This window comes from Phocoena sinus, chromosome 13 (assembly GCF_008692025.1).
Source record: "Phocoena sinus isolate mPhoSin1 chromosome 13, mPhoSin1.pri, whole genome shotgun sequence".
NCBI lineage: Eukaryota > Metazoa > Chordata > Mammalia > Artiodactyla > Phocoenidae > Phocoena > Phocoena sinus.
The window spans coordinates 81,864,605-82,152,962 of record NC_045775.1 but is presented as its reverse complement, the minus strand read 5'-3'; the positions used below and the strand labels follow the sequence as shown (position 1 = coordinate 82,152,962).

The window sequence follows — 288,358 nt, the reverse complement described above, 5'->3', positions numbered from 1 at the left end:
CGGGCCTGCGGCGGCAGAGGCGGCGTGAAGTTGCGGCAGAGGCCGGCGTGACGTTGCACCAGCCTGAGGCTCACCGTGCGTTCTCCCGGGGAAGTTGTCCCTGGTTCCCGGGACTCTGGCAGTGGCGGGCTGCACAGGCTCCCCGGAAGCGGGGTGTGGAGAGTGACCTGTGCTCGCACACAGGCTTCTTGGTGGCGGCAGCAGCAGCCTTAGCGTCTCATGCCCGTCTCTGTGATCCGTGCTGTTAGCCGCGGCTCACGTCCGTCTCTGGAGCTCCTTTAAGCAGCGCTCTTAATCCCCTCTCCTCGCACACCAGGAAACAAAGAGGCAAGAAAGAGTCTCTTGCCTCTTCGGCAAGTCCAGACATTTCCCCGGATTCCCTCCCGGCCAGCTGTGGCGCACTAACCCCTTCAGGCTGTGTTCACGCCGCCAACCCCGGTCCTCTCCCGGCGCTCCGACCAAAGCCCGAGCCTCAGCTCCCAGCCCCGCCCGCCCTGGCGGATGAACAGACAAGCCTCTCGGGCTGGTGAGTGCCGGTCGGCCCTGATCCTCTGTGCGGGAATCTCTCTGCTTTGCCCTCTGCACCCCTGTGGCTGCGCTCTCCTCCGAGGCTCTGAAGCTTTCCCCCTGCGCCACCCGCCGTCTCCGCCCGCGAAGGGTCTTCCTAGTGTGTGGGAACCTTTCCTCCTTCACAGCTCCCTCCCACTGGTGCACGTCCCGTCCCTAACCTTTTGTCTCTGTTTATTCTTTTTTCTTTTGCCCTACCCAGGTACATGGGGGGTTTCTTGCCTTTTGGGAGTTCTGAGGTCTTCTGCCAGCATTCAGTTGGTGTTCTGTAGGAGTTGTTCCACGTGTAGATGTATTTCTGGTGTATTTGTGGGGAAGAAGGTAATCTCTGTGTCTTACTCTTCCACCATCTTCCCGGAAGCCCCCCCCCACCCCGCCTTTGTCTGGTTTTAGTGTAAGGGTAATACAAGCTTCATAAAACAAATTGGGATATGTTCCCTCCTCTTCCACTTCCCAGCATAAACTGTGTAGAACTGGTGTAAAATCTCTAACCTTTTGGTAGAATTTGGGGGGACTAGTTTTTTCTTTGGAGGGAAAATTTTAAATTATTGATTCAATTTCATAATATTTATAGAGCTGTTCAGTTGAGTTATTTCATAAATGTGAGTTGTGGTAGTTCATGTATTTTGAGGACTTCTCACATTTTATCAAATTTTTGTGGGTAGAGTTGTTTGTAGTATTCTCTTATTATTATTTTAATAGGTAGAGGGTCTGTAATGATATCCACTGTTTCCTTTCTGATAATGGTAGTTTGTGTCTTAGCTCTTTTTTTCCTCTTGTCAGTCTTGCCAGAGGTTTTACATTTTATCGATCTTTTCAAAGAAACAGCTCTATTTCCTTGCTTTTCTCTATTTTTTTCTATTTTATTTTCATTGATTTCTGCTCTGATATTTATTACTTCCTTCCTTCTATTTGCTTCAGGTTTATCTTATTTTTCTAGGTTCTTGAGGTGGGAGCTTAGATTGTTGATTGGAGGCATTTCTTCTTTTCTATTCATATATATATATATTTTTTTTTTTTTTTTTTTTTTTTTTGCGGTACATGGGCCTCTCACTGTTGTGGCCTCTCCCGCTGCGGAGCACAGGCTCCGGACGTGCAGGCTCAGCGGCCGTGGCTCACGGGCCCAGCCGCTCCATGGCATGTGGGATCTTCCTGGACCGGGGCATGAACCCATGTCCCCTGCATTGGCAGGCGGACTCTCAACCACTGCGTCACCAGGGAAGCCCTCATCTTTTCTAATGTTTTCATTTAGTGCTATAAATCTCCCTCTCAGTACTGTTTTAGATGGGTCCCACAATTTTAAGCTGTATTTTCTTTCAATCTAATGTATTTTTTAATTTCCCTTGAGAGTTCCTCTTTTATCTGAGGATTATTTAGAAGTGTGTTGTTTCGTGTTCAAGAGTTTGAAAATTTTCCTGTTATCTTTCTTTTGTCAATTTCTAGCTTGATTCCACTGTTGTTGAAGAACACACTCTATCACTTCAATTCCTTTAAGCTGTGGAGGTGTGTTTTATAGCCAACAATGTGATCTATCTTAGTATATGCATTAAGGGCACTTGAAAAGAATGTGTATTCTGCTGTTGTTGTGTGCAGTTTTTCATAAATATCAATTAGATCTTCTTGGTTGATGGTGTTAAGTACTTCCAAACTTTTGCTGATTTTATGTCTATTTGTTCTATCAATTGTTGACAAAAAGGTATTGAATTTTCCAACTGTAATTATGTACTTGTCTATTTCTCCTTTCAGTTGTATCAGTTTTCCTTCACATCTTTTGCAGCTCTGTTATTTGGTACATACATATTTAGGATTACTATGTCTTCTTAGTGGAGTGACCTTTTATTATATAATGACCCTTTCTGTTTCTAGTAATATTTTTTTCCTCCCAAGTCCCTTGGATTATTGATTTTAGATCTTTCTTCCTTTCTAATATGTGCACTCAATGCTATAAATTTCCCTCTAAACACTGCTTTTGCTACATCTCACAAATTTTGATGAGTTGTATTTAATTTTCATTTAGTTCAAGATATTTTAAAATTTCTCTTGAGACTTCTTTAACCCATGTGTGTTATTTAGGAGTGTATTGTTTAATCTTCAAATATTTGGGGATTTTTCCAGGCATCTCTCTGTTATTGATTTCTCATGTAATTCCATTGTTGTCTGAAACAATACTTTGTATGATTTCTATTCTTTTATATTTTTCAAGACATGTTTTATGGCCTAAAATATGGTCTATCTTCATTCTAGTGAAAGTTCCAAATAAGCTTAAGAAGAATGTGTATTCTGTTGTTGTTGGATGAGGTATTTTATAAATGTCAGTTCGATCCAATTGATTGATGGGTGTTCAGTTTAACTCTATCCTTAATTATTTTCTGACTGCTGGATCTGTCAATTACTGACAGAGAGGTATTGAATCCCCAACTATAATAGTAGATTTGTCTATTCCACTTTGCAGTTCTATCAGTTTTGGTCTCATATATTCATGTTAAAGACTTTTATGTCTTTTTGAAGAATTGATCCTTTTATCATTATCTGTGATAATTTAACTTGCTTTGAAATCTTTATCTGAAATTAATACTTCTCCAGTGTTATGAATTGAATTGTGTCCTCGAAAATAATGTTGAAGTCCTAACCCCCAGTACCTCAGAATGTGACCTTATGTGGAGATAGTGTCACTGCAGATGTAATTATTTAAGATGAGGTCATACCAGAGAAGGGTGAGAGTCTAACCCAATAGAACTGATGTCTTCATAGAAAGAGAAAATTTGGAGACAGATATGTACACAGGGAGAACATCATGTGAAGATTAGAATTATGCTGCCACAAGCCAAGGACCTGTCAGAAGCTAGGAGAGAGTCCTGGAACAGATCCTTTCCTAGCACCTTCAGAGGAAGCATGGTCCTGCTGACACTTTAATCTTAGACTTCAGGCTTCCAGAACTGGAAGACAATAAATTCCTGTTGTTCAGGCCACCTACCTACGGTATTTTGTTACAGCAGCTCTAGCAAACTAATTCATCCAGGTTTCCTTTGATTAGCATGGTATTAGAACAAGTCTTAGGACTTAAGTCTGCCATTTATTTTTTTTCTGTTTTTCATTCCTCTGTTTTCTTTTGCTTCCTTGACTTCCTTTGATTTAGTTGTACATTTTTCAAAATTCTGTGTTGACTTATCTATAATGCTTTTGAGTGTATCTCTTTTTTTTTTTTTTTTTTGCGGTACGCGGGCCTCTCACTGTTGCGGCCTCTCCCGTTGCGGAGCACAGGCTCCGGATGCGCAGGTTCAGCGGCCGTGGCTTACGGGCCCAGCCACTCTGCGGCATGTGGGATCCTCCCGGACCGAACCCGTGTCCCCTGCATCGGCAGGCGGACTCTCAACCACTGCGCCACCAGGGAAGCCCGAGTGTATCTCTTTTTATAGCTTTTTTTAGTAGCCGATTTAGGTGTTATATTATTCATACATAAATTGTCACAGTGTCCTATTCTCACTTTACCAGTTGAGTGAAGCATAGAAATTTATTTCCCTTTATGGCCCTTTGCTCTCTCCCACTAACAATACAACGTTCTCCAGTATTTCCTTTACGTACATTTAGACCACATCAGATAGTGCTCCAATTTTTGTTTCTGCAGTCAAACAGAATTTAGGAAAATCGAGAAGAGAGGGGGAATATATTATAGTTTTTCTGTGCTCTTTCTTCCTGCTTTTCCAAGGTTCTTTTTTTCATTATTCCTTTCTGTTTAGAGAACTTACTTTATTCATTATTTTAAGTTAGCTCTACTGGCAACAAATTTCTTCAGTTTTTCTTCATCTGAAAGTGTCTTGATTTCCTCTTCATTTTTAAAGAAAATTTTCACTGGATATAGGATCCTGGGTTAACAATTCTTTTCTTTCAGTACTTGAAAAATATTGTGCCACTTCCTTCTGGTCACCATATTGTCATTCAGATTGGTTTCCCCCCATAGATAACATGTTTCTTTCTGGGTGCTTTCAAGACTTTTTTTCTTTCTCTTTGATTTTCAGACTTTGACAGTACTGTGTCCTGGATGGATTTCTTCATGTTAATTCTATTTAGGGTTTGCTCAGCTTCCTTAATCTGTAGTTTTACATCTCTCAACAAATTTGAGAGTTTTCAGCCATTATTTCTTCCAGGAATATTTTAGCCTTGCTCTCTTTCTCCTCTCATTCTGGGAATCCAGTGCAATCGCATTAAATTTTAGGTTACAATCCCACAGACTCCAGAGGCTGTGTTGATCGTTTTCAGCTATTTCATCTTTGTTGCTCAGACTAATTTCTGTTGTTCTATCTTCACGTCCACATATTCTTTCCTCCATTTCATCCATCTTGATATTGAGCCTATCTATTACATGTTTGGTTATTGTACTTTTCACTTATAAAACTTCCATTTGACTTTTCCTTATATCTTCTGTTTCTTTGCTGAGAATTTCTACTTTTTCATTTGCTTCAGGCATTTTCATAACTGCTCACTGAGGTATTTTATCACAGCTGCTTTAAAATCTTTATCAGATAACTCTAACATCTCTGTCATCTAGGTGTTAGCATCTATTGTATTTTTTTACTCAGTTTGAGATCTTTCTGGTTCTTGCTACAATGATGAGTGATTTTTTTATTGACTCCTGGACATTTTTAGTATTGTTATGAGACTCTGGGTCTTATTCAAACCTTCTGTTTTAGTTGGCTTCTTTTGACACTACTCCAGCAGAAGTGAGGTTGCCACCTTCTTTCTGCAGGGCAGGGTAGAGTCCAGGTTCACCATTTGGCCTCCTTTGACACTCAAGGGTGATGGGGCTCTTCATTACTACTGCGTGGGGCTGAAAATTCTGGCTCCTCACTAGGCTGTACCTCCCTGGCTGGGAGAAGTCGGAGTTTGTCATTTACTGCTCCCCACTGACACCATCTGGGAGTGGCCTAGTTATTGCCGGGCAATAGCAAATATCCTGATTCTTCACTAGGCTTCTGAAACACTACTTGGGTGATTGGGGCATTTCTTTACACCTGGTAAGGGTGGAGGTCTAGGCTTCCCACTCAGCCTTTGCTGGAATAGGTGGGAGTGGGGCCACAGGCTTTTCTGTAGTATTTAGCTGGAGGAGAGCAGTTATTGTCTAACAGTTTCCTGTCTTGTAGGTGGTCCCTTTCCCGATCCTTTGGCTAAAAGAGCAGGCTCTGTTGAGGCTTTTTTTTTTTTTTTTTTTTCTGCACCATTGGCATTTCCAGGCTTCCATCATCTTCTACTCTAAGTCTGGAATGTAAATGGTCAAAAAAAAAAAAAAAATCTAGGGAACTCACCACCATGTCATTTCTTGGATCCTGAAGCCCAAGCTAGTCTGCCTTCTCCTCTCCACCCTTCAGAGTCTCCTTATGTTTATTTTGTATATAATGTCAATGGCTTTCAGATATACTAAGTGGGAGGAAGAGGTAACTTGCACCTACTCTATCTTCCCAGAAATCCACTGGTGTATCTTTAAGATTTATTTTGGAAGTTTTTCTTATATGGATAAAAGGAATAGAGACTCTCGCTTTCTTTAAGCCCCTGTTGCCTTGCTAAGGCCTTTTCAATGGTCATCCAATTAGAGCAGAGCTGTCCCTGCCTGTCTGACTGTCAGTTCCCAAAAGTAAACCTGAGGCGGGGATTTAGGTGAAAGGGATGTATTAGGAAGTAAATGACCAGTAGGAGAGTGAGGAAGTGGGACTGGGAAATGAAGGAAGCCAACAAGCGTGCATTATCCACAGAGTAACGTTGGCTTGAGCTCTCAGTGAGCAGTGGAGACGGTGCATGAGTCCCCTCTGTGTTTCCCTAATCAGAGGCAAGGGCAGGGGCAGCTTCACAGGAGTCCACGGTCATACAGGGCTCCACACTTGGAAGGGCCCCATACTTAGTTTAATGCTCTGCTCCCATCATTTTGAAATTCTTAATAATTTCTTAACAAGGGGCCCTACATTTTCATTTTGCACTGGGACCTACAACTTATATACTCAGGTGGTGGAATATTTATACCTACTTCCATTGGAGGGACGTAAATTCCTAGACATTCTGGGTTCTTCTTTAGCTCAGGGGTGCTGGGCTGCACAGTATCTCCCCAAAATGCACGTCTACCAGAACCTCACAGTTTTATTTGAAGATAGGATCTTTGCAGATATAATCAGTTAAAATGAGATCATACTGGATTAGGGTGGGCCTTAATCCAATGACTGGTATCCTTATAAGAAGTGAAAACAGATACACACACACATGCCCACACGCACACACACAGGGGAGAATGTCACGTGAAGACAGAAGCAGAAGTAGGAGTGAACACCGAGGGTCACCAGCAGCCCACCAGAAGCTAGGACATGCGTGGAGCAGTTTCTCCTGCAGAGCCTCCAAAAGGAACGAACCCTGCTAACACTTTGATTTTGGACTTTCAAACTCCTTAACTGGGAGAGAATAAATTTCTGTTGTCTTAAGCCATCCAGTTTATTACAGCCCTTGGAAACTAGTACACCAGGCAAGGGAAACTCCAGGTCTTGGCCGTTGGGAGTGAAGGCACACCTGGATCAACCTGCAAAAAACTGACAAAGGATCTGAGGGGCAGGGCAGAGCCTTGCTGGGGCCAGGCGCTCTGGCCTTGTCCTTTCATTTAACCAAAGCAACCTCTCCTCTCTACAATGAGCGTGTGGCCTAATGACCCAGCCAAGGAGGAGCCATTCAGACAATAGGGGTGTGGGGCTCCGGTGAACCAGAGAGGCTGACCCCACTTAATTGCATTTGCATTCACATTTTACAAAACCAGGCAATCGCAACCAAACAAGGCCTGTCAGAGGGCCAAATTCAGCTCCCGTGCCTGGAAATTGCACTTCTGGCCCAGAAAATCGTGTTACAGCTGTTCTCTGGAGTGAAGATTCTTCTATCCCAGAGGCAAGCCAGCTTTATTCACAACGCCGTTGTTCAGTGTTCTCAGCTATTCATAAATATCTCCCCCAATGGCTCTAAGGGTTCTGAAATTCCTAGCTGACTTACTTCTTGGGTTAAGATATTAAAGTTTTTTGCTTTATTGCAAATATCGTTAATGTCTCGGTCTACTAAAGCAATGGAAAAGTAATTCGAATTATCGGTACATTACCACATGATCTCTCTGAAGACCTTGCAGAGCCTTAAGCATGTAGGATGCTAAGCAGGTACATTTTGATGAGAATCAGGAGAGCGGGAACCATAGGCCACTGCCAGGGAGTGTAGTCCAGGCTGAGTGACACTAAACAAGACGGCAGGCAGCAGGGGAAGGAGTGTGCTACGAGTTGGAGGGGAGGTTACATAGATAAATAAAAAGGAGGGCTTCCCTATCTTACTTACATAGATAAATAAAAAGGAGGGCGCAGTGGTTGAGAGTCCGCCTGCCGACGCAGGGGACGCGGGTTCGTGCCCCGGTCCGGGAAGATCCCACATGCCGCGGAGCGGCTGGGCCCGTGAGCCATGGCCGCTGAGCCTGCGCGTCCGGAGCCTGTGCTCTGCAACGGGAGAGGCCACAACAGTGAGAGGCCCATGTACCACCAAAAAAAAAAAGAGAATTAAAAAACACCTTATCAGGTCGAGAGAATATAGAGACCACAAAAGAAAAGAAAAATCCCCTTCCTCCTAGTAAACAAAGGGGTCCACATTTTCATCTTGCACTGGGCCCCACACATGGTGTAGCCAGTCTTGACAGCAATGTCCCAACGTAATTATGTATATGGGCCACTTGCTCAGGCAAGGAGCCCCTGGGCAACTTGCTGGCACACGTAACACAAGCTCCAACACACTTAAGACATATCTGTAATACTAATAGTAGTGTCCCAGGGACAAACAGTCTGTCCACAGCACTCTCAACACCCTCCAGTCTTTGACCCGCTCTGCAGCTCAGAACTATGCAAACCAGCTACAGCCTCTCTTACGTAGAGCCTCAGCTCAGCCTTTCCTGTGAAGGAGCTGTAACACATACTCTTAGATTTGTGATATTCTATATATGAATAAATTATGTTAATTTTGTTCACTGCTAAACTCCTTCAGTAGACTCACTGGGAGGAACATAACAAGTAGTCCTGAGCACATCTCTTAACCCTGGCCTTCTATGGAAACGTGGAGGAGATGCCCAAGTTGTTACCTTCTGCTGGCTTTTGACCCTTGACTTCCACAGATCAAGGCTGCAGTGTTACCCGCCTATGCCTGAGGATGTGCAAGCCTTTTCAGATTAAACACTATTGCTGTCCAAAGTGGGGCTTTTTTTTTTTTCGCTCCAAGTCTACCATGATCTTTCCTGTGGTCTCTCCACTTACTTGCGTTGCTCCGGGGATATTCAGCCCTGCTCTTGTTGCTGCTTCCAGCACCAGCTGACCAGTAGGACAAGCTCCTCCTGGGCCTGCTCCGGGACAGCTGGCAGGAACAGAGGCGATGCACTTGAGCCCTGTAGCCTGGGCACAGAAGGCAAGCAGGTGAGCCGGGCAGGGGCAGCTGGGGTAAGGGGGTTCTGCTGCCCCGTGACCGGCAGACCTCGGGGCACAGAGAGCAGCAGGAGGCACCGGAAGGACAGCCGTAGGCTTCCTTATGCCTGTCCATTTGCAGTCCATGGAGGGGCATAGAGAATATGCTTGTGACTGTGTTCGCAGAAAAAATTAAAGCACAAGTGAAGAGCCTGCCTCTGTGGGGACCCCGAAGTGACCGGAGGCTGCACCCACAGCCAGGCTCGCTATGGCTACAGTCCTCTGGGTCCCTAGCAAATGAGCTCAGACAACTTAAGATACTTGCTTAACCCACTTCCTCAAGTCACAGTAAAGCAAATGCTCCAATGGGACTGGTGCAATGGGTATGAGGGATTTTACTGGGGTGATGCAAATCTTCTAAAATTGAATTGTGGTAATGGTTGCACAACTCTGTACCTTTGCTAAAAGGCATTGAATTGTACACTTAATTAGGTGACTTTTATGATACATAAATTATACCTTGATAAAGCTCTTTAAAGAAAAAAAGAGAAACATATACTTTCTCATTCCCTTGAGAATTCCTGTCCATTCAGATCCCAGCTCCAGATTGCATTTATGTTCTTATTTTTGAATCAATTTTATGGAGGTATAATTTGCATATAAATAAATGTATAGCTTGATGAGTTTTGACAAGTGTATATATCTGTGTAATCAGTGTCACAATCATGATAGAGCACATTTCTGTTCTCCCAAAAAGTTCCCTCTGCCTGACTCACTGCAGTCAGTTCAGCCCCAGCCTCAGGCCAACACTGATCTGTTTTTTTGTCAGTGTAGATTAGTTTCAGGTCTTCTAGAATTTCATATATACGTACTCTTTCGTGCCTGGCTTCTTTTGCTTAACATAATGTTTTTGAGAATCATCCTTTGCCCCTCTTTAAAAACCAAACAAAATAAACTTGTGTTGGTGGTTTCTTTAAAGTGAGACAGCATCTCTTTGATGTCTCTTTGATAAGAACAAGTTTTCTGAACTAAGAAACAACTTTCCTTCGTTAGCCTAAGGCTCCTAGCTGATAATACTTTTCTTAGTACTGAGTTCGGAAGAGGAAATTTCACTTCTAATTTAGAATGAATTTTTATATTATCTCTGTACAATTTTTTAAAAAGTGAAAGAGAAAAAGGGTCAGGTTGGAGGGAAAGAAACACACTAAGACAAAAGTATTTTAAACTAAAACACCTCCCTAAAGATATCACACATTTAAAGCTTTCACGCTAGGTGAGTAATTCCTCAGGAAAGGCAGAATGTTTCACGTTATGGCATGTAGTAGACACTCAAGTCATTATTGAAAGATTGAATGAATTTGAAAAAATTTATAGTACTCACAGGAACAGACAGTGTCTCTCCAAACTCGCGTAAATTGCTGAATGAAGCAGTCCGTGTGAAATCTGCCTTTCATCGTGGGCAAGTTTTGCTCACAAGATAGCAAGCGGTCACTTTGAAGATGCAGAGTGACTTTTAAAAATAGCCAAACCAAATGGAACAAAATGTGGGTGTTGGCTGCCATAGAAGGAGTATGCTGTGTCGAAAGTGAGGCCACGAGCTGTTACTGAAGCCAAAGGGTTGACCTCAAATGGTTTAAGCCACTTGGGGAAGGAGATGAGACCATGAGAATGAGAAGAAGTGGGGTCCAGGCAGAGCGCACAGACCCCCATCTCTGCCTCCCACCAGAGAAGAAAATCGCTCCATTGATACTTTCCAAAGAGGTTAGGTGTTTCTCTGCGCTGTACCCTAACAACACACCCCATCTCCAGAAGTTTCCAAGAATGTGCTCCCCAAAATCTGTTTCCATAACTAGCCCATATACTGGCATCTGAAGCCTCTGCTTGGGCTTCCCTCTCCCTGCCATTCTAACTAGTTGTATCATTTTTTTCAAGTGTTTCAACTTAGAAGAGCACCCGGGAATCTAAACTAGCTGCTTTATTTGCTTTCTTTGTTCCCTGCTGTTCCCAGCTTCCGTTAGGGGTCATCTTCCTTGGACAATCTAACTATTGTCTTTGATTCACTTTGGGTCACCCAGATTCCACAGCCTCCTTATTCCTTTTCCCATGACCACTTGGAACTACCACCTCACTGGCTCATCCCATATCAACTCCAGGCCCAATCCCTGCTGGCAGGAAGGGCGGAAATGTTTTCCACCTACGTGAGTTTACACAGGCACTTTCTACCCAAAGAGCCTTTACCCAATGCAGGACCTGCTCCTGTTTATCCCCGGGTATTGTGGATTGAATCGTGTCCCACCCAAAGAAAATGTGTTGAAGTCTTAACCCCCAGTACTTCAGGGTGTGACTTTATTAGGAACGAGGATCATTGTAGATGTTGGCAGTTAAGATGAGGTCATGCCGGAGTCGGCTTCTAAACCAATGTGACTGGTATTCTTGTAAGAAGACAGCGTGTGAAGACACAGACACACAGAGAGAGTGCCATGTTACGATGAAGGTAGAGATTGGAGCTATGCAGCTGCAAGCCAGGGCACATCAAAGATTGCCAGCAACCCACGAGAAGCTAGGAAGAGGCAAGGAAGGATGACTCCTCTATAGGCTTCAGGGGTGCATGGCCCTGCCCACACCTTGATTTTGGACTTCTAGCTTCTAGAACCATGAGACAATAAATTTCTGTTTTCTTAAGCATCCCAGTTTGTGGTACTTTCTTAGGGAAGCCCTAAGAAACTAATACAATGAGTAACTCTCATTTGCACCTGACTTTCACTGTAATAGGGAAAAAACAAATCTGACTCCATATTGGATCTGTTTCTTTTACTTTAATCTTTGTATTCTATTGCTTTTGCTACAAGTTAAGAATGTTGCCTATGGCCTGAAATATACAGGAGAGCCCATTCTCAAGGCTATAAACTTGAAAGGTATAACACTTTTCCATCCTTACCGAGATAAAAAGTTGAAGAACAGAGAGTAACATATTTCTTGTTGGAAGTTTACAGGAACATCGTGACCTGACCTATGTGGACAGCTGCAAGAAGGAAAGAGCCTGATGCCAAGAAGTTTGCAATAACCAACCCCACCCTCTCCCCTTTTAGTATAAAAGAAGGCTGAATTCTAACTCAGGTAAGATGGTTCTTTGGGATACGAGTCCACCATCTTCTCTGTCTGTTGGCTTTCCAAATAAAGTCACTATTCCTTGCCCCAACAACTCATTTCTCAATTTATTGGCCTGTAGTGAGGTGAGCAGTATGAGCTTGGACTCGGTAACACACCTCCTCCAGGAAGCCAGTCAGGGTTAGGATCCACTCCTCTGAAATTGTATTTTATCCTCTGTTTAACCCCCTAGTAAAATAAGATTTCTTAAATTTTATATATATATATATATATATATATATATATATACACACACACACACACACACACACACACACACACACATATATTATTTTTTTTTCTTTTTTCACTTTCCTGGTAATTCCTTCCAAGTAAATGATCAGCCCTGATATGGTCAAAGGTATGATAGAATAGGGGAAAAAATACTAGCAAGGTTCTTCCCGACTTTTAGATTCTAAAGCCTGGGTCCTCAGGGGAATGTGGAGGACTGAAGCATAGACATCATGTTTGGGAGGAGTGAGGTTTGAGGAATGGTTCGAAAATATTCCCCCTGGTGTGGAGGGAGGAGGATGAAGAGGGGAGGATAGGAGAGCAGAGGGTTGGAGCGTTTCAGGGAGAGAGGCTGCAACTGGCTTCCCTGGAAGAGTCCTGGGTAATGTTTGTCCAGGGTCGGGGAGGGGGAAGCAGCTCAAACCACTTTATAAGCATTTAGTCTCCACAAATTCCTGGGAGGTGTTATTATTTATAAATGAGGGAACGAGGTCTAGACAGATTAGTGACTTGCACAAAGACAAACCCCAGGTAAGTAGGTGTGGTGGCCTCCAGGGTGGCCTCCACTGAGCCCAGCTTCCTGGTATTCATGCCCTGGCCTGGTTTCCATATTGAATCAGGATTAGTCTGTGGGACCAAGACGATATGGCAGAAATGATGGTGTTTCACTTCCAAGGTCATAAAAGAGGGAAACATGAGAGCAAGAGTTTGAAGGCTGGTTTTGAAGACACTTTCCCAAAGACAGAGTGATGACTTGAGGTGTCACAGGAGTCCTTGCCTCCCTGGGGAGTGGTACCTGGTCTGAAAAGATTGTGGAAAATTCAGTCCAAGAGGTAGAAAGCAAGTTCATATCTGGTCGGGGAATCAGGAAAGGCCTGTGGGGCTTTGAAGGATAAGCAGGATTTTTTTATCAGCAGAGTTGATAGGAAGAAAAGAATTCCAAGTGGAGAAATTAGCATGAGTAATGGACAGATATGGGAAAGTGTGAGGCATGCTTGTTGAGCAGCACACACAGTCATATACGGAGGGGGAAGAGGGGGCACAACGCTATCAAATCATAGCAATGTCGACTGAAAAGAAAATGCATAATCTAAAAGTTGAGAATTATGTTTTATTAGGAGAACAAAACTGAGAACTTAAGCCTGGAAGACAGCCTCTCAGATAGCTCTGAGGGACAGCTCCAAAGAGGTAAGGGAGGAGCCAAGATATATAGGAGTTCTGCAGGAAAAACTAGGTAGTCAGAACATCCAAAGATTACTGTTAATTAAAGAAAACCAGGGTCTTCCCTGGTGGCACAGTGGTTAAGAATCCACCAGCCAATGCAGGGGACACGGGTTCGAGCCCTGGTCCGGGAAGATCCCACACGCCGCGGAGCAACTAAGCCTGAGCACCACAACTACTGAGCCTGTGCTCTAGAGCCCGCGAGCCACAACTACTGAGCCCTCATGCCACAACTACTGAAGCCCACGTGCCTAGAGCCCATGCTCTGCAACAAGAGGAGGCACCACAATGAGAAACATGCGCACCGCAATGAAGAGTAGCCCCGCTCGCCGCAACTAGAGAAAGTCCATGCGCAGCAACGAAGACCCAGTGCAGCCAAAAATAAATAAATAAATTAAAAAAAAAAAGAAAACCAGACATCTCAAGTAAATGAATGTAGCACTTTTCTATGTATGGGTAGATGCAAGAGTCTGGGCTCATTGAAATCATTCCTTTTATATGCATCTTAGCTATCTAGGGCCAGTGTCCTGGCTTTTCTCCATCCTCAGGGTGCACAGTGGGGGGCTGCAGTGGCTGATGGCTTGATGGATGCAGCATCCTTTGTTTACTGATATGGCAGGGGACATTCTTTGTCCACAGGATGAAAGAGATTTGACTGGTCATTTAACCCAATTTCTTCAGTTTAGTTTTGTCTTCATGGGGTAAAGGGCTTTGAATGACAGTCTGTGGAATGTAACCATTGTTCTATGGACAGTGAGAAGACAAGGTTTGTTGGACAGCTGGGGGCAGGCTTCATTCTGAGTTAAAGAACTGGTTTCCTATTCAATAGAAAAAGAAGTGCCATGTGCTCTAGAACTCTATTTTCTTTCCCAATTGGACTATGTGCTGTTTGATTCCTAATCCCACGCTAAAATTTCAGCCTTTGCAAAAACTGATGCTGCTCCACAGAAGGAACTCACCTTCCTTACCAGCCAGTTGGATTCTAACCATTCTTCAGGCCCAGTTTAAACGTTATACACCGTTTTTTCCAAATGTGTTACTAGCTTCCAGACAGAGGATTATACTCTGATAGGATTGTCACTGCCTGCACCTATGCAAGTTTAGCCATGTGTGACTTTCTGATGATTTGATCGTCTCTTTGATTGAGTTATTTGCGTTGGTAACACCAGGCAAGATTGAATTTAAACTTGAATCCAGTTCCCTAAGCACCATTTACTACAACTCTGAAAGATCATATGTGATGCAGAACTGAAACTAAAAATAGTGTAGGATGCAAAAGACTCCCTGAGGGTGAGACTTCTGGTTTTAAAATGTGGCATAAAGAGGGCAATTTCCCTCTTTGAGAAATCACCCAAAAGCAAGAAGGAGACTAAGAAACAGGAACAAAACTCTAGATTGAAAGAAATAAAGAGACATCTGTAACCCTGAACCAAAATACATGAAGTGCAGTGAAGGTCAAGTAGGCGCGTGGGAAGATAATGAGAGAGGATAGCCACTGTTGGAAATGTCACTCAAACCCAGGAAAGCCTGGTTCCTCAAAGTAAGTGACACACCCTAAGGGACAAAGCCAATGACCTCTTTTTGGAATAATGGGAACAGTACAGGTTTGTGGCTGGAAGTTCTGTAGAGTGGTTAAATCTAAAGTCTTGACAAATAAGAAAGGTGGAACTGGATGAGGAAGGACACAGATGGGCCATGTTTGCATTCTGATGGTGACGCAGAAGGGTGTGAGCAATGTAATCTGACTGAGGAGAGATAAAGGATATAAGAACTCTCACACACAACCACGTTTAGCCTGGGAGATGGCACCAGCCCTCCTGCCATTTAAACCTCCAGGCAGACTCCATCTCTTTTTTTTTTTTTTTTTTTTTTTTGCAGTACACGGGCCTCTCACTCTTGTGGCCTCTCCCGTTGCGGAGCACAGGCTCCGGACGCACAGTCAGTGGCCATGGCTTACGGGCCCAGCCGCTCCGCGGCATGTGGGATCTTCCCAGACCGGGGCACGAACCCATGGCCCCTGCATTAGCAGGCGGATTCTCAACCACTGCGCCACCAGGGAAGCCCCAGACTCCATCTCTTTATAAAAGAGTATTAATTTTTTTTTAAGCCACAGAATCTAAACAAAGATAGCACATGAAGATAAAGATGAAAGTAACAGTGGGGAAGTGGCTGGTGAAAAACAATTACCAAAAAGGCTGTTGCCACAGAACAGATGAAAAGTTGACTAAACATAGTTCCAGGAATTTTAGAAAGAAATGAGTGAAGTATTTCCTCATGAAAAAAGAGCACATGGGCTTCCCTGGTGGCGCAGTGGTTAAGAATCCATCTGCCAATGCAGGGGACACAGGTTTGAGCCCTGGTCTGGGAAGACCCACATCCCGTGGAACAGCTAAGCCCATGCGCCACAACTACTGAGCCTGTGCTCTAGAGCCTGTGAGCCACAACTACTGAGCCCACGTGCCACAACTACTGAAGCCCGCGTGCCTAGAGCCTATGCTCCACAACAGAAGCCACCACAATGAGAAGCCCACGCACCACAACGAAGAGTAGCCCCCGCTCGCCACAACTAGAGAAAGCCCACGCATAGGAATGAAGACCCAATGCAGCCAAAAAAAAAAAGAAAAAAAGGAAGAGCACAAAGCAAGATTGAAGAGCTTTGCAGACAAGGTAAGGCACAGAGGAAGACGGAATATGAGTCAGCAAAGCATAGGCAACCAGAGGAATAAAAAGCAAAACCACTACAGAAACAAAGACTCAAACAGATGCGGCACACAAGAGAAGAGGGCTTAGCTGGAAAATACAATAAGGTAAAAGGAAGAGAGAATTGAGAAAAGCAAGCTAGTGAAATTAAAATAACCAAATAATTTTAAGTGATTCGGAGATATTGCCAGTATGATGGAGTAGTTTGTATCAGATCACCCTTCCCCACGAGAACAACAGCAGATTACACACAGAAGAGGGAATTAGGAAATTGAAAAATAAGTCAGTTGCAATTCTGAAAGGAAAAACAAAGAATAGGAGAAATAAGTGTAAGACACATACGGGACATGGTAAAAAAAAAAAAAAAAAAAAAGAAGTCTCACAATACATGGAATTCAAGTCCCAGAAAGAGAGAAGAGAGAGGATATGGATGCAGAGAATCTGGTTATTAATTTTCCAAAAGTGATGAAAAGTATCAAGTCATAGATACAAGAATCCAAGTAGGATAAGTACAAAGAAAACCACACCTAGGCCCATCATTAAAAGGCTAAAGGCTCCACATTCTGTCTATGGAATGTGTATCTCTCTAAATAAATCCACTTCTTACCTTAAAAAAGGAAAACGAAAAACCGAAAAAAAAGAAGGCTGAAGGCCAAAGATAAGAAAAAATATAGAAAGAAAGCATAAAAACACCAAAATACTCCAATAAAGACGTTTAAAAAAAAAGAATGGAAAATATAAATAGCCCTTTATTTGTTAAATAAGATTGAACATATAATTAAAACTCATTTCACAAAGGAAATTCCAAGCTCTAATGACTTCAATGGGAAATTTCTGCAAATAACAATAGGTTCAATATTACACAAACTTGTCCAGAGTAAAGACAAAAAGTTGAGGCCAGCATAAACTTGATCACGACCTGACACTTCAATAAAAAAGTTCATCACTAGAACAAAATATAAATGTTCTAATTACCAGAAAACACACACACACAAACACACGAAGTCAGACAACATGGGGAAAGATTTCAAAGGAAGCAATCAAAAGTGTAACGTAAAGTAGGACAGAATTGAGACCAAGGGTGTTAGTTAAATTAATAAATATAAACAGGCTCACCTATAAAAAAGGAAAACAGTATCAGATCACCAAAAAAGCCCACAGTTCTAAGGTATGGAAATACATACAACTCTATGTAAGAAATATACCCAGAACAAATTGATCAGGAAGGTTAAATTTTTTTAAATGTGCAAAGGCCAGGCAGGCCAAGGTAAAGAAAGAAAGAAAGAAAAAATAGCAGGGTCGTAATCTTTATTACAGATAAGTTGAAAATTCAGGACAAAAAGCATTTACAAGCTAAGGAAAAGCACTTCATTATAACAAAATTGTGCAAGCTGTCATGAATTTCTGTGCCTCAAATAATATCATGTAGTCAGTGTTTCCAGTTGACTCACTCAGTACAACCGCAGTCAACCTCTAGCACAAAAACAGCTAGAAAGCGTGGGACTTAAGTTCCTCTCATCAGACGTATGGACAGGAGAATTGGAACACAAGTGAGCAGCGGGAGATGATCGACCACGCACAGGGATTGGCATCAACTGGAAAGCAGCAGTGGAAGCATTTGGTTCTTCTGGGACAGCTAGTGGAGGTGTTCCTGTCTTGTCCCTGGCATTTTGCATAGCAAGTGTCAGATGGCAGCAGCTGTGGAGTTTGGGGCAGTGGTGCAGTGGGCATGCTCTTTGCCTATCCTATGCTTGTTCCCTCACTGTATTTAGGAAGAAGATAACTTATTTTCTCGTCTTCACAGGTCTACAGATAGAGGGATTTTGCCCCAGGATGGACCATTCCCCGGGTCTTACTCATAGATTTAGAGGTTTTAGAAGATGAGATTTGGGATTTTTTGATGAGATTTGAGACTTAAAGTTGATAGGGGAACAGGTCAAGACTTTGGGAATCTTAGGATGGGATGAGTGTGTTTTGCATATGGAACAGACTTGAATTTTTTAGATGCCAGAGGGCAGACTATACGAGGTTGAAGAGTGTCCCTCCAAAATTCACATTCATCTGGAACCTTAGAGTGTGACCTTATTTGGAAATAGTCTTTGCGATGTAATTACTTAAATTAAGATGAAGTCATACTGGATCAGAGGGGCCCTAAGCCAATGACTAGTGTCCTTATATGAGGAAAAAACAGACATACACACATCAGAGAAGGCCACATCAAGATGGAGATAGAGCTTGGTTTGATGCATCTACAAACCAAGGATCACCAAGGATTGCTAATGACCACCAGAAACTGGGGGAGACAAGGAAGGATCCTCCCTAGAGCCTTCAGAGAGAGCATGGCCCTGCTGATACCTCACTTTCAGGCTTCTAGCCTCCAAAACTGTGAAAGAATACATTTCCGATGTTATAAACCACCAAGTTGGAGGTAACTTGTTTTAGCAAATCTAGGAAACCATTAAGTGATCCTCTGGTCTTTTTCCTATACATACATACTTTTCTTGAATGTATGTGTATGTGTGTGTAAAATTAAGGTGTGTACACACTTTTTTAGATATAAAGCATCTTTCTACGTGATCAAGTAAACCCCATAGCTACATACTTAATGGCCATGTGCATGCCATTTCATGAATGCCACAGAATTTAGTTCACCTTTTCCTCATGGCTGGATATTAATATTCTCCTTACTGTCCCATCTAACATCTCTTTAAAGATCACCTGACCCTGGGACTTCCCTGGTGGTCCAGTTGTTAAGACTCCGCACTCCCAGTGCAGGGGGCACTAGTTCCATCCCTGGTCAGGGAACTCAGATCCCGCATGCTGCATGGTGTGGCGAAGAGAAAAAAAAAAAAGGTTCACCTGACCCTGTATGAGAGGTAGCAGAGGGTGGTAGTTAGAGCTCAGAATCTGGAGCCAGACTGAGTTCAAATCACGACTCTACCTCATACCAGCTGGCTAAGAGTGCCTGAGTTATAGAACCCCTCTGTGCTCCCGTTTCTTCCTGTATGAGGTGGGAACAATGTCTGTGCCCTCCTCATAGGTTATCGTGAGGACTGCTGGGTACAGGGAAAGCCCTTAGAACAAATGGTGCTAACAACGTCAGGTGTTCTATCTAACCCTAACCCTAACCCTATCGGTACTCCTGCCCCTTCTCCTCCACGGTAATGACCTCACCTTTCTTCACACAGAACCTTCCACTGTGAGGAGTGAGGAAGCCCTGGAAAGTGTGTGGTACAACTTTAATGCCCTTAAGTTCTGAGAAGACTTTCAAACCTAACTCTCTCCCCTAATTCCTCTGAGATGAGACCAACATCCAAAGGAGCGGGAATGACACCATTCAGTGGAAACACCATCTGGGAGAGACACGCGCAGGTGGCCAAACTCTTCTCCAGCTCCTCAAATGGTTCTGTTCAAAGAATGCAACAGATGACAGTCCAACAAAAATGTGTTGAGGGCCTACTACAAGCTAGGCCCTGAGCTGGATGCTTTCACAGTTATCTTTTTTAAAAATTTTATTTTCCTGAAGTATAGTTCATTTACAATGTCATGTTAGTTTGTACTGTACAGCACAGTGATTGATACATATATATATATATTCCTTTTCATATTCTTTTCCATTATGATTTATTACAGGGTATTGAGTATAATTCCCTGGGCTATACAGTAGGTCCTTGTTGTTTATCCATTCTGTATATAATAGTTTGCATCTGCTAACCCCAAACTCCCAATCCATCCTTCCCCAACCCCTCCTCTCCCTTGGCGACCACAAGTCTGTTCTCTATGTCTCAGTTATTCTCTTGTTCATCCTCACAATAGCCTCATCATCTCACAGCAAACAAATACACAAATCTATACTAAGCTATAGAGGCTAAATATTAAAGCCAGAGGGAGTAAACCAGTGGTTCTCAAATTAAACACGCAACGGAATCACCTGGAGAGTTTGTTAGAACTCAGGTTGACGTCAGAGTTTCTGATCAAGTTGGTCCGGGGGGTGGAGCCTGAGAATTTGCATTTCTAACAAGTTCCCAGGTGATGCTGATACTGGTGGCCCCAGGGAGCACCCTCTGAGAACCCCTGGAGGAGATGCTGCAGTCTCTCAGCGACCATCCTGAACGCCCCTCTTCCCCCCCGGGGATGTTGTGGTGCTCTCAAAGGGCAGGTGCTTTCGATGTCTACATGTCTGCTTATGCACCTGCCTTCTGCTGCTTCCTGCCTCATCTAACCCAGTAGTTCTGACGCTTGGGTGTCGCTGAGGGTTTCTGGATGGGGTTACAGAAATGAAACCCAGCGTGCGTGCTCTATGGCAGATTTAAGAGAATTTCAAGGGCAGCGTTTGCTGTACTTGATTTTGCCTTCTGTGCCAATTACAGAACATAATCTGCTCATAGATTCTGATGCCACTGCATAATAATACCTGGGATAGACTGTGAGAAGAAAGATTTTACACACACACACACACACACACACACACACACACACACACACACAACTGAGGGGGAGGGGTGGGAGAGGAAGGATTTATGCGTGTGAAGGCATGTGTGCTTACACCTGAAGACGTCAGGAGCTCTTGTTAGGGCGGGCATTCCAGGCAGAGAAATAGCAAGTGCAGAAGCACAGAGGCAGAAATGCCTAGGCTTGTTTAGGAATTGATGAGGGGATGCGTCATGTCACCTGTGGTCCTCTCTTTACTGAGGGGCATTAGCTCCTGGGACTAACAGAGGGCTACACTGCTTCCATTTTCTCTTTTGTTCCCAGGGCTAAAATGATTTGGCATAGCTCTGATGGGCTAGGGGTGCAATGGAAAAACACCAAGAGTATCCTGGCACTGGTTACACAATCCTCTTAGGCCAGCATTGTCCAGTAGAACTTTCGGTGATGATGGAAATGTTCTAGAGCTGTGCTGTCCCAGGTTAGTCATAGGTGGCCCATGAAACACTTGAAATGTGGCTAATGGAATGGAAGAACTGAATTTTTAATTTCAGTTAATTTAAATTCAATTTTAATTTTAGATTGAAATAGGTACACCTGGTGACCTGTGATGGCCGCTCCGGAGGCACGCCATTGGAGATCATAACTGCTATGGTCTTCCAGCTACGGCTATGGCGACTGCCTGAAGGCAAGATTCTGAATTCGATGCTGGTGGAAATAAATGATGAAGGAGATATGGTCCCTGTCCTTGAGAGAGACAGAACTAAACATGCGACCGGAAAGTCAAGAGGTGAGTGCAGCAAGACAGGGAGCCCAGGATTCTGTGAGAACACATGGAGAGCCTCGTGGTCCTGTCTGTTGCTCAGAGATGGCGTCTCAGAAGGGCGGCGGCTGGGCTGAGGGTGAGGACGAGCTGGAGTTAGTATGAGAGGCTGGGGAAGGGCCAAGGGGAAGCGGTGGTGCCCTGGGGTTGTCATGGTGACACTGAGGCCCTGGAAATCACAGCGTGCCCTTGGGCTGCTATTTAATTAAGCCACCAAACCATGGCAGGGAATTGCCATTTATTTATTTTTATACTTTATTTCATCCCCAAAAGAGTTAAGGAGGATTGTAAGAACAAACATAGAGCACAGCAGGATAAAAATAGAAAGCCCTTAGAGTGAAGGGAAAGTAAGGGCAACTAGTAAGATGAACCCAGAGGGCTTCTGGGTTGTCTCCATCCTTGATGAGCTGTCAGCTGCTTCGCGCACATGGAGGAGTCCCTGCCCGCGCTGACATCTGGGATCTAAGGCACTTGATATCACAGTAGCTGGGCCCTGGGCAGGCTTCCCCGGGAAGCGCCTGACCAAACAATTGTCCGAAGATGGAGGTGATTTTGAAGAAGGCAGCACCACGGAGCCCTCCCAGTTCCATAAGTGCAAGAAGAACATATAACTCAGATCTGTGACCTAACACGCTGCTATGGATTGGATTGTGTTCCCCCAAAACATAATTCAAGTCCTAACCCCCAGCAGCTCAGAAAGTGACCTTACTGGAAAATAGGGTCTTTGCAGATGTAATCAAGTTAAAATGAGATCATGAAGGTGGGCCCTATTCCAATATGACTGATGTCCTCACGAAAAGGAGAAATTTGGGCTCAGGGACAAACACACACAGAGGAAAGAGGGTCACGTGAAGACAGAGGATTGGAGTCATGCACTCGTAATTTTAATGAGTGCCAAAGATTGTCAGCAAACCACCAGAGCTGGCAAGAGGTTTAGGAAGGGTCCGTCCCCTACAGGTTACAGAGGGAGCATGGCCCTGCCAACACCTTGCTTTTGGACTTCTAGCCTCAAGAACTATGAGATAATAAATTTCTGTTGTTCTAAGCCACCTGGTTTTGTGGTACGCTGTTATGGCAGCCTTGAGAAACTAACACAGACCTTGACTCTGAACATGCTGCTTGAAAGGCAGTTAGAGTCAGAACTAGCTTGGGAACGTGTGAGGTTCCGGGTAGGGTTCTCAGGGGAACTGTGTATGGGAGAGGCCCTGGGTGAGAGGTGAGTGCTTCAGCAACAAGGAACTCCAGGAACACTCACCATTCATTTACTTATTACTGCACCACATGGCACAGGAGCAGACCACGCGCACGCACACACGCACACACACACTTCAGTCCATACGCAATCTTAGAAAGACTTCCCATTTCCTGACTGATGTGCTACTTATTTCTGTTTTGGGTTTTGTCTTGTTGTTTTTTAGTTCCTAATGTCTTTGATTAACCATTTTTCTACATACTCTGTAACATTTTATTTTAAAATATAAACAGCCAATTATAACTACCGTGCATCTTTCATTCCACGTCAGGATTACAGCATCACTTGTCACACCTGACAGAAAGTTTACCTGCCCTTAGGTGACTAAATTCACTGGAAATGATACAAAGGAATAATAAAAAAATGTTTAAAGTGGAAGTAAGGCCAACTAGTCAGTTTGTCTTAGTGTATAACAAAGCTTCAACATTCATTGTGCAATTTCTAAATTTGTTTTGATAACCGCATTCCAATGTAAGTTGGCTTTGATTTTTTGAATACTTTTCTGGGCCTTATTTTCCTTATCTGTAAAGTAGGGATGATAATAATGCTATCTCTGAGGTTGCTGAGGCTTCACAGTTAACTTGGAAACATGCCAGGCACATACCTAGTGCTCCAGGGTGTTAAGTCTGAAAGGTATTTCGGGCCCAGGTCCTGCCCTTAAGGAGTCTATAGTCAACTTTGGGATATCAGCAAGTGAGGCAACACTGGGTTTCTTCCTCTCCCCAGCCGCTCCCCTCAGCCCTTCCTTTACCTGGGAGAAAGTCTTTTCTAGAAGGTTAAAAAGACAGAGACTGTGATAGTAAAAGAGTGTTAAAGATAGATTAGCATTTTTCAGGCTTCTCCTTAGCTCATTCTGACTACAGTTTCCTAAACTTTACTGGAGCTCTCTGTTTCTTCAAGTGGATCCAAGTAACTGTTTAGTGTCCTTTATTTCGTCTGAAGGACTTTCTGTAGGCAGGTTTGCTAGTGATGAATTTTCTCCGTTTTTGTTTATCTAGTTATGTCTTAATTTCACCTTCTTTTTTCAAAACTATCTTTAGAAAGACAGTTTGCTGGACACAGAATTCTTGGTCAACAGTCTTTTTCTTTCAGAACCTTTGACTATCTCATCCCTTCTGGCCCTGTGGTTTCTGATGAGAAATCAATTGATCTTACTGAGGATTTCATGTTTATGATGAATTGCTTCTTTCTTCCTGTTTTCAGGATTCACTTTTTGTCTTTAGCTGTCAATAGTTTGGTTTGATATTTCTAGTTTGATATTTCGAGGTGTGGATGCTTTTAAGTTTATCCTGCTTGAAGTGTGTTGAGTTTCTTGGATGTGTAGATTATTTTTCATCAAATTTGGAAAGTTTTGAGCCATGGTTTCTTAATATATTATTTCTGCCCCTTTCTCTTTCTCCTCTTCTTCTGGGACTCCAGAAGATTCGGGGAGTCTCTGTTCACTTTTATTCACTCTTTTTTCTTTTTATCCTTCAGAATAGATAATTTCATTTGGCCCATTTTCAAGTTCACTGATTCTTCCTTGTGCCTGTTCAAATTTGTTGAGCCCTTCTAGTGAATTTTCATTTCAATTACTACACACTTCTATATTTTTTCATAATTTCTATCTATTAATATTTTGTATTTGCTGAGACATCATTGTCATACTTTCCTTTAGTTCTTTAACAGGTTTCCTTTAGTTCTATGAACATAGTTAAAATAGGTAATTTAAAACCATTATCACCATGATTCTGGGCACTTGGTTTTCAAGGCTGCCACAGAGGTGGGCGGGGAGGAGGGGAAATGGAAATAGAGCAAGTTAAAATGCCAGAAAAACCATTGTTCTTACTCTAATTCAGCCTTTAAAAAAATAAATAAATACACACTACTGGATTGCTAAAAGTCTTTGGTTAATTTCCACAATTCTGAAAAACGTTGATTCTGAAAAGTCTGCATTTTTTGCTTTTATGCAGTTTTGCCTATCCTTACATTGCCATTTTTGCTGACATTACTTAATTTCATTGATTTCTGGTCTTTTATTATTATTTTTTTCTCAGCACTGCTTTAGATGCATCCTGCAAATATCGGTAAGTTGTATTTTATTTTCATTTAGTTACATGGAACTTTTTACATTGAGACTTCCTCTTTAACCCATGGATAATTTAGAATTCTGTTGTTTTATATCCAAGTGTTTATAGATTTTCCTATTGACTTTCTGTTATTGATTCCTACCTTGATTCCATTATCTTCAAAGAACTTACTTTGTATAATTTAAAATCTTTTAAATGTGTTGAGGTTTGGGGATGGAAAAAGATATTCCATGTAAATTGGAAATCAAAAGAAAGCTGGAGTAGCAATACACATATCAGATACAATAGACTTTAAAATAAAGACTTTTACAAGAGACAAGGAAGGATACTACATAATGATCAAGGGATCAATCCAAGAAGAAGATATAACAGTTATAAATATATATGCACCCAACATAGGATCACCTCAATACATAACGCTAATGCTAACAGCCATAAAAGAGGAAATTGACAGTAACACAATAATAGTGGGGGACTTTAACACCCCACTTACACCAATGGACAAATCATCCAGACAGAAAATTAATAAGGAAACACAAGCTTTAAATGACACAATACACCAGATTTAACTGATATTTATAGGATATTCCATCCGAAAACAGCAGATTATACTTTCTTCTCAAGTGCACATGGAACATTCTCCAGGATAGATCACATCTTGGGTCACAAATCAAGCCTGGGAAAATTTAAGAAAACTGAAAACATATCAAGCATCTTTTGCAACCACAACACTGTGAGATTAGAAATTAATTATGGGGAATAAACGTAAAAAACACAAACAAATGGAGGCTAAACAATATGTTACTAAATAATCAAGAGATCACTGAGGAAATCAAAGAGGAAATCAAAAAATACCTAGAGACAAATGACAATGAAAACACAATGATCCAAAACCTATGGGATGCAGCAAAAACAGTTCTAAGTGGGAAGTTTATAGCAATACAATCCTACATCAAGAGACAAGAAAAATCTCAAATAAACAATCTAACCTTACACCTAAAGAAACTAGAGAAAGAAGAACAAACAACACCCACAATTAGTAGAAGGAAAGAAATCATAAAGATCAGAGCAGAAATAAATGAAATAGAAACAAAGAAAACAATAGCAAAGATCAGTAAAACTAAATGCTGCTTCTTTGAGAAGATAAACAAAATTGATAAACCTTTGCCCAGACTCATCAAGAAAAAGAGGGAGAGGACTCAGATCAATAAAAATAGAAATGAAAAAGGAGAAGTTACAATGGACACCACAGAAATACAAAGCATCATAAAAGACTACTACAAGCAACTCTATGCCAATAAAATGGACAACCTGCAGGAAATGGACAAATTCTTAGAAAGGTATAACCTTTCAAGACTGAACCAGGAAGAAATAGAAAACATGAACAGACCAATCACAAGCACTGAGATTGAAACTGTGATTAAAAATCTTCCAACAAACAAAAGTCCAGGACTAGATGGCTTCACAGGCTAATTCTATCAAACATTTAGAGAAGAGCTAACACCCATCCTTCTCAAACTCTTCCAAAAAATTGAGGAGGAAGGAACACTCCGAAACTCATTCTATGAGGCCACCACCACCCTGATACCAAAACCAGACAAAGATACACCAAAAAAAAAGAAAATTATAGACCAATATCATTGATGAATATAGATGCAAATATCCTCAACAAAATGCTAGCAAACACAATCCAACAACACATTAAAAGGATCATACACCATGATCAAGTGGGATTTATCCCAGGAATGCAAGGATTCTTCAGTATGTGCAAATCAATCAATGTGATACACCATATTAACAAACTGAAGAATAAAAACCATATGATCATCTCAATAGATGCAGAAAAACTTTTGACAAAATTCAACACCCATTTGTGATAAAAACTTTCCAGAAAGTGGGCATAGAGGTTACCTACCTCAACATAATAAAGGAGATATATGACAAACCCACAGCAAACATCATTCTCAATGGTGAAAAACTGAAAGCATTTCCACTAAGATCAGGAACAAGACAAGGATGTCCACTATCACCACTCTTATTCAACATAGTTTTGGAATCCTAGCCATGGCAACCAGAGAAGAAAAAGAAATAAAAGGAATACAAATTGGAAAAGAAGAAGTAAAACTGTCACTGTTTGCAGATTACATGATACTATACATAGATAATCCTAAAGATGCCAACAGAAAACTACTAGAGCTAATCAATGAATCTGGTGAAGTTGCAGGATACAAAATTAATGCACAGAAATCTTTTGCATTCCTAAAGACAAACAACGAGAGATCAGAAAGAGAAATTAAGGAAACACTCCCATTCACCACTGCAACAAAATGAATAAAATACCTAGGAATAAACCTACTTAGGGAGGTAAAAGACCTGTACTCAGAAAACTATAAGACACTGATGAAAGAAATCAAACATGACACAAACAGATGGAGAGATATACCATGTTCTTGGATTGGAAGAATCAATATTGTGAAAATGACTACACTACCCAAGCAATCTACAGATTCAATGCAATCCCTATCAAATTACCAGTGACATTTTCTACAGAACTAGAACAAAGAAATCTTAAAATTTTTATGGAGACGCAAAAGACCCCAAATAGCCAAAGCAGCCTTGAGGGGAAAAAATGGAGCTGGAAGAATCAGACTCCCTGACTTCCGACTATACTACAAAGCTACAGTAATCAAGACAATATACTGTACTGTCACAAAAACAGAAATATAGATCAGTGGAACAGGATAGAAAGCCCAGAGATAAACCCATGCACCTATGGTCACCTTATCTTTGATAAAGGAGGCAAGGATACACAATGGAGAAAAGACAGTCTCTTCAATAAGTGGTGCTGGGAAAACTGGACAGCTACATGGAAAAGAATGAAATCAGAACACTCCCTGACACCATACACAACAATAAACTCAAAATGTATTAAAGACCTAAATGTAAGACCAGACACTATAAAACTCTTAGAGAAAGATATAGGAAGAACACTCTTTGACATAAATCACAGCAAGATCTTTTTTGATCCACCTCCTAGAGTCATGGAAATAAAAACAAAAATAAACAAATGGGACCTAATGAAACCTGAAAACTTTTGCACAGCAAACAAAACTATAAACAAGACAAAAAACAACCCTCCGAATGGGAGGAAATATTTGCAACAAACCAACGGACAAAAGATTAATCTCCAAAATATATAAACAACTCATGCAGCTCAATATTTAAAAAAGAAATAACCCAATCAAAAACTGGGCAGAAGACCTGAATAGACATTTCTCCAAAGAAGATATACAGTTGGCCAAGAAGCACATGAAAAGCTGCTCAACATCACTAATTATTAGAGAAATGCAAATCAAAACTACAATGACGTATCACCTCACACCAGTTAGAATGGGCATCATCAGAAAATCTACAAAAAACAAATGCTAGAGAGGGTGTGGAGAAAAGGGAACCCTCTTGCACTGTTGGTGGAAATGTAAACTGATACAGCCAGTATGGAGGACAGGATGGAGGTTCCTTAAAAAACTAAAATTAGAATTACCATATGACCAAGCAATCCCACTACTGGGCATATACCCACAGAAAACCATAATTCATAAAGACACATGCACTCCAATGTTCATTGCAGTACTATTTACAATAGCCAGGTCATGGAAGCAACCTAAATGCCCATTGACAAACAAATGCATAAAGAAGATGTGGTACACATATACAATGGAATATTACTCAGCCATAGAAAGGAACGAAACTGGGTCATTTGTAGAGACGTGGATGGACCTAGAGACTGTGATGCAGAGTGAAGTAAGACAGAAAGAGGAAAACAAATATCGTATATTAATGCATATATGTGGAATCTAGAAAAATGGTACAGATTAACCGGTTTGCAAGACAGAAATAGAGACACAGATGTAGAGAACAAACATAAGGACACCAAGGGGGGAAAACGGTGGGCGTGGTGATGGGATGAATTGGGAGATTGGGATTGACATGTATACACTAATATGTATAAAATAGATAACTAATAAGAACCTGCTGTATAAAAAAATAAAATAAAATTCAAATATAAAAGAAAAATGTGTTGAGGTTTGTTTTATGGCCCTGGACATGTATGGTCTATCTTTCTTTGTGAATGTTTCATGGGCACTTAAAAAAGAATGCATATTTTGCTGTTGTTGGGTAGAGTATTCCATAAATGTTAATTAGATCTTGTTGGTGGATGGTGGTGTTCAGATCTTCTATATCTTTGCTGATTTTCTGTCTAGTAGCTCTATCAATTGCTGAGAGTGGAGTGTTGATATCCCAAGTATATTCATGAATTTGTTTTTAATATTTGTCTACTATATATATGCATAACTTATCACAGTCTATTGTTAAAGATGTTTAATTGCTTTTTTTGTTTGTTTGTTTTCATTTTTGCGGTATGCGGGCCTCTCACTGTTGTGGCCTCTCCCGTTGCGGAGCACAGGCTCCGGACGCGCAGGCTCAGCAGCCATGGCTCACGGGCCCAGCCGCTCCACAGCATGTGGGATCTTCCCAGACTGGGGCGTGAACCCATGTCCCCTGCATCGGCAGGCAGACTCTCAACCACTGCGCCACCAGGGAAGCCCAGCATTGTTTTATTTTTAATTAACTTTTTAGTTATAGTAAGAATACTTAACATGAGAACTATCCTCTTAATAGATTTTTAATGTACAATACTATATTGTTATCTATACGCATGTTGTATAGCAGACCTTTAGAACTGTTACCCATTGATTAGCAACTCCCCACCTCCCTTTCCCCCAGTCCCTGGAAACTACTATTCTATTTTTGGCCTCTGTGAGTTAGACTATTTTAGATACCTCGTATAAGTGGAATCATGCAGTATTTGTCCATCTATGACTGGCTCATTTCACTTATGATAAAGTCCTCAAGGTTCATTCATGTTGTCGTATGTTGCAAGATTTCCTTTTGTATGGTCAGCCTATTCAAGATGACTGTTCTCTGAAATTTTGCCTTTTGCAACAACATGGGATGACTTGGAGGGCATTAGGCTAAGGGAAATAAGTCAGAGAGAGAAAGACAAATACTGTATGATATCATTTATATGTGCAACCTAAAAGGTACAACAAACTAGTGAATATAACAAAAAAGAAGCAAACTCACAGATATATAGAACACACTAGTGGTTTCCAGTGGTCGGGGTGCCAGGGGAATATAGAGGTGAGGAAGTGGGAGAAACAAACTATTGAGCATAAGATAGGTTCAGGGATATATTGTATAGCATGGGCAATATAGCCAATATTTTGTAATAACTGTAAAAGGAAAGTAACCTTTAAAAATTGTGTGGAAAAGTTTTTTTTAAAAGTTGTTCTCCTACTCTCTGTGCATCACCTGCTCAACCAGCCCCTGCTTCACTCACATGACTATCCAGTTCTCTTAATTATAGGGCTTAAACAGCAACTGCCTATGTACTTGCCCACAGCCCCAGCTGCTGGTTTCCCTGGTAAGTGATGAGCCAACCTGATATCAATTCCCCCATAAATGGTAGCTTTCTTCTTCGCTCCCCATCCCCCCCGTCAGTAGTGAAGATTGCTGCCATGTCCTAGCTGCCAACTGCTGTCCTTGGTGGAGTATCACCTCAGGACACTTTGCTTCAGACTGGTAAGCTTCCCTATCCAATAAACCATTGATGTCTCTGTCACTATAACTGGGCTCTTTCTTAGGTCTCAGACTGGGCAACTGCAAGGCTCACAGGCTTGCAGGGTGTAACCCAACACCTTCTTTTTTAAAGCTGAATAATATTCCTGTGTATGTATATACCACATTTTCTTTTGCCATTCAACATCAGTGAAAATTTAGGTTGTTTTCCTATCTTGACTCTTGTAAATAGTGCTGCAATGAACATGAGGGTGCTAATATCTCTTCACGATCTTGATTTCAATTTTATGAAAAAATAAATTCCTAGAAATGGAATTTCTGTATCATATGGTAGTTCTATTTTTAATTTTTTTAGGAACCTCCATACTGTTTTCTATAGCAGCTGCATCATTTTACATTCCTACCAACAGTATACCAGGGTTCCAATTTCTCCACATTCTCATCAGCACTTCTTTTTAATAGTGAAAACACTATTATTTTTTTTATAATAGCCATCCTGACAGGGATGAGGTGACTCTCATTGTGGTTTTGATTTCCATTTCCCTAATGATTAGTCATGTTGGTCATCTTTTCATATACCTGTGGGCCATTGGTCTGTCTTCTTTGTTTTTCCACTTTAAGAGAAGTATAGAAAACTTTCTTCTATCTATCCACTTAAAAATATAATTTTTTGCTATTTCCTCTATATACATGGAGCACTGCATCAGATAATGTTACGATTTTTGCTTCAACCACTGAATATTATTTTAAAAACTCATGAGAAATAAAATAGTCTATATTTATTCCCCTCCCCACTTTGTGTGTTTATGGGTTTTTTTGTTTGTTTTTCGTTTGGGTTTTTTTTTCATTGTTATTTCCTTTCTACAGTTCCTCGCCTTCTTCTGTTACGTTTTCCTTGAAAAGCTTCTTTTGGCCTTTCTTTAAGGCTAGATCTGCTAACAAAAATCTCTCTTCATTACTCTTTGCCTGAGAATGTCTTTATTTCCCCTTCAATCTTGAAGGATAGTCTTGCCAGATGTAGAATTCATGATTGACAGTTTTTTCTCTTAGCACTTAAAAAACATTGTGCCACTTCCTTCTGGCCTTCTTGGTTCCTCAGAAGAAATCTGCTGTCGTTCAAATTGTTTTTCTTATGTAGGTAAAGTGTTTCTTTCTGGATGCTTCAGATTTTTTATTTGTTCTTAGGTGTGACTATGATGTGTCTTGGTGTGAATTTCTTTGGGTTTATTCTGTTTGGGGTTCACTCAGATTTTGGAATGTGTTGTTTTATGTTCTTTGCCTAAACTGGGAAATTTTCAGTCATTATAGCTTCAACTATTTTTTCATCTCCACTTTCTTTCTCTTCTCCTTCTAGGACTCCAATAATATGAATATTAGATTTTTTCATTATAATCCCACAGGTCCCTGAGACTCTGTTCTTTTTCTTTTCAGTGTATTTTCTCTGTGCTGTTCAGATTGAGTAATTTCTATTGTTATATCCTCAGTCTCATTGATTCATTTCTCTGAAATATTTTTTTCTGGCATTGAGTCCATTCAGTGAAGCTTTTTTTTTTTTAATTGGGTTATTGTATCTTTAGTTCTATCATTTAATTTCCCTTTGGTTCTTTTTTCAAACCTCTACTCCTTTTCTGAGATTTTCTATTTTTTCCTTAAAGTTCTTGTCAGAGAATTCCAACACGTGAGTCATCTCAGTGTTGACATGTGTTGATGGTCTCTCTAACTCAAAATTGTGATTTTCTTGGTTGTTGGTATGATGAGTAATTTTCAGTTGTATTCTGGACATTTTGATTATTATATTGTGAGACACTGAATCCTATGTAACTTTTGTGGCAGACAGTCACCCGTTTTAGCATACAGGTCAAGCTGTGGGTGGGTTTTCAGCTCCCTGCTGGACCCTGTTGACAGCATCCTGACACAGGCTGAGGAGTGACTCATACCTCCTGTGAGTACAAAGGAGTAGGGTGGAAGTTCAACAACTCTGTTAGCACTGACTCACACTACCTCATTGTCTCCAAGTGGGGTGTAGCTCAGCTCCCTGCTGAGCTGACACCAGGGTGGGGGATGTGATGGACCGTCTAGTCCCCCCACAAACTGCCTCCTTCCATTTCACTGAGGCCAGGTGGAAGGAGATGTGCAGCTCCCCACTGAGCCCCACTGAAAGCTCCAAAGCAGGAAAATCAGGGCACTGCCTGCTTCTGCTGGGTGCAGACAGAAGATTAGCTCCCTGTTCGGCCCTGCCGACACCACCAGCTGGATAAATCAGTAATGCACTCCTGTTTCCTTGAGGCTGTCAGGGGAATGGAAGACTAGCTCCCTTCTGGGCCTGGCTGAAAACTTGGGTGGGGATATTTATCCACTGGTGTTTGGCTGGAGTAGGGGAGGTGTCACCAAAAAGGTTTTCTGCTCTCTTATGCACCTCTTTTCTTGGTCCTTTGTTCGGGAGGGATAGGCTTTTCTTGGAGCCTTTTTTTTTTCTCTTTCATTGTTCTTGTTGGTGCTTGCATTTTGCAGGCTTCACCAATGCTCCGTTCAGAATAAAGGGGAGGCAGGAAAAAAAACCTATTGTTTTCTCAATTCCTGTTCTTAGGAAGTCTGCCTTCTGCCTTTCAGAGTCTTTTTATGCTTGTTTGTTGTGTTGTGTGCAGGGATTCTTTAGTCGTAAGAGGGAAATCCTGGGAAGAATGTAACTATTCCATCTTGGGTGGAACCAGAGCACTGAAATTACTTTTTGTGAAGATCTGTAATGATGTGGAAAATGTTTCCTGTTAAGTAAAAAAGAAAGATATAATTCATATCTATTACATAACCTTGACCATGAGTGGATGAATGGAATTAACATTTGTTGGGCAGATGGATGAATTAATTCATTAATATCCTCAGTCAATGCTGTACCACCTGATCCCCCAAATTTGATCACTTTCTTACTCCAAGCCTTAACATTTTCTACAAGCCTCTGTATGTACACAGCTATGGTCTCACTGAAGTTTACCTTACAAATCCTGAACACCCTTGGAAATGTTATATTTGTGAGTCCTGATTTTAACCTTTTGTCCACTTTTATAATATATATAGTAGGTAGTGAAATTTTAGGAATAGATTTTTAAAGAAATTGGTTGGTCATTTTCCTGAGACTGACTAATTTGGTCAAATAATTTTTCCTGGCTAGGAAAAAAGGCAATCCTCATTACAACGAGACATTTATTTATCCATCAAGTAGATGTGAAGTGAATGAGAATTAAAGAGACAGCTTTTATTTCTTTTCCTTTTCTTTTTCTTTACAGTAGTTCCTTATTGGTTATGTATTTTAAATATAGCAGTGTGCACATATCAATCCCAAACTCCCAGTCTATCCCTCCCCCCAACCCTTTCCACTGGTAACCATAAGTTCATTCTCTAAGTCTGTGAGTGTTTTTGTTTTGTAAGTAACTTCATTTGTGTCATTTTTTATATTCCGCATATAAGCAATATCATATGATATTTGTCTTTCTCTGTCTGACTTACTTCACTTAGTATGGTAATCTCCAGGTCCATCTGTGTTGCTGCAAATGGCATTAGTTCACTCTTTTTAATGGCTGAATAATATTCCATTGTATATATGTGCCACGTCTTCTTTAACCATTCAACAGTCGATGGACATTTAGGTTGCTTCCATGTCTTAGCTGTTGTAAACAGCACTGCAATGCATGTATCATTTTGAACTATGTTTTTCTCTGGATATATGCCCAGGCGTGGGATTGCTGGATCATATGGTAGCTCTATTTTTAGTTTCTTAAGGCACCTCCATACTGTTCTCCCTAGTGGCTGTACCAATTTACATTCCCACCAATAGTGTAAGAGAATTACCCTTTCCAGAATTTATTGTTTGTAGACTTTTTGATGATGGTCATTTTGACTGGTGTGAGGTGATATCTCATTGTAGTTTTCTATTCTTTTTTTTTTTTTTTTGCGGCACGCGGGCCTCTCACTGTCGTGGCCTCTCCCGTTACGGAGCACAGTCTCCGGACGCGCAGGCTCAGCGGCCATGGCTCACAGGCCCAGCCGCTCCGCGGCATGTGGGATCTTTCCGGACCGGGGCACAAACCCGCGTCCCCTGCATCGGCAGGCGGACTCTCAGCCACTGCGCCACCAGGGAAGCCCGATAGGCAACTGTTTTAAGGCAGTGAACAACAGGCACCACAAGACTGTAATCCCTTAGAAAAAAGGAAACTTACAAAGTGAGCTTCTTGATTGCCCAAACCTCTGCCTTGAGAACGTTTTCCAACAACTAGCAAAGAACTGGAACTTAAGCAGAACACTGTGGTCTATCCTAGCTGAGGACGTAGAAATAGTGTTCTGGGGCAGCTGAGGCAGGCAGAATCTGTGGGGCGGGATACAGCAAAGGAAGGACCTAAGAAAAGAGGGCACCTTAGAAGTCCATATGGAGAGCCCCCATGAATCCGTTGCTGAGGGGTGGGCTGTCCATGTGCAGAGAAACAGTTCTTGAGACTTACAAGACAGTAACTGCTATGATTTTGAGAGCAGAACAGGGAGTAGAGACTGAACAGCACTTGAGGACATCGGAGTCCAGCCCTGCCGGAATGAAGAGATAGTGTTTACACCTCATTAGCATCCCTGGCATCCAGCTGAGACACTGGAAAGCCTGTACCTTAGGAGTAAGGACCAAGCCCTATAGTAACGTCTGCTCTAAATTCACCCTAACAGAGTCTAAAGCCAAGTCCCAACAAAGTTCACATGGGATAAAGAGAGTTTGGAGGCTGAGTCCTGCCATATATACAGTGGAATATTACTCAGCCATAAAAAGAAACGAAATTGAGTTATTTGTAGTGAGGTAGATGGACCTAGAGTCTGTCATACAGAGTGAAGTAAGTCCAAAAGAGAAAGACAAATACCATATGCTAACACATATATATGGAAATATATGGAATCTTAAAAAAAAAAAAAAAGGTTCTGAAGAACCTAGGGGCAGGACAGGAATAAAGATGCAGATGTAGAGAATGGACTTGAGGACACAGGGAGGGGGAAGGGTAAGCTGGGACGAAGTGAGAGAGTGGCATGGACTTATGCACACTGCCAAGTTAAAATGGCTTGGGAGAAATCTCAAACTTTCCACATAACAGCACTAACCAAATATAAGTGTAAGCCTGTATAAGTTCACAGTGATTGTTCATTAATTAATGAGCCTGCTAAAACAAGAATCAACACTCTTCAGAGAAAGAAAACAAAAACCAGAATCTCTAAAATGCACTATCACGATGGCTGAGAATCAAAACTTGTTAGACATACAAACAAACAGGATAATAATCCATAGTAATTTTCTTTTAAAGAAGGCAGTTAATTTAAACCAAATCTAAGATGGGCCTCGATTTTAGAATTCGCAAAAAAGACTTTAAAGTAGCTGTTAAACTTCTCTTAAAGGATTAGAGGAAAATATGATCTTGGAGAGTGAACAGATAAGGAATCTCAACAATGAAAATGAGATTTGAAAAATGAAAACTATGAAAAATGGAAATCCTTATTTAAAATTTTTATTTTATTAAAGTACAGTTGATTTCCAGTGTTGTGTTAATTTCTGCTGTACAGCAAAGTGATTCAGTTACACATATATGTACATTCTTTTTCATATTCTTTTCCATTATGGTTTAATCACAGGATACTGAATCTAGTTCCCTGTGCTCTACAGTAGGGCCTTGTTGTTTATCCATTCTATATATAATAGTTTGCATCTGCTAATCCCAAACTCCCAATCCATCCTTCCCCCACCCCTCCTCTCCCTTGACAACCACAAGTCTGTTCTCTATGTCTGTGAGTCTGTTTCTGTTTTGTAGATAAGTTCATTTGTGTCATATTTTAAATTCCACATATAAGCGATATCATATGGTATTTGTCTTTTTCTTTCTGACTTACTTCACTTAGTATGATAATCTCTAGGACCATCCATATTGCTGCAAATGGCATTATTTCATTCTTTTTTATGGCTGAGTAGTATTCCGAAACATGGAAATTATTGACGTGAAAAGTAAAAATGTTATTTTGCGGTTTAAACAAAAAGGGATTCTGTGGACAGTTAAAAATGGGAAACTTGTTTCAAAAGAGTGTAACAGGTTGGCTTCCTGCAGTACTTCTTAAAGTCTTCAATATGCTTACATGCATTATGAGTATGCAAAAGAGATTCTAGGGTACAGTGGTTTCCACAAATCCTTGACTTCAGAACTCACATCACCCAGGAACAGTGGTCTGCAAAACATATTTAAAGACTATCTCTTCTACCTGTGCTCATTCCCTGCCCTGCCATGCACTCTCAGACCTTCATGCCCTTGAACAGTATTTCCTCTGCTTCAAAACTTTCATACACCCACATTCATCTGATTAACTATTCAACCTTTAAAACTTATTTTAAGATTCTCCTTTTTTTTTTTGGCCATGCTGTACGGCTTGTGGGATATTAGTCCTCCAACCAGGGATCAAACCCACGCCCTCTGCCTTGGAAGCGTGGATTCTTAACCACTGGACCGCCAGGGAAGTCCCTTTAAAACTTATTTTAAATATCCCCTTCTTTCTGAAGTCTTCCCAAACTCCCTCTCATAGAATTAGCCACTCCATCTTCTGAGATTCCCTAGCATTCTGTACAAACATCTGCTGAATCGTCAATTGTCACATTGCATTATAATTGTGTTTGCACGACTCTCTTTCTTGTGACCTCCTTATGGGAACTGTCACCTCCTTGAGGCCGGCGATCAGTCTGACTCATCTTGATGTCCTCAGCATACAATATAGGGCTAGGGATTGGCAGCGTCATGAGTATTTGTTGAATGAGCAATGTCTTACTTCAGAAGGTGACAACCAATGGAAAGCAATGATCAAGATGATACATGCTCCAATCTTTAGTAGCAAGTCACTAGAATCCTCTGAGGCACAGTATTTCCTGGTGATGAGGACCACACACTCTGGGGCCAGACTGCCAGGGCTTTAATCTACACTCTATCACTTGTTACCTGTGTAACCTAGGGCAACTTAATTACATTCCTGTAGCCTGAGATTCCTCATCTGAAAAGCAGGGGTACTAGCACACTCTACCTCACAGGATATGTGAGGATTAAATGAGAAATTCATGTAACATAGCTAGCACAAAGCCCTACACATAGGAAGGATTCAGTGAGCCGTGGCTATTTATATTGTTGGCTTTTCCTGCTTGTCACCTGCCTGCCACAACCTCCCCTCTAAGCATCAGTCTATTATCAGTATTCTCCCTTCCAGCTTCTTTACCTACCCACGCCCCTGCCTGTTCCTACGGCCCCTTACCAAAGCCTATCTTCCCACTTATACCAAAAGGGTAGCATGAGTTGTCAGCATGTTCCAGCATGCGTTTATCACTGCATTCACCTAGACTGCTTTATGCATAGGCCCCACTTACCCCTCAAGGCCAGATCAGATCTGAGTCTGCCCATGAAGCTTTACCAACTCTTAATTTTTCCCCTCCCTTCTGCAGTGTTTGTCTGGTCCATATGATTTGACATTTGACTGCATACTTCCATTATTTCATATATGCAAGTGCTCTTACCTCAAGAAAGAGTATGGTCCTTCTGAGCAGGGACCTCAGCTCATTCTATTTCCTTCTGTAAAGACCTCCTAGACGCAAGACCCAGGAAACGGCCATTGCAGGATCCTTGAAGTGCAATAGGGCATCAGACCATCTCTGTAGATGCCTTTTGGGGTCTCAATGATTGTACAGCAGAGGTTACACCCTCTCAGCTGCCTACAGAGTCCAGGCAGCAGGTTTGTGTGTGAGACTCTCAAGGTTTAGATAACTAAACATTGTAAGTCAGTAGGGTCATGTGTTATCTAAAAAGGTTTGATGGTGTTAGACTACGTGAGTAGAGGATAGGGTCTAGGACAAGGGCAAGAATTTTGTGTCCTCTCAGCTGGTGTGACATATTGTGTTTTATCCTTATACACTGATAGATTCTAGTGGCATTTCCAAGTGTAGGCAAAGGAGGGAAGGAAGGGTGTTTAGTAATCGAGAAATGGTGTCAGAGGATGGACAGCTGGAAGTGTTGAAGGTATTCAGTTAAGAAAACATACGGCTTAATGTGGTGTTCTTTGATAATGATTGTTAGAGTTTTTTCCAACCCTTGAAATCTAGCCTTGGTAGTGACATGGCTATAACAACTTAGCAGGAGGCTCTTTATCAAATTACCTTTATCAAATCACTGTTAACTGAGTGATTTAGAAAGGTTCTTTTGCCTCTGTTCCCCCATTCCAACCTTAATTATAGAAAAAACAGCCCACGGTATTCTCCCCAAATCAGAGCTTTAAAACAACATGAACTAACTCATACAAAATGGACTTCTAGACATCAGTAAAACAATACTCTCAACTGAATGTAGGAAATGTAGTGAATGTTAAGTGTAGGAAGACGGTGAATATTATCCCGCGGTACTGGCATTACGTTATTGCAGACTTGTTAGGTTACTACACACGTCTACTTGAGATCGTAAGGAAGCGACTCAGCAAACACTCCAACAACTAATGATCATGAAACAGTCTGAGAGATTTTAAATGTTCAAAAGGAACGAATGGAACCCACAAGGCGGGAAGAGAACATTAGGGAAAATAAGGATGCAAATAGAAATTTTAGACATGAAATATATAGTCAGAAAAGTTAAGAACTCAGTAGACAAGTTAACCAGTCTGGACGACTAGAGAGAGAACTAGTGGTTTGGAAGATGAGCCTGAGGAAGTTACACTGAAGCACAGAGAGAAGAAGAGAGATTGTGAAAGTGAAATCAATTTAATGTGAAGAATAGAATGACGAAATCCAATATGAAACTAATAGGAGACCCAGAGGAGAGAACAGAGAGAATGAAGGAGAGGCAACACATTGAAGAGGTAATGGCAGAGAATTTACCAGAATTGGAGGACGATGAATGCTCAGATTGAAAAGGCACACTGGGACTTCCCTGGTGGCACAGTGGTTAAGAATCCGCCTGCCAATGCAGGGAACAGGGATTTGAGCCCTGGTCCGGGAAGATCCCACATGGGGATGTACTTTGTATTGCAGGATGTTTAGCAGCATCTGTGGCCTCTACCTAATAGATGCCAGTGGGAACCCCACCCACAGTTGTAACAATGAAAACGGTCTCCAAATCAACCTCCCATTGTTTCTCAGATTCCTTTGACTACGATCCACAGCTGGACATTCTCACATACCCGAAACAAGTTTCAGAAAATATTTCTTATGCTTAATTGTCTGGTCTTTTCCATCCTTTTCTATTTCTTTTCTTTCTTTAATGCTCATGGTGACTTACCTGTCACTTCAGTTTGACTTCTGCCTCAGAACTTCATCAAGACTGTTCTAGGTGAAGACCAGCAATGACCTCCTCATCCAGCAGACCCTTTGCAGTCCTCAGCTTACCTGTGCCCTAGTGGCACTACACAGCATGGCCCACACGCTCCTCCTGAAGTTGTCTCTTTCGTTAGCTACCATGACATCACGGCCCCTCATTTTCCTCTGCCTCCTCTGCTCTATTTGTCTTCATTTCTGGATACTCCTTCTTTGTCTGATCTCTATATTGTGAAGGCTCTTAGAGGTCTGTCTTATCATTTTCTCTCTTGCGCTAGATGATCTTCCACATTCTATGGCTTTCAATACCAACCATATGCCAAAGACTGCCAAATTTATGTTCAGCCCAGACCTCTCTTCTGAGCTTGACACCCACAGATCCAACTTCCTTCTTGACATCTGCCCTGTTGATGTTTCACAGACATCTAAAACAAAAACGCTCGCCTTTTCTCCAAATCTTTTATTCTTCCAACTTTTTAAATTTCAGTAAATGGTACCACCAATCCACACAATTGCATAAGCCAGAAACCTAGATGTCATACTTGACATCTCCCAGGTTGCCAATGGATCAGGGTCTGTCAACCTGCAAAATACATCCTGAGTCTGTCTACTTCCCTCCATCCCCAAGGCCTTCATCTTACTCCAAGTCTCCATTATCTTTCACCGAGAGCACTGCAATGGACTTCTAACAGTCTTCCTGTTTCATTCTAATCCAGTCTCCGGCCAAGAGAAAGCAATACTCTTAAAATATAAATTTGATCATATCTGTTCTCTGCTTAATCTCCTTCAATGACTTCCCTTTGAATTTGGAATCAAGATCAAAGATCTCAGCCTGGTCTATGAAGGTCTCCGTGACTCCACCCCTGCCTGTCTCCCTAGACCCACTTGGCACTGCTTACTTATGTACTACCCACTGCTTAGTAGCTCATCAGCTCTAGCCGCACTGGCCCACCTTCTTTTCCTTCTATGAATTGCTGCCAATGCTCTTTCCCGCCTTGGGTCCTTGACTCTTCTTCCTCTGCCTGGAACACCTTTTCCTCACTCTTTGCAAGCCACTTCCTACTACTGCTTGAGGTGTCAGATTAACTTCCACTTGCTTAAAGAGGCCTTGCTCATCACCTCCCACTCCAATCTAAATCAGGTCCCTATTATACTCTCTCCTGATGCTCTACTTTTCCTTGATTGACCGAGTAAGTAGCTGTGGGATTATTTGTGCTCCCCACCAGAAAGTAAACTCTATAAGGACTGTCTTTTTTTTTAATTTATTTTTTATTGAAGTATAGCTAAACTACAATGTTGTGTTAATTTCTACTGTACAGCAAGGTGGTTCAGTTATACATATACATTCTTTTTCATATTCTTTTCCATTATAGTTTATCACAGGATATTCAATATAGTTCCCTGTGCTATACAGTAGGACCTTGTGGTTTATCCCTTCTATATATAATGATTGGCATCTGCTAACCCCAAACTCCCAATCCATCCCGTTCCACCCCCCTCCCCCTTGGCAACCACAAGTCTGTTCTCTATGTATGTGAGTCTGTTTCTGTTTTGTTGATAAGTTCATTTGTGTCATTATTTGAGATTCCACATATAAGTGACATCATGTGGTATTTGTCGTTCTCTTTCTGACTTTCTTCACTTAGTATGATAACCTCTAGGTCCATCCATGTTGCTGCAAATGGCAGTATTTCATTCTTTTTTATGGCTGAGTAGTATTCCATTATATATATGTACCACATCTTCTTTATCCATTCTAAGGACTGTCTTTTATACTCACCTTGAGCCTAGGTCACTGTCTGGCACAAATTCAGCACTTTATAAATATTAATCAGATGAATGAATGAACAGTGTTATTTTGCAGAAAGAGATGGTGGGATGAGACCCAATGGGATGACTAATAGGTGTTGAGGAAATTAAGATGTTGAATTTGCACTATTCTTTTGAGAAAAGTGACAGGAAAGGGCATGTGAGAAAGTAACTGCTTGGAAAGGGGCAGCAGGGTCAAAGGAAGTTTCCTGTTTTAAACCATCCAAAGAGTGACATCAATGGCATAGATGAGCCTGGTGTTGGCAGGCCTCTTTCTCTAACCGTGTCCTCAAGGAACTCAGCCAGTGTGCCATCGGGATGTGACAAGTGCCTTTCTGAGTCGTGTCCTTTTAGGTTCAAACGTCTATGACAGAGTTGCTGGTCCCCTACTCTCAAGCCTCTTCTAACCATGGTTGTGTCCACTGCTCATCTCTTACCCCTGTTGTCAACTCAGCCCCACCTCCGGTGGGACTGCAAGACGTTTTCTTTCTAGACAACTCTGGCAAAACGTAAGTATGACCTTTGAGAACTGCTAACCCGAATATTGGAGGGTTGGTTCCAATAGAAACTAAGAATTTCTGCATTTTTACTTACAGACTTACAAGGTGATAATGAAAGTTGAGTTTTGTAATGAGTTTTAAATATCATCACCCAGGAAAGCTTTATCTCTGGCCATAGAGTCATAGCCTGTTGGAATATACTTGATGAACTGCCTCTTTCGCATGTGTGAGGTTGGACAAATCACTTTGCTTTTCTGAAGCTTCAGTTTCTTCATCAGTAAAATGAATGAGGGGCTGGATTAGACTCAGCTTGCAGTCAAGGATACATACATGTTCAGACCACATGATCCACCCTCCAAATCAGGGTATTTGAGGGTAGGACCAGGCCTCTGTATTTTAGGAAGGCTCTACAGATGCTTCTGACATACACTGCTGGTTACTGGCTTAGATTCTTTTAATTTCTAACATTTTATATTAATACCCCCCATTTGCTTAAAGTAAAACCTGTCTAATAATAGCACTAAAATTTCCCTCACAAAATTTTGGCTACGATTGCATATAAATTGGGATTTTCTTTTTTTCTCAGGAGATACTTTATTCAGATGAATAATTCGTTTATAATAAAAGAAACCCAAGTACTAATGTCTTATTAATCTATATGGCTATAATACATTCCCATGATTTAAATGAAACTAAGTATTTGATTTAGGAAGAATCCTACCGCAATAAATGAGATATCTTAATTAGGAAACGTTCTATAACATTCATGAGGAACAAAGGCAGTGTAAGAGTCTCCAAGCAAAACTACCTCATTTTACTACCAAACTTTTAGGCCTGAGAATCAGAGGAAAGTTCTCATACGGGGGATGAGAATAAAGAACTGAAACTTGCCATGGAATTGAGAACAGAAATTACAGGCATGGTTAAAAAAGCAGAACGTAGTTGTAGGGAAATCACCTTCTTGTAACAGAGCCCAGTGGGTGAGTCAGAAAGCAGATGAATGAGAAACCCTGGTGGGACAGGCTCAGAACAGTGATGGGCCCCAGTCTCTCCAGTCCGTGCAGACAGGCGGGAGCAGCCATCTGTGGATGAAGTGAACCCTCCACCCCGCCGCAGGGAATGTAGACCTCCCACTACTGGCAAAGGTGCAGCAGGACAGTAATTCTACTGCTGCTAAGTGCCTCCATCATGCCAAAATCAAGCCTCAAAATCAGAACTGGCCTGAGTTATAGAAAGTAAAGTTGTTTTTCTTGCACACCCAGCTTTGTGAACTGCAATCCACCCCTGCCACAGACTTGCTATTGTCATTACCTTCGTTACTGTTTTCTCTGCCTTCATGTTGGGAACCTTTCTCCTCTGCTCTGTGGCTGGAGTGTAGATAACTAACATACCCTGAGTCCTTCCTGTTCAGGTCACCATCTCTCCTCCCATTTCTCTGGGTATAAATTGCCCGCCCCCCTTCCTCCCTTCACTAATAGCAGGAGAATTCATTTATTCTCTCCTTCATTTCATTCAGTCATTCTAAAAATGCCATGTGTTAGAGACCACTTTAGGTTACAGAAATATAGCAGGGAATAGACAAGCTCCTTCTCTCCTGAAGATTGCATTCTGAAGGTGAGGGACAGAGAGTAAACAAATAAATATATAATGTGTCAGGTGGTGACAAGTACTCTGAAGATAAATATAGTAGGGTAAAGGAATGAAGAGAGACAGGAGACAGATGCTATTTTAGAGGTGGTCAGGGAGGCCTCTCTATTGAGCTGACATTTAAGCAGAGAGTTCTGGGAACTTATAAAAATGCTTTATACACATGATAACCACAGATAACCAGCCAACTGGCACACTAGTGGGACTGTTCCCTTGACAGTATGCGCAGAACCCTGTCACAATCTAAGGCTAAATCAAATGACTTCTAAAAGACCGGTAAACGCCACCCGGATGCATAGCTTCACTGATGAAAGAGAAACTGACCCCAAATAAAAACTGTAGCAGCAGAAATGGGCTTCCACTTAGGGAACAATGTTCCCTAAAACACATGCAAAATTACTCAGCAGAAGAATAAGATTGTGACAAAACCTAAACACCTAAAACTATCCAATTGGCATTTCCGAACCGTGTTTTCCCTTATGCAGTATTGATTTGGAAATGTTAAGAGAAGGTGGAGAAGTTCATGGTCCCACATTTTCCAAGCTGCCATAGGGAAATGGATAGTATAGGCTCTCAATTGCAAGTGAGGGAGGTGACTAGCTAAGAGTAACTAGAGAGCCTCGCGGTGATGGAACAGCCCCGTATCTTGATTGAGATGGTGGTTACGTGAATCTACATGTGATAAAGCTGGATGGAACTAAACACACACACAAATAAATACGTGAATGCATTAAAATTGGTGAAATCTGAATAGGCGCTATGGATTGTTCCAATGTTAATTTCTTACTTTTGACAGTATATATTCCTGCAAGATGTTACCATTGGGAGAAGCTGGGTGAAGGCTACACAGAATTTCTCCTGGTTTTATTTCTTGCAACCACATGTGAATACGATTATATCAAAAAGTAAGTCAGAAACAAACAAACAAACAATTCAGGCATTCTGAGCCCTGAGCCTAAGCCTTGACGATGATGTAGGGCCAGTGGTTGCAAATGTTTTATGTGTCAAGGGATTCTTTAATTAAACAATATAATCTTTTTGTGTGTGTGTGGTACGTGGGCCTCTCACTGTCGTGGCCTCTCCCGTTGCGGAGCACAGGCTCCGGACGCGCAGGCTCAGCGGCCATGGCTCACGGCCCAGCCGCTCCGCGGCATGTGGGATCTTCCCGGACCGGGGCACGAACCCGCGTCCCCTGCATCGGCAGGCGGACTCTCAACCCCTGCGCCACCAGGGAAGCCCAACAATATAATCTTTTTAAATTTCTGTTATTCCGAGATGTTCTGTTTATCTCCTTAATGGACAAGAAGAATAAATCTAATTTAAAATAGTTTTACAATACATTTATTATTTTAATTAAGTCCTTACTTTCTCATGACATAATCCACATAAAACATCCCAATTCAATGTAGGGGGGGAAAAAAAACAGACTCTAAAATATTGTATTCCTTCCACAATTTCCCATTAAAATACAAACTTCTATAGCTAGAAAAGTAATCAAGAGGCAAAAAAGCTTTAAAATGATTCTCAGTGTCCGGCAACACAGCTTGAACTCCCCCGCATACTACTTGCACGCACTGTGCACTTGGAAGCTTTAGGAAGAAAGAAGTATCTTTGCTCTGCGTCCCAAGAGCTTCGCTCCAAACCCATAGGAATAATTCCCTTTTGTTTACCTTTGTTGTTTTGATTTATCTGAAATTTACAAAATAGGCACTGGAGGATACTGCATCACAATTAATTTTTTTCACGTTTATTTGTTTTTAATAATCTACACAAAATGTTATGCTTAATTGTGGAAAAACGGATTTTTGAAAATTTGCATTTGAAGAACAGATTGGTTTATCCCAGGATGATGACCTGGCTGCTGTCTGGATAGTGGTGGGCTGGCTCTGCAGGGACCACGGGAGGGGGGTGGGGGTGGTCTGCAAGACTGTGTCTGGAAACCGCAAACCCGGGCCTGAGAAGCTGGAGAGGAAATTCCCCAGGACACGTCAGAGCTCAGAGCCCTGGGGAACTGGAGAGTAGGAAAAGGGCGAACCTGACCTCAGACCTCAGGGCCAGAGCTGAGCGGGGGCAAGAATCCTCTCTGCCACAAAGTGCGGTGACCCAGGGACCATCCCACCCGTGCAAGACCCCAGCCAGCGAGGCTCTGAAAAGCCTGTTTCTCCTTCACCTTCTCTGCCTGACCCTTCCCTCTTTCTATGGTAGGAATGGACTAGTCGAGAAAAAACATAAAGAATATTTTAATTGTAACTTTAAAAAATTATGGATTTCCCAGCCCAAGGTATTTCATTATTATTATTTTTTTAATCAATGAGAAACATTTTCCTCGAGCCTTTGGCTGCTGCATGACCCATCTCCCAGGAGTCAGGTGCCAGGTGACAATGACAATAGCTTTGACGGGTGCAGTGGTGTCTCAGAGCACAGGAAAGGACAAGTTGTGCAAAGATGTGAGGTGCAGCTAAGTTAACTTGCTGCTTTTTAGCGTTCATATTTGATTCTAGATTTTTCTGTTAAGTTATGCAGAACCCAAATCCGGGTGAATGTCACTTGTTTTGTAGCCTCCAGCAATACGTCCAAACACTATCAGATTCCTACTTGTGCAGCCCAGGAAATTAGTACGATATTTAAGGTATCAGCTCACAGTGATCCTCTCACTGCCCCTCTTACCAGGAGTGGAAGAGCCCCTGGTACCCTTGACTATCCCGAAATACTCCCCCACCCTTCCCATCCACCCCTAACACATCTAATGGGTCCTGCTTCTCCTTCCTGAGAATTGACAGTCTGAAATTCTAGTTCTGTCTGTTCTGTGTTTTGAACAGACACTGCAGCCCAACATGTTTTATGCCACGGGGCATAACAGAACACACATCTTCAAGGGTAGGAGTGAAGCACACGAGACGCACATAGAGGGAAAATGTCCTCCGAGGCATTCCTCTTCCATCTCCCTTTCTGAAACCCAGCCATAGCTCCAACTCGGGGGTCTATGAGACGCTCCGTTTTTCTTGTAATAATGTCTGCCTTTCTGGCTAATCTGGCCTGAGTCCATTTATTTTACCTTCAATGGAAGTGTCCTAATGAACCCTGGTAGGGTCTGCAAGGTCAAAGACTGCTGATTGGCTGTCACAGTACCTGGCATGTCATAGGGACTCAATGAACAGATATTGAATTAATGCATGAAGGATACCCTGGGCAAGCATGCCATGCGTGGGAGGAAATGCCAGGAAAGCAGCGTTCCCCTGCTTTGTGGGAATGACGGAGGAATGGTGGAGCTAGTTATACAAGAGAACATACTCAGAGGAGAAGAACTGGCGGGCGGGAGTCTATCCAAAATCCTGTAAACATCCTCTCCATATTTTGGTGATTTCCCAGATTGTGAATTTACCTTCAACCGTAGAAGCCAGATCTTAACTTTTCCAGCCTCCCTTTCCACTGGAGTACAGATGTTTGACTTGTGAGACACCGCTTGGAAGCCAACTCCAAGAGGAAAGGGGCAGGACCTAGGGCACCCACATTGCCTGTGTGCTGGGCAGAGGCAGAGGCAGGTTCTGGGGGTGGACCTTCCCGACCAGGTTGGTTCTGTGAACAGATTGTGGACAATGCCCATAAAAGCTCAGCCCAATATGTCCCTTTAGCTCTACTAAGGACACTGTGATCTTTCTAATACCTCTTAATAAACTGACTAGAGTGGATGCAGGGAATAGAAACTGGAGTCTTCAACATGCAGTCAGAGCTGAGAATCACGTCTGAGAGTCAAGATGAGAATCCAAGATGAAAGCGAGGAAAGTAGGGAGCCAGGAGAATGACTTTTCTTCTTTTTTAAAAATTTTTATTGGGGTCTAGTTGATTTACAATGTTGTGTTACTTTCTGTTGTACAGCAAAGCGAATCAGTTATACATATAGCCACTCTTTCTTAGATTCTTTTCCCATATAGGCCATTACAGAGTATTGAGTAGAGTTCCCTGTGCTATACTGGATGGACCTACAGATTGTCATACTAAGTGAAGTAAGTCAGACAGAGAAGGACAAATATCGTATATCACTGATATGTGGAATCTAAAGAATGATCTTTTCAAACAACCAATTTTGAGATTAATTGATTTTTCTCTATTGTTTGCCTGCTTTCTATTTCATTAATTTTCACTCCTATCTTTATTATTTACTTCTTTCTATTTTTATGAGCTTGATTTTCTGTTTTTATAGCTTCTTAAGGCAGAAGCCTACATCATTGATTTGAAACTTTTCTTCTTTTCTAGTGTAAGCATTTATCCTCCTTCTAAGTGATACATAAACTTCATCCCACAGATTTTGATATGTTGGGTTTTCATTATCCTTTAGTTAGAAGTATATTCTAAGATTTCGAGTTTGACACATGCATTAATTAAAGTGTTTAATTTCCAAACATGTTGGGGTTTTCATATTCCTGATATCTTTCTATTATTGATTTTTATTTTAATTCCATGGCGGTGAAAGAACATACTCTGTATGATTTCGGTCCTGATGGACTTATCGAGGACTGTTTTATGGCCCAGGAGATGGTGTATCTTGATAAACTCATAAGCACTTGGAAAGACTGTGTGTTCTGTTCTTCTTAGGTGGAGTGTTCCAGAAACATTGATTAGGTCAAGTTGGTGGAAAGTGTTGTGTAAATCTCTGTTCTTATGATTTCTGTCTACTTTCTCTATTTAAATACTGATAGAGGAATATGAAAATCAGCTTGGTAATTTTGGATTAGTCTAGTTCTCCTTTCATTTTCATCAGTTTTTAGGATTTTCTTTTTCTTTTTAATATTCACAACCCCTTGTATCAGGTATCTATTGCTGTGTAACAAATTAGCCCCAACTTAGCTGCTCAAAACAACATGCGTTTGTTATCAGGAATCTGGGTATGGCTCATCTGGGTGCTTCTGGCTCAGGTTTCTGACAAGTCTGTCATCGAAGGGTCAGCCTGGCCTGTATTCACAGTCATCTCAAGGCTCCCAGTTATCGTCCAAGCTCACTCATGTGGCTGTTGGCTGCCTCAGGTCTTTTCTGGCTCTGGGCTACAGCCTTGACTAGGGGGCCTATCCACAGAGCTATTCATAACATGGCAGCTTTCGTCCCCCTGAGGAGACAGAGAGAGACTTTTGTAACCTAATCTTTAAGTAAAGTCATATCACTTTTGCCACATTCTGTTTATTGGAAGTGATGTTAGACTCAGCCCATACTCAGGGGTGGGGGGTAGAGAAAGCTGTGAATAACAGAATGTGGAGATCATTGGAGGTCATCCTGGAGGCATCCCACACACTCTTCAAGGCACTCAAAACAGAAAGAGATCTCAATATATATACCAATGGAGACATACGTAAAAAAATACATGTACATACGTATACATATATGTGTAAATATATACATATTTGGTGGTAATGGATTGTCTCATGGCATCTGGAAATGCTAAGCAACCAGTCCTCAGGAGAGTGAGGCTCAAGGCAGCTAGGGGGACTCTGCAACAGGAGTTTGTCAATGGTCCTATGTAAGCTCTGTCATTTACATAACTCAGAATTCATCCTCCATGTCCATATTTCTTTGTCATAAATTTCAAGAGAATCTGATTGGACCAGCCCCTGGGATAGGAGTTCATAGCCAGTCAACTATGGCAGGGAAACAAGATCATGGAGGATAAAACCCAAGACCAGAGGTCCACCCCTGTGGGCAAGGGAGCAGTGCTCATAGAGGAAGGATGGGTTATATGCCAGGTATCACCCTGGTGATGCTCACAAGTAGTGCTTCCGTCAGAATACGTTGGCAGTGGCTGAAATCGAGAGTGGACTGGCTCAGGGGAGAAGATCTGACCTGAAGACCAAGGGTCTTAGGGGGCAGAGGAACATTCATAGTAGCCCTTGTGTCCTACCCTGGGTCTTTGTGTGGCCCAGGCTCAGGCCCCACACCTTTCTGTACACCTCAAAGAGATCACAGGTCTCTGTGTGCCCTGTTAATGACCAAAGGAACTTTGGTGTCCTGCCAGGGTCACAGAGTAACCTAAGAAGAGGAGTTTGGCTCAGGGTTGGACTCAAGTCTTAGGTGTTGGACTGTGCCAGCAACTGTGGCCTCAGGAGGCTCTGAGCACTTGGCCTCCTCAGCAGGCAGGAGGAAGTGGCCCTGTGGTCCCACCAGATGTTTCAAGGCATGGGCATTATCTGCTGCTACCCTGGGCTAAGTTTGGTTGTTTCAGATATTTGGCAAGTGCAAGAATCCTTTGGATGAAATATGACCCAGGGCTTGATGACTTGATCTCTCTGGTCAGGCCCCACTGGCACAAATGATGGTCTAGGATGCCTTCTTAGCCATATGTAGAGAAGCTAGATCTGGGGCTGAAGCAGCTGAAAGCCTATTGTTGCTTTTTTTAAAAAAACAGAAAATTCCAAGCGTACCTAAAAGTAGAGAGACTGGCATAATGAAGCCCTGCACCAATCACCCAGCTGCAACTGATCAATTCGTGACTAATCTTTCCTCTATAACCCTACCCACTGCAGCCATTTACCCTGTAGATTACTTTGAAGCAAATTCCATCATATAATTTCATTCATAAATATTTCAGGATGTATGTCGAAAAGATAAATTCTCATTTTAAAAAATCAATAACCATTATCACATCTAAGATAATTAAAAATTCTTCATCAAAAATCCAGCCAGTATTCCAATAGCCCCTGTTATTGCCTTTTTAATGTACAAACTCTAAAAATTAAAACTAGAATCCCCCCAACTGCTTTTAAAGGCATTCACTGGTGATAATATTCACAATAAAATATATTAAACCGTGAAACAAAACAATAAATGATAAAAAGTTTAAGTTGTTCTTTACAATGTGATAAATCATGAGAAACTGAAACCAGTTTCCATCATCTTTTTTCAGGCTGCTGCTTCTTATTTTCCAAGAAGGAAAGAAAAACTGGTTAAAGCCTGAAGTTGTCATTAGGGCTATTAAATTGTCTCACCCTCTCTCCTTGCAGCCACAGGAGAGATTACAGTTCCTTAGTCCCTTAAAGGGAGGTGTGGCCACATGACTTGTTCTTACCGAAAGTCGTGAGTGGAAGTGATGAAATGTCAGCTCTCATCAGATAATTTAATTTGCATTCCGAGCCCCTCTGAAGCATTCTTTTCACCGTGCTATAGTGAGTGACTCAGGTTACTCCATCACCTGGGGTCCTGGAGGAACAGGTAGCAGATGAGAGAAACAAATTTGTTGTTTGAAGTCACTGAGAGTTTGAGGTTGTATGTTATCGAGGCATAACCTGGCCCACCTTGACTCATGCAAAGTGTTTAGGCTTGAGCAGGTGATTTCAGGGAAGGTCAAGCTATGGCTAATAACCTTTTAGTGAGAGCCCTCTTGAGGGATCATTGGATTCACCTCTTATGATTTTACTGAATTGCTCTGTGCTGTCCTTTAGGTAGAGCAGTGGAATCTTAATTCTTCGGGCTTTGACATTATTATAAGAGGAATACAATAATTAAAAGAGCACCCTGACAAATAAAACACCTTAGATGTATAAAATATTAAATGGACCTGAAGTTGAAACAAAAGATGAAACCCTGGCCTGCAGCGTCATGTCTCTGCCCTTCCGTTACCTTGGACAGCTCCCTTCATTTCTGGGCCTCAGTTTCCTGTTCTGTAATGATAATCATTACAACAAACGTGACACTACTGGGCACCTTACACAGGCTAGATAGTTCCGTGGAACTTAATTAATTTAATCCTTACAACTAGCTTTCAGTAGTTAATTTTTTGTACCATTTTTAAAAACACAAAACTGGAAACATATTTAGAGAGGCTGCATAATTGCCCAACAATAGCTGCACGTGGAGGGGGTACTTCCAAAGCCATCCTCAACTAAAGGTTTAAGGTCCATTTCTTGTTCTAAAATCCTGTGGATTTTTGGTGTAAGGCTATTCACAACTAGTAAAACCACATGGTCAAAAAGAGAATAATATTTTCTCCAACAAAAAGAAGCGTTCTTTTATTTGCAATCATATTTTCCATCGTGTGACAGAGCACATACTTTATGAAGATCAAGGACTCTTCTATTAATATTCCCTGGCCTGTGTCCTATCAAAGGGATTCAAAGCATCAAACCTTTATGATAGAATTCAGACGCTAACCGTAATGTAGACTCTGAAACACAAATATTCCCCCTGAGAGCTTGTGCAGACTTTCTTTCCTTTTTTCTTTCTCTTTCTTTCCTTTCCTTCTTTCCTTCCTTCCTTCTTTCTTTCTTTCTTCCTTCCTTTCTTTTTTTTGTAAATTCTTTTCTTTTTTTATTGAAATATAGTTGATTTACAATGTTGTGTTAGTTTCAGGTGTACAGCAAAGTGATTCAGTTATACGTACATATATATCTACTTTTTCAGATTCTTTTCCCTTATAGGTTATTACAAAATATTGAGTATAGTTCCCTGTGCTATTCAGTAGGTCCTTGTTGGTTATCTATTTTATGTATAGTAGTGTGTATATGTTAATTCCAAACTCCTAATTTATCCCTTCCCCCCTTCTCCTTTGGTAACCATAAGTTTGTTTTATATGTCTGTAAGTCTATTTCTGTTTTGTATATAAGTTCTTTTGTATCATTTTTTTTTTAGATTCCACATATAAGTGATATCATATGGTATTTGTCTTTCTCTGACACAGACTATTTCTTTGCTGACACTTTTCTTTTCAGAATAATTCAAAGACTTGTTAATTCATGGTCATAAAGACATTTTGCCAGCCACGTTGTATGGTTTTACAATACCAGACTTACAACACCACATTTAACTTGTGGTTAAAATATTGGAAATTAAAGTAATGATGTTTAGAGAGGGGAGAATTCACTTTATGGAAAACACTGCTTAGGCGTGTGTGCGTGTGTGTGTGTTACAGCTATGATATCTGCTCTCGGACCGCCATTACCAGCTCCACACATAATGGCCAATTCTTGGTTCCCCATTTAGGGAACTCACACTAGACTTGGCAGAGAGAATTGTGTCTCTCCTGCATCTTCATCTCAGCTAATGTTTTTATTTTACTGTCATACATTAATGTTTTAATTTTGTTTTTCATCATTTCTGGTCTCCATCTGAGCACCTTAAATGTATTGGTCCTCATCTTAACCGAATATTCCTGAAATCTTTACTGTTAGGTTAAATAATAGGGAGAGGTAGGAACACCAGTCTGTCAATACATTGTTCAATGTCATTCCCCCCACCCCCCACCGCCTCCCAGTGGCTTTCCAAGGCTGCTAATTAACATCCAACCATGATATCTTAAGTACAGGTGAATGATTACTGAAATAGGTTTCTTTAATAATGGTGTTAAGGAAAGTTCAGGAAGTCAGGGCAGCCTAAAATTCCATATCAAAGTTCTTATTGAGTATGAGAGAGGACAATGGTACAGGAGGTGAGAGGAACAGGGAAAATACTGGAGGTACCCTCTGTCCTCAAGAATATTATTTTCCTCCTTTGAATGGAAAGACCACCAAACCACATGAAATAGCTCAAAAAGTTATAGGATTAACAATAATTCTAGAAGAGAAACACTTAGGTACTGGAGTCTGTTGAGACTTTGAAACGGCAGGCTGAAATTTTGGTTTATTTCAAACTAGGCTGTTTGCCATGGAAATGTTTTTTGAGAACGCTAGAAAGACTAATATAGGCTTGTAAAATGTGTCAGTCAGCTTGGAAGGAAAATGTTGAACAAAACCATAGTTAATTCTAGCATTTAATGCAAAATGCTTATTAGTAGAGGTGTAAATGTGGTCGCAGTTACAGTCATCGATGATGCCCTGGTTCAAGTAAATTTGGAAATTGCAAAAGCATCTAGTTTTCTTGGAATATCCGAGTAAAACGCTTCCAATAGGATGAAATCCACATAAAGAGTGGGCTCAACCCACCATCTCCCAAGCTACCATCCTCATCCTGCAGCATGAACCCATCTGGGGTTTATTTGCCTTACCCTAGGCTACAGCAATTTACCTAATAATTGAACACACTTAAACCTGGGGCTTCATGAATTGCTTTTTTTTCTTTTTAAGAACAATGCCATGGAAAACCTACCAAGGAATAAGGCACGCAGCAGACAGAATGAGCAGGTTACTCTGTACATTAAAGAAGATTGTCAGTATGCTACATTTCTTCTTATTCCCTTATTGCTGTGGGCTTTATTCATACTCCGAACTAGATGAAAGAGAACTGAAAACAAAGAAAAAACAGTAGAAGTTGCAAAGGCTGGATAAATAAAGACATTGGTGGAACCCAGTTGCCTTCATTTAATTCTCCTCCTCATTTCTCCTTTGGTTCTCTCCCTCCTATGACATTTTGTACCTATCTATCTTATCCACTAAGACTTTAAGTTCCCTTGAGGGAAAGGACTATGTCTTACCGATCTTTATCTTTTGGTATTATTCATTTATTCATCCATACATCAGTCATTCCATAAGTGTTACTGAGAGCCTAATATATTCCAGAAGCTTGGGATACATCAGTGAACAAAACAGATGGAGGTGAAAGACAGATCAAGACAACACATAATGAATAAGTAAATTAAACAGTATTATAGAAAGTGATACATTTTATGGAAAAAGAAAAAATGAGCAGAGGGTCAGGAGGATTGGGACTTGGGGTTGGATATATTATTAAACTGCAGTTATTAACAATGGTGATCAGAGTACGCTTCACTAAGAAGGTGATGACAGAGCTAAGACTGGAAGGAGGTGAGAAAGTGAGCCAAGCAGGGAACTGGGGGAGGAGAAAGCACTTCAGACAGAGGGAAGAGCTGGGACATAGGCCCTGGAGAAGAAGCATCCCTGGTATGTTTGAGGAACACAATGGAGGCGAGTTCAGCTGAAATTAACTGACCCCAGGGGAGTGCAGTAGAAATGGAAGTCAAAGTTCATGGGGGGCCAGGTTGTGTAGAGCCAAGTGGGCCAGCAGAAGAGCTTTGGTTTTTACCCGGAGATGGGAGCCACTGCAGGAGGGACGGAGGTATCTTACGCTTTAAATGGTCATTCTGCTGCTCTGTGGACAATAGACCATAAACATGCAAATTTATGTCAAAAAAGAAAGCAAATACCACCAGAACTTAAAAAAATAAAATCAAAGCTGAGTTTATATACTTGTCAGGCAAGGAAACACATCAGTGAAAAAGTTTACTAATTCATGAATTGGGAAAAGTCAGGGTTTTTTAAGTGCTAGAAAGAGGAAAGGGGGTTCATGGGGGTGATGCTAATCTAAGATTGAAAGCCAGCACCCTCATAGGAAAGAACAGCGCTGGATCAAACAGGGAACTTTGTTCAATGGGCAGAAACAAGTCTTCAGTTAGGTCTAATAAGGGTCTGGCCTAGGGGTCACTCAAAGTTCACAGTCCTTTATCAGTTTCAGTTGGTTTGAACCAGTTGCGGTATAACATAGCATCCCATTTTGATATCTCCTAGGCAAAGGCTGTAAGTGGAAAATTTTCCTTTTACAGTTGGGCACAGAGAAACCTGTTAGGAAGCTCTTGCAGAAATCCAGGTAGAAGATGATGGGGCTCATCCCAGAGCATACCATGGAGGTGATGAGAAGCAGCAACTGATGGTTGGAGTTGCCCTGGAGACAGGAAAAGCTGTGGGTGGAAACGGTTTGGGGAACAGATAAGGAGTTCATGTGAGTTTCAGATGCCAAATAGATGCAGCAACAGGGACAGTGAGGTCTGGCTGGTGACGTAAAGTTCGGACTTGAAAAAGGGTATAGATGGTGTCAAATACCAGGATCCCATGTGCTGTCAACTGGTGAGCCAGTGAGATGGAGCCCTGGGGACTCCAACAGTATTTTCCCCTCCAGGTCCCAAATTTTAATTCATATATATTTTTATTACAATGAAAGTATTCTTGTACGCCTCCTCAAATATTTTGTGGAATGAAGTGGGAGTATAAATCAATGATCATTGGAACTTTCACTGTGCCTCATATAGTGTTTTAATTTCCCCCAATTTATTAGATATCATTTTACAGATAAGGAAACTGAGGCCAGAATAGTTGAGTAGTTTGCCTAGCATCATGTAGCTAATAAAGGCAGGGCTGGGATTTAAGCCCAAGTTCACCTGAGTCCCTTTTAACTCTGCTTCCGATAGTTACTAATCTGGGTAGAGAACAAAGTTGACTAGAAGGTGAGGAGTCCCAACTGTTCGTAGTTCCTGGCATGTTCCAACTTAGTGCAATAGTCTTTAAACTTGAGCATGTATCAGAATCACCCAGTGGCTTGTTAAAAGACAGACTCAGGACCTCAACCCAGAGTTTCTGATTCCACATGTCCGGGATGTGGTCTGCTAATGTGCATGTCTGATAAGTTCCCAGGTGATGCTGGTGCTGCTGGTCTGGGGAGGACACTGTGAGAACCACAGGTTTAGCCGCTTTTCACTGATTCTGCCAGTGAGATAGCCTGCCAAATGCCCAGGTCTCTCTAATTCCCCAAAGGGGATTAGAGGGGTGTCTGCTGCTAATTGGAACTTCAGAAGGGTCCTTGGTGATAATTCCTTCGCCTTTTTTTTTTCTTTTTTTTTGGCCGCACCGTGCAGCACGCGAAATCTTAGTTCCCCGACCAGGGATCGAACCCGGGCCCCAGCAGTGGAAGCTCGGAGTCTTAACCACTGGACTGCCAGGGAATTCCCAGTTCCTCCAGTTTTAACGTAGTTCTCTCCTTCCCAAGGCACACGGCTGTTGGGGGAGAGGGGATGATGGGGTGATGGCGGCTCAACTCCAGGTGCTCTCCAACACGGTTTACCAAGCTGTCCAGTAAGTTCTTCTTTTATTATTATTCTCCCAGCATTCTCGTTGCCCTTTCCTGGGAACAAACTACCATCATCACCCCTGTGACTCCCAACATCCATCAGGCACGGGGGGGGGGGGTTCAGGTATGGTGGGCCCTAAATGCTTACACAGCTATTGGGGATGGGGGGCTTAAAGAACAAGAATCCAAGCTTATAAACACACAATTAGATGCAGGGCCTTGAAAGAAGCTTGTGCAAGAGAGGGGCCCTAAAGCTTCAGCTTCATTAGCTTCATGGGAAATCAGCCTCTGATCAAACAGGTCTGTATATGTCTAGGCTCCAATTATAGCCATATGCTTAGTTCCCATGGGGCTCTTGAGCCTCAGGCTAATCAGAGGATGTGGTCGATTCCTGTGTAAGAGAACCTGAGCGTTTCATGGTTGAAGAGACTTGTCTGCCCTGAACCTGGTAGTTGGTGAAGGGCTGCTGAGTCCTTGTGCCGCACCTTGAAGGTAAGTTTTGACCCAGCTAAGGCACTCAGTTACTTATCCTTGGGCTTGATTTCTTCGGTGAGTTAAAAGCCTTCCGGATACAAACATGGAAAAGCCAACTTAGAGATAATACTAATTATTCCTATTTAATTATATCAAGAATAAAATTCGATTATATTCTGACTCTAATATTCAGAAAAGTAAAAGTGCTTTTCAAAAATCAGGGTAAGGCTATTAAAATGCAAAGTGCTTGCTTGACAAAGAAGACTGCTGCATAGGGTAGCACTTTGAGCTTCTTTTTTAAGTCTTCCTGAAATTTTATTTTCCCACGTAGTTTGTTCCAAGACGTATGAGGGGTGGACTTGGCCTTCATACAAGGATTCACTCAACAAATCCTGCTAAGCATAAGCAAACGGCTCTGTAGTTAGGGCAAGTTACTAAGATAGTTACTAAATTAGGAATTAGGGGAAGTTACTAATTGATTAAAGAGGGAGTTTGTAGCGAACAGCCACGCCCATGAAGAACCTTGACCTAAGCTGAAAAGCGCATGTAAGAGGTATGAGGTGGCTTCCCGAAGGAGACTAAAAGAGACGGCATTTGTGTTGAGCCTTGAAGGAAATATGTGAATAAAATGTCTTAAGAATTATTCCAAGACGGAGAAAGCCAGCATGAACACTGGACGCTGTTCTGAAGAACAGCCTGCCCTCTGCCTCCAGGGACACTGCTGTTTTATACACACACACACACACACACACACACACACACACACACACACATCCCAAAGGGCTTTCTCGCTGCAAAGTGGGCACAATCCAAGGAGTCCATTAAGCGTTCCTGGGTGCTGTGTCTTGAAGGATACAAAGATGAACAGAGCAGGTCCGCGTCCCCAAGGCAGCGCCTCCAGGAACTCAATCAGGCCATGGGTATTCTCGAAGCGGCTGAGAGGCGGAGGTGCGGCCAGGAGGAGTCACTGGAATGCATTTTCCGTGCTGGGCCTCGAGGTCTGGATGCGCACTCAGTCCTCTGGAAGGCTCTCGCATTGCAGTACCAGGGATGCAGGGGTTTGTCCCCTGCTCACAGCAGCGTCCCAGCCTGCCCCAGCGCCCCGCAGCCCCTCCCCGGCCCCGCCCCCGTACCAGGGCGGCTGCGCGGCCAGGCCTCCCGGTCCGCACGTGATCTCCGTCACTGCCTCCGCGAAGCCTGAACCGCCATCATAAGTCCTGGCGGCTGGGCCCTGGCCTGCCTCCCTCCTCCTCCTCCCCTGGGGGCCAGGGGTGACAGGTTGGGGGTGTGCTGCCCTCGTCCCGCCTGGCCACTGAAGCCGTGGGCCTCCGAGGGCGGGAAGACGAGTTCCGACCCACGGACCCCGGGGCGGGCAGACTGCCAGGCGGACCGCCCAGGTGACGACACGGCGGGGGCGGTGCCCAGGGCCGCGCCCCGCCCCTCGCAGGCCAGCGCCCAAAGCCCGCGGCCCGTGCCCGTTTCCAGTATGGCCGACCGCTGTACTTGACCCGCGGCCTCTCCGCTTCGACTCTCCGTAAGCGATGCAGAGGCCGAGGCCGTGACTGACACTCTTGCTCACACGCACGCACGGACCCAGACCCACGCCCGGAGTCCGAGCCCTGGGCCCAGAACCGCTCTCTCCCCCGGCGCCGCGGCCAGAGCCCGGACCACGGCTCCCGCGCCGCCGCCGCCTAGCCGAGAAGGACCGCGCCGGATCTCGAGCGCGGCGGCCCGCGGCCGGCAGGGATGGGGAAGCGGGCCGGAGGAGGAGCACCAGGAGCCGCCGCCGCCTCCACGTCCCCCGGGGCCGGTCTGGAGCCCGCGGCCAGCCGCGGCGGGGGCCCGCGGAGCGCGGCCGCCGGCTTCCTGGGAGCGCTACACCTGGTGATGACCCTCGTCGTCGCCGCGGCGCGGGCCGAGAAAGAAGGTGGGTGTCAGCCGGCCGGCATCTCCCGGGCCCGGCCCCGCGGCTGTCACCGCGCCCTCGCGGAGGCCGCTGCCGGGCTGCGGCCGGGGAGGAAGGGCCGCGGCTCTGGGCTCGGAGGGCGGCCGAGCGCGGGGCTCGGTCCGGCGCGAAGTTGCTTGGTCGAGTCCCGTCCCGAGCCGGGAACTTGCGGTTCGGATGCCAACTCGCGGCGTTGGCCGCACGGAGTTGCTCTTGTTCTCCGTGATTCCTTCCCCTCGTCTTCCCTGTTGTCTCCTGTCACTGCCGTTTCAAAACTTCCTGAGTTCTCATATATTGTTGCCACTTGGCTCACTAGGTAGGAGGGGCATATTTTTAGACTTGATTGCTGTTAATAGGCACATTTGAGGACACTTTTTTTTTTGGTTGCGGTTTTAATAGCGGCGTGCGAACAGAGCTCACTTTAAAATGTAAGAATAGCGAGACTGGTGGAAAGGCTTCAAGACAGCTTACCGAATTTTACTTTGCATTTGTTCAAACATTTTGGGAGGAGGGATCTTGTTTTTTTCAGCTTCCCTTTTCAGTATCGCTTTGCAATATTGATGATCGTTTAGCTAACAATTCTCTCTCTCTATAGTACAATTCTGCTTAGCTCTCTAGTGAGCTATTGAAAGTCTGTTTATATTTTTTACATGTTTTAAGATACTTAATTGGGTGTCATTGTCTTTAATGTGAAAGACTTTAAAAACCAATGTCAAGTTTCTAGTTTGCAAACCTTTATAATTTACAGTTAAGGGCTGACGCCTATTTTTAAAACTCTTGTTAGTATTGTATGACTGTAACACCGGTACTTCTACAGGGTTAAAAAATCATTTTGTAACCTAGAAGACCAGATCTGTAATTTTGTCATTACTACGTGTTTTTTTGAGCCTGGGGAAGTGAGTGACCACAGAGCCTTCATGAAGAAATCACTAAAAGTGAATGGTTTTTAAAAAGCTAAGCAAAACTTGTTAGTTTAGCTTCTGTTTCACACTAAACTGCCACTGCAAAGAAAATAATTTCTTGCCGCAATGACTTTAAGGTTGATGTTCTACTTTACAACTAAAGTCACTTGCTTTTTATTGTCACTGAGGGCAACAGCAGAGCAAACCAAATTAATGTTAAAGTGCAGTGTGTTTCAGTTTACTGTTCATTTTTTTGCTCAGAACAGTACATTCTCTCACTTAACTCTAAGCAACCTTAGTCTGGGTTAACATAGGTGAAAGTTATTCAGAGAATTGCCATCTGTAGAAAGGATTAATGGACAGAGGCAAGATTATTTCCTGAATAAAATATTGCTGCTTTAGGACTAGTCAGGCCTGGGGTTGTCATAGTTCATCTTTGGTTACAGATCTGCAGCTGGTTCTTGTGTGGCCATGGTGCCCAGCACAGCCTGGCATGTAGTTGGTGTCCAGTAAGTCTGAAATAGTACAGTAAGTTAATGTCTCCTTGAGTGTAAGGTAGTCCTTGGCAGGTATTGGGTCCCGCGTTTTCTCTGCCTTTGCTTACCTTGCGCAGTGCCAGGCACACAGTAGGCATTTAACATTTGTTTGAGTGAGTGATTATACTCATGGGTCATTAGCACAGGGAAATAAAATGATTGAGTCAGTAAAACATTAAGTTTGTATTGTCATCCTGCTGCTTATTTTTCCAAGAGCCATTTTATGTGCTAATTCTCAGTGTATACTTAAGTAAACAAATCCCTTGTTTGAGAAATGTCAGCCTAGGTTATATTTGCCAGTTTCCCTTTTGTATGGTTTATAAGTTTTAATACACCTCTTCTAATACCCGTAAATGTAAGGGTTAAGGGAGGAGAATACGTGCCAGGGTGTACAAGGATGAAAAGATGTGGTCGAATCAGCCAGAGGTCCTGGCAGAATCAGACACCTTTTGTGGCCCATGTTTTGTCTGGATGAACAATTTGGATGGAGAAATTAGCTATTCAAGGTATTGATGGTAATTATTACTAATATAGAACACAAGGACTCTGTCCATCATAAATGGATCTGGCTCTAATCAAATATTCCATGAAGGTAGCTCCAAAAATGGCCAGTGCTCTCAGCCTCCTTGCTGACCAGATTCTGGTAGTTTTTGTTTGAGTAGTAGTGAGATTGACTTTCTTCCATGAATGTGATACTGCAAATTTGGCACCATTCACCCCGCAAAGGATGCTGTTGGGTTTTTTTTTTCCAGAAAATCTGGGCAGATTTCTGAAGGTGGCTGAGTTCACTTTGTCCATTTGCATCCTGAGGACTTTTTGTGTTTATTTTGGCAGTATAAACCAGCATAATTTTTCGAAGTTAAGGCTCACCTGCAAGTTTAACGATGTTTCTCTGGGCACTTTGTGTTTTAGTGTATTTCTGTTGCAGCAGAATCTCACTGAAGAATCCTCAAAACAAAATAAAACTCACTGTGTTCGGAAGGAAAGCAGCAGAAATAGCTAGATTACCTAATGCAGTTTTTCATGTTTGGACTAGGTGTTGTTAATTTTAAGTCAGAAGCGTGAACCATTCTTTGTCTTAACATCCTGTATGTCTTAACACTCCTATATCTTAACATTTGTCTTCACTGATCTATGGGGGTGTGTTTCACTAGTCCAGAGAAAAGGGACCTTTGAAGATGTTTTGACTCTGCTCTACAGTTTGTAAGGACCTCTGAAAGAGTTGCCAGAGGTGGAAGTTACTGTAATTACTACAACTAACTTGCTTATTCTGGATTGGTGTCAAGATTTTTCTTGAAGCTAAGATCTAGATATTAAGAAGAATGAAAATAGGGGTGTGTGTGTGTAATGAAAATATATTAAAATATATATAGTGAAGATACGTGTGTACATCTTAAACGTATAACTTTTAGTGGTATTTTTATTTGTAAATCAGCCCATTCATTATTACAAGCAAATAAGAGCTTTTGAAAAAAAGCATCATATATCATGTATAATATAGTTTCGTTGTGAAATGTGTTTTTGGAGGGCATGGTTGTCTTTTAACTTATTATGAATGAAGAGCTACATTTTATGCATCTAGTAAATATAAAGGATAAATTTTCAGGAATGTGATTGTTTTAGTCTGTGACAACTTATATTTGTGTCACATGTTTTATCATTAATTGGCGATTTATGGCAGGGCAAAGTTTGACAGTCTTTCTTAGGACTTTTAAATTTGTCTACCAGATACTTCAGTTTCGTGCACAAATTAAAGCTGTATTTGTGACAGAAGTGCAGAAGGAGGGTACAAAAGTGTTCTCTCTCCAAAGCATATGGACAAAGTGCTTAGGAATAAAGGCCAGAAGAAAAGAGATAAAAAACCTAATTTGATTAGGTTTTTTGTCTTAGGATGGTAGAATTGATCAGGAGCGGTATTTGCTTTCTTCTAATCAAATTATTACTTCATAATGTAAAAATGTTTTTTAAGAGTGATTTTCTTAAGAGTGAAATGTTTTAATCCTTGCATGGGGGTAGCGTGATTACTTTTTAATTTAGGGCCTAGTAAGTAGAATATTCATTCATAGTGCTTCACTAAAGAACTTGCGTTGCTTGCTTTTACAAAAAGCTGTTTGCTACTGCCTGGATCCTTGGAATCCTCTAGTTGGAAAAAGTGTGTTGTCTTTCTCTCGCTAAGGACAGTTTTGCTCCTCTTTGCAATGCTTGCAGCCATCCCCATAGACACCTGCCCAAAAAATCAGCTTTTGGGAGTAGGTGTGAAATCATCTAATTTGTTATCATCCAGAGTAGTAATAAGCAAAGCTACTCTTGGGGGAAAATGAAATCATTGTTGGTGCTTTTGATCTTTTAGAAATTCTCCTTCATCTGCATGGAGCTTGAGCTTTCTGATTGTCCTTGTCACACTGAGAGGCCTTTTTTCTCTGGCTGAAGTTTTCCTTATCTGCTGTAAGCAGCGTCAGGCACTGTTGATAGCTGCTTCTTGGAACTTTTCTTCCTTCGTCTCTGTGACTTCGTACTTCTTGGTTATCATCCTGCCCTGTTGTCAGTCGCTGCTCTGCAGCTGCCCGTTGGCTGTCTTCCTTCTCATGCACATCTGGCCACCAGCACACGCTGCACATGTCCAGAGCAGAATTCTCTGGCGCTACCTCTGGTTTCCCGGTTTTTATTAATGCCATGATTATTCTCTCTGCCACGTTGGTCTCGATTTTGACCGTTTACCGAGTAGCATCAGTGTCTGTTAACTTTCTTGGGCAGCTCTCCTACCGCCTCCGGCCTCCTGCCTGGGGCACTGCCCTACGCCCTCTCACTTCCCAACTCTCTCCACTTCTCTAAAGTCCTGCAGTCCCCTCTCTCAATTTGCATCGTCTTTGTTACTCAGCTGTTATTCATTTTGACACTTAATCATATACTGCCTTGTTTAGCTCCTTAAATTGTTTTATGGGTGTCATTCTTCACCCAGTCTGGAATTTCTATGGGGCAGAACCTCTATCAACATCTGCAGTATGTATTAATACATAACAGGCATTCAGTTTTAAACAGAGGGCTGCCGAGAATGACCTTATCCTCCCCTTCTCATATCTGAAACCTGGATTGGGAGTCCACAGTACAGGTAAAACTCTGAACTTGGATGCAGGTGTTAGCAATTCTGCTACAGTAAGACATAGGGCAACAATACTTTTTTCTTCCCTACATGTTGCTTTCTATTGTAACTAAAGTGAGTAACATATACTTATCTAAACCATCACTTTCGTTACTTTTAGATTTTAATATTTCACATCCTCATAAAGCCCCAATTTATAGATCATGAAGCAAGCGCAGAGAAATTAAGTAATATTCCCAAGGTGACAGAGCTGGTAGGTAGTTGAGCTAGGGTTCCCTTGCAAGCCATCTCTCCCGAGTCGAGCGGCTTAATCCTGAATGAGTACTTAAGGTAGTAGATTCTCTTGTATACCAGCTGGATAAAGAACAGTCCTGCCAGTTCATGCAAAACCAATGTGTTAAGTATTCAAGTGAGGTGAATTTTTTTTTTTAACAACTGTAAACATCTATATCACTTTCTATTAACTTCTTAACCATTAAAATGATCACAGGCCATCTGGATCATGCACATTCTTAAAAGGAAACCAAGGCAATTCATGAATGGATGATCCATGGAGCAGGTATTTGGTATTAGAAGCCCCGACTCGACTCTTAGCTCTCGATGATTTAGGTACCTGGTATATTGCTTAGGTTGAAATTACGCTGCATTCTGTGAATTCATGTACTTCTTAGTTCTAGATTGGTGCGACAAGTTAGTGTAGACATGTGGAATAGTCTCAGAAACTGGCCCTGTCTTCAGAGGAAATGGAGATAATCCAAAGGCTTGTAGTGGCATCAGCTTTTGACAGTGGTGAAATCTCTTTCAGACTTCTGTGAGAAGTCTAGGAGCTCCAGAAGTTCATCTCTGGTGCTTTTGTTCATTCTTATGAAGGTGTTTTTGGATTAGGCGGTCATTATCATCCGTAGTAGATCAGTTTTTCTTTCATTCCTTTGTGATTGCTTTAGAAAGATTTTTAGAAAACTATAACTCTTGATTCATTTTGTTGAATATAGCACTTAGGGCAAAGGTCTGAAAAATGTCTAAGGTCTAAGAAGATCCTTGACATGGTCTGTCATGATAGAGCATCAGACTCATTTTATTTATTTCTATATATAATTGTGGTAAAAAATAAAACACATAAAATTTACCATCTTAACCTTTTTTTTTTTGGCTGCGTGGCATGTGGGTTCCTAGTTCCCCAACCGGGGATCGAACCCGTGCCCCGTGCATTGGGAACGTGGAGGCTTAACTACTGATCAGCCAGGAATTCCCTGCATCTTAACCATTTTTAAGTGTATAGTTCAGTAATATCAAGTATATTCACATTGTTGGGCAATGGGTCTCCAGAACTTCTTCATCTTGCAAAACTGATACTCTCTACCCGTTAAACAGCAACTCCCCATTTTTCTCTTGCACCCAGCCCCTGGAAGCCACTATTCGACTTTCTGTTTTTTTGTGAATTTGATTCCTTTAGATACGTTATATCGTGGAATCATGCAGGATTTAACTTTTTGTGACTGGCTTAGTTCACTTAGCATATCGTCCTCAAGGTTCATCATGTCGTAGCATGTGATGGAACGTCTTTCCTTTTTAAGGCTGAATAATCTGTTGTGTATATATATATATAATTATATATATGATATATATATTTACAAAATATATATAATATATATTTATATAAAGATATATATTTATAAAATGTATATATTTATATAATTATATATATATATACACGCACACATATATATATCATTTTTCCATTTTGTTTATCCATTTGTTTATCCATTGCCAATGGACATTTGGGTTGCTTCCACTTCTTGGCTATTGGGAATAGTACTGCTGTGAACGTGGGTGGGCAAATGTGTCTTTGAGATCTTGCTTTTACTTCTTTTAGGTATATACCCAGAAGTGGGATTGCTAGATCATATAGTACTTCTATTTTTAATTTGTTGAGCAACTGCCATACTGTTTTCCATTACAGCTGCACCATTTTACAGTTCCACCAACAGTACACAAAGATTTAGTTTCTTCACATCCTCACCAACACTTCTTTCTTTTTCTTTTTAATAGTGGCCATCCTAATAGATGTGAGGTGATATCTCATTGTGGTTTTGATTTGCATTTCAGTAATAATTAGTGATATTGAGCATCTTTTCTTTTTTTTTTAAGGCTTATTTTATTTAATTATTTTTGGCTGTGTTGGGTCTTCATTGCTGCGCGAGGGCTTTTTCTAGTTGCGGCGAGCAGGGGCTACTCTTCCTTGCAGCGCGTGGCCTTCTCGTTTCAGTGGCTTCTCTTGTTGCAGAGCATGGGCTCTAGGCACGTGGGCTTCAGTAGTTGTGGCACGCGGACTCAGTAGTTGTGGCTCATGTGCCCTAGAGCACAGGCTCAGTAGTTGCAGCTCATGGGTTTAGTTGCTCCACAGCATGTGGGATCCTCCTGGACCAGGGCTTGAACCCATGTCCCCTGCATTGGCAGGCAGACTCCCAGCCACTGTGCCACCAGGGAAGTCCCAAGCATCTTTTCATATGCTTGTTGGCCATTTGTATATCCTTTTTGGAGAAATATTTATTCAAGTCCTTTGCCCATTTTTTAATTGGGTTATTTTTGTTGTTGAGTTGTAGTAGTTCTTTATATATTCTGGATATTATCCCCTTATCAGATAGATGATTTGCAAATGTTTTCTCCTATTTTGTAGGTTGCCTTTTAGGGTTGTATTCTTTGATGCACAGAAGTTTTTAAGTCTGATGTAGTCTATTTGTCTATTTTTGTTTTTGTTGCCTGTGCTCTTAATGTCATATCCAAGAAAACATTGCCAAATCCAATGTCATGAAGCTTTTCCCTGTAGTATTTTCTTCTAGGAGTTTTACAGTTTGGGGTCTTAATTTTGATATTCATTATGAGTTACTTTTTGTATATGATGTAAGATAAGGTTCCAAATTCATTCTTTTGCATGTGGATGTCCAGTTTTCCCAGCACCATATGTTGAAGAGACCATCCTTTCCCCATTCAGTTGTCTTGGAACCCTTGTATAAAGATCATGTGACCATGTACATGGGAGTTTATTTCTGGGCTCTCTATTCTATTCCATTGGTCTATTAATCTCTCTTTATACTAGTACCACACTGTTTTGATTACTCTAGCTTTGTTATTTGTTTTGAAATCAGTGTGAGACCTCAACTTTTGTTCTTTTCTTTCAGGATTGGCTATTGGGTTCCCTTGATATTCCATATGGATTTTTTTTTTTAACCTCTTTATTGGAGTATAATTGCTTTACAATGGTGTGTTAGTTTCTGCTTTATAACAAAGTGAATCAGCTATACATATACCTGTATTGCCATATCTCCTCCCTCTTGCATCTCCCTCCCACCCTCCCTATCCCACCCCTCTAGGTGGTCACAGAGCACTGAGCTGATCTCCCTGTGCTATGTGGCTGCTTCCCACTAGCTATCTGTTTTACATTTGGTAGTGTATATATGTCCATGCCACTCTCTCACTTCGTCCCAGCTTACCCCTCCCCCTCCCTGTGTCCTCAAGTCCATTCTCTACATCTGCATCTTTATTCCTGTCCTGCCCCTAGGTTCTTCAGAACCTTTTTTTTTTTTTTTTTTGATTCCATATATATGTGTTAGCATACAATATTTGTTTTCCTCTTTCTGACTTACTTCACTCTGTATGACAGACTCTAGGTCCATCTACCTCACTACAAATAACTCAATTTCGTTTCTTTTTATGGCTGAGTAATATCCATTGTGTATATGTGCCACATCTTCTTTATCCATTCATCTGTTGATGGAGACTTAAGTTACTTCCATGTCCTGGCTATTGTAAATAGAGCTGAAGTGAACATAGTGGTACATGACTCTTTTTCAATTATGGTTTTCTCAGGGTCCATATGGATTTTAGGATGGATTTTTCTATATATGCAAAAAATGCTATTGTGGTTTTGATAGGTTTTGCATTGAACCTGTAGATTGTTTTGGGTAATATTGATATCTTAATATTACGTCTTGCAATCCATGAACATGGGATGTCTTTCCACTTATGTGTGTCCTATTTTATTTCAGCAGTGTCTTGTAGCTTTCAGCGTACAAGTCTTTCACCTCCTTGGTTATTAGATTTATTCCTAGATGTTTTATTTTTTTTTGATGCTATTGTAAATCACACCTGCATTGTATGACTAAGGGTTGTGAACTAGTTTTTGATAAAAGAAACATGGTCTGCTTTTGAAACAAAAAATTCTGCAAGCTTAAGGTAGTTCCTTAGATTATTTGCCTATAAAATGAAATGTATTTTAAGCCTCTTAAGTTCTAACAATTTGTGACTATTTTCTTAATCAGTTTTGATTATAAAATGATGTGACAGTCTAACTTTGGTTCTTAAGAACTACTTTTTTTCCTGTGTAGTTACAGTATACATTTGAATCAAAACATGTGCTAATAAAAACCTATCTCAGCAGTAAATTTGAGATGTAGCCTAAGCCAACTCTCTTGGTACAAAGTAATTAGGGTTTGCATTCATGGTGTGGCCCAGGCGCTACTTAGATTTTATTTGGAGGGGAATGAGTAAATTGGAAGCAGAAGATTTTCCTAGGAAATTGTTTCTGGTACAAAGATGCTTTCTAAGACTTTACTTATAAAGAGCTTTGAAATAAGGTTCAAATTTGTCATTCTAGATTTTTACTTGGTGTCTAAGCAGTGTCTAAGAGAGGGTGGTGTGCTTTTCTAACTGGGTCACTTTTAAAAAGTGCTTCCATGAATTTGTGACATGGGCTTGTGTGAAGTATTGCTTCTTGATTTGAAAATGGATAATGGAGTAGTGGTTAGCACTATCAAGAGGTAATGTCTCTTTTTGGGGCTAGTTCAGCAGTAGTTATGTTTCACGGGTAAGGGAGTTATTTCATATTTAGAAGTTTACCTCATTGTACTGGGGGCTTCTCTTGGGTTATGGCTGGACTCGAAAATAGGTTACTGAGAATAGTGTTGACAAGAGAGGAAAGTAAGAAGGGAGCAGGCTGGCAATTAGATCTGATTTTATTGGAATCCTAGAGATTCTTGTAAATAGAAAATAATTTCTGAATATTGTCAGTTTCTTCCCAGCTGCATCTGGGTTAATTTATACTTGTATAGGATCTTGAGCTTCTGAAAGTTAAGGACTAGGTCATATTCTTCCTGGACCTAGCATTTTAAGGAGTTCAACACATTGAGTTCTGTCTTGGTAGGAGAAGCAGTAAACCATAAAGATGGTCATAAAGATGAACCAGAATGAAGAAAAAGTATTTATGAAATGATAATATTTATACAAGTTTGATATTGTACCATTTCAGGAATGTATTATGTAAGCAGTTATTGCCTATAATTGGTAATGTCTAGAATTACTTGATGATGATTGCTAATGTTTATCAAGTTCTTTCTTTGTGTCAGGCACTGTGCTGATTGCTTTGCATGCCTTACCTCTTTTAATCCTCACATTAATGTTGTGCGGGGCCACAGTCCTTCTTCCTTCTTCTCCTAAATCTCTTTGTTCTTGGCTACAATTCCTCTGTGGCTGTCAGTACTGCTGGGGGTTGCTTGTTTGTGAGAGTATAATAAAGGATTTTAATTTCCGATAAAATGAGACAGTGTAGTATATAATAGTTTTTCTTGTGCATACGACTTAGAGGTCAGTTTGAGAAAACTTCTTAATTTCACACAAAAAATTCATGTTGGTTGTAAAAATGAAACATAAAATATGGATGAGTAAATTGAGAAAAATTTCTGTAATCTGTCAGGTAGAAAGAACCAACATCAGTCATCATCTCCCTTTCTTCTCCCCCGTTTTTCTCCCCTCTACTCCCCATTTAAAAAATAGATGTTGCCAACATTGCCTTTGAAGAAAACTATCAATTCATATATTTCAACAATACTGTGTGAGCGTGCCCACTTTCCCACGTTGGCTGTTATCCTTCTTTTAAGTCCTTGCCCACTTGGCAATAAAAGACATCCCTTTGTTTAATTGATTTTAAAAAATTGCTAGTGTTTCTTAGGCATGGTTTCATACCAGGTTGAGTGATGCACTTAGGTGTAAGATGTATCTCAAGTTCAGAGAGAGGAGGGTTAGAGCTCCAGCTGGGGTACTAAGATCACATAACCTTGAGAAATTCTGGGTGACGCAAGGCAGTGTTCTATTTATGGACCTAAGTCAAAGTGTGCATCAACAAGGAAGGATTTCTGGGAACCACCATTCCACTGTGCATGGCAAGGAGATGGGGTAGGAAGAACATACCAAACTCACCCCGTGAGTTATCTAAGTTAATGAGAGAGAAGTCCACAAGAGGTAGGAAGTTGAGAAGTAGAAATAGTGGTTCAGAGTGTGGGTCTGGGCTCTGGCCATCTCCTGCTTTCTGGCGATGTGACTGTAGGTAATTAGCATTAACCACTGTCTATCTCAGGTTCACTATCCATAGAGTAGGGGTAATAATAGCACCTCTCTCATGGAGTTATTGCAGAGATTTACCAAGGTCATGGGTGTCAAGCCCTTAGCACAGTGCCTGGCACATTAAAAAAAAAAAATTGCTGGTAAGACTGAACTCCTTTACACTTCTGCTGGCTGTTTGTATTTCTTTTGTGTTGTTTGGTCACATCTTTGTCAATCTTTCTGTTGGTGTTTGAATTTTTCTTTTTGACTTAAATGAACAATTAAGGGTTTCATATTTTTCCAAGTTTCCATTTGCATTTTTATTTTTTACTTTTCTATTTATTATTATTATTTAAAAATGTATTGGCCAAATCTGTCACTGTTTTCTTTATAATAGAATTTTTATAACTGTAGTCATGAGAGATAGTATTCTGTTTTCTTGTAATGTCTACTTTTGGTAATAGAGAAATACTGGCCTCATAGAAATAGTTGAGAGGTATTTTTTCCTTTTTAGTTTTTTGAAAGAGTCAGCGTGGAATTGGTGTTATTTTCCCCATAATATGTGGTTACCAATCAAAGACAATTGAAACCATCTGGGCCGGGAATTTTTTTTTTGTGGGTTTTTTTTTTTTTTTTAGTTATAATCTCAGCGTTTAAGATACAGGGCTGTTTAGGTTATCTGTCTTTTTCTGAGTGAGCTTTGGTAATTAAAATCTTTCAAAGAATTTGTCTACTTCATTTAAGTCATTAGATTTATTGAAAAAGTGGTACATAGTGTTCTCCTATTTCTTGAATATTTGTAGAATCTGTAGTAGTGACACTTCTCTCATTCCTGATATTTATAACTTGTGTCTTTTCTAATTTTTCTTGATCTGGCTAAAGGTTTATTAATTTTAATATTCTTCTGGCAAACAGATTTCAGGGTTTTTTTGCTCCCTATTAATCTCTCTCTGTCTATTTCTGCTAAGATTTTTATTATTGCCTTTCTTCTGCTTACTTCATTACTTCTAGTTTTTTTTTTTTTTTGCGGTACGCCAGCCTCTCACTGTTGTGGCCTCTCCCGTTGCGGAGGACAGGCTCCGGACGCGCAGGCTCAGCGGCCATGGCTCACGGGCCCAGCCGCTCCGCGGCATGTGGGATCCACCGGGACCGGGGCATAAACCCCTGTCCCCTGCATCGGCAGGCGGACTCTCAACCACTGCGCCACCAGGGAAGCCCTTACTTCTAGTTTTTAAGGTGGAAACTGAGATCTTTGATTTTGAGGCCTTTGGGGATTTACCAGGGATCTTTTTGTTATTGAGCTCTAACAATACGTTGTTATGATTTTTGTTTAAACTGTCAATGATATTTTAAAAATTTCCTCTGTGTGTGAATATACATGTATATACATTTATTTGTATATGTTTATATATATTTACATTTAGTTTATATAATTACTTATAGTTACCATTTCTAGTGATTTTCATTCTTTTGTATATTTCCACCTGGTATCATTTTCTTCTTGAAAGGTTTCCTTTAACATTTCTTTTTTTTTTTTGCGGTATGCGGGCCTCTCAGTGTTGTGGCCTCTCCCGTTGTGGAGCACAGGCTCCGGACGCGCAGGCTAAGCGGCCATGGCTCACGGGCCCACCCGCTCCGCGCAAGTGGGATCTTCCCGGACCGGGGCATGAACTCGCGTCCCCTGCATCGGCAGGCGGACTCTCAACCACTGCGCCACCAGGGAAGCCCTCCTTTAACATTTCTTGAAGTGTGTATCTGCTAATAATGATTTCTTTCATCTTTTATATGTCTGAAAATGTCTTTATTTTGCTTTTATTTTCAAAAATATTTTTGCTATGTATAGAATTATAGGTTGATATGTTTATTTCATATGTGAAGTGTCTACCTTCACTTTCTTCTTCCTTTCACTGTTTCCCACGAGACATTTGATGTCATCTTTATCTTTGTTCCTCTGTATGTAATATATCTCTTTTGATAAATTTAAGATTTCATTTTTGTCACTTTTTTGAGCAATTTGATTTGATGTCTGTTGGTATAGTTTTTTTTCATGTTTCATGTTTGTTGAACTTCTTGATCTATGGATTTATAGTTTTCATTAAGTTTGGGAAATTTTCAGCTATTATTTCTTTGACTCTTTTTCCTGTCCTCCTCTCCTCAAACCCAATTTGGGTACTCTAGGTATTCGTGTATTAGGCAGCTTGAAGTTGTTCCCACAGCTCACTGTACTACTTAGTTTTTGCATTTTTCATTGTGTTTCATTTTGGTTGTTATTGCTATGCCTTGATTCAAGTTCATCAGTCTTTTCTTTTGCAGTGTCTAATCTGCCATTAATCCCATCCAGTGTATCTTTCATCTCATACATTATATCAGTAGTTTTCATCTGTAAAAGTGTGATTTCAGTCTTTTTTATATCTTTTATTTCTCTGCTTATTAACTTAGCATATGGAACACATTTATAATACTTTTTAAATTGCTCTGTCAGCTGACTCTAACCTCTGTGCCGGTTCTAGGTAGGTTTCAGTTGATTGTTCTCCTGGTAGTTGATGTTTTCTTACCTCTTTGTGTGCTTGGTGATTCTTAATTGGATGCCAGACATTTCAGATTTTACTTTGTTGGGTGCTGTTGTTTTGGCTTCAGAAAAATACTCTTGAGCTTTGTTCTCAGATGCAGTTAAGTTAATTGGAAACCAGTTTGATCTTTTTTGCGTCTTGCTTCTAAGATTTGTTAGGTGGGTCAGGGGCAGGGCTCAGGCTCGGATCAGTTATTTTCCACAGCTGAGGCAAGACCTCCCTGAGTCCTCTATCCAAAAGCCTGGTGGGAACAGGCACTGTAACTGGTTCTGTGAGTGCCCAGCACTGTTCGCTCTAATCCTTTTGGGTAGTTATTTCCCAGTTTAGGTACTGATCAGTACTTTGCTGAGTACGGTGACCCTCTGTAGTTCTCTGTGTGGCTCTCTCTTTTATGATATTCTGTCCTATGAACTCTCACTGCCTTGGTTTCCTTGGACTCTCAGCTCTGTCTCATCAAGTCACAGAGTCCACCAGACTCTATCACAGCTTCCCCTCCCTGTGGCCTAGTAAATCAAGGCAGTGAGCCGATTATAGGGCTTGCCTTGTTTGTTTCCCATCTCTTAGAGATTGTTTTCTTCATTGACTGATATTTAGGGTCTGAAAACTTATCATTTCATGTATTTTGTCTGAGTCTTTGGTTGTTTCAGGTGGGAGGGTATGGTCCCTGTTACTCCTTCATGCCCAGACGTAGAAGTCTAGACATCTGTATCAGTTATTATTCTCCAGTATAGCCAACGTTGTTATTTTTAGGTGTTATTCCCAAACCTGTTGCTACAGAAAAAGTTTTGGTGATTTCAGATCAGATAGCGTATTAGTATCCTATTGCTGCTGTAAGAAATAACCACAAGCTTGGTGGCTTAAAAGAACACTAATTAATTATCCTACAGTTCTGGAGATCAGAAGTCTGAAATGGATGCCACAGGCTAAAATTAGGGTGTTGGTAGGGCCACGTCCTTTATGGAGGCTCAAGGGGAGAAACTGTTTGCTTGACTTTTCAAGCTTCTTGAGAGGCTGCCACATGCCTTGGCTTCAGCCAGGTCCTTCTTATGCTGCCATCTCTCTGGTCCTCCCTTTTCTGCTTCCCTCTTACACTTTTACAGATATTGGGCCAACCCAGATAATCCAGAATAACCTTATTATCTTAAAGTCAGCTGATTGCAATCTTAATTCCATCTGCAACCTTAATTCGCTTTTGCTTTGTGACCTAACATATTCACAGGTTCCTGAGATTAGGACATTGACGTCTAGTGGAGGGGGAGCATCATTCTGCCTGCCAGAGATAGATGGCTTTCAGCCATCCTTCTCATCTGCTGCACACGTTTTTCTTTCTTTTTATGGTGAAGAAAAATGATCTACTAAGGATTTTCTTCTTAACCTACACACATTAAAAAAAATTATTAGAAACAGTGAAACTCTGTAAACCTACATTTTAAAAAATGTGTTGTATATAGCTTGTCTACCATACATAATATTTAGAGGTAGTTTATTTTAATTTAAGATACAATTCATATATTTTTGTGGTTTACTTGCTCAACTTGTGAATTGAGAACTTTTCAGCTTGTCGTATCTGGCAATCTGTAAAAACTTCTGAAGTGTGTGAAGTATTGCCACAAATGTAATTTTAGGCAGGTGTCAACCTACCTTATATTTCAATATTTTTTTTCTCTTAAAATCGTATAATAGTACCTCTGTTCCCACCTCCTACCCCCACACACTCTTATCACAGTTCACTTCTTGTGTTGTTGCTTTTTATCATGTATAACAGCCTCAACTGGCTGAACATCTGTTCTTCCACCTGGCTGGGTTCTGCCTAGGGTCTCGTGCCTGGTAAATAGACAAGGTGAAGGCTTTGCAGATGGATGACTTTTCTTCACAAATTAGTTTATCATTTACTAGCTGTTTGTGTCTTGGGGACAAATTATTTAATTGTGGACTTTTCTCATCTATAAAATTGGAGCACACATGTTTAATAGAGTTGTTAGGCACTTTACGTAGGTACTCAAATGTTAGTTTTTGATATCTTTACAGAGAAGACTTCCTACCTTAAATTTTTTCTTCTTTTTCTAGGCTGTTTCCTCTGGCCTGCATCTCTTATTTTCATCTTTCCACCACTCCCCCCCAGGTAAAGAAACTGTGCCTGGAGCTTTTGTCTCTTGGATCAGTTCTCAATTCCCTCTTGCCCCTTACTGAGCAGGGAAAGCCCAAGGACAAGGGAAGCCCAAGGACACACCCCAGACAGGTAGCCATTTCTTTAAGGTGTCGTGTTTTATTTGAATGATATATGCAAATTTTACATTCCATTCCATGCTGAAAACAATTTTTCCTAAGTGAATATTCCTGGAAGATATTTCATGTTTCCTACTTCTTGTTCACAGCTGTCCATTCCTGGAAGTACTTTTTTTTTTTTTTTTTTTGCGGTACGCAGGCCTCTCACTGTTGTGGCCTCTCCCGTTGCGGAGCACAGGCTCTGGACGCGCAGGCTCAGCGGCCATGGCTCACGGGCCCAGCTGCTCTGTGGCATGTGGGATCTTCCCGGACCGGGGCACGAACCCGTGTCCCCGGCATCGGCAGGAGGACTCTCAACCACTGCGCCACCAAGGAAGCCCCTGGAAGTACTTTTTAACTGGCTACAGCAGCGCTATTAAGGTAGTTCTCAGTCAACAAGGAGAAAGGAATGGAATGTTGCCAGGGTCTTGGTTTGCAGCGGTGGACTAACCTGGACCCTCGCGTTCCTGCACAACTTAGCATTGGACAAGTTATGAAAGGCGCTGAGTAAAATTTAGAGAAGTGGACGATTCTCCATCCCTTACGGTAACACCAGGCAGTCCACTGTTGCAAGACAGACTGCTTTGGAAGTGAAGGCACGTGATGGCCACCAGCTCCTTGTGGGAGAAAGGGTTTGGCTTTCAGTTTCATAGGTCTGTTCCTGTAGATTCTTACTACATCAGTTTCTTTTTTTCCTTTTTTTTTTTTAAAATTTGAGCAGGTTGTATACAGTGATATATGAGTAATTTTCACCAGATGGGTATGTAGATACGTTTCTGAATCATTGCAGAATGAGTACTCCAAGACTTTGGAATATCTATGCAGAAAGATACATTCAGAAATATCAGAGAAGGCCTGAAAGTGTCATTCATTAGATTTTGAAAAGGAGATGTTTTCAAAAATGTAAGCTAGGCATTTGGGTGTCTGCAGACAGAGTTAGGGGAAGAAAGAAGTAACAGGCTAGTGGAGGGAGGTCTGTGGAAAGAGTTGGATGGGTGGCAGAAAGACTAAATAAGGTGAGCTCGGCCTGGGGCCTGGAAGAAACTAGTAATAAAGCAACATTGTCTGTCTAACCTCCCCACCACGCCACCTCCAGGGGGCTGGTCTTAAGATGTACAGGGTTATTTCTCTTCAGAGCCTTTGTACAATTGCAAATAAAAGTCTTAATTTATACATACTCAGTGGTCATAACACATCAACAGATTACACTTGATTGAGTTAAGTCAGCTAATTCACCCGACATAAGTGTTGTCATTTCCTTTTTGTTCTGGTGGGAAGGCTGTGCCTTCGAAACTGGCTTGGGAGGTGAGCTGGGGAAGGGTTCCCTCCCCCTGATGACAGCTCTCTGTCTTCACCACACAAAGGCGAGTGGAAGCCGTTGGGAGTCACTCTTGCTTTGTGCAGGCTTCCCCTACAAGCACACGCCAGCACCGCTTGGCAGGCTTTCTGATTTATGTGTTGGCCTGAACGTCTCCTTTCTGGGGTGGAACTCGTTCTCAGAGGCCTGGTGGCAGGGAGATGGGAGGGCCCACTGTTATCAGCATTGTGCACAAGCACAGCACGTGCTCAGTACATCTCGACTCAGTTGGAAATTGAATCACACACAAGGCTGGTTCATGACCATCTCTGTGTTCACCTCAGAGCTTCATGTTGATTTCTTAAAATGTTAATACTTAAAACGTTAAAACACCACATTGGTTTCTTTTCTTTTTTTAAACATTGCCCCTTACCTAGAAGTCATATCTCAGTTCCTATTTGGCCACCAGACTGGGCTGAACACTGGCAGATTAATTCATTAATTTTGATGCAGTGGGTGCCATGTCCTAGGCTGGGTCTAGAAAGATAAAGACGCAGTTCTGGCCCTGCAGGAGCCTCCAGCGTGGTGAGGTGAGCAGGACTGCAGACAGATACTCACGTTACAGGTCACAAGTGCTTATCAGGATAGCCAGTTACTTCGGGCAGGGCTCTCCAAGTGTACACGTGAGGTGGGGGGACAGAGGACCTCAGCTGGGAGCTGGGAGAAAAGACGTTCACTGTGATCCAGCTTACACGTCTCTTACCGGGACTGTTTCTTCCTTATAAGCAAAATGCTGGGCTTTGAATAAAGCTTTTGGGGTCCATAAATAAACATCTTTTGAACTGACCTTGTGCTTAGAATAAGTAACTCATATTGGGGTCTTAGGCTTGACACGGTAGCTTTGTTACAATGTGTCTCAAAGAGGGAGTTTTATATTTCTTTTTCCTCCTCCCTTCCTCCCAACTTAAAAAAAAGAAAAACCCTAAAAAATGATGTAAGACATCCCAACAGGATGTTTCATGTGGGAAGACAGCATGGTTTGATAAAAAGAAAAGCAGTGAAGCTCTAGTACTTACTAGCCCTATGACTTTGGTCAGGTTACTTACCCTGTTTTCTCTTAGATTAAATGGGAATAAAGGCGCTTTATGGAGAGGTTGAGGAGATTAAACTTTTGGTTTGAGGGTGCTTGATAAATCTGTCTGCCATCACCTTCCCTCCTCCAGTGTGGACCCTCTTGAGAAATTCCCCATTGTAAGCTTTGGAATAGCGAGTATACGATCTTTAACGATAGGTAATTTGTTCATTACCTATTAAAATTCCTTATTTCCGTGTGGTCTTTATACTTTGATTTTTTATTCCCTTTTCCTTTCTGCCAGTTCATTTGTACCAAGGAAAAGTAAATAGGTGGAACCTTTTCAAGCCTTCCTTCCTGTTGTCACACATGTGAACACATTTCCACACTGTCCCATTTTCAGCTATACTTCCCATTGCCTGTCAGCGTGCATCTTTCCTGCAACCAGTGATCAGCGGGCCTGCCGCTGGGCTCTGAGAATATGTTTAGGAGTAAGGCATAATCATTCACTTCCAAGAATTTCTTGTTAGAGAGACAGGCTTAAACAAATAATTATAGCGTATCAAGGTTGTGTTTGCAAGCGGAGGAACTTGGGTGGACTGTATAAGAAAAGCCTGTGTTGTTCAGCCGTATATAATGGAGAGAACATTACCAGTAAGGCTGTTTGGTCTGGTGGGCGTAACCCAGGCTTACAGCGAGTCAGAACACCGCTCTGTAGTTCCATTCAGCTCATCTTGCTACCTGTCTAACAAGTGTGCCCCTTAGTTGTTTCAAGTGGTGGGCAGGTGTGGCTCAGTTCAAACCTGTGAACACTCCTGGGAGAAGTCTGGTCACAACAAGCTCCTGTCTTCCTGGTACGTGGTCAGTCTTGTCATCTTGCCTGAGGAGCCTGGCTGCCTGTCTCGTGTAGAGACTAGACATACAGTTGACTTGGGAGTACCACCGTGACTGTGACCTTGAGAGGGTTTTCCAGCCCTCATGCTTCGGCTTCCTCATCTGCTTTAATGGAGATGGTTGGAGTACCTCCCTTCTAGGGTTGGTGCAAGGACGGCATTGGGTCATCTTGGCAGGCAGTAAGTGCTAGATGAGTGCTGGCTCTTGTTTATGTCACACATTCATATTATGGACCAATCTGTATGGCTCGTGTAATCCCAAGAGAGCCAGATTGCAATTATGTTCAGTTGGACCAGACTGACTCCTTGGTCTGAAGATATTCCATGTATTCAGCTCAGCAAACATTTTTTGAGGGCCAAGAAGTGTGTCAGACGCTGGCTTGGTCATTGAGGCCTCGGAGGTGCGTAAGAGGTGATTCCTATCCTCAGGTAGCTTATACTTTTCCTTTGTAGCGTACTCTTTGCCAAAGTACTTTTAATATCAGGACACTCAAAGAATTAGATTTTAAAAGTGGAAGAAATGAGAAAATTAGAAAAGTGTTTTGTCTTTCAAAGGAAAATATCAAGTAGTTTAAGTAAAATTGGCCCTTCCAGACCTCAGTAACCACCCCAGAAGGACTTCATCTGAGTTGGATGCCAGACACTATGCGGGTTTAACATCTGCTGAATTAGTGTTGCATTGAGGAGAGAGCCAGTCAGCTTCCTCTGAGGTTCACATGTTCAGTATATGTGTCAGCTCTAGTAATCAGATAGTTTGACCTACTAGATACCCATGATAGAATTTTCTTTTAGGACAAGGGAAGAAAAATATACGCCTGTCAACTTAATGATGACAGGTTAAATTAAAAGTTAAAGTTGATAATCTTGCTTGTAAAGTTTTTCTTGAGTTTCTAGTTTCACTTAAAAAATTTCTTTTTCTTTAGGTTCTGCTCTCTCGCCCTTTACAGAATTTTCCTTACATTACTATCTTTCTCTGCCCAATTAGACTTTTAGATCTAGTTGAAAGAGCCACACCAGGAAACTTGGCTAATGCCACCTTTTCTACCTTTATGTGAATTTCAGAATTATATTTAAATCATTTCTCCCTGAGCAGACTAAAGAAGGATAGAAGCGAGCTTTCAGAGGTAGCCAAGTTACAATCTAAATTCATTGGAGAGTTTCTTCAGATTTCCAGAAGCAGTAATTTTCATTACACTAGAGACTAAACAGTCTGTGCTGTTTGTGAGATAAGATGAGCTGGTGCCCAGTCATAGGGCTTGTCACCCCATTCAGATTCATTCTAACTGGTTTCCACTAGGTGCTTAGCTGAATGGCCCTACAAATGGCCCTGATAGTTGGTGCTTAGTAAATGGTGGCTATTATGTGCCAGATACTGTACATAGTAGTGCCTGTTTAAATAGGAAATGTAAATGCATATTTTATAGATGAGGAAACTGGGGTTTCAAGACCATGAGTCAGTGTTTTCCCAAGCTTTCCTGATAGTAGTTAATAGTATTTAATTTTACCATTTTATAATGCCTTCCTATTCTATTTTTTATTTTTTTTTTTTGCGGTACGCGGGACTCTCAGTGCTGTGGCCTCTCCCGCTGCGGAGCACAGGCTCCGGACGCGCAGGCTCAGCGGCCATGGCTCACAGGCCCAGCCGCTCCGCGGCATGTGGGATCCTCCCAGACCGGGGCACTAATCCGCGTCCCCTGCATTGGCAGGCAGACTCTCAACCACTGCGCCACCAGGGAAGCCCCCTCCCTGTTTTAGAGATTAATATCTTCCTTACCAGGATTTGCTGGGATTAAATAAGAATAATGCATGCAGATTGTCTAGCTCAGTGCCCAGTATGTACAAGGCATTCAGTAGATGTTGTTAGACATTTTACTCTGGTTATTATTATTTTTCTTTTTTAAGATGTTGGGGGTAGGAGTTTATTTTTGCTGTGTTGGGTCTTCGTTTCTGTGTGAGGGCTTTCTTTAGTTGTGGCAAGCAGGGGCCACTCTTCATCGCGGTGCGCGGTCCTCTCACTATCGCGGCCTCTCTTGTTGCGGAGCACAGGCTCCAGACACGCAGGCTCAGTAGTTGTGGCTCACGGGCCTAGTTGCTCCGCGGCACGTGGGATCCGCCCAGGCCAGGGCTCAAACCCGTGTCCCCTGCATTAGCAGGCAGATTCTCAATCACTGAGCCACCAGGGAAGCCCCTACTCTGGTTATTTTTATCTTGCAGTGTTTTTCTGTCTGGAAGTGAAGGTGTATAAGGAAAAACAATCTGATTGCAAAAGGATTGATTTAGTCAAGGACATTATTTCTTAAGTATGTATTTAACAAGCTCCATTCTTAGTTACATGTGACTTTTGCTTTCCTTGGCAACATTTATTTGACTGTTTTAAGGAAATGTTGGTAAATATTGACTTCTTCCTTAACTGTATTCCCCTGTGCTTTATATGCAGTGGAACTGAATTTATTCTAAAAGGGGAGGTATGTGACTTGCATACCAATTTCAGTAATAGGAAGTGACATGAACAAAATTGCAAGGAAATAGAGAGTCAAAGATCAGTCGTGAAAAAAACCCAGTGTAAAAACAGAGTGCCGTAACAATTCTCCCAATTTCCTAAATTTAACAGCAGTACTTTTGAACTTGTAGATGGTAGTCTCCTTTATTTTCTTTTGCCTGAGGACAGAGGAGTTCTGACTGAGAAAGAAAAGGAGACCTTTGACTGCAGTTACATGTGGTAATGGGTGTGTAGGGATTGCTACCATCCTTTGGCTGAACGGTCAGGAATGTGAGCGCTTTGTTTGTCAGTTTTCTCAGAAGTAGTTGGAGTATTGTAGAACATTACTACCCTGTGTCACTTCTGTGTAAGTCTGTGGGTCAGAAAACTGGATTGACTGAAGTGTTTATATTTGAAAAGATAACTTATTCTTTTAAATATTAATTCTGTATCCAAATATCTTGCACTTTTTTTGGGGTCTTTTTTTCACCTTAATTTTTTAATTCCTGGATGTAAAATACTTTTTTTTTTAATTTAATTTTTTTTTTAATTTAATTTTTTTATACAGCAGGTTCTTATTAGTTATCCCTTTTATACATATTAGTGTATATATGTCAGTCCCAATCTCCCAATTCATCCCACCACCATCCCTCCCCTGCCACCTCTTTCCCCGCCTTGGTGTCCATACATTTGTTCTCTACATCTGTGTCTCTATTTCTGCCCTGCAAACAGGTTCATCTGTACCATTTTTCAGGTTCCACATATATGAGTTAATATACGATATTTGTTTTTCTCTTTCTGACTTACTTCACTCTGTATGACAGTCTCTAGATCCATCCACGTCTCTACAAATGAACCAATTTCTTTCCTTTTTATGGCTGAGTAATATTCCATTATATATATATGTACCACATCTTCTTTATCCATTTGTCTGTCGATTGGCATTTAGGTTGCTTCCATGACCTGGCTATTATAAATAGTGCTGCAGTGAAGCATTGAGGGGCATGAGTCTTTTTGAATTATGGTTTTCTCTGGGTATATACCCAGTAGTGGGATTGCTAGTAATTCTATTTTTAGTTTTTTAAGGAACCTCCATACTGTTCTCCATAGTGGCTGTATCAATTTATGTTCCCACCAACAGTGCAGGAGGGTTCCCTTTTCTCCACACCCTCTCCAGCATTTGTTGTTTATAGATTTTCTGATGATGCCCATTCTGACTGGTGTGAGGTGATACCTCATTGTAGTTTTCATTTGCATTTCTCTGATAATTAGAGAGCAGCTTTTTGTAGTTGAGCAGCTTTTCCTGTGCTTCTTGGCCATCTGTATATCTTCTTCGGAGAAATGTCTATTTAGGTCTTCTGCCCATTTTTTGATTGGGTTGTTTGTTTTTTTAGTATTGAGCTCTTTATATATTTTGGAGTTTAATCCTTTGTCCATTGATTCATTTGCAGATATTTTCTCCCATTCTGAGGGTTGTCTTTTCATCTTGTTTGTAGTTTCCTCTGCGTTAATATCTTGCACTTTTAATAGAAATTTACCACAGTACATTTGCTTAGAAGAAAAGCTTTGTAATACATCACGTAGTACAAACAGTTTTCGAAGTGAAAATCATATTGTTCTAGCAATCTTGAAACTTTTTAAAGCTGACTACTTCCTAGGACCTTAAAAAAAAAAAAAAGCCATTGAGAAGCCTCACAACTCCTTTTCTCTCCCCTTAACACAGAGGAGATTAAGAAAAGACAGCTACTAGGTGAAGCTGCATGCCCTAGGGGTATTTATTAAGAGCATATATAGCTGTAGTAATATGTACCTAAAACAGCCCTGTAAGGTGAGTGAACTTTATTGAACTTGTGCCAGCTTTCCTTTTTTTATGTTTAACGAGCTGTACTGAAGTATAATTTGCATACAATAAAGTTCACCAGTTATAAAAGTGTACACTTAATTAGTTTCACAGACATACACAGTCATAATATAGGACATTTTCGTCATCTCAGAAAGTTCCCTTGTGCCTCTCTGCAGTCAGTGCCATCTTCATATCCTGGCTCCAGGCAACCACAGATCTGCTTTCTGTCACTATAGTTCTGCCTTTTCTAGACTTTAAAATAACTGGACTCGTACTGTGTGCAGTCTTTTGTGCTTGACTTGTTTCCGTTTGCGTAATGCCTTTGAGATTCAGTCATGTGGCCTCTACGGCAGTTTGTTTATTGCTGAGTAGTGATCCATTACATGGGTATAGTACCATTTTTTCACCTGTTGGACATTTCAGGTTTTGGTTTATTGTAATTAAAGCTTTTGTGAACGTTCAAGTAAAAGTCTTTTTTATGAACAAATATTTTCATTTCTTGTAAGTAAAAACCTAGGAGTGGGATTGATGAGTATATGGTACGATTATGTTTGCCTTTGTAAGAAACTGCCACACCATCACCCGCCAAACGTGAGTTCCAGTTGTTCTTGCTGTACATCCTTGCCTACTTGGTGTCCTCAGTCACTTTAGTGGATGTGTGGTGGTATTTCATTATGGTTTTAATTTTCTTTTGCCTAATGGCTAATGATGTGGGACACCTTTTCCTGTGGTTCTAGGCTATTTATATATCTCTTTTGTAATGTTTCTAGTCGAATCTTTTTGAGTTGTTTGTCTTATTAACTTTTGCAAGTTCTGTAATATTCGGGGTGTGTGTGTGTGTGTGTGTAGAGAGAGAGAATAAAAGTGGCAAGGATGGACATCCTTGCCTTGTTCTCTATTTTAGGGGGAAAGCATTTAGTCTTTCACCATTAAGTATGATAGTAGTTGTAGGTTTTTCACAGATGTTCATGGTCAGGTTGAAGATGTTCCTTTCTATTCTTGGTTCACTCAGTTTTCATCATGAATTGGTGAACTTTGCCAAATGCTTTTTCCTTATGTGTTGAGATGGTTATATAGTTTTTCCTTTTCTTTCTTTTTTTTTCTTATTATGTTAGTACAGTGTAATACATTTTTTTAAAATGTTAAACCAACCTTGCATTCTTGGTATTAACCTCGTTTGGTCATTATATGTTATTCATTTTTTTATATATTGCTGGACTCAATTTAGTAAAACATTGTTAGGGGATATGGATTTTAGTTTTCTTACAGTATTTTTTGTCTGTTTCTGGTGCCAGGATAATGTTGGCCTCATAAAATTAATTGGGAGGTATTTTCTTCTATATGTTGAAATATTTGTATAGAACTGGTCTTAAATCTTTCATGCTCTTTTGGGAAACCATCCAGAGCTCAGACAGGAAAACTACAAGGCGATCCTGCTGAAACATTTTACTGTGACATAGAGCAAAGAACTACTCAAGGATTAATGGGAACATATCAGAAGGACACAAGAGCTGACTTGAAGGGACACTAATTGGCCAAATTTGGAACATTTTGAGCATTAAAAAAGGAATAGTAACAGTATTCAATTATTGGGGGAAAAAATCCATGAACCCATAGTGATATTCAAAAATGAAAAGGGTGGAAGGAATTGAAAATGGCATTACCAAAGAATGCCATGTAGTAAAGTTATAAGGAATGGTTGAATTAGCAAAGCATCATTTTACAACCACCAGTGTAATAATTGATTCAGGCAAGAATCATCAGTGGATGCTAAAATCATTGGTGAAAGGTTGTTGGGTACATGCACACTATCTCAGTGTTCTCCCTATGGATTACTTATTAATTACCAAGGGAGAAAGACATCTTTATTACGGGAAGAGCTGGTGGATTCTACCTTAACTAAGTGATCCAATTTAGCATCACCAGTAATGTCAGACAGACTGGCATATCTGCCTGATGATGGGACATACAATGTCATCTATGCATTATTCTTGCCAAAAACGTTTTATATGAATCTAATTATAAGGAAACAGTAAAGTAAATCAAGATTGTGGGACATTCTGTAGGACTATTCTTTATTCTTCAGAAATATGTCATGAAAGACAAAAAAATTTGAGGAGACTTCTAATTTAAAGGAGACTAAAGAAACATTACAGCCAATTGTAATGCGTGATCCTTGACTGGATTCTGGACTGCAAAAAGATAGGACACTTTTGGGTGGACAATTGAGGAAACATAAATGCGGACTACATATTTTAAAATATTATGTATCAATATCAAACTACTTGTGTGTGATAATAGAATTGTGCTTACGTTGAAGAATGTCCTTATTCTTTTTTTTTTTTTTTTTTTTTGCGGTACGCGGGCGTCTCACTGTTGTGCCCTCTCCCGTTGCGGGGCACAGGCTCCGGACGTGCAGGCTCAGCGGCCATAGCTCACGGGCCCAGCTGCTCCGCGGCATGTGGGATCTTCCCGGACCGGGGCACGAACCCGTGTCCCCTGCATCGGCAGGCGGACTCTCAACCACTGCACCACCAGGGAAGCCCTGTCCTTATTCTTAGAGGATACGTGCTGAAGTATTTACTGGGAAATGTTGTGATATCTGTAGCCTACTTTTAAATGGTTTTGGGGGAAGAAAAGTCAATGTGTACAGAGATGGAGAAGAGGAGGGAGAATGTGCTAAAACAAATCTGACAAAATATTATTCTTTCAGTTTTTCTGGAGGTTAAAGTTTTCTACAGTAAAAAAAAAAAATATGGTAAAACATGTTTTCCTGTTTGAGAATGAAGGCCTCAGCCTTCACCAGGAGCCTAGAGCAGTTGGCTCTGCAGCCCACCTGCACGTTGACCTTGAGTCTTAGCTCATTGCAGACAGACCCTCCAGTATCAGCTCCTCCTGTTACCTCTCCCTTCTCCTAACCTCCCTTTGTGTCTCTTTACCTACATGTTTCTTCAAGGCTAGCCCTTCCACTCTTCTCTTGACCCTCTGAGGCAGCCACTTTATGGCCTGGCTTTTGCTCTGCCACTGAGAAACCTGTCTCAGGACTTAGCAGTGGCTTCCAGTTGGCCAAATCTGGTGGCTTGAAGTCTGCCTCCTCTTTCCCCCATGCTCTCTATGTGACAGCCTTTGACACTGTTGAATCCTCCTCTCTCGGGGCTTCCACGATACATGCTGTGCTCTTCTGTTCCTCTTCTCAGACACTGTTACTGTCAGTAGTGCCTCTGCTGCCTGAGGGACGTTCTGCTGTATATTAAACTGTAGGCTTCAGTTCATTTCTTCCTTGGTGGCTTTTTACATCTTACAGCCTCAGTTTTCTTATCATTGTGGGTGTCTCTGCTTGTGACCTCTTTCTGCAAGTTCAAATACTGTTTTCAGACTGCTTGCAGCAGCATTTTCATGTGCATATTCCATTGTTATCTCAAGTCCTTTATGTCTGAAGTTGGAACTGAGCCTTTTCCTTTCTTCATACTCTGCTCAAAGCTGGTCATCACCTGGCTCATTTGAACAGACATTTCAGTCACCATCCTGCAAAGCATCTGTGTGTTACTATAAAATGCAAAATCCCAGAGAATGTGCTTCTTTAGAAGTAGGCCCAGAATCTCCATTTTACTGAGTATTGAGACGACTTGGTGCAGAGATCCAAAGATGCCACGTTGAGAATTGGTGTTTCAGTCATTAGTTTAAAGGTTAGTTATTGTACTAGTTCACTGTGGAAGAAGCCGGTCTTATTGAGAGATTTCCTCTAAGTATGGAAGATTGTTGAGAGGCAGCCTGGACTTGAACTTTGCACACAGGAAGACCTGAGCTCTCATCTTGACCTTGCCATTTACTTGCTGTGTGACCTTAGGCAATTACTAGACAAATGGGAAGAACAGCACACAACTTCTAGGGCTTCGCACGGGGGTATGGCTCAGCCTCGGCTTCCCTTTCCAGGCTCTTCTCTGTTTCCTTCCAATGTTCCCTAAATTCCAGGCCTATGAAAATGACTGCTATTTTCTGAGAGTACCATAATTTCTTACACCTCCAGTGCCTTTGCCCTGTGGTGCTCTCCGGTAGGAAGGCCCTACCTTAACCTCCTTGCTCACCTGTCTGACTCTCACTTGTTCTTCACATGAAACCGCTATTTGGAGACATCTGCAAACCCTTGTGGCTGAATTTGGTGCCCCTAGTTCTTGGTTTACTTGTGTACCCTCTTAGTCTATGAGCTCCTTGAGGACAGGGCAGTATCTAGCCCTATCCCTAGCACGGTGCCTGTGTGTAGTAGCTTCCTTTTAAAAGTTCTCTCTCTCTTTTTTTAATAAATTGTCAGAGTACCTACTGTGGGATTAGCTAACTGTATTTTGGAGGCCCAGTTTTGAAATTTTCTTCATCATTTGTTTGTCAACATACTTGGTGGCCTTGCGAACAGGGAGGAAACTTTCCAGTACATTTTCAAAACAGAAAATGTATGTTCTTCTGGAATACAAGTTTTAACAACTTCAACACATTTTTCCCCTAATTTTGAAGGTTAACTTGTTTCTCTTTTTTAAGTTTAGGTCTGTAATTGACTCACCCCACAATGAGATCATAAAGTAACCTTGCCCCTCCCCATCCTCTGAGTTAGTCTTCTGTTTATAGCCAGTAGTTAACACCAAAAATGGTATCCCTAGAGCTTTGAAGCAAACCAGGGCAGAGTAGAAGTAAATTAAGATTTGTGCTTGGTTTCTAGAGAGGAAAAGATATGTATAATGACATTTTTATATTCATGTAATCAAAAGTAAAACATATGGATAAATATAAAAATAAGAAATAAAAAATCATAGTAATGCTAAAATTTAAGTAAAACATTTAATACTTGGGTACAATAGGATTTTTTTTTTTTTTTTTTGGTTTGGAACCTGCCAAATCGGTGTCTTTTAATTTTTACTCCTTGTAAAAAGTTTCACATTTACTTACATATCCAATTTCATGTTAAAATTAATGCTGTTGGCCAATTTTTTAAACTTAAAATTTAAATCAGAGGTGGGAAATAAGCTATTAAAGACGAATAGTGAATAAAATTATTGAACCATACATTTACAAAAGTCATGTTTAATAGTAAAAAAGAAATCTAGTTTTTACTACTTACTGAAAAAGGAGAGAAATACTCTCTAACTCTTTACTTCTAATTATAATTCTCAATTTGACATCACTTATCTGTTTTCATCCCCAATTACTTCTGTACCCGAGAAAATTTTCCAGCTTTTAAGCGTGTTTTTTTTGTTTACCACTTATGGAGTACAACTTAACTGTTACTTATAAGAGTTCCTTGAACGAAACTTGCAATTTTAAATTGCACCCGTAAATTGTTTGATCAAGGTATAGGAGATCAGTACCACATGAGTTAAAACAAAGAATGGAATTTAAAAAGTGTCATCTATATAATCACCAAATTATCTGATGGGACACTGTAACTGTTTCACATTTCTACTCAGCACAAGCAAGAATGAAGTGGTTCTAAGATACTAGAATATTTGGCGTTTTTTTTGCTTATGAGTGTCCAGTTGCTCTTTGTTGAAAAGGCTCTCCTTCTTCCCATGAATTGCTTTCTGCACCTTTGTCAGAATCAGTTGGGCATATTTGTTTGCGTCTGGTTCCGTTCTGTCCCTTTTATCTCTATGTATATATCCCTCTACCAGTACCACATTGCTTTGAGGGTTCTAGCTATATAGGAAGCCTTAATATTGGGTAGAGTAATTTCTTACACTTTATTATTTCTCAGGATTCTTTTAACTATTTTAGGGAGTGTGCCTTCTATGTAAATTATATAATAAGCTTATCTATGTCTATAAAATATCTCTTGCTGAGATATTGATAGAAATTGCATTAAATCTATATTAATTTTGGGAGAATTGACATTTTTACTATGTTGAGTACTCTGACCCACAAATTCAGTATATAAGTTCATTTACTTAGGTTTTTTTTAAATTAGCATTTTGTAATTTTTAGCATACAGATCATATACATATCTTAAGTATATACCTATGTATTGTGTTCTTTTGGATTGATTGTAAATGGTGTTTTTAATTTTAGTTTCCATGTGATTATTGTTAGTATGTAGAAATGTTTTTTGTTTGTTTGTTTTGGGGGTTCCAGTAAAATTTTAAAATAGGCAGCCAGGCCTTGGGTTATAGATAAAGATAACCTTCAAAATGAATAAATTGATTGGGAGAAATTAATCTATATGCCAAAATCAAGTTCAACATACTTTAAAGGAAGACAACAATATTCAGACGTTTGACAATGTGATATTCAACAGTGTCCTGTATCCAATTAAAAAAAAAAAAGATAGAAGCAGGAAATTTTGACACATAATCAGGTAAAGAGCAATCGATAGGAAAAAAAAAAACCCCAGAAATAATAGTTGATAAAATTAATAAAGATTTCAAAAATGCTATTATAAATTCAGCTGTTTAAAGGTAAATATAAACTTAGAGGGAGAAACAGAAGATATAAGACAAATGAACATTGTGACGATGAAAACACAGTCTTTGAAATAAAAAGTGACAGGCTAAATAACAGATGAGATACTGAGAAAGAAGAACAGTGTATGTAAGGACATAGCAATAAAACTATCAATACAGAAGCAAACGGTAAAAGAAGGGGAAACTCTTGAGTTTTGGATGCCTGTGGAACAATGTTACACAGTGTAGCGTATGTAAAAGTGGAGCCCTAGAAAAAAGAAAAGGTGGTTAGAATGAGAAGAAATATTTTAAAAATTAATAGTCAGAATATTTCCTAATTTGATCAAAATTATAAATCCACAGATTAGTTTAATGACCCTAAGCAAGATAAACACAAGAAAAATTGCATCGCAACAAATCATGTTGAAATTGGTGAAAACAAATGATAAATAGAAATCCTAAAAGCAGTCAGAGAAAATAAGCACATTTTATTTAGGCTAACAAAGAAAAGAACTGTCACTCATTTGTCATGAAAACCAATGCAAATTAGAAGATAATGGAATGAAGTTTCTCAAGTCCTGGGGAAAAACACATATTATCAGCCTACAGTTCTGTGTTCGGTGAAAATATCCTTCAAAAATTAAGATGAGGGGCTTCCCTGGTGGCGCAGTGGTTGCGAGTCCGCCTGCCGATGCAGGAGACACGGGTTCGTGCCCCGGACCTGGAGGATCCCACAAGCCGCGGAGAGGCTGGGCCTGTGAGCCATGGCCGCTGAGCCTGCGCGTCCGGAGCCTGTGCTCCGCAACGGGAGAGGTCACAGCAATGAGAGGCCCGCGTACCGCAAAAAAAAAATTAAGATGAAATTAAAGACATTTTCAAACAAACTAAAGCTCAGATAATTTGTGACTAGCCAACGCGTACACAACAAATGTTATAAGACGTTTTTCAGGCTGAAGGAAAACGAAGCCAGATAAAAACAGAAATGCAAGAAACAATGAAGAAGAACAACAAAAGTTTGTGGGTAAAAATAAATGAATATTATACAAAACTAATGATAATATAGATTTAAAACATTTGAATAATTAAAAGGAATTGCCAGAATTATGCTAATCGTGGCATGGGATTAAATGGCTTTAAGAGTTCCTAACTTTGAGTATTATTGAGAAAGTGGTAAATGTAATAATGTGTATTAGATTGTAGTAAGTAAAGGATGGCTGTTCTATAAAGTAATCACTAAAATAATAGTAAAAGTAGTGCATTAAATCAACTAAATATCCACATGGAAAAAAAATGAATCTTGACCCCCAGCCTAACACCATGCATAAAAATCAATTCCAGATGGATTACCTATTTAAATGTTAAAAGTAACAAGAAAAGCTTTTAGATGAAAACATAGGAAACTGTCTTAATAACTTTGGAGTAAACCGAGATTTCATATACAGGACATAAAACAAGCTCTTCATAAGGGAATGATATGAAAAGTTGTGTTAAACAAAAAAGAACACAGACTCAATACATTTTATTTGATACTACAGTAACCTTGATGTCAAAGCCAGCAAGTATAGCTCAAAAGGAAAATTATAGTCCAATCTTAGTCAATAGTAGGGATGCAAAATATTAATAGAATATCAAATCAAATCCAGCAATTTATTTTTAAAAAGTATCTTATATTAGAGTTAATTTATATCAAAAGTGCAAGGCTAAATTCAGTATTAAGATACATATTAATATAAGTCACCACATTAACAAATTAAGAGAAAATTGCCCTCTCAGTAGATGCAAACAAACAAACAAAAATCTAGACAAAATTCAGCATCCATCCATGATGTAAAAAGTAAGCCAGAAATAGACAAGAGCTTCCTTGCCCCTAATAAAGGACTTTGTCAAAAACTCTACAGTAAACAGTTTACTTACTGGTAATATATTTAAAAGCATTTTTCTTAAAGTGAAAATAATAAGGGTATTTACTTTAAGTGGAAAAAAATGGAAATGATAGCTGTTGGGAAAACTAAAAGTCATTATTCATTGACTATGTTTGTCTGCAGAGAAGACCTAAATAATATGCAAATTATCATTATTAGTTTGGTAGTTTAGCAGGATACTACAAAATTAAATTTCGTTTTTATGCAGAAATGTAAGTTTTTAAATGGTAGAATTTACCTCAGCAAGTTAAATTAAAAACTGGTACTTAAATCTGGGGAAAAAATGTGCAGTGCCCTTGACAGAGTCAAAGTTGTAATGATGCCCGTTTTCCCCCATATAAGTAAAAAATGCAATAAATGTCATCAATAATACTGACAGACTTTTCTGATGGAAATTTACAAGGGGATTCTAAATTATATCTGAGCATGCTAAAGATGAAGAGTCAAGAATTTGGGGGAGTAGAAGAAGGAAGAAGCAGGGGAGGAGGAGTGGGGAACGCTCTTTCAGATATCAAGATCTGTTACAAAGTTAACATAATTAAGACAGTATACTGTGGATGCAGGGATAGAAACAGGCCAGAGGAACAGAATGGAGATTTCAGATAAGAAATCTCCATTCAGGCACATCCCAGATGGTTTGGCTGTAGACCAGAATGGAGATTTTCAGAAACGGACATGTGGATATATGGGAAAGTGATGTAGACGGAGGTAGCACTGCAGGTTGTGGGGGAAGGAACAGGCTCTCTCAGTCACTGTGCTGGGATGCCTGGTCATCAGTGTAGGAAAAAAATGGAAGTTCTGTCTCAAAGCATACACAAAAATTAATTTTAGGTAGATTAAGGAGTCAAAAATTAAAGGTTAAATTTTATTTTATAAATATAGAGAATATAAAATAGAAGAACAGGATCGGACTACACTAAGATTAAGCATTTCTCTTCATGAAAAGAAAACAGAAAAGAGTGAAAACACAAGCCACAAGCTGAAAGTATCTGCAGTAGGTATAGCTAACTTCAGTGAATCACAGACCAAAAATAAATACGAACAGAAGATTTGTGACAAAGCATTTCACAGGAAAGGAAACATGAACAGCCAATAAACACATATTATTCACAGATTTCTTCGTAATCAGAAAGATTCACATTAAAAACTCAAAGATACATCATTGATACCCACCAAATTAAGAACAATTATTAAAACTTTATCATTAAAATTTGTGAATTCTTTTCTCATTCCAAGTAAATATACACTTCCATTCCTAATTTGGGACTGTTCTTTAAAATAAGGTCCCTATATTGTAAAAACTTCAGACCTACAAAACCCGGATCCATTTTTTACCTCGGTGTATACCCAGGAGAAACTCATGCACACGCAGAGTGAAAGACATGTATGAGAATGATCATGGTAGTACTGTATGTAACAGCACATAATCAAAAACAATGCACGTGTCTACGGGCAGAAGAGTGGGTAAAAACAGTGATAAATTCATATATTTGAATATAATATATATTATAGTGAATAAACTTCAGCTGCATGGATAAATCTCAAAACATACCCTTAAAGACCGTGAGTTGGAGAAATAAATATTACGGCATGATGCTATTTATAAAAGCTTCAAAAACAGGAAAGACTTAAAATGATATTTTTTAGAGATACGTATATATGTGTTAAAACTATAAAGAATAGCAAGGTAATGGTAAACACAAAATAGAGGACAGTGGTTACCTTGGTGGTGCGGGTAGGAAGGAATACAGATGGGGTAGAGCAAATGAGTGATGGCAAAAGTTAATTTTTAATATTTAATTTCTGAAGCTGGATGGTGGGTATACTGATGGCTTTATTATCTTTAAACCATTCATATTGTTTCACAATGAGAATTTCTAAGAGTTCTAAAAACTTACAGCTAAAACTCAGTAACCTCATTAAGGGGAGTGGCTGGCAAAATAGCCCTGTTTTCATTTCATGCATTTCCCTTGGTGATGATGAGAAAATTATATTAATGTTATTTAAGCTATTCTTATAAATCCTTCAAGTTAATTTCTGGAGCCTACTAGAGTAGGAGTAGATTGGAGTCCTTGAAATAGTCACAGTTATTTTGACTATATCTTAAATTTCTGTTAAGGTTGTCAAGTCTTGAGGGGTTGAGATGTGAAAAATGAAGCTGTTTGATGTCGGAGAAGTTACTTAACATTTCTGTGTCCCAGTTTTCTCAAAAATGTTTATTATTTATGTCCCGTTGACTTCCTGATATCCAAACTTGTTCCTCTTTCCTTGCTTAAGATAGAAAACATAGGGACACATAAAGGACAACTGTGGTCCAGGAGATGTCGTTATCATTGCATCCACAGTAGGCTGCAACTACCTGGAGTGGAAACGTGCTCACAGACCAAGAGATCAGTCACTCAGGCCATTGTCACCTCTGACAGAAGTCTTAAATACCCAAAAGGGAAGCCCACTCAGGTTCATGACACCATTTAGGCTGGGGCTAGAGGTAGAGAACCTTGTGTCCTTCTTATCTTTCCTTTTGGTTCAGTACCTAATAAATGAACTTCTTTCCTTCAAGAGCCTACCAGTTTCTGACGCTTAATTTAGTATTAGGTGAATTAGGGACAAGTGGACCAGGATGCATATGTATTTTTGAAGCAAACCCATATAATCCATTCTGCAAAAAGCCTTCCCAGGAGTGTCATAGAATGAATCAGACCTATCTGTGTCTTTCCTGCCCTCTTATCAGAATATTAAGGACCATTCCAGAATCAAATTTTGAAGTAGAGGTCTTGAATGTCTGCCATGCTTCTCTCCCATAAAATGTTATTAAAACACTTTAGCTTATTGAAAACACAGAATATTTCCCCTCCCCCACCTCACCCCACCTTAACTATCTCTGTGGCTTTTGGTAAGTGAATTAATCTCTCTGGATACACTTTTTTCACATAACTTGAAGCAGTTGAATTATAATTCTCTATACGTTCAGTTAAATAGAAATTCTCCCTCTGATCTTAAAGGGAATTAATATAAAATTTAATGTTTCTCTTGTTTTATTAGCAAATTTGTTTTACCATGGTATATTCCTTGTGTGATAGAGTACTGTCTTTGAAAAAATACATAATTTGTTTTCTAAAACCTATGGCTAACATTAGCTCAAACTACTTTTTATTTTACCCCTGAGATAGATTCACCTAAATAATATTTCCTTTGCCAACTTCAACAGCCTGACACAGTATTACTTTTTGAGTCACTGTCCTTTTCATTTCCAATATTTTCTTAGCCATAAGTTTAAGAAAAGGCTTTTGTAAAGCCACCTTCAATACTGCTAGGTCTTTATTTCCTTTTCTTTGGAAATTGTAAGTATTGTAGTTAAATTATGGGGCTCTTACTCTTTGCCCCAGAGACTTGACTCCATCCGTATTCATTTTCTTTTTTTCTTCTCTCAACTCTAGGTTGTTTTTAACACTGTGGGTGTCCAGTTTAAAAATCCAGCTTTCCACCAACATGGAGGATTTTCTTGGTATCTCTTTCACGAATTCTTTCTGTGGTCTACGGAAAACCTTGGCCAAGTGTGAACTTAATAAATTTCTAGTTTCTAAAATCTCTAATTCCCACTCTTGCCATAAAATACACTTTTCTCCTCAGTGCCCCAATCCAATTGAGTTTCTGCTCTGATCCTGTAGCCTAAAATAGATGGCAAAAAGAACATAAAAGCAGTAAATAGATGAATCCATTGAAAAAGGAAGAAAGAAAATGATGACAGTGATATCTCAGAGCAAAAATGTGAAGAAAAATTTAACAGAAGTGGGGCTTTTTTAAAGCAAAGAATAAGGAAGGAAAACACTAAACAAAATAGATGAAAGCAGTTCTGCATATAGCAAATACTTTTTTTAAAAATGCCATACAGGGCTTCCCTGGTGGCGCAGTGGTTGAGAGTCCGCCTGCCGATGCAGGGGACATGGGTTCGTGCCCCGGTCCGGGAAGATCCCACATGCCATGGTGCAGCTGGGTCCGTGAGCCATGGCCGCTGAGCCTGCGCGTCCGGAGCCTGTGCTCCGCAACGGGAGAGGCCACAACAGTGAGAGGCCCGCGTACCGCCAAAAAAAAAAAAAAAAAAAAAATGCCATACAACCAGGGGATGAGTTAAATCTCAGTAGCATGAGACATAAAGATTCTAGATTTAAAAGTATCTGAGAAATGGGATAGAGAGAGGGAAAGGACAGTTGACCTGATCATTCAGGACAAAGAGATGATATCTACTCTCTGCAACAGAAGGGTATGATATGTCAACCCAGTTGGACCAGGCAGTGGTCTTCAGCCCCACTCCCAGAGTTTGGGGAGAACATAAGAATAGGAGAGAGAATAAGGATCTTAGTCCTGCAAAAACTAGAGTATATCTGCACCTGGTGTGTAAGTAGAGTCATCTTAATATTCGCAGATAGAAATGCCGTTAATTCTAAAGTTAATCACAACATGCGTGTAAAACCCTAGTCTTATGTTAGCCAGCAGTCTCCCTCAGGGAACTTTGGGTTACAAACATCTAACACCGTATTGTCTGGGCTTCTGACCACTGAGAGAGAGTGATTGCTGGATAGGATGTGCGACAGACAGGAAGAGAAATTGGCTAAAATATTGATAGGATCAGAGTGTGCAACAGAGAGAGCTAATGGATTCCTCTTCTACTTACTAATTTCTTCTAAAATAGGTGTACTTGTTTCTACATGCAGCTATTGGATGCAACTATTAAAAACATGCAGTTTGGGCTTTCCTGGTGGCACAGTGGTTGAGAGTCCGCCTGCCGGTGCAGGGGATACGGGTTCGTGCCCCGGTCCGGGAAGATCCCATATGCCCCGGAGCGGCTGGGCCAGTGAGCCATGCCCGCTGAGCCTGCGCGTCCGGAGCCTGTTGTTCCGCAACGGGAGAGGTCACGGCAGTGAGAGGCCCGCGTACCGCAAAAAAAAAAACAAAACATGCAGTTTTAAGTCACTGGAATCTAGAGAGTGTGCTAGGAGTATTTTTGGAATAAAGATCTCTATTAGGTGCGTATTATAATAATCGTCTTACGACAAAGATATTTATTGGAAAACAATATTTGCGAGGTAATCGATTCTTCTTTTTCTTCTCCTCTCCTCCTCCTTCCTTTTTTTCTTCATCAAATACTTAAAATTGATTTTAAATGAACACCTATTATCTCCTTTCTCCAACTATGAAACTATTCTAAAATAAGATTTAAGGAAGATTTTAGAAAATGGAAGTTATGTATTTATATAAACTTACAATCTTGGAGAATACACAAGTATTTGTCATTAAAAGGACTAGTTTATATTAAGGTTATCGTCTTTTCCCCTATACTTAGAGTGAGGATTAATTTTAAACATTACATAAATAGGAGAGATTTAATTAAAACTTGAAAATATGTGTTACTGTTAATGGAATTCTTGCTGCAGTTACCTTTGCAAACCAATGTTAATGAAACTGTAGTTCAAAGTGGGTTTGGGGAATTGAGATAGCTATTTATTTTCTTACCTGAGATGCCATGATAGTCGTCTTAGTAAAATAAAGAGCCCAATTAGGAGTGTTCTCATTTGCAGATATTGATGAAGTTTACACAAACTGCTAGGATTTTTCATTTCTGAGCCCATTAAACAAGGTCAGTGAATGAGAAAGGGAAGTACTTCTTTGCATTTTGAAAGCCTTTCACCTGTGGAGCCAGAGAATGGACTTGCTCGTATGGCGGAGCCAGGTTCTGCTCTTGCCCTCACCTGGCTCGTGGTCCCTTCGCCCCAGTTTGGTATCTCCAGGTATTGCCAAGCTATAAATTGCCCTAGAGAAGGGAAGAGCTTCTTCAAATGTAATTGATTTTTGTGTGTTGATCTTATATCTTGCTACCATGCTGAACTCACTTATTCTAGGAATTTGGTGGTTTTTCTTTTTCTTTTGTAGATTCCTTTGGGTTTTGTACATAAACCATCGTGTCATCTGCAAATAGGGAGAATTTTATTCTTCCTTCCTGATCTGTATGCATTTTACTGATTCTTCTGATTTCAGTAGCTATGATTTCTAGTACTGTGCTGAAAAAGATTTGTGAAAGCAATATCCTCGCCTTTTCCCCAGTCTTAGGGGGAAACATTCATTCTTTCACCATTAAGTATTGAAGTTAGTCCTAGATTTTTGCGGATGCTCTTTATCAAGTGGAGGAAGTCCCATTCTGTTTCTAGTTTGCTGAGAATTTGTATCATGAATGGATGTTGGATTTTGTCACATGCTTTTCCTGCATCGATTGTTTTGATCATGTGATTTTCTTATTTATCTCTTGGTATGGTGGATTCCATTGATTGATTTTCAAATGTCTTGCATATGTGAAATAAATCCCATTCAGTCATGGTATATTGTTATATTTACATATTGCTAGACTCAGATTGCTAGTATTTGAGAGTTTTTCTGTCTAAATTAATGAGGGATACTGGCCTGTGGTTAAAAAAAAAAATTGTCCGTATTTTTGTCTGGCTTCGATATCAAGGTAATACTAGCCTTATAAAATGAGTTGGGATGTATTCCTGCTTCTGTTTTTTGGAATAAATTATGTAAAACTGATGGTCACTCTTCTTTCAGTGTTTGATAAAATTCTCCAGTAAAGCCATCTGTGCCTGAGGATTTCTTTTTCTGGGGAATCTGTTGCCAAATTCAGTGTCTTTAGTGGCTGTAGGTGTATGCGGGCCTTCTAGTTCATCTTGGTTGAGTTTTGGTAGCATGTGGGTTTTGAGAAGTTGGTCCATTTTTTTCTAAGTTGTTGAGTTTATGAGCATAAAGTTCATAGTATCCTCTTACTAATCTTTTAGCGGCTGCAGCACTTACAGTGCCATCCCCTGCTTCATTCCTGGTGTTGATGACTTGTGTCTTCTCTTTGTTTCAGTCTTGCCTAGAGGCTTGTCAGTTTTGTTGATTTTTGCTTGACTTTTGTTTAATTCATTTTTCTGTTATTTACCTATTTTCAATTTCATTGACTTCTCTTATTTTTATTATTTCCTTCCTTTTGAGTTTATTTTTTCTGCTTTTTCTAGTTTCTTGAAGTGGGAACACAGATTATTAATTTGAGACCTTTTCCTCTTTTCTAATGTGAGCATTTTAGTGCCATAAAAATTTCCTCTTAGAACTGTTTTTGACATATTACATTGGTATTTTTATTCATTTCTATGTGTTTTTAAAATTCCGTTCTTTCTTGGCCCATGATTTGTTTAGAAGTGTATTGTTTAATAAAGAAGTGTTTGGATGTTTTTATTTTGTGTTTCTGTTACTGATTTCTAATCTGATTCCATTGTGATTAGAGAATGTAGTCTGATTTCCGTGTTTTTAAAGTTGTTGAGGTTTCTTTTATGGCCCAGGATGTAGTCTATCTTGAGGAATTGTCCAAGGTAGCTTAAAAGGAATACGTATTGTGTTGATGTAGGTGGAGTGTTCTATAAATGTCAGTTAGATCCTATTGGTTGATGGTGTTCAGGTTTTCAAATATTGGGTTGACCGAAAAGTTCATTCGTGTTTTTCTATAACATCTTATGGAAAAACCCAAATGAACTTCTTGGGTAACCCAATATTTTACTTAGATGTGTATTCTTTTATATCTTATGTCTCTTCTTAGTTTTACCAGTTGCTGACAGTGGGGTGTTGAAGTCCCCAAATACGGGATTTGTTTACTTTTCCTTTTAGCTTTACCAGTTTTTGTTTCATTATTTTGCAACTGTGTTGTTTGGTACACACTGTACATTTGGGAACAGTATTTCTTCTTGGTAAGTTGATTCTTTTATCTAATGATAAAATGATACTCTGTCCCTCCTCTGAAGTCTACTATATCTAATACATAGCTGTACCTTAAAAAAAACAAAGCATGATAAATCTTTTTCTAACCCTTTAATAATTAAAATCTATTTATGTTTGAAGTATATGGTTGGATAATCATTTTAATCATTCTGGCAGTTTCTGCCTTTTAATTGATGTGTTTAAACCATTTACATTGAAAGTGATTATTGATATGTTAGAGCTTAATTCTTCCATTATATTATTTGTTTTCTGTTTGTTTCTTCTTTTTCTTGTTTCTGTATCTCATTTTTCTTTCTGTGAGTTACTTCAAAGTTTTTTAGGATCCATACTGTTTAGTTTATATTGCTTTGTGTATTTCTTAAGTGGTTGCTTTATACATTACAGTATATATGTAACTTAACATAGCCTTCTGATATCAGTGTTTTACAGCTTTGACTACAGTGTTAAAACCTTGATTTCATTGAGATTCCATGGCCCTTACCACTTTTAAAAATATAATTTCCTGAAGTATTTTTTCTCCATACATTGTGCTCAACTGATGTCATTATAATTTTGTTTCAACCATCAAGTATGATTTAAGAAACTCATGAGAAAGAATAGTCTATTATGTTTACCCCTGTTTTTTTTTTTATCATTTTCTTTATTCTTGTTTCCTTTATGAAATTCCAAGTCCTCTTTATCATTTTCTCTTTTTTTTTTTTGGGTGGGGGGGGGCTTCCCTGTGCTTTTACTTCTGTACCAGTATCTTTTAAAGAGTAAAAGTTTTCAGAAATTTTAATCAAACTCAATTTACCTTTATTTTTAATAGTTCATTTTTTATTTTTTTAATTTTTTGTATCCTATGTAAGAAATCTTTGCCAAACCCAGGGTCACTATCTTTCTCCTATGTTGATGTCTAGGAGTTTTAGCTCTTACATTAAGTTATGTCAGTAATTTCAAGTTGATTTTTGTAAGTGTTGAGGCATCTACATTCTTTTTTTTTCTCTCCTTTCCCATATGACTGACCAGTTGTACCAGCATTACATATTGAAAAGATCATTTTTCCCCTGATTGAATTGCCTTAGTACCTTCGTCATAATCTATTGGCCATATATGTGGGAGTCTATATCTGGAGTATCTATTCTATTCCATTATATATTGTTTTTGTGTCAGTATTATGCTGACTTTATTACTGTGGCTTTATTTTAAGTCTTAAAATTAGGCAGCGTTAGGTTTTCCAATGTTTATGTTTTTTAAAATTATTTTTACTATTTTGGGTCCTTTGCTTTTCATATATGTTTTAGAATCATCTTGTAAATTCCTACAAAAAAGCCTACTGAGATTTTGATTAGAATTGCACTGAATGTCTAGATCAGTTTGAGGAGAATTGCTCTCAACAATATTGAGTCTTTTGATTCACAAACACGGTATATCTTCCTATTTATTTAGGTGTTCTTTAATTTCTCCCAGCTGTGTTTTGTCAGATATATCCCTTAGGATATCATGTTTTGATGCTATTGTAAATGGTTTTTAGTTTTTGTTTCCATTTGTTCCTTGCCAATATTAGAAATACATTTGATTTTTTATATTGCCCTTGCATGCTGCCACTTTGCTAATCTTGCTTATTCTGCTACAATTTTTGTAGATTTCTTAGGATTTTCTACATTGAGGTTGATGATATCTGTGTATAAAGACAGTTTTATTTTCTCTTTTCCAATCTATATGCTTTTACCTCTTTTTCTTGCCTTCTTGCATCAGCTAAGACTTCAGATATGATGTTGAATAGTAGTAAGAGGGAATATCCCTTACTTTGTTAGAGGGAAAGTATTTTGTCCTTCACCATTTAGTGTGATGTTAAGCTGTGTCTTTTGTAAATGGCTTTTGGAAGCTTAAGGAAGATCCTTTTGTTCTTACTTTGCCAAGATCTTTTTGTCATGGAGGGATGATGAGTTTTGTCAAATGCTTTTCCTGCATCTTTTGAGATTATTATTATTATTTGTTGTTGTTGTTTTTAATGTTTGGTGGGGATTTTTTATTTGTGTTTTTAGTTTTATAGGTTGGGTTGCTTTTTTTGGAATGTTAAATATTGCATTTCTTGGATAAACCCTATATGATGATGATGTATTTATCCTTTTTATACATTAATGGGTTATATTAGCTGAAATTTTAATGAGAATTTCTGCATCTATAATAATGAAGAATGTTGGTCTGTAGTTTTTCTTTTCTTTTAATGTCTTTGTTTTTGGTATCAGAGTAATGCTGGCTTCATAAAATGAGTTGGGAAGTTTTTCCTCTCTTTGTTCTGAGAGAGTTTGTGTTGAGTTAGTATTTTTTTCTTCCTTAAATATTTGGGAAAATTCATCAATCTATGGGGGGTGGGCCTACAGTTTTCTTTGTAAGACTTCTAACTATGAAATAACTTCTTTAATATATATAGGGCTATTCAAGTTAACTTTTTTTTTTAACTGATATTTGGCATTTTGAGTCTTTGAAGGAATGTATCCATATCATAATCTGAATTGTTGACTATATTGACAGAATTTTTAATGATATTCCTTTACTGGACTTATGTCTATAGGAAGTGTAGTCATGTCCAGTCTCTCATTTCTTATGTTTCTAATATGTGACTTCACTTTACTGACAGGTCTGGCTAGAAATTTATCAACCTTATTCATCTTTTCAAACAAAAAGCTTTTGATTTCTTTGATTTTTCCCTATTTTCTGCTCTTTTGTCAATTTACATTTATTTTAGGTTTAATTTGCTGTTCATTTTCTAATTGCTTATATTGGTCACTTCTTTGAGCATGTGGGATAAAAACTACATTAATAAGATATGGACGATTCTTACCTAATATTTAGAATATGATGTTACGTATTGTGTACATATATGCAGTGCAGATATTACATATGTACACCATACATCTCATAATATATGATTGCATATTGGACATACAAGGTAAAATCCCTGCACAATAATTGAATTGTCATATCATTTTAACTGACAGTTTTAAGATGGCTATAATACCACTTCAGCAGTTTATCATTTTTGTCACAGTTAATCTGTGACAGCAGTTGGGATACTAAACACCTCTACAACCAGTATTTCCAACTTGGCATAATTAGGTAAGGAGATTTACTATAGCTCAGTATGTGGTCTTTTTAAAGATTGAGTGTGTTTAAACATTCAAATTTTTGTAAGTCTTGTGTAAATGATTTTATTTTTTGTAAACTTTTTATTTGGAACATTTTCAAACTTTCAGGAAATTTCTGAGAATCAAAACAAAATAAAAAACACATACCTTCACCCAGCTTCACCTACTGTTGACAGTTTACCCCATTTGCTTTAGCAACTGCTCTGTATTCTCTCCTCCCACACACATGTGCACACGAAAGAGTGAATTTCTATACGTGAAAGAACTGTGAAGCTTAAAGCTCTTCTGGAGTAGGTATCACATTTTGTCCCATGGCTCCACAGTATTTAACATGCCATACAGGCAACCTTTTGAGAAAAAATTTAGGGAATAGAACACAAAAGCATGCAATATCTTTTTGTTGTTGGATTTTAAAATACTGAGATATAATTCCCATATCACAAATTCACCCTTTTAAAGTGTGCAGTTGAGTGGTTCTTTTAGTATGTTCACATTGTAGTATGTTCACAATCTAATTTCAAAATATTTTCAACACCCCCAAAAGAAACCTCATACACATTAGAGTCACATCCCATTTCCTTCCAGCCCCTAGCAACTGTTAATCTACTTTTATTTCTGTGGACTTTCCAATCTGGACATTTCATATAAATAGAATCATAAAACATGAGTCTTTAGTATCTGGCTTAGTTCACTTAGCATTATGTTTTCCAGGTCCATCCGTGTTGTAGCCTGTATCAGTAATTCTTTTTTTGTGGCTGAGAAATACTCCATCATATGGATCCATCACATTTTGTTTATCATTCATCAGTCAGTGGACACTTGGGTTGTTTCTGCTTTTTGGCTGTTATGAATAGAGCCGCTATGACATTTATGGAGAAGTTTTTGTCCTCAGGTTTTCGGTTCTCTTGTTTATATATATGAGTAGAATTGCTATGTCTATGGTAACTCTATATTTACCTTTTTGAATAACTGCCAAACTGTTTTCCGAAGTGGCTACTCCATTTTTTTTTTTTTTTTTTTTTTTGCGGTACGCGGGCTTCTCACTGCTGTGGCCTCTCCCGTTGCGGAGCACAGGCTCCGGACGCGCAGGCTCAGCGGCCATGGCTCACGGGCCCTGCCGCTCCACAGCACGTGGGATCCTCCCGGACCGGGGCACGAACCCGTGTCCCCTGCATCGGCAGGCGGACTCCCAACCACTGCGCCACCAGGGAAGCCCCATGGCTACTCCATTTTTTACTCCCACCAGCAACCTATGGCTTTCCAGTTTCTCCACATCCTCACCAATACTCATTATTATCTGTCATTTTGATTATTGCCATCCTAGTATGTGTGAAGTGGTATCTTGTTTTGGTTTCAATTTGTATTTCCCTGAGGATTAATTTTGAGCATCCTTTCATGTGTTTATTGGTTATTTGTATTCTCTTCTTTTAGAGAAATGTTTATTCAGATCCCTTGTCCATTTTTTAAATTGGAATATTTGTCTTTTGGGGGGGTGAGTTCTGTATATTCTATGTACCTAACCCTTAACAGATAAATAATTTGCAAGAATCTTCTATTCTCTGGGTCATCTTTTCACTTTCTTGATAGTGCCCTTTTTTTTTTTTTTTTTTTTTTTTTTTATGCGTTACGCGGGCCTCTCACTGTTGTGGCCTCTCCCGTTGCGGAGGACAGGCTCCGGACGCGCAGGCTCAGCGGCCATGGCTCACGGGCCCAGCCGCTCCGCGGCATGTGGGATCCTCCCAGACCGGGGCACGAACCCGTGTCCCCTGCATCGGCAGGCGGACTCTCAACCACTGCGCCACCAGGGAAGCCCGATAGTGCCCTTTGAAGAACAGGAATTTTAATTCTGATGAAGTCCAATTTATGTGTTTTTCTTTGCTTGCTTAGCTCTCCTAGCTTAGAAACATTGCCTAATCCAAGGTTGTAAAGATTTACCCATGTTATCTTCTAAGAGTTTTATAGCTTTAGCTTTTACACCAAGGTCTTTTCTCCATTTTTGAGTTAATTTTTACATACAGTGTGAGTTAGGGTCCAGCTTCATTCTTTTGCATGCATATATCCAGTTGCCCAACACTACTTGTTGAAAAGACTATCCTTTCTTCTTTCTTCCATAAAAGAATTGATCATAAATGTGAGGGTTTCTTTCTGGATTCTCAATTCTGTCCTATTGATCTACACATTTATCTTTATTCCTAGTACCACGCTGTCTTGATTAGTGTAGCTTTGTAATAAATTTTGAAATCAGGAAGTGTGAGTCCCCTACTGTGTTCTTCTTTTTCAAGATTGTTTTGGCTATTATGGGTTTCTCACATTTTCTTAAGTGTTTTAAGATCAATTTGGAAAACAAACAAGGTGGGATTTTGATAATGATTGCATTGAATCTAAGATCAATTGGGGGAGCATTACAATCTTTACATTGTTAAGTATTCCAACCTATGTCTTTCCATTTCTTTAGATCTTTCATTTGTTTCATTGAAGCTTTGTAGTGTAAAAAGTATATTGGTCTTACACTTGATCACGGTGTATAAGCCTCTTTTTATGTTGCTGGATGTGTATTTTTTATTTTGTTGAGGATTTGATATCCATATGCATAAGGGATATTGAGCTGTAGGTTCCTTTCTTGTGATAACTTTTATCTGATCCTGGTATCACAGAATAAACCTTCATAGAATAAGTTGGGAAGTGTTTTCTCCTCTGTTTTATTTTGGAAAAGTTTGTGAAGCATTGGTGTTGATTCTTCTTTAAACATTTGGTAGAATTCACCAGTGAAACCATGTGTCCCTAGGCTTTTCTTTGTAGGAAGATTTTTGATTACTATTTCAATCTCTTGTTATAGGTCCATTCAGATTTATTCTTGAGTTAATTTTAGTTATTTGTATTTTTCTAGGTATTTGTCCATTCATCCAATTTGTTGGTGTACAATTGTTCCTAGTTATTCTCTTATAATCCCTTTATTTCTATAAGCTTGGTAGGTCCTTTTTATTTCTAAGTCAATAGTAATGTTCCCTGTTTCATTTATGGGTTTTTTCTTGGTCAGCCTAACTAAAGATTTGTCATTTTTGTTAATCTTTTCAAAGAACCAAGTTTTTGTTTCACTGATTTCTCTGTTTTTTGTTATTGTTCTCAATTTTATTGGTGTCCACTCTAACATATTATTTCTGTTTTTCTACTTGTTTTGGGTTTAGTTTCCTTTTCTTTTCTCCTGTTTTGTGAGAGTTGTTATCATGACTGGGTGTTGGCTTTTGTTAAATACTTTTTCTGATTCAGTTTATATGACCAAGTAATTTCTCTTCTTCAGCCTGTTGACAGTGGTGAATTATATTGATTGATATTTAAATTTTGAACCAGTCTTGTACAACTTGAATAAATCCCACTTGGTCATGGTGTGTAATTTTTTATACATTGCTGGATTCAATATATTAAAATTTTTTGGGGTCTAAGTTAATGAGATATATTCTGTAGTTTTTTAAATAGTCTGTGTGATTTTTTTTTTAGAAAAAAATTTAGTAGTATATATATGTAACAAAATTGACCATTATAACTGTTTTAAAGTGTACAATTGAGTAGCATTAATTACATTCACAGTGATGTGCCACCATCATCATCTATTTCCAAAACTTTTTCTTCACCCCAGAGTCTCAGTAATCATTAAGCAGTAAGTCCAACTCCCCCTCGCTCTAGTGCCTTGTAACCTCTAACCTACTTTCTGACTCACCGAATTTGCCTGTTCTAGACATTTCATGTAAGTGGAATCACAATATTAGCCCTTTGATGTCTGACTTATTTCACTCAACATAATGTTTTCAAGGTCCATGCGTGTTGTAGCATGTGTCAGAACTTCATTCCTTTTTATGGCTGAATAATATTCTGCTGTATTTATACACCACATTTTATGGCTCCATTCATCTGTTGATAGACAGCTTATCATACAGATCCTTTTGTGGGCTATGGTTCCAGTAACCAGCCTAATTTTCAGAGCCCTGGTGGTGATGTTTTGGTCTGCTTGTTTTGTTTGTTTGTTTTGGCCACATTGCGTGGCATGCGGGATCTTAGTTCCCCGACCAGGGACTGAACCCGCACCCCCTGCAGTGGAAGTGCAGATACTTAACCACTGGACCTTCAGGGAAGTCCTTGGTCTGCTAGTTTTGTGTGGTGCCTCTGGTGCTCCCACAGACCTTGGCTTGTGCTAGGGATGAGGGAGCACAGTAGGGTGAGCTTGAGTGTATTAGTGATTTTCTCTTGCTTGTTTAGAGTAATTGGTGGTTCTCAGCCATTCATTTTGTAACAAGTTTGCTGATCTTTTTATATAAATTAAGCACTTTAGGATAAAATAAAAATTATGGTATTTTATCATAAGCTATAACATTAATTTTGAAAAACATTTGTGACTCACCATTTTAGATGTGTGGTGTATGTCCAACACATCTGAGTCGCGTAAAACTATATTTTGAGTTTTAGTAAACAACATGGACACAGCCTTTCTTTAGGAAGTTGGTAATACTGAGTGGTGTTGATAAAATTGGAATTTGACTTATGAATTCCTTTGCACTTTTAATGTGGGAAGACGATAACAAAGTAGGTGTATATTACTTCTTTCAGATAAGAAAATTAATGAGGAAAGAAACAAGGGTCCAGTCATAAAGTATCTTTATGGATAGAAGGGACCCATACAAACCTAGTCCAGAATGTTTAAAAATATTTGTTACTGAGCCTTTTGTTGACATAAGATCCTGAACAAGTGTAACTATAAAAGAGACATTAATATCATTAACAATAATTAATTCTGAGATAGTAATGCCATTTTTTTTTTTTTTTTTCCGGTACACGGGCCTCTCACTGCTGTGGCCTCTCCCACTGCGGAGCACAGGCTCCGGACGCGCAGGCTTAGCGGCCATGGCTCACAGGCCCAGCCGCTCCGCGGCATGTGGGATCTTCCTGGACCGGGGCACGAACCCGTGTCCCCTGCATTGGCAGGCGGACTCTCAACCACTGCGCCACCAGGGTAGCCCAGTAATGCCATTATTTTAACGAATATTTCTTTTCTTCCATTTTCCAGACTCTGTGCTAGATGACAGGCAAACCAGAAACTATTTACAGGTTGTGATAAGAGTTAAAATAGGGCATGGTTAGAGGGGACAGGGAGTGGCTTGGAGCAGTCACTGGGGGTCCCCTCTGCGGGTACTGTTGAGGCTGAGACTTGAAGGGCAACAACCATGAGAAGAGCGTTCCAGGCAGGGTGGCTCTTTGACACAGGATTTGGGAGTCCTTTCAAGTCCTGCCTGTGTGCCCCTTTCTTCCCCTCTTGGATTTTAAAAAAATCATGGATTTCACTAGTCCAGCCTCCTCCCCTCATGTGAGGAGACTGTGAAGGCCAGAAAGTAAAGACTTGATGGTGACAGCCTAGGATCCTGATGTCTGGTACACACCCCCGCGCCCCCATACACACGCCCAAATGACATGTATTCCTACTAGCTATTTACAACATTCATTGTTTTCATGAATTATTATAAAAGATGTCTGAAAACAGGCATCGTATCTAGTCATCATTTGCAGTGTTCAGAAAAAAGAATCTCTACCTCAAAGAAAAAAAAAAACCCTAATTATAGTAGAGAAAGATTTGCCCTTAAAGTGAAGATATTTTTGTCTTATAAATGTCATTCTTTTAAATGATATTTAAATGTCATTTAAGTGAGATAGGGAAGTAAACTCAATTTCTGATCTTCTGTTTTGAAAGTAAGTGATAAATAACTGACACACTGAGATTTTTCCGCTGAAAATAAATGTCTTTGTTACTCTTAGACATCATGGTGATGTGGGTGAATATGAGGCGCTTAAAGTAGGTCTTACTGAGCCCAGCTTCACAGAGTAAATGCCAATAGAATCATAAAAGCCAGAACTAAAACCTCTTGTGTTTATATGTCCTCCTTTCCTCCCTTGTTATTGGAAATACATGGCTGATTTTTGAAATTAGGTTGCTTGAAGGTACTGTTGGTTGTGAGCATTAGTGTCACGTTACTTTGAAAGTAAATAGTGATGGGTTTAGAAGCATAGGTTCTGGGGTCCCATTGCTGAAATTTATGGCCCCTCTCTAGCCACTTTCTTGCTGAGTGACTTCGAGCCTAACCTCCCTGTGCCTGCTTATCTTCAAACGGAATCCATAAAGTCTAGTCATAGGATTAGTTTGAAGTTTAATAACACAGTAATTGATAATTATTAGATGGTGTTCTTATTTCTGATACATCAGATTGCTGCTTTAACTGGGGAACATTGAGACAGTTTGGGATTCCTTTGGAGTGTAAAATAAGGGACAGAAATTCTTGGAAGAGGAAGTAGCTGTCAGTTGTGGTTTCAAATCTAGAGATATGGAGATGTGTGAACTTGACTTGCTTTGGTTACTTTTTGTAATGTATAGCTTAATAACTGTTAACACATTAAATGATTAAGTACATATTCTGTTTTTCTAGGCATATAATTTGAAGTTACTATGACTGATCATTTAAAGCAAAATACCCTAATTTGTTTTATGCCAGAATTGAATCCTATTCATTTCTACATATTTTAAGGAAAGCTGTTGATGTATAACACAATATTTCCCTTTCAGAACTTTATAAAATAGCTACCGCTCTTAATTTTTTTCAACTAAGGTAATTCATGTTTTTGTTTTTTTTAAAAGTTCCTAATTAAAAATACAATACACCCAAATTATATTACTGCTTTTCTTTCTTTAGTAAAGTTCTCATCAGTTAAAGGTCTGATCTAGCTTGATGATGGGAAATTATGCGATGGTCATTATATCATAACTCTATTAGCAGACACCAAATATAGCACATTTCTGTTACTTTTTTTGGTCTGTTTTCTCTGCTAACTAAATGGAAAGCGTCTAACTGGGAGCTAGACCTTTTGTACATTGTGAGCATCTGGCTATTCAGTTAATTCTTGTTCATTGTGTTCTTACATCAGTAAATCTGTATTCAACAGGAGTATAACAAAAAGGTTTTCTGGATCATCTAAAATTTCACTTTATGTTAAAAGGGTGGGGGAGGGGATGAGAAGTGGGATGGGTGAGCTGGGCAGAGCCTTTTACATTCACAGTCCTTTTTTCTTAATGGTTCATCACTTTATTTGGAGACATTTTTGTGTACTCCACATGTACTCTATATCAGTAATTCCGTTGGAGCCATTAGCTCTGATCTCACTTTTGAAATGCAGCTACAAGCTAAGACTAGAGGTAACCAGAAAGAGTTTGTTTGTATCAGTGTGTGCAAATACCAGTACTTATACCTGAGCAGAAAGGTGGTATTTCATTCACGCACTCAGTGTTACTGAATGTTCTGTATATACGAAGAACTGGTGGGGAATGAGCAGGGTAGAGCAAGTTGGAGCTGTGGTTGAAGAGAAACACAAGAAATGGAGGGCAGGGCTTTCCCAAAATAAGGTCAGGGTGTGATTAAGAGAATAAGAGGAAATCGATGCTCAGCAGGCAGGAAAGACACCATCCTAGTAGGTGAAGTGATCTAATTCGCTGGCATCTCATCTGCTGCGTGACTTTCAGCTTTGGTCATACTGAAAAAGCCAGGTACATGGGCTTAGACAGTAGGCTTCTTCATGGACTCTACCCAAAGACCAACAAGAAGGAGCCAGTGAGGGTCATGTTAAGCCAAGTGAAGCACCATTGTTTTATGAGTTTTAAAAAATAAGCTTTTCATTTTAGAACAGTTTCAGATTTATATAAAAATTCTAAATATAGTACAGAGTTGCCATTATACCCCCCTCCCAGTTTGCCCAATTATTAACATCTCACTTAATATGGTACTTTTTTTTGCAATTAATGAACCAGTATTAGTATATTATTATTAAGTACAGTTCATATTTTATTCAGGTTTCCTTAGTTTTTACCTGATTTCCTTTTTCTTTTTTAGAATCCCATCCAAAATAGCATATTACATTTAGTAGTCATGTCTCCTTAGGCGCCTCTGGTCTGTGACAGTTTCTCAAACTTTTCTGGTTCTTGATGACCTTGACAGTTTTCAGGAGTGTACTGGTCAGGTGTCTTGTATAACGTCCCTCAGCTGGGATTTGTCTGATGTTTTTCTCATGATGAGTCTGGAGTTATGTGATTTGGGGAGGAAGGCCACAGAGATAAAATGCCATTTTTGTTATGACATATCAAGGGTACTGTCCACATGACTTTTCCCTGTGGATATCGACCTTGGTCATCTGACTGAGGTAATGTTTGTCAGCTTTCTCCGTTGTAAAGTTACTCCTTTTTTCCTCTTTTCCGTACTGTTTTCTTTAGGAGTCACTATAGGCATCCCATGCTTAAGGAATGGGGAGTTATAATGTTCCACCTTCTAAGTAGAAGAGTTTCTGTATAAATTGTTTAGAATGCTTCTGCCTGAAAGTTTTGTCTCTTCTCCCCCATTGTTTATTTATTCATTCATTTCTTTATACCAGTATGGACTCACAGATATTTATTTTATACTTTGGGTTTTAATCCAGTACTGCTTGACTTATTTTATTGCTCAAGTTGTTCCAGCTTTGGCCATTTGGGAACACTTACTGTTAACTCGTACATCTGTTTGACATATTCCCATCAATGTAAGACTTTTTTTTAAGCACTTTCTGGCACAAGTTGCTCCCATTTCATCTTGTGTATTTCCTGCCCCAGTCCTAGATTCAGCCATTTCTCCAAGAAGCCCCAGTTCCTTTTATTGGGGAATGGTAGTAGAACCCAAGATCTAGGTGCTAGATGTGCTTTTTGCTACTGGGTTGTAATACATGTGTGTATACTAACCTGTGTATATGCACATCTGTAAATATTTCTATATGCAACCATCTGTATCTGCATTAAGCTCAACATGAACTTGTACTGATGTTGCCAACTCTAATCCATTACCACATAGATCGTTCTAGCCTCCTTCCCTTGCTTTTGTGTAAACTCTTATTCCGACAGTGAGAAATCTCACCATCCACTGTCCACCATCCATATATTTAATTGTTCAATTCCAGTGTACATGTGTAGCAGCGTCAGGATGGTTAACCCAAACCCCTGTGGAAAATAACTTTATTAACTAGAGATAGTGCTTGTGTACAGTTTCTGTTGCCTTTAGTCTTACAGATTCCACTCATTTCCAAATTACTTAGGTCAGCACTTTTCCCACTCCACCCTACTTCAGGGAGATGGTTTCTTACCTTTGCTCTGTATTTAAATTGTTTTGTCATATTCTGTAGTCTACCTGGGATTCCTGATCTCCTAAATGACTTTTTTAATTGTATACAGTAGGTTCACGCTTTGTGCTGTGAAGTTCTGTTTTTGACAAATGCATCGTGTTAATTGCATCTACCATTACAGTATCATACAGGAGAGTTTCACTGCTTTGAAAAATTCCCTATGCTTTGCTTATCCCACCCTTCCTTTCTTTCTCCAAACCCCTAGCAACCACTGATCTTTTTACCAGCTCTACAGTATTGCCTTTTCCAGAATGGCATATACTTGAAATCATAGAGCATGTAGCCCTTTCTTTTACTTTTTATCACTAATATTCCACTGTATGGTTAATCTACATTTGTCTCTTTATTCAGCTATTGAAAGACATCTTGATTGTGTCCAGTTTTTGATGATTATGAAAAAAAAGCTGCTATAAGGAAATGCTTGCAGATTTTTGTGTGGACATAAATTTCCAAATCAGTTGGGTAAATATTTAGGAGCACAATTGCTGGATTGTATGGTAAATGTACGTTAGCTTTTTAAATACCCTGTCTTTGCATTGTACTCAGTTTCTTGGAATGGAATAATCTCCTCTTGCCATTCTCCTTGCCCACTCCCCCACCAAGTCAGTTTTGACCATTGATCCCAGGTCCTGTCATCACTACAAATGAGCAAATGATATAGAACTTCAGCTTACCATTTTGGGGGGAAATAAAATCCTCTAGTGATGTTTCCTATGTGTTTATGTTATTTTCAGTTAATCTCTCAGTGAAAACAATCAGCTGCATCTAGTTGAATTTTACTGTTTTGTGCTTTCTGGCAGTATAGCAGGAGTAAATATTTTGTGAGTGGCTTACATAGCCTGTAGGTTGTTAAAAATACTTTCTAATTGGGTTGTATTGTTTTGGTTTCATAGTTACTAAAATCCTGAAGAACTAGTCAGATTTTTCTCTTCAACCATCACCATCAAGCAGTATATTTTCAAATTATTAAGTTGTAGTAATTAACTTTAAAAGATTTTATTTGAATGAAATTTATGTTCCCGTTAAGTGATAATATGTTTTGCTTCCTTCACAGCATTTATTCAGTCGGAGAGCATAATAGAAGTACTGCGTTTTGATGATGGAGGACTTCTACAGGTAATTTTATTTTAAGCTTGAAGAATTATCTCAGTGTCAAGCCTTGAGTAACACCTGATTATTATTTTTCTTTTAAAACGTAACTGGTTCATATGAAATATATTTTATGAGCTTCATATGCAGACAGGGCAGTAGAGTCATTGGTAATAATAAAAACCTCCATAGCTGTATGGATTACCTTTTAAATAAAATATTTCTGGGGGATGTTGAGAGGTTAGGTGGGGAGAGTTAGATCAGGAGCAGTGGAATTGGTGGTAAGCTCTATTAGTATGGAGCCAGTGAGTGAAACGCTGAATTCGGATGTTGGACCACAAAATATTTATCTGGAAGAGAACTTCTCCAGAGGATATAAGTTCTGCAGATGTACATCTATATCATCCTTCCACTAGCCATTCTAAGCCGTGTCTTTATATATATTACACATAAAATTAGAAAGTGTAATCTGATAGAAGTCCTGTTCTGCCTTTCAGACATAGCTCACGTATCACTGTGAAGCCTGTTTTAGTCTCTTCTTAGCTAAAAAGCAGTTCTAGAATTTCAGAGCTGAAAGAGACAGTACAAGCCATCTTAACCAACCCTGATTTTTGTGGCTGATTTTCTCCTTCCAAACTTTTTTCATATTCTATGCTTGTCTTACAGTACTCGCCACCTTTGTAATAATAACAAGTGTTTTTAAATACCATGTTATTTGATAGCATGGCTGATAATTTTTTTATTCATGTTATATTCAGGGGAAACCAAGGTTTAGATTAAGAAAGTTGCCCACGATCCCATGACTTTGCAGTGATGGCATGGGTATTAGAATTCTGGTCTTCTCACTCCCGGTGTGATTGTTAGTCTCTTTGTTACATGGTGCTGCCTATGATGTATTTGTTTACTTACTTATAACTAAATACATGACTTAAATAGTTCTCCTGTAGCTTATAATAAAGGCAGGAAAGTGAAAATTAAAGTTAGATCAAGGCAATAGAGAAATAATTCTGCTAGGGACTTGGAATAAGATTTGTGTTTTAGCATAAATTTAGATTTCAGACACTAAGCCAAACAAAGTAAGCAAGGAAACAAGTGATGGGTTGTAAGGTTCTTTTTCTCTGACAATGAAGCAAATAAATGTTTCGGATGAAAACTTTTTCCCTGTTTCTAAATTTTTAAATAAACTTATTATTCTACTTTTATATAAGAGATGTTGAGAAACACAGCAGGCAGTGGCTGCATGGTGCTTGCAGAAAGTCTTCGTATGGCCTTTTATATTTTAAAAGTGAATAACAACTGAAGATATATAATGATCTCTAGTTTTGTAAAGCCACCTTGCTAGAAAATGATCTTGGTCTCTTGCTCTAGTTCTTTAATCTGTTGCAAGATGAGAACTTGGAGAACCTATAGAAATCACTGTTTTATACATCTCCCTTTTGGTGATTTGCAGGATCTAGAGAGCAGGCAACTCAGGACTGAATTTCTAAAAAATTCTCTGAGTGTAGTTATCCTGTACTGATTGAAAAAGGATTTATTATATCCTTCAGGAACTAGACATCTAGGTTGCAAGTAGATAATCCATTTTGAAAACTCTGAAGCTTGACATGTGTTTTTGCTGGGGGAGGCTGTCAATTCACGTCTAAAAGGACTTGGGTGTGGAAGAGCTCGTCAGCTGGGATGTCATTTGCTCATCCTCTTTGGATCTGCTGAAATGCTTGGACCAGTGCTTGGGGGAGGCCTCAGAGTTCTGTAGCTAAGGTAATTTTAGACTGGAGTGTTAAGGGCAGGTATTACCACTGGTTACTTCAGCCACAGTGAAACCTCACTAAGCCTCCTGCAGAATGCCTAATGTTGAGATGCTATATATAGTGGATTATATATCTGCAAGTAACAGAACATAAGACCCCTCTGAATAGACATTTATAAAAATCATTCATTTGAATGTTGAAGAATGTTGCCTAGGAACAACTGTTTTGATTTTGACATAATGTCATTCTTTCTGGCGATAATTTGCCAATAAGTTCAGCTATTTCTTAAACAGCTCCTGGTTTCTTGTGATTAGAAGAGAAGTATGTTCATGTAGCATTTCTGTGGCAGAATATATATTGGGTTTCTCCAAATTAAATTAAAGCTAAAGCAGGGAGAGAGTCAAAGCAACAGCCTTGTTTTACATTATTTAAAATTAGAATTTTGCTTGAGAGCATTCGTTCCCAGATTGTGGAATTTATGTTACAGTCATGTGGCTTGGCTCATGGTGATTTTTTAAGTCCTAAAAATTAATTGATGATAAGTCAGTAAAAATTGTAAAAACATTAAAAATTTGCTAGAAAGTTTGGACTTGATTTCCTATTTTATTTTTAAAGAAAAGGAAAATGAGGCTCATAGAGTATTGAGCTGCTAGAGTGAGAATCCAGCATCCAGTAAGTACCCAGCTTCCTGGTTCCAGAACTCTTTCCACAGTACGATGCATGTGCATTTCTTGCCAGTGCGTTCCCTGCGTTATCACTAGTGATGTTAGGGTATGATTGGAAATCGTAGCAATCCTCTTAGCCCATGTTTTCTTTAGTTGGTGTTTTGACCATTGTAATTCCTGCTTGGCAGGGCTACTAAGATTTGGTATATAGAACATAGGAAGCTGAGTCAGTTCTTAAGGTGAGCAGACACTGAGGATGCTGCCTCAGCATCTTGCTGAGAACCCCAGCTGACACATATAATAAAGGATATCTGTTAAGGAGGAGGGATGTGGAAAAAACTATGGTAAACAACATACTTAACAGTGAAATGCTGAAAGTTTTATCTCTGAGATGAAGAATGGATCAAAGATGCCCACTAAATACCACTTAGATTCAACATCATGCTAGTTGTAGCCAATAAAGGAAGACAAGAACAGCTACTGAAACTCGCGCACCTAGAGCCTGTGCTCTGCAACAAGAGAAGCCACCGCAATGAGAAGCCCGTGCATCGCAACAAAGAGGGGCCCCCCCGCTCACCGCAGCTGGAGGGAGCCCGCACACAGCAGCGAAGACCCAACGCAGCCATAAACAAATAAATAAGTAACTTGTAAAAATAAATAAAATTTAAAAATAAATAAAGACAAGAATTAAAAACTAAAAGGATTGAAAAGGAAGAAAAAAATGTTATGCACCTCAGATTATGATAGTTTATGGAGGTCATCCAAAGCATCTACAGATAAGTTACTAGATTCAATAAGAAATTTAGCAAGTTTGCAGGATAACAGTTGATACATAAAAAACAACTGCATTTCTATGTTTATGTTGAGCCGTATGAATTATACCACTTCTATAGATCAGAAAAGGCAGCAGAGTCTAGCCAGACTCACACATATATGGATACTTGATTTATGAATAAAGTGTCGCTGAAGAATATTGGGGAAAGAAAATATTGGGGAACAGTCAATAAAGGGTGCTAGGACAAGTGAATATCTATATGGGAGAAATAAAACTTTGACTTCACACCAATAACAAAAATAGTATAACTATTTTGGGACTCTGGAGTCTTCTGAAGGCTTATAGCTTCAAGCGGAAGGCTTGAGGTAAATTAAAGTAAAATATGGTCCATTTCAGCTCTTAGCCTAGAAGCAGTTACCCACCCTCACCCCCTGGCCCTGCGGCAAGCAGCTGTGCATGTTCATCAAGCAGCTTGCACACAGCTTGCAGAAGCCTGTGGGCAAAAAAGGATTCTGTCCTCCAGATATTGGGGATCCATGCCCTGATTGCTGCTTTTGATCACAGAGGTTTAGATAGAGAGGCAGGCGGCCATTATTGTTGCAACTCCCCCATTGTTAAAAGTTCCTCACCCTGAAGTGAACCAGAAGATTTAAAGGGCTGACAACCTTCAAAAGCCACTGCATATATGGGGGAAATTAGAAAATCACTTTGAATGTTCAGGGAAAGGCCCAGGTTCATAAAACACCCGAGAAGACCTTAAGTGTACACCTCAGGCTTATCTTTGGCACAGACATAGCCTACATCATAAAACCATAAACAATAAACAGAAGCAAACAGATAGCAAACTCTGGAAAAGGAGGAGAATCTGACACCCAGAGTTACTCAATTATTAAATTCAAATATCCAGTTTTAAACAAAAAATCACAGCGTACAAAAAGAAACAAAGTATGGCTCATTCAAATGAAAAAATTAATCAACAGAAACTATCTCTGAAAAAGACCTGACGGCACATCTACTATACAAATTAGAAGTAGATCTATTTTAAAACAGTCATCTTAAGGATGCTCAAAGAACTAAAGGAAGATGTGAAGAAAATCAAGAAAACAATGTATGAATAAAATGGAAATATCAATAAAAAGATAGAAAACCTAAAAAGAAAACCAAAAGAGGGTGACATCATCAAGATGGCAGAGTAGGCAGCCCTAGCTCTCATTCTTGTACAGAAACACTGACATAAAAGTAAATATTGGTACCAAAATACTTTGAAGAGAAATTCAGAATCCATCAAAGAAGCAGAAGTACCCCTAGAAGGGCACAAACTGAGAGCAGTCAGATTTTGCTGATAAGAGGAGTACTGACTTTTCTTTAATCTTTCATCTTTTTGTTCCTCAGACTCGAGAATTTCCACTGTCTTGTCTTCAAGTTTGATGATTCTTTCTTTTGTCTGCTCAAATCTGCCTTTGAATCGTTCTAATGAATTTTTCATTTCAGTTTTTGTACAATATTTCAGTTTTGCAAGATGAATAACTTCTAGAGATTTAGTGTACAGCATGACTGTAGGTATAATACTGTATTATATACTTGAAATTTGCTAAGATAGTAGTTAATTGCTCTCACCAAAAAAAAGAGTATGTGAGGTGATCATTTCACAATGTATATGTATATCAAAACATCACATTGTACACCTTAAATATAAACAATTTTTATTTTCCAACTATACCTCAGTGAAGCTGGGGAAAAAAGAAATTAAAAAGAAAATTGAGCTGAAAATACAGTAACTGAAGTGAAAAATTCTCGATGCTGAGGAACAGAAAGATTTAAGAAAAGTCAGTAGAGCCTAAGACCATCAAGTGAACCAACATATGCATTGTGGGAGTCCTGAAAGGTAAAAAGAGAAAGAGACAGAGAGAATACTTGAAGAAATAATGCCTGAAAATGTCACAAATTAATGGAAGACATGAATATAAGCATCCAAGAAGCTCAATGAACTCCAAGTAAGATGAACTCAGAGACTCATACTGGGACATGTTAAATCAGACCTTAAAAAGGCAAAGAAAATCTTGAAAGCAACAAGAGCAACGGGACTCATCACATAAAAAGGATCCTCGATAAGTTACTAAGAGATTTCTCATCACAAACTTTGGAGACCAGAAGGCAGTGGACCCATATATTCAAAGTATTAGAAGGAAAAAACTATCAACCAAGAATCCTATAACTGGCAAAACTGTTCTTCAAAAGTGAGGGAGAAATTAAGACATTCCCAGATAAACAAAAGCTGAGGAAGCTCATTACCATTAGACCTGCCTTGCAAGAAATGCTGAAGGGAGTCCTGCAGGTAAAAATGAGAGAACACTAGACAACAAGGTAAAGCCATATGAAGAAATAAAGATCACAGTAAAAGTAAATACATGGGCAATTTAAAAGTCGGTATTATTGTAACAATGGTTTGAAACTCCACTTTTTGTTTTCTACAAGATTTTCTACAAGATACATTTTTTAAAAAAAGTCTAAAAGCAAGGATTATTGTCACTTTGGTTTGTAACTCCACATTTTGTTTTCTATATAATTTAAAGATTAATGTACTTAAAATAATTCTTAGTTTGTTTTTGGATACAAAAAGAAGAAATTCTGTGACGTTAACCACCAAAAGAAGTAGGGATGGAGCTGTAAAGAAGTACACATTGAGTGTGATTGAGTTAAATCTGATAAAAATTCAAATTAGGGTGTTATAACTTTAGGATGTTAGATTAAATGGTAACCACAAAGAAAATAATATAGGAAATACACAAAATGAATTTAAACATTTCACTACCAAAAAATCAACTAAACCAAAAGATGACAGGACTACAGGAAATGAGGGAATAAAACAGTATAAGGCATATAGAAAACAAATAGCAAAATGACGGAATTAAGTATACTATTGAAGCTGAGCTGGTAGGAATTCAAACAAGTTTGTTGTAGATTTAAGATACAAATTATAATCTCCAGGGTAACCACTAAGAAAATAATGTAAAATATACATAAAAGGAAATGAGTGGCCAACTTCAGCTTGTGTAAGCTAAAAGAAGTCAGTTTTAGGCATATACAGTCTTATCAAGGGTATGTCAGGAATTCCCTGGCGGTTCAGTGGTTAGGGCTCCACACTTTCACTCCTGAGGGCATGGGTTCAATCCCTGGTTGGGGAACTAAGACCCCGCAAGCCACAAAGCCAAAAAAAAAAAGAAAAAAGGATATGTCATAATAAGTGTGTAATAATTACACATAAGAGCACAAGATTTGAATTCTGACATATACTGTTTGATCCTGGACTGGTAAATATAATTTGAGTGTCTCCAGTGTATTGAGAATTGCAAGGACCACTAGAGATAGAGACAGTTGTGGCAGTTAATGAACTTTGAATTATAATGTAAGGAGATGTTATTACAAATGAAAATTAAATTATTGGTATGTCTTTATAAAATTCAGGTTACAGTAGGGTTTTCAGTCTTGGCAATATTTATATTTTGGACAAGGTAATTAATTCCTTGCTGGGAGATGAGGAAAGAAGACTGTTTTAAGTGTTGTACGGTGTTTAGCAGCATCCCTGGCCTCTACCCTCTAGATGCCTGTAGCCCTTTCAGTTGCAACCATCAAAAATGTCTCTAGACATTGCCAAATGCCCCGGAGGACAAAATTGCCCCCAATTGGAACCACTAGGTTATAGGGATAAACTTATGTATTATTTTTATGATAAGAGAATTTAATACTGTTTGGGAATATACCACATACTTACTTTTGCAGAGTCTTTTCCATTTGAGTTGAAGAATAGTTCATTTTCCTCCTTTATATCCCTTTGGGGTGCTCTCTGAGAGAGACTGTGCTCAGACTGGTCTGGAATGTGGAGCCTAGCAGTGAGCGAGGCTGAGACTGGAGCCCTTAAATGCAACAGAAGAATGGAGTCTGAATTGTGGGTGGGAATTGTGCTTATCTTTGTAGATGCACAGTGAAAAGATCATTTGCAATATGTCAAGCGTTACCAACTTTAAGTATCTGCGATTCAGTGAAGTTTACTTTGAAATGTTGTAGGTATGTCTTGTATTTGATAGAAGATACAGAAATATATGGCACAGGCATTTTCTAGGACCCTGAGTACTCCTGACAGACCCTTATCTCTGAGCATAAAGTTCAATGGTTTCCACTAATCAGATGGTGAAATAGGAAATCTCAGTCTCTTCTAGGGATTACTTCATAGTTTGGTGAGCTGACCATCTTTTTTCATATGATTACTGGCCATTTATTTTTCTTTAAGTGATTTGCCTCCTGTTCTTTGCTTATATTTCAATCACAGTATTCTTTTCCCCAGTTTCTTTCTTTTTCTTTCTTTATGCTGTTCAGTTATAAAATACTTACGTAAATAGCAGATCTTTTCATTGTTACTAATGTAACCCTTTTTTTGCTTGATTTTTCTCTTTTCTGGGGGATGGGGTGGGAGGGGGCGTTTACCTTGTTCATTTTTGCTCATTCTTCGGCTTTCAACATTTTTGAATCCTTTTGTGTTAGGTATTTACAGTCTATAGTTGGGCTTTGTTTTTTCAACATGATCCTTTTGTCTTTCTTAATAGACGAGTTTATCTCTAAATGAGATAATCATGCTATATATGTGTTTAATCTGTTCCATCTAATTTTTATGCCTTCCTTTTTGTTTTCTCTCCATTTCGGGACTTAAGTTTCAGATACGTATTTAAGATATGTTTAAACCTTCATTTCTCAAATTACTTCAGAAACAAAGTAGTGTGTATTATGATCTTCCCTTTTCTCTCAATATTTAGGGTTGTGCTGAGATTTTTATTCTTATTGTAGTTAAATGACTTTTCTATTTTGTGGCTTATACTTCAAAAACAACATTTACTTTCTGCTTTTCTAACCTTATTTCCACAGTTCCTTTACTGTATCTGCTTATCTTTCACAAGACAGCTTCCTCATTTGCAATTCTTCATGAGTAATCATCTTGGCCAGATTGTCTTCATGAAGATATTTTTTTCCCCTCCAGAAAGTATACATGGGTGCTACACTTCCTGAGTCTCCTTTCTGTCAGCTCCAGATGGGGACCACAGTTTGGCATGTCCTAGAATTCTTAGGTTGTACTTTTTATTGAAGTAAAAGTGACACACAGTAAACTGTGCATGTTTAAAGTGTATGATTTGAAAAGTTCGACGTATTATACACCTGTGAAAGCATTACTGCAATCAAGATAATAGATATATGTATCCGTGGCCCCCAAAAGTTTACTTGTGACCCTGGGTAATCCCTTTACCCTCCTCTCCATCTCTAGGCAACGCTGATTTGCTTTCTGACACCACCAGTTTATACTTGAAATCATTTTATATAAATGGAATCGTATAGAATGTACTTTTTGGGAATTTGACTCAGCGTGATTATTTTAAGAGTTATCAGTGTTGTTGCATGTATCAGTAGTTTATTTCTTTTTCCCCATTCAAATGTTATTTTCTTTTAAAAATATTTTTTCTAAAATAATAAAGAAATATTTAATAGAGAAAAAGAAAGGTTCCTAGTCTTTGAGTTTACTCTCTTTTTATTGCTGAGTAATATTCTACTGTTCTATCCCACACCACAATTCATGTGTCACTTCATCTGTTGATGGAAATTTCAGTGGTTCCAGTAACAAAGCTGCCATAAACATTCATGTATAAGTCTTTGTATGGACTTATGCTTTTGTTTCCCTTGGGCAGATATCTCAGAGTGGTCATATGGTGGGTGTTTTAAGTTTAACTTGTAAGAAATTGCCAAGCTTCTTCTAAAATGGTGATTCTGTTTTACATTCCCACCAGCAGTGTATGAAAGTTCCAGTTACTGCACATCCTTGCCAACCCTTAGTATGGTCAGTCTTTTCCATTTTGGACATTATTGTAGGTTGTAGTGTATTGTTGAAGTTTAAATTTGCTTTCCCTTGATAACTGGTGCTGAGCATCTTCTCATGTTCTTAACTGACATTTGTAGAATTGCTCAATTTTTAAAATTGGGTGGTTTTCTTATTCAGATTCATAAGTTCTTCATATGTTCAAGATATAAGTCCTTCATCAAATAGGTGATTTGCAAATATTTTCTCTCAATATGTGGTTTGCCTTTTCATTTTCATAGCAATGTCTTTTGGTGAGCGTATTTTTAAAAGTTTGATGAAGTCCAATCCATCAGTTTCTTCTTTTACGACTAGTATTTTTTTTTGTCCTGTTCATGAAATCTTTGTCTGTTTGAATGTTGCAAATATCTTTTTTTGTTGTTGAAAGTTTATAATTTTAGTTTTTATGCTTAGAACTATGATTTATCTAAAATTAATTTGAGTGCCTGGTGTGATACAAGGGTAAGGGTTCATTTTCCCCCAAGCTTTGTTCAGTTGTTCCAGCACCATTTGTTGAAAAGATACATGTTTCTCTACTGAATTACATTGATGCCTTTGTTGAAAATCAAGTTGACTATAAACGTGAGTTCGTTTCTGAGTTTTCTCCAGTTCTGTTGATCTGTGTCGTCTGTCTTTATACTGGTGCCACACTGTCTTGATTGCTGTAGCTTTTTTTCCTATTGTAGTAAAATACGCATAACATAAAATTACAATTTTAACCATTTTTAAGCGTACATTTCAGTGGCATTAAGTACATTCGCATTTGTTTCTGCATTACCACCATCTAGCTCCAGACCTTTTATTTTCATCCCAAACCGAAACTGTGTGCCCATTAAACAACAATTCCCCATTCCCCCTACTGCAGCCCCTGGCAACCAGCATTCTACTCTCTGTCTCTGTGAATTTGTCGACTCTAAGTACCTCATGTAAATGGAATCATATAGTTTTTGTCCTTCTGTGACTGGCTTGTTTCATTTAGTCTAAGTGTAGACTTAGTTTTCAAGGTTCATCCATGTTGTAGCATATGTCAGAATTTCCTTCCTTTTCAAGGCTGAATAATATTTTTTTGTATGTATCACATTTTGTTTCTTCATTTATTCATCAGTAGGCGCTTGCATAGCTTCCATGCTTTGCAATTGTGAATAATGCTGCTATGAACACGGATATCTAAATAACTGTTGAGTCCCTGCTCTCTGCATTCAGTTCTTTGGGGTATAAACCTAGAAGTGTGATTGCTGATCTTCTAATCCATATCCTACACTACAGCCAAAATAATGTCTTTAACACTTAAATCGTCTAGACCATGTCTGTGTCTCTCTTTCTCCCCTACAACTTCAGTCCCCTTGTACTGCATTTAGAGTACAACACAATCCAGGCTTCTCAGCATGGCTTCTTACCAGGGCACAACATAACAGGGCGCTGCCTCACCTCCAACCTCATTTCTGCTTCTTTCCCACTTCTCTCTAAACTCCAGCCACATAGACCTGCCATCTGTTTCTTGAGCATCCAGGCTCTTTCCTGTACTAGGACCTTTGCATGTGCTGTTTTCTCCACCACCACAAAATCCCACCTCCAAACACAGCTCTTCTTTATCCTTTAGGTTTCAGTATAAATGTTATCTCTTCAGACAGGGCTTCCCTCATGACACATTTAAGCATATCACCTATTTATTCTCTTTCATAACATCTTTCCAGTTTTTCCAAAGTCCTTTTATTCAATGTACAAACACATATTTATTTAGTTTTAAAATAACTGACTCCCCCCTACCCCTACCCCGCCCCATACCTCAAGCTCCATGGTGGCAGGAACCATAATAGACCAGCACCTGCACACAGTTGGGAAGGAGTGAACAGTAGAGACACGTGTAGCCTCACAAAGTAATTGGAAAGAGGACTCTTCTCATAGGATGTATTGGTTTGGCAAGCTTCTAAAAATCAATCCTATTACTTTGCATTACTTCCACGTGTGTTTAAAATTTAATCCAAATTATTCTCTCATTTGAATTATATGGTGTGACAAATCATTTCATATGATTTAGGGATCAGGTTTAACCTGAAAGTAAGTATAAGGTCAAAGTTGAAACTGTAATAAAATATGTTGGATATTCTGTATGTCTGTAGTATAAAGATTTGGTTTCCGTGTTTTCACCATTGTTTTCTTCCTTCACAGACTGAGACAACACTTGGACTCAGTTCATACCAACAGAAAAGGTAAGGCAGTAATAGGTATATATATATTTTTTTAATATATAAAATTTTATGTATTTAGTAAGATACTGACATACTTTTAGGTCTTTCTGGGGGATTCCCGCTCTCCGTTTTCCCCATACTTTTTTTGGTGAGGAGGGAAAACAAATAGTAAATCACATTATATCATGTATTTCAAGTATTGTGTATGGAAGACCACGTTTAAATCTGAATTTGCATGTTGTGCATTGTGTAGCATTCCTTCCGCATTCACATGCAAAGGGGTTTACTTGTAGCTGAAACTCCCCTTGCTTTGGAAGAGTTTCGGTGTTATAGCTCCCAGTGACCTCTCCTGTGGTCCTCCCTGCTTTTTATGGGCTGAGCAGTGCTGCCCTCAGTTGTCATCAAGGGTCTACCTGCAGGCCCCTGGCAGAGGAAGTTACCATATAAGGAGAGATGATTTTAATTAGAGGAGACCCTAACTGGTTGTCTTGTTGACCCCCGTTGTTTGACACATGAGGACTCTGAGATTCTTAGAACCAAGGGATGTGCTAACAAGGTTAGAGTAATATTCTACTGAGTAATATTGGACATTATTGTAGGTTGTAGTGTATTGTTGAAGTTTAAATTTGCTTTCCCTTGATAACTGGTGCTGAGCATCTTCTCATGTTCTTAACTGACATTTGTAGAATTGCTCATTGTTAAAAATTGGGTGGTTTTCTTATTATTCAGATTCATAAGTTCTTCATATGTTCAAGATACAAGGGTTTCAGGTAGAATTCATTATCTTCTGATCACCAGCCCCGTGTTGCGTTCCCTTTGATATTCTTATATCAAGTATGGAATCCTTCAGTGTTCGCTGTATTTTCTCTCTTTAGCCAGAAGAGCAATATAGAGTTAGTTAAGAATTAGAGGGGAAATGCTTTGAAGGAGGCATAGGGGAGCCAGTGGAGGCACATGAAGGAAAATAGTCGTGATGGAGCTTACATGGTAGGGAAGAGAGGTGAGAGTCTGCACAGTCTGCTCTGTGCTGGGGCTGTGGGTACACTCCCTGCCTTGAGACGTCTTGAAGGACAGTAGAGACACAGCTTCTGATGAGGTTATAAAGCATATGTGTTGATGAAATGACAAAGGCAATCTGCTTTCTGAAAGAAGGCGGCTCACTTGAAGAGTATATTATAATCCAATGATAGAAGCCTCAGGGCTTAGTTGTAGGGGATCAGGTACCTGAGACACATGCCTCACATGGTGTCTCACTTTCATCATCAAAACAGTCCACAAGGCCTAAGGCACAGCTGAGGTGAAGTTAGCCTCTGACTGCAGCTCCTGGTCTCCACTACTGGCTGCCTCTACCAGCTTCTCCTTGGGGGTACCCCCATTTCTGCTGAGCATTAGAGATTGCTGAGATGGACACTTTGTGGTTTTGAACTCCTGTAGTCATTTCTGCGCCAATTTCTGACTTCTTGTACTCCCCAGTTGTATAGTCCATTTGCTGCCCTGTGACTTTTCTAGTAAGCCGAGAGATTCAGCCCCATCCTTTCTTGTATTGCCTATACATGATCTCCTGAGCGAAAACTCTCATTCTGTAAGTGAAACTTAACCTGCTCCAGGGAAATTTATATCATGAAAAGCTTAGTTAGAAAATGATTCTGTAGCTAATGGTGGTGAAGCTAGTCTCTGGCTACCATTTGCTCCGTCTCCACCACCCAAGGGCTTCCAGGACATTCCGCAAAGAGAAGAGCTGCTGCTTTCACGACCTCAGGATCATGGGAAGTAAAACTATGAAAGAATTTTCCAAGATACTCTTTTTTATATTTCTCTCCTACCTTCTGGTTCACCCTTTCTAATTTGTTTTAATACAGTTATCAATTGCATGATAATATTTTGTTTAAAAAGATGCCAGCTACATAAGATAATGGTGGGTAATGTGCACATAGCGTTCCATCAGTGTTTATTTTAGTTGAACACCAAAATGTTATAATGAGTACCAGTAATGATTTAATATTTTGGGACGTGAGGCCACCTTTTATGAATGTCTTTTCCTAGGGTTGTGGAGCCCTATGGTGGGAGATTAGGAATTAAAGAGACCTGAGTTCTGTGTTCACCAGATATGTAGCCTGGAGAAAAACTATTTAACTGCTCTGAGCATGACTTTCATTTGCAGACTGGGGAAGATCATTTCTCGGTCTGATGTATCTTATATGTGATATAAGGTTATGCATTATATAAGGTTGCTGTAAGGACCAAATGAGAGACTTATTTGGGTAACAGTAGTTTGCAAACATTAAAATGTTACATAAGTTGTGGGTGTTGGTTAATTTATTTGTTCAGTCATTCAGCAAATATTTACTGGAATCTTTACATATACCAGGCATTGTTCTAAGAATTAGTGATTCAGTCATTGTGTTTGTTATCTATTGCTGTGTAATAAATTACCTCCAAACGTAGAAGCTTAAAACAGCAGACATTTATTATTTTTCTGTTTCCGTGAGTGAGAAATTTGGGAACAGCTCTGCTAAGTAGTTGTGGCTCAGGGTCTCGTGAGATTTCAGCCAAGACATCAACCGAAGCTGCAGTCATCTGAAGGCCTGGTCCCGGTGGGTCCTCTCCAAGATGGCTCACTCACATACCATTAGCAGAAGGCCTCAGTTCCTTACTGGCTGTTGGCAGGAGACCTTAGTTCTTTGCCATGTGGAACTCTCTGTAGGGCTGCTTGAATGTTCCCGTGTCACAGCAGCTGGAGACCCTAGAGCAGGAGAACCAAGAGAGAGCACAAGGAGGAAGCCACAGTGTCTTTTGTAATTGGGTCACACAGTCACTTCTACCATATTTTATTCATAGGAAGTTACCCCCAAGGAGAGCAGAATTAAGCCCCCACCTCTTGAAGAGAGGCAGATCAGAGAATTTGTGAACACATTTTAAAATTACCACAGTGCTGGCTGGGCCAGATAGTCAAGACTCCCGCCCTGGTAGAACCTGTGTGCTAATGGGGAAAACAGACAATAAGCCACCAAATAAATGAACAAAGTATCAGTTAGAGAAAGGTCTGGGATAGACAAGACTCCATTGCTTCTTTAGATTTGACCATAACGAAGGCCGCTCTGAAATGATGTTTCAGCTTACCTGGTGAAAATCTTAGGGCAGAGCATTTCAGACAGGAACAGCTAGTGCAAAGGTTTGATATTGGGAGCAGTGTTGTTGTTATTATATTATGTTGTTATGAGAGCTGGAAATGTTGGTGTATACAGTTAGGTAAGAAGGATACATGTGTATATCTGTGTGTGTATGTGTATACACAGTGTCCACAAGAAGAACCAGAGTCTTCTGATCTTTAAGTTTCCTGGTATCTCTAGGATATAAGCCAAAAATACTGGGCTACGGAGTACTTTTCAAATTAAGGTGGTTGAGGTTCTTTAATTGACTGTATAGTTTGCTTTTTATTAAGTACAACCATTTTGGTTGCCTGCAGTTAACCATAAGCATCTAGAAGATTATAGCCAGAGCTTGCTAATACCTTAATGGCAGATAAAGTCTGCTCACAATTGCAGTTTGTCTAATATCTGTTATAAATTTTGTGAAAAAGTTAAAGGGAATGTTCTTAAGTTGTTTTTTAAGATTCCGTTTGGGTTTATACTTAGATTAATTTTCTAGCTCTGGAGCTTTTAGCCACACATGAAGTGACATATATGCAAAAAACAGTACTACTTTGCATAGATCTTGAAGACTGTAGTAATTTTGATGGTAGACTTAAACCCAACCACATCAAATATTATAATAACTGTGAATGGTTTCAACACCAGTGGTCAGACTATATTAAGGAAAGATCTAAGCATATATTGTCTACAAGAAATGTACTATATATTTCAATTTATATTTAATTTATTTTATCATTTGTTTTGAAATAACTTTAGAGGATAGATGCAAAAAGAGTACAAAGAATTCCCATATATATCCCGTGTATATCTTGACCTAGATTGAGTCCCCATTTAACACTTTACCACATCTGCTTGATCATTCGTAATCTCCCTCTCCACCTCTTCTTTCCTTCTTCTCTCTCTCTTCCCTATCTTTCTATATATAGGTATATATGTATATGTAATTATTTTTCTGAATTTTTTGAGAATCAGTTGTAGACATGATGGTCTTTTATTTTACCCCTAAAAACTTCAGTGTATAATTCTTATAAATATAGACATTATTTTACAAGCCACAGTAAAATCAGGAAATTAATATCTACATATACTACTTAAGCTACAGACCTTATTTTAATTTTGTCAGTTGATCCATTAATGACTTTCACTTTAACAAGTAAAGAAATTCTTGGTCCAAACTTCTACTTCTCACCCTCACATTTTATTTATTTTTACATTTTATTTTATTTTATAGCTGCGCCGTGGAGCATGTGGGATCTTAGTTCCCCGACCAGGGATCAAACCCACGCTTCCTGCATTGGGAGCACAGAGTCTTAACCACTGAACACCCGGGAAGTCCTTCCCCTCACATTTTAATTCATTGTGTTAAAATTTACACATTTTTTTAAATCGTCCGTTCAATAGCAAATTATTGTAATTTATTTTTAATATGTTTGTTTTTTAACTTTTAAACTAGAGTGGTAAGTGAATTATGTACCATCATCACAGTATTAGAGAATCTGAGTGTGACTGTATATTTACCATTACCAGTGAGTTTTACACATACATTCATGTGTTTTTTGATGTCAATTAGCATCCTTTTATTTCTGCTTGAAGAACACCCTTTAGTATTTCTTGTAAGTCAGAAGTGGCTATGGTGAACCCCCTCAACTTTTGTTTGTTCAGTGAAGTCTTTCTCTCTCCTTGATTTCTGAATGACAGCTTTGCTGGGTATAGTATTGTTGTTTGACAGTTATTTTCTTTCAGTAGTTTGGATGTCATCCCACTCTCTCTTTGCCTACAAAATTTCTGTTGAGCAGTCCACCTGTATGGTACCTCCTTCTTATCTGCGGGGCATACATTCCAAACACTACACTATTACTGATAGTACCAAACACTATATATACTCTGTTTTTTTCCTATACTGACAGTGGGTCACATATACAGCAAGGGTACAGTAGACAAAGGGATGATTCATGTCTCGGGCAGGGCAGAGCAGGGCAGCATGAAGTTTCATCATGCTACTCAGAAGGGTGTGCAGTTTAAAACATGTATTTTTTATTTCAGGAATTTTTCATTTAATATTTTCAGACCATGGTTGACCGCATGTAACTGAAACTACAGAAAGTGAAACCACAGACGAGGGGGGACTAATGTAGTCTTATGGGGTGGGGAGTGGGGTGTTCCTTGTATGTGATGTGTCACTTTTGCTACTTTCAGAATTCTCTCTTTGCCTTTGACTTTTGACAGTTTAATCATAATGTCTCATTGTAGGCCTTTTCAAGTTCAACCTGTGTGGGGTTCTTTGGGCCTCATAACTCTAGATGTCCACTTATCTCCCCACAACACTGGGGGAGCTAGATGTCCACCGTGGGCTCTCTCTTTCCCATCTGAGAAACGGTAGGCGCTAGGGGGCCCTCTCAGTGCAGCGCTGTACCAGCCTGGTAGACAGGTGATATGACCAGAGTATAGCCATTTCTCTTACCTTTCTAATACAGTTTTTTTCTTCTTCTTCTTCTTCTTTTTTCCTGCTCTCTGTGGTCCAGGGATGTTCTTGAGCCTCACCCCTGTGTTTTGGGATTTTCACAATGGTATCTCATCTATGGGTAGTTGTTGGGTGGTCTTCTTGTGAGGGGGACTGAAGTCAAGAATGACCTACGTCACCATGTTGATGATGTCACTCCCCAAAAGACATCATTGATAATAGGAAAAGGAGGGACAGGGAGAAGATACTCACAGTACATACATTTGACAAAGGACATGTATCTAGAATATATAAAGAACTCTTAAACTCAAAATTAAGACAGACATCCCAGTTAAAATACTTTGAACAGACACTTTGCAAAAGAAGATATCTGATTGGGCAGTAAACAAATGAAAAGATGTTCAACATCATTAGTCCTTAGGGAAATGAAAATTTAAGCTAAAATGTATTTATTGGAAAATATTGAAATAGGAGTAATCTGTATCTTTTCTCTTAAGTCACTATATAGCTGTCTCTAATAAAAGTCATATTGGGAACCATTTTAAACTGTTGGTGACTTTTTAAAAAGTTTTGCTTGTTAAAGTGCTTTTATTCCCCTCTTACTTCTGCTTGCAACGCTTACTGTGGATCAAGCTACAAAAGAGTAGTTCCCAAATGTGAGAGTGGACATAAAAGTGCCAGTTTCTGGGCTCCATACTAGATGTAAGGAATCAGAATAGAGAGGCGCGGGGCCCTGGAATCTGCATTTCTACAAGCATCCTAGATGATTAAGATGTAGGTAGACCACAAATCATTTGTTATGAAATACTGGGCCGAAGAGAACCTTTTGTTTAGGTAGTAATTGCCCCTAGGAAAATATTTTAAATTTCACAGTTTAAACAAATTCCCAAAGCTCCAAGAACGTCGTATGCTTCATTTGCGAAGGTCTTGTGTGCTTAATTTCGACCTAACAGTTCACCAAGCAACACAGATTTCATGTATCTCTCCAGTTGTTCCCTCGCTTGAAGTCAGAATAGCCCTTATTCATCTCCTTCTCCCCAAATAAACAGTTAATGCTTTAGTGAAAATAAAATATTGTATTGAAAGTTTCAGAAAAAATACAATCACTGCCAAAAGCATAAAATCATGTTATTACTTTTATAATGTCTAAGAGTCTGTTTCTTTGAAATTGACAAAGGGCACCATTTTTCATATTGCTTCTTCCCCAGTTTATTGTTCAACATTATGGATTTGTAGACATTTGCTTTCTGTTAATAAAGCACTGAAGAGTGTCATGGCCATTCTAAATAAACAGCAGCAGCCATTTCAGTCAGCTGTCGGTATGTGATAGCTATGTTATTGAATTTCGGGTTTTGTTAAGATAAGATTATACCTATGACAACTTGTGTTGTACCCACTCAAATATTAAATTGGTCCTTAGATATAGATCTGCTGTTGTTTTGAAAATATGCATTTATTTATGAGGGAATTATCTGTTACGTATTGTCCCCTCTATCTCATATTCTGTGAGCATCCTGTAAATGTCACGATAACAATTGCTGGACACCACTTCTTTGGAACATTTTATGGGAGATCTTAGCCCACATAAGGCATGAAAAAGGAAAACAAGGTCTAAGGATTTAAAAGGAAGAAACAGAATTGTTGTTACTTGCAGGTGATCTGTCTACAGAGACAATTCAAGATAGTGATCATTTTAGCAACACATATAATGGCAGGGGAAAATCTAAGAGAATCTGTAGACAGACTGTTAGAATTAACTCACCAAAATGCCTGGGTTTAAGATCAGTACCCCCAAATCAGTAACTTTTTAATATAAAGCAATAACCATATATATCTATCTGCCTACTTGACACCTCCATCTAGATAAGACATCTCAAGTTTAAATGCCTAAAACAATACTCTTGAATCCCTACCCAACTACCCTTCCCCACTTCTAACCTACTCTTGCATGTCATGACTACATATCTAGTTTCTCGGGCCAAAATCTTAGAGTTAAGTCATCTTGATGCCTCTCTTCTTTCTCTTACACTCCAAAATCAATCCATCAGCATGATGTCTCTAGCTTCCAAAAATATTCATAGAAGAGCCACTTCTCATCACCCTCCCTTGCAGTCATCCTGGACCACAGTGGCTGTCCCCTCCTCTCTGGACAACTGCAGGGCCTTCATGCTTCACTCTTGGGCTCATGCAGTCTCTTCTTCATACAGCAGCCAGATTTGACCTTTTAAATGTGTTAGATCATGTTACTTCCTTGCTCAAAACACTGTAGACGCTTACTGTTACACTGAGGATAAAATCCAGACTTCTGCAAGGAGACCTGGCCTCTGTACTGCTCTGATCTCAGCTCCGGTCTCCTCCCCCTCCTTCCTGTATTCTGGCCACTTCAGCCTCCTGGTTCCTCATCATGCCAAGGACATTCCTGCTCTCTTCCTCCAGATCGCCACCAGTCACGTCTCAGCCCCAGTGTCCCCTCCTCAGAGAGACCGTCTATGTTCCTGCTGTGTTTGATTTGTCTTTATATGTTGGACGTCATCACGTGATGTGTTCTACTTTTGTTTTCCCCATTGGCATGTTAGTGCCATGAGAACAGGCTCTTTGTTCTCATGGCCCCAGCCACTAGACAGCCCCTGACATTCAGTATATTTGTGTTGAGTGAATGGGGTGTGCACTGCACCTTTTTCCCTTGCCTGGCCACTTTAAACATTTCCACTTGAAGTTTGGGGATTAGGCTCTCAGTTCTGTGAGAAAAAACTGTATCTTAATCTCCTTTGTATCTCTAGCATCTAACACAGTCATTGTTTATATATGTGTGAATTACTGACTTAGACACATTTACTTTATGCGTTACAATTTTTTTTCTTGATTGGATGGAGATTTTATGTAAGTTTGAGTTTCACACTGTTAAAACTGATGAACTCATCAGTATCTATTGTTTTAAAGGAGCTGAAGAGTATCCTCGTTATAGTATGTCTAAGAAGGGCAGAGATCAAGAGGGAGTAGATTCTGTACCTCTGGCTACATGTGGCAGCTGCCTTGTGAGGAATTGTGCCTTCATTGTCCCAGTGTCTTTAGTTTTGTGCTTTAGTAAAGTATAGTCTTACATTTGGTCTTTTCCTTCTCGTGTTTGTCATCTTTAATGTTCAACATATGTAGAAGGATTGTCAAGCAGCACAGAGTAATACTCTTAATTGGTAAGGCTAAAAACACTTTTAAACCTTATTTTTTTAAGCTCAATTATTCCACTGCTCAGACTATTTAATCTTTATTGAATTGAGTCAAATCTAGATCTTCCACATTTTCTGTATGTCCTTGTCTATTTCTATTGTATTTCCTGAATGAAATTACTATATCATGTGAAGCTTGTGCTCTTTTGAATTGCAAAGGTGATGGAAATAAAGTAGTCTCACAAAATGGGTTTTGCTCTTACATCATTTCTTAAAATACAGCAGAAAGATAATCTACTGTTTAGAACTTTAGTGTCTGAATGACTTTCTCCCTCTCTCGGTATGTAAACAGATGACTTTAGGTATGTGGACCTCCTCTCGAAGGTTGTTTATACTTTGCATCAATGTTAGGTCATGGTGATGTCTAGGAGGTTTGCTGATTCAGGAATCTGTTTTAGTGAGAAGTTCTAGTATCAAGGGGAATAGTTAGAAATGATACTCAAATATTTAGGCCAAGACATCATAGATCAGTGTGTTCCAAACTCTCAGATTAAAAAGATATTTCAGTTCTTGGAAATTTCTGTCCCCAAATTGACTCTTGTTTAGTTCTTTGACACTCTAGTTACAATGGGATCATGAGTTTTTAATCTCTATAAATTGCCTTCCAAGTACAAGTAATTATATATTGTTCATTGTACATGTATTAAAAATCCAAATGAGACAGTTCCGTGGCAGTCCAGTGGTTAGGACTTGGTGCTTTCACTGCGGTGCCCCAGGTTAAATCCCTGGTTGAGGAAATGAGATCCCTTAAGCCGTGTGGTGTGGCAAAAAAAAAAAAAAAAAAAATCCAGATGAACATATTAAGGTATATTGTTATCAATTATATCAACCAAATAAATTTCAGCAGTCTATTTGAGCAGTTTCTGTTTTTGCATACCTTTGAATAGGAAAAACACTCCTTTTTTTCCGCCATTTTTTAAAACAAATGTTTATTGATTTCCTCTAATAAAAAAGTAATGCATATTTCTAATATAAGACTCCACTTTGCTTAAAGAAACTTTATCATGACAAAACTCAAGTGTCTGACTTTGGTTTGGGGAAACACATATGTTGAAGAATTGCTTCTTAGGCTGTTTTCTTTTTACTTACAGTATATCTCTGTACCGGGGTAATTGCAGACCTATACGATTTGAGCCACCAATGCTGGATTTCCATGAACAGTAAGTTTAAAATTTTCAGGCCATAGCGATATTATATATATTTTATGCATGCATTTGTCTTGCCTTTTGCCTGTGTTATCTTGTATGAGAAAGTTACATGTTTTAGTCATCAGGAAAGTAAATAATGTTGAATATAGTTTGAAAATGGGAGGTAAGTATCTGTTATGAATCTAACGTATAATATTAAATTTTGAAGTTTGAAAAATATCCACATTTTGGAGTCTCTGGTTCAGAGGATCTTATCTTCAGAAGCAGCATTAAACTTGGTTACCTTTCTGATTAGCACTTCATTTCCAGTTTGATTATTTAACATTTTTCCTTGTGGATGTGGAAGAATATATTAATTTGTTTGATGTATATGCTTTTAGAAGTACAAACTTTTATACATCATCAAATAAATAATATTATCACCAACCCAGGAGGCCAAACAAAAGCAGATCCTGCAGGAAGACAAGGTCCAACCACAGAGTACTTCCTCAAACCATAGTTCTGCTTCTTACCTTCTGCCTCTGGGTCTCAGGTTTTGCACATCTCAGACACACTGAGGGGAAGACAAGTCTTCACCCGTATTTGGTTCCAACCCAATTTAGCAGGTAGGTAAAGAGAACATCTTAAATGATATAACTTCTAGAGTAATGCCACTCTGGTAAGTTAGCAGAAGAAAGGAAGTTTTTTTAAATTTGTTTGTCCTTTTTTTTAAAAAATAATTTTTATTGGAGTAAAGCTGATTTACAATGTTGTGTTAGTTTCAGGTGTATAGCAAAGTGAATCAGTTACGCATATAGATATATCCACTCCTTTTTAGACTCTTTTCCCATATAGGTCTTTACAAAATATTGAGTAGAGTTCCCTGTGCTATACAGTAGGTCCTTATTAGTTATCTATTTTATATATAGTAGTTTATATATGTCAATCCCAATCTTCCAATGTATCCCTCCCACTCCTTTACCCACCCCCCACCCGGTGACCGTAAGTTTGTTTTCTACATCTGTGACTCTGTTTCTGTTTTATGAATAAGTTCATTTGTACCATTTTTTTAGATCCCACATATAAGCAATATCATATGATATTTGTCTTTGTCTGACTTCACTCAGTATGACAATCTCTAGATCCATCCATGTTGCTGCAAATGGCATTATTTCATTCTTTTTTATGGCTGAGTAATATTCCATCGTATATATGTACCACATCTTCTTTATCCATACCTCTGTCGATGGATATTTAGGTTGCTTCCATGTCCTGGCTATTGTAAATAGTGCTTCAGTGAACATTGGGGTGCATGTATCTTTTCGAATTATGGTTTTCTCTGGATATATGCCCAGGAGTGGGATTGCTGGATCATATGTTAGCTCTGTTTTTAGTTTTCTAAGGAACCTCCATAGTGGCTATACCAATTTACATTCCCACCAACAGTGTAGGAAGATTTCCTTTTCTCCACACCCTCTCCAGCATTTATTAGAAGAAAAGAATTTAAAAGGGAAGTTGGTAGGGGGAGCTGTATGCAGGTCTATTCTGATTCAATAAATGAAAACTGTAATTTTTTTCATGTTGTCAAAGTTGTAGTTAACCGTTTTCTACTAGTGAAGACATGAAATTTAAGTAATTTCTGTTTAAATATTTCAGGGTATTTTTAAATTTGGAAGTGTATTCATCTTTTGATTTGAAACCAGGTGCCTGAAACTGTTCTTCTACACTAAGATGTTAATGTCAAGTTTTCATTTAGTTTTTACGTGTACCACAGTAGGCAGCCTTGCAATTTTTAACATTCTTTAATTAATTCTGTAAAAATTTCTTTACAATCTCAAACCTAGAATAATCAAATATATCAGTTATACTTGTACAAAACCGTGGTAGAGTAGTCAGCATAAGAAGAGCTATCTGATAACAACTCCATCTTTTCAGGTGTTTACAGAGATCATGGATTTTTGGGGTGGGGCTGCAGAGAGAAGTTTGTGTGTTTCCTTTTGTACCTACAGATGGAATCAGTATTTGCAAGTAGTCGTTACATAAATAGTAAAATTGACTTGTGGGTGTTAGGTTTAAAGACCATAATGTTCAGGTAGGAAATACATCACTATTGTTTCTGTCCTATAAAAAGGTTTAGAAACGGTGTTGAGATGGCAAAAGCACAGAGTTCTTAATCCAGTCACAGTAATATATCACCTGTAGTCTCCTTCTGTCAGATACCAAGATATTTAATGAAACATGGCATGCGTTCTGATCTTTAGCAAGAAGGTTCATTATTTTTAAAATAATGATGAGTTCTATCTCTCTGATGAACTCCAATCTAGGACTATGGCATGGGCCATGTTTATGATGACACCATGAGCCTGGGGACAGAGGAGATCAGGGTACAGTAGCAAAACTTTAAGTCTAACATAGTGAGTATTCTTACTTTGAAAAGCTTAGCAGTAACCATTTTAGAGAGATTGTTTCAAAAGTTATATCCGGGCTTCCCTGGTGGCGCAGTGGTTGAGAGTCCGCCTGCTGATGCAGGAGACACGGGTTCGTGCCCCGGTCAGGGAAGTTCCCACATGCCGCGGAGCGGCTGGGCCCGTGAGCCATGGCCGCTGAGCCTGCACCTCTGGAGCCTGTGGTCTGCAACGGGAGAGGCCACAACAGTGAGAGGCCTGTGTACCGCAAAAAAAAAAAAAAAAAAAAGTTATATCCAACGTTTTTCACTTCTTTTTTTTTAAGGGAGTTTTGAAAATTTCATGCATCCCCTGAGATAAAGAAATTTTCAGGTGTGCAAAATATCTGAATCGAAATTGGTAATTCCTGTTCCAAATTACCTGTCCCTCAACGCTTTACATAATGAATGCCCCACCCCTAAATAGGAGAAATTGAGATAAGGGCAAGCAAAATTCTGGACTGGTAGTTTTAACCTTTTTTGGATCATGGTTTTCTTTAAGAACAGATGAAAGCTATCAGAACCTCTTCCTTCCTTTCCCCAAATGCACACACACACAGTTGCACATACAAATAACATTTTGCACATAGGTTCAAGGGTTTTATAGCCATCCCCATCAAAGTCCATATCTGGATCCTTAAGCGCTCATAAGGAATTCCTGTTCTAGGCCACAGATTATTAAATCACCAGTACAAAATTTACTGGGATTTTGCCCAATATGCTAGCAGTACATGTTCACTGTGGTAAACTTAGAAAATGCTTATCAAGAGAAAGAAGTAAAAATTTACCAGTAATCCAGCCACCCAGAAACATAAACATTGAACTTCTATCCTTCAAGTCCTTTTTCTGTGTATTTATTTATTGAGTTACAAAAATATAACAGTATTTTCTGACCATAAACTATTTTATAACCTGCTTTCTTTTTTTTAAAATAAATTTATTTATTTATTTACTATTGGCTGCATTGGGTCTTCATTGCTGCCCACAGGCTTTCTCTAGTTGTGGTGAGCGGGGTCTACTCTTCGTTGTGATGCGTGGGCTTCTCATTGTGGTGGCCTCTCTTGTTGCGGAGCACAGGCTCTAGGCACGCAGGCTTCAGTAGTTGTGGCATGTGGGCTCAGTAGTTGTGGCTTGCGGGCTCTGGAGCGCAAGCTCAGTAGTTGTGGGTCACGGGCTCCAGAGAACAGGCTAAGTAGTTGTGGCGCATGGGCTTAGTTGCTCCGAGACATGTGGGATCTTCCCGGACCAGGGATTGAACCCATGTCCCCTGCATTGGCAGGTAGATTCTTTTTTTTTTAACATCTTTATTGGAGTATAATTGCTTTACAATGTTGTGTTAGTTTCTGCTGTATAACAAAGTGAATCAGTTATACATGTACCTATGTTCCCATATCTCCTCCCTCTTGCATCTCCCTCCCACCCTCCCCATCCCTTCCCTCTAGGTGGTCACAAAGCACGGAGCTGATCTCCCTGTGCTGTGCGGCTGCTTCCCACTAGCTATCTGTTTTACATTTGGCAGTGTATATATGTCCATGCCACTCTTTCACTTCGTCCCAGCTTACCCTTCCCCCTCCCTGTGTCCTAAAGTCCATTCTCTACGTTTGCGTCTTTATTCCTGGCAGGTAGATTCTTAACCACGCACCACCAGGGAAGTCCCTAACCTGCTTTCTAAACATATATACTGTGCATTTTTTTATTCCATAGCATTTTCTGTTACATTATTTTGTGGTATCAAAGAACAGCAAATTGTATGGATATATTTTTAAAATTCATTTATTGTTTTAAACTCTTTGTTCTTATAATCAGTGCTGAAACTAATGCTTTAAGCACAACCATTACTAGTTCCTCAGGAGAGTCCAAAAAAATGGAATTAGGAGGTGAAAGGATATGCAGAGTGTAAAACATTTTTAGTTAATATTTAGGCTAGAGAGTAATTAGGTGTCATGTACAAGGAGCACCGATAGGAATCAATGAATTAATCTACGACTGGAGAGGACGATGTGCTGAAGATGTGCGAACAGACAGATGCACTCCAGTACAGACGCGGTTGGGTTATACGATGAAGAAAATTGTTTGAAGCAGACTGTGAGCTCTTGGTTACAGGTTAGACTGGACTGTTCCCCAAAGCAGCAAATTTATATGCTGCTGCAAAAGAGCGGAAACAAAAGGAAAAAAAATTTACCCTTAATTTAAACTTTTCTGTGTCCAGCCTGAGAGTACTGAACAAAGTTTGTTTTTATCTCATAAAGGTAGAAGTGGATCTGTAGAAGTAGGAGTTGGGAGCAGATGTGAATACATGTATTAGGGTTCAATCAGAGGAACAGATCCAGTCAGATCCAGTGTTGTGTGTGTGTGTGTGTGTGTGTGTGTGTGTGTGTGTGTGCGTATATGTTTATGTGTGGAGTTTTTATAAGGAATTGGCTTATCTAATTGTGGGAGCTGGTTAAGCAGGCCCCAAGTGTACAGGGGCAGGCACTCAGGAAGGGAAAATTGCGAGCGGGCTGGAGCCTCAAGGGCAGGACCTGAATATTGATGTCCACGGGCCGGCACTTGGGGAGGATCCCAAGGAAGCAGGCCAGTCCCACATCCAGCTGTTGTTGGGAGTCTCTTAGCTCAGATGACGGCCAAACTCTCTTTGAAAGCTCCAGGCATGTTATACATACTTTAAGAGGCTCCTCTCCAAAAAGAATTTTTCATAGAAGGTTTCATGCAGTCATACAGAAAAATAGAACAGATAGTGAATATATTCTTAAACTAAATTCAATAATCAAAAATTTTGCCATATTCATATTTTTGTTCATTTTTTTAATCATTTGTAGCAGACATAATGACATTTCATGCCTACATTCTGCATAAGTACAGTACCATTATTGGTACTGTAAGAAAATTAACAGTAATTACAGAGTGCCATAATCCGTCTGTTTTGGTCAGTGCTGTTGTTGTTTGGTTCTAACTGATAGAAATCTAACTGAAAGGAATTGAGCAAAAATAAGGATATACTAGAAGGAATTCCAAGGACTGTAATATATTTGCAGAAAGTTCAGAGTTGCAGTGGGACCTGGGAATGACAGGATGCACGTTATCCAGCACCACTAGGCCTTTCTTCTGCCCGCCCCCATCTCTTATCTCTGCCCCACTTGCTGTTGGCTTCTTCTCTCCCACTGCCCATATCTTTTCCCTACAATGATGAGAGCAAATCTACTGACTGTTCTTGAGACCCGCATTCTCTAGCCTCCCTCCCTCGGGGAATAATAGCTTCTTTTACTTTAGTTGGAAAAATCTCAGAGTAGTACAGCCATCACCCTGGCTTAGGTGAGGTGGCTACCTCATCACTCAGATAAGGATGGTGTTTGGTAGTGGACGTGTTTTCCAGGGGGTGTCTCTGTAATTATCAGGGTTCACCCAGAGAAAGAAAAGTGCAGTGGGCAGGAGCTCCAGTTGAAGCCTGTTACAACCTCCCTGGCCCATTGAACCTCCAATGACCTTCAGTCCTCTGTAAAACACACCTTCCCCAGCCTGCCTAGCAGAGGTAGAAACTGTCTTCCCCCTGCTTCCATGGTGTGGCGTTCACTCCACAGAGCTGGGATGGATCCACACCCAAAATTTGCTTTAGGTGTCAAGACTGATTCACACACCAAGAAGGGCTGAAAAGATGTATTATCCTCACATAATGAAGCTTTCTGGGGAGAGCAGAGAGGGCTCCCAAGGTCTGAAAAATGGCTTGAGAGAGCAGAGAAAGGAAACTGGCTTGGCTCTTAAGCTTAGGGGGTGAGGCTGGGCAGGCTTGCACGGTCTGAACTTCTTAGTAGATGGGAGAGAGAGTGTGCAGGCTTCCCTGTGGGCTTGCCCAGATGTGGGGCATAAGGTGAAGGGACCTTGTGGGGCTTGAAAACTGTCAGCAGTGAGACATCAAAACTGGAATTGGGTTCTTCATCACACCTGACATCCTCTGCTAACTTCTGTCAGTGCTGGTTATTGCTCTAATTGTTTCTTTTGACGTCTGCTTCCCTACTAGACCCGACTATCAAGATAAATACGCACTATTTATCTTTACATATCTGGCACGTACTTCACACTTAACACATGCCATACATTGTCTTTAAGTCCAGCAAGATTACCTGCTGATTTCTTCTGCTACAGTAAAATTCGTTTTGCATTTTCAAGTGTTTTTGCAGTACTTCATTAAACATTTGCTATACCTTTTCTTCTTGATCCAGCAATGTACTGATTTAATTAATGCCCATGCTGTAAATGTTTCATTAGCTTCATATGTCTAGCAGTAATTTTAGGACTTGAGAAGTAGCCTTAACAGAACACTTCATAATATTCTCTTCCAGAAATTGTAAGTGATCAGAAATCATTGTTCACTGTACCTTGACTTATGCACTGAAGTTTTGCCTTATGTTTTCTGTGAACTACTTCTACTGCTTGTGGTCATTTTTGCTAAACCAGAAGCCATTCTTAATTTTAAAACACCCTTTGCAGTAACTGGAAGAACTTTTGAGTCGGATGAAATTTATCACTCCAGGTTGCCTTCAGTTGCCAACCAGGGTCTCCAAGACGGTTTCCTGTCCTTTAGCAAGGATGCAGCTCTAGTTCCGTGGCTGCTTTCTAAACCGCCGTGGCCTCACTCCTCTCACTACCCTGGCCGTCCCTACCGCCCTCTAGAATGTCTTTGACGTTTGATCAGATTAACTTTCTTGAAAAATAGGCTTTCTTTGTTTACATCCATTTTGTTTAAATTTATTCTTTGATTCTACTTTTTTGCCCCTTCCCTCTCCCTCCCTCTCCCTCTGCCCTTCTCTTCTTTCCCCCCTTCCCCCCTCTCTCTCTCTAGCAGTCAGCCTGGAGCAATCTTGGGCCTGACCACCACCTTCCCCCCACCCCCTGCTTTACTCACCCCCCCGCAGTTATTTATGCCAGTGCTGTTAAATATTTTTCTGTTTCCATAACAACTTTTTTCAAACATTTATTGCAGATTTAAAAGATTCTTTGGGTGGGATCTTGTTTTACTGAGTTCTTTGGTTTATATAATTATTAAGTGAAGAAAATCTTGATTTCAAATCTAAAAGTTTAAAACAGAGACTTAATGGCTTTTAAAAGGGTGGAAATTGAATAAACTTGCTAAAAATGGAGGTGTTTATTGTCAAGTTCAGTTGATGAGGGGCATTTCTGCCTAATCACTTTTTGGTATTCCGAGAAAATCAAGTAGGCCCTCTTTTCTAAAGGGATGTTTGGTGCTTTTTAGCTTTCCAGTTTATAACTGTTCAACCAACACTCCAGCTCAGACCTCAGTCTAAAATGTGTTTGAGACGATGGTCAGATTTTGTGGTAATCGAGTGGTCAAAGTAGTGCATATTGATTTGGCCCAAATTCCTGCCAAAAGTTGTGTTTAATAGACTGCTGTGTCACTGTCATTCACAAAGTTTGCCTGAGGGCAGCTACTCAGCCATTTCTTCAGCTGTTTCATGGCACTGCATTGTCATCTTTCTGTGGCTAGAAAAATTGCCATTGACCACAAAATTGCAGCTTACTTTCCAAGCTAGTCTCTAATTCATGAGTGCTTCATCCTAATTCTTTTGAGCCTCAGACTCTTGTAAAATATGGACAGTTAGTCAGAAGCTCTGCTCTTGAGAGAACAGCTGTATTTCTCAGCTTGGTTTATCTATAAATAATTCACACTAACCCCCTTGGCCCTCCTCCTGTCTTTGGAGCAGCTGATAATGGAAACAAACTGGACCAGCACAGCAGCAGGCATTTGAAAATCTGTCTTATTTTTAAATCTTACCTGTCTAGCCAGGCAGTCACACAGATGCTTATGACAGTCCGGATTCTAAGATGCCCCCGATTCCTGGCCCCTGAGGTGCTCATTCACCTTCTCCCAATTGTATTCAGTCAAACGCTCATCTAGATGTTGCTGTAGAATTTTCAAAGAATTTTGAAAATGTAATTAAGGTCCCAAATCAGTTGACCTTTAAGATAGGGAGGTAATCTGGGCACCTGACCTAACCACACATGAGCCCTCTACATCTGGCTGCGGCAGTCAGAGACAGAAATGTCTGGAGATTTGAAGCATGAGAGGTATTTGATGCAAGGGAGTTTCTTTGTGTTGGTTTTGGAAAGGGCAGGGGCCCTATGGCAAGAGGCTGAGAGCAACCTAAACGTTGCCAGCAACCTGCATGAGCTTAGAAGGGGACTTGGAGTCGTGATGTGTGAGACCCTGAGCAGATACAGCAGTCATGCTGTGCCTGGACTCCTACCGTACAGAACTGAGAGATGATAAATGGGCATTGCTTTAACCCTCTCGGTTTGTGGTACTTTGTTAGGCAGCATAGAAAACTGATGCACTGCTTATTTATTCACAAGTAAATTTGTATTAGTACTTGAGCACAGTTTTCCATGGTTCAGTGTGACTTCTCTCCTCAGTCTTCCACTTTGTCAAGGGAACTGAGGAGAGGGAGAGGCAGGGGAAGCTGTTTGTATGAGGTCTGTAAGCTGGTCCATCCAAGGAGACCTCCCTCTGCTTCCATGGTCTGGACCACCTAGAACTGCACGAAGCCTGCTCTGTGTGTGCATGAGTGGCTGGAATAGCCTGCTGACGCCTTCCCTCAGTTCTTGTTACTCCAGACTTCTCTCGGCAACGTAAGTAGATGACCCTTCTCCAAGGGTTCATTTCCGGAGGGTGTGGCTTAGGGCCTTTCCTCTTTGATCCCTAGAAGAAAGGGTAAGGCCAGCCTCACCGGCATTGCAAACCAAGCTTCCTGATCCACCCCTGCTTCCAGGCTCCTAGAACCTCCAGGCTTGTTTCCTTACCCCAGAGCCCTCTCCTGTAGCAGGCCATCTTCAGTCCTGTCTTCTTCAAGGATCCCCCAGAGTACTTGTCTGTGTTATACCCTGTCTTCTTTATCTAAACTGAGATTGATTGCACTGAGGTCAATGGAGGAAAAACATTAAGAACAAATTCATAGGGAGGAGAAACACTGGTTGCCAGGTAGCCTGTGGGACACTTGAATTGTAAAAGAGCCCGTTTGCTGAAAAAAGCACATAATCGGTGAACTTACAGGGTAGAAGGAGCACATTTTTATTTCTGTGTACTGTTATTCTACTTATATGTGTATAAAGCTTGAGGAAGAAGAGTTTTATCTTCCACATTGTCTTTGTAAAGCTTCTTCCTGCAGCATCGTGGCCATAGTTTGAAGTCCCAGCTGGATCTGTACCTACTTCCCTAATTATTTTATGGTCCCGTGACCCTACCTGAGATCGCTGAGCCTGTTGGTTAAGAGGTCTAGCTCCTGAGAAAGTCTCTACCTGAGCAAGAGGAAGTCCACGCATTGGGGGCTCCTGAGGGCACTCAGCTTCCTGCCTCCTAACCCTCTGTCCCTTCCTCAGGGCCCAAGCCTTGGTCCACCTTTGGGTTTTTTCCTCATGGCTGAACTGTAAGCCACAGAAAGATTTTGAGCCTCGTGATGGCTGGGCTGTAAACCACGGAGCAGTTTTGGACCAGGTTTTTGCTTCCCTGCAAAGCAGGAAACTCGCCTGTGGGATCCTGCCTCCCAAGGGCAGTCTGTGGGTACAGCCTCTTAGTGACCGCTAATGCCGCAGAATCACCTGCTCTCTGCTGAGAGACTTGAAGGGAGTTCATCTTCTCTACAGCCTTCCCGCTTCTGGCAAGAGCTGGTGGCATCTGCAGTGATAAGCTCTCAGAAGGGGAGTATGTCTTGGTTTAAGCCTTAGAGGCACCAGAAGACATTGAACCTCAGCAACAACAAAACTTCACGTCAGCATTATAAAGAAATTCTCAGATGGTGTGTAAAATAAAAAGCAGCACAGCCCATTTTCAAAACCTTAAAAATGTGTTAAATGTTTACAAAAGACAGTGAAGAGTTATTTATATAGTTTGTGGACCTTATGCATATGAGCGTGATTTTTTGGGGTAGTATGGAAAGAAGGTATTGTTATCCCATTCTAGAAAAAACAATGTTTAAAACAACTCAAGAGTCAACTGTAGATGAAGCTGCAGAAGAAATGAATAAAGTGGTGCTGAGTTACATTTGATGTTGATTTAGGTGATACAGAATATGAGAATCAAGTGAAATAATGTGACTGTGTTAGAAGTCAGGTTGAGCGCATGTAATTCTGCCCAACTTTAGACTTTGAGGGTTTTACCCCCAAAAGAAGAAGTCCTAATAAGGAAGTTAGACAAACCTCTAAGGAAACAGACTAAAACTTCTGCTTGGACAATAAAATGAGCTTTGAGTTTATTTATCATAATGTTTAATTATAACACTTCTACCCTAAGTTCTCTAATATTCTATTTAGATAAAATTTGTTAAAGTACTTTTCAAATTGAATTATTGAGGGATCATATCACAACATATGGGGCTTACTGTCTGACTAAACAGGATTCAGCATTGATGGCTATATAAGAAGCACCTGTAAAGATAAGGTAGCATTGTTAACAGTGGTGGCTCAAATGTAGGTCCTCGGCAAATACCTTTTGATTCATTGACCTCAAGTAAACAACTCACATAGCAAAGCCACCTTGACTGATGTGGTCACTCTAAAGCAAAAGGAAGAATAAAAGACTGAATGCTTTATTTCGCTTTTATATGATGATGCTTAACAATTATAGGGCAGTGTTACTTTCCAGAGTATTCTCATTACTTTACCACATTATTTTCACCTTTTTTCTTTTTTATGAAATATAATATACAGACAGAAATGAATAAGACATACGTATAGTTTTGTATCTGCCACCCAGTTAGAAATTATTCTTATGTAATTTTAATGTATGTAATTATATTTTAACATATAAATAATATTGTGATATAGCTCATTCTGGTTTTTTTCCAACTTTGAGATACAACTGATAAATAACATTGTAAGTTTAAGGTATACAGCACGTTGATTTGACTTACACTGCAGAATGATTACCACCATGGCATTAGCTAACACCTGCATCACATCACATAATTACCATTTCTCTTTTGTGGTGAGAACATTTAAGATCTTAGCAACTTTCAAGCGTATAGTACAGTATTATTAACTATAATCACTATGCTATACATTAGATCACCAGAACTTATTCATCTTCTAACTGGAAATGTGTACTCTTGGACCGACATCTCTCCTTTACCCCCACCCCCTAGTCCCTGGTAAATACCATTCTAGTCTTTGTTTCTGGGAGTTCGGCTTTTTGAGATTCCACATGCAAGTGATATCACACAGATTTGTCTTTCTCTGACTTACTTCACTTAGCATAATGCCCTGAAGTCCATCCGTGTTGTTACAAATGGCAGGGTTTCCTTTTTTCTCATGGCTGAATAATGTTCCGTCGTGTATATATACACCACAGCTTCCTTATGCATTCATCCATCGACGGACACTTAGGTTATTTCCATATCTTGACCGTTGTGAACAATGCTGCAGTAACCCTGAGAGTGCCATGTATCTCTTCGATACCCTGTTTTCATTTCCTTCAGATATGGGAAGAAGAGGGGGTTGCTGGATCATAAGGTAGTTCTGTTTTTAATTTTTTGAGGAACTTCCATACTGTTTTCCATAGTGGCTGCATAGCTCATTCTATTTCTTAACCTTTTTAAAGGTCTGTTTTTGTTAGATTATTTTTCTGCTCTCTTATTTCTAACCACTGGAGTAAAATAGTGAGTACTTACTCTACCGTTAACTCCCCCTTCGATGGCTACACATATTGCCTCTCCTGCCTTACCACCACAGACAGCCCTGCAGTGAAAGCCTCTTACAGGGTCACTTACGGACCGTCATGAGAATTTCTTTGGAACTATGAGCGCAGAGTGGAATGCGTAGGTTACAGAGTGTGAGTACACTTCACGTATCTAGGTATGGCCTGATTGCTCTTGTGAATGGCTCTTCCTCTCTGTACTCCTCCGAGCAGTCCACTAGCATTCCTGTATTGCCATGTCCCCTGTATTTGCACTTAACATTAGCCAGCTTTCTAATTTTGCTAGTTAAATAGGGATAACATGATGCCTTGTTAATTTTGCATTTCTCTCATCACTAGTAAGTTCGAATATCCATCTCTATATGCTTATTGGCCTTTAGAGTTTCCTCTTCCTATAAATTGCCTGTTCATATCCTTTGACCATTTTTCTTTTGGGGTTCTTAGTAATTAGAAATTCCTCTTATAGTCTGAAAATAACCTTAAAGTCTAAAAAGATATTTAGACATTGCAAATATCTTTTCCCAGCTTGTCATGTGTCTGTTAAATTTTCCCATCTGGTATTTTGTTGAACAGAAAGTCTTAATATTTTCCCCAACTACTGAAAAATTTAAAAGTACAGAGAAGTTGGAAGAATAATATGGTGAACACCTACATAACCTTTATCCAGATTCACCAAGAGTTAACCTTTTCTTTCTGTCTCTTTTTCTTTCTACACACACACAAACTCCACATTTTTTCCCGAAAGTAAATGTATACATCATATTTCACCCCTGAGTTCTTCAGTGTGTAAATCCTAACGGACTGGTCCTACATAGCCACAATTCCATTATCACACCCAAAGAATCTAATATTGATGCAGTAACATCTAATATATAGTTTACATTCAAATTTCCCTAACTGCCTAAAGCAATATAGTCTTCCATCCTCTAACCAGGTTTAAATTAAGGATGACACATTGCATTTGGCTGGTAGGTGTCTTTAATCTAGAACTGTTTCCTACCTTCTTTCTTTTTTTTTATTCATAAGATTGAAATTTTTGTAGTCCAGGTCAGTTGACTTATAGAATAGCCTACAAACTGGATTTGCCTGATTATATCCTAATGATTAGATTTCAGGCTAAACATTTTTGTCAAGAACATTACATAGATAATGTTGTATTACGTTATATCAGGGTAATGTAATGTCCATATTGCTAATTATTGTTGGTGCTGAGTTTGAGCGCTCATTGGTGTACTACCTGCCAGATCCTGTAAATTGTAAAGACGGCTTTTCCTCTTCGTGATTAATAAATAATCTGTACGGTTGGTATCCTGTTCTCCGTCAATCTTTCATCTAATAGTTTACCTCATCCGCACCCATAGACTCTTACCTGAATCAGTCATTACATCGAGAGTTGCAAAATGGTGATTCCTTTTTTCCCCTTCAAATTCTATCATTGTTTTTTTTTTCATTTAGGAATCAAGATTCTTCCCCCTCTTTTCTTTGACCGTCACTATAGACCAAGGGTTAGCAAATTATGGCCCTTGACACCTGTTTTTATATATAAAGTTTCACTGGAACATAACCATACCCATTCATTTACGTTTGTCTATGGCTGCTTTTTGCACAACAGTGGCAGACTGGGTAGTTGTGACAGAGATTGCATGGTCTGTAAAGCCTAAAATATTTACCGTCTGGCCCATTACAGAAAAAGGTTGTTGATCTCTGCTATAGACTCATGGGTTTTGTTTTTTAATCAGTGTGTAATAACCCTTTACTTTCACTGTTCTTTTTGCTCCAAATTTTACAGATTTTGCCAGTGGGAGCCTGTTTAAGCTGATTCCTTTTTCTTTTTTTGATACATCCTATTATCTTTGAACAATTCTTTGCTTTCTAATAGAACAAATGTTCTAGACTTCCTTATGTTTGCTTTGTCCAAGACCTGGAATTAGCCAAAACTAAAGAAATCCTGGTCTCTTCAGTGGGAAATGACATTTAGAAACCCAGATCTGGGCACTGAATGTGCTCGTTGCCCCAATATGTCATTGCTTCTGTGCTCATGTGGACCAATCTCTGGAGGAATATATACATGTATATATACATATGCATTATGTATGTATATATTGATATGTATACATGCATAAATCACTGCCCATACTGATAAGTCCAATTCATATTTTCCCAATTCAAATCCAGCCTCACAGAGTTCTTTCTCATCTTTCCCCATTTTGTATCAGCATCTCTCTTTTCCCCAAAGTGTTTGGTAGAATAGTCCCTTTAAATATTTGGTAGACTTTGCCAGTCAGGTCCTTATGGACTGGAGTTTTCTTTGTGGGGAAGTTTTAAATTGCAGATTTAATTTCTTCAGTAGTTTTATTTTCTGTACTGCTTACATTTTTTTTTCTTAAATTTGTCAGTTTTCGCAAGCTCTGTTTTTCTAGGAGTATGGCAATTTCAGGATTTTCAAATTTACTGTCATAAAGTTTAATATAATTTTATGATTGTTTTACTGTTTGTAGCATCTGTAGTGATGTCTTCTTCATCACTGCTGGTATTGATATTTTATGCCTCCTCTTTTTTCTTTATTCATCTTGCCAGGTAGTTAACAATTTATTAGTTCCCCCTGCCAAAATGGGAATTTTTGACTTCATAAATCATCTCTATTTTATGTTTTGCTTCATTGATTTCCACTCATTTCTTTCCTTGTACTTTCTTATTTTAATTTGCTGTTCTTTTTCTAATGACATGGATGCTTAGCTCATTAATTTTCAGGCTTTCTTCTTTTCAAATATGTACATTTCGATTTATGAATTTTCGATTAAGCACAACTTGAACTGTATTCCCCAAGTTTTTAATGAGTTACTTTCTTCATTTTGATTCCGTTCCAGATAGTTCTTAATTTTTATTCATCTTTGATCCATGAGTTGTTTACACATGTTGGTTTATTTACATATTTATAGAGAATCTGTTTATCTGTTTGTTATTGATTTCTAGTTTAATTGGGCCAGGACTAGAAAATTCTGCATATAAAAGGGTTCTGAACAAAGAAGGGATAGAACAAATAGAAAATAGCAAGATGGTAGACTTTAACCATAAAAATAATTACATTTAATATAAATAGTCTAAACACAGCAATTAAGAGACCAAGATTGTCACATTAAAAAAGCAAGACACAACTAACAACAGAAACCCAAAATATAGGAAGCAACACTAACAGAACTAAAGGGAAAAAACCGACAGTTCAATAGTAATAGTTGGAGATTTAGGTACCCCACTTTTGATAATGGCATTTGGAAAGGAAGAATTAAACGTCTCTATTTTCAGATGTTGTACTCTTGTACATAGGACATCCTAAGCAATCCACTTTTTAAAAAAAAATAGAACTAATAAGTGAGTTCAGCAAGGTTACAGGATATTAGATCAATATACAAAAATATTTGTTCTATACACTAACAATGGACAATCAAAATTAAGACAATTCCATTTACAATGGCATCAAAAATAAAATACTTGTATACAAATTTTTAAAAAGTAGTGCTGTATACTAAAAATGCCAAACCATTGTCAAAAGAAATTAAAGAACTAAGTAAATAGAAACCATCCCGTATTCATAAATCAGAAGACACAAATGAGAATGGCAGTACTCCCTAAATTGATCTGTGGATTCAACACAATCCCCATCAAAACCACAACTGACTTTTTTACAGAAATTGGCAAGCTGGTATTAAAATTCACATGTAAATAAGAAGGATCCGGGATAGCCAAACAATTTTTTAAAAGGAGACCAATGTTGGAAGACTAACAGCTCCCAATGTCAGAAACCTTCTAAAGAGCTTTAGTAGTCAAGACCGTGTAATACTGCCATGTAGATAAATGGGAAAGATTTAGATTCCAGAACTAGAACTTTATATTTATTGTAAATTGATTTTGACAAGGGCGCCAGGACAATTAAATGAAGAAAGAATAATCTTTGCAACAAATGGTGCTAAGACAACTGGCAAAAGAATTAAGTTGGATCCCCTGCCTGACACCATACACAAAAATTAATTCAAAGTGTATCATAGAGCTAAATGTAAATGTAACAAAGCTAAACTATAAAACCTTAGAGGAAAACATTGTAATGTGTCTCCATTATGCAGTGATTTGTACAATATTTTCTTAGATATGGCTCCAGAAGCACAAGTGACAAAAGATAAAATATACACGTTGGGTTACATAAAAATTAAAAACTTTTGTGCTGCAAATGATACCATCAAGAAGGTGAAAAGATAGCCACAGAATGGGAGAAAATATTTGCAAATATCTCCTAAGAGGCTTATATCCATAATGTATAAAAAAACTCTTGCAACTCCTTAAATTTTGCTGTGTGCTTATTAAGTACAGGGTTTCCTTATCTCTCCTTGTTGACATTTCATAAACGCTTTCAATCAAGAATTATTTCATTTTTAAAAAAATTTTGGGTTTTGCCCATTGTTTTTGTCCATATTCTTCAAGTACTCCTACACTCCATTTTCCAAATATTACCACTTCTAGTTATGTTCTACATATCTGTTTTTCTTTTGATTTTTATAGCTCTATCTTTTAAAATATTCTAAATATATATACTTTCTTACTGAATTTGGAACTAAATTGTCAATCTGATCTTCCAGCTCACGAATAGAGTTTTATCTACCTATATCCCATCCATTGTCTTTGTACATTATGTTTTCTGCTGATATTTTCTCCTGTTTTCTATAGGCTTTCTTCATTTTACTAGTATCTTGCCATTTCTCCTTAAGCATATTCCATTATGCTTATTTTTAATTCTTGGTTTAACTTTTGCAGCTTCAGGTATGCATTATTCAGCCTTTACTAGGTTATGCTGTGATCACAAACGACCCAGTGGGATTTAGACTAGAAGAGCACTCCTATCTGTGCAATGCCATTTACTTAGCAGAAGAAACAGAGTACAAGAAGACTCTTAAAACTTAATGATAGGGACTTCCCTGGTGGCGCAGTGGTTGAGAATCTGCCTGCGAATGCAGGGCACGCGGGTTTGAGGCCTGGTCTGGGAGGATCCCACATGCCGCGGAGCAACTGGGCCCCTGAGCCACAATTACTGAGCCTGCGCGTTTGGAGCTTGTGCTCCGCAACAAGAGAGGCCGCGACAGTAAGAGGCCCGTGCACCGCAATGAAGAGTGGCCCCCGCTTGCCACAACTGGAGAAAGCCCTCGCACGGAAACGAAGACCCAACACAGCCAAAAATAAATAAATTAAAAAAAAAAAAAAAACTTAATGATATATGTCACTTTTGCTCACGTTTCATTGACCTAATGTTAATGAAGTGGAGAGATATAAGCCTCTCACCAGTTCAGTCAGCAAATCGGGAACAATATTGTGGTCTATCACAACATTGTATATGTTTTCAACTTGATTGTACTACTCCTCACAGATCATGTTGTTTTGATGTGTGAACTTCTGAGTTGCTGTCTTATAATACATATTGAGGAAGAGCAGAAGACCAAGCCTTTCTCTTTGTCTCTTCTTGTGAATTTAAGAAGGAAGATGATCCCCAAGGTGGAGAGGTCCAGTTACATACACACATTCACATAAAAACTATTGATTGTCCTGTGTTCCCACCACTCTATCTGCAGTGCTTAGGCAAAAGTGTCTGGAAGAGGTGTCTTCCTAAATTGTAATCTAACAACTTTAGGGCTTTGGAGGACCAGAGAGAGGAGTGTAGAGGCGGGTGTGCTCAAGTGTAGCTGATCAGCAGCTTCTTACCCCAGTGAGCCTTTCTGCCATCTGGGTTGAAGGGGGAGGCTTTGATTGTACCAAGGCAAGCAGGGAAGGGAATGGAGAAGAGGAGAGTTATTCCTGGCTTCTCGCGGCCTGCGCTGCTCTGTGTCCCTCACTTTTCCCCACCTGCCAGTTCAGGCAGCCTTCTGTTCCCCCAAGGGTTTCTTGCTGTTTTTGGTTAATCCTTGGAATCAGGGATTAACTTCTAAAATTTTCCAGCGTTGTTGTTTGTATATGCAGCTGTTAGGGGGTGTCAGGGAGAACCAGTAACATATACTAACCAATTCACCATTTTAAAAGGAACCCAAAGCCCCTGGTTTGTTTTTTTTTTAAACTAGTGAAAGTTGTCAGCTGTTCACTGTTTGATCAGTTTTCCAACATCATAAGTTACAAGTGATAAACTGAACTGAGGAAAAGGCAAGGGCAAAAATTCCTGAAGGACAAAAGCATGGTGGACAGTTGAACCACATATAAAACGTAATTCTGGCGCTGCATCTTCAACTACTTAGAATTTGAGGTTTCTACAGATGAAATAAAAATTTCAGAAAGCATAGGCCAAAATGATTGTACAAGAAGAGGACCTTGTGACAGAAGCTGTAACTGAATTAGAACATGAGGGTTTGGATTCACGTAGAGGATAGGGAAGAAAACACAGAGCAAAGACATTGGTAAAGGCATGGGGGTCACGCACATGGAACCAGCCTGACTCAGGTGGAAACATAGGGAACCACGTGTGGAGGCTGAGTGATTCCAGATTAGGGGGGCTGATAACCACTTCATAACAGCAGGTGGTATTACAGAGAGAAAGAAAGGGATCTGACCATTTTGTTCCCTGCCTGCTTCTTCACTAGACTGTAACCACCGAGGTCATGGGCAGGGGCAGGGGCGGGCAAGCTGCCCCATGCACGCTCTCACCAGGTGCCTGGTTCTGTGCTAGACAATACGAGGAATACACAGTGCGCATACAACGTAAACTTCGTCCTTAAGGTACTGATAATCTTGTTGAGGAAATAAGACAGGTGCCAATTAAATAACTAGAGAGAACTCTGAAAAAACGTAATTTATTTGCAGAATTCTCTTAAGCTGTCAAGCTAGGAAGCCTGTGCAAATATGATTAGCAACGTAAGTACTTAATGGACTAAGTACTAAGGAGGTTTCACTTTTCAGACAAACTGTAATGTGGATGCCATGGGGAACGTTAAAATGAATCTGTGGACATCAGACCTCGAGTGTGTGCTTTATACTGTTCCTTTGAGAGGGTTAGAGCAGGGACCAAAGCCAGATGGCCTGGATTCAGGGTGATGTTCCAAGTATGACTTCAGGCGAGTTAATTAAGCTTTCTGTGCCTTGGTGTCCTCATCTATAAAATGAGTATAACAACAGCCCCTAACTTACAAGGCAGATCTGCTCACATAACGTTGCCACTAAACTTCTTCTAAATTGAAGAGCATCTATCAGTGGAATTTGGGGAGAGGAGGATAAGATTCAGAATTAGTAGAGAAGCAGGCGGTAGGTGGTATTACAGAAAGTAATAAAGGGATCTGACCGTTTTGTTCCCTGCCTGCTTCCTCACTAGATTGTAAGCTTCATCCGGGTGGAGACTTGCCCCCTTACATCCTAGTACCTGGCTCAGTGTGTGACATACAGTTGGCACTCAATAATTTTATTTGCTGAATAGCGAATGCATGCATTTTATGTGTAATTTTAGGTATAAACTAACTTAATATATAATTTCATACGTTTGGGTATGTATTTGTCTAAATATTTTGATGTTTAATTTTTTAACAACTAGAGGTTAACTCTAAAACTAGAAATTGTCTTTGAAGTATTTGTAACAGTTTTCTTTTTGTTTTTACAGACCAGTTGGAATGCCAAAAATGGAAAAAGTTTACTTACATAATCCTAGTTCTGAAGAAACTATTACTTTAGTATCAATATCTGCTACAACATCACATTTTCATGCGTCATTTTTTCAAAATAGGGTAAGCATCTCTGCTGTATTTGATTTCTTTTGAGTTTGAAATTGAAATGTCTAGGGTTTTTAGTGTATAATTTTACTTCGCTATAATTAAAATCTAGTTTGAATGTTTCACATTTATTCTAGACTTTAGTTGGCCCCATTTCCTGAGAATTATCACTTCTACTTTTCAACACACATTGTTTTTCTCAACATGAAACAGCCTAACAAATCAACTTTGAAACTTAAGCACTCTGAAAAATGTAGCATTCATATATTCAATTGGTTTTCTTGTCCTACCTAATAATAGGTAATTCCTCAGCGTTGTGTTAGTTTTCTATTGCTGTGTAATAAATCACCACAAACACCCACTTATTAGCACATGATTCTGTAAGCCACAAGTCCAGTGGGTCCTTTGCTCTGAGTATCTTAAGGCTGTAACTAAGATGTCAGCTGGGCTGAGTCCTTGACTGGAGACTCAGGGGAAATCCACTCCCAGACTCATTCAAGTTGTCGGCAGAGTTCAGTTCCTTGTGCTTGTAGAACTGAGGTCCCCGTTTCATTGCTGGCTGTCAGCCAAAGACCTCTCTCAGTTCCCTGAGGTACCCACACTCCTTGTCACCATCTTGAAGCCAGCACTGGTGCATCACATCTCCCTCACGCTTCAGAAATCTGACCTCTCCTACCACCAGTGGAGAAAACTCTGCTTTAATCATGTCATTGGGTCAGCATCACCTGGGTAGTCTCCTTTTTGATTAACTCAGAGTCAGCTGACTAATAATCTCATTATATCTGCAAAATCCCTTTTATCAAGTAGTGCAGATCACAGGTGTGGTGTCCTTCATATTCACAGTCACAGAAATTAGGGCAGGAAATTTGAGGGCCTGTTTAGGGTTCTTCCTACACAGGTGTCCTATAAAATTTTACTTATAATCATTTTCGTAGATAGTATGCAAACTTGTTACTATAAAAAAAATTTTATCTGGCAAAAAAAAAGATCTTAATAAAATTTGGATTTGAGAGAATGCATTAAGCTTTAATATATAGGCTTCCGAAATAATTAGCTAAATAGCAAATGTCAGAGGGAAGTAAATGAATGGAGCCTGATTTCATCTTCCGAGGGTTTTCACTGACTCCTTTGAAGAGATATGACTAAATAACCAATTTTTAGCATATAAATTTATATCAATTATTTCGATTTTTACATTTCTCCTTTCTAAAATCCTGGCTTCATCGTATGTTGTCATTAAGTAGCAACTTCTAGGGTAAATAATGGCATATAATTTTGGCTTTTTTAAAATTTAAAACTATTTTGTAAACAAGGAATGGATAAGTCCGCATATTTTGATGATGAAGTTTTAATTTTCTTGTTGTACTCTTGGAAAGCATCCCTTTTCTAAAATATTTTCTAAAACAAGTTTCCCTTGAGTTATTATTTGTTTTACCTAAAAGATATTTCCACAATTTTTATAAATGTGCTGATGGTCTCAAACAATCAAATCCCAGTCTAAGAGAGACCTAGTCCAGTACCCTCATTATATGAATGAAGAGTTGAACCCCAGAGGGCTTTGCCTGTGGTCATGCAGTCAGGGATGAGAGCCAATCCCTCCGCAGGGATTTGTATCATATTAAGCTACAGGGTGGGTCATATGCATTACAATCTGTGTATGGAGACACACTTAGGTGTAAGTGGTGTCATCCAGCTTTCAGGCATTGCCACAGTGTAGAGACATGTTGGGTTAAAAGGCAAAATAGTAAAGTGCAATGAAAACTGTTTAAAAGTAGTGCACAACTACACTACAGATTTTATTTTTACCTTGTTAACTTACTTTGCTAATTCAAGCAAAGTTTTGTTGTTTCTAAACATCAAGCTTCACCCTTGTTAGAGACCAGGATTTTTACCTTTTTCATGTTCCTATCACAATACAAAGCAGACCAAATAAATAGCAGAGTTACAAATAGATTCTTACAGGGGCTAGCCAGGTAGGCGATGCAGACCAAGTGGAATGGGGGGTGACCTGGAAGAGCACATGTCCCATCCAAAGGCGCCAGCCCCCACTCAGCTGCAGCCAGTGGTGGCCACGTGGGAATGTAAGCTCATGCACAGTTCTTCTGATTTTCCAAGAAGAGTCGGAAATAGGAAGTTTTATAAGATAATATCTACTGAGTTTACAAATTAAAAATGAATTTGACTTTAGAAAGACAGATAGTGTTGACCAAAGAAAGCCAGTTAAAGGACACCAATTTGACATTTCTGACCTAGGCTTTCCCAGGGACTTATTTCTACAAATGAATCCTATGCAAAGAGAAGTCTTTCTGAAAAATTCTTCAACAGATAATCTCAATCAAGGGATCAATGCAAGAAGAAGATATAACAGTTGTAATATTTATGCACCCAACATAAGCACCTCAATACATAAGGCAAATGTTAACAGCCATAAAAGGGGAAATAGACAGTAACACAATCATAGTAGGGGACTTTAACTCCCCTCTTTCACCAATGGAAAGATCATCCAAAATGAAAATAAGGAAACACAAGCTTTAAATGATACATTAAACAAGATGGACTTAATTGATATTTATAGGACATTCCATCCAAAAGCAACAGAATACACTTTCAAGTGCTCATGGAACATTCTCCAGTATAGATCATACCTTAGGTCACAAATCAAGCCTCAATAAATTTAAGAAAATTGAAATCGTATCAAGTATCTTTTCTGACCACAATGCTATGAGACTAGATATCAATTACAGGAAAAAAATCTGTAAAAAATACAAACACATGGAGGCTAAACAATACATTACTAAATAACCAAGAGATCGCTGAAGAAATCAAAGAGGAAATCAAAAAATACCTAGTAACAAATGACAATGAAAACACGAAGGCCCAAAACCTATGAGATGCAGCAAAAACAGTTCTAAGAGGGAAGTTTAGAGCAATACAATCCTACCTCAAGAAACAAGAAACATCTCAAATAAAAAACCTAACCTTACACCTAAAGCAATTAGAGACAGAAGAACAGAAAACCCCAAAGTTAGCAGAAGGAAAGAAATCATAAAGATCAGATCAGAAATAAATGAAAAAGAAATGAAGGAAACAATAGCAAAGATCAATAAGACTAAAAGATGGGGCTTCCCTGATGGTGCAGTGGTTGAGAGTCCGTCTGCCTATGCAGGGGACATGGGTTTGTGCCCTGGTCCGGGAAGATCCCACATGCCACGGAGCGGCTGGGCCCATGAGCCATGACCACTGAGCCTGCGCGTCCGGAGCCTGTGCTCTGCAACGGGAGAGGTCACAACAGTGAGAGGCCCGTGTACCTCAAAAAAAAAAACAACCACTAATAGATGGTTCTTTGAGAAGATACGCAAAATTGATAAACCATCAACCAGGCTCATCAAGAAAAAAAGGGAGAAGACTCAAATCAATAGAATTAGAAATGAAAAAGAAGAAGTAACAACTGACACTGCAGAAATACAAAGGATAGTGAGAGATTACTGCAAGCAACTATATGCCAGTAAAATGGACAACCTGGAAGAAATGGACAAATTCTTAGAAAAGCACAACCTTCTGAGACTGAACCAGGAAGAAATAGAAAATACAGACAGACCAATCGCAAGCACTGAAATTGAAACTGTGATTAAAAATCTTCCAACAAACAAAAGCCCAGGGCCAGATGGCTTCAGAGGCGAATTCTATCAAACATTTAGAGAAGAGCTAACACCTGTTCTTCTCAAGCTCTTCCAAAATATAGCAGAGGGAGGAACACTCGCAGACTCATTCTGTGAGGCCACCATCACCCTGATACCAAACCAGACAGAGATGTCACAGAAAAAAGAAAACTACAGGCCAGTATCATTGATGAACATAGATGAAAAAATCCACAACAAAATACAGGTAAACAGAATCCAGCAACACGTTAAAAGGATTATACACCATGATCAAGTGGGGTTTACCCCAGGAATGCAAGGATTCTTCAATATATGCAAATCAATCAATGTGATACACCATATTAACAGATTGAAAGAGCAAAACCATATGATCATCTCAATAGATGCAGAAAAAGCTTTCAACAGAATTCAACACCCATTTATGATAAAAACCTTCCAGAAAGTACGCATAGAGGGAACTTTCCTCAACATAATAAAGGCCATATATGACAAACCCACAGCCAACATCATTCTCAGTGGTGAAAAACAAACCATTCCCACTAAGATCAGGAACAAGACAAGGTTGCCCACTCTCACCACTATTATTCAACAGTGTTGGAAGTTTTAGCCACCACAGTCAGAGAAGAAAAAGAAATAAAAGGAATCCAAATCAGAAAAGAAGAAGTAGGGCTTCCCTGGTGGCGCAGCGGTTGAGAGTCCGCCTGCCGATGCAGGGGACACGGTCCAGGAAGATCCCACATGCTGCGGAGCAGCTAGGCCTGTGAGCCATGGCCGCTGAGCCTGCACATCTGGAGCCTGTGCTCCACAACTGGAGAGGCCACAACAGTGAGAGGCCCGCGTACCACAAAAAAAAAAAAAAAGAGAGAGAAGAAGTAAAACTGTCACTGTTTGCAGATGACATGATAGTATACATAGAGAATCCTAAAGGTGCTACCAGAAGACTAACTAGAGCTAATCAATGAATTTGATAAAGTAGCAGGATACAAAATTAATGCACAGAAATCTCTGGCATTCCTATACCCTAATGATGAAAAATCTGAAAGAGAAATGAAGGAAACACTCCCATTTACCATGGCAACAAAAAGAATAAAATACCTAGGAATAAATCTACCTAAGGAGACAAGACACCTGTATGCAGAAAACTATAAGACACTGATGAAAATAATCAAAGATGATACAAACAGATGGAGAGATATACCATGTTCTTGGATTGGAAGAATCAACATTATGAAAATGACTCTACTACCCAAAGCAATCTACAGATTCAATGCAATCACTATCAAACTACCAATGGCATTTTTCACAGAACTAGAACAAAAAAATTCACAATTTGTATGGAAACACAAAAGACCCTGAATAGCCAAAGCAATCTTGAGAAAGAAAAACAAAGCTGGAGGAATCAGGCTCCCTGACTTCAGACTATACTACAAAGCTACAGTAATCAAGACAGTATGGTACTGGCACAAAAACAGAAATATAGATCAATGGAACAGGATAGAAAGCCCAGAGATAAACCCACGCACATATGGTCACCTTATCTTTGATAAAGGAGGCAACAGTATACAATGGAGAAAAGACAGTCTCTTCAGTAAGTGCTGCTGGGAAAACTGGACAGCTCCATGTAAAATTAGAACACTCACACCATACACAAAAATAAACTCAAAATGGATTAAAGACCTAAATGTAAGGCCAGACACCATCAAACTCTTAGAGGAAAACATAGAACACTCCATGACATAATCACAGCAAGATCCTTTTTGACCCACTCCTAGAGAAATGGAAATAAAAATAAACAGATGGGACCTAATGAAGCTTAAAAGCTTTTGCACAGCAAAGGAAACCATAAGATGAAAAGACAACCCTCAGAATGGGAGAAAATATTTGCAAATGAAGCAACTGACAAAGGATTCATCTCCAGAATATACAAGCAGCTCATGCAGCTCAATATCAAAAAACCAAAAAGCCCAATCCAAAAATGGGCAGAAGACTTAAATAGACATTTCTCCAAAGAAGATATATAGATTGCCAATAAACACAGGAAAGGATGCTCAACATCACTAATCATTAGAGAAATGCAAATCAAAACTACAATGAGGTATCACCTCACACCAGTCAGAATGGCTATCATCAAAAAATCTACAAAGAGTAAATGCTGAAGAGGGTGTGGAGAAAAGGGAACCCTCTTGCACTGTTGGTGGGAATGTAAATTGATACAGCCACTATGGAGAACAGTATGGAGCTTCCTCAAAAGCTAAAAATAGAACTACCATATGACCCAGCAATCCCACTACTGGGGCTATACCCTGAGAAAACCATAATTCAAAAAGAATCATGTACCACAATGTTCATTGCAGCTCTCTTTACAATAACTAGGACATGGAAGCAACCTAAATGTCCAATGACAGATGAATGGATAAAGAAGATGTGGCACATATATACAATGGAATATTACTCAGCCATAAAAAGAAACGAATTTGAGTTATTTGTAGTGAGGTGGGTGGACCTAGAGTCTGTCATACAGAGTGAAGTATGTTAGAAGGATAAAATCAAATACCGTATGCTAACACATGTTTATGGAGTCTAAAAAAAAAATGGTTCTGAAGAACCTAGGGGCAGGACAGGAATAAAGACGCGGACGTAGAGAATGGACTTGAGGACATGGGGAGCGGAAGGAGTAAGCTGGGATGAAGTGAGAGAGTAGCCTGGACTTATATACTACCAAATGTAAAATAGATAGCTAGTGGGAAGCAGCCACATAGCGCAGGGAGATCAGCTCGGTGCTTTGTGACCCCTTAGAGAGGCGGGATAGGGAGTGTGTGAGGCAGACACAAGAGGGAGGAGATATGGGGATATACGTACATGTATAGCTGATGCACTTTGTTATAAAGCAGAAACTAGCACACCATTGTAAAGCAATTATACTCCAATAAAGGTGTTAAGAAAAAAAAAAAAAGATAATCTCAATGTATATATAGTTGAAGAAAAGTTAAAAGCCAGTCTGTGTTTTCCAGTATCAGGAGATAGAATTAAACAGTCAAATAATCTGTACCTATCAAAATCTACATTTAGGTACTCTAGATTTAGCTTTAAAAGAGATAGCCAAAATCTATGCTACCTTAAGTTTTTTTTTTTTTTTCTTATTCTTCTTCTTGCTTTTCATTTTTATTCCCTACAGTAAGATACTGACTCCAGAAGCTCAAGAAGTGGAGAGGAGAGATGGAATTAACTCTTGGGAGAAGAAATAACCTTATTTCCCCTCCACTTAATTTTATGCCTATCATAAGAGCCTTTGGGGAAAAATGAAAAGAGTTTCTCATGTCCAAGAGAGCAAAACCTTTCTGTATGTTTATCCTAACTCTAATTGCCTTGTCGTCTTTAGAATTCCTGGTCAGATCATATTTCTTTGAGAGTAAAACATTTCCTGTAAGTCACTTAAGTTGTTGATTATTAACCAGTATCATCTCTACGTTAAGCAACCAGTAGGAAATACAAAGTAGAATAGTTATTATTTAAAAGGCTAAGTGTTACATAACTGTATTTTAACACATACACACGTATAAGTAATACCCCTTACTAAGGTTTTGATTCTGAGATCACCTGGAAATCAAGAACAAGGGTAATAAAAGGAATGTGGTTGTGTGACAATTCGTTTTTCTATATATAACTCCTAATAATTGTGGTTTATGATTATCTGTTGACTAACTATAATTGTCTAATTAATTATAATTAAAATTACATAATACTAAGACTGCAGTTTAGGCCTGTTCATCTTCATGGCTGTACTGCATGTTGGCCATAAAATATGTAATGTATGGCTTGTGACAAAAAATACAGATTTTTAAAATACTCTATAATAGTCAAATTTTAATTACCATAGAATTGTGGAAATGGGTGCCTTATAGACATTGGTGAGCAAACAAAAAGTATATTTTCCTTGATTCTGTAGAGCCTTTTGTTTGATTACCTTTTCAGGTAAACTGAAGATTAATTAGGATACACTTTGTTTCAATCTATGGCTAAAATGAAAATGTTTTTACCCATTTATTTTAGTATGCTTAATATAGTAAACAATTTCTTCTCATAGGTTGAAAGTCATTAATGAATATTAATGATTATTTTTTAATTATATGTAGAGACCTGGACATTTTTTGTTCTATTTCTGATATCCATACATGTTAATGGGAATTGAACAAATGTGATATAGCAGTAGAAATGATATAGCAGGACAACCTTTCCTTATTGAGTGTTCTTGTCTCCCATGTCAAATATTAGATAACCATATATGCAGAGGTTTATTTCTAGGCTATTTGTTCCACTGGTCTACATGTTTTATTTTTATGCCAGAACCATACCGTTTTAATTTCTGTAGCTTTATAGTATGGTTCGAAAGCAGGAAGTTTGCTGCCTCCAGTTTTGTTGTTGTTATGATTGTTTTGTGTTTCTATACAAATTTTAGGTTTGTTTTATCTCTGTTAAAAATTCCACTAGGATTTTGATAATATTGCATTGAACCTGTAGATGGGTTTGCTTAGTATGGATATTTTAAAAATATAATTCTTCTGAGCCATGAATAAAGGATATCTTTCCATTTGTCTTCTTCAGCTTCTTTTTATCAGGGTCTTGACAGTTTTCATTATACAGGATCTTTCGCCTCCTTGGATAAATTTATTACTATTTTATTGTTTTTGATGCTATTGTGAGTAGAATCGTTGTTTTTTTTTTTTTTCAGATGTTTCATTGTTAGTGTGTAGCAGCACAACTGGTTTCTGTGTGTTGATTTTATATCCTATAACTTTACAGAATTTTTTGATTAGTTCCAACAGTTTTTTGGTTAAGTCTTCAGGATTTTCTATATATAAGATCATATCACCTGCAAATAATGACAGCTTTTCCTTTCCACTTCTGATGCCTTTTATTTCTTTGTCTTGCCTTAATTGCTTTAACTTAGACCTTCCAGTACCATGCTGAATAAGAGTGGTGAGAGTGGGCACCCTTGTGTTGTTTCTGATTTTAAGGGGAAGCTTTCAGATTTTTATCATTGAGTGTGATGTTAGCTTTGTGTGTTTGTATGTGGTCTTTATTATGTTGAGATGTGCTCCATCTATACCAAATCAGTTGAGGGTTTTTATCATGAAAAGATGCTGTATTTTGTCAAATGCTTTTTTATTGTGTTGCTGAATTCACTTTGCTAATAGTTTTTGAGAACTTTTGCATCTGTATTCATCAGGGATATTGTTTATAGTTTTCTTGTAGTGTCCTTGTCTGGTTTTGGTATCAAGGTAATGCTGACCTCATAAAATGAGTTTGGAAGTGTTCCCTTCTCTTACTTTTTGGAAGAGTTTGAGAAAGATTGACATTAATTCTTCCTTAAGTATTTGATAGAACTCACAAGTGAAGCCATCTGCTCCTGGAGTTTTCTGTTTTGGGAGGTTTTTGATTACTGAGTCAATCTCCTAACTCATTATTGATCTATCGAGATTTTCTGTTTCTTCCTGATTTGGTCTTGGTAGGTTGTGTGTTTCTAGGAATTAATCCATTTCTTCTAGGTTATCCAGCTTGTTGGCATAGAATTGCTCATACTGGTATTTTATGATCCTATGTATTTCTGTAGTATGTCTCCTCTTTCATTTCTGATTTTATTTATTTGAGTCTTCTTTTTTCTTGGTTAATGTGGCTCTTGATCTGTCAATTTTGTTTATCTTTTTGAAAAACTGGCTCTTAGTTTTGTTGATTTTTTTTTTTTCTATTGTTTTTCTGGCCTGTGTTACATTTTTATTTCCATTTTGATCTTTGTTATTTCTGTACTGCAAACTTTGGGCTTAATTTGTTCTTTTTCTAGTTCCTTGAGGTGTGAAGTTAGAATGTTTATTTGAGATCCTTCTGTTTTCTTAAAATATGCATTTATTACTATAAACTAAGTTTATCCTTTTCAGAATGCTTTTGCATCATTCCGTAGATTTTGGTATGTTTTGTTTCCATTTTCATTTGTTCAATGTTATTTTTTATTTCTCTTTTAATTTCTTCTTTGACCCATTGGCTGTTGAAGAGAATGTTTAATTTCCACATAATTGTAGATTTTCCAGCTTTCTTCTTGTTGATTTCTAGTTTAATACCACTGTGGTCTGAAAAAAATACTTGATATGATTTCAAACTTATTCTTCTCTATGTGCACTTGAGAACAATATGTATTTGCTGCTATAGGATGGAATGACCTATAAATGTCTGTTAGGTCCATTTGGTCTAATGTATGGTTCAAGTCCAGTGTTTCCTTGTTGATGTTCTGTCTGGATGATCTATCCATTGCTGAAAGTGGGATATCAAAGTCCCCTACTATTATTGTATTCTTGCCTATTTCTCCCTTCAAACCTGTTGATATTTGTTAATATATTTAGGTTCTCCAATGTTAGTGCATATATATTTATAATTATTACATCTTCTTGATGAATTGACCCCTTTATTATGTAATGACCTTTTTGTCTCTTGTTACCATTTTTTACTTAAAGTCTATTTTGTCTAATATAAGTATAGCTAACCCCGTTTTCCTTTGGTTTCCACTTGCATTGAATTTCTTTTTTTCTTATTTATTTATTTAATTTTTTGGCTGTGTTGGGTCTTCATTGCTGTGCGCGGGCTTTCTGTAGTTTTGGCGAGTGGGGGCTGCTCTTTGTTGCCGTGCACGGGCTCCTCATCGCAGTGGTGACTTCTCTTGTTGCAGAGCATGGGCTCTAGGCACGTGGGCTTCAATAGTTGTGGCACGTGGGCTCAGTAGTTGTGGCTCTCAAGCTCTAGAGCGCAGGCTCAGTAGTTGTGGCGCAGGCTTAGTTGCTCCGCAGCATGTGGGATCTTCCTGGACCAGGACTCAAACCCGTGTCCCCTGCACTGGCAGGCGGATTCTTAACCACTGTGCCAGCAGGGAAGTCCTGAATTTCTTTTTCTATCCCTTTGCTTTGAGCCTATGTGTTTCATTAAATCTGAAGTGAGTCTTGGAGGCAACATATAGTTGGGTCTTGTGTTTTTATCCATCCAGCCTCTCTGTGCCTTTGATTGGTGAATTCAGTCCATTTACATTAGAGTAATTATTGATATGTAAGGACTTCCCAGTGCCATCTCATTAATGGCTTTCTGTTTATTTTATATTTCCATTGTTTCCTTTCCCCTCTGTTTCTGCCTGCCTTTGTAAATCGGTGATTTTCCACGGTGTTATATTCTGTTTCCCCTTTCTTTACCTTCCGTGAATCTACTCTAGGTTTTTGCTTTTTGGTACCATGAGGCTTACATAAAATATTTTTAGATAAAATGGTCCATTTTACATTGATAGCAACTTAATTTTGATGTCATGCAAAAGTGTTACCCTTTTACTCCCTCCCTTTGATGTGTTTTGGTGTCATTATTTACCTCTTTTTATATTGTGTATTCATTAACAAATTATAGTCACTGTAATTATTTTTTGTAATCTTCTCCTTAAACTTTATACTGTAGTTAAGTGGTTAGCACACCTTCCTATTACAGAATTAAGTTTTCTGTCTGACTGTACGTTTACCTTTACTAGAGTGTTGTGTACTTTTGTATGTTTTCCTGTTGCTGGTTAGCATCTTTTGACTTCAGCTTGAAGAACTCTTTGCAGCATTTCTTGCAAGGCAGGTGTAGGGGTGATGAAATTCCTCAGTTTTTGTTTGTCTGGGAGAAATCCTTCATATCTGAAGTATAACTTTGCTGAATAGAGTATTTTTGGCTGGCAGGTTTTTTTCAACACTTTGATTTGTCATTCCACTGTCTCCTTGCCAGTAGGGTCTCTGCTGAGAAATTGCTGATTGCCTAATGTGTTTTCTTTGTAGGTTACAATCTTTTTTTCTCTGACTCCTTTTAGGATTCTCTCTCTTTCTTTGATTTTTGACACATTCATTATAATACATCTTGGTGAAAGGCTTTCTGCTTTAGATAATAGGGTAATCTGTTAGCTTTGTGAACTTGGATGTCCAAGTCTCTCCCCAGGTTTGGGAAGTGCTCAGCTATTATTTCTTTAAATAAACTTTCTGCCCCCTTTCCCTTCTCTTCTGGAGCTCTGATTATTCTAATATTTTTTGATGGAACTCCATAGATCACATAGGCTTTCTTCACTCTTTTTCATTCTCTTTTCCTTTGTTCTGTGCTGTGTTATTTCAAAATACCTGCCCTCTAGCTCACTTATTCTATTTTCCATTTTATCTAACCTACTGCAGATGCTCTCCATTGCATTTTTCATTTCATTCATTGAAATCTTTAGCTCTAGAATTTCTGTTTGGTTCTTTTTTGTGATTTCTTTCTCTTTGGTAAATATCTCATTTTGATCATGTATTTTTTTAAATTTACTTATTTTATTCATTTGTTTTTGGCTGCGTTGGGTCTTCGTTGCTTCGTTGTTGCTGTGGAGCTTTCTCTAGTTGCGGTGAGCAGGGGCTACTCTTCATTGCCGTGCGCGGGCTTCTCATTGCAGTGGCTTCTCTCATTGCGGAGCATGGGCTCTAGGCGCGCAGGCTTCAGTAGTTGTGGCACGTGGGCTCATTAGTTGTGGCTCGTGGGCTCTAGAGCACAGGCTCAGTAGTTGTGGTGCACAGGTTTAGTTGCTCCACGACATGTGGGATCTTCCTAGACCAGGGCTCGAACCCATCCATGTCCCCTGCATTGGCAGGCGTATTCTTAACCACTGTGCCACCATGGAAGCCTGATCGTGTATGTTTTTGAGATTTTGTTGGATTATCTTTCTGGGTTTTCTTGTAGCTTGTTGAGTTTCTTCAAAACAGCTATTTTGGGGCTTCCCTGGTGGCGCAGTGGTTGAGAGTCCGCCTGCCGATGCAGGGGACACGGGTTCGTGCCCCGGTCCGGGAAGCCACGGAGCGGCTGGGCCCGTGAGCCATGGCCGCTGAGCCTGTGTGTCCGGAGCCTGTGCTCTGCAGCGGGAGAGGCCACAACAGTGAGAGGCCTGTGTACCGCAAAAAAAAAAAAAAAAAAAAAAACAGCTATTTTAAATCTTTTATCACCTAGACCACAAAATTCTGTAACTTTGAGCTCAGTTGTTGAATTACTGTTCTTTTGGTGATGATATGTTTCTTTGATTTTTCACATTTCTTACAATTTTGTGTTGCTGCTTTTACATTTGCAGTAGCAGTCACACCTCCTTAAACCTTTACTAGTTGCCTTCAGATGGGGTGTACTGTTCATTGGTGCTGTTACATGTCTAGGCTTTTTCCGAAGGTGGTGGCGCTGTAGCTCAAGTCTGTGCTTTCTCCCTTGCGCACACGTCCTGGTGTGTTCTTCTGATAGCAGTCCACGTACCGGCCTTGCTCTCGCTAACTCGGGGGTGCACACAAGGAGCCGTCTGCAGAGCTGGGGGAGGTGTGGATTTAGCTCTTGGGGCATTGGGGGTGCCTGCAGACCTAGTGGGGAGATCCTCCAGTGAGATACTCCAGAGACTCCTGGATGAACTTCTGCTGCAGTCCTGAGCACAGTCAGCAGGAGCTGCCTACCTTTAATGCCCTTTGATATTTTTATCTGCCTCTTTCCTGATCTCCTACCTCCCCCAGTTATGGAAGTCCCACCTTAGTACTCTGGGTGCTAGTGGAGAGAAACAGGATTCCCAGCCACATCCTGCACAGCCGGAGGAGTTGGGCACTCACTCGCTCAGGGTGCTCTCCTCCCCCCACCCCCTCACCCCCACCCAGGAGAGGTCACCATCCCATGCACTGTTGCCTTAGCATGGGTGGGGGAGTTGGCCCTGGGAAAATTCCTCTTACTCTCTCCACTGCAACCAAACTCTTTTTTTTTTTTCCCTCCAATGGCATGCTGGAATATCTCCTTGGGAAAGGTAGACTTCTGCACATTATCTCTTGTCCATCAGTATCTGCCCAGGTCAGCAGTCTGTAGGTTTTTTTTCCCAGCTGCAGTGAGAGGGGTTGGGGCAGGTTCATTTGTCCCACGGCCTGTTTCCAGATGCACAGGCGGGCAAGACAGCTCCCAGATCCTCAGGCGTGTGGTGCTGTATTCCCCAAGTCCCACAGAGGCACTTCTGTTTGTCGATGGATGTCTAACGCGTTGTTTTAAAAGGAGGACAAAAAGGAGGAATGTCTTACACCACCAGGATGCTGACATCACTCCTCCAGTTTTAAACAGGATGGTCAGAGTAGGCTTCGTTCAGAGGGTGACATTTGAACAGACTTGACGGAGGTAAGGGAGAAGACTGTAGGGAGGGAAATGGAATGTATGGAAGAAGAACATTCCAGACAGAGCGTTCAGGCAGCAAGGTCTCCAATGTGGAAACACAACTGGTGTGCAAAGAGGACAGTGTAGCTAGACCAGAGTGAGCAAGGGTGAGAGCAGAAGTAAAGGGGGGGTGGGAAGGGACAGACTGTGAAGGGTCTTAGAAGCTGTGATAAGGATTTGGGCTCTTATCCTGATTGAAATGGGAGGCCATCACGGATTCTGAGCAGAGGAATGAATGATAGCTTATGTTTTCTAAGGATCATTGTTTACCAGAAATAGACTGAAGAAGGGTAAGGGGAGAATCGGGGACACTAGTTACCTTGGCTGTTGCAGGACTCAGGGCAAGATTACTCTGAGCAGAGTGAAGAAGTGAAGAAAGCTGCATTGGGGATATATTTTCAAGATAGGAATAGGATTTTCTGAGGTGGGATTGAGAGAAAGAGAATAGTCAAGGTGGACTCCAGAGTTTTTGTCCTGAGCAGCTAGGAAGACAGAGTTGCCATCAGCTGAGACGGAAAAGGCTGAGGGTGGAGTAGGTTTCGGGAGTGTGGTCAGTAGTTCAGTTTTGGACGTTTTAGATTTGGCATGTCTCCTAGACGTCCAGCTGGGGGTGCCAAGTAGGCAATTGAAGTCTGGTGTATGAGGGAAAGGACTAGACTCGAAATAGAAGTAAAGATGTGAATCCACGGACCTGGGTGAGATCACCAAGGGAGCAAAAGGCCAGGGACTCTGATCTATGGTACAAATATGTGAGACTTCGCTGCAGATAATTTAAAACTAAAGTTAGCACACCTTGTGTTGTCTTCATTACTTTTTCCTACTGTTTTCTTTTTTTTTTTTAATCAAACTAAATTTATTTTATTTAGGAAGTTTGTTGTACCAGAGGGAACAAAAGGATGAATTGTAGCAAATCTGATGAATTCTTATGGGAAGATTACATTCCTGAGCCTGACTTGATTGTTCTGTTTCATCACTGTTTTGTTACATTGTTAATTGTCATTTGGGAGTAGATTTTCCCTGTTATTAAAAAAGAAAGAAAGAAAGAAAAGATTTGTTCTGTGTATCTCAGCATCTTCTTAAAGTATTCCAGTCTTTAAGTTATAAAGAGTTGATTGGATATTAGGAGCTATCAAAGAGAACCTGTACTCTTGTATCCAGGCTCTTTTTTCTCCCAGGATATAATGCTTTTAACAGCTTTCAACAAATACTGAAATCTGTTTTCAAAGAAATCTGTACTAATGTATGTTTGTCCATGTAATAGACTGAAGACAGCCACATCTGGCATTCTCAAAGAAGCACATAACTACTAAATGTAATGCTGCAAATCAACTTATTTCCTTTAAAACTTCACTAAATACTTCCAAGGAGTACAGCAAGGTTTCTTATCATATATGTGATTTGCAGATCTTTTCTTCTAGTCTGTAGCATGTCTTTTCATCCTCTTTATAAAATCTTTCAAATAACAGAAGTTTTTAATTTCCACGAAGTCCAGCTTATCAAATTTTTCTTTTATGGGTTATGCTTTTGGACTTGTAGCTAAGAACTATTCGCCTAAACTGAAGTCACAAAGATTTTCTCCAATTTTTATTCCAGAAGTTTAATGGTTTCAGATTTTACATTTAGGTCTGTGATCCTTTTTGAGTTAATGTTTGTTTATGGCGTGAGATATACATCAAGAGTTGTTTTGTTTTGTTTTGCATATGTATACACAGTCGTTACTGTACTGTTGGTTAAAAAGACTATCCTTTCTCATTGAAATACCGCTGCGTTTTGTCAAAGTCAGTTGACATTGAATATGTGGGCCTGTTTTTTTAGACTTCCCGTTATGTTCTAATGTGTATCTAGTAGATATCTAATACGTCAACCCTTTCACCAATAACCACACTGCCTTGATTACACTAGGTTTTTAGTAGTTCCTGGAATTGCAGTGTGAACCCTTCAGTTTCGTTTTCCTTTTTTAAAATGGTTTTGCTCTTCTTATTCCCTTTTCTTGCCATGTGAATTTTAGAATCAGCTTGTCAATTTCTTTCTTTTAAACCCCTTGCTAAGATTTTTTAAACACTTTTTTGAATTAATCTTAAACATATAGATAACTAAGTACAGATAATCTTGTATTCCTCACCCAGTTTCTCCTAATGCTAACTTCTTGTATTGTATAATCATAGTATAATTATCAAAACCAGGAAATTAACATTTGTAAAGTACTGTTAACTGAAAACTTGAATTTTAACAGTTTTCTATCAATGTACTTTTTCTGTTCTAGGATCTTATTTCACATTGTATTTAGTTTCTCCTTAGGCTGCAATTTTTATTGCAGTTACGGTGGATACATAAATCAATTGGGGGAGAATTAACATCTGAAAAATATTATCTTCCGATCTATGAACACAGTATATCTCTCCATTTTTTTAAGTCTTCTTTTATTACTTTAAGCAATGCTTTGTCATTTTCTACTCACAGAACTTGCATATTATTAGTTTATATTTTTGTGTGTGTGTGTTATTGTAAATGATACTTTTTTAAAAATTAGAATTCCAGTGTTTATTGCTAAGATAGGGAAATACAATTGATTATTGTATATTGACCTTGATTCCTGCAACTTCATTAAATTCTTATTAGCTCTTATGAGCATTTTTGAAGTTTATTTTTGGGAATTTTTATATAGGCAGCCATGTTGTCTGTGATTAAAAACAGACCTTTCTTCCTTTCTAATGTATATGCTTTCTATTTATTTTTCTTGTCTCATTGTACTGGCAAGTACTTCCAATACAATGTTGAATAGCCGTCATGAGAGAGGACATCCTTGCCTTGTTCCACATTGGGGATGGGGGAGGGTAGCATTCAGTCATTCACCGTTAAATCTGGTATCTCTAGGTCTTTTGTAGATGCTCTTTATATGGTTGAGGAAGTTCTCTTCTATTGACTTAGTTTACTGAGATTTTTAATCATGAATGGATGCTGAATTTTGTCAAATTATTTTATGCACCTACTGAAAGGATTTTTCTTCTTTAGTATGTTGATAATATCAACTACATTGGTTTGATTTTTGAATGTTGAGCTAGAATTTCATTGTCCTGATAAAAACTACTTGATCATGATGTGTTATCTTTTTTATATGCTGGCTGGATTCAGAATTTCATTGTCATGATAAAACCCACTTGATCATGATGTGTTATCTTTTTTTATGTTGGCTGGATTCAGTTTGCTGATACTTTGTAAATGATTGCATGTCTACATTCATGAGGGATGTTGGCTTGTAGTTTTCTTTTCTTGTCACATCTTTGTCTGGTCTTGGTATAAAGACAATACTAGACTCATGAAATGAAGTGGGAAGTGTTCTCTTCTGGATGCTGAAAGCTTATAGATAGGTGTTATTTAATGGTTGGTATAGAACTCTACCATTCTACCAGTGAAACCATCTGGGCTTGGGCTTTTCCTTGTGGGAAGGTTTTTTAACTACAAATTAAATTTTTTTTTAATGGTTGTAAGACTGTTCTGGTAATTTTGTTTCAAATGGGCTTTAGCAGATTGTTTTTCAGAGAATCTGTCTGTTTCTTCTAGCTGTTAAATTTATGGGCATAGAGTTGTTTGTAATATTCCTTTATCATCCTTTGTATGTGTAAAGGTTGTATTATGATGTCCACATTTCAGTTTCTTATATTTTCCTCTTCCTCCTTTTTACTTTTGGTCATTCTATTTAGGGTTTTAACAGTTTTATGGACCGTTTTGGTTTTACTGATTTTTCACTATTTTCTATTTCATTATTTTAAGCTCTTGTCTAATATTTTTCCTTTTCCTTATTTTGGGTTTAATTTACTCTTTTTCTAGTTTCTCAAGGTGGAAACAGATTATTGATTTGAGACACTTCTTTTCAAGATAAGCGTGTAATACTGTAATTTTCCTTCCAAGTATCGCTTTACAACAGCATAGCACAGGGAGATCAGCTCCTTGCTTTGCGATGACCTAGAGAGGTGGGATAGGGAGGGTGGGAGGGAAGCTCAAGACAGAGGAGATATGGGGATATATGTATGCATACGGCTGATTCCTTTGTTGTACAATAGAAACTAACAGAGTATTGTGAAGCAATTATACTCCAATAAAGATCTATTTAAAAAAAAGATTATCGCTTTAAATTTTGATATGTTGTGTTTTCATTTCCAATTGATTCAGAATAATTTATAATTTCCTTTGTGACTACTTATTTGACCAGTGGGTTATTTAGAAGTATGTTGTTTACCAGTATCCTATTACTGATTTTTTGGCTCAAGTGTGACCTCCATCTAGCATCTATAGCTTCTAGGGATTCTATGCACCAGAGTTCTGTAGCCCACACTCGGCATTTAGCAGTGTGTAAAAATTTTAGCTGAATTCATTTTACTGTCTTGTACGTTAGCCTCATCTTCTTCCCATTCTCTGTCATGGGTGAGCCGGTACTCACATTCTATCTCTTCTCGAAGGTGCTTGTCTTTCCTTAAATTTGGGGCTAGTTGATACACAAACTGTGATGCATTCAAGAAAAGTTATGATTTTGCAGATTATTCTTTTTGATAATGCAGGAGAAATTCCCAGCTTTCTACATCCAAAGGTAAAGACAGACATCTCAGTGCCACATATTTTAGGCTATAATTTGGGGAGCATTTTAGAGTTCTAGCCACAGAGGCAGAATGAGAGAAGTTAATGACTTTACATATTAAAATGCATTTTAAGGCTTCATTGCAGGCAGAACTGCATTTGCAGTCTCTCAAACTTCATGAAGCAGCCCTGTTGTTTTGTTGTAATAAAATTTAGTTTGCTCACCACCGTGACATTCTCAGTCTCTACACAAGGTAACAGGAAGGAGTTCCTGCATGTATTACCAAGGCTCCCTTCTTTTTTAATGTAAGTTGCTGGCACATTTTGTGCCCTTTGTGAATGGACGACAGAGGTCAAGAGGTTGAGGCTGGGCTTATTTGTTTATTCGGATAGTACAAGTGGCTACTCAGTAGTAGAGTAGAACATCTGTATAAGAAGCTCGGCTTCAGCTCAGCTCCTCCTTGATCGTCTGATGTTGGAAGAGCCTGTAATTAGGTACTTTCATTCCAGCCTAGTTATTGTTGAATGAACAGAATTCAAGGGAACCATCTGTTGTACAGGGTTTTAGAATCATGATTGACAAAGATATGTGACATCCAATATGAAGACATCTTTTTTTTCCCATTGCAAAATAGTTTGGCCAATTTAAAACTTAAACCTTTAGGAGGAAAAGGCTAGTTTATGCAAATGATTCTAAGATGTTTTAGAAGACTTCAGCTATCTTTTTTTTTTTTTTTTTTGGCTGCGTCGGGGCTTAGTTGCAGCACGCAGGATCTTTCACTGAGGCACACAGGCTCTTTGTTGCAGCACGTGGGCGTCTCTCTAGTTGTGGCACATAGGCTCTAGAGCACACAGGCCCAGTAGTTGCGGTACACAGGCTTAGTTGCGCTGCAGCGTGTGGGATCTTATTTCCCTGACCAGGGATTGAACCTGCATTGGCAGGAGGATTCTTAACCACTGGACCACCAGGGAAGTCCCGAGAACTTTAGCTATCTAATTGTGGTCACCATGATCTGATTTTTTGGTTACTAATTTAACTTTATTTATTGCTTTTCTTTTTCAGAAAATTCTTCCAGGAGGAAATACATCATTTGATGTAGTTTTTCTTGCAAGAGTAGTAGGAAATGTAGAAAATACTTTATTTATTAATACATCTAATCATGGGGTATTCACTTACCAGGTAAGAATCAGAATGAAAACTTTATTTATAAAATACAGTTATCATCTTCAACCTGTGATATGGTAACATTTTGGGAACTCTTCAAAAATTCAAGGGATAAGGGAAAATGTAAGAGTTTAGATTCAGAGAATTTTTTTTAAACTTTTAATTTTATATTAAGAGTATAGTTGATTAACAGTGTTGTAATAGTTTCAGGTGTACAGCAAAGTGGCTTAGTTATACATATACATGTATCTATTCTCTTTCAGATTCTTTTCCCATTTAGGTTGTTACATAATACTGAGCATGTTTTATACTTAGAGCTGTGTTTGTGAATATCCCTGTTCACATCAGACTGTGAAACAAATGCTCTTAAAGCTACAGCTAAAGTGTTACTGTAAGATTGGTTGGCAAAAGAACAGTTAAAAATATTTTCACAGTGACTCTAGATTTTTTTTACTTTTTGCACGCTTACGAAGTGATAATAGTTTCAGGATCAAAACTTATGTGCCTGCTTTTCTTTGGTAATTATATTGTTTAAAATTTTTGATACACTCTTTTCTATGTGCAATCATTGTTTGGGTTATTAAAGAAAGTGAATGTTTTGTGAATCAAGATTTTTATATATCAAGATAACTAAGAATAATTACTCATTTGACACTGTGCTACACACTTTACATGCACTTCTGCCTGCATTACAGATACTGTTATTCTCACTTTTTTAGATGAGTAAGGTGAAGTTGAGAAAGGTTAAATAATTATGCTACTAGTAAGTTACTGAGCAGGGATTCAAACCCATGTCTTTATAACTACAAAGACCATCCTCTTAACCACTGAGCTATATTGCCCATGGAACTCAATTGTTTAAATCCTTACTTGGCTAGTGTCTTACTTTACAGTTTTTATGCTTTTGTTTTTGAACATTTCTTCTCCACTACCCAGGACACTTCATGTATTTTGGAAATTAGTGTCAGAGTAAACATTCCATTTTAGTCAAGAATCATATCTTATGCTTATTTATGGTGAACAAGTCTTTAATGGTTGTTTGATAGGCAGTATATACTTTTGAAGCCAGTACAGATGAATAACTTTGACGTGCTGTACAGAGCACTTGGCATATACTTGTTGAGTAAATAAAAAGACCACCATGAGAATATGAAGACCTGTGCCCTACAGTGGTGCCCCCAACTGACCTAGGTGTTTGTGGCCCACGGGTGACCTGAGGGGCATGATCAGGTTGTTCTCAATGTGAGCCTCAGTGCCAGCTGTCTTCACCTCTTCGCATCTAGTCTTTCACTACGTCTTTCTCTTAAATGTACCTTGAGTCTGTCTACCTCTCTCCTCTTCACCCCCACTGCTCCCAGGCCATCCCCACCTCTCACTGGATGACGACACAGGAGCCTCCTGGCTGCCCTTCCTCTCCTCCACAGCCCCTCCTATAGTGCATTGTTCACTCTGTAGCCAGAGTGATATTCTCTGAGCATAAATCAGATCCAGTCAGCTCCTCATGTAAATCCTTATGTTTTCCCATTGCTCTCAGAGCAAAGTGAAAGCTGCTGACCAAGGCCAGCAAGGCTCTAAGGATCTGACTCCCGTGTAGCTCTCCCACCTCATCCCATTTGGCCATGGTTCTCATCTTATTCTTTGTCTCCAAATAAGCCACACCCTTTCCTGCCTCCTGCCTTTTGCCTGTGTACTTCCCCTTGCAGAATACACTTTCACTGTTGGCTTGTCCTCATCTATCAGGTGATGTCAGTTCACGTCATTTCCCCATCCACCCTCTCTTAAAGAATATTCTCACCCTCGCTCCACCCAGTTACTCTGTATCACATTACCCATTTTTCTAAACCTTTTTATTGTTATCTAGGCTGTCCCTAATATTAGCATGTGAGTTTCATAAGAGCAGGCACATTATCTGTCTCGTTCACTGTTGAATTGTTCAGCAGTGCCTGTGGTTGTACCTAGTACATCATAGGCACTTAATAAATAGCTGTCGTTGAATGACTGGCTCACCCTGTTTGGTCAACCCACATTCCTATGGAGGAATGACCTGGGACTGTGCTTCGTATTTAAGAGATTGTCTGGGCCCTACATCCATCTTCTGTTGGTTGGAGCAGGGAAATCTTTTAATTCCCTGTTTCCTCCTTTTGTCTATCCCATAACCTCGTGAAGGACTCCTATCATTTTCATTTCTAATATAGAAATCATTCCAAATGTATATATATGTGCATTTATATATATATAAAAGAATATATATTCTTGATGTGTATCAAGAATTCTATGTATATCAAATAGGTAGCCAAACAAGTATAGAAACTACATGTGTGCTCCTTTTAAAGGGAGTTATGATTTTTTCCATAAGTTAACCTCACCAGTTTTCCCTAGATCAATCAGTTATAACTATAAAAATGTTCTAAAACTCTAAAAGCAACTAAAATTGCATTTTTTTCCCCCCTTGGAATCAGGTATTTGGTATCGGAGTTCCAAATCCATACCGATTGAGGCCGTTCCTTGGGGCCAGAGTCCCTGTGAATAGCAGTTTCTCGCCTATAATAAACATACACAATCCTCACAGTGAGCCTTTACAGGTGAGTTTATGGTGGTGATTTTGAATGTGTTTAACTTTAGTGGAAATTAATGCTTAGCGTGAAATCTCAGTTTGTTATAGTTTTCAAGACTGTTTAAAATAACGTGGTACTGAATAATAGTACTAAAGAGAGACATTATTTTATTGCAGCTTGTAGTCTGAATTTGGGGTTATATCAGTCCAGTTATCGAATTTTTGGAACCATTTTTAAAATGACTGTGGTTTCTCTGGTGTTAGTTTTATAAGCACCTGTACATGTAATTTAAAAAGAGTTTTCATCTTTACAAGGCCACTGCTTTTCTTGCCTTCAGCTCCTTCTGTCCCAGTATAAATTTTTTAAACCAGTATTCGTATTTATTTCTAATAATAATAAGTTTTTGGTGATAGCAGCCTGGAACTTAAAATCCAAGGAAAGGGTAATATAGAACCACTGTTTAAAAGCCAACTTATATTTTTATTTTAAAAAATCCAACTCATATCTTACCCAATGTTTTAGTAGTAAGTATTTTCACATTTGAAATCCCTCCTCACTCGTCCCTTGTCTCTAAGACAGTGGGCGTGACTGGCATCACTCTTTCAAATATTTCCTAAAATAAAAACCCCACCCCATGCCCCCAGTGACTTCTAGCCGTGTAACATTTGCTGCCACTGTAGCTTCTAGTTTTGTTGTCTGTGTTGGAAGGAGATGTGGATGCTTTCCAGAACAGTCCTTAATGTCCACACCCAGGGCCTGTAGAGTTCTTTAGGACCCCAATACTGCAGAACTTAGTGGTGGCTTGAAAATGGCAGGTGGAGGGAAAATACCATGCATTGTGGTAAGCCACAGCGCTTTGGCAACCGAAATGGTTTTTGCCATCCTAGAACCCCCTGGTAGAAGGGCTCATAAACAGTGAAGGTGAAAACAAGAAAGAACAAGACAAGATATTCGGAACTGGGATTATGAAATGCTTAGGAATTTAGTAGCAAGAAAGGTTTCACCCCCAAACCTGGCTGACACTGGGTGAGGATAGCTACGAATAAAAATACTCCACCCAAATTTTGATTATTTGTAGCTGGATATCTTGATCATAAAAGAGGAAAATGCTCTTGTCTCCTGCTTTTACAAGTGAAAAGTATTTCCTCTCCATCATCAGTCTGTCGTTTATATCCTTTTGCTACTTTGGATAATGGTGAATTTTCCCTGTTCTGGCTAACTTTTATTACAAATCTATACAGAAACCTCATAAATTCTTGCTACTTTTCTTTTCTTGACTGTTTTCAGTCCAAGGCATAAAAACTGTCCTCTCATTCTCTCAGACCCCGTCGCATGAGTTGCCACACTCTTCTGTAGCAGCAGTGTTACAAAGCACCCAGGGATGTGCCCTCTCTGTGGTTGCCACACCACGGACTGAGGGTCTCGCTTCCTGCTTGGAAGGATGGAGGTTACAGACTCAGCAGATGTTGGCTAATCTACGGTGACTTTAGTAGCCTTACAGTCTGCGCCTTGGCTCCTCAGCCTTTGGAGTCATCAAGCTATAATCTAGAAAAATTATCTCTGAATTCAATAGTGATTCTTTTCTTTTGTTCATCTAGTCTTTTTCAGTTATATAACATTTCAATTCACGATTTACCACAACGGACTTTTCATCAGCACACAGGAGAGCAAATGGAAAGCCAAAGTTGCCCTCTTAGAAACAATAGATTGTTTATCTGGAGTGCTTTTTTTTTTTTTTTTTTTAAAAGGGAAAATCCAAGTCCCTACCTGATGGGCGCTCTTTTAATTGAGGTATAACTGACATACAACATTATATCAGTCTCAGGTATACAGTATAGTTTAACTGTAGTCACTATCATGTCTGTCACATTCCTGTGACTGAATTGCCTTTGTAACTGGAAGGTTGTGTGGAAGGCACTCTGAACCTGGGAGTCCTATAATGTGAGTCCTGTCCTTAAATTTAAGGTAGTATTGTAAAGCAAGAAATTACATCTGATTTGTTCATTATACAACACAAACACACGAGTGTGTTCTCATTGAAAAAAGAATGTCGACAATTCAAACGTGTGAGGCAAAGGTCCCTTTGAACTTGCCACCTTCCGGTCCAGTGATGTCCAGCAGAACTCCCTGTGCTGATGGAAGAGTTCAGTGTCTGCTCTGTCCAGTGCAGTAGCCACCAGCCACAGGTGGCCATTGAGCACCTGAACTTGTGGCTGGGGTGGCTGAAGAGCTGAACGTTCAGTTTTATTTTAGTTCAATTAATTTCAATTTAAATAACCACATGTAGCTGGTGACTGTTATATTAGCACAGCTCCAGCCCTGAACCCTTCCTCGGCGATACCCTTCATGTGATCTCCGTGTGTCACATCAGGCCTTTTTCTGTGTGCTTGTGTGCAGATATGTGGGCACACAAAAATTAACATTCTTCGTGGGACTTTTTTTACATAAATTATATTTTGTATATATTGTTGGCTTCCTTTTTTTCTCTAAACTTTATTAAATTAGGAAAACTAGCACTGGACTAAAAATCAGGAGTGTGTCGTCCTAGTTTTAATGTAATCTGTCCTTTGATTTTATAGTTTAGCCTTTATCTGTCCTCATTTCCTTATTCCCTTTCCTGTTATCAGTAGCCTACCTTTGTAATCTTATGTTTCCAAACATTGTTAGGCTTGTGTCCTTAATACCTGGGAAGATTAAATGAAATAATACATTGATGTTTTCTGGTTTTTAGAAAAAGTTCTGCAGTCACCCCATCAGTTAAGCTGCTGTTACTGTTAACGCAGTACTGTAGGGGAACACTATTAGGTTGGAAGGCAGGTGATAGTACTCAGAGAAAATCCTAGCTCGTCAGTCTTTGCTAAATGCATCACTGTCATGACAACACACACACAAAAACAGAAACAGTAACCGTTCAGCATATGCTAAAGTACTGCTGCTTTTCCTGCTTTGCCCTTTTTTTGTGTACTCCTAGAGGACTTTTGTGATAAAACAAGTAAAGTTTTTCTACCCATTCTCATTCACCCCAAATTTGCATTTAATTAAATATGTTCTTTATTTTTAAGAGATAGGGTTACCTGCCTTTAAAGAAAAGTCTCCTGCCATATGACTCTTCTATTCCTTGGTATTTACCCAAGAGAAAGGAAAGCACGTGAAAACCCAAAGACTTATACAACGTGGTGTCCATAACAGCGTTGTGACCAAACATCTGTAGTGACCAAAAACTGGAAACACCCCAAATGTCCATCAGCAAGTAAATGGATCAAAAATTGTGGCATATCCATGAAATCAAAAAGAAATAAACTGGGCTTCCCTGGTGGCGCAGTGGTTGAGAGTCCGCCTGCCCATGAAGGGGACACGGGTTCGTGCCCTGGTCCGGGAAGATCCCACATGCCGCGGAGCGGCTGGGCCCATGAGCCATGGCCGTTGAGCCTGCGCATCCAGAGCCTGTGCTCCGCAACGGGAGAGACCACAACAGTGAGAGGCCCACATACCACAAAAAAAAAAAAAAAAAAAAAAAAGAACTATTAGTACATAAAACAACATGGTGGATCTCCAGATAATTACACTGAATAAAAGCAGCCAGACACAAGAGTACATACTGTATGGTTCCATTTATATAAAACTCTGGACACTACAGACTAATCTACAGTGGCCAAGAGCAGCTCAGTGGTTGCCTGGGGATGGGAGAGGGCAGAGGGTGACAGGTGGATTGCAAAGGTCATGAGGAAACTCTAGGAGGTAAAGGGTTTATTTAATATCGTAATTATAGTGGTAGCTTCATGCCTGTGTACATGTCAGAATTCATCAAGTTGTACACTTTAAAAATGTATAGGGCTTCCCTGGTGGCGCTGTGGTTGAGAGTCCGCTTGCCGATGCAAGGGACACGGGTTCGTGCCCCGGTCCAGGAAGATCCCACATGCTGCGGAGCGACTGGGCCCGTGAGCCATGGCCGCTGAGCCTGCGCGTCTGGAGCCTGTGCTCTGCAACGGGAGAGGCCACAACAGTGAGAGGCCCGCGTATCGCAAAAAAATAAATAAAAATGTATAGTTTAGGGCTTCCCTGGTGCCGCAGTGGTTAAGAACCTGCCTGCCAATGCAGGGGACACAGGTTCGAGCCCTGGTCCGGGAAAATCCCACATGCTGCAGAGCAACTAAGCCTGTGCGCCACAACTACTGAGCTTGCGCTGTAGAGCCCGCAAGCCACAACTGCGGAGCCCATGTGCCGCAACTACTGAAGCCCACGCACCTAGAGCCCGTGCTCTGCAACAAGAGAAGCCACCGCGATGAGAAGCCCACGCACCACAAGGAAGAGTAGCCCCTGCTCGCTGCAACTAGAGAAAGCCCGTGCGCAGCAACGAAGACCCAATACACCAAAGATAGATAGATAGATAAATAATTTTTTTAAATGTATAGTTTATTGTACATGAATTATACCTCAGTAAACAGTTTTTTAAAATCATGGGTTGGGACTTCTCTGGTGGTCCAATGGTTAAGACTCCACATTCCCAATGCAGGGGGCCCGGGTTCGATCCCTGGTCAGGGAACTAGATCCCACATGCCGCAGCAAAGATGCTGCACTCAGCAGTGAAAATCCCGCCTGCTGCAACTAAGACCCGGCATGGCCAAATTTAAAAGAAACAATCATGGATGTAGGTACAAGCCACAGAGATATATTACTAGTAGCTGTGATTTTGCTACAGAAGTCTTCAAATATTTTCATACTGCGCTGATATTGTTGCATATGCTCTTCACTATGTCACAATTACAGTAGTTATTAGATCTGCTGCTAGATCTTGTTATAAATGTGTGAATAAAGAAGCATTTGTGTTACTATAAGAACTGTAAAATTTGTATTTCTAAAATATGATACTTTCCATAAACTGTTTCCTTAGGAAAAAATAGAAATAAATGTCCTACGGTTGGATTTCCTAAAATCCAGTCTCTGAAACAACTACACTATTTCCGAGTTCAATATTTCAAAGTTACCTTGCTTTAATTAAATACGCCACCATTGCTTACCCATATGAGCACTGCCTCTGGTGATGTGACACCACACTTATCCTACGTTTGTATCTGTAAACGTCTTTAAATTTTTTCTGATGAACAGTTAGGGTGTCAAACGTTTCTGTGTAACAGCAAATCACTTGCACTGAAAACATGATTTTGACTTAACCATCATGTGCTCCTTTGTCACAGGTTGTAGAAATGTACTCTAGTGGAGGAGATCTTCACCTCGAACTTCCGACAGGTCAGCAGGGAGGCACCAGGAAACTGTGGGTGAGTGCTGACGTGTTCTCTCTTGTGAGCTCACATGAAACCAGTTACTCTCTTAAATACACCATAAAATACTTAACTCCTCCTCACCCGAAGAAATACGGGTGACTTTTCTGTAATTATTGTCTTAATATTAAATTTATATCAAACTAACACAACATTGTAAAGCAACTCCAGTAAAAATTAATTTAAAAAGATAAAATAAATTTATATCACATATACTTGAAAATTGGAGAGACAGAGAGAAATAGAACAGTAATTTTTGGAAAGAGCAGTGAACAAAAACTGGTGTAAGCTCTAACCCACTGTGTGGAAAGAAAGAGGTTTTAACTATTCTTCCTCAGAATAATATTAGTAAAGTTGTCTCTGAATCTAATCATTTATAATATGCTTTACACTAATATTGAAGAAGAAAAAAAAAAAAGTGAGAAGGACCTGCTACATGTTTTAAGATAAAGCATTGAACATGCATACTCAGTATTGATGGAGGAGATGCCATTTGCAGAGGGAACATAGTCAGGCCCTCCTGATGACTTAGAAACTTTAAATTTTTAGGCAGTCTACAGCCACGTTTAATGCTATTTAATATTTGACAGTACTCTGTGTCCATGGTTAGAGAACCACTTTTTCTTGGAGAATACTAGCAAATATTAACAGATTAATGAATACCTAGTAACTACCTTATTTACAAAGGTTCCTGCCATAGGAGGATTGTTTTTATTTTTTTTTAACGTTGCCTACCCAGCTTTAATCAAAGAAGGGAAAGTCATAGAAAATGCAGTTCTTGTACCGAGGTCACTAAAATCGCTGCTCATTCGTAATTGAAGACACACGGATCTGACCACTATGAATAGGTTCTGAACATCAAAGTTTCTTTGTTAGTTGCTCTGTTAAACACACACAGCCTCTAGATTCTGTCACATGACCAGTCTCAGCCAGGGAAGGGACGTGGAGGGGACGCTTTTAGGATATTGACTTGAACATTTAGAAACCAATTTGTCAGTGGCTAGGTTAACTTCTAAGATGTAGAAACACTCTAGCAGGTAGAAATGTGTAATGGATGGTCTCTTTATATCCTTTCACAAAAATGATTTACCTTGAAATTATGATATTGTTTGAAAAGCCTTTGGGAGAAATAGTGTATAAAACAGTGCTTCATAGAATTAACTATAAACAATTAAATTTGTATTATAATTCTAGATAGAAGAACTAAGAACTTACTATGAAATATAACCGGATTCTAATAAATAAACAAACAAATTCAGATTTCTAATTAGTTAAGAACTGTAATGAATGGTAGCAGACATGGCAGATTGTTTTAATACTCCTAGCAGCTATGAGGAAAGATATAGTGACTTATTCCTACAAATCTAGAGTGAGAAAAAGTCAATTGGCCTTGACCTCACCCCCAGCCCATTTCAGTGTACATGAGAAAACCCCAGCTCCTAAAGATGGGGAAGTGGATGGTCTATCTCTAGTGGCCCCAGGAGGGTTCCAGTCACCTCTTTCCTACTTTGAGACTAAAAAGTTAAGAGAGTAGAGGCAAGTGAAGACCAGTAAATTCTAAACCATGGGGATTTCTTAAAATAGGCCAAAAGGTGTGTGCAGAAAAACTCTGGTGGTTCCGAGGGAGCCAGATTATTCAAAAACCAGGAAAAGAATTATACCTCAAAAACAAATTTTTTTTCCAGTGAGTCTTCCTTCTAGTGTAGATGTAAGTGTTCTCTTTTTATGAGCCTAAAAAGTTATGCTATCTTACATGCTCAGAGCCTTACTGAATGCGGTTGGTGAACTGTGAATTTGCTTGGGAAGCTTTGTTTTGTTAGGTTTTAAATGAAAGGAGAGCAGAGTCTACGCTCTCTTGGTTAGCATTTAAAGAGAATTCTAAATGGGCAGAAGACCTAAATAGACATTTCTCCAAAGAAGATATACAGATTGCCAACAAACACATGAAAGGATGCTCAACATCACTTATCATTAGAGAAATGCAAATCAAAAACTACAATGAGATATCATCTCACACCAGTCAGAATGGCCATCATCAAAAAATTTAGAAACAATAAATGCTGGAGAGGGTGTGGAGAAAAGGGAACCCTCTTGCACTGTTGGTGGGAATGTAAATTGATACAGTCACTGTGGAGAACAGTATGGAGGTTCCTTAAAAAACTAAAAATAGGGCTTCCCTGGTGGCGCAGTGGTTGGGAGTCCGCCTGCCGATGCAGGGGACGCGGGTTAGTGCCCCGGTCCGGGAGGATCCCACATGCCGCGGAGCGGCTGGGCCCGTGAGCCATGGCCACTGGGCCTGCGCGTCCAGAGCCTGTGCTCCACAGCGGGAGAGGCCACAGAGGTGAGAGGCCCACGTACCGCAAAAAAAAAAAAAAAAAAAAGCTAAAAATAGAACTACCACTTGACCCAGCAATCCCACTACTGGGCATATACCCAGAGAAAACCATAATTCAAAAAGAGTCATGTACCACAGTGTTCACTGCAGCTCTATTTACAATAGCCAGGACATGGAAGCAGCCTAAGTGTCCATCAACAGATGAATGGATAAAGAAGATGTGGCGCATATATACAATGGAATATTACTCAGCCATAAAAAGAAATGAAATTGAGTTATTTGTAATGAGGTAATGAGGTGGATGGACCTAGAGTCTGTCATACAGAGTGAAGTAAGTCAGAAAGAGAAAAACAAATACCATATGCTAACACATATATATGGAATCTAAAAAAAAAAAACTGGTTCTGTAAAACCTATGGGCAGGACAGGAATAAAGACGCAGACGTAGAGAATGGACTTGAGGATACGGGGAGGGGGAAGGGTAAGCTGGGACGAAGTGAGAGAGTAGCATTGACATATGTACACTACCAAATGTAAAACAGATAGCTAGTGGGAAGCAGCCGCATAGCACAGGGAGATCAGCTCAGTGCTTTGTGACCACCTAGAGGGGTGGGATAGGGAGGGTGGGAGGGAGACGCACGAGGGAGGAGATATGGGGATATATGTACATGTATAGCTGATTCACTTTGTTATAAAGCAGAAACTAACACACCACTGTAAAGCAATTATACTCCAATAAAGATGTTAAAATAAATAAAACATTATTTAGCTAAAAAAAGTATATTCTGAAACTATTGCATATGAAGAGACAGTTAATGAGTATGCCGCTAAAAAGTGTAGGGAGGAAAGTATTACAGAGATGTATCAGGAAGTCCATCAATTAAAAGAATTTTGTTTAAAAAAATAATAAATTAAAAAAAAAGAATACTTTTTGCAATGACCTAGAGAGGTAGGATAGGGAGGGTAGGAGAGAGGCTCAAGAGGGAGGGGATATGGGGGTATATGTATGCATATGGATGATTCACTTTGTTGTACAACAGAAACTAACACAGCATTGTGAAGCAATTATACTCCAATAAAGATCTGTTAAAAAAAAAAGAGAATCCTGTAAACTTCTGGAAAAGCAGTTTCCCTCTGATGGTGATGTCTCTGTTGTTTAGAGAATTTCAGGACTGAATTATATACCCAAGCACCAGCAATACATCAAATAATAACTGATTTTTATAGATTAACTCTGTCTTAATCACTTACCATCTTGATGATGATTTTGCCGCCGACAGTTTGTTTTCATATAATTTTATTTCTTTCATTTTGCTCAGTTTTACACACCATACTTCATTAGTTTTAAGATATGTGTGTTTTTATCTTTTAACATCCTCCAGAATTGGACTGTGTGTTATAATCAATGGAATGAATATATTTGTTTAATTGGCAAAATATGTTTTTTTTCTTAGTATTTAAAATAATAGTGCATCTTTCAGGCGATGTCATCTTATTCAGTAAACTGTGGTGGTTTTGCTACATTATGGTCTGTTAACTTGTCAGGAAATTCCTCCTTATGAAACCAAGGGAGTAATGAGAGCCAGTTTTTCATCTAGAGAAGCAGATAATCACACAGCTTTCATAAGAATAAAGACTAATGCTTCAGACAGCACGGAGTTTATCATTCTTCCAGTTGAGGTGGAAGTTACCACAGGTGAGTGGATGACTAAAGGAGCTGCAAGTTTGTTTTGGTTTCAGTACATCCTACTCTGGCGAAGTGAAATATAATTGTTTACTTTTCTTTTTTCCAAGCTCCTGGAATTTATTCCTCAACTGAAATGTTAGATTTTGGTACACTGCGAACACAAGGTAAAAAAAGAGACAGTGTCTTTATAGGTCTTTTAAAAAATCCCTGTATTCATTGCTGAATGGCTCTACTTTAACTCCTTTGTAATTAATTCAGCTTTGAAAGTTATTTCTCAGTGGGTTACATGATCTTGTAGAAATCTGCTTTTGGGAACTCGGAGCCCTTAGTGATCTATACCCCATTCCTCTGAGGGATACCACTGCTTACAAGATGGGAAAGCAATGTCATGGGTAACTTAAGTCTTCTAAATGGAAGATTGAGGCATCAAGTCGTTTCTTAGTTTCTTAATCCAGTTTCTCACCTGTTTAGTTATGCTGAATCTTTTCTTTTAATAGTGAAATAAAGGAAGTGAAAAGATTGACTTCTGGATTTTTGTTTAGATATGGATCATTCAATTGCATTATAATAACGTAATGTTAGAAATTGGTCCCCAGTAGTCAGAGAATTCAAATTCTAAAATTGAAAATAACCAAAAAAGGATTTATTAAGAGAAAAGTAAGAGTACCTGTAATATGGGATTCCTGTGGGCCATATGTAACTAAAAATTTGGTTGTTTAGGATTGAAGACCCATTTTTGAAAATTAGATTTGGTTTTAATATAATAATTTTATATTGTACTTTACTGAATTGCTTCCTTATGCTTTGCTGGGAAACTAAAAGATAGTGATAACGTCAATTTCAATGAAAACTTTTGTTTTGTTTTGTTTTTTGGTCTGATTGTTTAGGAGGGGGCAGTTCCTATAGTATTCACTGTCCTTAAGAGTAAGGCAGTTCCTGTCAAGGAGTGCGATTGTCACATTCTTTTTATAAATGTGATTGCTATTCTAGTTCACATTATAAAATACATTCAGTCTGATATCTAAGAAGAGAAAGATTCTAACTTGCTATAAAGCATACCATTTTAAGAAATATTTTCTTTTCCTCAATTTTAACAGATCTACCAAAAGTTTTAAATCTTCATTTATTAAATTCAGGAACAAAAGATGTACCAATAACAGTAAGTTTTTACTTTTCTTTTTCCTAATTTATATATTCTTTGTTTTTAAACTTATGACAAAGTTTAAAATGATTAAACTCTTGCTCTAAAGGAATTCTATTTTATGGTGACCTGGTGACACTTTGGTTCAAAGCGTGATACAAGAAACCTGTTCTGCCTCTCTAATCACCAGATTTTCAGGATGAGAAGGGCATGTGGACAATCTTCTCCAAGCTAAGTGTGAACCAAAGTTCATGAGGTTCCTGTTTAGGCCTGTAGAGTCTGATAAATCCTAGGATCTGCGTGCCATGTGCAAAGAAAAACGGGTTGTTAGACTTAAGGTACAGTTAAGTAAAAAGAGAGAAGAAAAGATTCAGATGAGTTGGAAAGAGAAATAAGGAAGCAAAGAAATCCGGTAGGTAGTGGTTGAGTGCTGTTAACATGTGTCTCTGGTCACACTGTAAACTAGGGTCCTCTCTCCCCTTCACACATACTCGAAGAACAGGTGACTTTGATGCCTTGTAAGTGGAAGTGGAGTGTCATGAGATGGTGAGCAAGGTCACTGTGCATTAAAATGTGGTTACCTGGGATGACCGTCTCTCCCGTCACTTGGGGTTTGTATACTCTCTTCTCTTTGGTCTCTATTCCACCATTTGGTGGTAAACTCTGGGTTTGGGCAGGGATGGGCAACAGTCTGTGAAGTCTCAAAGCCCATCTGATCTATTTCATTTTATCAGAGTTCTCTGAATTTAGGTTTTCTGATATCAGCACAGGTTATAATAAAAATATACTGCTTTCCTCTTCCCTTATTCTCTTTGTAACTTGGGAACCTCACCAGGAGGTGAGGCTGTGAGCTAAAGCAAAATCTAGGTAGACCTTGCTCACTAGTAGAGTCATAGTCTAAGCAGTGTCCTGCCATATGACCTAGTATTTCTTCCTGCTAGGTAGGAGAATTGGGGGTGGGTTAGGGGAATGGAGTCTGGTAAAGTAGCGGTCCCCAAACTTTTTGGCACCAGGGACCGGTTTTGTGGAAGACAGTTTTTCCACGGACCGGGGTGGGTGTAGGGGGACGGTGGGGGATGGTTCACGCGTAATGCGAGCAGTGGGGAGCAGCAGATGAAGCTTCACTTGCCCACTGCTCACCTCCTGCTGTGCGACCCGGTTCCTAACAGGCCGCAGACTCTGCTACCAGTCTGCGGCCTGGGGGTTGGAGACCCCTGTGGTAAAGAACTTCCCCCAGTCTGCAGTGGAGCTGAAACTACCCCAACCTGAGGTTCCTAGCACTCCAGTGTTAGGCCGACTGAGAGGGACCTGCTCTGAAGGTGCCTGAGTCTGCTGGGATTCATGCCCCTGCTCCTTGGTGAAGTCTTCAAGGGCCTGGGACCCTTCCACAGATGACAAGGAACAGCTCCTTTGACCTAGCCACTCTGATACTATATTTTTCTTAAAAAAAAAAAACCATATAATGCTGACTGTTACCGCTATATTAAGGGGCTAGTGATTGTTTTTGCCTCTTTAATCTGTATTGAAATTTTCACAAGTCTATAGAAAAATGAGCAAAATCAGAGCAATATAGGGCTTCCCTGGTGGCGCAGTGGTTGGGAGTCCGCCTGCCGATGCAGGGGACGTGGGTTTGTCCCACGTGCCGTGGAGCGGCTGGGCCCGTGAGCCATGGCCGCTGAGCCTGCGCGTCCGGAGCCTGCGCTCTGCAGCGGGAGAGGCCACAACAGTGATTGGCCCGCGTACCGCAAAAAAAAAAAAAAAAAAAAAAAAAAAAAGACCAATATAAATATTTATAAAAATATGAGTGTGTATATGTTAACATAATTAACATAAAGTTGTAAACCCCCTTTCTGGATAAGAACTATTCTGAGATAATGTCATTGTTTCTTTGACATTAAAATGTTTGTTGTTTTATTATTAAAGGAGTAGATAGTTGGGGGAGGGTTGTTTTTTTTTTTTTAATAGAATAAGTGGGGAAGTGTTCTTTCCTCTTCTGTTTTTGGGGAGAGTTTTTGAAGGATTGATGTTAATTCTTTAAATGTTTGGTAGAATTCACCAATAAAGTCATCTGGGCCTGGATTTTTCTTTGTGGGAAGTTTTAAAATTATTAATTCAATCTCTTTACTTGCTACAGGCCTGTTCAGATTTTCTTTTTCTTCTTGAACCAGCTTCAGTAACTTATGTCTTCCTAGGAATTTTTTCATTTCATCTAAGTTATCTAATTTGTTGGCATACCATTGTTCACAGTATTCCCTTATAATACTTTTTTTTTTTTTTTTCCTGTGAGGTAGGTAGTAATGGCGCATCTTTAATTGTTGATTTTAGCAATTAGAATCTTCTCTATATTAAAAAAATTTTTTTGGTCAGTCTAGCTAAAGGTTTGTCGATTTTGTTGACCCTTTCAAAGGACCAACTTTTGGTTTTGTTAATTTCCTTTTTTTTTTCCTTTGGTTTGATACCAAAATACCCTTTGTTTTATGAAGAATGGTAGTAGATAGTAGGAATTTCTCCTTCCCTGCCACCAACATCCTCACATTTGCAAAATAAAAAGTTAGAAAACCTGTTAGACTTCCTCACACACACACATTTTAGATGTTACCAGTGAAATGCAAAGGCCTAATAACCACTGCTCTGTTACAACATTTTAAAATCTCACTTTGTACTCAGAATTGTGCTTCCTTTTGTTCAAATGTCCTAGTTTACTATATCAGACTCCCCTCTGCAATGGAGCGTGATTCCTTCTGCTAGATTTGTCCAGCTTGCTTTGGCTACAGCCTACAAGAAGTTCTTTGAACTTCTTGGTCCTGGATTTCTTCTTGAGCCCAGTTGGCATCATGAAGCACAGTTACCGCATACGTGATGATGTGCACACAACTCCCTCCCCAGCCCTTTCCTGCCCGCATGCTCAGGGCACTAACCTCCACGAAGGAAAACTCCTGAAGCACACCGTCTGGCCGTACGTCCTGGGATTCAGCAGCACATTTGCCTGTAGGGCAGACCCTGCCTATTGGTGGATCACTTGCCATTGCCTCCGTTTGAGATGTCAGATAATTTTTACTTTTTATGTGTTCTGCATGCTGTTTGTCTCTTACTGGTTTCTTCAGTCTGTGGGATGTCTTGTACAGAGGAGGAACTCTCATGCTTTTGGGGCAGACTTCAGGCCTTGAAGTCACTTCTCCAAATGTGAGGGCTTAGAGGTTTGATGGGAAAGTGCATTTACTTAGCCCAAGCATTCTGGTCTAACTTTTTACATACAATAAATAGACTCAAACAAATGTCTTTTTCAATAAACATTTTCTAGAAAAATGAAATTAGCAGTTCTAAGAATGTGAATGAAAAAATGTAATGCATTTATGATAGGCAATTAAATATAAACAGGCCCATGTTCCTCCTTTTCTCTTTTATTAAGGAGTTTTAGGATAAATTGTAAGTGAACATTTTTCTTACCGTGGGTTAGACATATCTAGGTTCTTTACACAGATTACCTTGTTTGATACAGCTCTCTTGTAACGTACTCAGGTCCTCGTTTTCCAAATAGGGAAAATGAGTCAGACCTTATTATTTTTAAGTGACTTAATTTGATTGTAAAATGTACAAGTTACATGAAAGTATATTAGGGATATAGTGATACTTATTAATCAAGTCTTTATGAATATATTGTTTTATATTCAATATTCCCATTAACCTATTGATTTATGTATATGTGTTTAGATCTACATTTGTGTCTACCTATGTATGTATTTTTTTCTAACATCCGAAGCCTATACTCTGCCAGTGTTTTGGTAGTTCTATCTCATTTCCTCATTCATTCATTCCTTCATTCACTCATTCAGTCAATATGTAATAAGCATCAACTATATGCTAGCTTCTGTGCTAAATACTGAGCATACAGAAGGGAATCAGACAACCAAGGTCTTTGTCCTTACTGAGCTCATTTTTTAGCTGGGAGACAGACAAACAGGTATGCAGCATAATTGTAAATTGAGAAACAAGCAGAATGGCATGTAAGTCGGGGAGGGAGTTGGTTTAGATAGAGTTGTCTCTGAAGAGCTGACTTTTGCAGTCATAACTCAAGAGTGAGAGGTAGACACCCATAAGAAAAGCTGGTGGCCAAGTGTTCCCATCAAAGGGATCAGCAAGTGCAAAGGAATAGCTTTGATGTCAAGGGAAGCAGGGTTGAGGGGGTGGTTTGAATGGAAAAGATGAAGGCTGGAGAGTCAAGCAGGGCTTCCTGGGGCCCTGGGAGGGGTTTAGATTTTATTATAAGTGCAATGGGAAGTTACAGAATTGTAAGCAAGAGAGTGATGTCATTTGATTTATGCGTTGTAAAAAGTCAGTGTAGCTGCTTGTGGAGAATGAACTGCAGAAGGTTAAAAATATGTTGCGTGGTCCACTTGAGAAATGATGGTAGCTTGGACTCCTCACCTTATCAGCCAGGGGATGAGCCCATCTACCATGGACACTGAGTTTTAAGAGAGCTTCCCAAGGTTTTTCCTGTATTTTTCTCCATAATATGCCAGACCTAGAGACTGGTGCATTTTTTTAAGTGTCCCTCCCTCCCTCCATTTCACAAATATATAGAATTTTAGGATGAGCTCAACAATGCTAAAACCCAGAGGGTTTTTTAAAATTCCCCTTCAGGGAATTCAGAGTCTCTTCATCTTTCAAGATATAAGACCACTAAAGGAAGCAGCTCCAAATATAAGTTCCTCACCTGTCAATGGACAAGATGCCCAGGTCCAAGCCTTCCTGACATTGTCTATAATGCAACTTTGAGAATATGGTTTTCCTCAATGTTTATAAAACAATACTATATAAATGATGGAATAAGTTTGCCTGAGATGTCTTAAGGCACCTTTGTATGAAGTTTCCTTGCTAATTAATGAATAAAAACCACAGCTGTACTTAATTAATTTTACTAATGTCAACTTGACATGGACCTTAGCTCATTTGTGTACCTACTGTTAAAAATACAATCGCTATATACTGAAAGGTTATTTTTCTTGCTTGCTCAAAGTAGTTGAGTAGTTTCAGAATGTCCTGAGCCTTGAGTTTCACTTGAGAGTTACGGAGCATTAGTTGGGTATGAACGTCATGAGAAAGGCTGGAACTATTGGGTTGGCCAAAAAGTTCATTCGGGCTTTTCCGGAACAAACTTTTTGGCCAACCCAGTATACTTCGAGCCTGTGCAAACTGCCTTTCCTGGGAATCTTGCCGTATTTTTTCCACTTCTTGATTATCTTTAAGTAAGCAACAGTTAGTGACTGGTACTAAAATATATTATTAGTATAAATATGCTTATTACAAGTTAATGATTATTTATTATTGTTCGTTTAAAACTGTCAGAATGAGCCAGCTATTTAAGTGTTTTGCTTGTTTGTCTCTCTTTGTTTTTGTTTCCTTGGAAAACAGGTTTTAACTGATTGGGGGATTTTTTTTCTTTTAATGGTAACAGGTGAACAATTTAATTTAGACCATTTGTATAAAACATGAGTCAGTTGAATATTATTTTACTGTTAGTGTGACATGTTTTAAGGTAATAATACTGAATGTAAAGTTTTCCTCTGGTAAGAAAAATCTTAAAGTGTGTTTCATGTGAGAAAAACATTTTTTTCATCAAATATTTATTCTTAGTTCTTACTACTTACTGTGACTATGTATGGTAATGGATACCATTGCTTAGCTGTTTCTGACATGGGCTTGTGCTCGTTACTGATGAACCAGCACTTAAATTCTTTAAGTGTTTGAAAATGGTCAAGGTTCCCTTGCTGCTGTATTATAATCAGTAGAGTAAGTGAAAGAATTAGGAACCATATGTGTCCTCTGTAAACTGTAAGGCTTTATACGGTCATCTCTCTAACAGATCCTGACTTCAGGATAAATGTGTCTAATTCAAAAAAAAAAAAACAGCATAATTAGGGACTTCCCTGGTGGTCCAGTGGTTAAGACGCTGCACTTCCATTGCAGGGGGCCCGGGTTCAATCTGGGTTCCTGGTTAAGGAACTAAGATCCCACGTGCTGTGTGGTGCAGCCCCCCACCAAAAAAAAACAGCAAAATTAATAGAATCACAAAATTTTTCAGATAGGTGGAAACTTAGAAAAAAATCTAATCCAACCCCTAGGATTTTACGGGTGGGAGAAATAAGGCCCAGAGTAAATGGGCAGCTTACTCAGCCTCACACTGCTGGTTAAATAGTATGCTTCTGTTGTAAACTCATCACTCTGGGTCTCACCTGTACTTCTATACTGCTTTCCTTTCCTTTGGAAAAAGTTTTTAGTGTAGTGTGATGAAACCAAATGAACCTTTTGTCCAGTTTGTAGTTTATCTTGTAGTCAGACCGCTTTGTTTTACTGTTAAAAAATACACATACACACACACATATACATACATACATACCCCTCAAGGAATGAAGAGATTCATACTTTAAATGATTGCTAATAACAGCGAGCTTATTGATAGTAAATACATTGATATGAACCAGTCAACTCCCAGCTCCATTAGAGATTCAAAAGCAAATGAGGGGCTTCCCTGGTGGCGCAGTGGTTGCGAGTCCGCCTGCCGATGCAGGAGACACGGGTTCGTGCCCCGGTCCGGGAAGATCCCACATGCCGCGGAGCGGCTGGGCCCGTGAGCCATGGCCGCTGAGCCTGCGCGTCTGGAGCCTGTGCTCCGCAACGGGAGAGGCCACAACAGTGAGAGGTCCGCGTACCGCAAAAAAAAAAAAAAAAAAGCAAATGAGGAGTTCTCAAAGAAGAAGAAAGAAAAAGAGTTAAAATACTGGGAGAGCCTGAGGCCAAGAGCTAAGGCAATTAAGATTTCTAGCACAGGAAACTGCAGGGCTATCATCCCAGGCCTAGTAAAGACACCCGAACAGCTGAGGACTAACAGCAGTGGGAAGGGAGGCGCCCTGCTGACTGGGACTGAAAAGCAGTGTCTGTCATCACTCTGTATGTAACCAACTTTGTTTCCTATGATTGAAACACAATGCAAGAGACTGCTTTTCCTCACACTCTTCTGAGGTGCTTCTTGTGCCTTCAGAGGACTGTCCTTCATTCTCTATAGGCAGATTCCACCTTTATAAATGAGCAGAAAAGGTGGGTGGGGAGCTGGAGGAAGAAACTGGTGGCTCATGGGGATCTGACTGCGCCCACATCAGCACGATTGCCTGATGAGCGTTCCTTTCTACTGGAAACATCGTGCTTTGACAAGTTTATAAAGCCCCCGAAAATTCAGCGGAAATCCCAGAAGTGTTCTGAAATCAAAGTAATATTCAAATTGCATTCTAAAAGAAGATTTTTGATCAAGACTTGTGTTCAGTACCACGATTTTCATTAGTATATGTTTGGGCAGTAGGATGCCAGGTGAAGAGCCCTGGACCAAGTCAGGACAGCTGGTTTCCAGTTCTGTCTCTGGATGCCAAGCTGTTGAAACATCACTCAGTATTGCAAGATGTCCTTCATCTGTAAAAGAGGGAAGGAAGTTGGTATCTTTAAAGGGCCCTTCCCATGAAAAATGCTTTTTGTCAGTGCGGATCATCATATTAAAAAAGTAACTGCACTTAAATAGTACTTATTTTTTAAGCTTGCTCAAAAAGTGCAAGCTTTTACTGTTTTGTTGTTGTTGTTTTAGGTTTAGTTGTTTGAACAGAAAGCTCTTACTTTGTTAGGTTGAAAGCGTTCTGACCTCTTCCAGGTTGCGCATCCCTGCCATCCGCCTCCTCACGGTTCACCCCACAGCTGGGAGTGCAGCCCCTATCATAAGTCCTCATGTCCCCTTCTCTTATATATAAATTAGGCATTCATTTAGAAAATAAATACCTTTTCTTCTATGTTATGTATTCATACCCATTGTACTTTTTACAGTCACTTTATCATTTTCCTTCTGGTCATCATTTTATTTCATAAAAATAGTCTAATGAAGTTAATTTGAGGTCTTATCAGCTTAGCCTACTCTATTTAATGGGACCACATAAAGTTAAACTTTTCAAGTTTTGATTCTGCTTTACTTTTCACTATAAACTGAACCACTAGACTAAAATAATGCTTTGTAAATTTTTCTGTTTGCAGAGTGTTCGACCTACACCGCAAAATGACGCTATAACGGTACACTTTAAACCAATTACATTAAAAGCTTCAGAAAGTAAATATACCAAGGTTGCAAGTATCAGCTTTGATGGTAAGTGTTCAACTTTTTCTCTCTGATAGAGTGCTCTTATTTTGATAAATTAGAAGGCATCTATGTTGACATCTTAATATAGAAACCCAGACCATTTTACAGTCAGATTTTATAGTACTGGTTAGGTTGGCTTTTCTTGTAAATCATCACCAACTCTTATTTGATTGTTTCACAAAAGAAAATATTCTAACTTCATAAACCTAAATTAATATTAGCAAATACATTAGGGTTGGAACTAAATTTTTGTTATCTGGGCTCTTTTACATATATACCTATTATGCTTTGCCTTAATTATGAAGTCATTAATTTTTGTAATTAAGTGAATATATATTTGAATTTCAGAAGCGTGTTTGAACTTAAGAGCAGAAATAAAGTATTTTCTGTAACATTTCCATATATTGGCTTTTATTAACGAGGCAGACTGTCCTACCTAAACTAAAATAACTGCCCTCATGATAGAATTGTCAAATTAGATAACAATTATTTCAAACACGTATATTGTGTATTTTGACATTTGAAATATTAACCCAGACTTTAACATATTTTAATAGCATGTTTTTATTCAGTTTTGCCCACTTTACTAGAACATTTACTGAATTTGCTGTCATAAAATTTTTTGAGTAGTGATGTAATGGCTGTCTGACTATATATGTAATTTAAATTTAATGAAAGCTGAAACTCCAAGTGGGACTTTGCTCATAAGGGCACGGGCAAGTGAGGAGCCCTGAAGCTTAAGCTTTGGCCGCGGGATAAAGCCATCTTTACTCATAGTCCACATTTTACAACTAAGCTCCTCATCAGAAGAGGATATTTGGTCACTGAGTGACCTCCTGAGTGTGGCACAGTGTTTGTGAGAGCATCTGTGCTCACTCCATGCACATGGGGAGTCTGCGGGAGAATCTGGAGCAGCTGCACGGTCGGCTGCCAGCACAGCGTTCACCCTATGAGCTCAGAGAAAACTCCCAAAGAAGTTAAGATTAAAGGCATGGCATACTTCCACAGTCCAGCCGTCAGGAAATAATCAGTACTGTAGAAGGCTTGATAGCACAGATATTTCCAAATGTGTGATAAACTGTCTTCTGTGTTGCTAAGATACCAGCCATGACCACCAGTATCAGTGTCAGTATCAGTAGGTACATTGTCTTCCCTTACGGAGAAACAGAGCAACCAGTAGTAATTTCTGACCCCAAGAACAACATGTAGGGCCTACCCTTCTGATAAATCCAAGGAGTGGGGGGTGTACACTGGGGCAGCTGTGCTGTGTACTTCCCCCATTCTTCTTTTCCAGCTCCTGTATTGACAATACAGTGAGTGTTTCCACTGAGATAAATGAAAGTCAGGAATGGTGGTTCTGAGATCACAGACTCCAAAATAAGTGTTTCTTAAAGAAATGATGTAAAATTTAACACAGAGACAAGGGAAAGCATCTTTTAAAGCAGGTGCTACATTTCTTAAAAGTGGTTTTTATTATCATGGGAAAATCCCTCCACCTTTCACCTCCCACCTCTCCCATCACCACCCCGGATTCCAATACAAATGATATTACCCTTGAGATTGCTAAGAAATGCTTGTTTTACTTAACTTTTAAAATTTTCAGGGGAATTCCCTGGCGGTCCACTGGCCTGGGTTCAATCCCTGTTAGGGGAACTAAGATCCTGCAAGCCGAGAGGCGTGGCCAAAATAATTAATTAATTTAAAAATTAAAATTTCAGAATGTACCATGAATATTAACTCCACAGTGTTCACTTACCAAGCAAGCATGTCTCATCAACTCACGATTCTTTATGATTTTTAACTGAATTTTCTTGAGGTTTTGACCACTTCATTGCTAAAATATAACTTGATTAGATACTATGAAATGCCTGAATTATGGCCCTTGTTATCAGCCTTATGTCAGAATAAATAGCAAAAAAAAAAAAAAAAAAAAAAAATTTAAAGCATCCAGAAACGGCTCTACAGTAAAAAGCAGAAAGAAACGATGTTTAATGGGAGTTTCAAAAATCTGGATCTGCGCTGTCCGTACATAAGCCACATACTAGATGTCGCTCCATTCTTTTTGTTGTTCTTTTTTTGTGCTAAAGTTGGATAACAAACATTTGCAGAACTTACGTATAAATTCTTCTCTTAAGTGGAAATGTTCCTGAAGTACTTAAAGGGGATAAAGATACACAGCTTCTTTATTTGCTTTGGAAAGAACATCTAATGGGTACACAGATTGGATCCAACTGACTCTTTTCTGTAATTCCAGATGGAATGATTCAGAAGTGCTACAAAACTTAAAAGGTTTTACTTCATCTGTGAGGACAGTACGATGGCAGGGAGGGTATATGCCTCCTCTTACACTATAGGTTAGGGTTGGCTAATATAAAAAGTCAGAGCTCATAACTCTTGACATTTTTTGCACCAGGCTACTTTATTGGTATTTATAGCAAGACTCTGGCCACACAAGGAATGTTATTTCTTAATCCAGCTGTAAACTAGCAGTTCTCAACTTGGGGGGCTGGGCAGTTTTGCCTCCCAAGGGATGTTTGGCAACGTCTACAGACACTTTTGGTTGTCACAGCTGATGTCTAGCAAGAGGCCGTCCTGTGCACCGCCCAACATCCCGCAGAGCACAGGGACAGCCACTCTGCCACCCAACAGCGAGTTTACCTGGCCTAAAATGTTCGTAGTGCCAAGGCTGAGAAACCCTGCTGTAGGTAAAGCCAAAGCTTATGGCTGTAGAGAAAGTAGTTCAGATATAGCGCTTTTCCTCCTGAATTGTGTTCACTTGCTAATTCCTTACCTGTTTATCGCATTACAGGAAAATTAAAATATCTTCCCATTTTTGTATGAAAAATGTGATATTTCAGTTAAAATGTTGTAACAGTATTCTTTGTGCCAGTTTGAAAGCTCAGCTTCTTAAGATTTTGTCAGTTTACATGCAAAGTCACTCTCATCATCCTCTGTATAAACTCTTTGGTAGCAAAAGGTGACAGATGATGTTTTATGCTTCCTTTCAGCATCAAAGGCAAAAAAACCTTCTCAGTTTTCTGGGAAAATAACTGTTAAAGCAAAGGAAAAGAGTTATTCTAAACTTGAAATACCATATCAAGCAGAGGTTTTAGATGGGTGAGTTTTTCTCTAAAATAAACTTTATAACTTTTTTTTTTTATAACTTTTTATTAATAAATAAATTCATTGATCTTAGCAAAAGTGTAGCCAAATTCACATAAACTCCATGGAATTCGTGTTGAGAAGAACAAATTCAACTATAAAGGAGAGAAATCTCCTGTATTTTGTTTATTTTTTTTTTACTTTTTTAGAAGAAAGAGGTAAATGGGATGATATGATTTGGGCTTAAATGAAGTCTTAACGATTCCATAATACAATAGAAAAATGAATCTGTGATTTTTAAATCATTTGAAACATTTCCTTTCTGTAATTCTTTTTGTAACATGCAAGTGGCTATGGCTTATTATTAAAGTATATTGTCACTTGAAACAAAATCATTTATATTCCTTTATAGACTTGCTAAACACTGTTCTAAAATTACAGCTTTTTATAAATGGGCAATAATATATGTAGTTCATTTTCTAATTATACTTTAACCAATAATAGTTTAATGTCCAGCATGGCAGGGACTCCATGGGGTCAACCACTAAAATGTTTATAGTCTTAATTCTCTAATAACAGTCATAATGCTGAACGTAAATTATTACTCACAGCGAAAGAACTTGGATTTTAAATTAACACGTGGAAATAAAAATAATTTATTTTGTTTTTTTCAAATAGTTATTTGGGATTTGATCACTCTGCAACATTGTTTCACATCCGAGACAGTCCTGCTGATCCTGTGGAAAGGCCAATTTACCTCACTAACACTTTCAGTTTTGCGGTCCTCATTCATGATGTGTTGCTACCAGAAGAAGCCAAAACAATGTTTAAAGTATGTCTGGGAACCCTCATACTTTTAATTTTACTGATCTGCCAAGCAAATGATGCTGACACATTGTTTTTTCTCTCCCATCATTTCCTAGGTTCACAACTTCAGCAAACCAGTCTTAATTCTTCCAAATGGATCAGGATACATTTTTACTCTGTTTTTTATGCCATCCACATCATCCATGCACATAGATAACAATATTTTACTTATTACCAATGCCTCTAAGTTTCATTTACCTGTGCGGGTATACACAGGTTTTTTAGATGTAAGTATGCTATCTGCCTTTAAAATTTAAACTCCCTACACGTCTTTTGTGTTTTCAGCTACTATCAGCCAGTCGTGTTGCACACACTTAAATTTTGCTATTTCTGTGCTTTACAAGTTGTCCTAATTCCTCCCTCGTCAGTACTTACAAGATTTTCACCCTCCCAGCGGCCGTGTCTCCTCGTGATGCAGTTGACTCCTCTAGTTACGCCTCTATTTAGATCTTTTCCACATTCCACTTTCTCTCGGTTTTGCTTTTAAACTGTCATAGTCATGGGGAAGCTAAAAACGAGCTAAGTGGAAGAAAGATAATAAGCAGGGAAGAAAGACTATGGGGCGGGTGAAAAGAAAACTCTGTAGGGAAGAGATGACCCAAACCAAGAAGTGCAAGAATGAAGAAGAGAACCAGATAAGAAAGAGGGAATAGGTGGGAAAGACACAGCTGGAATAGTCACCGAAATACGGCAGGAAAGGTCTTTCTAGTACAGAAAACAAGCCAGGAAAAAAAATCCAAACAAAGCTGTGCTTAAAATTATCAATGCAAGAGTTTAGATGAGAAAGAAAACTGATAGGAAAGATAGAAAAGGAGAAAAGAAAGTGAAAACAGAGAAATGCAGTTCTCCAAAAAGCTAGCATCAACAAGAATTTTAGAGCTGAAGGGACCGTCACTATTATACCACTCCTTCTGCATTTCTTTTGCTTAAATGGTTACTGGTTTGTAGCTGCTTTCATGAATGTGTGATGTTTGCTGAGACTGAGGACTTTTTGCCTCATTCCCCAGGGCTCCACTTAACCTCACCTAGCACTTTAGTTTCCTGCTGCTTTTATGTGCCTTCAGAGGAGAACTAGCAATTCAGTAGAGGCCATGAGTGTTTTCATTTCTGAGTAATCAAAATATTTCCATTGTACAAAGTTCTTAATTATATATTATGTATGCGTATATTTACATAAAGCATAGGAACCTTAGTGTATCTTAATACAGTTACTTTTTCTTGATAGCATTCTCTTACATAAGTGTGACTTTACATTTAATCTAGTTCTTTTATATCTTTCCAGTACTTTGTATTACCCCCAAAAATAGAAGAACGTTTCATAGATTTTGGTATACTGAGTGCTACAGAAGCAAGTAACATTTTATTTGCAATTATAAACAGCAACCCAATTGAGGTAAAAAAAAAAAAAACAAACTTGTTTTTATTCTAACTCACATTTAAGGATTTTATGCTAGTGCCGCAATAATCACTTTCATATCTTTCTCTTTTTTAAGTTGGCTATAAAAAGTTGGCATATCATTGGAGATGGTTTATCAATAGAACTCGTGGCTACTGAAAGAGGCAATAGGACTACAATAATCTCAAGCCTTCCAGAGTTAGAAAAATCCTCCTCATCAGACCAGTCATCGGTAAGTTAACTCTTTTATTGTTTCCTTAAACTTAGATGTAAACCTCAAATAGAAGACTAGTGATCATAATATTTTTATGAGAGTTGCAATAGCACTGGCTGTTTGATGCTGAAAGGACCTTTTATAGGTAGTCTACTTAAACCCCTTCCTCTCATGGTGAGAGAGCACTTGAGACTCAAAGGAGTTAAGTTGTAACACAAGTGTCCTTACAGGAGAAATTCCCATGGGTAGTAAACTAACCCTGTGTTCATTGAATTCACTAGGCAGAAGAGATAGCCCTGCTCATTGATAGAAGGTGTTTTCAATTATACAGTAATGTTTCTGGTCAATTCTCTGTACTGGTTAGAAGAGAGTATCAGTGAGGCAAACATCGTTTGGTGGATCTCTGTGTGGATCTCCCTATGTACTTTTACTCTATCTTATGTACAGTTGGTCATAAAAGAGCATGAAACGAGAGTAAATGAATATAGCAGTCTAAGCCCTGACCACTACTGAAAAGAGAACTTGGAGTTTATACCTACTCAGGACAGAATTAGTAGAATCACCTTGTACGACTTCGAAGGAGCAGAACATGTGTCACCTGTAGGTTAGCATGGAACTTCTTGTGGCAGTTTTACAAAAGGAGAAGCAAATGTCCTTATGCACAGAGGTTAGTGACAAATATGCTTCCATGGAATGCCATAGGTCATAAAAATTGACTTAAGCATCCCCCAAAATAGGTCTTTTGGAGGACAATCTGGCAACATATACCACTCCTGGGAATGTTTCCCATGGAAGTAATTGAAAGAGGCAAAAGCTGTGAGAATGCACATGTTTGATAGCATTATTAGTAATTCCAGATGACTGGAAACAGCCGCATGCATAAAGTCGTGACTTTATGATGGAACATTAAAGCAAATAAAAAGCTGTAAATACGATTGTATGTCGAAATTTGGAAAAGGATTTCTGAAAAAGTGGGAAATAGTACTAAATAACGTGTATTCTAATTGCAGTTGTGTGGCATTCAGGCTACATAATCAGATATTGTGGTCGATATATGGGTGTTTGCATTTTAATAATTTATAATGTTTTAAATTTGATTCATAAATAAAGCCTCCTTTTAAAACAAAAAAAGGATATGCCCGTGACAAGTAACATTTGTCACCCCAGCTGAGGTTTTATTTTTAATACAAATTGAGTGCTGAGAAAGGATAATAATGAGACCAGCCGTTACTGTGTTCATTTCAGTAATGAAGTTACAGTAAAATTGTATGTATATCTAATCTGAGATGGTTGAATTATACTGTTTTTTATAAGACATTATAAATTAATAATTTTAGGACTCTGGATCGTTTCCTCGTACTAAATAACATGTGTTAACACTTACTACTTAAATTTGAGAGGTCCACTCAGTAACATGAAGCCTGCTTGAAACTTTAGGGTTTTAGAATTAGGTTTTATATAAAACTGTATAAACACAAAAACAAGGGACAGAAAATGAGATCACTGTTATGAACGCTTACTTAAAATAGGAAGTTGTAGTGAGTTGCCAGCTTCAAAATAGCAACTCCGTAATACGTGTTTTTTTAAGTTTGTAATGCCTAAACTTTCAACTGCTTTCCACCTGTTTGCCAAAAAGCCAAACCTATGAACTAAATAAGCATCCTGTTCCTTATGAAACACGCATTGCCAACGGCTCTCTGCATTCTTGAGACACGTGTTCTTATTTGGCTGGTTAGAGTCATGATGAAAACGTTAGAATTGCACAAATCCAACACAGAAATGCTTATAAAAGGGGGAAAGTGAGTATGTTAGGCATATCAACATTTACAAACTAAAGTACAACTTCACAAATTGAATTTCATGTTTTTTGGAAGTATCATGATTGAAAAGGTTAAGTGCCAGAAACATCAGCAAATAGCTTGAGAAAACAAGATCTACATTCTCCTTTCTTTCACATTTTTATTGCATAACTTTTCCTTCTTTCCATGATTTTTGATGTTTCCATATGATCCAATCTCAGTGGATCTGAGGACATGGTTATTAAAACATGACAGAGTTAAATTCAGAACTTGAAGCATAACCAACTTTGTATGTATTAATACTTGTGCCCTAATGTGGCCAAAGGGTTAGTGGAAGGCTGTGTCCCTCTGCTGCAGCCCTCACCCGCTTTGACCCTGCACGTACCCGGTTGGGGTGTGAGGACCACACCCCTCCCCAGCTTTGCAGCTGAGAAGTCAGCTGTTCCTCAGGGAACCGGTTTTCTCAGTAGCCCATGGAATAAGTATAGTAGATAAACATCCAGGGATGGGCATTATTTTGAGATATTTGTATGTGATGATATGGTAATTCAGTGTTACACTGGTACAGGTTAGGATTTTGAAGTCAGTTTATCACTGTAGCTTTCTTTTCCATTTTAATAGAAAACTTCAGCCAGCAAGGCTGATGAATGATGTCATTTCTCCTACATACAGGTAATATTAGCTTCAGGATATTTTGCAGTGTTCAGAGTCAAACTTACTGCAAAAAAACTGGAAGGGATTCATGACGGGGCCATACAGATCACAACAGACTATGAGGTAAGGACTTTATTTACAGGGATTCATGTCAGTGGGGTCTTTCTGAGTAATTCAGTCTTTTTTTGTTTTTATAGAAACAGAGAACTAAGTTTACTCAGAAAGTTAGAGTTTACCGCTTTCATGCCTTAAAAACTGAGCTTTTGAGAATAGTTTACAGAATATTTGTGTTCATTAGCTCATAGTTTTCTGATAAAACCCACATCTTTTGACTAAAAACAACTTCAGAAAAATGCATTTGGCACATTTAGAATTGCTGTTAGAAGCCTGCTTACAAATAGTTGTAGCATTGCACAGACCCTGACTGAAATTCCTGAGATAGGTCTCTCTCTTTTCAGAGGTCATAAATATCCTCCTGTGTAACATTTCCAAAAAGGAAGATACAATCAGGAAATCACATCTTAATTTGAGTTCTCACAATCATATTTACAGGTTCCTTGACTTCTAAGTCAAGGAACCAAGTGAAAATCAGTGAACTTTTTAAAGGCTTTTTATGGGGTTTGACATGTTGCACTCAATGAGACTTTGAAGAGACATATTTCTGCCACACCTAAATATTTTGCTTTATTATTTCAGAGCTGTTTGGGAAGTCGAGCACTGCTAAAGTCAGCAAGTTGCTACCCTTGTTCTCCTATCTTTTCAGTACATACAACCCCCACATGAAAGAAAACTAATTCAGAATAAACAGAATTGGTCATCTAATAATAAATGATATGTTGGGAGTATGTCAAATTACTTCCAAAAATAAGGAATCCACGTTTATCACTTGTGATAGGAATAAGTACATTTCATATCTTAGCAAAGTATCAGTATCTTTGTGAATTGCAAATAAGCATACGAGTTGAGATTCAAAATCTGGAATGTTCGACTCATTTTTTCAAATTAGCTTGATGTTAATTTATTGCTGAGTACAAAAAGTAGAGAGCTATGTAACTTTAGAAAATGCTGGATTTTTCATTCATTGTTTTAGGAGAATAATTGAACTTTTTAAATTAATAATCTACAAAATAAAACCTATATTATAAAAAATCTGTTCTTCATTCCTTCCCCATTGTTTGGTCTTGTTTACCATGTTTTCATCAAATCACTGAGAAGTACATGGAAATTTATTGTATTTCAGTGCATTTTATGAAGTACATGGATAGATTAAACAGTATCCATGGGTGATTTTAATTTTGCTTATCAGTTGGTTAATGCTAATATACATCCCAAGATTGGTTCTTTTAATCCCCCAAAATAACTGTCCCCCTACAACAACTGTCAGTGTCAATCGCAGACTTAAACACTCATTTCTGTGTGGTTTGCTTCTTCCTTCCACAGATCCTAACAATTCCCGTGAAAGCTGTGATCGCAGTGGGTTCTCTGACTTGCTTCCCAAAGCATATGGTTCTTCCACCTTCTTTTCCAGTAAGACAGTTAATTTGTAGCCTTCTTCTTGCTAATTTTTTTTCTCTTTGCCTTTATGTTCCTAGAATTCAACAATAAAGTCAGTTACTCTTTATTAATCACTTATTTTAAGGTAAGACATTGTACCAGCTTCTTTAGGAGACATAAAGAAGAATAAGAAATAGGCCCTTCTCTCAAAAAGTTTTCAATCTAGAATGAGAAATGGGCCCATGGTTCATAGACGTAGAGCAGGATGTAGAAATTGCCCTAAGAGGTGAAAAATAACATGCTATGAAGAAAATACATATCTTATTGATGAAGGTGCCATGTGAATTGGCTTGGAATTTCTTCTGGCAGGGATAGACAAGGGTCGGCAAGAATGGCGTTCAGGGCCCAGGGAACAACCTGAATAGAGACACAGGCAGCAGAGTCTGAGATGGCTTTAGGCAGTGGTGAGTCGTCCAGTTTTACAAGAATGCAGGGAAGTTTCAAGAGAGAAGATGGAGTGGTACCTTGGAGTGATAGCATGAAAAAAATGCAATGCACTTAAGTCCATGAAAATCTAAAGTTTTTGAGCAGAGGCTGGACATCGTCAGATTTAAGCTTTCAAGACTGGCTCTCTGGCAGAAGTAAATGTAGGACACGTCTGGGAGTAGCAATAGTGTACCTGGAAGCCAACCCAGAGACTCTGGCCACGGTCCACAAGGAAAGCGTCAAAAGGAGGTTTGAGCTTAGGGCATTGGCAGGGGCAGTAAATCGCTTTCATACCTCCACACCTTTGCTGCTCATCTGCCTTGGCTGCCCTTCCTCCTCTCCTACCTTCAAGAACTCCTTCATGTCTTTCAAGATCCAATTCCATTGTCATCTCCTCTCTGAAGATTTCTTCACTCCACTAGACAGTACTAGTTATTTCATGTGTGCTTCTGAAACAATTTGAGATTACTTCTCTGGCAGCAAGCCTCACATTGTGCTGTAAATGTTGCCTTATGTGTTGGTCTCCCCAACAAGACTCTGAGATCCGGTGGGAAAGAGATGAGGGATCTTATACCCCAAGTAGCAGGTATCTAGTAGATAATGGGTGGATGAAGGAGCCAAATAATGAAAAAGAGAACATAGGCAAGAGACATTTCAGATGAACCGTTTGAACTGTACTTGAATATCTTGAGGAGGTTATACTAATGGAAACAGGTATGGGTAGGTAGATAGATAGAGGACTCAAGAATATGACATAGAGTTTGAGCCTGGAGAACAGGGAGGAAAGAAACGGGGAAACCAGGAGGCCACCTTTTGCAGGAAGATAGTGTAGATGATTCAGGACGCCTTGGAGCAGATGGAAGTGTCTCTCAGCTGTGGTAGGAGACCTGACTGGTTAAGAGAAACAGTACATTGCAAAATCTTAATGCTATATATACAATAAAACCTAAATTCAAATTTTAGCTCCTTAAATATAAATTAGCTTCAAATATAAATTTGAATTAATAGGTTCAGCACACCTAAGTTTGGGTCTTAATTCAATCTTTGTCTTCTTATCATTCCACTTTGTACTGACTATACAGAACTCTTGACTTCAGTGTTTATCCAAAAGAACCTTCAATTGCCTTTTCAATCCATGATCTCCTTGATCCCTGCATATATCCTGGAAGGGAATAATTCAGTAGATGACAAAGTGAAAGGCTCATGGACAGAGTAAATGAGAAGGCATCTATAAAAACGAAGTGTTGGTTTTGCAGTACTTCAGATTAAGCTTTCAGATATCTTCAGATGGCTGGGAAGTCCAACATCAAGGCACCAGTAGATCTGGCGTCTGGTGAGGGCCTACTTCCTCGGTTTGCCGACGGGCATCTTCTCATTGTATCCTCACACAGCCAAAAGAGCAGACAGGGAGGGCAAGCTCTTGTGCCTCTTTTAAGGGCACTAATCCCGTTCATGAGGGCTCCACCCTCATGACCTGATCACCTCCCGAAGGCCCTGCCTCCTGATACCATCACACTGGGGGGTTAGGATTTCAACATGTGAGTGTGGGGGAGCACACAGATGTTCAGCCCATAACAGTCATGAAATTCTGTAAAATCTCTTACCAGATGGAGACTACTAGAGCCAAGTGATGAAAACTTGGTACTTCAGAATGAACATTTCAAATAACTCACAGTTTAATACTTCGTATTTGAATACGATTATAAAATGAACTTCTGTATCTGTTACCTCTTTTGATCCCCACCATACCCCTGAGAGACAAGGTGTGGACACAAGAGTAGTAGTTATTACAGGTGCATGAAGACCAGTTAACTGCCGGGAAGACACAGCTGGGTGGAGTCCAAGCTGGGACTCAGCATAGGCTTCTGCTTTCTTCTCTTATGTTCGTATCCTCACAGCAGCGTCCCCACCCTCTAACATCTTTCTACTCTAGTCAGACTGTAAATGATGAGTGTTAATCTTAACTGCACCATCATTCAACTCCTTTTACTGTTCATTTTCTTAACTTCTTTGTCTTTTTTTAAAAAAAAAAAAAAAAACATTTATTCAGCTGTGCCAGGTCTTAGTTGCAGCACGTGGGATCTTTTAGTTGTGGAATGTGGGATCTAGTTCCCTGATCAGGGATCAAACCCAGGCTCCCTGCACCTGGAGCGGGAGTCCTAAACTGCTAGACCACCAGGGAAGTCCCGACTTCTTTGTCTTTCAATACCAAATATTAGACCAGCAGGGTCTGGTCATTTTAGAGACTTCTTCAAATGGCTAGGAATCAGGTTATAGGATTCTGGTTCTGTATTCAAACAAAAGAAAGTAAAATATTATAATATGATTCTTATTGATGATTATTTGAATCATGTAATTTTTTATTTAAAATCTGGTACCCTGTCATAGGGAGAAGCATGCAGCTGATAAGAGCAATCATTGGTAATTTAATGATTTAATCTGTAGACTGTATTAATATGATGCTTGATAACCTGTGTTTTTTAAAAATGTCTAATTTCTCTTTGGCACAAATAGTATTTTTCTTTTATAAAGAAAATAGCTTTGGATTTTAGAGTTCACTTATTTCATCCTGAATTTGGATACTTTTAAGGCACCCTGGCCTTGGTATAATCAAACCTTTCTTAACAAACTGACAGTGACTGCTTCCTTTATTCAAAGCTAGCTCTGTACTTTTGTTAGTATGTGAACATTTTTACTTTAATTCATTTTTACGAGATTGCAGAGATTTGACCTGCTAATTTATCTGTAACAGGCCATAAAAACAACAAAATACGTACATTTGGAGGAGGGGCTCTGGTTACAAATTTAAAGTTTATCAACTTTTGAAAATTCTAAATGTCCTTTGAACTTTGGTTTCCTAGAAATATGTCTGTCAGCTCTAAAGTGTGTGTTCTGAAGAAAATCTGCCATTTACAGATGAGTTTGTTTGTTTTCTTCCTTCAGGGGAAAATAGTTCATCAGAGTTTAAATATTATGAATTCCTTCTCACAGAAGGTAAAGATCCAACAAATACGATCTTTGTCAGAAGATGTACGATTTTACTACAAACGATTACGGGGCAATAAGGAAGATTTGGAGCCAGGGAAAAAATCAAAGGTTTGAAAATGTTATATTTGCAAAAATTCCCATCCATTAGTACTTTGGCATTGTGACCTTCTGTGGATTTGGGATTCATGGTTCTCCTGTGCCTCTTTATAGATTGCAAACATTTATTTTGATCCTGGACTGCAGTGTGGGGATCATTGCTATGTTGGCTTGCCTTTTCTGTCCAAATGTAAGTTATCTTGCCGTTCTCTCTCATGCCCTTCCTTCACTCCCTCCCCAGAATACTCTTTAATAAAAGGCGGCCACTTTTAAGGCCCATCCCTATCTCTTGATGCTCTGGGAGTCATTTGAAGGGCTGAGTATGTCATACCATTTGTCTCCTTGGTTTAGCTGAACCCAAAGTACAACCTGGTATAGCCATGCAGGAAGATGCTTGGGATGCCGACTGGGATTTGCATCAAAGCCTGTTCAAAGGATGGATGGGAATAAAGGAAAATTCAGGTCATAAGTAAGTGGTTTTGCTTCATTTAAGTATTTGAGCTATCTTTACCAGTATGAAACATGACTTTCTAAAGTTATTCTTATATTAGGTTATTTTATTTCCCTGTAGGTAAGAAAATATGCCTGATCTTCAGGAAGCATCTTGAATTGCCATTGTAGTTGTATATTTCTCAGAAGTATGCACACTACCATTTTTGTCTTTTTTCCAGTGTTCTAGATGCTTCCTTAAAGTCAAAGGAGCTCGATGAAGTTGTCCTTGTGTAGGATAACTTGTTTACCTTAGACACACCATTTGCATAAGAAAGAAAGTTTCTGCCTACCACTGACCTCTGTGAAAGGCTAGGAAAACGCTTTCTAGGTTTAACCTCACAGGAGGAGGAGTGTCTCTGCCCCTCCTGAAAAGAACTGCTTCCTCCCTTTCCAGAGCTGAGCTGTTAGGGGTGCATGGCCCGTTCACATGGGCTCAACCTTATGTCTGTGGCAGGTAGAAAATGTCCCAGCGACGAATCAGTACCGCATCTGGATTCAAAAGCAAAGACACACTTATGTGGCAGTATAGAAATTTGATCTTTCTGTGTACTTCAGAAGAGGATTTGACTAGCAAACTGATGAAAACTGTTCTTCTCCATTGGCTGATTTGAAATGTATTTGTCAGTATCATCAAGATCTTCCAATTTATAGTACTGTAAGATTTTCAAGCCATGAATGATTAAATCTGCAGGTTTCTATTTATCTGAACTATCTTCTCTGAAAGGTTCTCTTAAGGCAAAAGAGAGTTAAATTTTAACTTTAAAATGGTTAAAATTAGGACAGAGACGACTTCTAAAGAACTCACTAAGAGAACACTAATTCAAACACTCCTTGGTCCTCTACAGTTCCATAGCAGACATTGTAAGGTACAGGTCGCCTCCACAGTTTAACATCCAATTATGAATAAATAACTTGCAGTGCTGCCCTAGGTTCATCTGCCAAGGAACCTCTTCACGCCCCGCCCCCTGAAACCCCTGCTTTCCTCTCTGTGAGCCTAGTGTTTCACTCCTAAAGACCCAGGCTCCCTGCCTGCCCTGTGCCACTGTGTCCCAGTTGCACAGTGAATGTGGCATTTTCCCTGCCCCTGCCTTTGTCTTACTTTCTCAGCGTGAATGTTACAGAGAATTCGTTACTCGTCATACAAAACCGGTACTCTCACCAGTATTAGGGTGTCATAATTCAGTAGTCTTATAGGATAAAACAGGCTTCAGTGTTTGTGCCCAGGCACCTTAGCCCCATTTATAATATTGTTTCCTTAGGGAATGTGCTCTGAGTTCTTAACCGCTGGCTTATAAATACTCATAAGTAGGGAAATAGTCAAATGAGGCCCTGAAAATTGCTCTTAACTATATATGTCTGGACAGAATCCTCATATGTGTTACCTCTTCAACTGATGTCTTCATTGTGTATCAGGATTTTGTTTTGTTTTTTATCTCAAGTGGGGAAAAAGCCATATGCCAAGCAGTGCACTGCCTTCTTATTAGTTCTACTGAAAACATTTGCCTGCTGTTGGTGTCTGGATCTTTCCACTAAACATGCAAGATCCTTTAGGATCCCCATACCGTCATGTTATCTGAATATTCCTGCCTTTTCCCTTTCAAATTCAGTATGAAAACAATACTGTACAGGTGATCAGTGATACTTTGGCAGCCCTTTGTGCCAAAATAGAGGCATCTTCATACATGTCTCTATGAAAAGCATACTTAAATATTAGAGCAAGTAAAATTTCTCAAATACACAAGTCTAATAGAATTTCCTATATTCAGAAAACTCAAATATTTCATTTTGTTACAGTGACTTACAAATTGTTTTTCTAGATTGAGCGCTATATTTGAAGTAAATACAGACCTTCAAAAAAACATACTGTCAAAAATCACTGCCGAGCTCTCCTGGCCTTCCGTCCTCAGCTCACCCCATCACATGAGGTTTCCCCTTACTAATACAAACTGCTCTTCAGTAAGTATTCAGAGTGACATCAGTTCTGGGAAATCTGTAATAGGGTTATGAAGTATCTGCTCTTTTTTTTTTTTTAATTAATATCTTTATTGAAGTATAATTACTTTCCAATGTTGTGTTAGTTTCTGCTGTATAACAGAGTGAATCAGCTATACATATACATGTATCCCCGTATCCCCTCCCTCTTGCGTCTCCCTCCCACCCTCCCTATCCCACCCCTCTAGGTGTTCACAAAGCACCGAGCTGATCTCCCTGTGCTATATGCAGCTGCTTCCCACTAGCTATCTGTTTTACATTTGGTAGTGTATATATGTCCATGCCACTCTCTCACTTCATCCCAGCTTACCCTCCAGCCCCCCCACCCTCCCTGTGTCCTCAAGTCCATTCTCTACATCTGCGTCTTTCTTCCTGTCCTGCCCTTAGGTTCATCAGAACCATTTCTATTTTTTTGGATTCCATGTATATGTGTTAGCATACGGTATTTGTTTTTCTCTTTCTGACTTACTTCACTCTGTATGACAGACTCTAGGTCCATCCACCTCACTGTAAATAACTCAGTTTCGTTTCTTTTTATGGCCGAGTAATATTCCATTGTATATATGTGCCACATCTTCCTTATCCATTCATCTGTCAGTGGACACTTAGGTTGCCTGCATGTCCCGGCTCTTTTAACGGTGGCAGTCTTTCACTTACTGTGTCTTTACTTTGTTTAAGGAAGAAGAGATTACGTTAGAAAATCCTGCAGATGCGCCTGTCTACATTCAGTTTATTCCTCTGGCCTTATATTCCAACCCTTCCGTCTTTGTAGATAAGTTAATATCAAGGTAGGCATTGCTGGTAGATTATCAGACTGTTTTCATATTAGCAGTGAATTATTATTTTACACACTTAAAACTTTATTTCAGCGCATACAGTAATAGATTGGGCTTAGAGAAATTCTGCATCTGTAATTGAAGTTGAGAGAAGGTTCTGGGGAGAGAGATGGATATTATATTAAACATCTAGAAAAGCTCCCAGTTTAAGACAAGAAAAGAATAATATAGAACTCCTTCCTAAAATCTTATAAAGAGGAAGCAAGTGGTGGAGCCTTTCAAATAGTTTAGTTTTAAAAAGTGAACAAAATATTAACTGTAAGTTGTAGCTGTTTTTTGAAGGCTGTTAATCTGATGACATCGATCCCAAGATCTGCCAAAAGATAAGCACAACCTTAGTGTTTGTAAAAACCCTTTAATTACGACGCTGTTTACAAAGAAACGTGTACGTTTTTTAATTTCAGGTTTAACTTAAGTAAGGTGGCAAAGATAGATTTAAGAACACTAGAATTCCAAGTCTTCAGAAACAGTGTAAGTATTCAGACTTCATACTATTCCAAAGAAGTAATTCTACGATGTGATCAACGCAAATGTGAAAGAAAAATGTTAACCATCCTTAAATTGGTTGAAGGGCAAGTTACTGGAGAAGTCAGAACAGTCTAGTAATTATTTTAGAGGCAAAAAGCCCCGGAAGAATGGGTGGGATTTAGATTGCCATGAGGCACCCTGGATAGAAGGTCCTGTTTGTGGGCATTAAGCATTAAGCTCATGAAGGTTCATAATAATGTCTGCCAGAACCTCTGAGATTAGTAGATAAGGTGTATACTGATAGATAATGTTTGTTTTTTATTAAGCCTCAAAACATTGAGCTTGGTCATTTAAATTTTTATTTTGGATACTTTCTAATAAGATTGTAAGCTCCGTGAAGGCCAGACCCACGGCTAGCTGTATTCATACTCAGCGCGATAGTGAGCATAGTTATAACTCAACAAGTATTTTTAAACTAATAAATGTATACATAAACTGGTTTGTTCTAGGACCAAATATTCTCTATCATACAGGCCGGGCTGAGCAGCCACTAACCACTCATGATTATATAAGAACTGAATGTGTAGGATCTGTGTCAGTCAGGAAATTAGCACTGGGAACTAAAGCCACCTGCAAACTGGCCCAAGTCTCTTGGCCTAGATGCCCTTCCCAGCCACTCTCATCCAGCCTTAAACAGCCTGTTCACACCAGCCCTGATGGCTGTGGAGCGTGCACTGATTCGGCTCTCTGGCTCTCCCTGAATCTTTGTTTGCAAGCACGTTAGTGGTGTTTTTTGTTTTCTTTTTGACGTATGGTAGGCACCTTGTTTCCCAGTTCTGGGTATAAGTTCCTTGAGGGCTTGTCTTCTACTTATATGGTTTCCTTCCCACATTTATAATACGAAGGGTGTTGAGTGAATGAGAGTAGGAATCTAGTTAATCCTCCATCATCTGAATTACTTTGAGTGAAAACAGTAAATGACCACCTCCTTTCTCTCCCTTTGCTGAGCTCTTTTTCTGAGCACGGTCCCAGTCTGTCAAGTAGCCACGGGATGCCTTCCTGCCATGCTGTGGCTTTGCTGCTTCCCATTTGGAATAAGGGAGGTTGGCTCCTAGAATAACCATGGCTTTGTACCTACTAACTTGGTCACCTCGACCAAGTAAACAAACCTTTCCAAACTTCAACTTCTTCACTTGTAAGTGAAGTTAATAATTTGTATATTACAAAGTTTTTGAACAGGTTAAACAGACCAACATGGAAGCCCTTAGATGGGTTGCTTGGGACATAGGAAGCCCTCAATGAATGTTGACTGGATGAGTCAGTCTGTGGCTCACCAGGTGGGAAAGAAAGGCAATACGAAGGTTTTCAGTATTTCATGAGCACCTACTATGTATCAGCATTGTATCACTGTATGTGTATAGTGTATCATATATATCACTATATCATATATATATCATATATATCACTGTATCATATGTATCACTATAATCAACAGGTGCATTCACATTTATAATTTCATGTAATCATTACAATAGCCAGGCTGAGCTATTACTAACCACCCTAAGAATAAGTATTTCCCTTGTTCTGTTGGTGGTGGAAAAACAAAGCTCAGAGAGAGGAAGTAACTTGCCCAAGTTCCTACCTGTGATAACTGGCAGGGCCAAATTCAAATCTAGTTCTCTCAGAGTCCAGAACCCTTGCCCATACTTTCGTGACACATGGTCATTACTGTTAGGAATCACTAATTAACCTGTCCAACTAGATGTTTTGTAGTTCTTGAAGGATTTGTGTTCTTTCCCATAGCTTTGTGTTTTAATGTATAAGGCATAAATTAGCCAAACCTTTATGGAATTGTTTTTATGTCTATTTTTAAGTAAATCTTATATAAGAAAGTAAGAGAAAGAAATTTTCTCTTTAAAAAGAGAAAGTAATTTTCAATGTTGTATTTTTATTTTCTGCTGAGTAATAGGTAGAATACTAGACTGAAATTTAGATAGTCTCATATTCTAGTCCATGCCCTTCTCTTGGAATCTTTTTTACTTTGCTTTTTCCATCCATAAAGTACCAACATAATAAGTTCAAGGCTATCTAGACCTCAAATATCTAGAAAGCTCAGTAACCAGAAATTCCTTTCACTCTGCTTTTATAAGAGAGGAAATACTCATGAGAAGTACATGACCTATATTTACCTTTTTTTATCTTACCAAATCTTTAGTGGTACCTACAAGATGTAGGTACTGTGAGAGATAGGAAGATGAATAAGAATACTCTAGACCTCAGGAATTCATTCTAAATAAGAAATGCTGGAGGAGGTCTTAGGGTGAGCTTAGGATAAATTCTATCACAGTCCTCTACAGTGCTATAAAACTGTGGATCTCAGAATATTTGGTCTCAGCATTCCTTTACAGTCTGAACAATAATTAAGGGTTTCTACATTATCTCAATTTTTAAAAATTATTAAGGACTCCAAAGAGGTTTTTTGTTTATGTGGTTTACATCTATCAATATTTAACATATTAGAAATTAAAACTGAGAGATCATTAAAATATTGGTTTAATTCATTTAAAATTATAAAATAATAATAAGCCCATTCTATTTGACATAGGTAATATAAAAATGAAAAAATAGATATATATATTTTTTAAGAACCATTTTGCAATAAGAGTAGATTGTTTTACAGAGCCCTTCAATGGCTCTCTGACTTAATATACAGATAGATTCTCCTGTCTGCTTCTGCATTCGGTCTCTTATGATACATCGTTTTTGATGAAGTATATGATAAATATCTGACCTGACCTGACACATTCATATAGTTGCAGAAAGGAGTGTCTTAATTGCTTTTTTAGTTATCATAACACCATGCACCAGTCATTCGGAAAACACTGGTTCACTAAGATATGGAGAGCTTCCAAATGTTGACACAATTCACTCTGCAGTATCCAGAAAATCATACTCATCCTTACAACCACTAATCTCATCAGGGTGTTCTTTAACTATTGGCTCTAAAGCTCACAGGGCCAAAACTCTAAATTTTGCTCAAACACTCAAATCTTACCATTGGCAGCAAATGCTTCAGTTGTTTCCTTAAAGGAACAGATGCACTTCATTTTCGTAAAAATGTCTACTAACTACTCCAGAGGCCACAACAGTGAGAGGCCCACGTACCGCAAAAAAAAAAAAAAAAAAAACAAAAACGAAAGACACACACTCACTGAATGAATACAAAAACAAGACCCATATATATGCTGTCTACAAGAGACCCACTTCAGACCTAGGGACACATACAGACTGAAAGTGAGGGGATGGAAAAAGATATTCCATGCAAATGGAAATCAAAAGAAAGCTGGAGTAACAATTCTCATATCAGATAAAATAGACTTTAAAATAAAGAATGTTACAAGAGAAAAGGAAGAACACTACATAGTGATCAAGAGATCAATCCAAGAAGAAGATATAACAATTATAAATATATATGCACCCAACATAGGAGCACCTCAATACATAAGGCAACTGCTAACAGCTATAAAAGAGGAAATCGACAGTAACACAGTAATAGCAGGGGACTTTAACACCTCACTTACACCAATGGACAGGTCATCCAGACAGAAAATTAGTAAGGAAACACAAGCTTTAAATGACACAATAGACCAGATAGATCTAATTGATATTTATAGGACATTGCATCTGAAAACAGCAGATTACACTTTCTTCCTAAGTGCACACCGAACATTCTCCAGGATAGATCACATCTTAGGTCACAAATCAAGCCTCGGTAAATTTAAGAAAATTAAAATCACATCAAGCATCTTTTCCAACCACAACACTATGAGATTAGAAATAAATTACAGAGAAAAAAATGTAAAAAACACAAACACATGGAGGCCAAACAACATGTTACTAAATAACCAAGAGATCACTGAAGAAATCAAAGAGGAAATCAAAAAATACCTAGAGACAAATGACAAAACACAGTGATCCAAAAACAAAAAAAGGCATGTGCTCAAGGGTTGAGATTTAATAAGATTAATATTTATTACTGTTTAATCAGTAACAGTTTTGGGTTTTTTTTTTTTTTAACTGCAAGTGCATGGCAGTGAGGAAGACAGTGGCTACTAGGGAAGTTTGATGCCACTGCCTTGCTTCTAGCTAAAGGGTCAGCAGTTTTTCCCACCATTGCTTTTGCTGACCATCAGTGCAAAGGTCAACACAGTGAAAAAGGCAAAGAATGTCTGTCGGTGTTCTGAAAATAGTTTTGACACCTAAAAAGACCTCTGAGATCCCCAGGAGTCCATGAATCCCTTTTTAAGAACCACCACTACAACAATTACTGAGAATTATTGAGGGCCTTAGTGATATCCCAGAGGCATTACAACATCCTGAAGTATTTTCCAAGTCATCAGAGTTTAAATTAGTTGTTTTGGCGAATATATGTATAATGTATTAACGTGTTCATCAATTACTCAGAATAGTTCATTTAAAAGGGAACCTATTTACCAACCCTTTTGGAGCAGTCAAAAGATTGTTGTCCTAGTAGACATGGACAGAGAAGAATTTTCGATGTAGGAAAAAATATTTGCCTCAGAAGTGAGAATTGAAAAGTGTGCTTCACAAAGTCTATTGAGTATGAAGTCATGTTTGTAGAATCATGCTGTTGAAGTAGATAGGTCTGTATATAGTAGAAAAATCATACAAAATGCACTCTCCTTTCACAAGTTAGCAGAGCCATGTAGAGCCATGGACATTTATACCCAAGTATTACCAACCCTTCCCCCCAAAAAGTGTAAGATTAACGTTACTTGAAATCAGAACAGTGTAACCTTATATGTGAACTATGATTTTTTTAAAAATAAAAAACAAATGTTTTTTAATTTTATCTGTAACTGTCAGGAAGTCATATTTTGATTATTAAACTAAGCTATTACTTGAACTTTAAATCATCAAGTGTTTATGAAACAGTAATTATGGGCTTAGCTTTCAAAATAAAATTCAAAGATAGCTTGATATGAATTGGAAATATTTTTACAAATAAAATGATGCAACCTTAAGATCCTCCAGCTGATATCTGTCTGAGGGGAGGGGCAGAAAAACAGTGACTGAAAGTGGGGACAGCACCAGTAGGACTTCGGGGTGCTGGGTGTTCGGTACACAGCTGTTTGCTTTGTGCTAAAACACTGAGCTACTCATCTCTTAGGTTTGTGTCCTTTTCTGTTTTTGTGTCATGTTTCAAAACTTTTAAAGTTAAAAATAAAAAGATCTGTACACAAAAACAAGTGCTTAGTACAAACATGAAGACTTCGGTGACCTGGGGAACAAAGCCCTTTCTGGGACTTAATGCAGAATATAAAGTGTCATCATTGGTTGCCCAGCTCTGCTTGCCAGCCATCCAGCCTCTAAATGATCAGGGATAAAATTGTTTATATAGTTGATCACTTGGAGAAACTAATACTGGGCTGTGGATGGGGTAAAGGGAAAAAAACTTTTCCAGAGAATATACTAATGACTCCTGCTTGTTTACCCAATGATTCAAGGCTCATCCACTGCAGAGTTCAACGGGATTTACAGAGGGCCTCTCCCGACATTTAATTTTAAACCTAATTTTAAAACCTGGAGAAAAGAAATCTGTCAAAGTAAAGTTTACTCCAATTCACAATAGAACTGTTTCTTCCCTAATCATAATCAGGTATGTTCTGTGATTTAAGTGTGGGTTGACTTTTAGTACTTACGTAGAGTCCTTTCCTGATTCGTTTCAATATTAATATTTGCATTAATTTATTTCTGAAATAGGGTATTCATTTTGCCTGAAATACACACACACACACCACCCCTCATGAAACATACCTTTGTGATATTTTTAGCTAGAAGACCTGAATACTGTCTTCCTGTACCGTGTGTGACTCTTCAAAGTGAAAAACTCTTACTCCTCTTTGTGTAAACATTTAAAATTTTTTCAAGTGCAAATGTTTCACCATTTAATTTAGTGTATTAATTTTTACATGGTTTATAAAGTAACAGTAAAAATTATAGATCAAAAGATTGTGCAAATTTAATGGGAGGAAAATCTGTGGTTCTTGTTCTTACATAGAAATAACCTGACTGTGATGGATGCTGTGATGGTCCAAGGACAAGGAACAACTGAGAACTTGAGGGTCGCAGGCAAGCTTCCAGGTCCAGGGAGCTCCTTGCGCTTTAAAATCACAGAAGCATTATTAAAAGACTGTACAGACAGTGAGTATTCCTGTCATATCCAAGGGCACAAATTTCAGCGTTTGTTGTCAACAGTAAATAATTCCAAAAACAAGAACAGTATTTCTACATGTACACATGTGTATATTAATGATGGATACTTGAGATTTTAAGAAAACACCCTGACTTGCTTTCAGAGTTGTTTGGTTTGGATCTTAAAAAATTTGAAATGTCAGTATTCATTGCATGCCTTAGATGATTTACTCTGAATGTGAAAAATAAAGCACAGTAAGTCCCCTACATATGAACCTTCAAGTTGCAGACTTTCAAAGATGCAAACATGCGTTTGCATGTCCAATCACGTAAGTTAGTTCACGTGTCTGGCGCACATTGTCACGTGTGTGCGTCCTCTACAAGTGGTTGTGCCTTTGTGTACTTTACAGTACTGTATAGAGTACAGTAGTACAGTACCTTTATTTCAAGCCCAGGATGTCCAGAAGCAACCGTAAAAGCAGTGGTGATGTAGCGAGTACTGCAGCCAGCCCCAGTATGCCAGCTATTTACTGTACTACTGTACTTTTCAGGGTACTGTGCTGTAAGATTTAAAATGTTTTATTTCTTGTGTTTGTTTGTTTTTTATGTATTATTTGTGTGAAACGTATTATAAACTTATTACAACGTGGTACTATATAGCCAATTGTGTTGGTTAGGTACCTAGGCTAACTTTGTTGGACTTACGAACAAATTGGACTTACGAACGCACTCTTGGAACTAAACTCGTTCGTATGTAGGGGACTTAGTGCAAAATTAAACTTCTGCCATCTAAAATGACTTAACAAAGTAGAATACTTCCTGATGAAATCTGGGTAATGGCTGATCTCTTTGCCCTGAGGGGCTCCGTTCATAATCTCTGGGATACATTCATAAAGAAGGTATTATCATTACTTGGACCTGGAGCACAGGATAGCAAGATTTATACTCACTCCTCATTTTTTTCCTTTAGGTTTGAAACTAAGAGAACCAAATTTCACATTGAAAAGAACATTTAAAGTAGAGAATACAGGACAACTTCAAATTCACATAGAAACCATTGAAGTCAGTGGGTACTCGTGTGAGGGATATGGCTTTAAAGTTGTCAATTGTCAAGAATTTGCACTGAGTGCCAATGCCTCTAAAGACATAATCATTTTGTAAGTATTTTCTCATACGATAACAAGTCACTAACTTCTCATTAACTTTATACTGGAGTTCAAACTTTATGCTAGAATTGTTTGCATACTCACAAAAAAAGGTCTTTATCCACAAATATATTCATTTGATATTTTTCTTCACTTAATCTTTGGTTTTTTCTTCATATCTTTGTTTTCAAAATTGTGAAACTCCAAAGTGGATCAGATAGTCTTAGAAACCAGTTTCAAAATTACTTTCAAGGTTGTGTAGGAAACTGACTACAAATTCAGTCTCCGCAGCAGGGCAGACACCTGTGTTACACACATGCAGTTTTTCTGTGTTCTGCAGTGTATACAAAGGTGTGATATTTTGGTCAGAAGACAGTTTTAATGCCTACATCGGCAATAGTTGCAGCATATTTTAACAACTGATTACCTGTTATGTTATAAAGTTTATATAATAAAATGTAAACTTCCATCCCCTGAATGGAATGATAATTTCATGACCTTCAGTGGACACTTACTTTATAAGTAACTACATTACTCCACGTAAGGCACACACTTGGCACCTGAAGGTACCGTGAGGAATAAGACACCTTTCCTCAGCGTGCAGAGCGTGTGCTTGCGGAGCGTACAGTTAACAAAATAAAAATAATATAGGGCAGAAAGCAGTGCTGCAGGCGATGAACATCAGTAGGGCTAGGGTGGTTCTCCACACACACACACACAAAGGCAGTGGGAATGCACCGTAGGAGAAGAGTATGGATTAAATAAAGCAGGAAGGAGGAGGGAAGGGAAGGAAGCTCAGAGAATACTTTCCTAGTTAATGATCATGGGAAGCTGATTATTGTTCTCTTTTTATGTCACTTCTCCAATTATCCACAGAATATAGTTGTTTTGGTTATTCACCTCATAGGGCAATACTTTGTCCATCTTAAAATGAGAAAGTTGAATAAAAGTATCAAACTCTAAAATTCTGTGTTCTGTTTCAAAGGCATTATATTTAAACTGTTTGTGGAATATTTTTAAAAACTTTAGTCTCACTGCCATCATTCCGTTTTAGGTTTACTCCTGATTTCACAGCTTCTAGAGTTATTCGTGAACTGAAGTTTATAACAACCAGTGGCTCTGAATTCGTATTTGTATTGAATGCATCCCTTCCTTACCATATGTTAGCAACCTGTGCAGAAGCCCTGCCCAGGCCCAACTGGGAGCTGGCTCTGTACATCATCATCTCAGGAATAATGAGGTACTTGTGTCTTCTTTCGAGATTAGTATTTAGGCATCACTTGACACTGTTTATCATGGGCCCACTACGTGCCAGTCACTGTTCGGAGTGCCGGGGATGCACCAACGAACAAAGCAGGCAGACCTCTCTCGTCAAGCCTACATACACCAGTGGGAGCAGTCAGAACTGAACCCTTCTTGGGTGGCATATACGATAAACCAGAGTCTTTTCTACCTTTGAAATTTGTTATACAAATTAAGTACAGGTTAATTTCTTAAAGGAAAAAAACATGCGTAATTTACCAGGCGGTTACTCGATTTGGGCATTTGTAATGTACTCACATAATAGTTTATTCTTCCTGAGCCATACCTAAGCAATATAAAACTGATGAGAAATATTTTTTAAACCGTCAACATCCTCATCTTTTTTTCAGCATATTTCTTTATGTTTTTTTAAGAATGAGATGTACTCGCCTCTGAATTAACTTACATAGTTACCCTGCACATCCTTTAAGGGAAAAGAGTTGGCCTAGAGAGTTAGAAGTAAAAGAAAAGATAAGAGCTTCTTCTTCTTGGTAAAAGAAAAGCTACCCTCCAGTGTCTGTTCTGATACAAATAATTATTTCCTCCATACGAGCCTCCGTGTACGTTGGCATTCTAGAAAAGTCAGTGTGCAACCTTTCATCCATAATGCTCTTTTGTCATGTCACAGGCATTTTGTTTTTTATATCATATTGTACTTTACCAAGAAACTTGCCTTTAATGTCACATTTTGTTACTCTTGCACTCACAAATGAACCCCGATTCTCCAACTTCTGTACCCCTGCAGTGCACTGTTTCTCTTGGTAATTGGAACAGCCTATTTAGAAGCTCAAGGAATTTGGGAGCCATTTCGAAGGCGACTATCCTTTGAGGCCTCGAACCCGCCCTTTGATGTGGGAAGACCATTTGATCTCAGGAGAATCGTTGGTATTTCATCTGAAGGAAAGTATGTTCACCTGCCGGAAATAAATTCTCCAATATATAGATTTGGCCGATGTAATTCAAAGAAAAAATAAGTTTCTTCTTTTCATCTTTGCTCAGGGGGAAAAATCTTTAATACCCTGCCTATAGTGCTCTGTTACTAAGAACTCACGGCAAATGCCATGTTTTTATCATATTGATAAGGGTTAAAATATTCTCAGTTGTATCAATACCTCAATTCCTATATTGTCAGTTAGAACAGACCCAGTCCAGTTGTGGAAAGTATCCTGTTTCTTGCTGTTTTTTCCTTCGGGTAGTTCATATTTATGGTGGCTATAGTGATGAAGTAATGCTTTTAATCTTAGATCTTGTAGGTTGCTATTACTGATCTGCAGTTGGTCCTTTTTTCAGCTTGAACACACTCAGCTGTGATCCCAGTCACAGTAGGGGGTTCTGTGGAACAGGCGGTTCGGCGTCCCGACCCAGCGCAGGGAGTCATAAGCAGTGTGGCCCACCAGTCCACCCACACAGCAGTCACGGCAATAGGAACTCAGCTGACGTGGAAAACGTCAGAGCCAAAAGCAGCGCAAGTACCTCTAGCAGGACTAACGCCCAGTCGGCGAGCAAAGCCAGCGCCCTGGTCTTAGATTCACATGCCGTGGCCCAGGGTCACACAGCGGGCAGGAAGTCCAAGGGGGCAAAACAGAGCCAGCACGGCAGCCAGCACCATGCCCACAGCCCGCTGGAGCATCACTCACCACCGCCACCGCCAGTGCCTCTGCACCAGGAGCCACAGCCCGAGAGGCTGTCCCCCGCACCCCTCACACACCCGTCCCACCCAGAGCACCCCGGCAGCACACGGCACAGCTCGGAGGACTCGGACATCACCAGTCTCATCGAAGCCTTGGACAAAGACTTCGACCACCACGACTCCCCAGCCCTGGAAGTGTTTGCAGAGCAGCCGCCTTCACCACTGTCGAAAAGCAAAGGTAATCATGGGTTCTCACGGCCGGGAAAGCGTGACACGTGAGGGGAGAGCCAGCGCGTGTGTAAGGGGCTACTGTGATCGTAGTTGTGATGAGCAGCTAATTTAGTAGGTGTTCTTCTGGCCCAGGTTCACCTCTGCTCTTGGACTTCAGCTTTTCCATATCAGGATGCAGATAGAGGTACCCATTTGTCATAAAAGATATTTGTATTTCGTAGATTACTTGCCAAATTCAGGAAGTTATTGGACATCTGCCGTTTTCCTTTTCAACAGCGTGTGATTACTGTGTTACTGTGGCGGGTTGAGCTTTTTAATCGTTAAAATAATTTTAACAGAACGGAGATCATCTGCCTTTTAACTCAAAAATAGGACTTCTGCACAACCTGTGCTTTAGAGCAGGGGTTGGCGAACTACAACCCGTGGGCCGAGGCATCACCTGTTGTTGTAAAGAAGGATTTATCAGGACCCGGCCGTGCTCATTCGTTCATCACGGTCCCTGGCTGCTTTTGTGCTGCAGCAGTGGCAGAGCTGAGCAGCTGCAACAGGGGCTGTAAGGTCCACAAACCAGAAAATATTTACTGTCTAGCCCTTTCCAGAAAACGTTTGCTGACCCCTGCTTTAGAGTTCTTCATGCTGTATTAGTTATCCATTTCTCAGTAACAGTTACCCCAAAACCTAGTGCCTTAAAACCCGACCATTTACTGTCTCACAGTTTCTGGGGGTCAGGCATCTGGGTGCAGCTTAGCCGGCTTCTCTGGATCTCACAAGACGGCAGTCAGGGTGTTGGCCAGCGCTGAAGCCTTTGTAAGGTTCAGCTGAAGGTGGATCTGCTTCCAGGTTCGCTCAGGTGGTTGACAGCAGGATTCAGTTCTTCACGGCCTGGTGGACTGAGGATCTGGGTTCCTTTCTGACTGTGGCCAGCCACCTCTGCATAGAGCAGCTCAAAGCCATTGTTGGCTTTACCAGAGCAAGCAAGTAGGAAGGCAAGAGAGAGAACAGGCTGGCAGGACAGAAGTCGTGGTCTTCTGTGACCTACTCTTGGAAGTGACCCCCCCATCACTTCTGCAGTGTTCTCATTAGAAGTGTGGTCCAGCCACACTCCAGGAGAGAGAGTTCCACGAGAGCATAACGTGGGGCTCCCTTCTTTGAAGTCTACGCGCCACACATACATAGGCAGGCTAATTTGTAACTTCCAGAATCAAAGTGTGAAAAATAGTGAATGGCTTCTGGCTATATTTCAGTTTATTCCCTTTACAGCCTGAACATTTTTGCATCTTCCTCTCTCTCCTGTGGCAACCATGCTAATACATTACTCTAAGTCTATTTAAGTCCCTCCCTCACTGAGGTACCAAGGAGTATTTGCCTTCGGTTTGCACAGGGAATAGGGAACCTGGCAGCCCTGAGAGGCCAGAAGAAACCTGATGCCCCAGAATCCGAGAGTCTTCTTTTAGAGAATTTCTTAGTTCCAGTGATATGAAGACTAGTTCTATCTGGTCTTCTTAGAATTACTTGCATTTGGATATTTAAAACAGTAGAAAGTCTTGAATAATATTTAACTTCTTCCATAGAAATCTTTTTTTGTTGTTATCTCATTATTAATAGAGCTTACATATTTTAGGGTAATTTTTACAGTAATATTAAATGAATGCTTAAAGTTCCTTTTATAAATTAGATCAAGCTACATAATGCGTTTTTCTCCTATCGAGAGCATGGATAAAATAAACATATATTATCCCTTCTTACCACAAAGAGAGGCTCTGGCAGTCGAAGTGAGCACCTTGTTGCTTGTGTCTAAGATAGTCCTCTAACACCACCATAGGCCCGTTTTTCTTTTCAGGGCCATTCATCTAGAACTTAAAATTTAAACATGTTTTTTATTGTTCACAGTGGTCCGAGAGTCGACCTACTAAAAGCTGTGTAATGATGGAGCGTGGGTACCACATTATTAGTGATTCTTGAGCCCACAAGGAGACAATGAGTACCAGCTTCACATGAGCGGCCACCCCACTTGGTAGCCTTCCCACTGCTGCTGTGTGGAAAGAAGGAAAGAGCCAGATCTTAGTTGTGTTTTTTTTCTTCTTCAATAAGTGGTTTTATTGAAATATAACATACATGTAGAAACTCGGTCTTTTAAAAGAACTTTAAAAGTTGGGCGTTGGGGGCTTCCCGGGTGGCACAGTGGTTGAGAGTCTGCCTGCCGATGCAGGGGACACGGGTTCGTGTTCCGGTCCGGGAAGATCCCACATGCCGCGGAGCGGCTGGGCCCGTGAGCCATGGCCGCTGAGCCTGCGCGTCCGGAGCCTGTGCTCTGCAGCGGGAGAGGCCGCAACAGTGAGAGGCCCGTGTACCGCAAAAAAAAAAAAAAAAAAAGTTGGGCGTTGATCTTGGGGTTGCAAAATAGTGATAGATGATAAAACCATAGGCTCTTAGCCAGGTGGAACCTTTATCATCTCTCTAAAGCTTACCCCAGCGCCCCTGCTAAAATAGTCTCGTGTTTACATTAAAGAACCTTCTCTTTTCAGAAGCACCCTGTTCTCTCCCCTGCCCTTCCAGTAGCTCAAAGAAATCTTCCTTGTAATGAGCTTCAGTGACGTCTGGCTTTTGGAGACTGTTCAGAAAGACCCTTCTTCATATGAGCGGGGTCTTCCTGCTCTTGCCCTCTCTGGGTAGATGGCTTGCAGGCCATCCAGTCACTTCTCTAGTCATCCCAGCAGTCACTTTTCCTCCCGGGAGATGGGACCCAGAAATGCCCTCTGTTCATGGCTGCCTGAGCAGGGGCCCTACGGCTGGGCAGTCATTAGATTCTGTACTTCTGTGGCTTCTCCTCCTGTGACACACGAGTCCTGGGGACTGGACAGGGGCCATTGCTGGATTGAGGGTTAAAACCTGAGAACGCACTGAGCCTGGTGCAGCCATTTTCAGTGTCTGCATTCACTGCAGAAACAGTGGGATCTGCCGCCACCCTTGTTTCTGCCGTTGGCAGTCTGAGGGGCAGCTTTATCTCAGGTGGGGAGAAGCCGAGTGACGTGGGCTCACATTCCAGGCTCTACCTTTAGGCAGAGCCAGATCAAATCCTGGCTCTGCCACTTACTAACTGTGTGATTTGGAGAAAATTACTTCCCTGAGCCTCCGTTTGTTACCTTTAAAGTGGAGAGAATAGCTTCTACTTACATGGTAGGGGGTAGGCACTGCTGTGATTTTTAGGGCAGGAAATGGCGCTGCCATCACTAGGCTGCTGGGTTGCAGTTGGCTGTGGCACATCCCAGCGGGAATTGTCTGCTTGGAGCTCGGTCTTGAGGGTTAGGAATGGGATGAGCAGAGAGCTGAGGACAGAATCCCGAGGACAAGGCCAGCAGACAGTGTGACGGGAAGCAGGTAGCAGATGTGGTTGGCACGTCCCAGCAAGGCCAGAGCAGAGGGAGAACCGAGCTCCACAGAGCCTGGAGGACCTTGGCAGGAAGAGTCTCTGTGAAGTGAGCCTAGAAGCCAGGTAACTGTGGCTTGGAGAGCACCTGGCACACCAGCCCGTTACCGGTGGCCACTTCTTGGTGTGCATGTGAGGGGCCAGTGAGTGAGGGGTGGAGGTTACTCTTTAATCTGTAGTTTCCATGTTCTTTGATTTTTAGCCAAAAAAAAAAAGATGCGTATATCTTGCAGTAGTGTTTTTAGTGAAGAAAAATAATAGGAGAACATGTTGCTTGAAAATATCTGTGGGCCAAGGACAGAAAGGGGGGTAGAGCTGAGAGCAGTGGTGTTGTCAGCGCTTCCTGACGTTCCAGACACGACCGCAAGTGCCTCGGGCACCTGGGTGATTGGCGTTGCGCTGACTCTGTTTGCAGGGGGGAAGCCCAGTCTAAGAAGGGTTACGTCAGGCAGACACAGGAGCCAAGCCCAGGCCCAACCCGAACCCTCAGCTCGCAGCTGCACGACACCACCTCCTCCACAAGGAGGAGCAGCATTTAAGTAGGTAATTGGTGCGACCCAATACCCGGAGAGGTGGGTGCGTGGGACCCAGCTCCGCAGAGTATACGAGGGCACGTGTTCCACAGGCGCGTGGACGCAGAGGGATTGGTAGCTTCTGAGGCCAAAGGGGAAGCAGTAGGGTAGAAACAGAAGGTAGAGGAAGTCTGGAATGATCAGACCTCAAATAGCTGAGATTTCTGTAGGCTGGGAGTCCATAGGACATGGGAATTGAATTTGCAGAGCAGTCTCTCGGGCAACATTGGGGACCCAGCTGAGGGTCACTGTGGCCTCCCTCACGCTTGTGCCGTTCTTCTCCATTGACTGTGCAGCCCACGGGTGAAGAGGGAACACGGGGTGGTTGGAGCCCTGCAGGGCAAGGACAGCAGAGAGACCGGGGCTGAGAACGTCGTGGGGCGTTGGCAGGAGAACAATGGGTGTGCCACGCTGTGCGGAATTAGCAGGACCTTAACACAGAAGGGGGCTCACCGACAGGGAGATTGGACAAGTCAAGGGCTGGGACTCCAATAAGTCAAGTTACAGGGATGATGGAAGCAAGGGAATGAGAGGAGACCAAGGTGTGAAAAGGAGACGTGAGGGTTTAGGGTTTGGGAGAAAAAGCAGTTCCGCACAGTAACAGGCCCTCAGGTGCAGCCTGGAAGTGAGGTGTGGGGGTGTAACGGAAGTAAAGCCCATTAGCACCAGCGAGGCCACAGACCTAGAGGTCCACCGTCCTTTATACAACACTCGAGAGCCACCTTTTTTGGAATTCAGGTTTTCAGAAAGGTATACGATGACGTGCCATGAGATTAATGAGACCATAAAAGCAGCTTCATGTCAGTTCAGTTCAGTTGTGCCACCAAAAGAGGTTTTGTTTCTAAGTGAGTTGGGGAGAAAAAGCTTTGAAAGCTTTTGGGATTTCAGAGTGACTGATAGAGATTGTCATCCCGACCTGTACCAGGCCTGGGCCTGGATGATGGGAGCTTGAGAGTCCAAGGTGTCCATGAGTCACTGCCAGGCTCCTCAGTGAACACTGGGGCTTGTGCAGGCTCCACTGTCGAGGCTGGGCAGTGTGTGTAGAGGGTCCTAGGGGTGCAGATCTGATGGGTCACCCCTCCTGCCTCTGGGCCGCCCACCAAGGGAGCAGACAGACTGGACTTAGAGCTGAAACTAAAATCCACTGTAAATGCTCCTCACTGCAAAGCAGGGCATCTGCTAGGTCCTGGTGGAGCCCGGCGCTTGGCTGGTAAGCTTTCTGCTCCCTCCTCTATTACGTGTACAGCCCCACAGGCCAAGGTAGTTAGCACTTGGAGTGAAGGCAACCTGATTCGCCCAACAAAGGCAGAGACGCTGGACGAGAGTGAGCAGAGAGAAGGGCTAGCGTAGGCTCTGGGGAAGCAGGCCCTCGGGGGTCAGCTTGCCACCAGGACAGGAAGTACGGTGGCTGCCCCTACATAGAGGAGCCCTCCCCACCCCGCCCTGGAAGAGAGGGTACTGGGTAAGTGTCTTGAGGCCTTGCTGCCCAGAGTTGAAGTCCAGGGATCAGCAATAGTGACGTAACTTGAGAGCTTTTAGAAATGTCGAATCTTGGGCCCCAACCCAGAGTGCCGAATCAGATTCTCTATTTAACGGTATCTGCAGGAGATTGGGATAACCTGTGTTGAGCCATTACAGCCCCACTCACTAGGGGAATGTAACCAGTGAATGTTTTTGGGGGGTGGTTTGGGGCTGGGCCCATCTAGTAGGTTTTTTGTTTTTGTTTTATTCAAACAGTCACAAAAAATATAATCTTCCTCATCAGTTCACTCAGTCCCATGTAATTAATTTTTTTCATCTTGATCTTTTGTTGGCACTTTTATGAGTTCATCAGTTTTCCATCAGAGTTCTGAAAATGCTTCTTCATTCAGTTCAGCAGTAGAGTCAGTTACCAGAAACCTGTACTTGTCAGAGTCTTTGCCATGAATTCCTTGAAGATGAAACCCTTTTATAGGAACATTTCTGCAAAAGCAGCAGAGTACACCGAGAACTGTCTGTAAATGACAAAAGACTTAAAAATGACCACGGTTAAAGATTTGATGAAAGTTCATAATAATGTAATTGACAAGGAAATTTAGTTATTTTTGAGATATACATTTTAAAGTAATAACTAGAATTATGACTTATAACATTATACCAGAACATATAAGATTTTTAGGAATTTCATGTAATGTCCATCTAGTGGGTTTTTGGGCAGCTGGGAGTTGCCCTTAAAGATAGTGGAGAGAAATGCCTAAATGGGAAGACAGAAGCTATCCTTTCCCAGCATTGAGTTGTATTAAGTTTGCTCTAGAATATCCATGATATTTTATTTCTAGAATAAAGAAATCCAAAATCTAATCGGACATGATACTTCTGTGAAAACCCTAAATAACTGAACTCTGTGTGCTGCGTACGGTTATGGCTGTGCGGCCTTTTTGTCTCAGTCCCGTGTCCCTTATTCTGCTTCAGCGCCTCAGAAGGTATGTACAGCCTTCTAAGGATACAAGGAAAACTAGAACAAAAGAGAATATGGGTCTGCCCGCAAATTCATAGGTAATTCCTTTCCTGGGATAGATGTAAATCTTTTTCACTTAATAAAAATTCTTTTCTACCTTCTAGTGGGCTAAACCAGTATCTTCACTGTCTAAGCACAGAACTTAATATGACAAAATAAGACGGGAATTGCTACTGATTTTTGAAAACAATATTTACTTTAGCTTAAAGAACTCCCGAAGAGTTCCTTCATATGCACCTTTTGGTATGTTTCAGGTTATCATACTCATATTGACGTATCATTTCAGAACCAGTAGGGAGACGTAAACTTACATGACCAGTACTGACCCAAATAAATCATATGTTGGTCTGTACTGTTTATTGGCCTCACTTAGACCTTTTAACCAGGCAAAAGATGAGGAGAAAGACAGATTCCTGTCAGAATGGATGATCCTCCAGAGATTCTTCCGAACCTTCAGTCAGGTGTAACTGTCATTGCCTGGCTTAGGTCCACAGCTGCCGGGCACGGCACACGTTCAGAGAAACCATTTGCTAGTAATCGAAATGGTCTTGAAGTAATTCTTTTGGGTGGGCATTAAGTGAAACGATTTAAAGTTGGAGAGAGACAACCAAAGCAACTTGCCCCAAACTAGCGATTACAAATTCCTTTATTCGCTTCTTAGTGAAGACAAAAGAGGAGCTGAGTGAGTCGGGCGTATTCTTTAAATGGATAATTCATATTTTGCCTACTTTTAAAACGATTAGTGGTAGTTTAAAGGATTAAAGCACATGTAAAACAGTGAATCAAAGACAAAGTCGTTTTCGATGTTTTATCCGTTTGTTTTTAATTATGGTGCTATCTCAACAAAAACCTAGAGTAAAGTTCGTTGTTACCATTCAGTGTTAAATTGAGCTGCAAATTTCCTGGCGGCTGAGGCCAAAGGGAAGCATCGTTATATAGTTCTCCTGCAGGAAAAGGAGGCAGGAGAGTTCATCTGAAAAACCAGACTTTGCTGGCATTGAAGTCCCGCTGAGGAATCTGAGGACACTGGGTGATAGACTGGGCGTTGTGTCTTTGTTGCAGAGAGAACGGGAATGTTCTCCACACAGATGCTTTATGTTGGCCGTGTGACGTTGAATCTTAACGCCCCACTGCATCATGCCTCACCCACACGCACAGCATCTGTGGGGCCTCTGGGGGTGTGTACAGTCACTTGTGGTTGGATTATCTCATAAGGGTCAGAGCATCCCTGTTAGGTGAAGATGCCGGACCCGTCAGCAGCAGGTGGTGTGGTGCTCCGTCACACACACTTAGCAGCCTGCCTCGTGTTCTTGTACCCTCTGAGGTTAGCTCCCAGGGGTCCTGCAGGTGGGGACAAATGGTTTTTGTCAATAAAGATTTTTGAATCCACTCAACTGTTAGGAAATATATACTTAATTAGGCCTTAAAGTAATGAAGAAACTATTTCATTCTGACCATTTTTAAGAGCATCCACCAACCGGATACTTCATTTTGAGGAGAGCTGACCCTGTCATCTCGCCGAGATGCAGTAGCTGCAGGAAGTAGCCCCTGTCGGAGTTGGGTGGCAGGGTTTCACACTCACCCACTGAGTCTGGATGAGTGCTTGTCACCTGTCAGCAGTGTGAGGTGGGTTTTGGGGCCCACTTTCTAACTTGCACCTCGTGTTTTCTCTCAGGCCTTCTACCCCAGAAGCACACACACAAGGAGCAATAAAGTACCCACTTCTCACAGTCGCCAGTTAGGCATCCATAACCTCTCCACCACCTTCCTGCCCATGATGGAACTTAGGTGGAGAAGAAGCTTATGCAGAGAGTCCAAGCGGGACTTCCTGCTTCCCCTCCAGGTCTGAAACTTCGTAACAGAACTTGTGTGTTTGGGGATGGCAGCTTGAGATAGATGGTTAGGGCTTCGGAAGGCACCCCAGGTTTACTTTTCCAGCCAGCCATGGCCAACCCTTCTTGGGGGGAAGGATCACAGGGACACCAGGCCTCTTCTTACCCCCTGGAGTCAGGACATGAAGACCTGGGCAAGAAAGCTTGTCACATAAGAGCACTGGCCAGCCTCTCATGGTCATTGTCATACCCTTAGCAGGCTTATCTTCTAATTTCTAGTTCATTGTTGATGATTAGAATTTAACCTGTCAAATGACTTTCCTCACTTTCTCTAATTTGGGCATTCAAATTATGTATCTCTAGAAGTGTCAGTAGCCTAGGAGCCAGAGATTATGTACAGAAAAAAATTTTTCAGTGGTAGCTATGTTAAAAAGAAGTTTGTGTGTTCATGGATTGCAAAAAGCAGCCAGTTTTCTAAAGTATGTCAAAAGCCATAAAGATAAAATAATGCACGTGTGTCCTTTGAAAACCAGTAAGCTCATATCTGGAGATTTAACATCAGGAGATGACCTTACATACCTCATGTTTTATAATAGTGGAAATTGGAAACTAAGTGTCTAAGAACAGGGGATTTGTAATTAATGCAGCCTGTCATTTAAGGTAATTATGCCTGGAGTGTCTGTGTTATAAGAAGGACAGGAGATCATTGTCAACTTCCCTGAACTATGTTCCTTTTGTTTGTTTTTCAGTGAGTGGAACAGGGTGGCCCAGTGGGTCAGTTGTGAGGTAGACATTTGTAAATCTCCCATTTTTCACGGACAGACAAGAGGTTAGAATGAGAGATCCAGTCTTTGGCATGTCAAGAAAAAAGTTGGAATAGAGTTTGGAAGGGTGGCTTTCAGGCCAAATGGACCTATTATTTGCAAAAGAAAAAAAATGTGTTTAGCTTCTTAGAAGTAGACAACACTTGATGTGTTCTGAAGGATTAATGTACTTGGCGAGGATTAGTACCCACGCCATGAACATGCCATGACTTGGTCGCATGTGACCTCTTGGGGACTTTGTGCTTTTAAATTTCAGTGAGACATACACTTTTTTTTTTTTTTTTTTTTTTACTTTTAAGGTAATTATAGATTTACATGCAGTTGCAAATACTAATGCAGAGAGATCCCTTGTACCTTTTACCCAATTTCGCCCAATAACATGTTGCAAAACTGCAGTACAGCATCACAACCAGGATACTGAGTTTGATGCAGTCAAGACACAGGGATCCCTTATGGGCCCTTTTCTAGCCACACCCGCTTCCCTCCCACTCTCCCCCTCCCCCCAGCCTAAACCCCAGAGGAGGTTTAATCATTTCTCCAGCCTTATAATTTTGTCACTTCAAGAGTGTTACGTAAATGGAGTGAAGCGTGATTCTGGAGTGAAACCTGAGTAAGTTGTCATGAAGGATTGAGATGGAGAAGCTTCTGGACTTGGGGCAGCAAGTCTCAGAGCAGGTCATGCTGTTGGTGTATTTCACTGTTCAGAAAGGCCCAAAACTCACTTCTGCGGCCCAGGAGACACTGGCTCTGAGCACTTGCTGCATGCTGAGCCTCGGAAGGCACTGAGGATGGAGAGCTCAGTGCGGCCTAATCTCTGCCCTTTAGGTGCTAAGACTGTACAAGGAATAGAGCCTAGGGGTGAGTGTTGATCGCAGTAGGTCAGCCAGGAGTCTGCTCGCCGATGGCGGGAGGGGGTAGACGTAGGGTGAGTGGCCTCCGGGACAGTTTATCCAGGCAGTGGTGTGAAGCTTGAGGAACCTGTCATTCATGTTGCGTATGTTTCTCCTTTGGTCACTGCTGGAAACATACTTGAGTTTACTAAGCTGCTTCTCCCTTCAGCTTGTACCGTCTTTACTTGGATGGGTTAATTTTCTGTTACTGATCATGCATCCGTTAAGTCATGGTTCCCATAAGGCTAGGAGACCTCCAGTCTCCTCCACTGTGTATTGAGTTAATTTATCTTTGAGAGGGCAGTCTCCCTCAGAATTCCTATTCCCACTTCCAAGGTTCCTACTCTTGCTTCTGTGCCCAGCAACAGCACGGGGGTGTGAACTGGTAGCTTGGCCTCTGGAAACTGAATGTTCCACGATGGGCCAAGGGCTAAGGAAGGGCTCGGGACAAGGCTAGAGCAGACCTGGAGAGATAGATGGGTCCAGACTGTAAAGGAGTTTGAACGTTATCCTATAGAAAACAGTGAGAATCAAGTTTTTGTATTTAAGAAGTGTTTCAAAAGGAAAGTAATGCTGTTGGCAGGGTGGAAGGTATAAGGAGAGACGACAGGAAGATGGGGCCGTTACAGTAGGCCAGGCACAGGGCAAGTCCTGAGCTGAGGAAGTGGCAGTGGGAGTGAGGTAAGAAAGGAATTAGAGGTCTTAGAGGTAGAATCCATTTGAGTGACTACTTGATGGTGGAATTGGGCTCTTTGGATCATTTCATCCAGGTGGCTCGGAATTGCCCAAATTCTACTCTACTTCAGGTACCTTTCCTCCTGAGACTCCCACGGGATATACACACACAGAGGTCACGAGAAACCGGAAACAAGGCAGCCGATCCTGTGCCTGCAGTGCCCAGCTCAGGTCTCATAAATCTGTGTGGAATTTACAGCCCAAGCCAAGGATTCTGAGATCAGCCCTACATTCCAGTCCCCAAGAGGGCTTGTTGACACCGATTGCCGGGTCCCCCCACCCCGGGTTTGGTTCAGTACACCTAGAGAGGGGCCTGAGAATTTGCATTTCCAACAAGTTCCTAGGTGTTGCTGATTCTGCTGGTCTGGGAAAACACTTTAAGAACCGGGAGCCCTGAGGAAGAGTAGAGACCCGTGGGAACAAGCTTGCCAGCGGCAAGAGGGAGACACGCCACCCCGAGCGTGCAGCCTCGCAGGGAGCAGCAGGGACTGCTTATGGGTACATGTGGGCCTGTCCTCTTGTCTGATCCACTCAGTTCATTAGTCCTTCCTCTAGGGAAGGGGCACTCTCTCCTCTCCCACCAACTTTTGAACTTGGGAATAGAAGCAGCAGAAGAAACCATACACGACAGTGAGGTAGCCACTAGCCTGGGTGATGGACTGGTGCTGATACTGTAGAGCAGTGACCCTCAGCCTGGCTGCGTAGTGGGTCCACCAGAGGAGCTTGTTAAAAATGTACCCACGTCCAGGTCCCACCAAGAACCACTTAATCAGAATCTCGCGGGGTGGAGCCCTGAGCAGTGTTCGTTAAAAGCTTCCTAGGTTGTTCTAAAGTGCAAGAACCATTATTTTAGACTGAGAACCAAAAGATGTTTCTAGGTTGTTTAACTCAGTTTGGGACATTTTAGATTTGAATTGCTTATGTCAAATTAATTAAAGTTCAGCCCCAAAGGAGAATATGAAAGGAAAGGGAAGAAGTTCCAAGGGCAGATTTCCAGGGAACACCAGCAAAGATGAAGCCAGGTGTCAGAAGAATCACAGTACCGGAAGAGGGTGATGATGTTGGGGTCCAGCAGGGACAGGGAGGGGGACAATCCAAAGAGTCCAGTGGAACCGAGAGGTCTTGTAGAATGAGAAGTGCTAGAGGTCACCCGCACTGACAGTTGGGCTGTTGTCAAAATCACATTCTATAAGGTGCTGGGGACAGACGTCCACGGGCAGCATGTTAAGAAGTCAGAAAAAAAAAAAAAAAAGTCAGTAAAAGATGGGGATTTGGAGGTAAAAGTGTAAACTACTCTTTCATGAAATAAGATTTTTTAACTAACTGCTGGTTTGTTGTTTCCTTTTCTCCTTTATTTGTACATCTATGGCTTCAAATTTTGAGTGCAGTTTTTTTTTAATCACTTCCAGATCTTTTCTATTTATCAAGGAGGTTTCAGGTTATTGTGAATACAGATTATTTATACAGATAATGCCTCTCACCCAGTGAACCTGAGCATGATAAAAAGGTATAATTTCAGGTGGGAAATGCATTGCATGGGGGTTAATGTCAGCCATGCAGGAAAATTGGAAGTGCTTTCAGCATGAACCACTAGACACTCAGACTCCGAAATCCGAGGGCTCTCAGGGCCAGAGCGGGACAGGTCCTTCCCTTCTGCCGCAGACAGGAGGGCTCTTGGCGTTATGTTATTGGTGTTCACTGCAGTGTTCCCAGGACACGCCACACTGCCTGGGAAACGGCAGGCACTCGAATGTGTCGAGGGTTGTTTTCTCATCTGTCTCGGGAACATCCACATCTTTTAAAATAATAGGACTTCCTTGGCAGTCTAATGGTTAAGACTCTGTGCTTCCAATGCAGGGGATGTGGGTTCAATTCCTGGTAGGGGAGCTAAGATGCCACATGGCCAAAAATAATAATAATAATAAAAAATGTAAAATGCTAAGGTTGAAAAAATTAAAATAATAGGCTTTTCGTAGTTCTGTTTTACCCTCTGTCCATATATAGCATTAGCTGGTACTTATATGCCTGGTACTGTCCTAAGGGCTTCATGTAATTCCTCATCACAGCACTGTGAGGTCATCTCCCCCAGTCTGCAGATGAGAGGCCAAGGTCACACTGCTAGTCAGGGAAGAACCAGGATTTGGACCCAGCTACCGGGGTTCTCAGCACCCTGCAAGTGACATACATGCAGCTCACCCCGTGTCACCTTCAGGCTCCCATCTCCAGAAAGATTTGAAAGGATCTCTGGTTTTCACGTCTGTGACTTTTCAAAGCTACATCACCCTCCGGGATATAAAAAAGTACAGGTGACCCTTGAACAACAAGGGTTTGACCTGCACGGGTCCATTTATACATGGATTTTTTTTTTTTTTCAGCAGTAGAGACTGCAGTACTACACGGTCCATGGTTGGTTGAACCTGAGGGTACAGAGGGGCCAACTATAAGTTATACACCGATTAACCCCCTGCAGTTCAAGGGTCAGCTGTCTTCTGAGAGACATACAGATTTGTCACAACTAGTGGGTTTGCCAAAGCTCATGGAACTGTACACTTAAAATGGGTGTATCTTACTGTATATAACTCACGCCTCGAGAAAGCTGATTTTTTAAAATATTCTAATCGAAAAGTCAAACATGATTTCAAAAGCTTTAGAGAAGAACTGAAGTAGAGAAAGAAACAGTTATTAATCAGAGTTCAGTCTCTTCAAAAAAAGTTTTAATGGCTTTGTTTTCCAAGCTGTTTAAAAATCAAGTGTCATTTTACATTCACTGTCATCCCCAGGGAAAGGAAAGCCTCTTCAGCGCAAGGTAAAACCACCTAAAAAGCAAGAGGAAAAGGAGAAGAAGGGAAAGGGAAAGGCCCAGGAAGACGAGCTGAAGGACTCCTTGGCCGACGACGACAGCTCCTCCACCACCACAGAGACCTCCAACCCAGACACAGACCCGCTCCTCAAGGAGGTAGGACGGCCCCGTAGAGCAGGGTTCACACACAGTGAATGTGCTGTGTTCAACACGCGCACATGTTCTGAGGGCTAGTGCTCAAGAGTGCACAGACACGCCCAGGCAGTCACTCCCCTGCAGAAGCTCCACATCACTGGGCGTGAGTATCTTCACTTCCCCCGGGAACAGATTAGGAAGCCTGCTAATAAGGTGAAATAGTTAGAAACTGGAAACACAGCTTGAAAGTTAGGGACCATCTAGAATAGTAACGACTCTGGCTCATGTAAATTGTCTCAGATTTTAAGTATCAAAAGAGGATGAGGAGGGGCTTCCCTGGTGGCACAGTGGTTGGGAGTCCGCCTGCCGATGCAGGGGACACGGGTTCGTGGCCCGGTCCAGGAAGATCCCACATGCTGCAGAGCGGCTAGGCCCGTGAGCCATGGCCGCTGAGCCTGCGCGTCCGGAGCCTGTGCTCCACAACGGGAGAGGCCACAACAGTGAGAGGCCTGCGTACCGCAAAAAAAAAGAGGATGAGGAGGAATTCTGTCACTTTGATGGATTGTATTGGCCGTGTCCTGTCGGATCACTGCTGCTACAGCGGGCCCTGGGAGCAGGTAGAGCAGGGACTGTGACCTCTGGCCCGGGCACCCACCCAGCGCACGCCGGGAGGCCGCCTCACTCCCCATTCTCTGCTCCCGGGGGGTGGGGAGGTCACGAGCATCAGGGGTAACACAGCAAAATGTGCAGACACCGTGGCCATGAGATGAATGGAGGCTAATGTTACTGTTGTGACTGTGTCGGGGAGTGTGAGTTATAAGTGGTATGCAGAAAAGTGAGGGCGTACTTCTGTTCTGGCATTTCTACTTTTAAATAACTGTATTTCAAATTTGAAATGATCCAAATAGAGCCTTTAATATTGTAGAGCAGAATTCTTTTTCAGTCGTAATCTAGTGGCTTAAAAAATGATTTCTTAAAGATATCCAGCAGTGTCATCCACATATATTAATTTTTAAAATAAAATTTACACGTGACACTTCCTGGCCAGCCGCCCTCCCCTGTGCATCCCTGACGTTTGGCGGGTGCTCTGGGCCAAATGTCAGGGATGCGGCTGGCGTTGTATCCCGTATCTTCTCTGTGACAGATGACTGCAGAGGAGCAGAATGCCAGCTACTGGTCCTCAAGTGGGGTCCCAGCCGTCTCTGATATGAATAAGCGTTTGGAAAGCGTTCTCAGCACAGACTTGCTCCACAACTTTGCCCCACTTCCTTTCTGCCTTTCCGGCGTTTTCCTAACCACTCCTCAGTGGCCCCTCTCCAGCAGGCCCCCTCTGTGCACCCACTGGCATCATCCTCCCTTCTCTGCTGTTGGTTTTCTCCTGGTTGTCCCATCTCCTGCCCGGTCGTTTGCTTCCTTACAGACACAGCTCAGGACTGGCGGCCCCCGGGCCTGTTGCCCTCCTCCCGGCCGAGCAGTCTGTATGCCGCCCCCTCGGCACTCTTGCGCAGAGTTCATGCGCTCCTGTCTCTTTGTGACTGATCTCTTTGCCAGTTTTGTGCATTTTCTTCCAAAGTGGACTTCAATCTTGGGAGGTCATTTTCTCTTGGATGTATGTCTTTTCCAACCCTATTCTACCCATGCATTCAGCAAATACATGTTGAGTACCTGAGTGCTGGGTGCTTGAAAGAACCAGGTTCCTGTCCTGTAGGGGCTCACGGTCTACAGAGTTCCGGAAATACTGCATGACTCAGAAGAGTCTCAAAAGGTGTATGTGCAGGAGGCTGTTTTACCCTCTCTCTGCAGTTAAATAGATGGGTCTGTGTGGCCTGTTAAAATCCAGGCTGCCAGGACCGTGCAGCCGGATGCTGTCGGGTGGACGCTCATCTGCCCTGTGTCGGAAGCTCCCCCCATACCCACAGCTCTGCCCTTCGGCCGGGTATGTCTTCCCCCGACCGGCCCTATGCACCCTGAGCACAGAACCAGGTTTCTGTTTTCTTCATTTCCCATCTGTGCTGCGTGTGGTCCTTCTGCGCGTGAGCGGTGCACGCCCGCGCCACAGGCGGCTCCCGGGCAGGGTCACCAGTGCCTGAACGATACCTGCCCTGTTTAGAGACAAGCCCCCTGTGCTCACGTCTGGGTGTTGGGGCAGCATCACCTTACTCTGAAACGCACGGTATGGTCTCCATGCTCAACTGGTCGAGGACCCAGGGGCAGCACTGCTCTGAGATGCAGCTGGGCTGTGGCCTTCTCAGGCCACAATGCCAGTCGTGTGTAACTCTGTATTGTAGTCCCGAGTTAACTTTTCTTGTACAAAAGGCAAGGTTTTGCTCCCCAGTGCTTAAAAACAAGAAGCTACCCATCTGTTGCTACCACTGTCAGCACCCACCCCAGTCAGGATATAAGTTAAAGTGACATTCGTTACAACTCACACTCACCAAAACATAATTTATAGTAAATCAAAGACTGAAAAACTGACAGACCCACAATAAAGAGAGGTTTGAAGAAAAGAGCTGATCCTTTTTATTCATGTGATGTGTGTATCTACTACATGTTTGGTTTTGTGTCTCTGCCTTCAGATAGCACTATATCAGGCATTTTTGTTAATCCTTCTCAGCAGTTGTGTCAATTTTTTTATAGGATACAGAAAAGCAAAAGGGAAAACAAGCCATGCCTGAAAAACATGAAAATGAAATGTCTCAAGTGAAACAGAAAAGCAAAAAACTCTTAAATGTTAAGAAAGAAATCCCAACAGATGTGAAACCCAGGTAAGAAAAATGAGTTCAGAGAAATGAGGTATGTAAAAGAAGTTACTGGTGAGAACCAGGTAGTGTTTTCGTTTGCTTGGTTTCGTTGGTTTCGGGGGGTTGGCAACAGAAGCTGCATACCTCGTGACGTTCCTGCGGGGTTTTCCTAATGCCCGTGTTCACTGTCGCCGGTGAGGGGCAGCCACGTGCTTCCGATGTCAGGAGTATAAAAGGCAGAATTAAAGCTGCTTGCGAAAATGGAGGAGGAAATTGTAGGTTGGTGATCTGTTCCCAGGCAGAGAGCCGTTTCACTTCTGCACAGAGATGGCCTTGGTGGTTTAGCCGCAGGTACGAGCATAACTTCTCTCAGCTAGAGCCCTGAGTCTGCTCGCTAACCCAGAGCTGCCGTTGGGGTCTAGAATTCTGTGCTGTAAAACTTGGGAGAACTTATTCTTAACCTTAGAAAAAACAGTGCTCAGGGCAGATGTGACTACCGGACAGTTCTACCATGAAGTAGCTCCCGTCCAGTTCCTGTGGGGCAGGTCCTGTGGGCCTCACAAGGGAGGGCGACCTGCAGAATGTTTCCCCAGGTCAGTGAATGAGTTGAACTCTTGGGTTATTCGTTACCAAGCTTACTTCGTACTTTCACTAAACGGGTCTGTCTAGTAAACTACTCCTAGTTTCAGTGTGGTTAATGATGCCCTTTCTAGCTCAGCATGTAAAAGGCCATCTGCGTGGAAGCCAGTATTTGCCTTCTTGTGTGGTAAGTGGGCATCAACCCAGGAAGTTGAGGGAATTAGGTATAAATTGATAAAGGAAGACATTTATCATTAGAATTGCCCTTAGCTTTGCGGGTCTGTTCTTACTCTGATTCTAGGAATAAAACTTGAGCTCTGCAGAAACATCAATAAGCTAGACTCAGTCCCTGGGTTATACAGCTTAACTCGACAGGGGCTGTCTGTTCTGTGGAACCAGAAGCTAATAAGAAATTAGTGATTACTGCAGTAAAATTTAACCTTGTCCCTGAACTTATGCAATAACACAGGATATGGCAGTGATTAGTAACAGAGTATTTATACCTAAAAGTCACCCTTTTGTGCAAAATGTCAGTTTAAGTGACCTAACCCCACGATTCGTTGAGAACGGTCTGACCCAGTTAGAAGCAATGTCAAGTGGAGTAATGGCTGATACACTTGAGTCTCCCGAGACTCAGTCTCAGCCTGAGGTACTTTGGTGCTAATGTTCTGCCACCCCAGGACAGGAATTCACCCTCGTCTAGTGACTAGGGATTATTCTTCTAGACCTTTCTCAGGCTCAGTTGACTGATCAGATGTTTTAAAGTAAATGAGGCTAAAAAACCCAAATTATGAAAAACCCTAGTTTCTACATATGCTGAGATTTTGTGAGAATGGACAGTTATGCTATCATTCTTATCATAAAATTTAAAACCCAGCTTCTAAGAATTATCTTAGTGAAACCATTTCGTAGGTGGCTGTCACCAAATCTGCCCTGTTTATTCTCCTTGATGCCTGAGGTCAGTATTTTTAAGACAGATCGTATGTACATGTTAATCCTCTCATCCCTCTTCCATTGATTTCTGTCATATTCTGATTTTTTTATGAAATAAGTTAGCCATTAGCAGATTTGACTTTGCAAGTTTGTAAACGACTCCACTTGATGCCCCCTGACTTTGCAGGGATGTCGAGTTTGCTGGTAAACCCAAAGCCAGAGCTGCCCGCTCTCCAGCCCCTGTTAGGAGGCAGTTAGAGTGGTTAACTCATGTCCTTTTGATGTATAGTTAACAGAGAAATCATTACCAGAAGACAGTTTAAGCAACGTGCTCTAAATTGTCTTTTGTAACTGGAGAAATCTATATCAACCCTGGTCTTCTTATCTCCTGTATCTATAACCTCTTTAAACTCACTGATCTTGTTTTGTGTTTTTCTGAATTCAGGGATAAAAGTATTGAGTCAGAATCTTTTAGTACCTCAGTCAAATTCAGAGTTCAAGACCTTTTTTTAATAACCAGAAAGGTGGCCTCTGAATAGAGCCATTTGCTGTCTCCACTCGGGTGTGACAGTAAATGCCCTGTGCTGTCCTGCGCTGGTCCCGCCCCAGTGACACCTGATGTTCCTGTCACCTAAGAAGTGCTCTCAGCGTGTTATATGTGATTCCACGTATCTGAAGGAAATAGGTGCACACTTTTAAAAAAGAGATATTAATAAGGCATATATTATGACTTTCTTTTGGAAGATTTACCTGGTGGGGAAAAAGCATTTATATATCAGTTGGCCAAAAAGCTGATGTTCTAATAGTAAAATCTGTGGGTTTAGCTCACATTCGCTTTATCAAAGATTAGTCTTTAAATATTATCAGTGTTGTTGGAACATTATATCACCTCCAGGCCAGAAGACCCAAATCCTTAAATGCTGAAGAATTCATTTTCCTATAAGTAAGTGGTAGTAAGCCAGAGGAATGGCTCCCACGTGGTCTTTGCCCGTGTAGCCCCATCCTCCCTAACTCCGAAGAGTTGACTTCAAAAAAACCACTAGGACTGTGGGGCAGAGGGTTACAGGGCAGAGATCTGGTCACCTCTTTTTTTCCAGCTCATACGCTGTAGAAGTGGGTCTGTAGACATCCAGAAGACTGTATTTTAGGTCAGAGATGCCAGGGAGTGAGAGATGTCGGACACTAAAAGGACTTCAGGAGACCAGGAAAGGCGCAGGGCTCCCTGGTTTAGGATACCAGCTATCCATTGATTCTTTTGTTTTCTGTTTATCAACGTATGTTTACATAACTTAAACGTAATCATCTAAAATAAGCAAAACGTTTTATAGAATCATTGTACCCTCTGTCAGAGTCTGCTTGAACAGTGCACTCGGCTCAGGGCCATGGGTGCCACAGTGCACACACCGGCCTCCAGGCCCTCGGCTCTGGGAAAGCCCTCACCTTGCCCTCAGCTCCCTGCCTCCCCTCCTCCCCCAGACGGGGGCATGGACCGAGTACGACACTCATGAGCGTGCGTCAGCATCCCAGCTAGCTTTCTGTTCTTCTCTCTTCCAAGGAATCACCTAAATTAAGTTGGCCCTTATCCCTTTTATTCAGAAGCCTTAAAAAAGGCTTCTTGGTAGAGATCATCTGGTTTAACTTAGGAAAGTATGAGTCAGCAAAAGCAAAGTAGTTGTCTGGCACCTTTTTTCTTAAAAACCAACTAACTCCACAGTGGTGCAGAGTGAAGCTTTGTATAGACAGTCCCCAGCCCCACACATAAACGACTTGCTTACAAGCAGTTCACACCCACCCAGCTCCACCACCGCCACTACCAGAAGTCTGGGTGTCTCTGTCAGGGGAGCCTTTGTTTTTTAAAAGGTGGCGTTTTTAAATAACCCTGTCAGTCAGAAGTAGAAGGGCAGACGATTTCTAAAACTGCAGCGTTAATAGTCTCGCCCGTAAACGGTGGATTTTTTCACGTCAGTTTGTTATCCCACCTAAAATTCTACTTACGTGGCTTAACCGAACCCTTCGAATTTTTGGCTAGCTCTTACACTAATTCCAAATATACTAACACTTTATTATAGAAAAATTGTGAAATATAAAGAAACAAAAGAATGAAAATGACCTTTGACCTACCACCTTATAAAATGTTTGTAAAGAGCCTCTGTTAAAATTTATCTGTGTAACAGACCTACTAGAGGATGGACTTGAGGATATGGGGAGGGGGAAGGGTAAGGCATGACAAAGTGAGAGAGTGGCGTGGACATATATACACTACCAAACGTAAAATACATAGCTAGTGGGAAGCAGCCGCATGGCACAGGGAGATCAGCTCGGTGCTTTGTGACCACCTAGAGGGGTGGGATAGGGAGGGTGGGAGGGAGGGAGACGCAGGAGGGAAGAGATATGGGAACATATGTACGTGTATAACTGATTCACTTTGTTATAAAGCAGAAACTAACACACCACTGTAAAGCAGTTATACTCCAATAAAGATGTAAAAAAAAAAAGCTGTACATTTAGAAAAAATTTATCTGTTTATGAAGTCATGCTTCACGTACTGTTTTGTCATCTGCTTACCTTCTTTGCGGGGTGGGGGGGGTGCCGGTGATGGTGGTGCCGTTGGATCTGGAAAGCCTGACCCGTTCTGACCTTTGCAGTCTGGTGTGGACTAGCGTGGTCTGTGCCTGGCCCCGAGCCCAGCAGAAATTGGCCGCCCCCCAGCGAGTGCGAACTTGGAGGGGCAGTGGTAGGAGGAGGAACCTGAAGGGTGGGGCTGGGGGCAGAGCGGCATGTGGGAATCACACGCCTGAGGGCTGGGGCACTCAGGCTGGGGCAGGACGTGCGCTACAGTGGAAAATGCCAGACACGTACCCGTTCTAAGAACATCTGTGTCGACCGGTAAACTCTGTAATATTTTCGATGAAAAGCAAGCGATTGGCTCAGCCTTAAACTGACAGCTTTGCGGCCGTCACCAGGAGCCCAGTGGAGACGCGTGATGATTTCTGGAATTCTCGTCAGGGACCGCTGGGTTCTGTCAGCTGTGTCCCACCGTTCCCCGGGAAGACGTCCTTTTCCTGCACTGTGTCAGCCCAGCTCCTGTCAGAGGCCTCCCAAGCCTGCGACTTGGTCTTGGTGGGCGGCACAGAAGCAGCTCTGTAAAACAGGTTTTTAGGGTCCATGCATTTCCATTGTTCACCAGGCTACTTTACGTGGGCCATCTCCCCAGTTCATTTCTCCTAGAGATTGCTTGTCTTGGCACATTTTAATGTCTTCTTCATCAGGCTGTGGAAACTCAAAATAGCCCAGCTGCCGCCCACTTTGCCTCGCCGACAGGAAGGTCAGAGCCAATTCATTGTCCTCTTTATATATGTTTGTTATGTTAAGCTTACCTCTAAATATTTAAGAAGAAATATACTCTAAATAGATTAATAAAAATAGTATTTAAGTCTTTGTCTAAGATGAACGCTGAGTTCAAGAATAAAGAATATTCATCTCCCCCACTCAGCCTACACCTTAGGCAAATAAAGCAGTCCTGCCATTCTGCCATGGGCTCTCGGGGTTTTGTAGGTCACCCAGGGACTTAGCCCTGGTCAGTACACAGTGTTCGTGAGAAAAATGCGTTCAAGGTTTTGAGTAGCAGAACCTTTGGCATTTCTAAGTCTGAGACCCTTCAGAATCTCCATATTCCGGAGCCCCACAGGCGGTCTAGCTGCCGGGTGAGACCCACTCACCAGCGGGATGACTGCACTTGGTACCTCCTGAGTGGCTAGTCTGTGCCGGCAGCTCCAGACCCCTTCTCTGACGCAGGTGTTCCCACCCATTACATACTATTAAACAATGGACCTCAGTCCCTTGTCCGCACTCCGAATAGCAGAGGATAAATCTGCAAGTGCGAGTCTCCAGAACAGTACTGGAGGTGCTTGGAACGCGGCCAGCCCTCGGGCCTGCGGGTTGATAATGCCTCGGGAGGCCAAATGAGTAAAAGAAGGTGTTGAAATTGCAGAGGGATCAGTGACTCCTCCTCTCTGCTCTGAAACAAAGGGCTGCGTTTGAATGTTCCACCTGTGATTGTCTTTCAGTTCTTTAGAGCTACCATATACCGCCCCTTTGGAAAGTAAACAACGTCGAAATCTCCCAACCAAGATTCCTCTTCCAACTACATTGACAAGTGGATCCAAACCACGAAATTCCCAGAAAACAAAAGGTATGTTCATTTTTCATCATACGGATGCCCTGATGATTTGTTGTGTTGGTAGTTGTGAGTTGGCAGTAATCAGTCAGTAGTTACCAGTCATAGGACGGCTACGGTTGGGTTCTCATTCTCATTAGAAGAGAATGGGTTCTTTGAAATTGGCCCGAAAGAAAGGAATTATCCTCCGTAACAGCCTTCTTTTCTGAATTCTGTACAGGTACAAATAAGTTAGTGGATAACAGGCCACCTGCCCTAGCAAAATTCCTCCCAAATAGTCAAGAACTAGGCAACACCAGTAGCTCAGAAGGTGAAAAAGACTCTCCACCGCCAGAGTGGGATTCCGTGCCCGTTCACAAGCCCGGCAGCTGTAAGTATGGTGACCTGGAGACCACGGGCTCTCCGCACCCACAGCCCACCCAGCTCTGGGCCGGAGAACCGCGGTGGGGATGGCCGGGGCACGTACTGCTTTAGAAGGAGACCCAGTGTCTAGTCTGCCGGAGCCGGCTCGCAGCAGCCAGCAGTCTGCTGGTCGTTAATCGGCCGTGGTGGGAGTATTTACACCAGAGAAATCGGCAGACGACCCAGAGGGCTAGTCAGAGTGTAGGGGATGGAAGGATCTGCGTAGAGCAGTGAATCACCCAAAGTACTGCCTCCTGAAAGCGTCAGCTCAGCAGCCCTTTACCTGACTACTTTCTCACACATTTACACTGTAACTGCTTTTTGTAAACATGCAGTTTATTCCCAGTTTACCCACATCTTTTCCATAAACCTATGTTAGTTCTCTCACTAGCCTCTTGACCTCGTTCCTCCGGTCAGGCCTGCAGGAAATTGTGAAAGTAGCACCGTCTCCTAGAAGAGGGTGGAGGTCCTCGCCCTCTAGAAATTTAAGACCTGGAACAGAAGATGACAGAGAGCAGCACAGTTGAGGGCCTGGTGGCAGGGCTTGGGGGTCAGTCCCTTAGGGCTGATTTGTCTACACTCACCGAGGCGTCAGAACGGCCTCCGTTTGGCCCATTTGTGCCAAAGGGAAAATGAGAGTTGCGCACCAGGTTTGAGGTGAAGGAGGCTTAGAGAAGAGGGGGTGGTGAGTTGAATGAGGGCAAGGAACTCGGAAACTCGGGTGAGGTGTGCGTTAAACACGCACCTTTGTAAATACATACTGGAAAGAGATGCTCCCTGGGTTAGAACCTGCAGCCCCGTGATTGCTGTGAAACTTTCTGGTGCCTTATAGTACTGTATTTTTGCCTGAGATGAGAGATATAATCCAAAACCCCTGGTCATTCAAGAAGTGTTGAACAAGTCTCTGGGTCGTCCCGGTGTCCCGGCTGATGCTTTCGAGTCCTTGGGTCCCCTCTGAGGTTTCAGCTGGATATTGGTCCTCAGCTTATACCCTGGGATTGGGGTGGTTCCTGCACAGAGGAAGCTGCGTTCCAGTGTAGGGAATAAATACCATGTGCCCAGGGAGCCGGTTTCATGGGGTTGTCTGGGGCGCGGTGAAGTAAACGCAAGCCGTGCCAGCCCCAGCACCGACACAAGCCCGAGGGGTATCCTGCAGGGAGAGGGTGTGGGCATCAGGTCAGCATACCCCGGAGCAGGTGAAGAAGGGGTTCTCCACGTAAGCAAGGGTGAGAGCGGGGCGGGTGGAGACGGGTCGGTGGATAGGTGCCAGGACCGTGGGGGAGGGGCAGGGAGAGTCACCCGGGCGGGTGCACGGTGGCTCCGGAGATGGGACAACTCCGCCTTCGAAGAGAAGGGTGCTTTGTTTGGCGGTGCGCACCATAGATGTGCGAGGTCGTACCTTTTTCTGATACACGTTGTGTGTTTCCATTCGGTGAGTGCAGAATCAGTATTCTTTTGTGACACTGAAAGTTTTTCTGTTTTAAATTTTTAAAACAGCTGTGCCTTAAAGGGCAGCAGGAATATAGCAGGAGTTCCTATCCTTGTAAACCAGGGACCGCACCAGGTGGGCCCACGGAGTGCGGGGGGCATCCTGGAGGAGCTGGGGGTGTTCTCCTGGGGCCGCACCTGCGCAGATCGGACCTGTGTGGAAGATCAGAGGCTTTCAGGTCCCGGCGGAGCCTCCACCTGCCCGTCCCTGCGGGGCGTGGAGAGGCCTCCTCCCAGCCCGAGGTGTGGGAGGGAGAGGACCACGCCCTCCGGCAGGGCCTGCCGAACGCAGCCGGGAGGTGGGTCACAACGGTGATTCCGGGAAAGGCCCAGAATGCAGAGAGAGACACGACTTCCCTTTTTACACGTATGACAGCTGTAGGTTCTTCTTGTTAGAAGCACTTGAGTCCCGCATAGCACCAGCTAGAACGCCAGAAGTAACCAAAACTGAAGGGTAAAAATCCAAGTATCACATCGAGACCCTTTGTTTTTAACTTCCAGCTACCGACAGTCTTTATAAACTCTCTCTGCAAACCCTCAACGCAGACGTCTTCCTAAAACAACGCCAGACCTCGCCACCGCCCAGCTCCCCGTCACCGCCCGCCGCCCCCTGCCCGTTCACGTCCCGCGGCAGCTACAGCAGCATCGTCAACGGCAGCCCCGGCAGGTAGGCCCGCAGCCCCCGCCTGTGCCGCGCTAATCCGGTGCTGCACCCCATAGGTGGGAATCCTCGGTGGCCGCAGACGGCCGTCCCTTGTCGCCTCTTCTCTCAGCGGGCTCAGCGCCCTCCCCGCAGCACCGCCTTCCCACCCGTCACCCGTGCCCGAGGGGCACCAGGGTCACGCTCTAGGCCAGGAGCCAGGAGCACACTCAGCGAGGACTGAAGACCCACAGCAGCGCGCTGTGGGCAAGGAAGTGGGTCTGCGGGTCGTTCCCTCTGACCTGTGGCGGGACCTGGAGGAGGTCGGAGCCGAGCAGGGAGGGCTCCTCCAGGCAGTGACAGTGACCCCCACGGTGATGACACTCGAGCAGGGGCCGCCTGTTCCCGCACACGCGGCGGCGCCCAGCCCGGCCCACGGCCACTCTGCCCGTGTGGGGAGAGGCGGGAAGCCCCGGGCCTGGTGGGCACTGGCCGCCGGGGCCCTCACACGGGGGCTGCTCACCTGCCCGCACGCTCCGCTCCATCCAGCTGCCCGGCATTCCCTCCAGGACGGGGCTGCCTCCTTTCCCGGCCCCTGCCTCTCTCCCGCACCTGGAATTTTACCTTTCTCCCACATTCCTTCCCCTCCCACCCCGTCCCCTCAGGCTACGCAGCTTCAGGCCACAGAGCATTTCCTGAGGCCAGGCCTGGCCAGGCCCTGTGGGCGGCCCAGGGCCGTCCCCGGCTCCCTCGCAGGCCCTGGGACATGTGCCCGGCGGGCCTCCGTTGGGGGCATTGCCCACGAGGACTGAGCTGTTCTCTCCTTGCTTCTTCCCTCAAGCGATTCTAAAACAAAGCATTCAAACAGAAGCAAACACAAACTGACAAAAGCAGCCTCGCTCCCGGGCCAGAACGGCAACCCCACGTTTGCTGCAGTCACGGCCGGGTACGACAAGAGCCCAGGTGAGCGGCTTGGCACTGGAGACCGGGCACCGCTGGGCCTCGGGCCTGGTGGAGGTACCTGCGGCCTGGCTGCTTTGATTGACTCGGAGCCCATTGTTACAGGTGGGAACGGCTTTGCTAAGGTTTCTTCAAGCAAAACAGACTTTTCCAGCAGCCTTGGCGTGTCACACACTCCCGTTGACAGCGATGGCTCAGACAGGTACGTTTGGCCCTTCTTACCAGGGGAGGGCAGGAGGGTTTCCCAGGCCAGTTTAGCATCTTCTATCGTATGTGTGTTTAGAGGCGTTTGCCCCTAGGTGACAAGCAGGTGTTTGTCGGAGGCGGTCAGGAGCCTCTCTGTTGGGTGGGGCAGAGCCCCGAGTGCCAGTGCGTGCTCCCACCTGGCTCCCTGACGGGAGGAGGGGCCGCGACATGTTCGGCCCAGCGGAGAGGGAGACAGACTTGTGTTCCGCCTTCTGAGTCTCTTCTGATCCTTCTCCGTTATCATGGTTGTTGTGAAAAGGATGTGATCCGATCATTAGAAGTAGAAGAACAAAAACGCACTCGAGAGGAAGGACACGGAACAAATTCTAGGCAGTTTATTATAAATTATTGGACAGGCCACTTCTCTGACCCAGAGCAACCACAGTGGCCCAGTGGCATGCAGCGACTGCCTCGGTTCATTTTCCCAGATAAATAACGATGACAATAAGATTATAACTGTCAGTAAGTAGAGTCCCAGTTTTACCTGCTTGACACTAAAAGGAAATTAATCCTAGATTTGAAATAAATTTGAAATTTGAAAATTATTTCAAATCCTAGATTTGAAATAATTTTTTAATAAATCTTCCATTACCAAAGGGGAAACAAGGAAGAAACGCCTCACTTCCGCTGAGCCAGGCCGTCAGCTCACGACAGGGTAGCCTGGGCTCTGAACTCCTCCGTGCCTCCCTCCTTTGTGTTATGGAAGGTGTTTCCAGTCCCCACTTCTGCCTGTAGTACGTGAGCCCCCAGCTGAAGCAGCGCCTCCTGCGTGTGAAGCCGTGCGTGATGGATCTGTCTCCACTAACCGTCACATTTTTGTGTGTTGCATTTTCCTCTTATAACGTTCAGCTCGGGTTTGTGGAGTCCCGTCAGCAACCCCAGCAGCCCTGACTTCACACCCCTCAATTCGTTCTCGGCCTTTGGAAACTCTTTTAACCTAACTGGTGGTGAGTGTTTAACACTAGACCCATGACTAATGAGCCTGTGGACAAGGACGGAGGGAGGATAAGGTCCACTTTCATGTGTGGAGGAAAGTACGATGGTCATGTAGTGGACATTTTTAAAGGATGCGTTTCCCTGTATCAGTGCAGTCAGGCGGCAGCAGATGGGCCGACTTCAGGGAAGTGGGTCTGTCCGTGCTCTCGTGGACGCGGTCTGGCACAGCTGCCCGGGTGTGAGGAGGCCCAGCGAGAGGCCCTCAGGAGGGTCCTCTGTCCGCTCGGCACCCCAGCCCGTAGGTGCGGTGGTCTGCTCGATGCTCTGCGGGCCCCAGCTGGCTCGTGTTGCGCAGAACTGACTTAAGAGCTGCAAGCAGGGATTCTGCGTCTGAGATGTGACTCCTGGCCGTGCTGGGGCTCTTTATTCTTCTTGCTGTCCAGAATTAGGGGCAACTGTGTGAATTTCACATTAGCTGGGATCATGATGTTTGCACTTGACCGTCCAGTGATAGGTGTGGGTGAGGTATTCAGACGGCGTGCTGGGGTCTGGAGAACAGCACCCCGCACCCTGTTTTCCCCGAATGTGGTGGGAGCTGATGGAGGGGGTGGGATGGCTCCAGGTGAGCAGCGGTGGGATGTGGACCCCTGAGGGGACGCCCCACCTGCCCGGGGGAGCACGGCCGGATCCAGCACGGACTTGCCTTTGCTTCCTCACCTCCAGAAGTTTTCAGCAAGCTCGGGTTATCGCGATCGTGCAATCAGGCCTCACAGAGGAGCTGGAACGAGCTGAGCAGTGGCCCCTCATACCTCTGGGACTCTCCAGCGACCGAGCCCAGCCCTTCTTGGCCAGCCAGTTCCGGTTCCCCGACCCACACGGCCACAGTGAGTACTGGGCTTGGGCCCCGCCGCTCACACGTCATCACTGCCGTCGCTGTCCCTTGGGTGGTGCTGACAGATATAAATGACAAACAGCAGCTCGGAAGGCGTGGGTTAGCGCTTTCACCACCTCTGCGGCTGTGTCTTCATTTCTGCCAAAGTGACCATCACTCTTCAGAGCCGTGACGGTCAAGAAGTTAGTTACAGGAGGAACAGCTGAGCAGCTGGGGGTTGACGTGTGAATCCTCTCACTTCAGCCTCTCCCGACTGAATTAGACCGCGGGGTGGCTGGTGGCCCGTCTGAGGTCCCACCACCTCCAGAGTCAGGCGGTGCCAGAGCTCGGCGCGTGCGTGATCCCGAGCAGCACCCGTGTCTCGGCTGGAGCTTCTCCAGAGCGCATCTGTTTGCTTCTCAGCTAAATCGCTCTGCAGAGATCATGCCCCAAAGTAGTGTTCTTACCGAGGAAAATGATTACTGGTTTCGGCTTTTACAAAATCGCGACAGACAGATATGACCCCACTGTGCTGACTTCTTCATCCTCAGGAAAACTAAATTGCTTAGATGTGCACGGTTTAATGCTTCATAGATTCCAAAGTTTGTCTTCACTTGTAATCATTCTGTCCTCAGTTTTACAGTCATCTTAACCATTCTTTAAGACGGGGTCAGTCACAGGGAGGGGTAGGGGGAAGCTGGGACAAAGTGAGAGAGCAGCAGGGACATATATACACTACCAACTGTAAAATGGATGGCTAGTGGGAAGCAGCCACGTAGCACACGGAGATCAGCTCAGTGCTTTGTGACCACCTAGAGGGGTGGGAGAGAGACGCAAGAGGGAGGGGATATGAGGACATATGTATACGTATAGCTGATTCACTTTGTTACACAGCAGAAACTAACACACCATTGTATAGCAATTGTACTCCAATAAAGATGTTAAGAAGAAAAAAAAACGGGTCGGTACCTGTTGAGACTTTGCAGGCCGTTATTTCTGGTGCAGCCTGTCCAGCTCCTCCCTGGGTGCACAGGTGGCAGGGCCGGCTCCTAAGCACACCGCTGAGGCCGCATCCCCCGCCCCGACTTCAGCCGCAGAAGCGGGCGGCTGGACTCGGCCCCCTGGCTGTGGCTTGCCGCCCCTTCTTTAAAACATCAGAACCGTGCGCCCGGACTCTGAGGTGGCTTCGTGTATAAAACATTTGTTTTAAAATAACTAAAGTGAAAGAACCGTGCGGTCTAGCCCATTCTTAGCATAACTGTCGCCGATTTACCACCTGCCTGCCTCCCTCGAGCCTGACGCTCCCCGTTGTGTTTTGTTTCGTCAGCAGATCCTCGGCAACACCAGCAGCCTGTGGTCCTCCACTCCGTTCAGCAGCTCGATCTGGTCCAGCAGCCTGCATAGCACCCTCCCCTTCACCAGCCCTGCCAACGCGCTGCCGAGCATCGGCCTCATGGGCCCCGAAAGCCCCTCCGCTCCTCACACACCCTCCGCCACCAGCCCCGCCGACGACCTGGGCCAGACCTACAACCCGTGGCGGATATGGAGCCCCACCATCGGAAGGAGGAGCTCCGACCCCTGGTCTAATTCGCACTTCCCTCATGAGAATTGAAATTAGGCAGAAAGAAAAAGAAAAAAGTGGGGGCCCCTCGTCTAGATCATGATATGCCCATTTTCGAGACGTCTTTTTAAGGCTCTTTCTTAACGCTAGAGCTTCCCAATCCCCACCCTCATCTTTGCAAAACAGACTCAAGCAGGGCAGGCTTGTACCACTCGCTTCTTTCAGATCTTTCTTGCAATTATGATAATATGAGATTTGCTGTTGTGCTTTTAGAGAAAAGTCTGGACTCAGCCACAAACTCTCATGAGACCTGTACATCTGAAAACCTTAACTGTTATCAAGTTTCCGCCACTTGTCTTCTTCCATTCTTTATTTATCTGTATGAACACAAACTTGACATTACAGCTAAGGAAATAACTTGAGTTGATTCAGAAGTCCTGGCATGTGACGATTTTATTAAATTACCAAGTTTGGTTTTTAATAATTTCACAATATTATGCGCCAAGATCTAATTTTAAAAACGTATGAGGACTTTGTGCTGAAAAATAGAGTATTTTTTTAAAATAAGGCTGTCTCGGTTTAAAAGCAGATTACAGAAATGTAAGTCAACTTTAAGAACAGTGAATGAATGTAAAAACATTCGGTTGAGACCATACGCATTTTCTGTGCTGTTTGTACTTGAGGTATGTAACATTTGTATACCTGAATTTATTTTAAAGATAAACTGAAATGCACATAGCCAAGTCTTGAGATACAAGATTGAATGTGTATTTCTTAAAAATACAACTTTGTGTTGTACTTTGAAATAAATGATGCTTTTTTTCAAAAGCCTTGAATTGTTGTCTTTTTTTTTTTTTTTTTTTACACACAAGATGCATGTATTTAGATTCTCTCACACCAAAGTAAGCCATTCTGTCAGTCATTGCCTTACCCTGTGGAGTTGGACTTACTGTGGCTAGAAGCACTGTAGTCTAATTAAATTCTGATTATTTCCATAGTATTCCCTAAAGGCCCTTGATAGGGACTTCCCTGGTGGCACACTGGTTAAGAATCCACCTGCCAATGCAGGGGACACGGGTTCAAGCCCTAGTCCAGGAAGATCCCACATGCCGCGGAGCAACTAAGCCCGTGTGCCACAACTACTGAGCCTGCGCTCTAGAGCCCGTGAGCCACAACTACTGAAGCCCACGTGCCACAACTACTGAAGCCCACGCGCCTAGAGCCTGTGCTCCACAAGAGAAGCCACCACAATGATAAGCCCACGCACTGCAACAAAGAGTAGCCCCCGCTCACCGCAACTAGAGAAAGACTGCACACAGCAACAAAGACCCAACGCAGCCAAAAATAAACAAATTTGTAAAAAAAGGGCCCTTGATAGAAAAAAGTTCACACATCTTAAAAGAAGCATGTTGACCCTTTTCCAATTACAAAACTCCCACAGCTTCTCCAAGTGGTGCCTGTAGAGACCATACAGATACCAGGCAAGTTCCGTGGGCAGTTTGGTTTAATCTCTCAGAAAGTGTTGCCTGCTCCAGCTGCCTTTACTCATCCTCCTTTTTCCAATCTATAAAGCCAGTCTTTGCTGGGTAACCAGAGACGCCAAACATAAATGTTCTGTTTGAGGTCAATTACACGATGAAGAGATCCACCTGTCCGGCTCAGAGTGGTTTAGTTGAAGCATCGTACAGAGAGATTTTAAGTCTGACCTTTTCTCTGCTTTGCAGCAAAGCTCAGCAGAACCAGCCCCATCGCTTTCCCAGCCTATGCTCTGCCCGAGACTTGGGACACCAGCTTCCTGTCCACTCAGAGCTCCGGCACATCGGCCTCATGGCAGACCTGGGCCTTGTACAGTCTCACTAGCAGGGGCTCCTGTGTGCGGTTGCAAAATCGAGACATAAGTTTAAGGCTTGGGATTTTCTTTGTACACCAAAGCAGTTCTTGAAGGTGACAAAGCCACCGAACAGCTGAGCTTCATATAAACCCTCATTTACAAAATAAAAGATTTTGTTGGCAGACTTTACCTCAGTCAGATGATCTCAGGGATCCTAAACTCGCTCCTTTGGAAGAATCACCTGGAACTCCCAAACGCCTTCCTGCTTTCACCCCACGGGACCCTCGTCTGCAGGCTTGAGAAACACCATACACCTGGAAAAGGGAAAAAAAATACAAACAGGTTTCTGCTGTTACCTGGGTTTTCCAGATAACTCTTAGGGCAGGTATTTGAGAGGCAACATACTCACCAACCAAACCTGAAGCTTTGACGGGATTCAGCCTAACAATTTCCAGTGAAAAACTGGTTAGCCCAAGAGTTTGCTTTGTACTAGGCCAAGGTTGAATTTAAAAGCTATATATATAGCTTTAAAAGATATCCATTATTTTATTTAAATACAAGGTATATAAAAATATAAATATATTATAAATTTTTATACCTTTATAAATAGTATTTATATTACATTACTACAATTCATGAAGACAATATGTTAACAAAATTTTAATGTCCAGATTATTAACTTTAAAACCTTAGACCTAAATTAATCTTTAAATATTTGTTACAGTTTTTGAAAAGAAAAAAACTGGTACAAAAAGAATTTTAATTTACCCTTATTTCTTAAAATATCAGTTGAGTAACAAAATATGCAAATGATTTTGGATGATAATATATTTTTGCCATCTCAAAATTTTAAAGTAATATGAGTACCCATAAGATATTTGACAGTTTTTATACTTCTGTCTAGAAGTCTCATGTCTAAAGAAAAAAGGACAAGTTGACTACTGTTGTAAGTCATAATTAACACAGATAGTCATACTGGGTACAGTAATTGCAGACACATTCGGGTTATATGCACAGGATAATTTTGGGTGGGCCAAAAAGTGCCTTCGGTTTTTAAGTAAAAATAAAAGACACATTTTTCATTTTCACCAAGAACTTTATTGAACAACGTCTTCCCCCTTTTGTTCCACTACCTTCTACCGTTTTTCAGGCAACTTCATAATTCCATCTTCCCAAAACTTTTTATCTTTTTGAGCAAAAAACTGTTCCAGGTGCCTTTTACAGTCTTCCAGGGAACCGAAATTTTTTCCATTAAGAGAATTCTGTAAAGACCGAAATAAATGGAAATACAAAGGTGCAATATCTGGTGAATATGGCGGAAGAATCAGAACTTCCCAGACGAGCTGCAACAGTTTTTGCCTGATCATCAAAGAAACATGTGGTCTTGCGTTATCCTGATGGAAGATTATGCGTTTTCTGGTGACTAATTCTGGACCCTTTTCATCGTGTGCTGCTTTCAGTTGGTCTAATGGGAGTGGTGGTTTTCCAGAAGGAGCTCATAATAGAGGACTCCCTTCCAACCCCACCATATACTCAACATCACTTTCTTTGGATGAAGACCAGCCTTTGGTGTGGTTGGTGGTGGTTCATTTCGCTTGCCCCACGATCTCTTCCGTTCCACATTATTGTACAGTATCCACTTTTCATCGCCCGTCACAATTTGTTTCAAAAACAGAATATTTCCATTACATTTAAGTAGAGAATCACATGTAGAAATACGGTCAAGAAGGTTTCTTTCACTTATGTGGAACCCAAACATCAAAGCGATTAACATAACCAAGCTGGTGCAAACGATTTTCACTGCTCGATCTGGATATTTTGAATATGTCAGCTATCTCCCGCGTGGTATAATGCTGATTGTTTTCAATTAATGTCTCGATGTGATCGCTATCAACTTCAACTGGTCTACCTGACTGGAGCATCATCCAGCGAGAAATCTCCAGCACAAAACTTCACAAACCACTCTTGACACATTCAATCAGTCACAGCACCTTCTCCATACACTGCACAAATCTTTTTTTGTGTTTCAGTTGCATTTTTACCTTTCTTGAAATAATAACGCATAATATGCTGAAAATGTTGTTTTTCTTCCATCTTCAATATTAAAATAGCTACACAAAAATTCACCAATTTTGATAAGTCTTGTTTTAAATGCATATTGATATGACAGCTGTCACATACAATCTAACAAAATTGTTTCAAATGAAGTTAAAGACAACTAAGTGCTACTACAGGCATCTTACGGAAAAAAACAAACAAACCTTTTGACCAACCCAACATTTTCTTCATTTCCTTTTTGGCTTGTTCATTGTCATTGTGTAGAAATACAACAAAGTTTTGTGTGTTAATCTGTATCCTGCAAGTTTGCTGAACTTGGTTTATTATCTCTCAAAGGTGTGTGTATTTGTGTGTGTCTGAGTGTGCGTTTTCAATTCGGAAACTTTCATTTCTTTTTCTTGCCTAATTTATCTGGCTAGTAAGTCCTGTCCAATGTAGAATAAAAGTGGCAAGAGTATACATCATTGTCTTGATACTGATATTAGGAGGCAAGTTTTCAGTATTTATTTATTTAAGCTGCGCCTGGTCTTAGTTGTGGCACGTGGGATCTTCATTGTGGCATGCAGAGGGCGGGATCAAACCTGGGCCCCCTGTATGGGGAGCGTGGAGTCTTACCCACTGAACCATCAGGGAAGTCCCAGGTTTCAGTCTTAAACCATTAAGTATGATGTGAACTGTGGATTTTTCATAGATGCTCTTTGTCAGAGGAAGTTCCTTTCTACTCATAGTTTGTTGAATGTTTCTATCATGAAAGGTGCTGGATTTTTGTCAAATGCTTTTCATCTATTAAAATGATCATGTGGATTTCTTTCTTAATTCTGTTGATGTGGTGTATTACACTGATAGATTTTGTATGTTGAATCAACCTTGCATCCCTGGAATATATCTCACTTGGTGATGATGTATAATCCTTTTAATATACTGCTGGATTGGTTTGCTATGTTTTTTGTTTTTTGGGGTTTTTTTGAGGATTTTTGCACCTATATTAATAAGGGATATTGGTCTACAGTTTTCTTGTGATGTCTTTGGCTTTGGTTTCAGGGTAATAGTGGTCTCAAAGAATGAGTTAAGTATTCTTTCCTCTTTTTTGAAAGTTTTTAAAAAGTGTGTTAGTTTTTAACAAATGGGAGCTAATTAAACCTAAAAGCTTTTGCACAGCAAAGGAAACCATAAACAAGACAAAAAGACAACCCTCAGAATGGGAGAAAATATTTGCAAACGAAGCAACTGACAGGATTAATCCCCAAAATATACAAACAGTTCATGCAGCTCACTATCAAAAAAACAAACACCCCAATCATAAAATGGCCAGAAGACCTAAAGAGACATTTCTCCAAAGAAGACGTACAGATTGCCAACAAACACATGAAAAGATGCTCAACATCACTAATTATTAGAGAAATGTAAATCAAAACTACAATGAGGTATCACCTCACACCAGTCAGAATGGCCATCATCAAAAAAAATCTACAAACAATAAATGCTGCAGAGGGTGTGGAGAAAAGGGAACCCTCTTGCACTGTTGGTGGGAATGTAAATTGATACCACCACTATGCAGAAGAGTATGGAGGTTCCTTTAAAAACTAAAAATAGGGCTTCCCTCGTGGCGCAGTGGTTAACAATCCGCCTGCCAATGCAGGGGACACGGGTTTGAGCCCTGGTCCGGGAAGATCCCATATGCCATGGAGCAACTAAGCCCGTGCGCCACAACTACTGAGCCTGCATTCTAGAGCCTGCGAGCCACAACTGCGGAAGCCCGCACACCTAGAGCCAGTGCTCTGCAACAAGAGAAGCCACCGCAATGAGAAGCTCGCGCATGCAATGAAGAGTAGCCCCCGCTCGCTGCATCTAGAGAAGGCCCGTGCACAGCAATGAAGATCCAATGCAGCCAAAAAATAAATAAATAAGTAAATTAAAAAAAAAAAAAAAAAAAAAAGAGTAGTTAAAAAAAAATAAAAAATAAATAAAAAAATAAAAATAGAACTACCATATGACCCAGCAATCCCACTGCTGGGCATATACCCTGAGAAAACCTTCATTCAAGAAGACACATGGGGCTTCCCTGGTGGCGCAGTGGTTGAGAGCCCGCCTGCCGATGCAGAGGACACAGGTTCATGCCCTGGTCTGGGAGGATCCCACATGCCGTGGAGCAGCTGGGCCCGTGAGCCATGGCTGCTGAGCCTGCACGTCAGGAGCCCGTGCTCCGCAACGGGAGAGGCCACAACAGTGAGAGGCCCGCGTACCGCGAAAAAAAAAAAAAAAACACATGCACGGGAATTCCCTGGTGGCACAATGGTTAAGAATCCACCTGCCAATGCAGGGGACACAGGTTCAAGCCCTGGTCCGGGAAAATCCCACATGCTGTGGAGCAACTAAGCCCGTGCGCCACAACTACTGAGCTTGCACTCTAGAGCCCGTGAGCCGCAACTACGCAGCCCACATGCCACAGCTACTGAAGCCCACGCACCTAGAGCCCATGCTCCACAGCAAGAGAAGCCACCGCAATGCAAAGCCTGTGCACAAAGAGTAGCCCCAACTCACCGCAACTAGAGAAAGCCCGCGTGCAGCAACGAAGACCCAATGCAGCCAAAAATAAATTTTTTAATCAAAAAATTAAAACTTTTTTCAATTAAAAAAAAAAAGACATGCACCCCAATGTTCACTGTAGCACTATTTACAATAGCCAGGACATTGAAGCAACCTAAATGTCCATCAACAGAGGAATGGATAAAGAAGATGCGGTACATATATACAATGGAATATTACTCAGCCATTAAAAGGAACAAAATTGGGTCATTTGTAGAGATGTCGATGGACCTAGAGACTGTCATACAGAGTGAAGTAAGTCAGAAAGAGAAAAACAAATATCATATACTAACACATATAGGTGTAATCTAAAAAAATGGTATAGATGATCTTATTTGCAAAGCTGAAATAGAGACACAGACATAGAGAACAAAGGGTGGGGTGGGATGAATTGGGAGATGGTGATTGACATATATACACTACTGATACTATGTATAAAATAGATTACTAATGAGAACCTACTGTATAGCACAGGGAACTCTACTCAATGCTCTGTGGTGACCTAAATGGAAAGGAAATCCAAAAAAGAAGGGATATATGTATACGTATAGCTGATTCACTTTGCTGTACAGTAGAAACTAATACAACATTGTAAAGCAACTATACTCCAATAAAAATAATTTTTTAAAAAAGAATGTGTTAGTTTTTCTTTGAATATTTAGTAGAATCATCAGTGAAGCTAGTTGTACCAGGGCTTTTCTTTGTTGGAAGTCTTCAATCTCTTTACTTGTTAGAAGTCTATTCAGAATGTCTATTTCTTCTTGAGTCAATTTGGTAGTTTATGTGTTTCTATGAATTTATCCATTTCATCTAGGTTATCTAATTTGTTGACATACAGATACTCATAGTATTCTCTTATATTCCTTTTTATTTCTGTAAGGTTGGTAGTAAGGTCCCCACTTTCATTCCTAATTTGACAACATTCTAACAGCACTGAATCTGCAGCAAACCTCCAAATCATAGACATACCCTCCAATGACCTAATCAGAGGTCAAGTCCTGTAATAGGTTTTTTCACACACTATTGCTGGAACACAACAAGGTTCACGATGGTGTGTATTCTCCCTCATCAACAAAGCATATGCTCAAATTGTACAACTACAAGTATGCTCCTGGTGGTCTTCGGCTGAAGGGCATTGAGAAGTGGAATATACAGTGGGTACAGGGACTGTGGAGTTGGTCTGGACTAGATTTCAATCCCAGCTCTGCAGTGAACATTTGCCACACTCACTACTGCTCTCTTCGCCTTGGTTTCCCAACATGAATACAGGACCATCCTATCTCGGAGGAGGCCGGGAAAAACAAATGAGGTGAGGCCAAAAACATTATAAGTAAATGGTGCCTGTTCCAGATACTGCAGATAGTACTGAGAGCTGCCATACACCCCAGTATTTATATCTTACATCATTTATATCTTACATTAGTATGGCAATTATAATTATTGTTATAATTAAGGAACCAATATTGAGACATTATTATTATTAACTAAAGTCCATATTTCATTCTTATTTCCTTAGATTTTACCCAGCGTCCTTTATCTGTTCCAGGATGCCATCCAGGATTCCATATTACATGTAGTCGTCATGTGTCCTTAGGTTTCTCTTGGCTGTGACACGTTCCCTGACTTTGTTTTTTATGACCTTGACAATTTTGTGAATACTGGTCAGACATTTTATAGAGTGTCCCTCAATTTGGATTCTTCTGATGTTTTTCTCATGATTAGACTGGGGTTATGTGTTCTTGGGAGGAACACTACAGAGGTATACTGCCATTTTCATTACGTTATGTGAAGAGTATGTACTATTAACATCCCTTATCACTGTTGATCTTGACCGTCGTCCTGGTTGAGGCAGTGTCTGTCAGGTTTCTCCACGATAAAAGTTACAGATCTTCCTCGACTTATGATGAGGTAACATCCTGATAAACAGATCATAAGTTGAAAATGTCATGTCGAAAATACATTTGACGCACCTCACCCACCGAACATCGTAGCTTAGCCTAACCTATATCAAACACACTCAGAAAATTTACATTGGTGTACAGCTGGGCAAAATCCCCTAACACAAAGCCTATTTTACAATAAAGTGTTGAATGAGATATGTAATTTATTGAATACTGTACTGAAAATTAAAACCAGGGTAGCTGTCTGGACACAGAATGATTCTAAGTGTGTCTGTTGTTTACCCTTGTGATCACACAGTTGACGGGGAGCTGAGGCTCGCTGCCACGGCCCAGCATCATGAAGGAGTATTGTACCAAATACTGCTAGCCAGGAAAAAAATCAAAATTCAAAGTACAGTTTCTACTGAATATGTATCATTTTTGCACCATCATAAAGTAGAAAAATCGTAAGTCAAACCGTTGTATGTCAGGAACCATCTGTACTCTTTTATTCCTCGTTTTCATGCTGCAGTCTTTGGAATGAAGTCACTATCTACAGCTCAGACTTAAGAAGTGGGAGTTGTGCTCCACCTCCTTGAGGATGGAATATCTACATAAATTATTTGGAATTCTTCTGCCTGGGAGTTCTGTCTCTTCTCTTCCATTTATTTATTCATTTATTTATCAATTATTTATTTGTATCAGTATATACTCATGGAACTTTATTTTATGCTTTGGGCTATAATCCAGTATTACTTTATTTTATTGTGCAAAAGTGTTTCAGCTTTGGCCACTGGGAACACTTTCCATTGGTTCTGTGCCCTGTTGCACAGTACCGTCAGTGTGGGTTTTTTTGGCAGGGGTCGTCTGAGCACTTCCTTATTTTCTGGCACTACAATAGCCTCCAGTCTGATCTTATATATTTTCTGCCCTAATCAGTGATTTCTCCAAGGGCCCCAGTTCCCTTTATTGGAGAATGGCATTGGAAACCAAGATCTGAGTGCGAGGTACGCTTGTTGCGACCAGATCATTGCTTCTAGGCCCTCTCAGCTGACAAGGCAAGGAAATATACACGTGCATGCTAACTCCTGTATATATACATATCTATAATTATTTCTATATTTAACTATCTATGTTAAGCTAAACATGAGTCATACTAATGTCTCTAATGAATTACGATATGGAACATCGTAGCTTCCTCCCTTTGTGTATGGGTAAACTCCTACTCCAACAACGAGAAAGCTGGACCCTACCGTCTGCTCTCTATTTACTATTCAATTCCACTGTACAGTATCAGAACTGCTAACCTGAACTCACATGGGAGACAACTTTATCAACTAGAGTGCTGATATGCAGTTTCTTTTGCTTTTGGTCGTACAGACTACACTCATTTTCAAAGTTATTTAGGTCAGCAACTTTTCCCCTATCCCCTTCAATGAGGTTGTTTCATACATCTGTCATAAGCCAGATTGTTTTGCCATATTTTTCATTCCATCCTGGGATCTTCCTAAATGATTTATTGTTTATTCCTAAACATCTTTATTGGAGTATAATTGCTTTACACTGTTGTGTTAGTTGCTGCTGTGTAACAAAGTGAATCAGCTCTACGTATCCCTCTTGCGTCTCCCTCCCACCCTCCCTATCCACCCCTCTAGGTGCTCACAAAGCACGGAGCTGATCTCCCTGCGCTATGCAGCTGCTTCCCACTAGCTATCTATTTCAGTAAGGTTCATTCTTTGTGCTGCAAAGTTCTATAGGTTCTGACAAATGCATAGTGTCACATATCCACAATTACAGTATCATACAGAATATTTTCACCACCCTAAAAAAACCCTCTGTGCTTCATTTATTCAACCCTCCCACCTTCCCCCCAAACACCTGCAAACCACTGATCTTTTAACTATAGTTTTGCCTTTTCCAGGATGTCGTATGATGCAAATAATACAGTATGTAGCCTTTTCACACTGGTTTCTTTTGGTTAGGAACATGCACTTAGGATTAAACTGTGTCTTTTCATGGCCTGATAGCTCATTTCTTTTTATTTCTGAGTAATGTTCCATCGTTTAGATAGACCAAAGTTTGTTTATACTTTCACCTATCGAAGGACACCTTGATTCCTTCCAGTTTGGGTTGATTAGGAATAAAGCTGCTATAAACCTTTATGTACAGATTTTTGTGGACAGAGATTTTCAAGTCACTTGGGTAAATACGTAGGAGCACAATTTGCCGGGTTGCATGGCGAGAAATTGCCGAATTGTCCTCCAAACTGCCTGCACCATTTTGCATTCCCACAGCTGTGAACAAGGGTTCCTTCTCCTCTGCACCCTTGCCAGCAATTGATATTGTCAGTTTCGTGACTTTTATCTCTTCGAATAGTCGTTAGCAGTATCTCAGTGTTGTTTTAATTTGCAATTCCCTAATGACAAATGATACCGAACATCTTTTCTTGTGATTCTTTGACATATTCTTTGGTGTGGTGTCGGAGCAGATATTTTGCCCACTTTTAAACTGGGTTGTTTGTTTTCTTATTGTTAAGAATTCTTTATCTAATTTGGATACCTGTCCTTTATCAGATATGTGTTTTATAAGTATTTTCTCCGGAGCTGTGTCTTGTCTCTCAATTCTCTTAACAGTGTCTTTCTCAGAGAAGAAGCTTTTAATTTTAAGAAGGTCTAACTTATCAATTTTTTCTTCCATGGACTGCTTTTTGTGTTGTATCTAAAAACTCTTCACCAGGAGTGATGGTGGATTGTGAAGCTCCAGGCCATTTTTCCTGAGGGGGAACATTAAACAAAACACTACAGACAGACTAAAATAACTTTACAGGAGCTCTGGAAACCAGTCAAAGATCTACAGCAACCAAGCAAATGCCCCATCAAGAAAAAAATCACATTCAGAATGGTAGGAAATTTCACAGCATTTCTACTCACCCTTATCCCACCCAGTATAGCACAGTGTGATCAGAATGAAGTGGCCTGATTCCCAGTTCCATTCCTCAGGACAGAAGGAGCAGAGAATAACTTGTTTGCAACATTTTGATCTGTAGACTGACCCAGAGACTGGCTTCTATCTCACCTGACTTGGAGCTCAAAAAGGGAATGGTGGCATAATTTGGATTTCAGACTGGCAGAGGCCACAGAAGACAGTAGTGGGTGCCATGATATGTGAAAATGGCAGAGGAACTGCATACATGCAGATGCTTGGGGGAAAGACATTACAAGTAATAATATTTCTCAAAAATAATAGAAAAATAAATAGAGCATCTAAGGCTCTGAGAATAAGTTGGAGTGAGGCTCTTTGCAAAAGTAAGCCATTTGAAATCAGCTGTGTATATAGAAGAAATTTTTAAAAAGCACACACACAAGCCCAGACAGAATACATGCATAGAAAACATCTGATAATATCTTCAGCCTCTACCCAGGGATGACCACAAAACTCAAGGGCCCAGAGTCCTAGAGCTAAAGCCGGGAGACTGAAAAAATGCAGACCAGCGGGGCACTACTCATTCCTCCTGCTCTGATCCACTCTTGTACCAGGGGCCTGATCAGGCCTGCATCTGCCTCCTTCCTGAGGAGGCCAGAGGTCCCATCTGAACAGCCTTCCTACAGCAGTGTCCCACTTCAGGTGGCCAGGCGGGAGTTCCAGACCAGTGTGGTCTCCAGGACACTGACACAGCGGCCAAGTTTACTGGCGCTGGGGCCACCACAGTTGGTGTGGTTGGTTCAGGGGCCGGTACTGGAAGAGTGTTTGGCAGCTTGATCATTGGTTATGCCAAGAACTCGTCTCTGAAGCAGCAGCTCTTCTCCTATGCCATTCTGGGCTTTGCCCTATCTGAGGCTATGTGGCTCTTCTATCTGATGGTCATCTTCCTCATCAATTTCGCCATGTGAGGCTCCATGGAGGTCTCCTACCCACCCCTGCTGCTTGGACTCCAGGCCATGCCTGCGGCTGGAGTGTGCTAAGCTTTACCATTAAACACAATGTTTCTCTAAACTCAAAAAAGAAAAAAACCTCAAAGGCCCATAAATTAGCAAAGGTCTTCCATATTGGTCTACAAATATTGGAGATGCAACTATTTTTTCAAATGCCAAATTTTCAATGATCACAGGGCATACAAAGAAACGAGGAAATACTCATTTAAAGAAAGAAAATAAATCTCCAGAAGCCATCTCTGAAGAAACACATGCATCAGTTACTAGACAAAGACTTTCAAAGGAAACTATCTTAACATAGTACAAGGCATATCTGGAAAACCCACAGCAAATGTCATACTCAATGATGAAAACTGAAAGCATTTCCTTTAAGATGAGGAACAAGGCAAGTATGCCTACATTCACCACTTCTATTCAACCAAGTACAAGCTCTAGTCAGAGAAATTAGGCAAAGAAAAAAATAAAAGGCATTTAAACTGGAAAGAAAGAAAATTTTCTGTTTGCAAACAATATGATCTTATATGCATAAAATCCTAAAGATTCTACCAAAAACCTGTTAGAACTGATAAATGAATTCAGCAAAGTAGCAGGATGCAAAGTCAATACACAAAAATCAGTGGCATTTCTAAACACTAACAATGAATTATCCAAAAAGGAAATAACAAACACAATTCCATTTACAACAGCATCAAAAAAAAATAAAATACTTAGGAATTAACCAAAGAGGTGAAGACTTGTACAATGAAAATGACAAAACATTACTGAAAGGAATTAAAGATGTATATAAATAAAGCACATTCCATGTTCATGGGTTGGAAGACAATATCGTTAAGATGTCAATAGCACCCAAAGCAACCTACAGATTCAATACAATCACTGTCTAAATCCCAAGGACATTTTTTACAGAATTAGAAATGCCATCCTAAAATTCATATGGAATCTCACAGGACCTTGAATAGCCACAATAATCTTGAAAAAAAATAACAAAGTTGGAGGCCTGGTTTCCAAACATATTACAAAGTTACCATAATCAGGGGCTTCCCTGGTGGCGCAGTGGTTGGGAGTCCGCCTGCCGATGCAGGGGACATGGGTTCGTGTCCCGGTCCAGGAAGATCCCACATGCCGCGGCAGCGGCTGGGCCCGTGAGCCATGGCCGCTGAGCCTGCGCGTCCGGAGCCTGTGCTCCACAACGGGAGAGGCCACAGCAGTGAGAGGCCCGCGTATCGCAAAAAAAAAAAAAAAAAGTTACCATAATCAAAACACTGTGGTACTGGCATAAAGACAGACATATAGACAAATGGAAAGGAATAGAGAGCCCAGAAATACACCCTCATGCATATTGTGAAATAATTTTTGACAGAGGTGCCAAGACCATTCAAAGAGGAAATGACAGTCTTTTCCAGAAGTGGTGTTGGGAAAACTGGATGTCCACATATAGAAGAATAAAAATGGGAAGATAGCGGTGTGGGAAGACACAGAGTTGGCATCTCCCCACAACTAGGGCACCTGCCAGCTGCTGGTGGGGGACTCCAACACCCAGGGAGATGGGAGGAACCCCAAAGTGAACCGGTAGGACATAGGGGGACTGAGGGGGAAGGAGAAGTGGAGGCCAGAAAGGAATGGCACCCCTGAGGCCAGGGAGATCAGGAGAGGCAGGTGGAAGGGGCCCTCCAGGAGGAGCAGAACAGGAGTGGAGGTCATTTGCCCTGCCTACTTGGACCCGGGGAGCCTGCTGAGCTCCCAGGCCAATCCCCTGCCCTCCAAACCCCCTCCATGCCATGAGGGTCCTTGGGGACATAGGAGGGAGGCCCAGAATATAAGGAGAGGCAGGCGGGAGGGGCCTTCCAGGAGCACCAGGAGAGGATAGAAGGGTGTTAGCCCTGCCCACTCAAGCCCAGAAAGCCTACTGGTCTCCCAGGTGAGGTCCCCCACTCTCTGAGACCAGGGGTTGGGGGCACGCCTGGGGCCCTTCTGTTCCTTGAGCCTAAGCCCCAACACCCCACAGTCCCCAGGGCCTTTTCCAACCCTGCTGGTCCTGAGCATTGGTCCCGCCCACCACCCAAAACTTGCCCTGCTTAGGCTCCACCCTCCACAACCAAGGTCTTTTCTCCCTTTTTTTTCTTTTCCCTCCTCCTCTTTTGTTACTATTGTGGTACTGATGTAGTTTCCAGTTGTTGATTCATCTATATTTTTATTTTTATATTCTTTATAACATATCTGTTATTTTTCTAGTCTAATTTTATTTTTTACTTTGTTTTTATTTTTTGTATTTTGTTTTTTATTTTTGCCACCCCACGCAGCTTGTGGGATCTTGGCTCATGAGCCTGGGGTCAGGCCAAAGCTCCTGCAGTAGGAGCTCCAAGTCCAAACCACTGGACCAACAGAGAACTTCAGACACCAGGGAATATTCATTGGAGTGAGGTCACACAGAGTTCCTCATCTCAGTACCAAGACCCAGCTCTACTCAATAGCCTACAAACTGCCGTTTTGGAAGCCTCAGGCCAAACAACCAGTAAGACAGGAACATAATCCCACTCATTAAAAAGAGAGAGAGAGAGAGAGATGGCAAAACAGTATGTCACAGATGAAGGAGCAAGGTAAACACCTACAAGACCAAATAAATGAAGAGGAAATAAGCAATCTACCTGAAAAAGAGTTCAGAGTAATGACGGTAAAGATGATCCAGAAGCTCGGAAATAGAATGGAAGCACAAATTGAGAAAACACAAGAAATGTTTAACAAAGATCTAGAAGAACTAAAGAACAAACAAACAGAGATAAACAACACAATAACTGAAATGAAAAATACACTAGAAGGAATAAATAACAGAATAATTGAGGCAAAAGAATGAATAAGTGAGCTGGAAGCCAAAATGGTGGAAATAACTGCTGAGGAACAGAATAAAGAAAAAAGAATGAAATGAATTGATGACAGTCTCAGAGACCTCTGGGACAACTTTAAATGCACCATTTGAATTATAGGGGTCCCAGAAGAAGCAGAGAAAAAAAATCGTCTTAGAAAATATTTGAAAAAATTGTAGTGGAAAACTTGCCTAACATGGGAAAGGAAATAGTCACCCAAATCCAGGAAGCACAGAGAGTCCCATACAGGATAAACCCTAGGAAAAACACACCAAGACACATATTAATCAAACTAACAAAAATTAAATTCAAAGAAAAAATATTAAGGCAGCAAGGGAAAAACAAAAAATAACATACAAAGGAATCCCCATAAGGTTATCAGCTGATTTTTCAGCAGAAACTCAGCAGGCCAGAAGGGAGTGGCAGGATATATTTAAAATGACGAAAGAGAAAAATCTACAACCAAGATTACTCTACTCAGCAAGAATCTCATTCAGATTCGATGGAAGTCAAAAGCTTTTCAGAAAAAAAAAAAAAAAGCTTTTCGACAAGCAAAAGCTAAGAAAATTCAGCACCACCAAGCCAGCTTTTCAACAAATGCTAAAGAAACTTCTCTAAGCAGGAAACACAAGAGAAGAAAAAGACCCACAAAAACAAACCCAAGGGCTTCCCTGGTGGTGCAGTGGTTGGGAGTCCGCCTGCCGATGCGGGGGGCGCAGGTTTGTGCCCCAGTCCGGGAGGGTCTCGCGTGCTGTGGAGCGGCTGGGCCCGTGGGCCATGGCCGCTGGGCCTGCACGTCCAGGGCCTGTGCTCCACAGCTGGGGGGTGGGGGGTGGGAGTGGCTACAGTGGTGGGAGGCCCACATACCGCAAACAAAACAAAACAAAAAACAAAACAATTAAGAAAATGGTAATAGGAGCATTCATATTGATAATAACCTTGAATGTAAATGGATTAAATGCCCCAACCAAAAGACACAGACTAGCTGAATGGATACAAAAACAAGACCCATATATATGCTGCCTACAAGAGACCCAATTCAGACCTAGGGACACATACAGACTGAAAGTGAATGGACAGAAAAAGATATTCCATGCAAATGGAATCATAAGATAGCTGGAGTAGCAACACTCATATCAGATAAAATAGACTTTAAAAGAAAGACTGTTACAAAAGATAAGGAGGAACACTACATAATCATCAAGGGATCAATCCAAGACGAAGATATAACAATTATAAATGTTTTTGCACCCAACACAGGAGCACCTCAATACATAAGGCAAATGCTAACAACCATGAATGAAGAAATCGACAGTAACACATTAATAGTAGGGGATTTTAACACCCCACATACAACAATGGACAGATCATCCAAGCAGAAAATAAATAAGGAAACACAAGCTTTAAATGACACAATAGATCAGATAGATCTCATTGATATTTATAGAACATTCCACCCAAAAGTGGCAGAATACACTTTCTTCTTGAGTGCATATGGAACATTCTCCAGGATAGATCACATCTTGGGTCACAAATCAAGCCTCAAAAAATTAAAGAAAATTAAAGTCATATCAAGCATCTTTTCTGACCACAACGCTATGAGATTAGAAATCAATTACAGGAAAAAAACTGCAAAAAACACAAATATATGGAGGCTAAACAGTGCACTACTAAATAACCAACATTTCACTGTAGAAATCAAAGAAGAAATTTAAAAATACATAGAAACAAATGACAATGTAAACACATTGTCCTAGAACCTATGGGACACAGCAAAAGCAGTTCTAAGAGGGAACTTTTTAGCAATTCAATCTCACCTCAAGAAAAAAGAAAAATCTCAAATAAAGAATCGAACCCTACACTTTAAACAACTTGACAAAGGAGAACAAAGAAAACCCAAAGTCAGGGGAAGGAAAGAAATCAAAGATCACAGCAGAAATAAATGAAATAGAAATGAAGAAAATAATAGCAAAGATCAATAAAACTAAGAGCTCGTTCTTTGAGAAGATAAACAAAATTGATAAACCCTTACCCAGACTCATCAAGAAAAAATGGGAGAGGACACAAATCAATAAAATTAGAAATGAAATAGGAGAAATCACAACCGCATAAATACAAAGGATTACAAAAGACTACTACAAAAAACTATATGCCAATGAAATGGACAACCATGAAGAAATCAACAAATTCTTGGAAAGGTACAATTTTCCAAGACTGAACCAGGAATTATTAGAAAATATAAAAGAGCTCACAAGTAATGAAATTGAAACTCTAACTAAAAATCTTCCAACAAACAAAAGTCCAGGATCAGTTGACTTCACAGGCAAATTCCATCAAACATTTAGAGAAGAACTACCACGGATCCTTCTCAAATTCTTCCAAAAAGTTGCAGAGGGAGAAACACTCCCAAATTCATTCTACAAAGCCACGATCACCCTGATACCAAAACCAGACAAAGATATCACAAAAAAAGAAAATTACAGACCGATATCACTGATGAACATAGATGCAAAAATCCTGGACAAAATACTAGCAAACAGAATGCAACAGCACATTAAAAGGATCGTACATCATGATCAAGTGGGATTTATCCCAGGAATGCAAGGATTCTTCAATATATGCAAATCAATCAATGTGATACACCACATTAACAAATTGAAGAATAGAAACCATATGATCATCTCAATAGATGCAGAAAAAGCTTTTGACAAAATTCAACACCCATTTATGACAAAAACTCTCCAGAAAACGGGCATAGAGGGAAGCTACCTCAACATAATAAAGGCCATATATGACAAACCCACAGCAAGCATCATAATAAATGGTGAAAAACTGACAGCATTTCCACTAAGATCAGGAACAAGACAAGGATGTCCACTCTCACCACTCTCATTCAACATAGTTTTGGAAGTCCTAGCCATGGCAATCAGAGAAGAAAAAGAAATAAAAGGAATACAAATTGGAAAAGAAGAAGTAAAACTGTCAATATTTGCCAATAACATGATACTACACATAGAAAATACTAAAGCTGACATTAGAAAACTACTAGAACTAATCAATGAATTTGGTAAGGTTGCAGGACACAAAATTAATGCACAGAAATCTCTGGCATTCCTATACACCAACAATGAAAAATCAGAAAGAGAAATTACGGAAACTCTCCCATTTACCACTGCAACAAAAAGAATAAAATACCTAGGAATAAACCTGCCTAAAGAGGCGAAAAACTTGTACTCAGAAAACTATAAAACACTGATCAAAGATATCAAAGATGACATAAACAGATGGAGAAGTATACCATGTTCTTGGATTGGAAATCTCAATATTGCGAAAATGACTATACTACCCAAAGCAATCTATAGATTCAGTGCAATCCCTATCAAACTACCAATGGCATTCTTCACAGAATTAGAACAAAAAATTATACAATTCGTATGGAAACACAAAAGGCCCGAATAGCCAAAGCAATCCTGAGAAAGAAAAATGGAGTTGGAGGAATCAGGCTCCCTGACTTCAAACTATACCGCAAAGCTACAGTAATCAAGACAGTATGGTACTGGCACAAAAACAGAAATACAGATCAATGGTAGAGGAGAGAATGCCCAGAGATAAACCCACACACATATGGGCACCTAATTTATGACAAATGAGGCAAGAACATACAATGGAGAAAAGACAGTCTCTTCAATAAGTGGTGCTGGGAAAACTGGACAGCTACATACATGTAAACAAAAAAAATTAGAACACTACCTAACACCATACACAAAAGTAAACTCTAAACGGATTAAAGACTTAAATGTAAGACCAGATAGTATAAAACTCTTAGAGGAAAACAGGAAAAACACACTTTGACATATACCACAGCAAGATCTTTTTTGAGCCCCCTCCTAGAGTAACAGAACTAAAAACAAAAATGAACAAACGGGACATAATTAAACTTAAAAGTTTTGCACAGCAAAGGAAACAATAAACAAGACAACCCTCTGAATGGGAGAAAATATTTGCAAATGAAACAGACAAAGGATTAATCTCCAAAATATACAAACTGCTCATGGAGCTCAATATCAAAAGAACAATCCAGTTAAAAAATGGGCAGAAGACCTAAATAGACATTTTACCATGGAAGACATACTGATGGGCAAGAGGCACATGGAAAGTTGCTCAACATCACTAATTATTAGAGAAATGCAAATCAAAACTACAGTGAGGTATCACCTCACACCAGTCAGAATGGCCATTATCAAAAACTCTAGAAACAATAAATGCTGGAAAGGATGTGGTGAAAAGGGAACCCTCTTGCACTGCTGGTGGGAATATAAATTGATAGAGCCACTACTGAAAACCGTATGGAGGTTCCTTAAAAAACTAAATATAGAACTACCATATGACCCAGCAATCCCACTACTGGGCACATACCTTGAGAGAACCATAATTCAAAAAGAGACATGTGGGCTTCCCTGGTAGCACAGTGGTTGAGGGTCCACCTGCCAATGCAGGGGACATGGGTTCGTGACCCGGTCCAGGAAGATCCCACATGCCGCGGAGCGGCTGGGCCCGTGAGCCATGGCTGCTGAGCCTGTGCATCCAGAGCCTGTGCTCTGCAACAGGAGGGGCCATAGCAGTGAGAGGCCCAAGTACCGCCAAAAAAAAAAGACAAAAAGAGACATGTACCCCAGTGTTCAATGCAGCACTATTTACAATAGTCAGGACATGGAACCAACCTAAATGTCCATAGACAGATGAATGGATAAAGAAGATGTGGCACATATATACAATGGAATATTACTCAGCCATAAAAAGAAACAAAATTGAGTTATTTGTAGTGAGGTGGATGGCCCTAGAGTCTGTCATACAGAGTGAAGTAAGTCAGAAAGAGAAAAACAAATACTGTATGCTAACGCATATATATGGTATCTAAAAAAAAAAATGGTACTGATGAACATAGTTGCAGGGCAGGAATACAGAGGTAGACATAGAGAATGGACTTGAGGACATGGGGTGGGAGGGCGAAGCTGGGACGAAGTGAGAGTAGCATCGACATATATACACTACTGAATGTAAAATAGTTGGCTGGTGGGAAGCAGCAGTGTAGCACAGGGAGATCAGCTCAGTGCTTTGTGATGACCTACAGGGGTGGGAGAGGGAGGACAGGAAGGAGGCTCAAGAGGGGATGTGGGGACATGTGTGTGCATATGGCTGATTCACTTTGTTGTGCAACAGAAACTAACAGTGTTGTGAAGCAATTATACTGCAATAAAGATCTATTTTTTAAAAAAAGTAAAAGAAAAAAAGAATAAAGTTGGGCCCTTATCTTATACCATATACAAAAATTATTCAAAATGGATCAAAAACCTAAATATAAGAGATTAAACTATAAAACTCTTAGAAGAAAACCAAGAGGAAAAGCTTCAGGACACTGGATTTTGTAAAAATATTTGGAATATGATACTAAAAGTAAAGGCAATAAAAGAAAAGATAAATGGACTTCATCAAAATTAAAACCCTTTGGGGACTTCCCTAGTGGTCCAGTGGTAAAGAATCTACCTTACAATGCAGGGGACATGGGTTCAATCCCTGGTCAGGGAACTAAGATCCCACATGCCACAGAACAACCAAGCCCACGGGCCACAACTACTACTGAGCTCACGCACCTCAACTAGAAAGCCCGCGTGCCACAAACTACAGAGCCCACGCACCCTGGAGCCTGCATGCCATAACTAGAGAAGAGAAAACCCATGCGCCACAACTAGAGAGAAGCCTGTGCACCACAACAAAGAGCCCGCATGCCGCAACTAAGACCCTACACAGCCAAAAATAAATAAATAATAAATCTTAAAAAAAAAAATTAAAACCCTTTGTACAGCAAAGGACACCAATAACAGAGTGAAAGGCAATCCATGGAGGAGAAGAATATATTTCCAAATCAAGGATTAATATCTAGATTATACAAAAAACTACCACAACTCAGGAGCAACAACAACACTGACACACATACACACACAAAACTGATTTTAAAATGGGCAAGATGTTTCAATAAACATTTCTCTGAAGATATGCAAATGACCAATATAAGCACAGAAGATACTTAATATCTTAGTCATTAGGGAAATGCAAATAAAAACCACAAGGAGACACAACTTCGCACCCATTAGGATGGCTGTGATAAACAAAAATAAAGGAAAAGAAAAGAAAAGGTAAATAGCAAGCGTTAGTAAGGATGTGGAGAAATTGGGATCTTTTGCATTGCTAGTGTGATGTAAAGTGGTATGGCTGCTGTGGAAAACAATTTGGTGGTTCCTCAAAAACTAAACATAAAATCAGCATATGATCCAACCACTCCACTCTGGGTATACACCCAAAAGAACTGAAAGCAGAGACTCAAACAGATACTTTTACACCCATGTTCACTGCAGCATTAATCACAACAACCAGAAGGTAGAAGCAATGTAAGTGCCCATCAACAGATGAATGGATAAGCAAAATGTGGTTTGTACATGCAAAGGAATATTATTCAGCCTTAAAAAGGAAGGAACGTCTGACATATGTTACAATAGGGATAAAGCCTGAAGATAGAATGCTAAGTGAAATAAACCAGAAGGAAATATATTATATTATTCCAATTATATGAAATATCTGTAACAGGCAAATTCATAGAGACAAAGTACGATAATGATGTCAGAGGCTGGGGGTAGGGAGTAATGGAGAGTTACTGTTTATGTGGGTACACAGTTTCAGTTTGGGAAGATGAAAAAGTTCTGGAGATGTGTGGTAGTGATAGTTACAGAACAATAGGAATGTGCTTAATGGCACAGAACTGTACACTTAAAAACGGCTTAAATGATCATTCTTATGTTATTTACATTTTACCATGATAAAAAAAATTTAACTCCTTATCAAATGCAAAGTTATCTAGATTTTCTCCTATGTTTCTCTCTAGAAGTTTTATAGTTTTGTGTCTTACATTTAAGTCTATGACCTATTTTGACTTAATTTTTGTGAAAGGTGTAAGGTGTGTCTCGGTTCTTTTTTAAAGATGTGAGATTTATATGTATAATGGAGTACCACTAAGCCATAAACAGAATGAAATTTGCAGCAACAGAGATAGCCATGGAGGGTATTACACTAAGGGAAATATGTCAGAAAAAGAAAGACAAATAATGTATGATCACTTATATGTGGAATCTAAAAAATACACCAAACAAGTGAATATAACAAAAAAAGAAGCAGACTCACAGATATAGAGAACAACCTAGTGGTTACCACTGGGACAGGGAAGGGAGGACGGGCAATATAGGGGTAGGAGATTAAGAGGTACAAATTATTACATATAAAATAAACTACAAGGATATATTATACAACATGTGGAATATAACCAATGTTTTATAAAATGCACATTGAAACTGTCAAAACATAAAATAAAACAAAGATAAAAGAATTCTAAAAAGAAAGAAGGTACAATTTTCCAAGACTGAACCAGGAAGAATTAGAAAATATAAACAGACCCACCACTAGTAATGAAATTGAAACTGTAATTAAAATCTTCCAACAAACAAAAGTCCAGGACCAGATGGCTTAACAGGCAAATTCTATCAAACATTTAGAGAAGAGCTAACACCAATCATTCTCAAACTCTTCCAAAAAATTGTGGAGGGAGAAACATTCCCAAATTCATCCTACAAAGCCATGATCACCCTGATACCAAAACCAGACATCTTTTTCACAAAAAAAGAAAATTATAGACCAATATCACTGATGAACATAGATGCAAAAATCCTGAACAAAATACTAGCAAACAGAATGCAACAGCACATTAAAAGGATCATACACCATGATCAAGTGGGATTTATCCCAGGAATGCAAGGATTCTTCAATATATGCAAATCAATCAATGTGATACACCATATTAACAAATTAAGGAATAAAAACCATATGATCATCTCAATAGATGCAGAAAAAGCTTTTGACAATATTCAACACCCATTTATGATAAAAACTTTCCAGAAAGTGGGCATAGAGGGAAGCTACCTCAACATAATAAAGGCCATATATGACAAACCCACAGCAAACATCATTCTCAATAGTGAAAAACTGAAGGCATTTCCACTAAGATCAGGAACAAGCCAAGGATGTCCACTCACGCCACTCTCATTCAACATAGTTTTGGAAGGCCTAGCCACAGCAATCAGAAAAGAAAAAGAAATAAAAGGAATACAAATTGGAAAAGAAGAAGTAAAACTGTCACTGTTTGCAGATGACATGATACTATATGTAGAAAATCCTAAAGATGCCACCAGAAAACTACTAGAACTAATCAATGAATTTGGTAAAGTTGCATGATACAAAATTAATGCACAGAAATCTCTGGCACTCCTATACACTAACAACAAAAAATCAGAAAGAGAAATTAAGGAGGTAATCCCATTTGCCATTGCAAAAAGAATAAAATACCTAGGAATAAACCTCCCTAAAGAGGCAAAAGACCTGTACTCAGAAAACTGTAAAACACTGATGAAAGAAATCAGAGATGACATAAACAGATGGAGAAATATACCATGTTCTTGGATTGGAAGAATCAATATTGTGAAAATGACTCTACTACCCAAAGCAATCTACAGATTCAATGCAACCCCTATAAAACTACCAATGGCATTTTTCACAGAACTAGAACAAAAAATTTCACAATTCGTATGGAAACACAAAAGACCCCAGATAACAAAAGCAATCTTGAGAAAGAAAAACGGAGCTGGAGGAATCAGGCTCCCTGACTTCAAACTATACTACAAAGCTACAGTAATCAAGACAGTATGGCACTGGCACAAAAACAGAAATATAGATCAATGGTACAGGATAGAATGCCCAGAGATCAACCCACGCAAATATGGGCACCTAATTTATGACAAATGAGGCAAGAACATACAATGGAGAAAAGACAGCCTCTTCAATAAGTGGTGCTAGGAAAACTGGACAGCTACATGTAAAAGAATGAAATTAGAACACTCCCTAACACCATACACAAAAATAAACTCAAAATGGATTAGAGACCTAAATGTAAGACCGGACACTATAAAACTCTTACAAGAAAACATAGGAAAAATACTCTTTGACAGAAACCACAGCAAGATCTTTTTTGACCCACCTCCTAGAGTAATGAAATAAAAACAAAAATAAACAAATGGGACCTAATGAAACTTAAAACCTTTTACACAGCAAAGGAAACCATAAACAAGATGAAACGACAACCCTTGGAATGGGAGAAAATATTTGCAAATGAAGCAACTGACAAAGGATTAATTTCCAAAATATACCAACAGCTCATGGAGCTGAATATCAAAAAAAACAAACAACCCAATTAAAAAATGGGCAGAAGACCTAAATAGACATTTCTCCAAAGAAGACACACAGATGGCCAAGAGACACATGAAAAGATGCTCAACATCACTAATTAATAGAGAAATGCAAATCAAAACTACAATGAGGTATCACCTCACACCAGTCAGAATGGCCATCAACAAAAAATGTACAAACAGGGCTTCCCTGGTGGCACAGTGGTTGAGAGTCCACCTGCCGATGCAGGGGACACAGGTTCGTGCCCCGGGCCGGGAAGATCCCACATGCCACAGAGTGGCTGGGCCCGTGAGCCATGGCCGCTGAGCCTGCACGCCCAGAGCCTGTGCTCCTCAATGGGAGAGGCCACAACAGTGAGAGGCCCGTGTACCACAAAAAAAAAAAAAAATGTACAAACAATAAATGCTGGAAAGGGTGTGGAGAAAAGGGAACCCTCTTGCACTGTTGGGGGGAATGTAAGCTGATACAGCCACTATGGAGAACAGTATGGAGGTTCCTTAAAAAACTGAAAATAGAACTACCATATGACCCAGCAATCCCACTGGGCATATACCCAGAGAGAACCATAATGCAAAAGGACAAATGTACCCCAATGTTCAGTGCAGCACTATTTACAATAGCCAGGACATGGAAACAACCTAAATGTCCAATAATAGATGAATGGATAAAGAAGATGTGGCACATATATACAATGGAATATTACTCGTCCATAAAAAGGAACAAAATTGGGTCTCTGCAGCCAGAGACCCCAGGACCTAGTTCTGTCTACCAGCAAGCTGACACCTGCTCTAAGACACCATGGACCCCCTCAGCTAGCCACCCCAGGATTCAGTCCCACTCACCAGTGGGCCAAGACCAGCTTTGGGATACATCTGACGCCACAGCCAGCCATGTCAGGAACTGGCCCACTCACCAGCAGGTGGACACTAGATCCGGGACTCCTGGCCCACAACCACCCACCCCAGAACCTGGCTCTGCCCACTACTGGGCCGGCACTAGGCCCTGGACACCTCAAGCTTCACTACCAGCCACCTTGTGACCTGGCCCTGCCCACCAGAGGCCTCCACACAAGGCAGGGCCTGGCAACCAATCAGACTGGGGCTGGCCATGCCTACCAGACCACCCACAGTTGTTGGCCGGCCACAAGAGAAGGACTCATGCAGCCCCCATAGGGGGCACCCCTAGAATATATAGCTCTACTGAAGAGAGGGGCAAGCACCACTGGGAGGTATAGGATGTCTCCTACAAAAGCCCACTTCTCCAAGGCTGGCAAATGTAACCAACCTACCAGATACATAAAAATAAAAACAGTAATCTAGGCAAAATGAGGTGACAGAGAAACATGTTCCAAATAAAGGAACAAGATAAAACCCCAGAAGAACTAAGTGAAGTGGAAATAGGCAGTCTATCCAATACAGAGTTCAAGGTAATAATCATAAAAATGTTGAAGAACTTGAGAGAAGGTTGAACAGAGTGAGAACTTAGAAGTTTTTAATAAAGAGTTAGAAAATATAAAGAAGAGCCAAACAGAGATAAAGAATAAATAACAGGAAAACAAAAAAAGAAATGAAAGATTCTCTAGAAGGAATCAACAGTGGATGAGATGATGCAAAGGAATGGATCAGTGAGCTGGAAGTTAAGAGTAGTGGCAATCATTGCTGCTGAACAGAAAAAAAGAAATAAGAATAAAAAGAAATTAATTGGGAGATTGAGATTGAAATATATACGCCAATGTGTATAAAATAGATAATAAGAACCTACTGTATAAAAAAATTTAATTTAATTTAAAAAAAAAAAGAAATGAGGATAGTTTAAGAGACCTCTGTGACAACGGCAAGCATGTTAACATTTGCATTTCAGGCGTCCCAGAAGGAGAAGAAAGAAAGAAAGGCAGGGAATATATTCGAAGATATCACAGCTGCAAACATCCCTAACCTGGGAAAGGAAACAGACATCCAGGTCCAGGAGGCACAGAGAGTCCCAAACAGGATGAACCCAAAGAGGATCAAGAAACAGAGTAATTGAAATGGTAAAAATTTAAAATAAAGGGTGAATATTAACATCAGCAAGGGAAAAGCAACAAGTTCCATACAAGGGAACTCCCATAAGGCTACCAGCTGACTTTTGAGCAGAAACCCTGCAGGCCAGAAGAGAGCGGCAGGGTTTAAAGTGATGAAAGGGAGAAACCTACAGCCAAGAACACTCTGCCTGGCAAGGTTTTCATTCTGATTTGATGGAGAGATCAAAAGTTTACAGACAAGCCAAAGCTACAAGAGTTCAGCACCACCAAGCCAGCTTTAAAAGAAATGTTACGGAACTTCTCTAAATGAAAAAGAAAAGGCAACAAGAAATATGAAAATTATGAAAGAAAAAAATCTCATTGGCAAAGGCAAATATACAATAAAGGCAGTAAATCAACCACACAGAATGCTAGTAGGAAGGTTAAAAGACAAAAGTAGTAAAATCACCTATATCTACAATAAGTAGTTAAGGGATACACAAAACAATAAGATGTAAAATGTGATGTCAAAAATAGTAAACAGGAGGGGGGGAGTAAAAATGCAGTGTTGTTAAAATGCTTTTGAACTCAGAGATTATCAACTTAAAATAATCCCATATAGGGCTTCCCTGGTGGCACAGTGGTTGAGAGTCTGCCTGCCGATGCAGGGGACACGGGTTCGTGCCCCGGTCCAGGAAGATCCCACATGCCACAGAACGGCTGGGCCTGTAAGACATGGCCACTGAGCCTGCGTGTCCAGAGCCTGTGCTCCTCAATGGGAGAGGCCACAACAGTGAGAGGCCTGCGTACCACAAAAAAAAAAAAAAAAAAAAACCCATATATATGTAGATTGCTATATATAAACCTCAAACCAAAAATCTATAATAGATACACACAGAGAAAAGAGAAAGGAATCCAAACATAACACTAAAGACTCATCAAATCACAAGTGATGAGAACAAAAGAAGAAATAGGCAATAAATATGTAATATCTTAGTATGGTATCAAATGGTAACTAGACTTATCATGGTGAGCATTTTGAAATGTACAGAAATATTGAATCACTATGTTGTAATAACATAGTATTGTAGGTTAATTTTACTTCAAAAACAAACTCATAGCAAAAGAGATCAGATTTACAGTTACCAGAGGTTGGGGTAGCGGAGGGAAATTGGATGAAAGCAGTCAAAAAGTACAGAATTCTAGTTACAAGATAAATAAGTACTACAGATGTAATGTAAAACATGATAAATATAATTAACACTGCTGTGTTATCTGTGAAAGTTATTAAAAGAGTAAATCCTAAGAGTTCTAGTCACAGGAAAAAAGTTTTTTTCTATTTCTTTAACTTTATATCCATGAGATGATGGATGTTCAACAAACTTATTGTGATAATATCATAATGTATGTAAGTCAATTCATTATGGTGTACCTCTTAAACTTATATAGTGCTATATGTCAAATATTTCTCAATAAAACTGGAAGAAAAAAAAAAGACCATCATTACCCGCCATGGAATTGTCAGTCTTTGCTTCTTTGTGAAAGATCATTTGCCTGTATTTGTGTGTATCTACTTCTCAGCTCTCAATTCTGTTTCATTAATTTATGCACCTATTCTTTTAACACCATGCCATCTTAATTATTATAGCTTTCTAGATAGTCTTAAAACTGGGTATTGAGTCCTCCAACTTTGTTCTTTTTATTCAGTATTATTTTGATTACTCTAGGTCTTTTGCCTTTCCATATAGACTTTATTTTATTCTTTTTAATTTATTTGTTTGTATTTATTTATTATTCTTGGCTGTGTTGGGTCCTCATTGCAGTGTGGGCCTCTCATTGTGGTAGCTTCTCTTGCTGAGGAGCACGGATTCTAGAGCGCGCAGGCTTCAGTAGATGTGGCACGTGGGCTCAGTAGTTGTGGCTCACGGGCTTAGTTGCTCAATGGCATGTGGGATCTTCCCGGACCAGGGCTTGAACCCGTGTCCCCTGCATTGGCAGGCGGATTCTTAACCACTGCACCACCAGGGAAGCCCTCCACATAGACTTTAGAATCATAGCTACAAAATAGCTTATTGGGATTGTGTTGAATATATAAATTGACAGACATATGGCATCTTAACAATATTGCATCTTCCAATGAACAAGGAATATCTATTTATTTAGATCTTTGATTTATTCTATCAGAGTTTTGTAGTTTTCCTCATATAGATATTATACATATTTTATTACATTTTAAATTTTGTGTGCTATAAGTGATATTGTTTTTTAATTTCAAATTCCAAGTGTTTATTGCTGGTATATAGGCAATCAATTTACTTTTGTATATTAATCTTGTATCCTGCAACTTTGCTATACCTTCTTAGTAGTTCCAGGAGTTGGGGATGGGCGGGCGGTTTTTTGGTTGATTCTTTGGGATTTTCTGCATAGGGAATCATGTCGTCTGTGAAGAAACAAAATCTGTATATTTTTAAATTTCCTTTCTTTGTCTTGTTACACTAATTAGGACTTCCAGTATAAGAGGAATATGAAAGATGAGAGAGGACTTCCTTGCCTTGTTCCCCATCTTAGGGGGAAAGCATCCAGTTTCTCAACATTAAGTTTGATGTTGCTTCTAGGGTTTGTTTGTTTGTTTATTAAGATTTTATTTTTAGGGCAATTTTAGATTCACGACAAAATTAAGGGGAAGGTATAGAGATTTTCTGTATAACCCCTGCCCACACATGCATAGTCTCCCCCATTATCAACATCCCCCACCAGAGTAGTTCATTTGTTACAATTTATATACTTGCATTGAGGGCTTCCCTGGTGGTGCAGTGGTTAAGATTCCACCTGCCAATGCAGGCGACAGGGGTTCAAGCCCTGGTCCGGGAAGATCCCACATGTCGCAGAACAACTAAGCCCGTGCGCCACAACTACTGAGCCTACGTGCCACAGCTACTGAAGCCTGTGCGCCTAGAGCCCATGCTCTGCAACAAGAGAAGCCACGACAATGAGAAGCCCGCGCATCACAACAAAGAGTAGCCCCTGCCCGCCACAACTAGAGAAAGCCTGTGCGCAGCAGCAGAGACCTAATACAGCCTAAATAAATAAATAACCTAAATTAATTAATTAAAACTTGCACTGAGACGTCATAATCTCTCTAAGTCCATAGTTTACATTAGGGTTTACTCTTGGTGTTGTACATTCTATGAGTTTGGACAAATGTATAATGACATGTATTCAGCATTATAATACCAAAGAGTATTTTCAGTGCCCTAAAAATCTTCTGTGCTCCACCTATTCATCCCTCCCCATCCCCTACCCGCTGGGTAAAATTCTTACTCTCTCCATAGTTTTACCTTTTCCAGATATTGGAATCATACAGTATGTAACCATTTTAGATTGGTTTCTTTCACTTAATAATATGCATTTAAGGCTCCTCTATGGCTTTTTTTTTTTTTTTTGGCCATGCTGCACGGCTTGCAGGATCTTAGTTCCCCGATCAGGGATTGAACCCGAACCCTCAGCAGTGAAAGCACAAAGTCCTAACCACTGGACTGCCAGGGAATTCCCAAGGCTCCTCCATGTCTTTTCATGTCTTGATAGTTCACTTCTTTTTAGCACTGAATAATATTCCAATGTCTGGATGTACCACGGTTTACCCATTCACCTACTGAAGGACATATTGGTTGCTTCTAAGTTTTGGCAATTATGAATAAAGCTGCTATCAACATCCATGTGCAGGTTTTTGTATGGACGTAAGTTTTCAACTCTTAAGGGTAAATACCAAGAAGTGTGACTGCTGCATGGTATGGTAAGAGTATGTTTAGTCTTGTACAAAACCACCAAACTGTCTTCCCAAGTGATTGTACCATTTTGCATTCCCACCAGCAATGAATGAGCGTTCCTATAGCTCCACATCTTCACCAGCATTTAGTGTTGTCAGTGTTCCAGATTTTGGTCATTCTGATAGGTGTGTAGTGGTATCGCATTGTTGTTTTTATTTTAATTTTTTGTTTTTTCAAATTTTTATTTATTTTTTGACCATGCTGTGTGGCATGCAGGATCCCAGTTCCACAACCAGGGATCAAACCCACACCCCCTGCAGTGGAAGCACGGACCACTGGACCGCCAAGGAAGTCCCTCATTGTTGTTTTAATTTGCATTTTTTCCCTGATGATATATTATGTGGAGCATCTTTTCATATGCTATATATACCATTTGTATATCTTCTTTGATAAAGTATCTGTTAAGGTCTTTGGCTCATTTTTTAATCCAGTTGTTCGTTTTCTTATTGTTGAGTTTTTTAAATTCTTTGTATAATTTAGATAACAGGCCTTTATCAGATGTGTCTTTTACACATAATCTCTCCCAGCCTGTGGCTTGTCTTCTCATTCTCTTGACATTGTCTTTCACAGAGCAGAAGTTTTCTAATTTTAATGAAGTCCAGCTTATTATTTTGGGAAGAAAGCAATACTAAGACCCCAGAACACCTTCTGTGTGATACATACAACCCAGAGTGCTATGGACACAAAGGGGTCAATCCAGGATAATCATTAATTTTAAAAGATCTTGATATTTCTGCTTCATAGAAAATAATACACCTGCAGTTCAGCAGACCAGCCCTTGGCCAGGGTGAAGAAAGACCAGATTATTCACAGCTTGTATTCTGAGTGCATCCCACTTACCTCCTTACCACAGGGAATCCCAAACAATAAGAAAAGCAAATGTAAATAAATTATGGAAAGGAAGAAGAAATAGCTATGACATATTAAAAAACAACAACAACAAAATGAGTCTCTTTTTTTTTTTTTTTTTTTTTTTTGCCGTATGCGGGCCTCTCACTGTTGTGGCCTCACCCGCTGTGGAGCACAGGCTCCGGACGCGCAGGCCCAGCGGCCATGGCCCACAGGCCCAGCCGCTCCGCGGCACGTGGGATCCTCCCAGACCGGGACACGAACCCATGCCCCCTGCATCGGCAGGTGGACTCCCAACCACTGCGCCACCAGGGAAGCCCGAGCCTCTTTTTGATCACATAAAACCTGCTTTAAACTTTCCAAGTGGGCTGAGTTTTTAGTTGTTAATTACAAATACTGGTACCAACACAGCAAACTACCTTCTGTGACATGACAGTATTGAGTTTAAGTTCCATCATCAACATCATAAAGAATTATTTCCTTAGTATTGCTTTCTCCCCATCTCCTTATTAATAGGGTTTGGAAATTTCACCCACAATCTTAGACTCTGCCTTATTATAAACAGATATGATTAATTACTACAAGGAACTCAGATACAACCCCCAGCTTTATCTCAACAGATATAAACTACATTTAAAAATCACCCACCTCCACATGATCTCTGGTACTGTTAACAACTACCACAACAGTTCATTTTGAAAGCATTGATCCTTAGATTCATGTTTCCCAGATCAATAATATACATCATTTTTTCCTGCCTATTGGACATCCATTCCTTATGGAAATCTTAAACTGAGGATTTTTAGGAATCTCCTAGAAGCCACTAACTTCTGATTCTTCAATACCCTTTTCAGTCCCCCTACTTTACTACTGACCTTTTTATAAAATATGCGTTTACTGGGTCATGCTGAAAATTGTATTTCATAGTGTAAGTCACTTTTTCACAGAACTAGAACAAAAAATTTCACAATTTGTATGGAAACACAAAAGACCCCGAATAGCCAAAGCAATCCTGAGAACGAAAAACAGAGCTGGAGGAATCAGGCTCCCTGACTTCAGACTATACTACAAAGCTAGAGTAATCAAGACAGTATGGTACTGGCACAAAAACGGAAATATAGATCAATGGAACAGGATTAGAAAGCCCAGAGATAAACCCCCGCACATATGGTCACCTTATCTTTGATAAAGGAGGCAGGAATGTACAGTGGAGAAAGGACAGCCTCTTCAATAAGTTGTGCTGGGAAAACTGGACAGCTACATGTAAAAGTATGAGATTAGAACACTCTCTAACACCATTCACAAAAATAAGCTCAAAATGGATTAAAGACCTAAATGTAAGGCCAGAAACTATCAAACTCTTAGAGGAAAACATAGGCAGAACACTGACATAAATCACAGCAAGATCCTTTTTGACCCACCTCCTAGAGAAATGGAAATAAAAACAAAAATAAACAAATGGGACCTAATGAAACTTCAAAGCTTTTGCACAGCAAAGGAAACCATAAACAAGACCAAAAGACAACCCTCAGAATGGGAGAAAATATTTGCAAATGAAGCAACTGACAAAGGATTAATCTCTAAAATTTACAAGCAGCTCATGCAGCTCAATAACAAAAAAACAAACAACCCAATCCAAAAATGGGCAGAAGACCTAAATAGACATTTCTCCAAAGAAGATATACAGATTGCCAACAAACACATGAAAGAATGCTCAACATCGTTAATCATTAGAGAAATGCAAATCAAAACCACAATGAGATATCATCTCACACTGGTCAGATTGGCCATCATCAAAAAATGTAGAAACAATAAATGCTGGAAAGGGTGTGGAGAAAAGGGGACACTCTTTCACTGCTGGTGGGAATGTGAATTGGTACAACCACTATGCAGAACAGTATGGAGGTTCCTTAAGCTACAAATAGAACTACCATATGACCCAGCAATCCCACTACTGGGCGTATACCCTGAGAAAACCATAATTCAAAAAGAGTCATGTACCAAAATGTTCATTGCAGCTCTATTTACAATAGCCAGGAGATGGAAGCAACCTAAGTGTCCATCATCAGATGAATGGATAAAGAAGATGTGGCACATATATACAATGGAATATTACTCAGCCATAAAACGAAACGAAATTGAGTTATTTGTAGTGAGGTGGATGGACCTAGAGTCTGTCATACAGAGTGAAGTAAGTCAGAAAGAGAAAGATAAATACCATATGCTAACACATATATATGGAATCTAAGGGGAAAAAATGTCATGAAGAACCTAGGGGTAAGATGGGAATAAAGACACAGACCTACTAGAGAATGGACTTGAGGATATAGGGAGGCGGAAGGGTAAGCTGTGACAAAGTGAGAGTGGCATGGACATATATACACTACCAAACATAAAATAGATAGCCAGTGGGAAGCAGCCACATAGCACAGGGAGATCAGCTTGGTGCTATGTGACCACGTAGAGCAGTGGGATAGGGAGGAAGGGTGGGAGGGAGGGAGATGCAAGAGGGAAGAGATATGGGAATATATGTATATGTATAATTGATTCTCTTTGTTATAAAACAGAAACTAACACACCATTGTAAAGCAATAATACTCCAATAAAGGTGTAAAAAATAATAATAATAATAAATGTGGAAGCCACTGACTTAATCTGACCCCATACTTTGCCTCGCTCCAGCTACCAGGGCACTTCCATTTTGGTCCATCATCAACAATACCCTCATGCCCTTAACCTCCTCTGAATGTTCTGTTCACTTCTTTGCTCAAACTGAAACCTAACAACACAGGTTTCATAAACACAACTGTGGCAAGGATAGACGTCATTAGAAGTGCTTCAAGCAGGAAACATTCTGCTTTATCTTGATCCTCATTGGACTTACATAGTTTCTGTTCCCCACTCCCCTCAACCCCTGGTGATATCTAAACTATTTTCTCTCTCTCTCAATTTGCCCATTCTAGATATTTCACATAAGTGGAATCAAACAATATTTGTTCTTTTGTGTCTGGCTTATTTCACTTAGCATAATGCTTTATCCATGTAGTAGCATGTATCAAGACTTCATTCCTTTATATGGCTAAGAAATAGTCCATGATATGTATACACTACCTATTGTTTATCCATTCATCTGTTGATAGACATTTGGGTTGTTTCTACCTTTTGGCTATTGTGAATAATACTGCTATGAACATTAGTGTACAAGTATCTACTTGAGTCCCTGCTTTCCATTCTTTACGGTATATACCCAGAAGTGGAATTTATGGATCATTTGGTAATTCTATGTTTAGCTTTGTGAGGAACCACCAAATAATTTTTCATAGTACTGCACCATTTTACATTCCCGCCAGTAATATATGAGGGTTCCAATTTTTCTACATTCTCACCAACACTTGTTATTTTCTGGTTTTTCATTTTTAAATGTTTTTATTCTAGCCATTTTAGTAGATATAAAATGGTATCTCATTGTGGTTCTGATTTACATCTCCCTAATGACTCATGATGTTGAGCATCTTTTCATGTATTTACTGGCTAATTTTGTATCTTCTTTGGGGTGGCTTTTTTTTTTTTTTGGCTGTACGTGGGCCTCTCACTGTCGCGGTCTCTCCCATTGCAGAGCACAGGCTCCGGACTCGCAGGCTCAATGGCCATGGCTCACGGGCCCAGCCGCTCCGCAGCATGTGGGATCTTCCCGGACCGGGGCACGAACCCGTGTCCCTTGCATCGGCAGGCGGACTCTCAACCACTGCATCACCAGGGAAGCCCTGGAGTGGCTATTTTTATATCTTCTTTGGAGAAAAGTCTATTCAAGTCCTTTTTCCGGCTTTTAAGTGGGTTAATTGTCTTTTTGTTGTCAAATTGTAGATGTTCTTTATATATTCTGGATTTTAAATCCTTATCAGATATATGATTTATAAATATTTTTTTCTATTCTGTGGGTTGTTTTTTCACTTTCATGATAATGCCCTTTGATGCACAAAACTTCTTGATTTTGATGAAGACCAGTTTATCTATTTTTCTTTTGTTCTTATAATTTTAGCATCATATCTAAGAATCCACTACCAAATCCAAGGTCATGGAGATTGACCCCTATGTTTTCTCTTAAGAATTTTATGATTTAACGCTTATATTTAGGTGTTTGGCCCATTTTCAGTTAATTTTTGTGTATGGTGTGAAGTAAAGATCTGACTTCACCCTTTTGCATGTGTTTATCCAGTTGCCCCAGCACCACTGTTGAAGAGACTATTCTCTCTCCCAATAAATGCACTTAGCACCCTTTTCAAAAATCAATTGTCCATACAGATGATACCACAAAGCTACAGTAATCAAAACACTGTGGTATTGGCACAAAAACCAGACATATAGATTACTGGGACAGAATAGAGAGCCTAGAAATAAACCCACACCCCTATAGTCAATTAATCTTCAACAAAGGAGACAAGAATACACAATATAGAAAAGATAGTCTCTTCAGCAAGTGGTATTGGGAAAGTTGGACATAAAAATCAATGAAATTGGGCTTCCCTGGTGGCGCAGTGGTTGAGAGTCCGCCTGCTGATGCAGGGGATGCGGGTTCGTGCCCCGGTCCGGGAAGATCCCACATGCCGCGGAGCGGCTGGGCCCGTGAGCCATGGCCGCTGAGCCTGTGCGTCCGGAGCCTGTGCTCTGCAGCAGGAGAGGCCACAACAGTGAGAGGGCCGCATACCGCAAAAAAAAAAAAAAAAAAAATCAATGAAATTAGAACACTCCCTCATGCCATACACAAAAATAAACTCAAAATGGCTTAAAAACTTAAATATAAGGTGGGACACCATAAAAGTCCTAGAAGAGATTATAGGCAAAATATTCTCTAAAATAGATCACAGCAATATTTTCTTAGGTTAGTCTACCAAGGCAAAAGAAATAAAGGCAAAAATAAATGACACCTGAATCAAACTCATAAGCTTTTGCACAACAAAGAAAACCATAAACAAAATGAAAAGACACCTAGAGATTGTAAGAAAATATTTGCCAAGGGTGCAATTGACAAGGGCTTAATTTCCAAAATACACAAACATCCCATACAACTCAATATCAAAAAAACAAACAACCCAGTCAAAAAATGGGCAGAAGACAGACATTTCTCCAAATAAGACATACAGATGGCCAACAGGCACATGAAAAGATGCTCAACATCACTAATTATTAGAGAAATGCAAATCGAAACTACAAGAGGTATCACCTCATACCAATCAGGATGGCCATCATCAAAAAATCTACAAACAATAAATGCTGGAGAGGGTGTGAAGAAAAGAGAACCCCCCTACACTGTTGGTGGGAATGTAAATTGGTGCAGCCACTATGGAAAACAGTATGGAGCTTCCTTAGAGAACTAAAACTGGAGTTACCATATGATCCAGCAATCCCACTCCTGGGCATATATCCAGAAAAGACAAAAACTTGGATTCAAAAAGATACATGCACCCCAACGTTCATAGCAGCACTATTTACAATAGCCAAGACATGGAAGCAACCTAAGTGTCCATCAACAGATGAATGGATAAAGAAGATGTGGTGTGTATACACATACATACACACGCACACACACACACACGCACACACACACACACACGCACACACACACACACACACACACACACATACACACAGGAATACTACTCGGCCATGAAAAAGAGTGAAATAATGCCATTTCCAGCAACATGGATGGACCTAGAGATTATCATACTAAGTGAAGTAAATCATACAAAGACAAATATTATATGATATCACTTCTATGTGGAATCTAAAAAATAGTACAAATGAACTTATTTACAAAACAGAAACAGACTCACAGACATAGAAAACAAACTTATGGTTACCAAAGTAGAAGGGGGGAGGGATAAATTAGGAGTATGGAATTAACAGATACACACTACCATATATAAAACAGACAAACAACAAGGATTTACTATATAGCACAAGGAACTATATTCAATATCTTGTAATAACCTATAATGGGAAAGAATAAAAAGAAGAGAAATATATACATATATATACACACATATATATAAACAAATCACTTTGCTATACATCTGAAACTAACACAGTATTATAAATCAACCACACTTCACTTAAAAAAAATGAATTGGCCATAGATGTATGGGTTTATTTCTGGACTTTCTGCCCACTTGAGTGATGGGGAACTCATTTCCTCTAAAATCAGCTCCTTCCAGATTGGGTAAGCTCTCATCATTTTCCTAAAATGGAGCTAAAATCTGCCTTCCCTGGACCTCTCCTGATATTTTCTGTTCTGTCTTTGGAGAACTTCTCTGCCCTCTGGCTCCCAAAACCCTGAGGGATTTGATGGATTAGCTGTCCCAGTCCTCCACTCCCCTACCCCCAGTCTGCTTTCCTCCATGGAAGGAAGGAAGGAATATTTATTAAGCACCTACTATGTGCCAAACTCATGCATTTTCTCACTTCACACTCATCACCACCCAGAGAGTTAAGTGTGATTATTATCCCCATTTTATACATGAGAAAACTGACACTCCAAGAGGCTAAGTGACCTACCTGAGGTTATAAAACCAGACTCCAGAACTCACACCTTTTCTAATATACCAGGTTAAACTTTGTCAGTTTTTTTTCATTTCTGCCAAGGACACAGTTTTGAGTTTGTTCTGCATGCTGAAGGGTAGAGGTCAGTCTCTTCAGCTCAC

At 40.3% G+C, this 288,358-nt stretch overlaps 1 protein-coding gene and 1 pseudogene across 4 annotated transcripts; both read left to right on the top strand.

Annotated features, from left to right (window-relative positions):
* Positions 1 to 58,368: 58,368 nt before the first annotated feature.
* On the top strand, positions 58,369 to 251,328 carry TMEM131 (transmembrane protein 131). 4 transcript variants are annotated; one of them, XM_032652120.1, is made up of 41 exons: positions 58,369 to 58,990; positions 111,901 to 111,962; positions 123,189 to 123,229; positions 133,137 to 133,205; positions 152,931 to 153,054; positions 172,570 to 172,686; positions 175,131 to 175,253; positions 180,422 to 180,502; positions 184,386 to 184,536; positions 184,635 to 184,691; positions 185,625 to 185,686; positions 193,736 to 193,844; positions 196,847 to 196,955; positions 197,619 to 197,772; positions 197,864 to 198,034; positions 199,090 to 199,200; positions 199,301 to 199,435; positions 201,889 to 201,993; positions 203,311 to 203,397; positions 206,794 to 206,946; positions 207,049 to 207,124; positions 207,286 to 207,403; positions 209,244 to 209,382; positions 210,097 to 210,206; positions 210,659 to 210,725; positions 216,251 to 216,402; positions 216,805 to 216,947; positions 217,909 to 218,095; positions 219,138 to 219,323; positions 220,131 to 220,289; positions 220,676 to 221,253; positions 234,804 to 234,979; positions 237,596 to 237,723; positions 243,279 to 243,403; positions 243,609 to 243,758; positions 245,780 to 245,945; positions 246,760 to 246,881; positions 246,984 to 247,080; positions 247,974 to 248,071; positions 248,784 to 248,944; positions 250,262 to 251,328. In XM_032652120.1, exons 1-41 carry the CDS (start codon positions 58,810 to 58,812, stop codon positions 250,541 to 250,543), a joined length of 5,622 nt encoding a protein of 1,873 aa, XP_032508011.1. In that variant the 5' UTR covers positions 58,369 to 58,809; the 3' UTR covers positions 250,544 to 251,328. The 4 variants fall into 4 exon arrangements, with proteins under 4 accessions (XP_032508011.1, XP_032508013.1, XP_032508010.1 ...); XM_032652119.1 differs by having other exon boundaries at positions 58,370 to 58,990; positions 250,259 to 251,328; XM_032652122.1 differs by lacking the exon at positions 219,138 to 219,323 and having other exon boundaries at positions 250,259 to 251,328.
* A 10,999-nt stretch (positions 251,329 to 262,327) lies between these two features.
* LOC116763945 lies at positions 262,328 to 262,737 on the top strand (annotated as a pseudogene).
* The last annotated feature ends 25,621 nt before the right edge of the window (positions 262,738 to 288,358 follow it).

Excerpts from the sequence above, each read along its gene's own strand:
- TMEM131 (XM_032652119.1), top strand. The coding sequence starts at position 58,810 with ATGGGGAAGCGGGCCGGAGGAGGAGCACCAGGAGCCGCCGCCGCCTCC. Across the intron at positions 111,963-123,188 it reads ATGATGGAGGACTTCTACAG|ACTGAGACAACACTTGGACT; the intron begins GTAATTTTATTT and ends CTTCCTTCACAG. Across the intron at positions 184,537-184,634 it reads TGAGGTGGAAGTTACCACAG|CTCCTGGAATTTATTCCTCA; the intron begins GTGAGTGGATGA and ends CTTTTTTCCAAG.